The sequence below is a fragment of the Podarcis vaucheri genome (genome assembly GCF_965113315.1).
Source record: "Podarcis vaucheri genome assembly, chromosome: 5".
Classification (NCBI taxonomy): domain Eukaryota; kingdom Metazoa; phylum Chordata; class Lepidosauria; order Squamata; family Lacertidae; genus Podarcis; species Podarcis vaucheri.
The window spans coordinates 35,539,785-35,828,142 of NC_138763.1; the positions used below are offsets into that span (position 1 = coordinate 35,539,785).

Genomic DNA, 288,358 nt, shown 5'->3' on the forward strand with positions numbered 1-288,358 from the left:
CCTAGATCCTTTTTGCATGTACTACAGGCAAGTCAAGTGTTCCCCATCTTAGATCTGTGCAGCTGGTTCTTCCTGCCTTACATTTGTCTCTATTGAAATCCATTTTGTTAGCTTTGGTCCAATTCTCCAATCTGTTAAGGTCATTTTGAATCCTGATTCTGTCTTCTGCAACATTAGCGATCCCTTCCAGTTTGGTGTCACCTGCACATCCCCTCAGTTCCTTCGTCCAAATCATTTATAAAGACATTGAACAACAATGGGCCCAGGACTGCAGCACCCCGCTTGTCACTTTTTTCCAGGATGATGAAGAATTATTAGTGGGCACTCTGGATTTCATCAGTCAACCAACTACAAAGCTGCCTAACTGTTGCCTCATCCAGCCCACATGTTACCAGCTTCTCTGCAAGAGAATATCTTCTCTGCAAGAATATCATGGAGGACTTTGTCAAAAGCCTTACTGAAATCAAGATACACTATGTCCACAGTATTCCCCTGATCCATCAAGCTTGTAACTCCATCAAAAAAAGAGATAAGATTTGTCTGGCATGACTTGTTTTTGAGAAACCTATGCTGGGTCTTAGTCATTACAGAGTCCTTTACTAAGTGTTCACATACCAACTATTGAATTACTGCTCTGTGACCTTTCCTAGTGTAGACATCAAGCTGATGGGTTAGTAGTTACCAGGGTCTTCTTTTCTCCCCCTTTTGTGTTGGAATATTCTAAAAAGAACTTGAGAATTGGTCTTGAACAGGTTGCTAGGCAACAGAAAAATCTACCCAGCAACAGGAGACTTTGTGAAGGGCATGTGATCGACAAGAGTCAGTATAAAGTGTCAGTGTGTAAATGAGCATGAGTCAGCATTAGGTCTCTGACTGGATGGCTGGAAGAGGAAAGGATTATGTTATTTTATTTTTATTCAACTAGTGTAAATATTTGTAAATAATAAAGATACTCAATTAAAAGGAAGCTCTGCTGCAAGTCTATTAAAAGAAGAAAACCCAAGAATAGATGCTGCACACACATCAACATTTTGAAGACGGGGACAACATTTGCCTCCCTCCAGTCTGCAGGGACCTCCCCTGTTCTCCCAGAATTTCCAAGATTATAGACAGATTGCATCCACAAGCTCCCTTGGGTGCAGCTAATCAGGCCCTGGAGATCTGAATTCATTTAAAGCAGCTAGGTGTTCCCTTACCGCCTCTTTTCCTATCTTGGGATGCAGCTCCCCCCTGGCATCATTTATTCTATTATCACCTGGTTCATCCCTGCTTTCCTTTTGGGTGAAGACAGAGGCAAAGTAGGTGTTGAGCAGTTCCACTCCTCTCTGTCACCCAACAGCATTTCTCCATCTTCTCCACACAGAAAATCTACTACTTGCTTGTTCTTGTTCTTCCTCTTGCTTTGGACATTGCCAAAGGAACTGTTTTATTATTTTTAACCTCTCTTGCAAGCCTCAGTTCATTCTAAGCTTTGCTGTGCCTTACCTTCTCCCTTCAACTGTTTGCTACCCGTGTATACTCTTCTTCCATGATTTCTCCATTCTTCCATTTCTTATACATGCCCTTTTTAAATTTCAGCTCATCTGTAAACTCCTTTTGTAGCCACACTTTTGCCTCCCACTTTTCTCTATTGTTTGCATTGTCTGGATTTGTGCCTTCAATGTTTCACTTTTAAGAGGTTCCAATCCATCTTGGACTCATAGAATCATAGAGTTGGAATAGACCACAAGGGCCATCGAGTCATCATGTCAAGTTTGAGGTCAACCAAGACTCCTAGATCCTTTTCACATGTACTGCTCTCAAGCCAGGTGTCACCCATCTTGTATTTGTGCCTCTCATTTTTTTTGCCCAAGTGCAATACTTTACATTTCTCCCTGTTAAAGTTCATCTTGTTTGTTTTGGCCCAGTTCTCTAATCTGTCAAGGTCGTTTTGAAGTGTGATCCTGTCCTCTGGGGTGTTAGTCACCCCTCCCAGTTTGGTGTCATCTGCAAATTTGATCAGGATGCCCTTGAGTTCATCATCCAAGTCGTTGATAAAGATGTTGAATAAGACCGGGCCCAAGACAGAACCCTGTGACACCCCACTAGTCACTCTTCTCCAGGGTGAAGAGGAACCATTGATGAGCACCCTTTGGGTTCGGTCAGTCAGCCAGTTACAAATCCACTGAATGGTAGCATAGTCAAGACCGCATTTTACCAGCTTCTTTACAAGAATATCATGGGGCACCTTGTCAAATGCCTTGCTGAAATCAAGGTAGGCTACATCCACTGCTTTTCCTTCATCTACCAGGCTTGTAATTCTGTCAAAAAAATGAGATCAGGTTAGTCTGACATGACTTATTTTTCAGAAATCCATGCTGACTATTGGTGATCACAGCATTCCTTTCTAGGTGCTCACAGACTGTTTGCTTAATGATCTGCTCCAGAATCTTCCCTGGTATTGATGTCAGACTGACTGGGCGATAATTATTTGGGACCTCTCTTTTCCCCTTTTTGAAAATAGGGACAACATTTGCCCTCCTCCAGTCTGCTGGGACTTCGCCTGTTCTCCAGGAATTCTCAAAGATGACTGCCAGTGGTTCTGAGATCACACCTGCCAGTTCTTTTAATACTCTTGGATGCAGTTCATCTGGCCCTGGAGACTTGAATACATCTAAACTAGCCAAGTATTCTTGTACTATCTCCTTAGTTATTCTGGGCTGTGTTTCCTCTGCTGAATCATTTGCTCCAAATTCTTCAGGTCGGGCATTGTTTTCTTTATCGGAGAAGACTGAGGCAAAGAAGGCATTGAGGAGTTCAGCCCTTTCTGTGTCCCCTGTTTGCATTTCACCATCTTCTCCTCTGAGTGACCCCACTGTTTCTTTGTTCTTCCTTTTGCTACGGACATACCCATAAAAGCCTTTTTTGTTGCTTTTAACCTCTCTAGCAAGCCTGAGTTCATTGCTTGCTCACTTCTCTTTGAGTATTTCTGACCATGGGATCTCTCCCAATAGTTCTTTAAGTTTTCTGAAATCAGCCTTCTTAAAGTCCAGAGTGCGTGTCTGACTACACTCATCTTTCCCTTGCCTCTGTAACATGAAACCCAGGAGGACATGATCATTTTCTTCCAAGTTTCCCAGGACTTCTACTTCATTCATCAGTTCCTCCTTGTTAGTGAGGACCAGATTCAAGAGAGATTATCTCCTTGTTGCTTCTTCCTCCTTCTGGGAAATGAAATTATCAGTGAGGCAATGCAGGAATTTGTTGGACCTTACATTATTGGTTTGACTTCCAATAGATATTGGGGTAGTTGAAGTCTCCAATGGCTACTATATATCTCTTTTTAAAAAAATTGTTGGAAATGGCTACATATTTGAAGCAAGTCCCATTAAAACTAATGGAACCAAATTCCTAGTAAAAAATGTACTTTAGGTTCCCCTGCCCACAGAAACATAGCAGCAACCTTTGGCTGGGAGAAGTATAAGAGAGAACATTGCTAGTAGACACACACAGTGATGTTTTATTTTGTTAGTCGTTTTATTATCAGACTGCCATAATATTTGTAGTTCAGAAGAGCATTCAATGTTCATAGCTTTTATTTTATTCATTTTAAGATTATGTTTTTATGGATGTGGTTTGTTACTCCCTTCATTGCAGTAGGATTTGTTATTGAAAGCTGGATTTCTGTGTAAAGATAGATAGATAGATGATAGATGATAGATAGATATAGATAGATAGATAGATAGATAGATAGATAGATAGATAGATGATAGATAGATAGATAGATAGATAGATAGATAGATAGATAGACAGACAGACAGACAGGAATTGGCCTTTCGTGGTCAAGATTTCTTCAGTATACCTTCTGCCAACTGAAATTTATTCACAGCTGTTAAGGAGTTCTATAAATATCACACACACACCCTCCACAGTTAGAAGCGTAGTGCTCCATAATACTGCCATGTTGTAGTTTTAACTTCTCCAAAATAATGACTTGGATCCACTGAGATTCTGATTTAACTTGGTCTAGAGAGAAATTAATAGTGGGGTGGAAAACTTGAAGTTACATCAAATATGTAATGGCAAAATTACAATCAGTCTTCCCCACCCACCCCCTTAAGCAATTTGGCCATGTAAAAGGCCTTCCTCTGTGTTCTTTCTTTGAAGTCTGAAAGAGGGGGGGAGGGGGGGAATCTGGCCTTCTGTTCTTTTACTTGGGGAAAATGAGTTTTGCTGTGTGCAGCAATTGTTCCCATAACACCATGGGACACTTAGGGCACATTGTGTTGTCCTAATCCAAACACTTAGCTCATGTATTGTTTTACACTGAGGACTACTCAATTGAGCCCTGAAACATTTGGAAAGGAAGCCAAAGCCACATTTAATAAGGGATTGTCCCTTCCTTAGACCTACTGCTTCCCAAAAGCTGTCTGCTTTGTGTAATGCATTATAATTATATGACAGGGGACTAGGAGAGAATATGGCATACAGTTTCCCATAGGTTTCCTTTTTCAGATAAGAAAGATAAACATTCTGCTTAGCTTCACAACAGCCTTTTTTTAAAAAAAGTCCCTCTGCAGTTTCCTGAGAAGCAACTGAATGTTGGATGATCTTTGTAACTCTTGTCCTTTAAGTGTCCAGACAATGATCTCTGGCGTATGGGGAAATTGGGTGCACAAAGTAAGGAAACCCCCTGGATTGAGGTGCATGTCCTATGCTTCCTGAGAATACAGACCTTTATCTGAAAACACTCCCTGGGCTTTCACACTACATTATCAGCACAGATCAAGGAGTGAAAAAAGAGGAGAGGCTGTTTGTTTTTGTGAGGAGTTCTCTTGTTCTGTGTACAAAAGAGAGGATGCTTTTCAGTGAGGCTTATAGTGTTGCCAGTTAAAGTGAGCAGGAAGACATAAACCATGGGGATGGGATGCAGCAAGCATCTGCCTTCCATACAGAAGGTCCCACATTCAATTCCAAGCATCTTCAGGTAGAGCTGGGAATGTCCTCTGTCCTAAACTCTGGAGAGTCAGTGTAGACAATAATGAGCTAGACAAGCCAGTGGTCTGACTCAGTGTAAGGCATCTTCCTATGTTTCTAGAAATGGGGAAATCGACATTGTTTAGCAGCAATCAACTCTAAAGGTTTCAAAAGAAAATGTGGACTGTGTCCTCAAAATGCTGCGCAGAGAAGCTGGGCAGGTGGCGACTTAATGTTCAGTGTTTCTTTAACGGGATTGTGAAGTGGAGCAGGTGCCAGACGTGGACTGGGAGTGCCTGAGTTCAAATCTCTGCTAGTGTGGTGTAGTGGTTAAGAGAAGTGGTCTCGTAATCTGGTGAACCGGGTTCACGTCTCCGCTCCTCCACATGCAGCTGCTGGGTGACCTTGGGCTAGTCACACTTCTCTGAAGTCTCTCAGCCCCACTCACAGCACAGAGTGTTTGTTGTGGGGGAGGAAGGGAAAGGAGCATGTTAGCCGCTTTGAGACTCCTGAAGGGGAGTGAAAGGCGGGATATCAAATCCAAACTCTTCTTCTTCTCTTCTTCCTCCACAAAGTTATTTTGGTGATCTTGATAGATTCTTTGTCATGCATCCTGACTTACATGTTGTAAGGAAGGGCAGGAATAAGCATCAGAATCATAACAAACGGAGGCATGGTCCAAGATGGGAGGGGCAGCGCTAAATGGTGTGTCTAAGGAAGGAAGAGGGGCGGGGCTAAAAGACCTATCATCACCATATGTGAGAGTGAGTGGGTGTTTATGGTATCTCAGGGTCAGACTTCAGTAAGAAGTCATTAAGAGCCATTATTATTATTATTATTATTATTATTATTATTATTATTATTATTATCATTTGATGATGCAGCTGTGATTCAACAATGGCATCCTAGTCAGGAAAGTGTTTGCTTTGGGTTGATGTCTTCAACCTAGGAACATTAAACAGCAGACACACACATGCACGCAAGTATATGCAAACACACACAGCACATGCACTTAACAGTCAAGCTACATAGAGAATCACTTTTAATTAATAGCTAAATGTGATCAAGAGGCTCTTTTCCCTCCTGCATCTATTTGCTTAAAAGGATATGCCCGTCCTTGCCTGGGGAGGTGTTGCATTTTAGCAAGGCAAAATTTCCATAAGGAGAGTTTCAAAAGTAGCTGAGGTGTGAAATTCCATATGGTAAAAACACATGGATGAGAGAGGTACAGTACTCATTACTGTCACTGCGCCGCACTTAGCAGCACCTAACTCGTGCTAGTGGTGCTTTTCTATTTATAATCTATATTGCAGCCTCCCTAAGATGTGTGGTGTACTGACATCTGCTGTGTGCTTGACTAATACAGCACGAAGATTCAAAGGTATGAAACATGTATTTACAATTTGGTTGGTAGGCTGCTTGTTGCCAGCATGCATTAGGCTGTTTTGATTGCTTAGAGGAGATACTGCTTTAAAGTACAAATTAAAAACAGACTCTCTGCCCCGAGGACCTTACAATCTAATTGTGGTTATTCCATTGGAAGAAACCATAATCCTGTCGTTTTCAGATTCTAGTGAGGTATATTTTGGTAGGTGAACAGAGGAAATAAGCATATCTTTTAGTTGCATTTTATGGGTTTTAACTTTAACAAGGGTTGCTGTCTTACAATTTGCATAGTAAGGTATTGTCCTCCTGACAAATCCCTTCAGTGCTGTATAATAGAAACATGTGGCCCAATTCTATGCAGGCCTACTGAGAAATAAGCCCTATTGATTTCAGTGGGTCGTTTGAACTACACAGGTTCTTTTTAGAGCAAGTGTTCAGAGCAAACATAGCATTCAGACTTTAAAACTTATGCAAAACTGGTATGACAGAGTTTGGAAGGTTGCACTTGTAGACAAACTAGCACAACATTGCAGAATAGTCAGAAGTGACATTACCAGTGATAAATGTTAAGATAACTTGTCTCTCTTCATTTCTTTCATTAATTCTTCACCAGACCACTAGACCACTTTATGTTCAATTTTCTTTTTGGAGATATATGTTACCCTGAACAATTAAAAAAAAAAATACTCATTTATTACCATAGTCTATTCACTAACTCTTTGAAAGGTTCTATAATAGCCAAGTGGAATTTGAGTTTCCCCTCTACATCCCACACTATCCTCAGCATTGTAACGTAAAAATAAGTTTCAAAAAATAAGTGTAATTTCACTGAAATAATTTTGGATGAAGCAAATTCATTTAGGGACTGGAGAGTTTTAAAAGCTGCTTTCTTTACAATTTCATTCCAAAACAATGTTGCAAAGGTGAGTTCTTATTAGTCCTGGACCAAAATTTTCTCCCATGTTTTTAATGATAAAATAAATTGCATTTGGAAGTAATGAATGGGGAGAGAAGATTTCAGTGAAATTTTCATAGTTGGGGTGTAGGATTTTTGTCCCACTTTTGTTACTTTGGAGGGGAGTGCCTTTTCTTTCATTCTGTAAATAATCCCAGCAGTGGTGTGCACTCTGCAGCCTTCCCAGGCGCCTTCACCTCAATTAAAACCCAGGGGTGAGGCATCATTAGGTAACAGAGAGCCAGTGTGGTGTAGTGGTTAAGAGCGATAGACTCGTAATCTGGGGAACCGAGTTCGCGTCTCCGCTCCTCCACATGCAGCTGCTGGGTGACCTTGGGCCAGTCACACTTCTTTGAAGTCTCTCAGCCCCACTCACCTCACAGAGTGTTTGTTGTGGGGGAGGAAGGGAAAGGAGATTGTTAGCCGCTTTAAGACTCCTTAAAGGGAGTGAAAGGCGGGATATCAAATCAAAACTCTTCTTCTTCTAACATCATTGGGGCTGTTTCTGACAAGTAAGTGTGGGAAGCCAGGAAGGCTGCAGTGTGCTGGGTAAATGTTTCCTGGAAAGAAACACACATCCCTTCGCCCACCTTGCAATGATAGTGTGAACTCAAATAAAGAATGTTTAAAGTTCCCTGAGAATGAGGCAAGCAAATAGAAGCTTCTTTTGGATGGAAGGAAAACTTCAGAGAAATTGGAAGACCAATTTCAGCACAACACTATTTCTAACCTCAGCCTTAAATAATTCCTTCCCCAAGCAAACCAACTTGGACTCTAATCCAATTAACATAACCTACTCCAGGGCCATATCTCATTTGATAGACAAATACTGAAGACCAGACATCAATGTATTTTACTTTTGAAGAGTTATGGCAGATGGGACCTTGTGGCTGTAATCCTTTGTATATTTTCCTGGGAGTAAGCACTATTGAGCCAAGCGGGGTTTACATGCATAGCATTGCACAGCATGGCACTCAAAATCTTGCAAAATATGTTTTAAGACTAGTTGTGGTTTCAGCCTTTACCAGTTCAATCTCTTTGTGTGACACTGCACTTGAATATATGCAAGCATGCATCCAGAAAGATGGATTAAGTATAGACCACACCATTGCAATTTTTAAAAGATAAAGAAATCATTTTTTCTATCATCTGCTATGTATAATCTGAAAGCTAAATTTAGCCAAAGCTTAGTTCATTGCATTAGATAATTTACCTCCTTAGTTCAAGTTACAAGTTATCTGAAGAAGTGTGCATGCACACGAAAGCTCATACCAATAACAAACTTATTTGGTCTCTAAGGTGCTACTGGAAGGAATTTTCTTATTTTGTTTTTCCTCCTTAGAAAAATGCTAAGATGCTATTCTAAGATTGATAGTCATGAGCAGAACCTTAAAAACGTCTGGTGCGTTGCTATATAACGATTTAGACTGTCATGGTTTTCTTCCAGTGCAAAGAACACTGGGAATTGTAGTGTGGTCAGTTGCAGAGAATGACCTGTTTGGTATCATAGGAACATAGGAATCTGCCTTATACCAAAGCAGACCATCGGTGCAGCTGCTGTCCAGAATTTTAGGCAGGGAAACTTTCCCAGCCCCACCTAAAAATGCTAGGTCTTGAGCAGATCCGCTCCACGTAGCAGTGGGGAGGAGTTGCAGTGGACCACGTGGCCACCAACTCCCCTCCGGGGGCAGGGGACTGAGTCCCGCATCACCTGGAGGCTCCCTGGCTGGGGAGGTGGGGCCGGGACCCATTTAGACAAAGGCACAAACCGGAGAGCTTTCTCAGGATGCTTTGAATTCCAAACTACTTTCCTCCCTGACCATTGTGGCTGTTGGGAATTGTCGTCCAAAATATATGGAGGGCACCAAGTTGGGTGAAACTGATATAGATATGTCCTGAGGCTTTTTCAGACTTTCCTGTAACATGTAGCTTGGTTTGTTTTCCTGAGTAAGCTATGTTTCACTAAGCATATCATTCCAACTCTGCAATTCTATGATTCTGTTATTTATATGGTTTATCTGCCATGGGATTCCTCAGCATCTGGATGATCAGCAGTTAGTTAGTCATGTTCTCTGTTTTAAGGTAAGGGATGCAGGTGGCGCTGTGGGTAAAACCTCAGTGCCTAGGACTTGCCGATCGTATGGTCGGCGGTTCGAATCCCTGCGGCGGGGTGAGCTCCCGTCGTTCGGTCCCAGCTCCTGCCAACCTAGCAGTTCGAAAGCACTCTTAAGTGCAAGTAGATAAATAGGTACCGCTTTATAGCAGGAAGGTAAACGGCATTTCCGTGTGCTGCGCTGGTGCTGGCTCGCCAGCTGCAGCTTCGTCACGCTGGCCACATGACCCGGAAGTGTCTTCGGACGGCGCTGGCTCACGGCCTCTAGAGCGAGATGAGCACGCAACCCTAGAGTCGGACACGACTGGCCCGTACGGGCAGGGGTACCTTTACTGTTTTAAGGTAGATCGCTGGGCCCTATGAAATCATTGTTACCTTATTTACACATTGCCACAGACAGATATTCTGTAAAATGTGTTTACTGTTTCAGTGATGGCTAGGGGTTCCAAAGAGGAAAGAATTCCTGTTTGTCAAAAATGTCACTAAGTTTGCCTCAGTATCACTGACAAGCAAAATGCTGATACAGGCAATGACATTTATCTGAATTCTTAAAATGTAGCCGAACTTTCATTTATGCAAAATTTCATTTTCTGCTCTAGAAAATGGCCATGGCTGAGCATTAATTCCTGTTTCTTGTCTTTGAAGCTGAGCCAAGCTGTCTATGTTTACAGCTTCCTAAAGGGACATCAGTTCTCTTTTGTTTCAAATGGGGAGGCTGGCCTGTTTGTTTTCATTTGCAATGTTCAGCAGCCTTGCTGTAGGCCAGTGACTGCAGGACAGCAGCAACACAGGATAATCACAGCAGCCAGTAAGCCTGTAACAGCCAACTGGATGGCCAGTCTAACACTGCATACACCAAGAAAGAACAACAACACTGTTTACATTTTATCACATGACCAATTGTGTAAATTCAGTAAGGTTTTGAGAATAAAGCTCTCCCCGCCACCCCCCGCCCGGCTGCCGCCTTGTGAGTTCAATCAGCATGCTCCTTCAGAATATCTCTATTTTTGAATGAATGCAGGAGTACTTTTTTTGTATTTTGAGACTCTTGAAAATAGGTTAGAGTTTAGAATTTTCATCTTCACACACGTTACTCATTTGTTCTTGTCTGCAGTGAAAGACATTCACACAGGGGAGGATACTGTGTGGCGGAAGATGCTATTGGTTGGGGATTGGATTTGCCCCTGCCCTGAGGAATATGGGATGGACACCATTGGAGTTGAGCTGCCTTTTACAGCAAGGCAAGGGTTAATATTAATATCAAATAACATTTTGCCTTCAGAAAACTGTAGTCCTTTTGACACTTTAATTTCTTGGCTTTCTATCAATGCTAGTCATACTCAGTGTAGACCCATTGAATTTAATGGGCATGACTAACTTAGCTTCATTAATTTCAGTGGATCTACTCTAGGTGAAACTTAGTTGGATACAACCCAAGGTTTAAGATGGATCCCCTCCCTCCTGGGTTGGGGTTTTGTTTCTGGGGCATCCAACAAATTTAGTTTAGTGACATTCTCAGGGTTCTGTTCTACAGCTCCCTGATCTCTGCACAGTTTCCTGGCAAAAATGAATAACTATTCTGCAGAAAATTATAGTGTAGAGACTGTGCTGCTACCTTTCCTGTAGCATGTAACAAGTTCTTGTTTTCTTGAATAATCTGTGTTTGTTTAATAAAGCACATCTCTTGCTCTCTGCTATGGGATTCCTCGGCCATTCACCTGCTTATGCCATACTAACATCCAGATGAATGTAGATAATACATGTCCTTCTCTGTTAGACTGCCAGTCCAGCCATACTTTTCTGTAAATAAGTCCCATTAAACTCACTTGGGTTACTTCTGAATGTATATAGGATTTCAGGGTTAATCATTCTTGAGAAATGTTAGAGGATTTCCACAGGGGTAGATAGACATGTTAGTTTGTTAGAACAAAAACAGGATAGTCTTGAGTCTTAAAGAAGGTTTCATAGACAAGAAATGAGACTCAATGACTTTCATGTCACTTTCACAAATTATATTTATAGAGCAGGAAAACTTTATCGGGGATTAACAGTGGGAAACAACAACCTTTGCAAAAAGACTGTGGGGAATTTGTTAAAAGCATGAGCCTTAGTGCACAACGCACAGCTCTTTGACTTCAATAGCAAAATACTCATGGACTTCAATAGATCAGATATACTAGGATATTCTCCAATGCAACACTCAGAGAACAGAACAGTTCTTATTTCATCTGGGTGTGCATGGGGAAGCATACAGCTTATACTTGCTGGAAGACATGCATTAGGTGTTTTTAAATACCTCAGCATTCCAACAGTGTGATCTGCAGTGCAATTAAGCCAAGCGCTTAGACTCCTGGAGCCTGTTTAATTCCATTATGAAGTTGATAGCAAAGGCATTGAACCAGTGACAATAATCTGGGCTCCAACTGAATCTGATTACTGTTGGCATGTGCATTTCTACCCCATACAACCATCACACCCTACATGTAAAGCACATGGCTTCCCCCAAAGAATCCTGGGAAATTGTAATCTGCTGAGGATGCTGCAGTCCCCAAAGCCATGTGCTTTATGTGTTCTTTAAATGTACAGTGTGACTACACTAATGCAGTATGTGGGGGGAAATCCCATTGATTTCTGCTGCTGCCTATGAATTAACAGGACTTGCTCCCCCAAGAGCTAATCAACCTGAATGCAGATATATGGGTTCAACAGTGATGTAGAACAAAGTTTGATTTGGATTCTGGGGGGTTGAAGATTTTGATCAGGCCTGACTAACTGTGGCTATCCAAATGTTGGGCTCCAACTCTCATCAGCCGCAGCCAGCCTAGCCAATAGTTAAGGATGATGGGAGCTGTAGTCCAACAAGATTTGGAGCCACAGGTTATCAATCCCTGATTTTGCAACCAAAAAACCCCCACCCAAGTATATTAAAGTTTGCTTGGGGTTTTTTTAATGCTCAGCTGACTAGTTCCCCTCATGTAATGCAACAATTTATGAATGACACAACTAAAGAGTAATGTTTAGTTCAAAAATGATTCAAGGAGTTCAAGAGAGTTATAGATTACTACAGGATATCCTGAAATCCATAGGCAGCAATCATATATCCATTTACCAGGCAATAAGTCCCATTGAACTCAGTGAGTTTTCTTCTGAGTAGACATACATAGGATTGCACTGTTTGTTTTGTTCTTGTTTGGTATGGGAAGCAGCTCTCAGTAATTTCGGGTGCATGGTCTGGGAGCATCTTTCTGAGATGCCCCTGTTCTTTGTTCATGGCATGTTGTAAGTTTGGATTGCATAGACTGCATAGGATTGCATAGTCCTGTTCTGTAGTCAGGACTGGGTGACTGGATTTCTTTCTACTGTGTGATTTTATGGTATGTGTGTAGACACATATGAAGAAACTCACACAGTATCATAGGTGTACTACAGAACTGCAGTTAATCAAACAAATACTATATTCTGAAAAGGATTTTCAAATAAACAGCTTTTCCATTTCTATCATTTTTGTTTACTAACAAAAGAACAAAAAGAAAACCATTCCTTCAGGCAATTTGCATAAATAAGGTTGTATCATTATCTGTTTGGGAGGCCTGTTTAGGTAGGTAATAATGACACCTAGATGCACCTAGATGCACATAACATGCAAGCGTCTCAAGTGATTGTTGATTTTGGCTGATTAGATGCCTGGTTGATTAAATAAATGCACACATTGAAAATCCTCAGTTAAATTACTCATCTGAGGCCTGAGCATAATTTGCATGTCAGTAACTCAATTTGAACACTCAAAATACCATTTTCAGTGTGGCCGCATATTCCTTTTTGGTGTTCCTATTTATGGATCTGTCTTTGCAATGCTCCGCCTATACTTCTATATGCATATACTGCCTGCCCCCCCCCAACATGTACAATGTATTGTTTTGCATGTAATGCATACATAAATGTATGTGCATATATGTGGGTTATAATCAAGCTTAGTCTCTTTAGTAGAACCCTAAAAGTGTGGGTATAAATAATAAACTTATTATTATTATTATTATTATTATTATTATTATTATTATTCATCTTGTGAAAAACCAATCTGAACCTGATGCAAAATCCCTCCTTCAAGAAAAGCTTTCCATTCCATTTCCCACACTTTATTTCCTTTGGTCTCCTTACTTTTAGAGGAAAGAACAGTGCCTAAAATGCCATGTTTATGTGTATGCCTGTTTCTTTCCCCAGTTGTTATTGGAACAAATAATCCAGGATCTTTAAATAAAGCAGGGCGACTTTATAAGGGGCGGGTGGGAGAGACCGACTTCTGCAAAGACTGTTTCAAGATAAATCAATTCTTGAAACTGTTGATGCCGCAAAGCCTGCTGAAAATAGGAAATAGGGCAGGGGAGGAGGTAGGTACCTCCAAACAGCAACCCCACGGCTTTTCTTCTTGGGAACGAAGGAGATCACATTCTCCGCCGTTTCATCTTGCTGGGGGTCAATCTGTGCAAGGCTCGGTTCATTCTTAACAGATTGAGGTAGGGAACGAGGGCTTCAGAAGGGCAGGGTTCCTCTCCTCCCTCGGAATTGGTGTGAAATTGACAAGTTGCATGAAACCAGGCCGGAAAGTGGCAAGCGAGAAGTAGGTGATCGAGGGATCCGCAAACACGTTTCCCTTGGTGAAGGGTGGAGCGGGGTGGGGGAAGGGGAAGAGATCTAGTTACCCCACAGCCAACTTCTTCTTCTTCTTCCCACCCACCTCTTTTGAAATTTTCCAAGAGGATCTTGTGTTGTGTAATTTGTAGCCGCCCTTTCACAGCCTCTCTCCAAAAGGAAAAAAAAGAAGAAGTATGTTTACACGCTTGTGTGTGCCTGGCAAAAGTTGAAATTGAAGTATTCTGTTTTTCTTCGAGTCGGGCCGCTTGAGGACGAGACAAATGGCTTCGGTAGGAGCTTCCGAAAATTAAACAAAAGAGGCTTTGGGGAAGCGGGCCATTGTGAAGAGAGCTCTGTAGGTTTCGGGGAAGCGACCTCTGTACTTCCCTTCATATTTATTCCGTTGGAGTCAGAATAACCTTTACGTGGAATAGAGAGAGAGGAACCGGCTACCCTAGCTGATCGTCCGTTTAGGGCGGGAGGGCGGCATAGCTGCAACATCCACCAGCATTAAAAGGTTTGAAAAAAAGAAAGATATATACGTTTCTTTCAGCCTAGAATCGAAACTGTTCAGGTGATAATGATGATATGAAACAAAGACACCCGTCGGCTCTGATTGGCATGTATTTTTAAAAGAAAAAAAATATTTTTTAAAGAACAAATAAAGCAAAGAATTTAAATGTAAAGGAATAGTTCCCTGCTGAGTTTTGTTCTGGTATATTTCGCCTTACCAGGCAAGAGTTGGTAAGCCCGGGAAAGACTGGCTAACTTTAACCACAAACTCAAACGTTCAAGTGCGGAAAAGATGGGACTTCTTGGCTCAGGTTGAAATATTATTTGATCCAATGGCGAAGCTAGTTGCTGTCGTTGCACCCTCTGAATTCAGATATAGATTACGTTACAGTGGTGTCGACGATCTGTTTGTTATACTCTCAGTGTCTTAGCCTTCATAAATTAAAAGAATTGTTTAAAATGAGTTTATAAAAATCATTGATTTCCCCACAAGGTGAATTCATTACCATCATAAGATTTCATTTCTTTACCTGTCGAAGAATTTTGAGGATGTTCAAAGCGGGCTTGTTCTTTTCGGTAATTTCTACTATGTCCGTGTTTTCTGTCATTTAACCCGCCATGCCATCTTTTAACAAAAACATGAGATGAAAGAAATGAGATATGGTAAAGAACTTCCATTGTGCCTTAGCCGTCAATGTGTGAGAAATTTAATCTGAATGATCCAAATTCGCTGGTTATCCTCGAAGCCACCCCTGGAAACGGTTTGGTTTTTTTTTTAAGGGCAATAGCCTCCGTTCAATAAGGAATTGATCTTAATAGGTTTTCAGGATCCTTCACGCTTTTGGTATTGTAGCCGCTTCACTTTGCCTTGCATTTCTTGAGTCTTGTCTGCAAGAACAAGAACAAAAGATTATATCCCCAGTATCTTATTTAAAACGCGCGCACCACCTTGCAACCCTGACATAAGATTCAGCCGAAGTTAGTCGTATTTTCCATTGCTGTCAATTGAAGAATTAATTGTGCGCTTAACTCTCTCTCTTTCTGAGACCAGTGCTACTTAAACAGAGGGAACCATCGCGTATTTACTCGGAGGTAAAACCCACTGCATTCAGTGGGGCCTAGAAATTGTTGAATTTCTAGTCAACAGAAGCAAGGCAATAAATGAGCACCATTTTTTAAAAAAAGAAAAAGAAAAGAACTGTTGTGATATTTGGGTTAAAAACACACACAATGAAAACATCATAATCACCATTATCATTATTATGCTTTGTATTCCGTGGTTTTCTTCCCTTTCAAAATATTGTTTCTGTGAATACCCTGATGCAAGCCAACCATTTTACTCATCACCCTGAGTCAATCTGTGTGATTGAAAGCAATTAATATTTCCTGAGCCGGGGTCATTAAAATGAAATGAATGTGATTTTTCCCCTTTGGCTACTTCCTGAATTGCCCGGGAGCATCTAGGCAATATGGTTTTCCAGCTTTCTACAGCTAACAGAGCAACTCAGCATGATTTTCGTTCATCTGCCCTTCCTTCTTAAGCGCAGAAAAGGATTCACCCGTGGAAGACTGGCTATTCCTTTCAGCGGGGATGGAGACTGCGCCACGGCGACCTCGATCCTAAACTGTGACTTTGAAGAAAACGCCGTAAGGGCCTTACTTCCAAGTTTAACCCGAATCCTAAACGGTTTACTTAGAAGTAAAGCCCGGTTTATTGCGACAGAACCTATTTTTCGGGGAATAGGAATCCTGTCGTTTAGACAAAAGAAAGATATGATCCCCTGGAAAACCTATAATCTGTGCCCTAGATTTATCCCTTCTTGAGATTATCCCGATTGCCAATAAACCGTAGTATCGGCAGCCGGAGTATTTCAGGTGCTGAAGTCTTGTTATGCGTGTCCTTTTGATATTCATGTGATTATGATTTCTCTCCAAGTTTACATTTCAAACCCCGCTAAACCTGTCGCTCTACTTAGCCCTGAATATGTTGAATTTCAACCGACTGGATCTAGATCCAGTTATATCTCGGATCCCGGTGCAGTGGCGTAGCGTGGGTTGTCAGCACCCGGGGCAAGGCAAGTAATTTGCGCCCCCTAACCCGTGGATTTGCGCCCCCTAACCCTAACCCCCAGATGTTGCGCCCGGTGCGGCCGGGCCCCCCTGCACCCCCCACGCTATGCCACTGTCCCGGTGCGTTGGTTTAATTTGGATAGAAAGCAGGTCGTAATCTCATGGAGATGCCAAGACTAAATCCTCCGTGTGGGCTTCAGTAGTTCCAGGTTCAGATCCAGATACAAACTTGTGCCTGGCAATGCGATCCTGACCGTGCTTGCTCAGTTGGACCCTCTTCAATGGAACTTGCTGTCATTGGAACTTACTCGCTGTTAAACTGCCATGTGAGTTGCAGCGTGCGCAGCCTTTTCTGCAGGAATTCAGCTCCACTCCCGATTGCTTATGAATTTTAGAACTGGACCTTGTGAACCAGAATCCACTTTGGCTGAACGCAGATATACCTTCGCCTCTGTGCATTGCACGTCCTTTCTAATTGCATGACGTTTTACCCCCTGAGTTTGGGGAGAAAAAGGGATGAAACAGTGGCATCCTTAAGAATCTAAGGGCATCTATAAGAAAAAAAAAACTGATTGTACCCCTTTTCCTTTTTTGCGAGGTGGGAGGTGAAACCCTCCCGTTCAAAGAGAGAGGTTTCACAAATCACCCCTTCAAGAAATTTATTTCTTTATCTGCGGAAGATGCTAAACCTGCTGATGTATACAGTTATCCCTTAGCCCTGATAAGAGTGACCTCGAAGTCAATGCCAGGGAAATAACATCTCGATCCCTGGACGCTTAATATTTACAGGCTGGATGGAGCCAGAGCAAATTAGGTACCAACCTAGATAAGCTTACCTGGGAGTAAGTCCTATTGACCTCAGTGTGGCTTACTCTTCAGTAGGCATGCTCAATAGATTGTACTGGAAGCGGCGCTTAGTTCCCCAAGAAACCTGCGGAGAAAGTCTTGTCAGTCTGGAGCAGTGGCGTAGCGTGGGTTGTCAGCACCCGGGGCAAGGCAAGTACCGTAATTTGCCCCCCCTAACCCGTGGATTTGCGCCCCTAACCCTAACCCCCAGATGTTGCGCCCGGTGCGGCCGGCCCCCCCCCCTGCACCCCCCACGCTACGCCACTGGAGTCTCGAGTTCAGCTGCAGACCTTGCTGCGCCCTGACCTGGGAGTAAGTCTAGTTGGCTTCAGCGGGGCTTGCTCCTGAGTAGACATGCGCTGTCACTTCCTTCGGATCCAACCTATTCCATAAACAACTAGATTGCTTCTGGAAAAGCTAAGCTGGATGGATCCTACCATTATTTTTTAAAATAATAATAATATCAATATTCTGAGGAAGGCTTGCCAAGCAGGGGCTGGCTGCCAGTGTGCAGGAAGAGGAGAGGGAGCAAGGAAAGATTTCCCTTGAGCGAAACAGTGACCCCCGCCAGTCATTCCGTGTCAGCCCTGCGCGCTGGGCAGAGACACCCACGGCTGTCCCCTCACCTTCTTCGCCATTTCAGCCCTCCTCCTCCTGAGTTTCTGATTTCCTGTCAGATCCCACTGAAGCGTGTGAGGAGAGAGAAAGAGAGACTCCCCAGAAAGGAGAGACTCCCCAGAAAGCCACCCTTTGGCCGAGCGCGCTTGCCTCTGTTGCCGCCGCCGCCGCCGCCTTTCCAGGCTTGGGAAGGGAGGGCTCTGCAGTCTAGCGGAGGTGATGACACACAGCACAATGCTGCCGCTACACCTGCGGAAGGAAATGCCTGCGAGCGGGGCGGGGTGGGGGAAGCAGCCCCGGCCAGCCTGGGTGGTCAGGGGGAAGGAACTGGCCCTCACTAGCTCACGCCACCGGCCTCCGAAAGAAAGAGCAGCCGCGGCTCTGAATCCCAGCAGGCGGCCGAGCGCTCGGTTTCCGTCGGGGGGCCAGGAGCTGGCCCCGTCGGATCCAGAGGCAGGGACTGCCCGCTTGCTTAGCAAAAGGGAAGCCAGGCTGTTGCAAAACCCTCGGGCCGGTTTGCTCCAGGGCAGCCCTGCTGGCCCTCGGGAATCAGACCCGCTTGAGTCGGCGGTGCTTACTTCCCAGTAAATGCGCACAGGACGGCAGAGCCTCGCAGCTTATTTGGATCCACAGAGCGTTTGGGTGCGTGCTTGGCGTCCTACGTGCGAAAGAGGTTTCCCCGCCAGCTTCTCTGGGCTTAAGATTTCAGGAAGGGGCTGATCTAAATCCGAGAGCTCACTTTAAACACCCAAGCTCCAGAAAAGCAACAGAAGGGATTCCAACAGAGATGACTCCAATAGAAATATGCACTCCATTAGAAGCACACGAAGATAGATCCTGAGCACCTCGGTTGCAAACCAAAAATAATGCGCTTTTAAAAAAAATACTTCTGTCCTTTTATGTACCTCGTCTTAGTTGAAACATTGACTCAGGGGCTTCCTGATCTTTACCGACAGTCTCATTCTGTTCAAAAGAACTTTTGGCTTTATTTTGCTTCTAGGCTGTAATAGTCTTATCAGCGTATGTAAGTATACAAAGATACAGGTCTTAACGGAAAAGAGAGCAGCACTTTCTGCAGTTGCTGTTGGGAGATACATTGTACAAACAATATGCTCTTAGGAGACTCCTGTTTCAATGTTTCAGTCCTAAGCCTACTTAATTGGAAGTAAATCCCATTAAATACATTTGGGCTTCCTTCTAAGTAAGCTTCTTTTTTTTCTTTTTCGATGGCTGAACAAGTCGTAAAACTTGTTTGATTTTTTTACGCGTCCAATAGGAAAAAGCATATATTTTAACATGTGACTTTTTAAGCTGCGAGAAACAGTCACACTTAACTTGGAAAGAAAGTTTTAGTGAAAATGATGAAATTTGGAGGTAAATGCGTTTGGGACTGTTAGTGACCTGCCACAATTTGGTCACCTCAGTCTTTAGCATTTTAAATCAGGAAGATATCAAATAAACCTGATTTTATTGATTCCGACAAAGGGAACGGAACTATTGCCATGTGCATTTATTAGAAACTAATTGTCAAACATTCCATTTTTTTTTTAAAAAAAAGCATCAGGTACAGTTACAAAGAAATCCAGTTGTGTGAACGCAATAAGATAATCATAAATTACACACACACACACACACACACACAGAAAGAGATCCTTTAGGTGCCTGTTGAGATCCATTGACACCAATGGGTTTTTCTTCTTCTTTTACAAATATTATATACGGGGGCAGAACCAGCGTGGTGATATTTCCCATTGTATTTAGCTCTATGCGTCACTCCCCAGAATCAAGCGTGCATAATTTCCGAACAGGCTACATAAACCATGGCGGGCAAGTTACCCTGATTCAAGGGCCTACACACCCAAGGTTAAAATCTCTACAAAGCCCCGCAGCTGAATGGCTGAACAGAGTCACAAGAGCCCTTTCCAGGAGAGAAAATTACAGAGTGCGCAAGAACTGCGTTGACAGAGCCCCTTTCTCTTCTGGCCAGGACTGTCCTGCCCAGAATGAATGAAATTATGTACATTCGAAGCGGAAATGCAAGACCTGATGGTCCCAAGTGGCCATACGAAATGAATGGCAAAGAAGGACAGTAAAAGGATCCTCACAGGCCCGTGGCTGTTGAGAACAAGATGAGCAGCCAGTTGTTTACAGGTCACGGGAACGTGGAAGTGAACCATCTCTATTGGAGAAACATCAGAAAATCGAAGGCCCGGTAGCTAACTCGGTTGCTAGGCTTCGGTCCAAGGCCTCGCAGAGATCGAGGCTTCAAGGCCGGCCTGTGCGTGGGATTTGCCCGAAGGCACTGGAGCATCTGAAGGAAAGCTCGAGGAGGAGGCCCTTTCCTAGGCACCAATTAACCCGGGGAAACAGCAGCCTCCTCGAGCTCTTCCTTTCCCCCAGCTCCCCACCCTCCTCATTCATTCGCTGATTTATTTATTTGTCTCGCTGCCTCCCCCCCCCCCTCAGACCTGGAGGATGTCTCTGAAATCTAGAAACAAACAAGTGATACCTGAATGACATGTTTTTGAAAAACATCTTGTCCGGAGCCGGCAGCGAAGCGAGCTGTTAGAGGGCTTGTTTGCTTTTGTGCACGCCTAAGGTGAACTAAAAGGTTGCAAGGACAGAGCCCCAATATGCGTGGGATATTTATATTTTGATGTGTCAAGTGGGAAGGGCGCCCGAACTCGAATCTAAGTAGAAATCACGCGGCTCGTTCTGTCTCTAGATGGACAAGATAGATAGGCAGAAAGAGAGGGAGAGGATTGTGACACCCCTTCTGTGTATTAGCTTCCTTAAAATATATGAGCAGGGCGTGCAACTTTGTACTCTCAAACAAGGTGACAATAACAGCGACACTTCTTTGGAAAGCAGGCGTTGGAGCAAGACGTTGTCACCTTTCCAAGCCGAGATCCTTCAAACTGCCTCGCGTTCCCAGCCTACGTTTTCCAGAGCAACCTCACGGGACACCCCTGAGATGGTGGCTTCCGTCAGCGGCCCCCAGCCAGCCGTCCATCCCGGCTCACTGAGGAGCCCCCACCTCACCAGTCGGCAGATCGCCCTTGCAAATTTGCAGTCTCTTTGCAGCGTGGAAAAAAGAGAAACGTTTTCCCCCACACAACCCCCCCCCCCACCTTCTCCTCACTTGTTTTGCTCCTAAGCTGCCTCGTGCAGGAGTCGCGAGAGACGCAGCTTCTTTCTTTTTCTCCTGCCGTGGATTCTTGCCCTCGCCTCTTCCCACCCCCGCCCTTCCCTCTGCTCTGGGACCCCCAGGGGGCTCCAGCCTGCGGATTCCTCGCTGGGGTGGACTTGCGCGGTTTGACTTCGCCATGAACTCGCCCGTGCCCAGCTGGCTCCCAGGCTTGTGGGACGGGCGGGGGAGGGGGTGGCACAGTGAGAGAGAGAGAGAGAGAGACGGGGGGGGGGTGCGCGATGGGAGAAAAGGGATCCTGACGAAAGCGGAACTCGCCGGAGCCCATACAAATCAGAGGAGAGCTCGTCCAGAAGTTGAGTGGATATCTGAGCCCGCTGATCAGAGGCTGCCTCTTGCAAGGGAGACAGAAGCGTAGAGGAGGAGGAGGAGGAGGAGAGGAGGAGAAGTGGGTGGGGGACAGAGAGAACCAAAAAGCCCACCAGACTCAGGCAGGACTTAAAGCAGGCAGGCGGGACAGGCGCTCCCAGCAGATCGCCCTGAGAGATCGAGGGGAGCCTCCTTCGGGATCCGCAAGAGAAGAAGAAGGCGCCTCCGAGGGGCGCAGCCATCGCAGCAGCCGCAGGTGGTGCCATGATGGCCACCGGCTACCCAGACCCCGCGGGGCCCGAGGACGCCGTGTCTCTCCTGCAGCAGCAGCAGCAGCACCAGGCCATCAAGGAGCCCTGCCTGGGCGGCGAGTCGGCGGCTGCCAAGAGCGAGCTGAGCCCGGCTGCCCCTGCCAAGGCTTCCCCGGCGGGATCGGCGTCCGCCTCGGCTGCGCCTGCGGAGAAGGGCGACCCGTCTCAGAAGCCCCCTTACTCGTACGTGGCGCTGATCGCCATGGCCATCCGCGAGAGCGCCGAGAAGCGCCTGACGCTGTCGGGCATCTACCAGTACATCATCGGCAAGTTCCCCTTCTACGAGAAGAACAAGAAGGGCTGGCAGAACAGCATCCGCCACAACCTGAGCCTCAACGAGTGCTTCATCAAGGTGCCGCGAGAGGGCGGCGGGGAGCGCAAAGGCAACTACTGGACGCTCGACCCGGCCTGCGAGGACATGTTCGAGAAGGGCAACTACCGCCGCCGCCGCCGCATGAAGAGGCCGTTCCGCCCGCCCGCCGGCCACTTCCAGCCGGGCAAGAGCCTCTTCGGCGCCGCGGCCGAGGCGGCCGGCTACGGTTACCTCACGGCGCCGCCCGCCAAGTACCTGCAGGCGCCTTTCCTCAACGCGGCGGCGGCCGCCTCTTGGTCCCTGGCGCAGCCCGCGCCTCCGCCGCCGCCGCCGCCTCAGGCGCCTCAGGCGGGAGCCTACGCCGCCTGCACCATGTCGGAGGGAGCGGGCGGCTCGGGCGCCGGGAGCGGCGGAGGAGGCGGCTCGGGGGCGGGAGGCGGCGGTCCCCTCAGCCCCGTCGGCGGCGTCAAGGGAGTAGGCCTGGCGGCCGGGCCTGGAGGCGCCGCCGCCGCCTCGGCCTACGGGCCTTACTCCCGCCTGCCGGCCATGGTGAACTCGTACAACGGCATGGGGGGCCACCACCACCACCACGCGCACCACCCGCACCACGCGCACCACGCGCACCACCACCACCCGCACCACCACCACCAGCACCACCACCACGCGGCCGCGGCGGCCCAGCAGCTCGGAGCGGCGGCCGTGGCGGCGGCGGCGGCGGCTGCTGCGGCGGCCGCCACGGCAGGGAGCGGCTCTCCGCAGGGCTCGCCCAACGGGCCGGCGGGCTTGCAGTTCGCGTGCGCCGGGCGCCAGCCGCCGGAGCTGGCCATGATGCACTGCTCCTACTGGGACCACGAGAGCAAGCACAGCGCCTTGCACTCCCGGATAGACATCTGAGCGAGCGGAGGGCCCGTCCGGGAGAGAGACACCGCAGGCAGGAGAAGAAGAAGAAGAAGTGCCCTCGCCCTCGCCATCCCCTTCATCATCAGCATCATGTTGGATTTCTCTCCCTCTCCCTCTTGTAATTCCCCCTTCCCCCCCCCCCACCCGCTGCTGAAATGGGACAGTGACTTTGAGTGCCAAAACGAGAACCGCGCGCGCGCCAACCTCCCTTCGCCCAAGTCCTGTGTGCCTGAAATCATACAGATCCTCTCCGCGAAGGCAGCGTAAGTTCAGAGGACTTCCACGCCCATCCTCATTGCTGCAGGAGCTCCGTGGGTCCTTTGGTTCTGCGTTTCTTTTTTCCACTGGGTTTTAGGGTTAGCGCGCGCACATCAAGGTGGCCGAACAGTATTTGCCTTTTGTTTTTCTTTTTTGCATTTCCTTGAAATTAATATCCCCATCATAAGCACTGTTTGGTTAGAAGTGTTGTTGGTTAGACGTGTTGCTCACTGGTACGTAAATCTCTATATGGTCGAGGTATTGGTCTCATTGTTTTCGCGGGGAGTTTAAAGAGAGCGAAAGTGGGGGATTTTTATTTTTATTTTTTTGGGGGGGGAGAGAAAAATAGAAGAGGGGAAAGCGCTTAGTGGGTTAGGGACAGAATTTTAAACTAGAAGAGGTCTGTCGAGTTAGGGAGGGAACGTGCCGAAGCAATAAGCTGCTCTGCCGCCGGGTTGAACAAAAGCACTGAAAAATAATTCCGTTTTTTGTTTTTGTCTTTTTTGCAGAATTCCTGGCGCTAGCCAGAAAAAGTCAGCTAGGTTTATTGCGAAGTACATCCTATTAAAGTTAAGATGGGGCTTCAGCCGTCCAGCAAATGGAGAAGGCAGAGAAAACCCCATTGAAATAAATTAATTTAACAATATGCTCCAGCGTTTACATCCCTTTAACAGCGGCAGGGTTTAAGCACGAATAACTTTGCAATTCACAGCCATCTGATTAATGATAATGAGATAGGATTGCATTTGATGGCATCTGCCAACCATAAATCGAATAATTTTATTAGACTATTTTCCCAGGTGAGGTGGCTATTTTAAGCATAGCACTGCGGATGAAAATTCATTTGAAAGGATGAAGAAAAACCCAAATCACGCACACTGCATACTTGGAATTTAATTTAATTCCAAGTGTATTTTTAGAGGTGCCAAAGACTCAGCAGTTGTTCCTTGTCAGTTTAATTCACACCTCGGATACACTTGGTCGGGTAGTTCGGCCCAAAACAGTTTCAACAAGATTTAGCTCCAAAAATATATTTGGGGATGAGCGAGGAAAACCGGTTCAATTCCTAGGGAATGAATTTAGGATCGGGGTCCAAACGTTCAAATTAAAGCTGAGGAAAAACTCCTTTGAAAAACTGCCTTGGGGGTGATCCCTGTATTTTGAAATTCTGCTGATGCAGAATTAAACAAGTGTAAGGCACTAACTCTTTGCCAGTCTGATCTCATTCACGGTGATAACAGATTATTTTTATTATAATTTCCTAAGGGGAATATTGCACTTCTTCAAAGATTTATGTTTCTATCCAAAGTAGTACTTATTTGGAGACTGTATTTGAGCAAGAACAGCCTTTTATACAGTATCTAGTAGCCATGTTGATTTGATTGTTGAAACGCGGAGGAGATTTGAGAAGAGTTGTGGGAACAATAGGTGTATATGTATATGTATTTTTTTTAATAGAAAGCGTTCTCTCAAGATAGAGTAATTTTATACTAGACTATAATTATTCGGACAAAACAAGACTGTTTCCCGAAATTATTGTTAATAGTAATAATAATGGAGACTATTTTTCCAAATGCAATTGTTATATTTTTATTTTTATTTTTCAATGGATGTTAAGAGTGATTTTTAAATATTTTTTGACCCAGACGAATCTCCGTTAGATTCTTATCATCTTCTTTTTCGAACAGAGTTGCAATCCTAAACCCTGGGAGAGCTAATGTAGGGAAAAAAATGTGTTTTTAATTGGGGGAGGGGGCAGGTATTAATGATTTCCTCAGTGTCTGTGTAAACAAATAGATATTTGGTATTCTGCCACCCCGGGACCAACTTTTCTAGAATAACCTAGCACTTTTATTGTATATCGTAGCATTGTATAGTCTCCAATAAAATGTGGTTTTGTTCTCTTTTACTAGAGTTTGATTTTCCTTTTGTCAAATATTTAATAATTTAATTGGCTTATCCTCTTTCTGACACACCTTAAAAAGTGACGCTTTGGTAATGAACGTGTGGATTTTGGTGGAACGGCTGCTAACAGCATTTGGAAGGTTTTTATGGTCGTGTGTAGAATTGTCAGGCCCTCAGTCGCTGGTTAGATTATTCCTTCTCCCCGCAACGCTCCCCCACCCACTCCAATCGTTAAAAAACGACATAATCCGGGGAAAGAAAGACTTTAAAATACAGTCCTCTAAAAGGCTTCTCCCGCCTCTGCTCGCCCCGGTTTTTGGTCACCTGAAAATACAATGGAAATAATTTACTTTCTGTTGGGCACGCTTCAATTGTGTTAAGGCTTACTTGTTTTGAAAAATAATGATAATAACCACAGCTGGTTATCTTAAGCACCTTTATTTGGAGTATCAGTGATGCTTCCTTCCAGGTAAGTTCTGCTGAAATCACTGGGATTTATCTCCAAGTCAATGCGTTTTAGGGGCTGCGGTACCTAACAGCCTGGCCTTCTCGACCACGTTTGGTCAGAAGGTAAGTCCCATTGATTGCGGCGGAATTTACCGCTAAACCATTGTGCTTATTATGAGCGCTGGCCAACAGTCCAATGCTAGCGGTGTTCACTGGGAGATCTGTATCCCAATGAAAGCAACAGGGTGCTCTCCTCAGGACTTATGGCTGCAGAAGCACATTACCTGGCGAGGCTGGCTTTAGAAAGAGAGTTAAAAAAAAGGTAGAGTAAAGGTAAAGTAGAAAGAGCGTATTTGGAGCCAGGTCTCATCAAACTTTTATTGTAAACTCTAATCAAGTAGCTTAAACCCGGCGTTCCTTGCTTGGGGTGATGGTTTGCTTGCACGCTTTTAATGTTCTTTCCATTCTGGCGTCTTTGTGCGTTGAAGAAGATGCCCGTGGCGCTTTAAAGACTTTTTTATGCGTAGTGGTATGAGTTTCCTTACACATTTTTGTTCACAAGAGAACAGGGATGCATGCAGAATTGCGGCTTGCCGATATCATGGAAGGCACAGATGATAGAGATCAGAGGCGGGCGGGAGAAGTCTGCGAGTGCGAAGAAATATCAGATGCTCGCGCTGTTCTTTTTAATTTCGGAGAGCGAGGTCATTTGGGGGGAATGCCTCCTTCTTGACACGAGCACGGTGCTATTCTTAAGCTCGCTTGCAACAGCAGCCTGATCCTTAGCATGGCTACTCTGAAGTAAATTCCAGCGTGGTTCAGTGGGGACCGACTTCCTGGTGATTAGGTTTAAGAATTGCAGCCTTATTTGGAGGCAAATTCTGCGAGGATGACGAGGGCTTACTTCCAAGCAAATGCGCAGAGATGTGAATGCCCCTTTCATAATTATCCTATTTGGGGGCAGACTCTCCTTTTCAGTGATCCCTGTTCGATTCTTTTAATTGTCACTCTGTTGCTGCTATGGGAGGGTCCGCCTCTTTCAGACCTTTGGCTTTGTTCGTTTGCCAAGCGGCCTTTTCTTGACCAGGGATCCTAAACGCAGCTACTTGAAAACAAGCCCCATCCATTTCAACTGAGCAGTGGGCAAGGTTTCGAGTTCTCCAGACTTCTTCTTTTTTAAAAACTATTCTGTGACGTTTAATGCTGTCCTTATGACAGTTTTATCAGGCTGTAATATTTGGGAACTCTCCCCACCCCCGGTCAGGACACCGTCAGGGCTACCTGCAAACTTTTGATCTCAGTCCAGTTTTGCATGTGTAAGATTAGGAAAATAGGCTGACAGGACCGCGAGGAAAACTAATTGGGGAGTGGAGGGGAATTTCACAGCGCAGAAGGCTGCTTGCTGGTTTTTGAAAGGAAGGAACGATTCCGCTGACGGAGGAAGCCCGGAGAATCTGTAGTCCCTCAGTCACTACCAAAAAGAGAAGTCCCCCGCCGGATCCTGAACCCAGTTAAAGCCGAAGCCCTCGGATGGAAGGCGGATTCATCCATCCAAGTCCTTCGGAAGTGCGTGACTGTGGAATAGTCAATTAAGGCTGCAGTCTTAACCGCGTTTACCTGAAAGTTAACCCCATTGAATTCAATAGGACTTATTTCTGATTAGTCACAGTTAAGCCGGCTCTGTAAGGCTCCCCTCGCTGACGCGGAGGGCTAAAGGTGGTCGCCCTATTCTTTCCCCTACACGTGTGTGTGTGTGTCGGCCACAAGAGATGTGGTAAAGATGGAAGTGTGCAGAAAAGCCACAACCTTTAGATAAGCTTTACACGATGGACCCTGCTCAATACTTGGCACCGGCCAATAATATACATGTGCACAGCGTTTGCATAGGCTAATTTTAAAAGTATATATGCCTTTGAGTAAATTAAGATGGTGGGTGTTTGGGGCCGGACCCGCATGGTGTTTTTCAAAGCACTCAGCCGTCCTTTAAGAAAAACCTTCCTTTTTTAAGTTTGTAAAAACTGAGAGGAAGGGGCAGGAGAGATCTAGGACCCCGAGCCAAAAACTCCTCCTGGTCTACCACCTTGCATTCGGCCGGGATCTTTCCTGCTCACGAGAAGGATGCCCCAGTGGAATCTACGGGGGATGTCACTCGACTTAAAATGGCTTCACTGGCTGATAGGAGAGAAAAAATGCTAGGGGAGAGAGCGGCCTTTGCAGAACGGAATGAAAAAGCCCGTTCCCAAGCTTCCACAACGTGCAGACATATGCAGGTAGATGTCATCACACAACACTCGGAGGTACGATCTGTTCCGAGGCAGGAAATTTGAGCCCTGAGTCTCTGCTGACGCGCTGGACCCGATCCACCTCTTCGGAGCACGTGGAGGCTCCCACCATCTATCGCATTGTAGCGGGTTGGGATAGATGACCCTTTGGGACTCTTCCATGTCCACAGTTCTATGATCCGCTGCCAGGCGGCTAGCGCTGCTCTGGGTGCGACACCGCGGCTCTTGCAAGGCTGTATTCAGTCCGCCTCGCGGGCTCCCCGCTGCCCTTCCGCCCGGATTGTCCCTGGCCAGCCTGATCCTCTGCGCGCTTCCTCCTGAATTCATTCCGATTTACTTTAACTATTCTAGACATTCCTTTGCTTGTTTCCTGGGAAGGAAGTCCCCCCGAGTTAGAGGGGACTTCACTCCCAGTGTAAGAATGCCTAGGGTTATATGCAGGACAGTTTCTTCAGAGTAATCCCGCGACCCTTGCCGAGCGTGTTTCCTTGCTTATCTGCTTCTATTTTTATTAATGAGGATCTGTTCGAGGTTTTAAATGATTTTTATTGCTTTTAAGTAGGAATGTATTGTTCTGTGCAGCTCTGCGATCTCTTAGGAGAGCGAGGGCGCAATAGGAAAACGACAAATAAAATAAGCATGCATGGAATCCGTAAATGGTGGTGCCTACATTTTAAAACCTTATTCCCCGGCAAACCCTTCGCTCCCTAAATTGAACTTGAAGGGTTTGCAATCCCTCTTTCTGCAGGCTTCTTTTGAATTTGGCCGAGGGGGGTTGTGTATAAATGGGAGCTTTCGGCGCGGGCCTGGACATTGAAATGAAGGCCGGGTATCCTCAGAGAAGTCTAAGTTACTTTTGGAATTGGCGGGGAGTTTGCGCCTCTGTGCAACCTTTCCTTCTCAGAGCACCAAAACCGGTTCCAAAACAGATTCTAACCCGCGTTGGACACTGCATGTCTGTAACCTAGGCTGCTTGCTTGATAGAAAGCCGTTCTGTACTCAATGGGGCTAATTTCTAAACGGGCATGGATAGGATTGCGCACTGAGAATATGTTTTGGGTGAATTAAGGAGGAGTTCAGCATTCCACACCGGAATGTTGCCAAGGAGTTCTGTGGAAGCGGGAATAGCCTTGGGCTCATTTGAATCAGTGACCCGCTTTCGAACTCATCCCTCCAACACACACACACACACACACACACAGAGAGAGAGAGAGAGAGAGAGAGAGAGAGAGAGAGAGAGAGAGAGGACAGTTACTTAACTGCTTCCGGGTCCCGACGCCTTTGCCTGCGGGATGAGGGAAGCAGAATAATGGTTAGGGTGCGCCTTTTAGACACCCAGATCCTGAGCACCATTCTTTTGTCCGATTTGTCCGCCATTGTTTTAAGCAGAGTGAGTTGACTGCCTCAGAGTAGCTCTTTGCTAGTACAATGAAAGGACAGGAAATAGCTAATTGATGATGATGATACATTAACTATTATTGTTGCGTTTTTGGAAAATTGCCAGATAAGGTGAGAGGCTCTGGTGGGAGGAGAACCTTCTGCCTCGAGTACCAAAAATCAACTATCCTTGGGGACAACTACGCACCTTGACTATGGACGGTGGCCGGGCAGTTTTGGGGCTGTCTCTATAAAAACGAAGGCAAATTCACAGGGAATTACTCTCCCTTGCACCTCAAATTAGGCATGAAATCCCAAGCAGGCTTATTAAGAAGCAAGTCTTACGGAAAACCGTAAACATAGTTAGAAGGTCGGGATGAAAATCGAGCCGAGGCAATCCCTCCGAGGAGCGGAGGTCGGGAATAGCTTGTACTCACTTGCAAATAAAACTGACTTCAGCAAGCCGCGGTTTGTGCGTTTACAAATTACCCCCTCTCCATATAAACTCCTCCGCCGACTTATATCCAAACGTCCTGACTTTCCCACTAAGTGTGCGCGGGAGCGGGGGGGAGGGGACGACTCTGGAGCTAGGTGTGCGGAACTAAAGGCTCCAGCTGAGGGCTTGATCCCGCAGCCCTTAAAACCAAGCGAAAATATAACACCGGCCAGTTTCAGAACGATCCTGTGCCAGTTCAGTTCAATTGGTTACGTTCTCAAAGCATCTCTATAGATTCCGTGCGGATTTCTCCTGGCTTGGTATAGAAGGAAAAAATCCCAAGCAAAAAAACAAACAAAAAATTTAAACTGACGGGTTTTGATTTATCGCATAGGGAGGACTAATCACATTCATAAATGTCTTCGGAAAGTCAATACATGTCTTTTTAATGTCAGGGGGAATAGAGTGTAGGAGGCACCGGGAGACTTGATTTGCGCTGTATGGGAATAGAAACTCTTGCGTTTCGGCTCTGAGGCTGACTTACTTCATTTTATGTTTTTCTCCACCCTGCTGACTGTTCTTCGGTTTGCTCACAACCTCTTCCCAACTTCTAGGTCCTAGGACCTCTCTGGAGCTTTTTGGAGGAGCGGGGAGTGGAGGGAGGGCTGGAGTGGCTGCCGCGATGCCTGCTTCCAGAACTTAATTTTAAAAACCTTGACCCTTTAGGCAGGATTCCAGCACAGTTCAGCATATTTTGAATGCGGGGGTGGGCGTGGGGGAGAGAATTAAGTCAATCGGACTTTTGTAAAACAATAAAAATAAAATAAATGCTGCGCTTTGGCAAGATTGTGCACATTAATTTTCCTGAAATGTATTTATTTCACTTTCGCTCTCCCCCTGTGTGTATGTGTAAACATTTAGAAATGAAGGCTGCAATCCTGTTCCGGTGTTTTCCTGGTAGTAAGCCCCAGCCAATTCACTGGGAATTGCTTCTGAGTAGACGTAGATAGGCGTGTGCTATAAGTCTGCAATTTATAGCGCATTTACCTCGCAGTAAGCGCCACTGGACCCCACGGTCGAAGCAGCGTAGCTCTGGCTACCAGCTGCTGAGAGTCTCAGGTGGGCATCCTGTGAGCATCTGGTTGGCAACGTTAAGAACAGGATGCTGGACACCAGATGGGCCTTTGGGGTAAAGGCACTTAGGACAGGAGGCATATGCCTTTATTAAAATGATCGAGTCCCCCGTTCTCAAATACTATGTTCATTGGAAACAGCTATCACTTGTAAGAAACAGATGCAGCCGTGATAGTACATAAGATGCAAACCTTCCCAAATCCTCAGTTGGGCAATAGCTTTATTGAGACCAGGCAAAATGTCACAAAAGTGTGGCGAGCTACAGGCATCTCCAGAGCTCTTCCGCAGGGAAGACGTCAACACAACGCAAGGAGTGAGGAAGAGGAAGGGAGGTAACAATCAAGTACAGGCTGATGTTGTGTAAACCTCGTTCCAAGCTGTATCGATTCATAACGGTGAAAGGTAATTTCGAAATTAGCTGGGTTCTTCGTGAACCCTGGTGAGAGAGAAAGTTTTTATTTTACTTTTTACCCGAACTGTTCTAAGTGTGCTAAAATATCTGTGGGGAGGATCAGCCAACATGAAATAACCGCCCGCTCCTTCCTATATTTACTCGCAAGTAACTTCCACTGTGTTCATTGGGACTTACTCTCCTGTAACTACATCTGGCCAGGGGTACCTCTGATATCAGCTGGTAATGTAAGTACCGCTTGACTCCGAAATCCTATGCACCCTGGATAGGAAAATAAGCCCAGTTTAAAGCATTTGAGACGGCTATTTCCCTATAAACGGCATAGGATTGGGCTGCGAACCCACGGAAATGAATGTTATTTTAAAATCGTTTTAACTCTGGCTGGATAGGTACCTTAAATCTAAATACCGAGATCACAGCCAAAGATTAGAGTTAGGTTTGCTTAAACCTACTGATTTCAAGAATATGGTGTGGGATTGAGACCCAAGTCCAAAACACATAGGGATGTATTCTACCTAGTTTTACGCAGAGTACACCCGTTGAAAGGAACAGGCCTAAATTAGCCACGACCATTAATTTAAATGGGTGTACTCTGAGTAACAGTTAGTTGAATGCAATCAGTGGAGCAGAAATTATATTGCTAAGTACGCTCATCTTCTTTTTGCAAAATCCCATATATAGAGAAGGCGCATTTAAATTTCATCCAGTTCAGTGCAGGGTGCATGACTGTACAGGATTGTGGCTCGGATGCTCCGCAGCCGGGTCTAACACCGATCAGAATGTGTACGTGGAACAGCAGTCCGCGAAAGTTTATGCCATAATAAGCTGGTGAGTCTTGAAGGTACCACAAGATTTTCTGTTGTTGTTTTCTGCAAGAGACTTAACAGGGTTACCCGGAACTCTAGAAATGTCTTGTTCTAGCACGCCTCTCTATATTTTTTAAGGAAACCAAAGATTAAAAACAACAACCTGGGATTAGAGCCAGATTTTGTTACGCTTAGACCCAGTGTGATCAATGGAATTTGAGATATTTAAAGTCCTATTGATTTCAACGGATCTCGTCTAAACATTTTTAAGTCTGGATCTAACTCCTAGTCGGTCTTTGAACATCCTGAGTCCAAAGGAAAAGCCTCTCTAAGAGTCAGGATGGAAACACAACCTAAAAGTAAACAATTTTAAATTGACTTGTGTAGGTTCCGCTGCTTTTCCTTTCAGTTGCGCTATTTGCATTAACCGGGCATTGATTGCAGCTATATGGTACCAGTCTCAGTGCTCAGTGAAGGAGTATGGCAAAAATAGCCTTTTTCATAGATATTTGGTTAAAACATGCTAACAACCTAGGGTGTAGTCAACTACGTTTTACGCAGAGTACACCGACTGAATGTGACTAAATGGGCCCATTAATTTCATTGGGCCTACTCAGATTAAAATTGTTCCTGCCCAGGCTCCAGCGCTAACGCCTAGGCAGGGACAGAGACCTGCGGTGGAATCCTAAGCACGTTCCACTGATTCATTGCTGGGTCTTACTCTCTAGTACCGGACCGGGGAATCTGTGGCTCTATAGATGTTGTTGGACTCCAACTCCCATCAGCCTAGCCAGCGTGGCCAACGATTGGGGATAATGGGAGTTGTAGCACATCGGAATCTTGGGGGTGCGCGCGCGCGCAGATTCTGCAACCCAGGAAGTGTATTTAGGATTGCATTCATCTGGTTTTGTAGCACATGTTCTTGCGGTTCTTCTGAGTTTTACTTTTCAGAATTGAATCTTGTGCGTAGGGAGAGGGGGGCTGTGGTTTTTTAAGAAGTTATAGCACCAGTTCCCCCTGTTGTCCGGAAGGGCCTGATGAAGGGCTCACTGAACCCAGCGGAAACTGGCTGGCATTAATTAACCTGGGATCAGCCCTCCCCGAAAGCGGAGATTACGCTCGCCTCAAGATCCACAGGCTTTCCTATTTTTCCCTGCACTGTGTAACTTTAATGTGCGCAGCATCCTACTGAAGTCAGTGGAACTAATTTCCAAGTTGTTGTTGTTGAATTGCTATTTATTTAGAAGGCTATTTGAATAGGCTTGCACTACCTAATTCGGTTCTTTACTTCTAACTTCAGACGTTTTGGTCCTCCAAAACTGAAATACTTCTTTACATCCAGTGATACCAAAACGCATTAATTTCAACGGAATTAAAATCCTCAGCAATGTGGTTCCAGAGCCACACGTTCAGTAAGTTTAGCCAGTGATGCTATGCTCCCTTTCCTGGGAGGAAGCTCCACTGAAGTCAGCGAGGCTTTCTTCTGAGCAGACCTGTATGGGATTACACTGTAAGAAATACGTCGTCCTGCAAGGAGGTTTGAAAAGGAACACATATAATTTGGGGTTGACTCGATTTAAAGCGTGGTCATTCAGTTTCACTGGGCTATGAATTCCAGCTGTCAGCTCAACTAAGAACAGGGACACCCCACTCGTCACAACATTTGGAACTAAATCCCATCGAATTCGACCCCAGCATTTGAAATAGTGCTTGATCCCGTAGACGTGTTTTCTTCGTGATAGGGGTATGTAGGTTCCGAATCCCAGGTATTTCGGGTTCCTGGCGTTATGTGAATGGGAGTACGTACACAGGATAGGAGCGCTCCTTATCGATCAAAGGAAAACGTACCTCCTCCAGCGAGATGAAAGATGGTGGAAAAAGAAGCAGACCAATTGTTTCCTCTCTGTATTGATGTGCGAAGGGCATTGCTGCTCTGAATCAGATGCTTTCAATCCTGATCATTGTTTATTATTCCACGGGAGCTTTCCGGTGGCTTCCTCCCGCCCCCACGACTCGGGTCACTTCGTGACTTTAGTGTGTACACAAATACTCCTCCATGGAACTGAGCGGAGATTTCTGAGCCGCTTGCTAGACACCCGCCTACCTTAAGAAACCCCCAGTATTTTAAAAAAACAAAACTGGAAGGCTGCAGAGGGCTAAATCGGGGTCTTTGTTAGTGGGCCACCTCATCAGAGCGATTGCTATACCTCTTGCTGAAGAGTAAGAGTTATACTTATATCTTTACTTCCCAATGGGACAAAGGATTGCAGGAGTGGGGGTGCTTAGACGCGCGCATCTTTCCCTCCGTATGATTTCGAATCAGCTCTTGCCTATCAAACACAATTACTGGTAAATAATACCGTATAAAATCACCCAGTAGTTGTATTAGGACACAAGAGCTGCTTGGACGCCATATGGAGAGAGAAGCGTGTGCAATATTTCACCCACACACGCACACCTGTAAAGACTGCAATCCTATGCCCCCTTAAAGACACATAGCTGTAGCCAATGTTAGTCATTGGTTAGACTAACATTGAGCAAATCCATTTGAAGAGCCAGGGTAGTGTGGTGATTAGAGTGTCGCACCAAGACCTGGGAGACCAGGGTGCACATCCCCATGATGAAGCTCTCTGGAGGACCTTGGGCCAGTCACCCACACTCAGCGTAACCTGCCTCCTAGGGTTGTTGTGAGGATGCTGTAAAATGGGGAGGGGGGGACTAAGTACGCCACCTTGAGCTCTTTGGAGAGAAAAAGGGTGGGTTATAAATGCAAGGAAATATACAATAAATAACAAAGATTGAAATCAATGGGCATGGCTCATTGAGGTCCATTAATTCCAGTATGTCTACCCTGAGTAAGGTAAAGGTAAAGGGACCCCTGACTGATGGGTCCAGTCATTGGCGTAGCGTGGGTTGTCAGCACCCGGGGCAAGGCAAGTAATTTGCGCCCCCTAACCCGTGGATTTGCGCCCCCTAACCAGTGGATTTGCGCCCCCTAACCCTAACCCCCAGATGTTGCGCCCGGTGCGGCCGGCCGCCCCTGCACCCCCCACGCTACGCCACTGGGTCCAGTCGCCGAAGACTCTGGGGTTGCGTGCTCATCTCGCTGTATAGGCCGAGGGAGCCGGCGTTTGTCCGCAGACAGTTTTTCCAGGTCATGTGGCCAGCATGACTAAGCTGCTTCTGGCAACCCAGAGCAGCGCACGGAAACGCCGTTTACCTTCCCGCCGGAGCGGTACCTATTTATCTACTTGCAATTTGACGTGCTTTCGAACTGCTAGGTGGGCAGGAGTAAGACTTGGCTAAATACAACCCATACATGCACAAAGGGGCACACATGCATGTGAGTCACGCACCCAGCCGACCCTCAAGCGAAACAACAACCCCGCGGAATTTAAGGAATTGCGTAAGAACCGCAGCGCAGAGTTCAAATCCGGCTGTGCCAGCAGGCTGGAAGCTCCGCCAACTGTGCTGCGCTTTCCAAGCAGAAAAGAAGACTTCAGGAGATGATACCAGGCAGTCCCCCTTCTGCTATGCCGCAGATCGCGAGGAGGGGTGTGTGGCGAAGAGAGGAGCGGCCTGCCCAGATGATGTCCTCTTGGTGGCATCTCTGTCGTCTGGCATCCTTGCGTGATAACTGTGGGACAGATTACGGCGGGGTAGAATCAAACGGCTGATCTGTTCCTGAGCATTGCTTCAATGCTGTGAACCGTAATGTCCTTTTATATTCAAATTCCCTCCATCTGCTTGATTGATTCCTCTCTTCTGCAGTGGAGCCAGAACTGGAGAAATGCAAGGAAGGCCCCGTCTGCATTATTCATTCCGGGGCATTTTTATTATTAAAACAGGGCAGGCGCATCAGGGGGAAAAAGGGGAGCGGCTGGCTGGCTGGCTTGATATTTCTCCAAAATGTTCCAAGGAGGCTTCAGCTGGTCCCAATCAGGTCCCCGCTAGATCCTCGAAAATCTTGCAAGATTGTTCCTTTTGAAATATGTCAATGCGATTACCCATGTGAAAACAACCATGGGACGCGCATTTCAAGGAGGACAACAAGGGAACAAGCACGGGGGCATTTCTGGGATGCCCTGATCGAGTGGCTGCAAAACGGAACCGTTTGCTTGGGGAAAATAAACGCCACTGAAAATATCAGTGGGGTAGTTGAGCAAGCGTGGAAAAAAACCCCACCCCCACCCCAACACACACACACACACACACACACACACACACCTCTGAAGGCTGAAAGTCCCATTGAATTCAACCGGACTTACTTCCGTGTAAACGTACACAAGGAAAGGCGGTACAAATCAAAGGCTGACACTTCAGATCTACCGCAAAACATTAAATTTGTGAGCTACCAAAGTCTTTATAGGCTTGGGGGGAAAACGAACGGAACGAAACAGCCTCCTTCCTGTCTTTGAAGTTTTGTAGTGCTCTGTGCCAGGTTTGGTGTTTTATTATTATTATTATTATTATTATTATTATTATTATTATTATTATTATTATTATTACCTCACAGGGTTGTTGTGCAGATTAATGCAGAGGAGGAGAACCATGCAGGCCACCTAGAGCTCCTTGGAAGAAAAAGCAGCATATAAATGTAATAAATATATTGTTGTTGTTGTTGTTATTTATTATGGAAGTGCCCAGAACCATCTGCTAGATCTGCCAGGTTTGTCAGTTTGGAGAGCAAGCCAAGGGATCGATCCGGCGTCCTCCTCCCTTCGAAGGAGTCGATTTCTCTCGGCGTTTATACCTATTTTAAAGTGCCTTAGTTTAGGAAGACATGATGTACGCAACACAACACCGCTCACTTGGTATTCTCAGTAGCTCATATTCAGGGGCGTCCTGGCTCCGATATTTCCCCCGGGTGTCTTCACTGGTGATCACTTATTTCCGTATCAGTGGTTCAGTGAGAAAATTTGGACGTCATGCTCTTGTTTAGGGGGTCTTCGAATGGTAGTCTCAGTTCCTACAAAACACGGTCATTCCGTCCTCCTGGTGAGTTCAGCCTCATTCAACCTTTGCCTGAAAGCTCTAACCAGATGGCCCCACTGCTTAGGTAGGGGATGGGTAGCTGGGTGGGGGCAGTTACTTGACTATTTATTGGATTGATATCCCATTTTTCCTCCAAGGAGTTCATAGTGGTGTGCGTGGTTCTTTTCCTCCCCATTTTATCCTCCCAACATCCCTGCGAGGTAGGCTGAGCTGAGAGTGACTGGTCGAAGGTCCTCCAGTCAACTTCGTCTCCCAACTTCTAACTTTGCCAGGAAAGTTGGATGTGGTCGATCAGTTCTTGTATGGACTGAGTTTCTAAAATGAGAGAGAGATATATTATAATCATAAATTTAATCAATGTGATATTTAGAGCTGAGGGGTTGGAATTGAATTAAAAACCGAGGAAGTCGAAGGGGAAGCCAAGCCTCGTCCTTGCGGGCTATTTCTGCACGATCAGGATAGAGTGTCAGCCTCAGCCTCGATTTCCCTGGGACTTCTGTGCGGTTTGGAAAGCAAAACACGCTCGGCCCAACTCCATGCAGGTCCCTTCGGTGGCCCGTCCTGGAGGTGCCAGCGGAGCGCAAGGGTCCATCTGCAGCGGATTAAGATAAACCACGACTGATTATGCTGAGGCTCTGGAAGGGGCTGCGCGCGTTTGGCTTCCGTACTTTTACTTTGTTTGAAAAGTCACCCGGCTAATAATTCCCACCTTTCGGAAAGGGTTTCATTTTGCGCTTCTATCACACACGCTTAAGTCGCCGATGCCTTCCCACCCACTTTCTTCCAATAGAATGGGGAAACTGCTGAGGTCCTTTACAGCGCAGAGCGATCCTATGCGCATCTACGCAGAAGTCGAATCCTAACTGCGTGTTCTCTGGAAGGTAAGTCCCATGAGTTCGGTTGACATGCCTAGTGCTATCAGCAGTCAAACGCTACTCAGTTCAGAGTCAAACCGGATTCGATTCTTAATTGCTGCAGGCTGCGTTCACACCAGCAGCTGCAGCTGCGCATTTCCAATCGCCAAGAGACTCCGGACTCGCACACCTGCTGCTCGATCCGAGGCACGTTTACTCGGGAGGAAGCACTACTAAATCCAGTGGTACCTACTCCTAAGTAAGTGGATCTAGGATTGCAGCTTTGAGTCTTGCTTTTGGGGGAGTGAATTCCTTTGAGCTCAACAGGAGCACTTTTCCCTCCCGAGAAAACATGCATAGGATCGGGTCGTTAACCACTATCCCCCACTGCTCGCATCAGGGACTGGGTTGCCAACATTCCCCTTCTGGTAGGGGTGTAGCATGAAAACTTCAGCAGTTAAATTTCTGTTTATCACAGGCTCTTAAAGGTAAATAGTCATTCTAGGGGAGGATTTAAAAAAAATCGGGCGATCTTATTCGGAAGGTTTTTTGCCCCATATATATATGCAATAGGATATTTTCATTATTTTATAAACAGAGGCCGCAGCTGAATGTAAACAATTTCTTTCAGCGTATTAAAAAGAAAACCTCATGATGTTGCTGTTTGTTTGAACAGCACCCTCTCTTATTCACGGTAGCCCTTTAACATGTAAATAGTAGTATTTCCCCCTCGCTGTGTCCCTCAGCTCTTGGCAACAGCACAGAATAACACAGGGGAGGGGATCTTTGGACAGCTGACCATTTAAAGGATGCGTGTATGGAGATTTGGATGGAAGCCGATTTTCTGTCCTCAAAGGCTATCTCATTGATTTGTGTGCAACTCCCAAGTAACTCTGTTTAGGATTGAGGTGACAGGCTTTTCTCCAAAGGACTCACTGAAGCCTCTTTCCCACTGCCTGCTTTTCTTTTCACGGGAGAATGTTGGGGATGGTGGTTAGGAAGCAGAAAAGTGGCATTTTGGTCTAAAAAAATGCAAATGAAAAATGCACAGGGCATGTATGTTACATGACAGGGCTGGCGGAATACATTTTGCCACCAGAGGCAAACCCAAAAAAGGTGCCCCCTGTTCCTGCCAGGGAAGATGGGGTGAGTGAAGATCTGCATCAGAAACAAGGGAGGAAGAAAGATCAACATCAGGATTTGCAGCCCCAGTGGACTTTGCTGCCTGAAGCTGTCGCCTCACCTGGCCTTATGGGTGGATCAGCCTTCATTACAGGTCCAGAAAGCCCTTGTTAGTGTCCTGCGTGGAAAAAGTAAGGAGTAATGGGGCAAACAGGCAATTCCGAAAGTATTGACAAGTTGGTAACTTCATGTTTTTAAGATGAGATCTGGAATAAATATTATTACATGTCTTAGTGAGTCACTGAAATCTCAATCAATAAACTTAGGATTTGGGCTCATGGATTTGTGGATTGCAGACTGCTGAAGAACAAGGCTTTTCCTAGACCTGATCTTCAAAACTACAATCTTCCAATTACAACTCTTGTAGACTGTGATCTTAAACCCACAATACAGTTCCTTCAATAAACATATTTAGGGCCAGGGTTTCTATTGACTTTAGCCATTGGAATGAAGAGTCTTTCACTGACTTCTTCTGCGGCAATTCAATTGATACCCATGAGATTATTTCACATAAGTGATTTGGGTATCGTGGCCTTAATTAAGCTTCTCTCCCATAAATATTACATTGTGCTCTTAAACTTGTGTTTAAGATTTAAAAACACACGGAGGGAGAAATCATGGATACATTAATACTGAAAATGCATATTGGAATTGTGGAGACTATATGTCCATTGGTTCAATGAAAATAAGTTTCAGTGGCCAAAATAATGTTTCCCCTCTATGATTTCACTAACTGCTTGTTGAGCTTTAAGGTCTGGAATGGGGAAAGTTTGGCCCTCTCAATGTCATTGCTTCAGCTCACATCACCCACAGCTGGCATGGCCAATGGGCAGAGATGATGGGAACTGTAGTCCAGTAACATATGTAGGACCACAGGTTAGTCACTTGTGTAATGGGAAGAACCACAACCTAGCAATTCCCATGTTTTATCCTATTTTCCTCCTACCCACCCCAATCTGAACCATATCAGTTTGTGGAGTTCTAAGTACAGTTCCTTGAAAATTTGTTTTGTTAAAACTGGGATCCCGGTGGGCAAACCCCCAGGACTCCAGTATAACTAGATTCAGATTATTAAACTCAATCAGATATTGCTGATTTATTGTTCTTTACATTCTTTATTACAGACAGGAACGTTTGCTGGTTCCCTTTACATCTGCTCCAGATCGGGCCTCTGTATGTGCAACTCTTGAATTTTCAACCATCCTAATCTATCTGCCTGGACAAGCCTCTTCCGCCTCCAGCCCAAGCTGGCTGTCACTGCATTGAGCCTGGCTGGAAATCATGTTTCTAGTGAGATGTTTTCCTCTGCAAAAATTTGTAGAGAGCTGACAGAAGCTTGTTTTGTAAGGATGGGGAGGGGCTGTGAGTGACAGTAACCACACCCATGTGAGATATTTTGTAAACAGCTGGGTTTATAGGGGAGGGCTTCTTGTTTGTCAAGTTCATTGTGTCGGGTTGGAGCTGTTACCTATAGCCCCAGGGCAACTAATTTCACTGACAGGAATGAGGTGTCTGGAAATACTAGAAAGCTTCCTTATTGTATCATTTCAGATGCCTTGTCCATGTAGCCTAGCACTCTGATTTTCACCAACTCTTAAAGCAGGGATGAGGACCCTCAGAACTAGAGGCCAAATGTAGCCCTCTCTATCTGGCCCTTGGGACTCTCCATTGACCATGCCATCTCCCCAGTCCATTCCTTCATCTGCCCTGCTCTGTGCTCTCCTTGAGTGCATTTGCCTGACTGGACCTTCCTTTGAACCATGTAGAAAGTTCTGATTGGTGTGTTGCTGGAATGTAGGCTACTGGACAAAAGTAAGAATCACATCCATTGCTTCACCCATGATTGCCATGCATGAGGCCCCTGGAAGGTTCCTCTTGAGGAAAGGTGGCTCTCAGTCCGAAAAAAGGTCTTTTACACCAATTTTTAGGCAAAATTTCCTCCAGGAAGCATCCACAAATATATATTCATATAATCCAACAATAAAAGTATCTAAAGCAGTTAAATGGCCAGTTCCATCCCAATGATGATGACAACCCACCTTTATCCATCATTTAATATATTTGATTGAAGTTCAGGCTCTCATGGAATAAAAAAAGTAGAAAAATAGTACCAATCCTTAGCTGGATCCTACAACTATTAAGACTGCAATCCTATACTGCTGAACTCAATGAGGCTTACTTCTGTGAATTTATGTATAGGATTTCACAATGAGACTTCTGAAGGAGCAACAATCCTATTCATGTTTAAAGAGTATAGATCAATAACAAACTGAGGTAGTAGATAAAATAATTCTAACAATGCTTTTGAAATTGCTGGTCATGAATGCTGAAAGGAGGTGTTTCAAACTCTTATGGGCAATTTTAAGTAGATTTAGACAGACAGGAAGAAGAATGAGGTCGTTTAAAAATAATGTTATTTTGAGAGGTTACCTGAAGGGTCAGAAGGGAAGATATTAGGTTTACAGAAACATGGTTTGATGTTTTACTGGAATTATCAGAGGACAAGTCTAGGATTTGATGTGTCTTTAGATCAGTGATGGCAGCTCATGGTCTTCCTGATGCAGTTAGACCCATCATCCTCAACCAGCATGGCAGGAATGAAAGCTGTAGTCCAGCAACATCTGGAGGAATCCCCCATTTCTGCTTTAGACTGAAATCAGGTCATTAAAGATCTGATGGGAAACCATAATACATCTTCCCCCACCCCCACCAGAAGCCAGAAATACAGATTAATCAGCAAGAAAGCACAGCTATTTTTTATTTTTAAATATTTGCTTTTTAGCATGTAGTTGATGGTTTCCATTTATACATTTTTTCATTATATGGCTTTAAAGGTAGTTGAGGGAAGGTCATTTTAAAATGGGTTCAGAAGAGATATTGGGTTCACTGCATAAAGAGCTCAACTGGAAATGGCCAGTGGTTTTTGTAACCAAAAGGTTATTTGTTTTTGTAAAGCTAGAGACTGTAAATGAAAGATTGTAATCTTATTGTGCCTTTTGAATTTGAGTTGAAATGTTGTTTTGATAAGCTGTACATTGTTTTTTCCTTGGTATTAGTATCAGTTTATTGTGGAGTCATTTGTTTATATGTTTTAAAGTTACAAATAAACAAAAGAATAGATTCCCTCTTCCTTTACATGCACATTTCTTGGTAGAAAAAAAAATCCAGTTCATTTTAGTGAGTGTACTTGTAAACCAGGGGGGTGCTAATTATTCTGGATTAAGGAATGAAGTGTGCTATTCTGAATTAATTGGTCTGAGATCTCTCTCTCTCTCTCTCTCTCTCTCTCTCTTATTTAGAGGCTCCAGTTCTGAATTTAAAAACTGATTCCTTTCTCATTAAATGAACTGTTTCACTCTGGATGCATCCAACCTTTCCATGAGGAAAAACAGAACCTTTAATGGACAGAACCCAACCAGGAACTATCAATGGTTAAAGCTTGTCCGGGCATGGAGTTGCATTGATAGGAAAGGCATCACCTGTCTGCTGTCTTACAAATTTGTCTGCCTCATTCTGAATCCTTATCCTCTTATAAAAAGTTGGTTCCCATTTGTATTGCATGCAAACAAAGACTCTTTTGTTAGACTGGGTGCCAAGCCACACATGTCGTTTTGGTAGGATGTACTTAACACATAATACCTGTAATTTGCTGAGATTCTCTTGTTTGGGTTCTCTCCCTAAACTCGCACTTCTGTGCAGCTTTCTCTGTGTCATTTGCATTCATTTATTTGCTATCAGTCTGAACTTGTTCCCCCCCTTTTCTTTTCTATCCTTTAATAAAACTCTCATCATCATCATCATCATCATCATCATCATCATCATCATCATTTAAAGCCAGCTCTGTTGAGAACCCTCAGGACTGAGGGATGGCATGAGAAGAATTCTATAGGTCATCGGTGGCTGCCCTTTGCCACACGCTATGGACTACAACTTCCATTATCTAGTATTGATAGGTGTTGAAGTCCAACATCCGAAGAGCCACAAATTAGTCACCCTTTCGGTAGATGCTGACTATGGGTGTAATTCAGCATCATGCTATGATGAACAGTCCATCTTCACAAACATTGCTAGATGTAACAAGCCTTCTGTTCTTGAGGTTCTCCCACTCCCTTGAGCCAATTTTGGAAGGCATGTGGGGGGAGAAGGGGGGGAAGACCCATTGTGCAAGTGGAAGTGCTTTTGCTTAAATCCCACCCTACATCCTCAGCCCAGAAATGGAAACAAGAATAAATTTCGATGAAAGAAGAATGGCAGACAAAATTAATGGACTATGCAGAATTGGACAAAATGACAGGAAGGATTCGAAACCTGCGGGACCAGAGATTTACAGAAGATTGGAAGAAGTACATGAATTATTTGAAGAGCAACTGTAATCAACAAATTACCCTAGTAGGACTACAAGAAGTTTTGTAAGGAGAAATATACGAAGTGTTACAAAGTAGAAAAAGATAGAGATATTGGTTATGAGTTTGAAATGTAATAGGGAAGATAAAAAATGCATACTGAGAGATTAGATTGGAAAATTTTCAGACAGGATTGATGGAAGTCAAAAATTTGAATAAAATGTAAAAGTATGTTTAATTACTGTTGAAAATGATATATTAAAAAAACCTAATAAAAATTATATTAATAATAAAAAAATCCCACCCTACATCCTTAACTTAGTTACATCGTGAAAGTGTTGCAATTAGCCATAGCTTCTTGAGAGGATGAATCCAAATATGGTCAGTTTATTCTATCAGTAAATGGGCACAATCTAGTGAACACTGTACTCTCCTCTATGCAAATATTAGGGAGGGGGGCTCCAGTGCGATTTTGTTTTCTGCACCCCCAAAACACAACTAATTCAGCCATTTGCAATGTAACAACTTTTTAATAAAAAAATGTATACATAAAAACCCGAGTCAACATCTATTAACTTTCATTTTATCTTTTTACTTCCTTTTACTCACCACCGTCTCTGCTGTCTCTCATTCCAAGGAAACCAAACCCACCCTAACATTCAAACCCAGGTAAGTGCCTGGAAGGCTTGGAATCTCACAAGGCTCTGAGATCAGGGTGATGTGCAACATTATTATCTCATGAAGGATGTATGCATTAAGTTCAGAGTCTAAAACAGGGGTTAGCAACCTTTTTCAGCCGTGGGCTGGTCGACCATCCCTCAGACCATGTGGTGGGCCGGTCTATATTTTGAAAAAAATATATGAACAAATTCCTATGCCCCACAAATAACCTAGAGATGCATTTTAAATAAAAGCGCACACTCTACTCATGTAAAAACACCAGGCAGGTCCCACAAACAACCCAGAGATGCATTTTAAATAAAAGGACACATTCTACTCATGAAAAAACACACTGTTTCCCGGACCGTCCGTCGGCCGGATTGAGAAGGCAATTGGGTCACATCCGGTCCCCGGGCCTTAGGTTGCCTACCCAGGTACTCCACTGCACAATAAGCCTTTTGGACAGGGCTGGAAACAGTCTTTTAAAAAAGTGGCTTTTGCAGGTAAGTGAAAGCCTTCAGTGGGGAAAATCTTTTTCTTCCTAGCTTCTGGAATGGGGGAAGAGCAGTCATCTTTTCTCACTCAGCACTTTCTAATTCTACTTATTCCCTTTCCATACCCAAGTTAATGAAGTAGAATAGAACTAAGAAGGGATTTTGTCACAAGCAGTTGGAGCCAACCAGTTGGCTAAGGCTAGGGGACAATCCTGTTGTGAATTTGGGGTGGGGGTTAGGCTATATGGTGCCTGAGTCCCTTTTAATTCCTGGATCCAGCAAGGGTTAAAATCTAATGGAAGATCACATTGTTTAAGTAGCCAGGCAAGGCCCATAATGCCCTCTAAGAATGGATTGTTGGTATACAAAAGGAAGATGCTCTGTGCCAGAGGCAAAATGGGTGGTCCCTTCCCATACCTGGCTGGTGATGAATGAGAGAGCTGGGCTAGGAGGTGGCGGAAACCAGAGAGGGAGAACCATGCTTGATTTCTGCTTGAATCCAAGGCTGTAGCTATGGGAGAAGTGATACCTTCTGGGGTGTTACTGCTCTGAGCCCATCCATCGGAGCCTTAGATGTAAATAAGCCACATATCCTAAAGATACCACAGTCTCCACTGTCCCTTATTCCAAGGAAATAGAACCCTGGGGATGCACCTAGAACCCCTAGATTCTCGCACCACTCAGAGATTGGGGTGGCGTGCAAAGCTGAGATCACAATGTTATTGGAATATACTCTGAGTCGAGTGCGGACTTCATGCTCTTTATTCAGCTCTTAGTAGTGAGGAATGGAATTTCCCCCGAAATGTCTGCTAATGGGCCCCACGTGATTGGCTAGTTCCGGGATTCTCCTGTAGGCCAATCAGGTTGCAGATTCACTTCCACCTGGAGTTGGATTGGGTGGCTCCTGCAGACCAATCAGACTGCTGCAATTTTGATCCTATTGTTCTAGGACCAATCAGACTGCTGCATTCTGAATCCTATTGTTCTAGGACCAATCAGACTGCTGCAATTTGGATCCTAATCAACTCAGTACATAATTGTTATGTCACACTACCACTTCCACCTGCCTATGTACAAGAGCAGTCACAGATGTCATGGTCACCTATGAGATAAGACAGCAGAGTTTCTGCCTCAGCTATTGGAGAATCATGTATATGGTGGTGCTAGATGAGAGGTGGGAAGCCTTTTTCAACCTGAGGACTGCATTCTCTTCTGGCCAGCCTTCCAGGGACCACCCTCCAGTGGCAGGTGGGGCTAGAGGCACCAGTGGGCAGGCTAGTTTCTATATACATACACACACCCCTGTCTATCCTCCATCCGGGCACACAAGGGACACTCTCAGAAATCAAGGACCTGTTTCAGCCAGGTGAAACATTTGAGGAGGTTGCAAAGCGAAGCCAATGAGTGGTGTGGCCTGGGGGAAGAATGTGGTGTGGTTCAGACCCAGAGGCTTGGAGGACCACTCCTAAGGTTCCCCACCCCTGTGCTAGATATTTGTCTGATCCTAATGCGGGGCTGGGGGATCTCAGGCCCAGAAGCATAGTACAGCTCCTCAAGCCTCTCAGTCTGGGTGTCACAGGAGCCTGCTTGTGAGTAATCACATGGTTCAAAGACGATGTGAACTCTTTAGAAAAGTTTGGATTTGATATCCCGCTTTATCACTACCCAAAGGAGTCTCAAAGCGGCTAACATTCTCTTTTCCCTTCCTCCCCCACAACAAACACTCTGTGAGGTGAGTGGGGCTGAGAGACTTCAGAGAAGTGTGACTGGCCCAAGGTCACCCAGCAGCTGCATGTGGAGGAGTGGGGAAGCGAACCCGGTTCCCCAGATTACGAGTCTACCGCTCTTAACCACTACACCACACTGGCTTTATTAGCAAACAAACAAACAAACAAACACAAACACAAACACGATCTCCACAATCTTGACTGAATGTCAGGCCAATGAGAAGAGCAACTCATTCCCGGTGGTCTTCATTCATGAAAATCATTTGCGGAGACTGAACGTCCCTGCCTCCTCAGGGCTTTCCCCAAGAAAGTGGGAGCTTTGCCTGCATCACGCTGCATGCAGCCAACCTCTCTCCAATCCTTTTTCATGCTTCTCCTGGTTCTGGGACACAAGGAGGGAAGGGGAGTTTGTTGCAGCTGGAGGGGGAGACACCTATGACCAGGGTTTCCCAAACTTGGGTCTCCAGCTGTTTTTGGACTACAATTCCCATCATCACTGACCACTAGTCCTGCTAGCTAGGGATGATGGGAGTTGTAGTCCCAAGCTGGAGGCCCGAGCTTGGGAAACTCTGCCTGTGACTCTTCACCAGTCATTGCCCTTGAACTCTGAAATTGCTTCTTGCTTGTCTGCATGGAGAATATAGAGGGTCATGTGCGTATGTGTAGAAGCAAGCTTACTATAAAATTTACATTTGTTTCTCCATCCACTTTTGCGTCTGGCCCTGCTCTCCATTGGTCTGTAACTCTCAGCCTGAAAAAAAAAAAAGTTCCTTAGCAACTACCCTAATGTCACACTTTATTTTTTTTTTTAAATAATTTAATGTCACACTTTAAACCAAACTTTAAATAAAATAATGTCACACTTTAAACCACATGGAACTTACTTGCACTGAAGAGAAATGCAATGTGTCAAAGAGGCCCTTTGTATCTCTGGGTGTTGCAAGAAAGTTCTCAACGCTCCTGGGACTGAGGTCACATCCTCTCCTATTCATCTTGGTGCCCCATGAACAAAGGAGGCCCAGAGTATCATTCAAGGTGCTGTACACCTTTCCCTTGGCCAATGTTGATGTTTGACTCAGCGTGATTCCTGGCATTCTTGTTTGTGTTTTAAGTGTCAAAGAAGCAATTTCCAGTCCCATGCTCTGGGCTTCACCTTAACCTCATTGAAAAGCAAGTGTGGGGTCAGTTCTGTTTATAATACAACCGATTAAAACAGGAAAATATGCAAAGCCTTCATTCACTGAGATCCGGGTATTGTTAAAACAAAATTCACATTTTGTTTCTAAAATTAAAAAAGGGCATTGGTTACTTTACAGAATTTTGCTGTTTGCTTGCATCTGTAATATGTATTTCTGTCTCTTGTGTTTCACACTGTGTTGTGTTTTGGGAGTAGACACCAATGTAGTCACTGTACTCAGGATTCCTGGAAGTGTAACATGGAATGGTGAACAGAACCTCTTGGAACGAAACCGAGTTCTCATTTTATTTTTATTTCTGCCATTCTTGCTATTATTTCTCCTGTAACAGGGACACACTTGACTTCAGATACACCTGTGCCTACCAGCTATGGTTACATGGAAACTTATTATTTCCCAAAAGCATTTCAAGCGTTTTAGAATGACAAATGACACACCAATTTCCCTGAAAGGCAGCTTGCACCTTACCAAATTCCTCTGCTGCATGTAGCTGGAGGAAAATGTTTGGGTCTTGGATATTCTTGAGGCTATATTCTCAGTTGAAGGCAGGCAACAACAATGAGATCCAGGAGCCTGTTCCCTGTACCTTGCCCAAACTGCGTGTGTGCCATGCAATAAGAGAATTATGAAGCTGGCTATTCTTTGTACCCTGCTCCATAATTATATTATTGTATGGCACACACTCAGTTCAGACAGGAGATAGGGAATACCCTCATGGACCTCAGCATTATTGCCTGCCTTCAGCTGAGAAGATAGTCTCAAGCATACATACTCCCCCTTCGGTATGTAGAATCTACAATACAGGATGCCGCTACCTACAGTGTCCCTGGTGGATGGTGAAGCAAGATCTCTGGGAGTGTTAATGCTGTGAGCCCATATACACACATATGTATATGTGTGTAAATAAAAGAATACATCCTAAAGACATTGGAGTCTTCATTCCAAAGAAACCAACCCCTGGGTAAGTGCGGGAACCCCTGATGTCTCTCACTGCTCAGAGACTGGGGTGTACACAGCAATATCATTAGCAATTCCTCCTGATGTTAAGTCTAACTATGCTTCCCTGTACTATAGAGACCCACTTCTGCATATTCTTTAGGTGCTTGAAAACAGCTGGAAGCTGTAATCCTAAACATCTGGAGGGGAAGGCTGGCATTAAAGCTTTGGCTATCTAAGGAGGTACTGTGATGGGACCAGTCAAAGGCAACCATACAAAGGTTTGCACCTCCTTAATGAGATTTTGTATAAAGAATTTCACAAAATGGATCATGAGTGGCTGCTGAGACCATATAATACCAGTCCTGAAAGACCTACATTGGCTCCCGGTACGTTTCTGAGCACAGGTCAAAGTGTTGGTGCTGACCTTTAAAGCCCTAGACGGACTCTGCTCAGTATACCTGAAGGAGCATCTCCACCCCCATCGTTCTGCCCAGACACTGAGGTCCAGTGCCGAGGGCCTTCTGGCAGTTCTCTCACTGAGAGAAGCAAAGTTACAGGGAACCAGGTAGAGGGCCTTCTCAGTAGTGGCACCCGCACTATGGAACACCCTGCCATCAGATGTCAAGGAAATAAACAACTATCTGACTTTTAGAAGACATCTGAAAGCAGCCCTGTTTAGGGAAATTTTTTAATGTTTGATCTTTTATTGTGTTTTTAATATTCTGTTGGGAGCCACCCAGAGTGGCTGGGAAAACCCAGCCAGACGTATGGGGTATAAATATTATTATTATTATTATTATTGTTATTGTTATTGTTATTGTTATTGTTATTATTATTATTATTATTAGTGTGAGAATGTCAAATTGTGGAGTTGGAGAGGGGTCCTGTAAGCCATCTTCTAGTCCAGGCACAGGCAAACTCTGCCCTCCAGATGTTTTGGGACTACAACGCCCATCATCCCTAGCTCACAGGGCCAGTGGTTTGGAGGGCCGAGTTTGCCTATGCCTGTTCTAGTCCAACCCCTTGCTAAATGCAGAGGGCTGCCCATGCTTTGCTTGAAGACCCTCAGTGAAGAGAGAGCTCACCCAGTGGTGGCTGGTGAGCGTCAGGAATGGTGGGGAGCTCAACAGTAGGTGGAGCCAGAGCTAATGACAGGCAGAGCCAAGTGATGCTAATTTGAGCCCCGTGCACCTCCTTTCTGAGTTCTACAAGGTCCACCAGGAGACTGGATTTCATTAAAAAGGCAGGCAGGTGGGGTCTGGCTGAGGCTGACCAAGGTTGGTGAGGCAGTGCTCCATTTGCCCTAATGGACCAGCCACCAGTGAATACACCTACCCCCCCACCCAGGTAATTGATCCCAATCCCAAACTCTTTTTACCATCAACAGCAGATGCTTCTAACGTCCAGTTGAAATAAATACAGGACACTAACAAAGCCTCACATGCTCTATGTCACCTAAAAGGACTAACAGAACATCTGGACCTGCAAGGCACTTCTAATGGCAATCAAATAAAACTGTATGTGAACATTGCATTAGGTTTAAGGGATGGAGTTGGGGTTGACTGAGAGAAGAAAGCACAGGGACTTAGCCCACTACCTAATCCCAGTGCTGCTGTGCAAGTGGGAAGGAAATATACTCTGCGCACATTCAGAGTCCACTCCATTGTTTGCTCTGGAGCCGGGCATTCAAAGGTCCTAATGCTCAGGATACGTAAATAGCCCTTTCCTGCATGCATCTTTATGTCTGGATACAGTGGTGCCTCTGGTTACGTACTTAATTTGTTCCGGAGGTCCGTTCTTAACCTGAAACTGTTCTTAACCTGAAGCACCACTTTAGCTAATGGAGCCTCCTGCTGCTGCTGTGCCACCACCGCACAATTTCTGTTCTCATCCTGAAGCAAAGTTCTTAACCCGAGGTACTATTTCTGGGTTAGCAGAGTCTGTAACCTGAAGCGTATGTAACCCGAGGTACCACTGTACTTTAGATATTAACTGTGGCTGGTGGGAAAGGGTTAATATAAAAAAGAGAAAACAATAACCCCAGCACACTGTGAAGAAATCACTGACACATTTTCCTTGAGGCTGTGCAGCTCGACGTGTACATAAGATCCCTTCTAGGAAATCTCATTATTGGGGATTTTACACTTAAGTTAATTTTTTTCTGCTGCCTACAGACAACTCCCAGCCCTTTCGAATAGGCCTTCACTCCAGTGCTGGAGGAAGCGGGGGGGGGGGGGTTAGAAGGCTGTCCAAAAGTCCAGAGAAGTCAGCCAAAGTTTGTTACAAGAAAATAAGAAAAATGCATTCACAAAAAGCCACCCGTGCAAGCAACACAATAACCAGCTTTCTGTTGTAGAGAAATTCACAGTTAAATTCAGTGGAAAGAAGAGGCTCATTTCATTGGGGCTACAATCCTATCCCACTTCCCTAGGCAGTAAGGCCCACTGGTTCTTACGTCCAACAGTATAGCATCAGGCTTCTGTGCAGCTTTCATTCATTTGAGTTACACCTTTGGTCAGGCATAAGATGAATAAGCTCATTTATATTTCATCCTGTTTCCATTCCCAGAAGCTACAATTCCCAAAGTTCCACATGACAACCTATTGATTGTTAAACCACTCTGACAATTGTAGTTCTGGGTGGGGAATAGGGGTTTCCTAACAACTCTCAGCACCCTTAACAAACTACAGCTCCCAGAATTCTTGGGGAAAAGACTTGACTGTTTCTGTAGTAGCATCATAGTGCTTTAAGTGTACGAAAGAGTCACCAGTGTGGCATCTCCAGACACATGTCCCCACTTCCTGCTGAAATTTTGCTTGGAAGATGCATTCTATAGAAATGGCTGCAGTGTGTGTGGGGTTGTGGTATGTCTGCGGTGCCCACAACAGTTTCTTTGGTTTGCAAAAGCACCCATGGGCCCCCGAAAGGTTGGCAGCCCCTGTTCTAGAAGACCCTTGATAAACAAATTCAGATGCTTACCCAGAGTAATTATAAAGAAACCAGATGCCTTATTTTTCTTTTCAGCTCAATATTTTTGTAAAGCAGGGCAGGCTTAATTAAGTTACACTGGGAGAGTGTTAAAACTTAGCAGAAGTTAAGGAGTGCCCCTTTACTGAGGTGTTTTTTCTGGTCTCCAGGGCTCTGCTGTCAGTAAATGTTGACTCTATCAACCAGCAGAGGGCAGGGGAAAGAGTCAGCCCTAACATTTAAATTCCTGACAGCACAGTCCTTTGCAAGTCTACTCAGAAGTAAGTCTTAGTGACTTCAGGAAGCCATTTTCTCAAGTAAGCAAGAATAGAATTGGGGCCGCAATTTGAACAAAGTTCGATTTTGCTTTGAATTCCTTTGAATAGGGTGGCCATAGCGATTAATATGGACATTTTCCATGTATTTTCGAAGTATACCAGGTGAAAAGGAAGGACCTGGGGAGATAGAGCATTTCTGGTACAGACACATTTGCAGTGCTATTTTTCTAGAAAAAGAGGTGCCATGAATACTTCCATTGTTTTCTTATAATAGCTATGGTGCCCAGAGGTGGAGCTAGCTGCTCCGGCACCTGGGGGCAGGGCTAGCCAGCCGTGGGGGTGGGACAAGCATCCCGGGGAGGTAGGGCAGCGATGGCACCCCCCTCCAGGGATGACACCCGGGACGGACCGCACTTACTGCACCCACCTTCCTCCACCAGTGATGGTGCCCACCTGAGAGGCGAGTTCCAGCTAAAAAAGCTCTTCACATCTGTATATGTCAATTTAGATACCCTGAAAATTAGGGATGAGGAACCTGTCATCCTCTAGGTGTTAAATGGGACTCTTAACTCTCATCTTTCCTGACAACTGACCATGATGGCTGCGGTTGATAGGAGTTGGAGTTCAATAACAACTGGAATATCACTGGTTCTACATTCTTGCTGTAAACGTTTTAAAGGATGTCTCCCAATAAAATATGCTAGGGGGAAAACTTTCATGTTCTGCCTGTGGGCTTCCAGAGGCATCTATCTGCCTGACTGCTGTTGGATTTCGAAACCTAGGTGAGTGAGACCTGCAATAAAATATTGCAGTGTGGAGTGCTCCCTTTTCAGTCCCACTCCAATTTTTCTGTTTTCCCTCCCACAACTCTCAAACAGTGTTCTGTGGCCATTGAGGATAGTCTGCATTGGGCTGAGTTTAGGAATGTTCGCCCCACTTAGAGTTTTGTTCCCATAAAGTTTTTCTTTATAGACAAACCTTAGGATTCCCCCAAACTTGCAAATGTGTGTGGGTGATGCTGTTTTGGCTACTTATGAAATGACACTCACTTCCCAAACGTGGGAAATAAAGGATGTGAGTAGATGCATCTTGGTTTAATCCAGTTAGGCACTTTGTAACATTTTTAAGTTGCGTAAGATATCACTTAAATCACTACTATTTGGTATTTTGTTAGTTTAAGCATACTGTGCTCTACATCATTTTGGATAAAGTGCATGACATTTCTTTTTTAAACTGAGATTTCTAACTGCTATTGTTCCACTATGTCCTCATAATTTCCCCACATCCCATTTGCATTGCTCATGTGTCAGTACCTGGCATGTCCTGCTCTGTTTTCATATGCAATTATTGTAAATTGCAGGCAGGGACTGTGGTAAGGCTTTGTTTTGAAGAGCACATGACATGCTGTTGGCAATAAAGATTCTGGGCACAATAGAGCAGGACGTTCTTCGGCTTATATCCCATTGGAATTAATGGGGCAGTGCAGGAGCAGCAGAGACCTTATGCAGCTCCCATACTTTTCAATGGGGCTTAAGCAAAATATTGTCATGAACTGGCAGGACAGCAGGGAGGAGGTAGAGGATTCTGGCAAGGGATGTAGCTGGGACTGGGAGACACAGGGGAAAGCTGGGGATGGGGAATAAGAGGTTGGTGCGGGAAGTACTCACAAGGTGATGGAGGATGATGAGGGGATGGGGTTCAGTGCACAGGAACCAGAGCAGCAGGACCCATCACCAGAGCCAGAGGAGCCCCTGTTTCCCTGAACACAGCAGGCTCTGAGGCGTAGGGAGCAGCAGGCGGGGAGCTCCACGAGGCTGAAGCAGGCCAGGACCCACAACCCAGCTCTCTGGCTGGCCAAGTGGGGCTCGCTGGCTCTGGAAGGGGGGGTGATTCCTCATCTGGAGTAGGCTCAGAGCAGGTGAGGGCCACATGCCTCATCAAGCCCAGTTGCTGCAATCAGCATGAATAGTATAAAAGGGCAGCCGAGATGAGGTATTGTGTCTACTCAGCTGCTCATGTTGATGGGCCTCAGTTTGGATGCTTCAGGACAGGCATAGGCAAACTCCGGCCCTCCAAATGTTTGGGACTACAGTTCCCATCAGGGATGATGGAAATTGCAGTCCCAAACATCTGGAGGGCCAGAGTTTGCCTATGCCTGCTGAAGGATCTCTGCAGGACTGTGCTTTGGGTTTGACTCTCGAGTGTATCAGCCCACCATTTGTCATATTTTAGAAGCTACTGGTTAATATAAATAAAGTGATTTATGAACCTGCCACAAACTCCCCTGAAATGGATACGTGAATCATTTGTTTAATCACTCCCAGCCCCAGCCCCCCCAAAAAATGTTAATGCCTTTTTAAATTTTGGATTTTCTGGACACAAAGATGGGAGAGAGATGGGAGAGAGAAGGAAAGTAGCATTGTCTATACACCAGAAAAGTCATTAATTTTTTCTGCATCAGCATTGCCATTTCTTGAGGAGAAATTATTGAGTATCTGCACCAAAGTGCACTTTTGCAACATTGGGGGGTGCGGGGGATGCTCTCTCTTAGCCTCTCTCGTGTTTTCATTTTCAAAATTGCCAGATTTGGTAGAAAAACCTCAACTGTTTCCTATTAGAGGGGGAGAGTTCCTCAACGTGTCTTTCTGATATTCACTGTTACACATTTTAGAGCTCAATGCAGAAGTACAAACTAACTAGCTGCAGTTGGCCTGAAGTGCAAATTCCTGATTACTTTATCTTTCTGAGTTCAGTGTGGAAAGAAGAGTCCAAATACTACAGAGTTGTTTTGATTGCAACTCCTCACACCTTCCAATCACTGGGACAAATTTTGTTTTCTCAGCACTCTAAACCTTTAGCTTATCTCACAATTGTTCTACCGACAGATTTTCTAAATGGCTCCCTAAACGTGCAGCCCCCCACTCTCTTATAACTCTCCCTACATCAGGATGTCATAAGCAGTTAACAGAAGGGCCGGATTAGAAGCCTTAAGAACAGTTACTTGCAAGCAACTTTTAGGGACATAGTGGGATCTTGATCCTATTCACATTCAGAAAATGGAAGTTGCAATCAACACTAATTGCCAGAAATGATCCCTGCAGAGTTCAACAGATGATCTCAGTAAAAAAATTCCTTCCAGTAGCACCTTAAAGACCAACTAAGTTAGTTCTTGGTATGAGCTTTCGTGTGCATGCACACTTCTTCAGATACACAGATGATCTCAGGTTTCTGAAAAAAAGAAAGAAAACCACGCCCCAAGCAAATCCTAAATGTTTGAAATAGGTTGTGTGAACAGACACAGTTTCAAATGGCAGCCTGATTCTGTGCAGAATTACAGTAGCTGTGTCTTAAACTAACTGAAAAAAATTGGAACATTATTTTTAAAAAGCTACTTTTCACAACATGATTTATTCCAATGTACTGAATTGTATGGAACTCCCTGGGAATGGCACTCAATTGTGAGTTATGTTTGTGATTGCTAGAAAGGGTCACTAATATATTGTTTGAGGAGTTTAGATCCAGACCAAACATTGGCTTCAGAAGTTTGGATTCCATGCACACCTACACGCAGAGAGATTATTTTAGACTGCAACCATAGGCACACTTATTTGGGGAGTAAATTCTGATGGGAATCTGTGGGATTTGCTGTCAGGTAAAGCTTATGCATATAACCTATTTCATTCAGGCACACAAATCCAAAATGGCTTATAGTGAAATAATCTTTTGGAAACAGATCCGGCTAACAGCTGGATTTTATTTTTCCAAAATGGGGAGGAGATATCAAGCATTGTATGTACCTTCTTCCCTGAAGTCCCAGGTGCAACTCAGACCCTGCAAAGCAACTAATAAAACACAGCACACACCATCCCTCAAAGAATCCTGAGAACTGTCATTTAAGGGTGCTGGGAATTGTAGGTCTGTGGTGGGTACAATTCCCAGCATCCTGGAGGGTTTGTGCTTTGAGAGTTTGGTGTACACAGCAAAGTCTCATTTAACTGTCTGCTTCCTCCTTCCACATTACATCTTAAGACTGAAACTAAGCACAGACGCCATCAACAGACCCCCCCCCCCAAGTGTTCCTGTTTTTCAGGGACACCCCTGATTTAGAGAAGTCTCCCTGGTTTCTGATTTCATCTTGGAATGTCCCACTTTTCCTTTGGATGAGAAATACTGGATAGTATGGAGTTATCCGACCCCTGAGCTGTCTGAAAGCAATCCTGTTATGTACTGAAGTTCTCACCCCGGGCCAGCAGGGGGATACTGTAGATAGTTCAGGTCCACATATGCAAATAAGGGACCGAAAGTGACGTTCAGTGATTGGATAGTTACAGAAAGTTGTTACAGTTACGTTGTACTGGAGCTCTATATAAGCAGGCTGGCTGAACCCTTCAGTTCAGTTCTGTTCTGGCCTGTGAATAAACAAGAGCTGTTTGAAGAATCGCTGTGTCGTCTGATATGTTCACCCACAACTTAACAAATCCTGTATAGGGAAGGTTTTTTTAAATGGGTCATTCCACATCAAATCAACGCAAAAAACAAGGGTTTCGCCACCCACTGTCTTGGATTTTGATGAAACTTGGTGTACACCCTTCCCTTATGGTTGAAAGTAAACCCCTTAAATTTTTCCCCTCTATCTCAAACGGTTTTAATTTTATAGCACTTCAAAGTTTCATGAAATCTGTGTTTGTGTTCCTTTGAGATCCTCAGCCTTGTGTGCATTTTAGATTTTTTATGCATAACCAATGATCAGATCTCTTTGAGATTTTACACAGAGCTCAATAACATGATGAGGATTTCAGGGGAAAATACACCAGCAATCAAAAGATTTTATATATGCCTAAAAATATATATAAATGCAGGTTTTTTTGGTGGAAAAATGAGGTATGTTGTTGTTGTTTAGTTGTGTCCGACTCTTCGTGACCCCATGGACCAGAGCATGCCAGGCACTTCTGTCTTCCACTGCCACCTGCAGTTTGGTCAGACTCATGTTTGTAGCTTCGAGAACACTGTCCAACCATCTCGTCCTCTGTCGTCCCCTTCTCCTTGTGCCCTCCATCTTTCCCAACATCAGGGTCTTTTCCAGGGAGTCTTCTCTTCTCATGAGGTGGCCGAAGTATTGGAGCGTCAGCTTCAGGATCTGTCCTTCCAGTGAGCACTCAGGGCTGATTTCCTTAAGAATGGATACGTTTGATCTTCTTGCAGTCCATGGGACTCTCAAGAGTCTCCTCCAGCACCATGATTCAAAAGCATCAATTCTTCAGCGATCAGCCTTCTTTATAGTCCAGCTCTCACTTCCATACATCACTACTAGGAAAACCATGGCTTTAACTATACGGACCTTTGTTGGCAAGAAAATGAGGTATAGAAATCCTAAATTTTCAGTATGAGGGCATGATGGAATCAAAAGTTTTTGATGGTGAAAATTATTGCAAAGACATGCTCTTTCTCATCAAAGAATAAAATGTATGGATCTCTTATGTCTTCTAACAAAATTTTACGTTTTTTGGACATCTTGGGGGGGAAATGGCCACGGGGTACAACTTTCCTACAATCCATAGCTGTAATAGAAAAAAATTAATGAAACAAAGTTGTTCATCTTAAAATCTAAAATAATATTGGTTATTACAGAGGTTCCCCCCCAAAAAAAGTGCAGGCTTGTTTTTTAGTTTGGGGGTATTTAAAACTATGAAAATTGGCTAGAGATAGAGGGGGGCAATTTAAGGGGTTTTCTTTCAACCATAAGGGAAGGGTGTACACCAAGTTTCATCAAAACCCAAGACAGTGGGTGGCATGACCGCGTTGAACTGATGTATAATGACCCAAATGTTTAATGTTTTATTATGTTTTTATGTATGTTGGAAGTTGCCCAGAGTGGCTGGAGCAACCCAGGAATATGTGGGGGATATAAATAGTGACATTATCATTATGGAATAGGACGTCCCTATTTTCATCGGAGATGTTGGAGGGTATACATCAATGGCTCCAACATTAGCCAATTTTTATTCTCCTCACCCCTCACTCCCTGTTTAGTTTGCTGTCTAGCCTGATGAAGCCTTCTGAAGAATTCAAAAGCTTGTGCATGAACACACAAACACACACACATTTTGGTTGGCCTGATAAAGATATTGCCTTCCTGTGGATTTTGGGATGAAATAATGGTAACAGTCAAAACTTTTTTAAAAAAAGATTAAAAAAATAGTAGCATGCATATGATAGGTCTGTGTATGCCATGATCTACAATGCTGCAGTCACGCAGCATTTGACAACTCCCAGTGGCATAGCAGGAGTGGTTGCTACGGATGCAAAATTGTTAGGGGCACAAAATTTCAACACCCTGTGCTGCCTCAAAACAGCTGTGCACTTCCATCGCTGGGCTCTGTTGAAAACGACCTGTCCATGTGAACCAGGAAGTGACCTCTCCAGACAATGGAGTGACTCTTCTTTTCTTATCTCTGTGGCTGCGATCTCCTGGGTGACGCTGAATGTGCAGGCGTACTCCGTCCATTTCTCTCCTTCCTACCCTCCCTCCACATGGCCCCAGATGCTGGCAACCCATGCTACACCACCGATAATGCCTCTCAAGTAAGGGCTTGTCCATCCATGCTTGTCCATCACTTGATGAGGACCAACCTCCAGCGATCACTTGTACTCAAAAGTGAAACATTACAGACCTTTTAATATCACCCCACATCCGTTCACATGTTCATCTGTTGCGAGTAAGCAGGCCTTGCGCAAAGACGACCAAGTGAGGCAAAACGATGTGTGTGTACACACAGACAATTCCATCCCCTTCCTCCAAGACTGGTATGGGTGGAGGTAGCAGCCTTGGGGAGCAAGTGCATCATCTGTCTGCAATGAAACCAGCAGGCCTGTGCACCAGTGGACCTGACAGAATGTGAGAACTATTTTTTCTATATCACTTACATTATAGCAGAAATGTGAAATGAACTCCATGTGGCAGCGGCCAATAAAAAAGAGGGGGCCGGTGAATTAAGAAGCGTTCTCCAAAAAGTTTCAGTTATCCCTTGGAGCTATATGACAACATAGACTGCCCTAATTGAAACAGTGTGAGAGCTTCCCCCGCCTCACCCCCCAAAGTTAAATCACTGCAAGTCCTTGTCCATCCCGCTCCCACCCCATCTCCCGGAAAGACAGACAGTTAATAGAAAAGGACACCCCTGCCACCTTTGATATCTATTATTTCCCTCAAGAATTTAACTGTTAAAAATAAGGAATGAGTGTTTGCCTTTCTCTTGCCCCCCTTCCCCTCAGTCCGCAGCATTAGCCTATTCCCTCTGGAGGCCCAGACACTTGATACAAAGGGAACTGTATGGGATGTCGGCCCCTTTGGGGTTTCATGTTTTCCCTCAGTATTTCTAACAGCTAAAGATGACACCACATCCCTCTGCCATCCCCTCCAAAGAATTTGCCCCCAAGGGAGCTGCACTCGGAGTTAAGTTACTTGGAATAAACCTCAAGAATGAAGTCCAAGCGACTCGCATCAGGTGGGGAGTATGATCCTATGTCATGCTTACCTGGGAGTAGGCCCATTGAACACACAGCAGGATTTACTTCTGAGTAAGCATGCTGGAAGATTGACATGGCCGGTGCATTTACTTGGGAGGAAGTTGTGCTTGCTGGGTCTGAGGTAAACAGGTGTAGACTCATGCTGTAAGCTTTCTTGAAATAATTATTAATAATAATTTTATTATTTGTACGCCACCCATTTCCGAGCCACCTTCACCACCTTCAAAGGCAGCCCCATATACAGCACATTGCAGTAGTCCAAGCAGGAGATAACCAGGGCATCTATCACTCTGGTGAGACAAGGCATATGCAGGTAGGGTTTCAGCCATTTTACCAGGTGGAATTAACCTGGGCTTCCATGGACAGCTCTGAGTCCAAAATGACCCCAAGGCTGTGCACCTGGTCCTTTAGTGGCACAGTTTCCCCATTCAAGACCAGTGAGTCCCCCCCCCCACATACACACCTGCCCATCCCCTGTCCCCCAGAAACAATACTTCTGTCTCGTCAGTCTTTCTTCAGCATGGTATGAACCTGAAAAATACTGGAAGTCCTCTAAGTAATCATGCAAAGACTGAGGATCACTTTTGAAATATCAAATGTATTTTAAATCATGCTAAGGATCCCATCTGCTGTAGATGGATGTTCAGTTGGTTGGACACTGAGACTTTTGTAGCCATATTTTCTTCTGCACAGCTTTGCAAAAAGGGAATGCATTCTATTACTTCTGACAAGTGCAGGAGATCTTAAGAACTTAAGAAGAGCCCTGCTGGATCAAGACCTATCTATTACAGCATCCTATGGATAGCCCACAAACAGGTCAGGAAGGCAATAGTCTCAGTGGATGACATTGTGGTCTAAAGCATTGAGGCTCTTGGGCTTGCCGATCAGAAGGTCGGCAGTTTGAATCCCCATGACGGAGTGAGCTCCTGTTGCTCTGTCCCAGCTCATGCCAACCTAGCAGTTTCAAAGCACATCAGTGCAAGTAGATAAATAGGTACCACTGCAGCGGGAAGGTAAACGGCATTTCTATGTGCTCTATTTTCCGTCATGGTGTTCCGTTGCGCCAGAAGCAGTTTAGTTATGCTGGCCACATGACCTGGAAAGCTGTCGGTGGACAAACACCAGCTCCCTTGGCCTGAAAGCGAGATGAGTGCCGCAACCTCATAGTCGCCTTTGACTGGACTTAACCGTCCAGGGGTCCTTTACCTTTTACCTTTTTAGTCTCATTGTGCTCATGGTCACCCGTAATTGGTGTTCAGATGCAGTCCCCCTCTGTACCTGGAGGTAGCACCTAATGACTAATCTTTGTGGTGGATTATGCCTCCAGGCTTTGTTATTTCTGACTTCTGCCACCACCACTTCCTGCATGTACACAATAACTAAAGCCTCTAGTAATCTTTACTCACCGCTAACTGGAAGTTAAACCAGTTTAGCTGCCTGGAGTTCATTGGGAAGAAATTGGTTTCAATCTAAACACCCTCTTAAGGGGCACAGAATTAAATGACAGAAAGTAAATATATATCAGGAACCAAGCCTAGTATATGGGAATAGGAAAAAGGGAAGGGGGAAATCTTTCTTCCTCTATATAAAGTAATGCGTAAGTTAAGAAAACATACAACTGTTGTTTTAAACGAATGGGATCAAGATGGATTATGAGGTCTTTGAAAGGGAAATCTCTTGATTTAAATTTATGCCCCGCTCGGAATTGTTTCCATTTAGGAAGAAGAACAACTGAAATCAGAATGTCAGAAGCAGTCTAAGCAGCTCCAAGACTCATTTCAAATGAAGGAAGCACCAAAAAAGCAACCAAAGAATCAGTGGATGTGGACAAACCATAGATCAGTGTGAGAACTAGATTTTCTATGTCAAAGGCAAACAGTTCACTGTCTACCTCTTTTCCTGAAGCTCTCCAGGGATTGATGGACTCAGCCCATGAGCAGCATGGGAGAAATCAATATTCTTTAGGTGGGGCACTGCAATAATTGACACCAGGCATGCCTGGCTCAGGAGGGTGACAAGGCTGGGCACCATTCAAAGTGTTGGTGCGGAGCCTTTAAAGCGCTTAATGGCCTTAGCTCCGTATACCTGAAGGAGCGTCTCCACCCCCATCATTCTGCTCGGACACTGAAGTCCAGCTCCGAGGGCCTTCTGGTGGCTCCCTCACTGTGAGAAGTGAGGTTACAGGGAGCCAGGCAGAGGGCCTTCTCGTGGTGGTGCCCGCCCTGTAGAATGCCCTCCCATGTCAAGGAAGTAAACAACTATCTGACTTTTTGAATACATCAGAAGGCAGCGCTGTTTAGGGAAGTTTTTAATGTTTGATGTTTTATTCTGTTTTTAATCTGTTGGGAGCTGCCAAGAGTGGCTGGGGAAACCCAGCCAGATGGGTGAGCTATAAATATTATTATTATTATTATTATTATTATTATTATTATTATTATTATTATCAGGGTCCTGAGAGAAACTGAGGGTCCTCTGTCCCAAGAATGCTACATTTCCATTTTACATGAAGTATCCAAGAAAATCTGATGTGACATAATGCCACAGCCCTGAGGACATCCATCTTACCTCTTATATGGCAGGCAATCTCTACCCTTGCTCTGCATTTTTGAGTGCAGGTGTTTATGAATAGGGGGTGTTATTCTCTGCAAACACCTCTCTATGGCAGAAGCTTCTGCCAATTTCTACAGTATGATTCTGAAACGTGCCAACATTCCTCTTCCCTTTTGGACCTTCAGTTTTACCAAAGCATCAGAAATCTTTGCCTAGCAACATTTTCCACTGCCATTCCTTGTTCCCATTATTTGGCACTGGCTGGCGCTGAGTTTGGAAGTTTCACACTCACTCACTCAGCTAATTACATGGATATTTCTTTTTAACTCCCCTGCTTCCTTCACGAGGGCTGCCAAGCATCATGGCCAGACTGCACAAAGATGGGGTCAGCTTTGCTTTGAAGTTCTGTTGCTACTCCCCTTCAGGCAGAGCTTCAAAGGAAAATTTCAGTGCAATGCTCAACAGCACCAGGAAGCAACCGGGACTGAAAATGAAATTTTGTAGCAGAGAACCAGGCACTTTGTGGCATAAAATCCAGGGCTCAAATCGAAAGCAAAGGCCCTGAGAAAACCTGAGTGTGCAGCTGAGAATATTTCTACTGCCGAAGGTCACAATGTCAGCATGACTTCTGCAAAGTGAAATTTGCCTCGCTATTATCTTTGTGTTCTACAGGAATGTCAGTAAGCATGCAGATAGGATGAAGATGTAGACACTATATGCCTGGATGTTCACATTTCCTTTTAACAAATCACTCAACAACGTCTCCTAAGGAAACTTAGTAAGCAGTCATGGGGTAGATAATAATGTAGGAACAAAAAAATGCAAAGATTAGTAACTGAGCAAGTCAGACCTGCAACAAAATGTTGCAGTGTGGAATTTTCCAGTTCAGTGCTACAACCAGTCATTTAGTCATATCTTCCACCATTATTCATCCATTTAATTATTAAATTTGTATACCTCCTTATGCCCATACATCTTCATTGCATCCCCCATCCTACTCAGCCACAACAGTTAGTCAGCATGTAAAGGTAAAAAGGACCCCTGGATGGGTAAGTCCAGTCAAAGGCGACTATGGGGTTGCGGTGCTCATCTCGCTTCAGGCCGAGGGAGCCGGCATTTGTCCACAGACAGCTTTCTGGGTTATGTGGCCAGCATGACCAAACCACTTCTGGCACAATGGAACACCGTGACGGAAGCGCACGGAAGCGCCGTTTACCTTTCCGTCACCTATTTATCTGCTTGCACCTATTTATCTACTTGGCAAGATCTGGGACAGAGCAATGGGTGCTCACCCCATTGCGGGGATTTGAACAACCAACCTTCTGATCGGCAAGCCCAAGAGGCTCAGTGGTTTAGACCACAGCGCCACCCGCATCCCAGTCAACTTATTGATATGATTATTTGTGGTGTGTGTGCATGTGTGCGTATTGCCCATTTGACATGTTGTGAGCCATTCTGTGGACAATTTCATACAAAAGCAGCACATGAATGAATGAATGAATGAGAATTCCACAACCTCTGAGCATACTTAGCTGTTAAAAATTCTTAAGTTTTTTTCTTGTTTTTCCCCCGTACTTCTTCAAACTTTTGGTTCTCCCAAGCCTGTTGATACCTCCCACTTTTGCATTAATGGTTCTATTTTGACTGCATTAGGACTGCCATTTGCCTCTGAAGTTCAGAAATAGAGGAAAGGATTAAGGGAATGGAAACGGTGGCCAAAAAATAGGTTGTTTTCACAAGGGGTAGAGTGGATATATTATGGGACCAATGCTCTTTAATGAACATTAAGCAGATTGTAAAAGTTGTGGAGCCAGGGTAAGTAGTGGAATATCCAAACTTGTAAATGGCAGCAAATTATTCAAATGAGAATATTATTCACACAAAGCACAATTAATGTAGGGAGTTCTAGCCAGTTAGACAAACTCACATGCTGCAGAAGTAGCCACTGAGGTAGCCTTCAGTTTAAGATACAATTCCATCAGCTGCTGCCAGCAGGGCTAATGCTCAGGGATGGTGGGAGTTGTAGTCCAATGAGGCAGAACATTGGCTATCCCTGTGATGAAAGACCCCCCCCCCCCAGTTTCAGAGGTGGCACACTACCGAATACCAGTTGCTGGAAACCAACAATGGAAGAAGGTTTGAGGACTTCTGATAGATGTCTGGTTGATCACAGTGCGATGCAGAATGCTGGACCTCTGATCAGACTCAACAGAAAGAACTCTTCTTCTGTTCTTAAAACCACTTATGAGAAGCAACTAACTTAAGTACAAAATGCCGAACATGTACATATACAGAGACTCCCTGATTATCTGTTTCTGACTACAAACCATGGAAAATGGGTATATTTAGTATGTCTTACATTATACTATTTAATACATTTTGGCAACAGTGTATGCACATTCACCTGAGAGTGTGCTCCTTTGAACACAGTAGGATTTCCTTCCAAGTAAACGTGCATTATATTGCACTGTTTAATATAGTACGCTCTAAACAACTTTGCAAAATCCTTTTGTTAGATATGGGCTATTATAAAGATGTTCTAATTGCAGGCATATGAACAGTTGTGTATTATCTTTTTCTACCCTCAGTGTAACATGGAAGGGAAAGCAAACCCACATAGCAAATCTGCATGAAGCAGCATAGCAGAATTAGAACAACTTATCTTGCATATGTTCAATGAAATGACTGAGAGCGGCACAAAACTATCCATATATCCAAGAATAAATGCATTGACAGACTATTTGGAATTCTGTTTTGGCCACTAGGTGGGGCTAATGGTTCTTTTAAGGAACCAATGAGGCTAGTTTAGCCATTTTCTTAAGCTTATGTTGAGTATATATTGCCAACAAACTGGAAGATAGCTTAAAGATTTGTAAGGAAGACTATCTGATTATCTGATTCCATAAATACTGAACCACAGTACCGAATGCTAGTCCCAAGATTAGAAGACGTCTATGAAATATCCATTCCTCATCTTACAAAGTAGTTTTCTCATTTTACATTGGGATCATACAAAATGACCACAGGAAATAAACCAATGCACATATAAAAAGAGTGCCTGGATTTGCTGCAGCTAGCGTTCAAATGATATTCTATTTTATTTACAGTACCGCTTGCTGTTTTGTAGTAACTTTAGTCATGATAACTGATATGGCACCCTTGGCATCAAATAGTAAGATATCCCAGGCACCTGAATTGTACAAGTACTATTCAGTTCAGTTCAGTGAAGGGGAAACATGAGGGAGCACAGTTCCATGACTTTTTAAAGAGAAGGGGTGATTACATCATCATGGAACAGCAGAGTAATTGATAGACTTTCCTTGCTCTGGCAAGTGTATTAGGGGATTATAAGGTTTGTAACAATAGCATAGAGGAACTTGTAAGGTGAGGAAAAATAACCAAAAAGAGGCTGCACACTTCTTTCCTTTGATCAGGTTCCTATTTCATGCCAATAGGAGCCAAACCTTGTCTGGATTGATAAAGTTAAATTTATAATGTACATAAAATGCTGTGTTTGAATGCATTGCATCTAAAATGCTGTAAAGGGAAGTTTATCTTAGACAAGAGGTTCCACCCACAGGGTGTGTCAAGGAACAAGCTATGCCAGACTTGGTGGGGCAGTCAATCTGCACAGAAGAACAGCATGACTGGAAAAATATTTTTACCCATCAACAGACGTTTTCTCTCGATTCCCCGCCCCCACTCTGACAATAACCATTGGAAATTATTTAAGCTCAGCCAAATAGCTTGATGACAGATATATGTCACAATACCAGCCACCACAGCCCTCTTATCTACTGCAGTATCTCTGCTCCTTGAGTTTGCCTTGAGTGTCTCATATTCAGATGAGCAATCATTTCTGAACTGAACTAGAAATGTAGAGAGGTGGAATGCAGACATGATGTCAACTACTCCAGGATAAAACTAACTCGCCTTGGGGCAAATGATGTCACAACATGAAGAGCACAACCTGAAAGGTATGCATAACGCAGCAGGTTCTGAACCTATGAATAAAGAAGGGGACCTAAGATTTTAAATTCCAAAACAGGAAAGGTTTGGGTGATTTAACACATTGGTGCTATGCTGCATTCTTTGTTGTTGTTCTTTTTAAATGATATTGCTTGCACATCAGGTGGGACACGCCCAACACTTGGCTGCCAAGCCTATGGGTTGAAGCTCTCCAGTAAGTGGGAGTCCACCACCCCTCTAGGTAAAGGTAAAGGGACCCCTGACAGTTAAGTCCAGTCGTGGACGACTCTGGGGTTGCAGCGCTCATCTCGCTTTACTGGCCTAGGGAGCCGGCATTTGTCCGCAGACAACTTCCGGGTCATGTGGTCAGCATGACTAAGCCACTTCTGGTGAACCAGAGCAGCGCACAGAAACACCGTTTACCTTCCCGCCAGAGTGGTACCTATTTATTTACTTGCACTTTAACGTGCTTTCGAACTGCTAGGTGGGCAGGAGCTGGGACAGAGCAACAGGAGCTCACTCTGTCATGGGGATTTGAACAGCTGACCTTCTGATCAGCAAGCCCTAGGCTCTGTGGTTTAGACCACAGTGCCATCCACGTCCCTACCACCCCTCTAGGTTTGTCCATAATGTTTGACAAAATCTACCCTCCTGTAACTTAAGCCTATTGGGATTAGTCCTGGTCTCTGGGCTAAGAACAAGTTGTCTTTGCCCTCTTCTTCATGGCAGCCTTTCTGGCATTTGAAGAGTGCTATCATATCCAGTGCCACCAAGCGATGGCTGCTGTTGGTACTGATGCACTCAGTCCGCAGCCTACAGAGGTCTCAGACTCTGAGCTTTCATTTTATAAAGAAGCAATACTTCAGCTCTCCTAGAAAGGAAGTTATGGAACAAAAGGTGCAAGTACCATGCTAAGTGGTTTCTGAGAGATGAGTCAGCCTGACTACTCCTGCCTTTCAGTGTTTTGAGCGAATGAGTGAAGTCAGAGTTGTGACGGGTGAGTGAGTTGTTTGGACACCAGGGGGTTAGGAATCCCTGGGATCTTAAAGAGTGGCTATTTCCCCCTCCCCTTCAGTGCACTTTCCCATTGCTTCTGTCTCATTTCCTAATCCTTGGAAATTCAAATTTCCCTTTTTCCTAGCAACTAGAATGCATCTTTACTGGTTTGGTTTCATCTGAGGCTTGAGAAGAATGCATTTACCGGTAAGGAAAACATACCTATAAGCCCAATATATGATAGTTTGCGATCAGGCTTCAAAGGAGACAAGGGAACAAAAAAATAGTTAATTAGCTCCCTGCTCTACTTTCTTATGCTGCTGGAAATTTTATAGGACAACAATTTCTAAATAGGCTCTAGGACTACCACCAGCTGGACAATCAACTAATTACAACTCCAGGTCTACTCATTCAATCATTTAGTAACTCTGCCCTCATTTTTCCTCTCTTGAAAAATAATATAATTTCATGTTGTGACTGAATCTGAACCTTTAGATTTCCTACTGTGGCTCCACCCCTCCAGCCAACAAACCAATGGCAGATGGAGGGTGTGACAAAGTGGGGATAGTATGGAAATAAGTGCCTAGCTGCTTTGAAACACAGGTGTAGTGTGACTAGAACTTCTGCAGCTTGAGGGAAGTGTCTCCAGAAGGCTAATTGTGTAGAAGTCTGAGGTCACAAGGCGACATTCTTGGCAATGGCACCTCAGCTTTACGACATAATCCACCGCCGCCACCCAGAGGTTTGGCTCGCACCAGCTATCTTTTGGCTGAAGATCTTCCCTAAGACTTGGAGCCTAATTCTGCAGAAAGGCAGGATATGAAGCCTGGGGACCCAAGGTGGGATGGCAATGGTGCCTCAGATTTGGAACATTATTCTAACACACACACACACACACACACCGAAGTTTGGCTGGTATCAACATTGTCTAACTTTTGGCATTGGCTGAAGCTTGTCTTCCTCTTTCAGTCCTTTGGAACATTATTCTAACACACACACACACACACCGAAGTTTGGCTGGTATCAACATTGTCTAACTTTTGGCATTGGCTGAAGCTTGTCTTCCTCTTTCAGTCCTTTGGAACATTATTCTAACACACACACACACACACACCGAAGTTTGGCTGGTATCAACATTGTCTAACTTTTGGCATTGGCTGAAGCTTGTCTTCCTCTTTCAGTCCTTTGGAACATTATTCTAACACACACACACACACACCGAAGTTTGGCTGGTATCAACATTGTCTAACTTTTGGCATTGGCTGAAGCTTGTCTTCCTCTTTCAGTCCTTTTGATAATGAGACCTTTGATCTATGTAATATGGTGGACTTATTTTGAAAAGCACATTTAGACTGATTTATGTGTCTTCCAGGTTTTGATCTTTGCATTCTAAAGCTTTGTATCTGCCTTGAGGAATATAAATGGCTTAAATAAATAAAATGGAAGACAAAATGCAACAGAATACCTTGATACAAGCTAAGCAAAGATTCTGCCTCCCCCCAAAATGATTTATAGGTGGTACATGACACCAGTCAAGCTTGAAAAAATTTACCATCTGCCCGACAATAAATGTTGGAAATGTAATGAGACTGAAGGTACATTCTTTCACCTTTGGTGGACGTGCCCAAGGATTAAGACATTCTGGGAGATGATTTATAATGAAATGAAAAAGGTATTTACATATACCTTCCTTAAGAAACCAGAGGCCTTTCTCCTGGGCATGGTCAGCCAATTGGTGCTAAAGAAGGATAGAACTTTTTTTATGTATGCAACAACAGCAGCAAGAATACTCATCGCGAAGTATTGGAAGACACAAGATTTACCCACCAGGGAAGAATGGCAGATGAAGTTGATGGACTATATGGAACTGGCGGAAATGACTGGCAGAATTCGAGACCAGGGAGAAGAGTCAGTGGAAGAAGACTGGAAAAAGTTTAAAGACTATTTACAGAAACACTGTAAAATTAATGAATGTTAGAATAATGTTGGAATGAAGTTATATGGCTTTAGTAGAAATGTTATAAGGAATTAAGTATAAATAGATTAATAGAATATTAAAGGAAAAATAAGGTTAGAATGTGTTAAGATAATTATAGGATAGAAAACAGAGGAAGATGGAAAGGAATTGCTGAAACAACTAACAGAAGTGGAATACAAAAAGGGAGGAGTGAGGAGGTCGTGGAAATAAGTGAATGAAGGATAAGATGCTGAAATTGTTTGATGTGTTTTAAACTGTTTTTGTTTGGCTATGTTAGTTTAATGTGTCAGTGTTATGTAGTGTTTTTGTATTGTATTGTATTGTTCTTTTTTTGTAGTGTTGTGTTTAAATTGTTAGAAAAGTAATAATTTTTTTTAAAAAAAAAAAAGATTCTGCCTCCCCCCCTCCCCCCGCTGCTCAGGGTTTCTCACTCTTAAAGTCTGTGATGCTTTTACATCTGCCATTTTGTTATTTTTTTCTGTTTTCATTGCTGCTTTAAAATTCTTGCTGCATTGTAGCTCTGTTAGCTGCCGTGCATTGAAATAGATGTATTGAAGGATGGAGTACAGATGTACAGAGTAAATACATTCATTTGTCTAAGATTTCCCTGTCCAAGCTGAGGTAATAATAGAAGGAGTGAGTCAGTGTGGTATTGTAGGATGACTATAGCCTTCTGCTCTTGCACTCTAAATAAACTTTTTTTTTTGTCTGCGTGAATGGCACTTGCCCATGAGTAAGCATCCCATAATCCGTTGTTTACATCCAGAGGTCCTGGGCAGTTATTTTTAGAGAGCATGTTTTGGTCTAAAGTAATGCTGCATCTTTATTTTGCTTCTGTGCCTTTAGGGCAATCTTCAAACGGATGACTGCGCTCATAGATCTCTGCATATCTTTCAGGCACAGCTCAGTTGCTGAAACTATTCATCCGGCATTCTTACCTTTCTACTCATCAAAGCAGCTAAACTATTTCTTTGCTGTCCTTTGCCACTGCCCTCCTCCAGGCAGGGAAAGAGGAGGGGTTTTCTATTCCCTTCCAGTCTCCGATCGATGACTGTTTTGAGTGTTTGTATCAGGGATTCAGGGTTCCTAACAGCGCTTTTGTTTCTGTTTCACACAAATCTGTATGGTGAAGCCCCAGCCCCATTTTCTTCTTCTGTATTCCGAACAGATATACAGCAAAAGAGCTGAAAAGAAAAAAGTACAGCAATCATGACTTTATAGGAAGAATGGCATGCCTCTCTGTGGCTTACTCGTGTTAATGGAAACCTAACCAGAGAACCCAGAAGAAGAAACCTACAGAATCAGAACCCGGACAAAGGTAGGAACTTAAATTCTTTATTGTTTTTTTCTTTATTAACAGACCAATGCCATTTATTAACAACTGCCCCTCTCTTTATGAAGTATTGTGTCATGTGTGTTGTACTCTGTGCCCTTGTCCCTTTCAGCTTCTTCTACTGGAAATTACAAACCTGCACAGGTGAAATTTAGAGAAAGATTACATATTTCTATAAGAGAAATAAGGTGGGCAAAGATATTAATACTATGATTTTTTTATGTGCAACAGGAAGAATAATACAGAGAAAAGAACAAGGCAAACTCAGTGAAGAAGAACTAATAATAGTTTTGTGGCACTTTAAAGGCTAACCAATTTTATTTTTCATGGACTGTGGCACACACAACAGACACATAAATAGTTGGTAGGTGTGGATGCACACACTTTGAGGGGGGGGAACTCTTGTAGTAAACAGTGAAAGCTAAAAAATGCAAGGGGTACACTGTGACATTTCTATACAGAAGGTTATACCTGATCAAATTGTTAACCAGAATCCTAACAAAATATCTGTTAAACATTAGAGAGAAGGTTACACTTTGGGTAACCATTAGGTATCAAACAGCTGTGTTACTTTTGTTTTAGGAGGGGTGAAGTTCAAAGATTGGGCATTGATAGCCTGTTGCCTGAACCCAGGTTTGTGAATGAGATCTCTCCAGACTAACTGTAAATTGTAACCAAGGTTTGTTCTTAGGCATTCACTCTAAGCCAAGGCTTGACTAAGGCTGCATTCAGGCATTGGTTTTATCCTGTTAGGTTCACTGGCTTCTGTCCCAATTTCTAACATTCCTTTTACACTGCAGTACCTGTGGCTTTTGACTGAAATAGTGCCATGTCATGGTAAATGTTAAATGGTGGGAAAGAACTGTATGCCAGGATACTGCTCCAAATTTCATCATGTGAAATTACAAGCAAAACTGTGATTTTCTGTGTCAACAGGGTTGCAAATGCATTTTTTTCTGGAAACAATTAACATGAAAGGGAGTGCAAAACTTCCATCGGGTTTCCAGAAGTGGGTTTCACATTGTGTGAAAGGTCAGACAAAATGTGGAAATGAATCAGTAAGGAAATGTCAGGGAAATGGAATAAAGTACTGCCTGAATGCAGCCTTAGTGTGAATTGCAAACTAGGCCATTGATACACAACCCTGTGGCTGAGTCACTTAATTCAATGTTTTTCTTGTTGCTAGTCTTGCCGTACAAGACCTTCCGGGATAATGTATCTCAGGGGTGGCCAACCTTTTTGGCCAGTGAGCACATTTTGAATTTTGAAAGAGTGCTGGGGACACCAGTCACAAAAAACTGTTGTATCTTCATATAATTAAAAGTACATGGAGCACTCTTGCTATAAGGGGCATTGTGGCAACAGTAGCAGCCTTGTGTTTTTGCTTTGTTTTTAATTGTAGGAAGTGTGCATTTTGGGTACTGAAAATGTGAATGCACCCTCTCCAAAGTGGGAGGGAGAAAAGCAGTTTAAAAATGATCATGGCACGGACTTGCAGTGATGTTATAGCTCAATGCATTCAGTACTAGAGGAACGACTTGCTGCAGTTTACTAGCAACTTGGCTCAGTAGTTTGATGGTTGAGAAATCTGTGATTTTCCCTGCCATGAAAATGCTTGATGGATGAAATGGTGTGGTTTTAGTAACAGATGCACAGTTCCCCATTAAGTCAGTTACAGCATCTGGAAAATCCCTTTAATCTCACATATTGGGTTCAGCAGGATATATACCCCATAAAACTTTAAATGTTTGTAACGTGTTACTGTATATTGTTGTAAACCACTTGGAGGTTTGCTTCTTTTTGCAATCTAGCAATAGATTAATCTTATTATAAATAAAATATCTAAAAGTTCATGTATATTTTTTTATGTAAGCCATTCTGGTCTGCATGCAAATGTATTCTAAGGTGCCCTTCATACTGTTAATGCACTCCCCGCCTCTTCATGCAGTAACAGCCTCCAAGGCCAGTGCTAACTGGTTTGGCTTCCTTGTGGAGCAAAAATTGCTATGGACATAATAGCATTTCTGTATTTTTTATTGATTGATTCTGTAATATTTGAGTTTATAAATATACCAATGGAGTATAGGTGAAGATGGACAGCATAGCACAGTAACTGCATTCAGGTTCCGAGAGAGAGAGAGAGAGAGAGAGAGAGAGAGGTGAAATCAGAAAGGTGCCTCCCAGTCTGCAGCTCTCTCTCTCTCTCGCTCTCTCTCTCTCTCTCTCTCTCTCTCTCTCTGCCTCTCCTTGAATCATGTTACTATTGTTCTCTGTTCACAAGACCTCACGACCCACCTGTAGAGAAAGCCCAAAATGCTATCTCTTTAAAAGTCCTGGTGTACCTGGTACAATGTTCCCGTCTTCCTCACTCATATGAATCATCACATACCTGTCACATTTTACACATCCTCCCTGTGGAGAGACTGGATTTTCCCTTCGATGGTTTCTGTCTACCGGGAAATCTTGTCCAGTTCCCACTGTTTGTTTCCATCTTTCAGGGTTGGTCTGTGTATCTGTTGGAAATGTAATGTAGTGTTGAAACTTTGGCCCTAGAGAGGTGCTTAAGACCATATAGGCGTAACTGGGATGTGGGTGGTGCTGTGGTCTAAACCACTGAGCCTCTTAGGCTTGCCAGTCAGAAGGTCAGCAGTTCAAATCCCCATGACAGAGTGAGCTCCCATTGCTCTGTCCCAGCTCCTGCCAACCTAGTAGTTCGAAAGCCCACCAATACAAGTAGATAAATAGGTACCGCTGTGGCGGGAAGGTAAATGGTGTTTCTGTGCACTCTGGCTTCTGTCATGGTGTTCCGTTGTGCCAGAAGCTGTTTAGTCGTGCTGGCCACATGATCCAGAAAGCTGTCTGTGGACAAACAGTGGCTCCCTCAGCCTAAAAACGAGATGAGCGCCACACTCCATAGTTACCTTTGACAGGACTTAACTGCCCAGGGTCCTTTACCTTTACCTTTTTACCTTATAGGCATATCACTTACGATGCATGGTGGATCAGCTGAAGTTGATTTGTCTGTTGCTGTTACTAGTCTATTGATTTTTCGTTTTATGAATGGTTTCACTGTTTTAATATGGAAACTGTAACCCACCTCAGGAGCCTTTGGATGAAAGTCAAAAATTAAAAAGCAGTAAATAAATACTGCTTGGATAATCCATACCCTACCAAACTCCCCATTCAATTCCACAGAGATAAAATGGGGAAACTCAGCGGCTTTCTAGATCAGTGTTCCTCAGCCTTGGGTCCCAAGATGTTGTTGAACTACAATTCCCATCCTCTGCAGCCATCTTCGCTGACAGTCATGGATTATGCCAGATGTAGTCCAACAATGGAGGGATGCGGGTGGCGCTGTGGGTTAAACCACAGAGCCTAGGACTTGCCAATCAGAAGGTTGGCGGTTCGAATCCCCGCAACAGGGTGAGCTCCCGTTGCTCGGTCCCTGCTCCTGCCAACCTAGCAGTTCGAAAGCACCTCAAAGTGCAAGTAGATAAATAGGTACCGCTCCGGCGGGAAGGTAAACAGCGTTTCCGTGTGCTGCTCTGGTTTGCCAGAAGCGGCTTAGTCATGCTGGCCACATGACTCGGAAGCTGTATGCCGGCTCCCTCGGCCAATAAAGCGAGATGAGCGCCGCAACCCCAGAATCGGCCACGACTGGACCTAATGGTTAGGGGTCCCTTTACCTTTACCTAGTCCAACAATATCTGGGGACCCAACGGGTTATACAACCAATATTAGAAAATTTATCCAGATTATTTGGGGGGCTTGCAGGATATCGCATTGTGAAGTAAAGATCCTTGCAAGGAATCAGAGTACTTATAAAAGGATTTTGGTGAGGAGTCCTAGATTAAAATAGAAGGGTATTAAAAGCAGTTGATAAATGTCAGTGTCTTATTCTCGGGATGTGGGTGTTGTATTTGTGTTTGTCCACACACACACACACGTGTAGGAGTTTTGACAGGAGGAAAGAAACAGTCAGACATGACACAGCTCTTAAAACGCTACCTCCTCTTTGTTATGTCTACTAGTACATGTTCTGCCCCTCTGCATCATTTTCTGTGTGGGAGGAGAGAAAGTGGCAGATCCCTATCTTTCCTGGTAAGACTAGCTTCCTGGTACAAGTACTGTCCACACCTACATAGAGCTGGAAAATATGCACAGGGCACACCGTCTCCTGCTTCAGCAGATTCCCTCTTACCAACCGCCTGAACTATTTTTTTTTTTTTTTTGCTGCATTTAGATGGAAAGAATAAAACTGGAAATACCTATCATAATATTGGCAGTGTAACAGGTACAGGGAAGACCAAGGCATCATCTCAGTCACAACCACCCACTTCAATGACCTTTCCAATGACTGCCTTATTCATTCTACCTTTGATTGTGGCATTCCATTTGTCAACCGGTGAATATTTCATTGATGCATTTTATGTATTAAAAAGCCACATTTCTGGGCCATGTCTTCTTGGCTGACCTGCTATTTTGAGTTTATGGCTTACTATCTTTAGTGTATGGGTCTGGTAAATATTTGGCATGGTGCACACTGATGTTTCAAGCAATACTGAATACCAAAGGGTCCTTCCAGGCAACAAGATGGAATGGATATTCACCTTGATTTGTTTGAAGGGCAATTAGGTGTTTATTGAGCATTCATTCTGGTTTGTTTGCAGGGAGATTATACTAGGTTGCATCAAGATACTGTTACCCTTCACTTTCCATTGCATTTTCCTGTCGCTTTCCTTATATCAAAAAGTCTGATACTTTGGGTAGGGGCATTGCTGTACAAGAACTCCAAATCAATTTTGATTGTGCAACCTGAATTGATGTGCCTTCTATTTTGATCTTCCAGCTATCCTGTTTTCACTGTTTATTTAGGTTCCATCCAATCCTTTCCCACATCCTTCATAGCCTGGAACATGTTTAAAAAGAGCTGCCATCATCTTAATGTACAAGGCAGCAATGCTGAAAATGGAAATGCCTGGCTGCATGCTGTGCAACTATCAGCAGTGATAACTGATTTTTGAAACCCACATTTCCCCCACTTGTATGCTCATAAATGTACCTTCTTTGGCTCCATCTCTCCTCTCCTCCCTCCCCCAGTATTTGATGGGGATGCTTATCCCTTTGGTGACCTCTGTGGTTTTAGTAAATAATAACATGCAGACTTTTACCACATGCCTATTATGCTGAATTAGAGAGCAACTTGGTGACATCAGCCCATCACTGTGTTTCCTCCTTGAACAGAACCAACATTTAAAGTATTGTAGTTTTCAGTTCTACACTCAGTGCTACACTCAATATGCCAGCAAGTTTGGAAAACTCAGCAGTGGCCAGAGGATTGGAGAAGATCAGTCTACATCCCAATCCCAAAGAAGGGCAGTGCCAAAGAATGCTCCAACTACCACACAATTGCACTCATTTCACATGCTAGGAAGGTTATGCTTAAAATTCTACAAGGCAGGCTCAAGCAGTATGTGGACCGAGAACTCCCAGAAGTGCAAGCTGGATTTAGAAGAGGCAGAGGAACCAGAGACCAAATTGCAAACATGCGCTGGATTATGGAGAAAGCTAGAGAGTTCCAGAAAGACATCTACTTCTGCTTCATTGACTATGTAAAAGCCTTTGACTGTGTTGACCACAGCAAACTATGGCAAGTTCTTAAAGAAATGGGAGTGCCTGGTCACCTCATTTGTCTCCTGAGAAATCTCTATGTGGGACAAGAAGCTACAGTTAGAACTGGATATGGAACAACTGACTGGTTCAAAATTGGGAAAGGAGTACGACAAGGCTGTATATTGTCTCCCTGCTTATTTAACTTATATGCAGAATTCATCATGCGAAAGGCTGGGCTGGATGAATCCCTAGCCGGAATTAAGATTGCCGGAAGAAATATCAAAAACCTCAGATATGCAGATGACATAACCTTGATGGCAGAAAGTGAGGAGGAATTAAAGAACCTTTTAATGAGGGTGAAAGAGGGGAGCGCAAAATATGGTCTGAAGCTCAACATCAAAAAAGCGAAGATCACGGCCACTGGTCCCATCACCTTCTGGCAAATAGAAGGGGGAGAAATGGAGGCAATAAGAGATTTTACTTTCTTGGGCTCCATGATCACTGCAGATGGTGACAGCAGCCACAAAATTAAAAGACGCCTGCTTCTTGGGAGAAAAGCAATGACAAACCTAGACAGCATCTTAAAAAGCAGAGACATCACCTTGCCAACAAAGATCTGTATAGTTAAAGCTATGGTTTTCCCAGTAGTGATGTATGGAAGTGAGAGCTGGACCATAAAGAAGGCTGATCGCCAAAGAATTGATGCTTTTGAATTATGGTGCTGGAGGAGACTCTTGAGAGTCCCATGGACTGCAAGAAGATCAAACCTATCCATTCTTAAGGAAATCAGCCCTGAGTGCTCACTGGAAGGACAGATCGTGCAGCTGAGGCTCCAATACTTTGGCCACCTCATGAGAAGAGAAGACTCCCTGGAAAAGACCCTGATGTTGGGAAAGATGGAGGGCACAAGGAGAAGGGGGCAACAGAGGACGAGATAGTTGGCCAGTGTTCTTGAAGCTACCAGCATGAGTTTGACCAAACTGCAGGAGGCAGTGGAAGACAGGAGTGCCTGGCGTGCTCTGGTCCATGGGGTCACAAAGAGTTGGACATGACTAAATGACTAAACAACAACAAAGTTTTCAGTTCTAGGCATATTTGCATCCCAGCATAAGTTTTAAAGAACAACACATACAACAATGTGGTGGTGGTGATTATGGTAGAAAACTTTTATATGCTGCCCCACTATTGATACTTGTAGATGACATGCGTTCAAAGTTATCTTTTTAAGATATCTGGCACCTTACCTTCCTCCCCAGCCCCCTAATGTTTTTCATTCTCCATCTCACCTCATTTCTACCCTGGGTTAATCACAGGTGGCAGAGGGGAAGAGATCTAGTACAGATGTGGGGCATTGTTAAGCTTGGTGTGGAGTTTGGTTCAGGAGGAGGCACAAGGGTTGCTATGTTCTCACCCATATCCATGAATTCATATGTCTTTATTTATTACACCTATCTACCATCTCCCCCCGCCTGCCTGCCGGGGAGCTCAAGATGGTGTATATGGCTATCGCCTCACAACAACCCTGTGAGGTAGGCCAGGCTGAGAGACAGTGACTGGCCCAAGGTCACCCAGTGAGCTTCTTGGCTGTGTGGGTATGCAAATCCTGTTATCCAGGAGACCACCTCATTGGCTCTCTAAATAGACAATGTTGTGGTCCAATGCAAGCAATTTCTCCTATTTGTTCCAGGTTATCTTCAAGGATGTCTCTCCTATTATATCTTGTTGCCTACACATGAAAGGTCCCCCTTTCCTCACACTTGAGGCTTGCAAAACAAAGGGGATGTGGGTAGCAAAATTACTGCTGAATAAGCTCAGCCCTTTTAAACCTCAGCTTCAGAACATTAACTATGTTGACAGCTACCAGCAGAATTCAGGCAAAGAGATGTAAGGGGGAAGTGGAAAGAGCTCAGTGATTTTTCTTTAACTGAAGACCAGTTGGAACACCTCTCCTTAGCTTCAGATTGGTACTGATTTAAAGGAAAGCGAGAATGGCTGTGGCTGAAAGCAACCCATTTTTAAAGTCACAGAAGAAGGGCAAAGTTAGTGTGGGTTTAAAATGTAATATTTAAATATGGAGTTAAACAATAACACTCCTGTTGCAAAGTGCAATAAGAGTTAGATCTCCATGGAATACTTTAGGGCAATTCCTGTTCTGCTTTGGTGCAGTTACGTCAGTGCTTCGGTCTAGCAGCTTTGCTTGCATTGGTTATAGAGTGGAATGCTGCAGCTTTGAATAGGCTTGCCCTGCTTCTTGGCTGATGTTACCGCAGGTAACACACATACATAACAACGAACTCTAAATTGGAACAAATCTGAGGAAACACTGCAGCTCTGGCAGAGACCATATATGGCAGTGATAACAATGAAATCACTTGTGCTTTTGAAATGGTTCTGGAGATTCCCAGATCTCTTAGATGGGTGACCCTAGGTTCTTGGTGATCATAGGAAGAGACTGCCTGCAGGATCAGACCCTAGGTTTATGCAGTCCAGCATTCTTGCCCCTGAAAGCCCTCAAGCAGAACCTCAATAGGCCTCTTCTGCTTTCTGGCTTGGTGGCTATTTCCTCATCTGCTGGTAGCAAATGTACCATGTTTTGTCTTACAATAGGATTCGTTAACCTTCTGTCTTGTAGGTTACTCAGAGGGTCATTCGGCATCTAGTGCTGCTTAGCACTGTCGTTAATTACTTAGGTTTACAAAATTGGAGAAGCAGTTGCAAATGCTTCAGAGCAGGGGTTCCTAAACCGTGGTTTGTCCATTAAAAACATACAGCATCTAATGCAGGACGTTGCAACGACTACGGCATTTTATTAAATTTCTTGATAGTGAATGGGGGTGGTGGAACCAAGCACACCCAGACTTCTGAACCCAGTCTAACAGCCCTTAAATTGGTCCAAGCCAAATCAAGGTGTTTTATGAAATGCTGAAATAATAATAATAATAATAATAATAATAATAATAATAATAATAATAATTAAAAAAAAAAATAGTTAATTTCCCCAGCCACTCTAGGTGGCTCCCAACAGAATATTTAAAACATCAAACATCAAAAACTTCCCTAAACAGGGCTGCCTTCAGATGTCTTCTAAAAGTCATATAGTTGTTTATTTCCTTGACATCTGATGGGAGGGAGTTCCACAGGGTGGGTGCCACTACCGAGAAGGCCCTCTGCCTGGTTCTCTGTAACTTCACTTCTCGCAATGAGGGAAGGCCCTCGGAGCTGGACCTCAGCATCTAGGCTGAACAATGCGGGTGGAGACGCTCCTTTAGATATATTGGGCCGAGGCCAGTGTTTACTCCTAGCCTTGGAAGTGTTAATTTACTGAATTTTTAAAAAAAATAAAAAATACTGTTTTTATTTATTTTCATGGTACAGAAGACAAATTTTGAGAAAACAATTGTTACAACAGTAGACAAGTAACTTGTCATGATAAAATTACTTATGCCAAGAATAAAAGTTCAGCCCCTCACCGGTTTTCCAACACCTGGCTATCTCCATATGCGCAGCAGTCAATAGAAAGGCTAAAAGGTCATCTTTAGGATAATCATGAGCAGATGGGATCCTAAACCCAAGTAATGCTAGTGCAGGGGACATTTCAATCATTTTGTTGTATATCAAGCTTATTTCTTTGAAGACAGCATTCAGAAGGGTTTGATGATGTCACAACACTACCACATATGGAAATATGTACCTTTGACTGCACATCCCCTCCCAACAATTGGGATTGACTTCCTTACATATTCGGGATGCCCAATGTACAATTTAGCACACAGGTCGGTTGTTGCCCAGGCAAGATGGAAATTTAATCATGCTGCCTTTTTGAAGGCTACCAGAAATAAATAGCAGTAAACACAGACTGTTGTGCCTCCTACATATACAGATACTATGACTCTGAGCAGATGTGATGAGTGGGAGGGTGTGTCATTGCATAATGCTCTCTGCATGTCAGAACAGCAAAATACTCTATTTAAAAACACAGCAGGAACTTGGCATCTAATTGAACACTCCCACAGAAAATACTAGTAATGGGAGGCAACAAATTCCAGTGGAAACCTGTGCGTAGTCTTACATGGAAAATAAAAGCGATGTATTTTTTCAAAGCAGCTAGTATAACAATAGCAAACATGTATACTTAAAATAGCTAGGCATTCATGACAATATTGAAGGGTGTGCTTGTGTACACGAATGGTCAGAATCATCACAAGTGCTGGGATGAATGCACTGTGTTGTAAAAGCAACAAGGGGAATTCATATCCAGCCTATACAATAAATCATGGGGAGGAAACATGAAAGTGATGGGTTAGGAAGTGAGGGATTGGTTCAGCTTCCTGAATATCGCTTCTCCAACATTTGAAAGAATTGGAATGAGTCACCTGTTAGGCAGTTTGTTTTGTTAGCAGAGCTAATGTAAAAGTTGAAAGGAGGGAGATGGAGAAATCGAGACATCCAAGTTCTCTCTGATACATTGCCAAAGAGAGTAGGTAAGAGTGCTCCATATTTTAATGAGATCAATCAGTAACTGGAAGGGAGAGCGGCACAGCAGCTTTAAAAATAGATGCAGGAAAGTGGGAGAAAAGCAATAACATTATTGACTGGCACTTTTTAAAGGCAATAATAGCTTCTCTCCTTGTTTAAGCTGCTACAGCTGCTGTTGTGGTGCTACTTAGTTCAATGCAAAAAGTAGCCTTTTTTGTAGCTGAACATCAATATATTGGACATTGCCTATACACCTAGTAAGAGTGGCTGGACTAGACCAGAACATTATTGGAAACCTTGGGAGTTCTGACAACAGGGGACCCAGTGCTGATCACATGTACAAGCAAGGTATTTAATACAGCGGTACCTCGGGTTACATATGCTTCAGGTTACATACACTTCAGGTTACAGACTCTGCTAACCCAGAAATATTACCTCAGGTTGAGAACTTTGCTTCAGGATGTGAACAGAAATCGTGTAGCGGCAGCAGGAGGCCCCATTAGCTAAAGTGGTGCTTCAGGTTAAGAACAGTTTCAGGTTAAGAATGGACCTCTGGAACGAATCAAGTACCTAACCTGAGGTACCACTGTACTTCTAAGACAGGGGATGAGATCCAGCAAGGCATCCCAGTAACAACACTTAATCTAATGAGGAAACTACAGAACAGAACTAAATGCTCCCTAGTGATATTAAATAATTATTAAATCAATGGGATGCAATTATTATTGATTCTGCTTCCCTTCCTACTTAACCTTAGTTCATTAATACTTCAGAGCAGCAGTATATCAAGGCAGTAGCAGAAGGAGAGAAATAAGTGACCATGTGCAAGAAATAAGCTTGTATCTTATTTCTGTACTCTGTGCTAGGGATTATTTTATTTTACAAATCTAGCCCTTGCTCTTCAACCAGTTACCAGGGCAGTTAAGATAATATATCTAAGAAGAATGGTTCATGCAGGTAAGCAAACTAATGCTGTGCAAGGTTTTAAAAAACCTACACTCCACAGCTGGTGGTTGTATATTAGAGTAATCTAATATGCCTTATCTTCTCTTTGCAATCACCTCCCTCTGAATTAAGACAGGTGCTAATATTGATGGAGCTCATGTAGCCACACTATAAGAGGCTTGAGCAAGTTCATTTGAATTTTTAAATTATTTTTGGTGGTGTTGGAAAGCATGGTGGCAAAATGGCACTGGGCATGTACAGAGAGCAGCTTTAGGACAGTGCCATCATGGGCAAGCTTGTAAAACTGCTTCATTTCCCCCACACATTTATTGTTATGTGTGGCACGGTGACTATAAGCGGTATTGAATTTATAGAACTGAAGAGAAGTATTATTCATTTAAAAATGAAATAAATGGATTGCAGGATTTTTGTGCACTTCTAAGCAGCCCTTTATAGTCAAAAGCACACAGGCCTTCCTTACAGCATGTTTGCATCATTGGTCTTACTTGTGTTACCTGAACAGGCATCCCAGTTGAACAAAGAGATGAAGCTTTTCATCTCTGCTTATTTGATTATTGGTTTTAAATCAATATGTTCTTAGGCAGGTATTAAAACTGTCTATTGCAATGTTGTTCCACCAGATACTTTGCAGTAAACTTTGCAGTTAACTGTGTTAGCAAAGAACCAATACTGCTAAGAGCTGCTAATCTCTAGGGACATCATCTGCTCTCGGTAATCAAAGCCTGAAATTCGTTTGTCCGACACCTGCCTTTACTGTCTGGTGCGGATGTCAGTTGAGCCGTTCTTTTTTGGTGTCCTTCTCCCTCAGTTGTGCAGCTGGAAGAAACAAAGGGAAGTTTATCACAGAGAACAGAAAGCAGGAAAAGGCTGCAACGAAAGAACAGCTGCCTCAAACACCTCAATAGTCTATTCCTCTCGCTGCTCTAGCAACAACAAAGTGCTCACTGTACTGCTGTATGATAATTTTAGCTCTCCATCTTGGGGAAGAATGGCTTGTGGTCAGCTCTGGCATCATGAGACAGCAGCTCATAGGATCAGATGCCAGGTTCCCTGATCATAGGACTGAGTAGCAAGGTCCCAGTGCCAGGGGAAGCTAGGCTAAGATTACAGAACCTTTTCCAGCCCAGGGGCTGCATTCTCTCCTGGCTAACAATTGGAGGTAGAGACTGCGTGTCACTGGTTGATTGGCCCACTATACCTCCTCCTCCTATTCGAGCTCTCTCTCTCTCTCTCTCTCTCTCTCTCTCTCTCACACACACACACACACACACACACATATATCCATTCAAACCACATCTTTATGTAAACACGCATATATACCTAACACCCAAAATATGCTTCAGAAAAGCAGTTTAGCCTTTTCACTCTACGGAGGTCACCGACAGCAACAGAGCTTTGATATAACCGGGGGGGGGGGGACACACCCTAGTCTCTTAAGACACTTTATCCTCTGCATAGGGTTGCCATATTTCAAAAAGTGAAAATCCAGACACAAAAGTTGTTGAGCTTTTTTCTTCTTTTATCTTTTCTTTTTGGGCAGGGTTATTGTTTTTAAGGAAAGCCAAAAACAGTACTGCCGACATGGGTTGCCATACGCCCGGAATTTCTGCGATTTCTGCCCAGACATTGCTTTTGACTGCAGTATTCCGGCTATGTCTGGGAAATTCTGGACGTATAGCAACCCTACCCTTGTGGAGCTCCAAGAGTGCAAAAGGAAAAGCTGGACAGAGTCTTAGTAGGAAAGGAATAGAGCTTAGTTCAAATCCTGTTCTCCCTACAGTGTGAGATTGGTTGGCACTTGTGGAGTTTCTCTTACTACATCCATATACCCTATCTTTCCTCCAAGGAGCTCAAGGTGGCCTATGTGATTCTCTGCCACCTCATTTCCCCTCACAACAACCCTGTGAGTAGGTTAGGCTAAGAGATGGTGAGTGACCCATGGTTACCCTGTGAGGATCATTCCAGCATGGGGATTTAAACCCTGGTCTTCCAGGGTCCTAGTCAAACACTCTAAGCACTGAGCTGCACAGGGACACCTTGGGCCAAGCTATCAGTGTTGCTGTGTTAGCTCTTGTTCTTATGGGAGTGTTTTGCTTTTCCTTTGTAGCTCAGGATTCATATTATGCCAGCTGTAGTCATGCCACAGCACACACACACACACCCCAGCATAGCAGTAGCATTGGACTTGTCTGCTCATCTGTGCATTAACCTTTTTAAACCCATCTGGCTATAATACAAAACTAAACTGCTTTGCTTCGAGTTTCTCAAAAGAAAACTGTGACCTGATACTTGTTTGGGGGAGGGGCACTTACCAGCACAAATTCATAAAGGCCCTCAGAGTTTAGATAATAAAAATGAAAATGCATAAAGCCGGAGGAAAGAGAAACAATGTAAACTAACAAAACCCTTAAGCACCGAAAGGATCAGCTGCAGAAATTTCAGAGCCGTAAGCAACCTTGGTTGGCGAAATCTTGGAAGACAGCTGAGCTGCTTGCAGACTGACAATAGAAGGGCACCCATCTTGATATCTCATAGTGCTCTGTGAAAACAGAATATGTCAATTACAAGCATCTAACATGAACAGATCCTGCTCATCTCATTGTGAAAATCCAATATAATTTGGTGCTGGGATTGGGGTTCTGGGGCCAGGTGGGTTTCTGGTTGTTGAAATAGGGGGAACGCAAAGCATACAGGTATACTTGAGTGAGCTGATTTATGTTCTCTTGTACAAATTCCAGAAATATGGACCAGAATGCATTGCTATTAGGATCAGTGTGTCAAAGTGGAATGGAATGACAAGAGTTCTTAGGCTCAACTTTTGTCTATTTGCTAAACTATTGGACTGAAGGAATGGGGTGTGATCTCTGGGTGATTTTAAAAACAGATAGAGAAGAGATTGAAAATTCACTCAATCAGAACATGATGGGAAAGGGGAAAACCTCAGTACCATTATTTGTAATTAGGTTAACAGGATTGTGGATTGGGCCGTCTGTGTATTTTTAGAAGGATTATCTTTGCTGTTAGTAGTCCAAGCAAGTTAGAGTGTGAGAATGAATATGTGTCTCCTCAGTCATCCAATAAACCTTCCAGACAAATTGTCATTCCTGGCATTTTTCAGATAAAAGAACAGTACATACCTTACAAGGTGGGTTGGGGGAGGAGAATTGTTTGGTTTGTGTTTGTATGCTTTAAGAAATGAGCTTCATTGGCTTTGAAGTAACATAAAATCTACCTAATTCCCACTTTCCAAAACAATCTGCAAACTGAAACACAGCCATCCTTTGCAATTCACGCTTCTCCAAATTTTGCAATGCAGTTCTCCAGCCAAGGAAAGTGTCCCAAATGCAGGCACTAGGTAAAGTGTGCATAAAAATGCAGATATTCATGAGAATAACATACAAAAATGGTATATTCTATGCACTGTTGCTCTGGCCAAATGAAACATGATGTTTGTCATGTAATTTATCCTGGCATGCAAGATTCTAATGAAATAGCTGAGCTGGATTTGGAGCATGATTTGGGGTTACCGGGATTTAACCCTTTGTCCCTGCACTGGTCCTGATTGAGCATCAAGGGAGATGTGCTCCCATCCGACTGGATGCTGCGCTGAGTGGTCGGTTGGGCAAATAGATGGCCCTGCCCTGCCCCCCCCCCCCGGTGCCACCACAGATTGGCTCATTTGAAGGACAGGTTAGGTGGGAACCTGTGAGCCCCTGTGGTGGCTGGAGGAGATGGGGAAACAATCTAAAATGGCACTGCGCATCCAGGGGAGAGAGGCGGCGCCACATCGGGCTGCAACCGCCACTCACCAGCAAGATGGTAAGAGGCCCTTTCCATGCCTGTAATTTGCAATGAGAGGAAAGTGTTAGCAAAGTCAATTAATGATGTAGATGGAGTCCAGATGGGAAAGTCTTGATAGCACTTTACTGAGAAAACTGCACAAACATAGTGCATATAGTAATTTGAGGAGAAAGGGTTTTGCCTTTCTTAGTTCCAACTTTGTACATAGCAGGGAGACATTCTGCCAAACATACACAGAAAAAAAATCCCTCAGAACTACACAGCTAGGCAGACAATGGGCTACCTAACTAGAGATCATCTCATTCTGCTTGGTTGCTGAGCAACCCCTCCAGCTGACTTTAACAGGAACAAAATTAACCTTAAGTAACAAACTGAATAGCACCTGCCATTGCACTTCCAGCACAAAGCACAAATTATTATTTCTACGTGACAGCCACTATGAGTATATGATTGAGTTCACATGATTTGTGCAATAACCCATTTCCTCTTCTGGAGACACAGGGCACTTTCTGTGAATTAGGTTTGGCGTTTCAAATGTAACACTTGTTCCCCCACATTAATAAACTTCCTTCAGGTGATTCCCTAACGGACTATTGTCCTCAGCACTTCCACTCTGTTCTCAGCACATTGTGCAAGAAATCACGTGGCATTCTGGGCAGGCTGAAAATACTGTGGATATTTTTATGGCAAAAGGGTAATGAGTAATACAAGGTAATGACTAATGCTTTTACTAAAAAGGAGAACTTCCACATGTTTCAGTTTCTGGGGTTTGGGTAATGCATTTCCCTCCACATCTTTACATTAGAACTGGATCCTCTCTCTGCACCAGGCAGAAATCAAGAGGAGATACTTCTGCCATGCAGCTGCTTCATAAAGAAAGTGATGGTCTCATTGATTCTAATACAAGAGACATTTTGTCTGTAGCTACCATTTGTTGAAAGACTAAGGGCCTGGGAAAACCCAAGTAACATCCAAGTTACAGATGAACAGTTTAAAAGCTAATGACACTTCATTCAACAGTCTCTTCAGTGCTTCAGAAATGACATGGCATGAAAGCCAACCTCCTCCATTCCCTTACATTATGTTAACTGCATCTTGGAACCAAATAAGACCTTCTAATCCACCCTGACATACAGACTTCTTCAGTGGAGGTGGCAGTCCTGTATGGGGCAGCCACAGTCAACATGCTCAAACTTGGTACACTTAAGTGGTCTGAAGAACATGTCCTTCGTGTGCAAAGAAGTTTGCATCTATATCCATTATTATGCTTCTCGTCAAAGATTTTTGGTGTGCAGCTGATAGAATGAAAGCAGATTAACGGCAGCCTACAGCCCCTCATATGAACATAAGACCATCCTGCCCATGCAGACCAGTTTCCTGCTCTAGCCATGTTTCTATGGGAAGGCTGTGAGCAGGGCCCGGGTGCAAGAGCACTCCCTATACCTGCAATTGCTACCAACTGATACTCAGAGACATACTGCCTTGAATAATGAGGTAGAACATAGCCATCATGCAGAGTTGTCACTGATAGCCGTATCCTCCATTGGTTTGTCTAACCCTCTTTTGAAACAAGCCAACCTAGTGGTCGCTGCTACATATTCCATAGTTTAACTATGTACTGTGTGATGCCAAAGTGGTTTTTTTGGCTGCCTAAATCTTCCAACCTTCAGCTTCAGCGGAGTGTTCCAGTTCTAGTATTATAAGAGGGGAGGGGGGGAATCTTTCTCCACACCATGCAGAATGTTATACACCTCTGTCATTCCTTATTCTCCATTTTCTAAACTAAAAGGCCCCAAATGTTATAACCTTTTCTTATAAGGGAGATCCTTGAATCCATTGGTTCAGGCACCTCCCCTTTTTGGTTGTCCTTTCTGAACCTTTTCTTGCTCTACAATATCCTTTTTGAGAGGATGCAACCACAACTGTACACAATATTCCAACTGTACAAATCCACAGATTTGTGATGGCCTCATATGCCTCCAGACCATTCCTGGAACCAAATGCATACATTATATGCAATTTGGTCACTGTTGGTGTAGAAAGTTTCATGAGCTTTGGAATTACCATGTCTATTGCAATGGGATGATATGCCATCTTAACCTATTGGCAACCATATTGAAAAATGAACTCTACTATTAAAAAAAGTGAGGTGTAAATGTATGCACCCCTCCCCCCCCCCGGAGCAGGAATCCTCCTTTGAGGGTACACCTTGGCTTTTGCCTCTCTTCTGCTTTTCTCCTCTAAGCAGGAAGGAACCCACCCAAAGGAAATTTATTTTTCTCAGTGGTGACCTGCAGTCTTTGGGCCAAGCTACACATGCCCCTGAACACATAACTAGCAATTGCTGCTGCCCTAAATTAAAATGAAATATAAATAATTGCAGACTCCATTCCTTCCTCCAAATTTTCATTGGGGCTGTGGTGCGTAGGAAAGGGTTGTCTCCAACCACCCTTCCCTGTGCCTTTTTAAAAGCATAGTTGGTCATTGCTGAAGATATCATTAGCACCACCTTTGGCCTTCAGTGTTCCATTCTTCAAGTTTTCCCTGGAGGAAAGGCAAAGACCAAAGCATGTGTAAGACGAGGGAGCTTCCACCAAGGCATAGGGTAAGCAAATTTTGCTTCCTTCCTTCTTTCTGACCAAAACAGATGAATGAGAGGAGGAGCTGTGCTCTTGCTGACACAGCCAGCCTCTCTCTGGCTTCCTGCCCACTTGCAGGAGCAGGCTGGGAAGCCACAGAGAATAGATCTTTCTAATGCAAGTTTCAGAGAATTGCCTGTTAGTGAGCTCTAGCTTCCCCTTCTTACAAATCAAATTTCCAGAGTTCCCATGCAAGAACTGTTGCTGTCGAGTTGTTTTAGCAGCACCATCCAGTGCATGCTTACTCAGAAGTAAGTTGAATGGTAATAAGATGCAAAAGTAGAGTGGGAGCAGGGTATCGGTTTGTTTTTGTTTTATTTTGTATTTTGTGTTCTCATTTTGAATTTTTCTGTTGGGATTCGCCCTGGGTCTTCAGAGGAAGGGCAGTATACAAATGTAATACCTTCAGCAGCAAAGTGCTTTTTTAAGAGCTCATGGTCCTTCTGAATAATCAGTGAAAAAATATCTGACCCCATTAAGGATCAACTAGGGAGAACATGCTATCTCTGATTAAAGATGGACAAATGTGTCAAATTTCAACTTCTTATTCAAATCTTCAGTTCAACACATTTCCATACCACATTACAATTGTAAAATAAAAGCCCTCATAAAATTTCAGCAGAATTTATTGTGCATTTTACCTGTAATTTTGCCCATTAAAACCCCCCGCAAAACTTACTTGCAGTACCAGGAATTGAACAGTCTGAGAAATCTCTTCACCCCATGAGCCATTTCCATCATGAATCCTAGGAGGCACTCAACAACACAGTGACACAGCAAGTCATGTCTTCAACCATGATTGTATGTAATAGCACCTGGCTACTATGATTAAGCCACCTGACAGAGGTATTGAGCAAAGCCAATTAAGCACTTCACGTTTTCTACTACAGTTTCCAATCAGAACATGAAAAGGATTCCTTGAGTCAAGCGTACAAGCTACACCTGAGTTCTATTTTAAGGAACGTGAACTTTCAGTGGTTTTGTACAATTCTACATGGAATGGAACTGGAAAGGAACATCACTGGAAGAGGATTTCTTGCCTCCCCACCCCAAAACCCAAGACAGCTTCCTGCACCATGTTGGCTTTCATACAAGGCTTTGGTTAGGACTAGAGGCAGAGTGCACTTCTTATTCTCTGCACCTTCCTATTCATAGTGAGGAGAACCAAGTCAACATGGTCTTATCTAATATACTGTTATTTGGAGTCCCTTCCCCAGAGATTTATATTGCACAGAGCAGTTTCTTCTGTGTTTATGGTGTCTTGGTCGGGTATTAGTTATCAATGGAAAGAACCAAGGAGTTTATTTTGGTCTTGAAAAGCTCAATAAGAAACAGAGCACCTGGCATAGTGAGTGGACCAGCCCTGAATTCAGCACACAAAAGTTGGAATAATGCAAGGAACAAGTTAAACCTGAGATCCAAATTCCATTCATCAGCCTATATGTATCAGAGGGAAAGCGAGTCTTTAAAATAGTGTTTGAGTTGCAGCACCCATTTTCCAGCTTAATTTTTGTCAGGTCAGCATGTGACATGAACTGAATGGGCTTAGAATCCAGCCTAAGTCCCCCCTCTCTGGCCCCATCACCACAATGCACCCCAGAGCACCCCTTTTTCAGGGTTTATGCCAGTTTAAGATTCACCAGGATTGGGCTCAGCAAGGATCAGGAAGATACATTGGCGTATCTCTGGCTGAGTCAACCATGAGACAGTTAAACCACTGTAGAGCTCAGCTGGAGACCTGATGGATCCCTTTCATCTTGCTGTAGGATTGCTGGCTTAATCGACTTTGCTAAATCAATTGTACTAACACCTGTTAGTACAGGAAACCATTGTCTTCATTCAGACTCAGATTAATAGTATCAAACTACCTGATGTGTTGCAATTCAGCAATTTAATGCTGGAGCCTCCAGTTGGATTATTATTTATAAATAATATTTTTATAAATACTATTTATAAATAGTAGCACAAAGCTATGCTCACTTAGGGAACAAAGTAATCATCTGTTTCTACTCAAGTCAATTTAAAAACACACATAAAGAAATAAAAAATTACTTCACTATAGCAGGAAATTGGCAGTCTTCCTTTATTTGGCTGCTGGTGATTTAAAAATAGACATTGACTGTTGTTGTTAAAGGTTTTGTGCTGCAACTGGCAATTGCCTTAGGATTGTTTTTGTTTTAAAAAATCCCAATTCATTTAAGGTTCAGGATTTACTGAAGAACTAATAGGCTTTTCTAAGGAAAAGTAGTTTTCACAATAAATCTTCCTTTGGATTGCCAATGGCCAATTTGCCAATGTTGCTATTTAAACAATGCTTCCTTTTAAAATTTATATCCTGACCTTTTGGTGCTTGTGCACATCATGGTGGCTGGCAACACTTAAAACCATCCATAAAAATGCAATACAATTCCAGATCAGCTACAATACAGCAATGACAGACTCAAGCACAGTAAATTAAAACAAAACCACTGGATTAAAAAAAAAAAAGTATCCCATAAAAGGAGCAAAACCCATCCCCACCCCAATAATAGGAAGGTTTTCGTCCTACGGCACTGCCCTATAATGTTCCACAAAACCTTTGTTCTAAATAACATTGTATGTTCTTAATCATTTTAAAACAATGTTTATTATTATTTGATAGCTATTCCACCTTTCCTCCAAGGAGCTCAGAGTGGCATACAAGGTTTCCTCCCTCCACGTTTTTTATCCTCACAAAAATCCATTGAGGTAGGTAAGCTTAAGAGGCAGTGATTGGCTCAAGTTTTGTTTCCATTGCATTGTGCTTACTACTTTGTGGTTTGCCACCCTGGGGTGCTTAGAGAAGGAGGAAGGAGGGAGGAAAGGAGTGGGGTGGGGTGGATAGAAAATTAATAAATAAGTAACAATAATGTAATAGTAGCAACAACAATTAATAAAATTGTGTCATACTGAGCCTCCTATTCCATAGTTCCAGATATGTGGTTATAGAAACCATTCTCATTTATGTAGCACCCTATTTAATATCCCCCTTTCCATTGAAGTCCTCAAACTTCCTTATGATGACAACAGACACGTTCAAAATGACAGAAAACCCAGACCAGCTGGAGTTTGATGTTGTCCCTGTCTGCCTCTCTTGCTCTCCTGCTCTTTCTAAAAGAACAATTGGTAGCAGCTGCCACTGCTGTAGTATGGAAGGGGGCTGGGACAGAAGGAACTTGGTGTCATGTTCGTAGGCTTCCCTTCCCAGGGGTAGTTGGTGTTAAGATGATCCTGTAGAGAGGAAAGGGATAGTCCAACTGGAGTGTCCATTTGGTGCAGATGAGTCCCAAGATCAGTTGCACAACCAAGTTTTCTGGGAGTGGAAATGTTCTCCTACTAGTTCCTGAATATTGTTGTTTCTGAAGCTAGGTTTGTGCCCATTTATACAGACTTGTCTGTATTATCTATTACAAGCATGTCCAACTCCCAAGAGACTGTGAGCTACTCGCAGTATAAAAAAAAACCTGGCATTGATCTACCCATTGTCATTGGAGGATCTATGGGTAAATTGTGATCTACTGGTTGGACATCCCTGATCTACTAAAAACATTCTGTGTAGGACAACTCTTAACATTCATCCTCAGTCTGCAGTATTTCTCCTTTTGAGGCAGTGTACATTCTCTTAAAACACAATGCAAAGTTCCCGTTAGGTCGCTGCTTGAAAATGGCATTAAATCTCTTTCTCAAAATTCTGCGTGGCTCTGGGCCCAGCCTTTCCAGGAAAGTCTGAGAGGGGTACACCAACATGCTTCACATTTTCCATTACGTAGTAACGGGAAAGGAGAGAAACACAGAGAGGAAGAACCAACAAGAAAATGTATCAGGCTTTGAAAAAGTCTTACAAACAAAACTGATGTAGTTGACCAGTTAATTGGCATCATCTCAAAACTTGTTTTTACTTGTACTGTATGTAAATTTAATAAATTGCTAAAACAGATGATTCACTAAGAATTCCTTAATTGGGACAGCCCTAAATTAAAACTGAAAGATTACTTTGTTTGCCTTAATTAAGAGTGTAGTCCTATGATGATGATGATGATGATGATTAATTGAATTTATATACAGCCCTATACCTGGGGATCTCAGGGTAGTTCACAGTCCTATCTTTGCCAATTGATGTTGGAGGGGTTAGAATGATGCAAAGATGCTTCTTCATGGGCCTCAACCAGCGCAGTGATGGAGGCCCTACCTGCTGCAGGTGGCCAGAAAGCAACCACTAGCAGTAGCAAACAGAAAACACTAGCAGCCTGCTGGATTACAAGCCCTGCACAATCACTTAAGAAGCCAGTTGGAAGAGTAATGTCAGAGAAGAAAGAATTGCATCACTGCCACTATCCACCCACTTCCTCTACTTGGGGCTGGGATGTGGTGGGCATCTCCTGTCCCCCACTTGGGATTCCTCCACAGGTAGTTCTTTGAATCGCATGCAGAGTGTTTTTCTCTCCTTCAGCACTGGATAACTACAGCAATCACTGAGTCTATTAGATCATCACTATATCTACTTCTACTATATATTTTGAAAAGTTGTCCATCTGTTCTCTATGCAGTTGGACACTTCTTGAGATACCACCAAATTTGGCATGGTGGTTCCTGAGATTGAGGACCAGGTCTTTGATTTTCAGACACCACTTTGGAGGAGAATGACATGGTACAAACCCCAAAGCAAATGTTACAGAGAAGAAGGCTGTGTCAGTGACCAGAGAGAAATACAGTATATGGGATATCCCAGGCCTTCAAGAGTCACAGGATTGGAGGCAGAGGGTGAGCTGCCATTGAGTCTATGGAAGCACTGGCTCCTAAAGGTGCAGTTCCAGTCAGCTGCCAGAAGTTGAAAGTGCCTGCCTGAAGAACAAAGCTCCTTGGAAGTAAGGGGCTACTCTGTATGACTCTATTTCTCATAAGCAGCCCAAACTCCTTGGGCAATCCAGATGGCCTGAATCTGGGCAGGACTCTGAAGGTTCACAAGAAAAGCATAGAAAAGGGCCACACCTTTTGCAAGCTGAAAATGGTTTACTTACAAACTCTCAAAAGGTCAGAGTCATGTGCTTTTTCATACAGCATTAAGACAAAGTTGCACAGCTGTAAAGTGGTGAAAGTTTTGTAACTTAGTGGAGTAGGAAGAGGCTTTACATGTGAGCTTCTCAGGTGGAGGGGTGGGGAAACAAAGGCTTGATTCCCTAGTCCCTCCAAAAGTGAGATAAACCTGACAGGACAGCTTACTCTGTGGTCTTAACTGTTTCATGCATTGATTAGTCTTAAGCATATTGATTATATGAGGTTGGTTATCCTACAAAATCCTGGAATTTGGAAGAAGGCACAAGAATCTTTGTTAAAAGTTACTGATCCAATCTTAAGTACATGTAGTAGACAGCAAGCCCCTAATGAACATTTACTTCTGAGTAAAACATGTACTGGTATATGATTGTGCTGTATGTACTGTTTTGATAGCTGTGCTGATATCTGCCTCTGCTTCAGTTGAGATTAACCACCACCTCTTAGCTTTGTTCCCACAGTTTGAGGCTTATCAGTTCCTGATTAAACATGCATTAAAACTGTGGGGGTGGGAGTGGTAGGGATGGAATTTACTCTTTATTTAGAAACTGTGTAACCCGCATTTTAACTCAAAGTTCTCATGGTGGAGAACAGCATGTAAAACACTTTGTGATCTAATACAGCAATAAATCCATCAAATGGAGAACATAATAAAAAACAGTATAATAATTAAAAAAAACCATGAGCAGAACGAGTAAAGCAGCAGCCAATAAGGCTACAGTTTTTAAAATAAATAAATCTATCCAATGAAGTATATCATCAGAAATGTACAGATGGGTCGCCCGTTCGAAAGAGGGCAGAATCTCAAGGTTGCCCAGCAAGCAGTAACCAAGAATACCCTGCAAGCAACGACAGCCACCGGACTGGAAATTTTGCCGCTGAGTTTGAGCGCGGCATCGTGGTTGAAGACTGCAGTCCAGTGCAAACGTCCTCAGTCACAAGACCCAGTGACCAAAGGCGGGATGTACTCCGAGCAGAAATGCGGGGAATCCGACTGCGCGGGCGTTAATTTAACCAGGGCCGGAGTTGCCTCCCCAACCCAATTGGGCTTCCGATCGAGCACTCTGAGGACAGGATGCCCGACTAGATGGGCCACCGGGCTGATCCAGCGGGCTCTTCGGATCTTGCCCACCGCACACGAACCCCTTCCCTTCTCCGCCCTCTCTCCCCTCCATGGTACAACCCGAAAGCTAAGCGATCCCTCCTGTCCAGGACGCGTCCACCCCCGGCAAAGGGTCTCCGGAGTCGTCTCCCGGGCTAGCCTGCGCCGCGCGCAACCGACTCCGCATTGCCAGGGAGACACGTACTGTTTGCGGCGGCTCGTACCAACCGAAGGGAGATTCCAACCACCTCCCTTTGGCCAAAGCCGGAGGAGGAAAGCGAAAGCACTCCTGCGGGGCCCTGGGCGTTTTTTAATTGGCCCTTCTGCCACGAGCTCCCAGGAGATTGGCGGAACGAATTGGGAGGGCGGAGGAGCAGGAGGAGAAGAGGGAGGGAAGCTGTTGCCTAGGTGATGCGCTCGCCCTCCCCCTTCCCGCGCGCCGCGGAGGGAGAGTGCGCGCGCCCGGCCGCCTTTCGCCAGACAGGCACACTCGCCGCAAGGGGGCTGGCGCCGGAGCGACCTGGGCCCCGGAAGGTACCGTACGAGCAGGAGTTGCCGGTGTCAGGGGCAGGCCAGGGAAAGCCGCCGCCGCCGCCGCGTTGGCTACGAAGAACAGCGGCCAGAGGAGGAAGAAAGAGCCTGTGGCGGCTGAGGGAAAGCAGGAGCTGCTGCGGCTGCCGCTGCCGCCGCCGCCGCCCTTGCTCGTCCAGGTGAGTGTGTGAAACGCGGGTTGCGCTTGGCTTCTGAGGGGGAAACCACTGGCGTTACCTGGGCTGGTGAGGTAAGGAGAGAGAGCGAGAGCAAGGGTCGGAGGGGAACTTGCGGGCTGCCGGGCTTCCCTGCCCCGCCACCCGAGCGCGAGGGGATGGGAGAAGGGGTGGGTGGGTGGGATCGCCGTGTCTGCTGACGCAGCGAGCCGCCGGGCTGTGGGAGCTCTTGGCGGGGAATGTGGCGCGGAAGCCGCTGGAAACCGGCTGTTTGAAGCAGCCCCTGGTTGCGGCGGCGCCTGCGCGCGAGCGCGTGCCCAGCTCGGGTCGAAACCTTCCCCGCGCGGACTTTTACGACCCGGGCGTGTTTATTTAGCAGTCAAGTCCCGCCGGCTTCTGTGTGGGGCTTCTTCCTCCTTCGTGACTCTGCTGATCCGGGATTGTAGCCTGACATGGATTCTGGGGCCGTTGTCCCCAGCCGAGACCTGTTTTCTTCTCTCTTACCCGCCCCCCCCCGCCCCTCTCCCTCCGGGAACAACTCACTCTGGTGTGGGACGTGGCTGTGTGTTGCTGTTGTTGTTGTTGTTGTTCCTGATGGTGTTTCATCGTAGTAAAGGCGGCAAAGGTATTTCTCTTCGTTTTCTCCCTTTCGGTTGCAACACCGACTTGCTCAACAGGCAGCGGAGTCCGCCGTCTGCTTCTGCCTTCCTTTTAGCGGTCATGTGAAATTTAGTCACTTCTCGCTCTTTTTATCGGCCGGGATGAGTGAAGGCTTCAGTCAGAGGGGCTGGGGACGCCTCCGAAAGGGAACGATAAGCGCTCGAGCTGCGAATGTTTAAACTTAAGATGTTATCCCTCACTTGTATCTCTCCTTTTGTGCATGCAAGGCTAATCTTGCTTGACTTCATACTGCGAGGCACAGCTCCTCCCATTTTTCAGTTTAGCGACTGAGTAAGAATTGATTTTTGAAAACAAGTTTCTGTTTTACATTTGGGGTTCTTGTATTTAAATACAGCTTTTGTTTTGTTGTGCATAAACTTCTAGAGTGCCTTTGATTGCTCTGGCAAAAATCTATTTCCCTCCAGTCCCGTTTCAAGTTCTTTTTTCTATTTCTGTCTCTCTCATTCAGCAGCTCCTTGCTGTTGTTTTAAAACATGTTCAAATGTTGCATAAGAATTTCCAGAACCTCACTAGTCTTGAGAATGGAGTTAAATGGGCATTCCTAGTGTTCCACTGTTAAAGATTTAACACTTTCTGGGAGCATTGCTTTGCTGAACTGTACAACATACTTAATTCCTTAATTCTCTTGTTGACTGACACTAGAGATCTTTCTTCACACTGGATCCGTATTTCTAAGCAAAGTTGATCTGTTTCAAGCACTTAAATGAGGAAGGGGAAGTTGCTTGGGTCAGTTGTGTTCTCTGTTTCCAAATCCTCCTACGAGCTCATTATGAGACTTCTCTTAGCAAGATCACAACTTCATTTCTGACTGCTTTAATGCAGTCACTGACTTTGGTATCATATAGGGCTGGAGCTCACCTGAGTGCCTGTAATGCATGCTGTGTTAATATTAGTGTTGTCTTTCGTTACTGCTTGTAGGTGCACATAGCTGCTCAAGAGTGCAATCCTAACTCACGCCCCTTGTAGGAGGGGCTACATGGAGAGGCAGAGCCACAGCCCTGATGCTCATGGTGGTTCCAGCAGGATGTGTGGGATGCACTGGTGGAGGAAGAGGAGTGCGGGGGGGGGCACACTGCCCCTGGCAATGCAATCCCCAGGGTGCCATAGCGGCTGCCCCACCCCTGCAGGCTGCACGCCCCACCCCCAGGACGTGCACCAGCCCTGCCCCCGCCTGCTCTCCACCCCCAGTGTCAGAGCATGAAGCTCCACCACTGGTGGGATGGCAGAATAATTGGGCCTGATCTGTAGCCAGTGTTGCTGCATGATGACTGTGAGACCAGCTTGGGATCCAGCACAGACTGTCTTGGGCCTCCCCTCTCCCTGAACACTCTGTGTTGAGGATTTCTGCTGGTGGGGAACTGACCATTGTGCCTTCTGCATTTCTAGTGGGCATAAAGGGGAGGTTGGTGCTGACAAAGTGACGTTTGTGTCACTCTGTTGGGAGACTGGCTGAGCCAAGGGGAGATACACTTCTGCCTGCTGTCAAGAAAGGTTGTGTCAGTACAGTGGTAGCTTGGTTCTCATACTTAATCTGTTCCAGAAGTCCGTTCCAAAACCAAAGTGTTCCAAAACCAAGGTGCACTTTCTCATCGAAAGTAATACAAAACGGATTAATCCATCCCAGACTTTTAAAAACAACCCCTAAAACAGCCATTTAACATGAATTTTCCTGTCTAACAAGGCCATTGATCCATAAAATGAAAGCAATAAACAATGTACTGCAGTCACACAATCAATCAGTAGCTGAACTGGGTTCCACACAGTCACAAAAACAAAACAAAAAGAGCCACAAAAATGTAAAATAAATAGCAAAAACAGACAGACCTCAGTGTAACACTCAAAACAGAAATGTGGCACTCAAAATGGAAGTGTGGCACTCAAAACGGAAGCAATAACACTCAAAACGGAACACGTTCAGCTTCCGAAAAAAGTTTGTAAACTGGAATACTTACTTTCGGGTTTGCAGTGTTTGGGTTCCAAGTTGTTTGAGAACCAAAGTACTACTGTATTCTGAAATGTTGGCCTGAAAGACAAAGCATTAACAAGGATAAATAAATAATCATAATAACTTATTTCTAAACCATTTAGTTTTTGAAATGTCTAAGTGTTGCACAAATCAACATAAAAACACAAAAGCATTACAGTAAAAGCTGAGGTTAAAATACCACACAGAAATCCAGTGGTGGTGGTGGGAAATCCAATGATGTGGGGAAGCCTGCAGAAAAAGATGTCTGCAATACATCTGAAACAAACAGTGGATGTGATGCTTCATCTTTAACAGAGGGGGGAGGGCATTTCAAAGTTAGAGTCAATAGCAGAAAATGCTGGTTTCTTGGTCATATTCTGTAGCATGTGATGCCACAAGAAATTGTATCAGCTGCTAGTCTTACAGGGACAGATAACCTGCTTCTGAGCTATTCAGAGCTTTTTATATGTTAATAATCTGCTACCTTGAACATGGCATGTTAACTAATCTACAGTCAGTGTGTTTCCCTCAGTGCAGCATAATATATGCGTGTCCACCACTCAAAACCAGTCTGATGGGAAGCCTGTGTAGAGCACTTTCTGTAGTTTCAGCATGAGGTTGCCAACTTTGTTTTCTTTTTATAATACACTTCTGTGTGATGTGTGGTTGAATGTACACATTGTAGCTCACTGCCTGTAATTCAGTAAGGAATACTAATTTTCCAGGGCAACTGCTGGAAGTAATAGGTTGTTTTGGGGGAGGGGGTACTGCTCATGTTTCAGTTGATGAAGAAACACTTCCTATGAACTGATTAGGAGAGAAGAGTTTTCATTTCAGGGGTTAATGGAGACTAACTGGTATAAATTGTACCAGCAAATGCCAACTGTGGAGGGCTTCTGACTTGTGGTTTGGAAGGTCAGTTACCTGATTGCATATACTGATCTTGGACTGCTTTGGGAGGAAGGTCAAGGTACAAATTTAATAAATACATAAATAAATTATAAAGAATAATCGCAGTCCCATCGAGCTTTAGACCTGCACAGTCTCTCCTCTCATGTGGCAGCATTTGACAGCCATTACTTCCAATTTCTATTAAACTTTACATGTTCTTCAGTCAGCTAAACCTGATCATGGAATATCACTAACTATTGTCACTATCAAAACAAATCAGCTTCAAACCATGATTTCTGATGCTGGCTTGTTTAAACCAGCTGTAGTTAGTGGCCATGTTCACACAATCAAATTGAGGCTTAAACCACAGAGCCTAGGACTTGCTGATCAGAAGGTTGGCGGTTCGAATCCCCACTACGGGGGTGAGCTCCCATTGATCGGTCCCTGCTCCTGCCAACCTAGCAGTTTGAAAGCACATCAAAAGTGCAAGTAGATAAATAGGTACCACTCCGGCGGGAAGGTAAACGGCATTTCCGTGCACTGCTCTGGTTCGCCAGAAGCGGCTTAGTCATGCTGGCCACATGACCCGGAAGCTGTACGCCGGCTCCCTTGGCCAATAAAGCGAGATGAGTGCTGCAATCCCAGAGTCGGTCACGACTGGACCTAATGGTCAGGGGTCCCTTTACCTTTACTTTAAGCTGAGGTCCAGATGAGCTTAATGTACCTGTGCATGGCTTCATGTATTGTCTGATTGGTGAAACCATGGTTAATGGCTTCCAGATGAGTCAGGATCTGGAAGCCAACTTTAAACCTTGGCATTCATTATATTCTGGCAACTCAGAAAAAATAGGAAGCAATGGCTAGTTGTGGGTTTTGGAAATCTTTTGTGACGTATGTATGGTGAAAAAGCAGGAGCAAAAAGGCTGTATGTAGGTGCGCAAAGCATATGCATGGTTGTTTGATGCAAATGTGAACAATGCTCAACGGTTTGAATGAAACAACAAGCTGATTTTAAAGGAAACTGAAATTAAATGTGGAAGTGCTCCTTGATGCATGGGGAGGGAAACAGGGAGCATGTAAGGCCAAGGGCTTGGTGCAGCTCACTCATGTAGCAGTACGTCGGGGTGAGGAAATGCTTTCACCCAGCTGGCCAGATATATATCTCTCCTGCCCTCGCAAGCCAGCTTTGACAGGTGGGTGTGGCCACCCACCAGTCAATCATCTGACATCATACCTCTAAAAGTGATACTTCTCAAAGCACAGCGCTTCCTAAACACTTGACATCCAGCTGTGTAAGGGGCTCTTCAAGCACCATGTGTGGTGCTTGGAAAGCGCTGAGCACAGGAATTACAAAGTACACAGTACTTCCCTGATGCCTGTCAGTCAGCTGCTCATTGGATGCTTGGGAAGCGATATGAAAGGGACTTTGCAGGCATTGTCCCTTTTGGCCAAGCCCCATCTTTACCTGCCCCATTTCCAGCATCATATATGATGGCAGGTGTAGGGCAGGTGGGTGTGGCTTGGCCAAAATGACCTGGCAGGCCAAGTATGGCCTGAGGTTCTCAACCCCTGCACTAAGCCATGGTTTAATGCTGCGTCTGAACACAGCCACACAGTTGCTTGGGAATTCCATCTCTCACAGCAGCCAGATCTTTGTAGGATGAAGTCTGGTAGTTGGGAAATTTCATGCTTGGAAACATCAGGACACTTGTAAGCTGTAGGAAACATCCCATTTGAAGATTCCACAGGGTTAAGTTAGGTTGTTGCAGAAAAACCAACAGAGAGATTTTGAAATGACTTACAAATGGGCTTCCCTGGGCCAGAACTCATTTTCTGAGATGCATGAAGCATAGATTGGTTGAGACAGATACTCTGTTTATGAGTGTCATCAATAATAAAAGAAGCAGTTTTGGTGTGGGACGGAAACAGGGAGAGAGACAGAGAGCTGAAGGCTGGAAGCAACTTCAGGTGCAAGGTGTCTCTCTGGAAATCTGATAAGCACAGACCGAAGAAGGCAGATGTTATTACGAAGTGATTGGTCCATTAATGCAAGAGGGAGGTGTGTCCTATTACTATGCAGAAGCAGTTGAATATGAAACACCTCGTAGGAACAGATTATTATTACTATTTATTAAATTTGTATGCCGTCCTATACCCGCAGGTCTCAGGGCGGTTACAACATAAGATCAGATAAAAGTTGGCTTTAAGAATTACAGCTAAGCATTAATTATCACCATTTCTTTATCCTGTTTCTTTAATGGGGGAAGGCTAGAGATATTGATTTGGAACTCATACTTTAAAATCTGACTTTAATCTGTGGCACTGACCTGACAACAACGTGTAGAAGCTTTTGAAAATCTCCTGATGCCTCATATTTTGAAGAATTACATGAACAAAATGAAATGGAGTTTGAATTGGTTACTGGCGGGGGGAGGGGCATCACCCAGTTAACCATTTCCCCTGTTGTATTACCATATTACCAACACATTATAAGATTGCTGCCTGATTATTGTAGGTGGACCATCACTTAAGCATCTTTCATCAGATCCCATACTGTGATCAGGTTTTGCTTCACAGTCTGGGATCTGACTTGTTTAAAGCATTTTTATCCCACTCTTCAGCCAAAAAGGTCTCGAAGGTGGATCACAAATCAAGGAAAGGAAGGAAAAAAATCCTCCATGGATATATTTATTTACAGAGCAATCTTAACTCCCACTAAAAACCTGATGGGGTGGTTTGATGGGGTGGGGAGGTTTTGTGATTCCCCCATGATAGCTCCATCATCATTGTCATATGTTTGTATTCTATTTTCCTACAAAATTGTGCCCAAAGGGGCTCACAACATATCAGCCTCAGATGTCTGAGGATTGACCCCTTGAGGGTTCCATGCCGTTAAGACTGTATTTCATAATGGCCCAGGATGACTGGTAGGTTCCCACTTTTTGTGTGCTAATCTTCTGAGATTGATGTGGAATGAGAAAATGATCAGAGTTTAGAAAAGGGATGCATGTAATGAAACAAAAAAGTTTTGGTATGACAGGGGAAAACCAAAGTAGAGAGCTGGAAAGTAAGCTGGTTCTTAGACACACCTTGAAATCCAGTTGCCACCTGAGAGAGCCATTGTGAGGTAGGAGATCTGACGCCTCGTGTATGTGCCATGTGTTTCTGCTTATGTTCTGTTGTATATTTGTAAATACACCAACTTTGCAGCACTTGGTTTAAGTCTCCAGTTTCCAAAGGAAAGCAAGCCTTGGTAGCACTGCCTCTAGAATTTCTCAGCTCCTGGAGAAGTGTGGAGTCCCATAACAATATATTAGATAGCAACCTGATAACCTGCTCTCAAAGTTGAAATGCGTGTGCATTGATCTCTAGTAAGGTAAAACAATGTAATGATCCAGAAATCCAATATGGATGATTGAAATGATCCTAAGGGAGCAATACTAAGTATGAGAAGTCATAATAAATCATGCCAAATTCAGATTCGGTTCAGGAGCAGGGCTAATGCTGACAGAGCCAGTGTAAGGCTGGCATAGGGAAAACAAACCTTTTAAAAACAGAGTTTGAATTACACCACCCATTTTGGCAGCTTAATTTATGCCGGGTTACAAGGTCACATGAGCATGCTGAATGGGTTTAGGATCCAGCCTAAGTCTGTTACAACCCCCCCCCGTCCCTTTTCAGGGCTTAAACCAGCTTAAGATATTAATGGAAGGCAATTCTGTTGAAATGAGTTGGACTAACACTTGAGTAAACTTTGTGTTTTATTTGGATCGGTCTATATCCAGAGGTTCCAAGCAAACTACACTGCATTTGTCAATGCCTAAATTTTACTAGTGTTTCAAAATGCCACGCCTCATCATAATTTCCACCTTTTCTCATTTATTATTGCTCCATCTTGGCTAGCTATAGAAGAGCCCCGTTCACAAATGGACCCTTCCACATTCCAGAGCTGGGCTGTAGTTCAGTGGTATAGATGGTCCCTACGTTTCCTAAGTTTAGTTCCTAGCATCTCCAGGGCGGGTTGCGAAAGACTTTGTTCTTGGAGAGACAATTCTTCAGGTAGGCCTAGGAGAGATATTCCTGCCCGAAGCCCTGGAAAGTCACTGCCACTCTGTGTGGATGATGCCGAGCTTCATGGACCAGTGTTCTGATTTGGTATAAGGCAGCTTCCTATGTTCCTGATGTCATTTAAATTTGGGGTGTTGGTTAACCCTGTCTTCTGTGTTGTTTGAGTCTGTGCATATCCCTGTAGTAATGTAAGCAAGTCTGAAGAAACTGGTTGAATGGTTCCTTGTTCTACCTGCTTTCCATATATTAGGCCAGTAACTCAAAAAAAGAGAGAATCATTACTACTGGGGCAATGGACTTATATTTCCTTCGGTATGTGACTGTTCTTAATATTTCAATGAGATTTCTATTGTTTTTTCATCTGAAATCAAGGTAGACAGTCCCTTCAGATGTTGTGGATTACAATATACACCAGCCCTAGCTTGCAGCATGAGTGGTTGGGGATGATGGGAGTTGTAGTGTGCAGTGTCTGGATGGCACCATGTTGGCTACTCCTGCCTTATACATCACAAATTACCTGCTAAACGTGTGGTGTGTTATGAGAGTGGGAAATGGAAGAACTACTTCTCTATTATAGAGACACAGAGAGAGGTTGCTTGGGTGGGCTGCTGTTTTCAGCTTTTGCAATTTGTAAAATTTAAAATTCATGCTCTGATTAAACTTCCATGAATTTCTTTAAAATAATAATCCAACTGCACCTTTCTCAAAGCTTGTCTCATTCTGAGCAAAGTATAGAATCATGGACTGCATGAAAGATGTAGCTTATTTTTCACAACAATCCTTGGAAGGTCAAGGTTGCCCTCTGGGAAGGAACAGTCTCATTTCTCTGCTCTCAACTGCACTGGTGCTAAATTAATGTTTAGCAACAGCAGTAACTTCAGCTAGAGGTGTGATAAAGTATATTGCTTTAAAGCCATTAAATGTGATTTCTAAAAAATTCTTCTGGTAGTGAGTGAGCTGTTGGCAGTGGACAAAAGAGTATTGCACAGCTATTAGAGGTTTTATTTGTGTGATCTTTCCCCTGCCTGGGTGAATATATATTGGTTCAGGTGTGCATATAATGACTTTTGTCTGCAAACTTGCATTGTTCAACAGGATGCATTTGCTCTGGAGTTCCTGGTTCCATTCACCATTGTAATAGAACCTAGCATGCCAAATATAGTTGATGGAAGTGAAATAAACTGAACTATAGCATATGATCCTAGACAAGTAAGACACTGGTAGCTCCTTTTCTGGAAACTCTAATTTGGACAGGTTCTTAGTGGCATTGGACAGGTTCTTAGAAAGCAGTATTAATCTGACTTTTTTATAAGTTTTAGTCTGACTATGAAAAAAAGAAACCATTTCTGTGCTGTCAGAGAGAGAGAGAGGTCCTAATCAATCGAAGGAAAATCTACAGCACATGTACAAGATGTTCCACAGCCCAGTTAAATATGAATGCTTGGATTGATTATTTTGTGCACCCTGCTTGCCATTGCTAGTAAATCTGGTCAGAGGGATCTTGACCAAGACCTTTCTTGATGAGCAAAATGTGTAGGTAAGTTCATATAGGGAAAAATCAGAATCTTCTGTTTCAGAAGATTCAGGCCCCAAGCATAATTAAACATGATTAATTAATTAAACATGAAAACTTTGAATGGGCCCAGAAACAGCTTGGGAGCCATTGAAATATATGTTGGTGTTAGGTGATCTGACATGTGGGCTCCTGCCAGCAGTATGGCTCTGTTTTGTACCACCTGACTTTTTTGGCACATATCAAAGGCAGCCCCGGGCAAAACTGAACTGGATGTCACCAAGGCAGATGCAACAGTGGCAAGATTGGTTTTCTCCAGAAACAGATGCAGACTCAGGTTGTGCAAAAGCACCTTTTGCCTTGGTCATAGCAGCAAACTGGTTTTCCAGAAGGGCTCCCTGTTTTGAAGCAAGTTCCAGTGTATTCAGTGTATGTTTTTGGATACAAGACGGTACCTCTCCTATTAGGCCTGTGGTAGGATTAGTTCCTTAAGAATTGGTCAAGCTGACAAAAACAACATTGGCTTGTTAGCCATTTACACTGACGCTCTTTATTTGCGAAGTCAAAGCATTACTGGCTTATAGTTTGTGTAACAAAAAATATTTAAGGTTGGTTGTAACTGGCATTGGCAACTTTGGATACTAAAAAACCCATTGGATTGATAAAGAATGTCATTGCTTTTTTATGTGTGATTATTTCTATGCAAGTGTTGCCTTTAGCTCTGTAACCAATGAATGTTTGGTACAGATGGATACAGATGAGTGCCTGATACAAATTTGCACTGAGAAAGTGTCATTCAAAAATTCCCAGGTCTTTTATGATGCTTCTCACAGACCTTGGACACTAAATTCTATCCTTAGTCTCCTTTATTACTTGAGTGCTTAAGCCTAGGTCATGCATGCAGTCCACCTGTGATCTGACCATCAGAGCTAACCGAGGACAGTGAGAGGAGGTTGAGACACCCCTCACATCTGTCCAGCTGTTTTGTGACAAAGTGCAATTTTGAAAATCCATTACCTACAGGACAGACTATTATAATTGAGTGCTCCTGGCTTGGTGCAATTCACTGAAGCTTTTTCAGAGCCTTGTGATGAACAATAAGACTTGAAATGAACAGTTTCTGACCTCAGGCAGATAGCATTTGCTGTTTGCTTATGCAGGCGACAGTATTTACATAGTCTCTTGCATACTGTACTGGTTGCATTAGTAGTCAGGAAGAGTCTAACATGTAAGAAGCTGCAATTGTGAGTGCCTTTGCATTAATTGTTTGAACTGATACATTCTTTATTCTGTTTTCCCCATCTTCTCTATGACTCCTCCGAAAATAAAATCTTATTTATAGCTTGGGTCCTCCCACATAATTACCAACAATATTTTGGATGTTCTGTAGTCACTTCAGTGAAAGTACACTAGCCGTTCAGTGACTCACAATACCCCTGCTCCCCCAATAATAGTAACAAAAAACAAACAAACATTGGAGCTGTTTTATAGATACTAGTGGTGATGTACCGGGAATTCATTATATTCAGGCTCAAGCTTTGATCCTAAAAAACAAATAAACCCCCAAAATCCAGTTTGTGGATCTGACTGATACTGGTAGGCTCAGTTCAAGTCCAAGCACCTCTTTTGAATCATATCTATCAAAGGTAATATTTGAAAAATATTAAAATGTGAATGACCTGGGATTCCTGGGCATTTTTAGGTACAGACTCTAGTATGAACTGATTTTGAATCTTTAAGTTTAGATGTCTTTCTTCGTCATGTGTGGACCATAGTGATGTAGGGAACTGGATACAATTATTATTAAATGTCAGTTTTTATAAAGATGGGCAGCTTGCATTCCAAACATCATCAAAAAGGGTGCAGAAGTAAGGGTGCAGAGGAGTACAGTGGTACCTTGGGTTAAGTACTTAATTCGTTCCGGAGGTCCGTACTTAACCTGAAACTGTTCTTAACCTGAAGCACCACTTTAGCTAATGGGGCCTCCTGCTGCTGCTGCTGCGCCGCCGGAGCACGATTTCTGTTCTCATCCTGAAGCAAAGTTCTTAACCTGAAGCACTATTTCTGGGTTAGTGGAGTCTGTAACCTAAAGCGTACGTAACCTGAAGCGTATGTAACCCGAGGTACCACTGTGTGTTCAAATATATTTGCATATACTCAAGCTTTGTTTCAGTTGGGAGTAAGGACTAGAGGATTTGGCAAAAGATTTCACAAAAGAGGTAGGTAGTTTTGAGGACGTATTTGAAGAGAAGTAGCAAGTTGTCTTTTGGGACAAGGTTCAAGCTATATGAGGTGGGACAGGACATGATGTCCATTTAATGGAAAATGTCTGAATGGTTGAGTACACATAGAGGAACAAAGAACCTAGGTTAGGGATGGAATAGTGTTATGAGTTCAGCCATCTTGATTACTGTAAATAAAATACTACAAATAAGGAATTTTAGCCTATTACAAGGTGAACTATATAGCAACATCTGTAGGAGAACAACTTTATTGTTCAAGCAGAATTCTGCTGTTATTAAAACCTTGGTAGCAGCACTCATGTTTATTGAGTTACCATGGGTGACCAGGTGGCAGGACCTTTGAATGCCTCTCCCTTATCAGACAGGTCCAAGGATTGAATATCAGGAGCTCCTTCAGGTCAGTTTCAAGGTCAGTTTCCCTATTTGTATAAATATCTCCTTGTTCTGAATTACTTGTGCAGACAGAGTAGTTAGCTGCTTAATCTTCATGAGTCGCAATTCTTCTTTTTACTTTTCATAGAATCATAGAGTTGGAAGAGACCACAAGTGCCATCGAGTCCAACCCCCTGCCAAGCAGGAAACACCATCAGAGCACTCCTGACATATGGTTGTCAAGCCTCTGCTTAAAGACCTCCAAAGAAGGAGACTCCACCACACTCCTTGGCAGCAAATTCCACTGTCGAACAGCTCTTACTGTCAGGAAGTTCTTCCTAATGTTTAGGTGGAATCTTCTTTCTTGTAGTTTGGATCCATTGCTCCGTGTCCGCTTCTCTGGAGCAGCAGAAAACAACCTTTCTCCCTCCTCTATGTGACATCCTTTTATATATTTGAACATGGCTATCATATCACCCCTTAACCTCCTCTTCTCCAGGCTAAACATGCCCAGCTCCCTTAGCCGTTCCTCATAAGGCATCGTTTCCAGGCCTTTTTCCAGCTCATAAGATGCCAGTTCCCTATTGTGTGCATGGGAGTGTTTGTTTTGATATTGCTGGGCTATCACTGCTCATTACATAGCACTGTGGTAAATTAGGCTGAACCGGTTGTTCTTCTGGGTGGCAGAGGAAGTACTTCTATAGAAGTTAGGTGTTACTGAATGTCAAATGCAAAGGCTTCACTAAGGTCCACTTTCCAGCCGCCTCAGGAGCCAGCACCTCAGTTGGAGCTGGATCCTTAGTCAGGGCTGGTGGGGGTGTGTGTGGACAGGATGGAAGCCACTCATTCCACCCTCTCCAGGAAAACAGGGTATCCCACTAAAGGGATCCTAGGGAAGGTGCTTTTGTTCAGTGTCCAGAGAGGGAATTAGGGCCATAGCACTCCTCCAATGCTGCAATCCTGAGGGGTTGCACGTATTTGAGGATGTATGTCATAGGGCAATCCTCATCAAGGATTGACCCCTAACAACAATCAGCCAGCAGTCAGGCTGGGTGATTCTGTATACACCCAATGACTATCCCAAAGCCTTACATCTGTGATCAATAAATTTGTGGCCTGTTTTGATCCATGATCAGTGACCTGTGGTTACTTCTCCTCAGGGCTTTTCCCCCAGCAGGAACTCACTGGAACTCCATTTCAGCACCTCTCAGGTGGGTGCTATTCCCATTATAAGAGAACAAGGGAGGGTATCACTGTTGAGTTCTGGCACCTCTTTTTCTAGAAAAATAGCACTGCTTCTACTACCCACACTTAGCTTCTGGGGCAGTAGTCTCATGGTACCTGGGTATGCAAATAGGTCCTCAGAAGTTAATAATATCCCCACCCCTACGATAAATCATAGTTGGCTGCCTACCAACCCATATGAGAATTTAAAAAACAGTTGGGGGCAGGGGGTTTGTTCATTTGTTTCACTTTGTTTATGTCCCAGAAATGAACAAAAAAAGAGAGATTTTCAAGCTATAGGGTTGACAAGAAGATTTTCCTTTATCAAACGTGAAGGGTTTGATATGAAACTGAAACTCATGAAAACTTTGCTGAGTGTTACATGTGGTTTCTTTAATGTGGTTTCTTTAAAATGAAGCTTACACAGATTAATGAGGTTTGCTTAGTGCATTTCAAATGCATTCTCTCTACCTGTTTATATTTTAAACTCCACGTGTAGAAACGTGGGTTTAAACAACATAACTGAACAACAAATTTATGAATTCTAGTTTTTAGTTTTTATTTTAATGTAACCACAACCTCCTATTTGGGTAAGGGCTTGTTAGAATGCAGGTCAGACTTGTTTCTACTACTTGGGCTCAGCCCCTAAATACATGATGTAATGTGATTTCTGAACTGATAAATTGCTGTTTCTGAACTGATAAATTGCTGAACTGATAAATTGAATTGTATCTTATTATCACTGAGGAATGGTGATCTCTTGCAGGCAGGCATTTTGGATGCAACTATTTAGGATGGGCTCTGCCTACTGCTAATTTAAATCATGGTCGTGGATTTTTGTACAAGCTTGATTTATAACCTGTAGCCAGTTGTAAATGTGTTTCTTTTTCACTGTTGTTGTTTGCTGCCTTCTTTATTTCACCAGAAAGATGGCCTATAAATAAATACACAAGAAGGTCTTACATAGATCTAAAGGAATCTCTTTCCAAAGGCAGAATTCAAAATTGGATTTCTATTATTCTTTATCACAATTTTCTTAAATTATGGAGAAAAGATACAATGGCACAGCTCTTCATTAAACAATGTTAATCGGTCTGGTGCCTTGCAGATGTTTTGGATTCAAGTCACATTAGCCCTAGCCAGGACTTGGTTGGTGGAGGCTGTTGTAAAGCAAAGCAGCAATTCTGGTACGTGAATACATGCTTAAGGCTGTGGTCCTGTCATGCTTTTATGGGAGCAAGTCCTTCTGCAGGGGGGGGGGGACTTGCTTCTTAGTTAAATAGGCGTAGTCTTGCACTGCAAATTGGGGCTGAACTGAGCATGCTTTGGCTTTTTTTTTTAAAGTGGGTTTAGACTTACATTGGTGTCAGGGAGTGTGAGACACCGCCTGGTCACCTAGGGCAATTTGTAGTCGTCAGTGGCGATGAGGACGCATCACAGGCCTGGCTTTCAGATCACTAGTCTCTAAAGTACTGTAGTGTGTATATGTGTTGTTCCTGCTGCAACCCAGCAGGGAGAAACAGGAACTTTTAATAGACAGAAATTTCTTATACCTTGAGAACTGATACAGCATGGAAAGTCCCAGGAAAAACCAGCTTTTAACCAAAATACAGAGTTATGATACAATTATTACACAAGTTTTATGAACTACCACTCTCTGTCTGAAAGCACAGATGGAATTCCTGTGTTTCTGAAGCTAGCTTTAAGAAAACATATCACTCTAGCATTCCTACATATATTTAAATACCAAATTGAATAAAAATGTGGTTTTTTGTACACTATTTTTGCCCAAGAGCACTTTTTTTGCTGTATGCCCTAAAAGCATGTTCACTGCATTACAAAACAATTTAATGAGCTGATCTCTGTGCAAAGTTGTGTACTTCTTCTTTAAATAAAGCAAGATAGAAGAGGGGAACTGCATAGTATAGCAAAGTATAGTAAAGGAGAAAGTTCCAGTTCAGAAGTTGTATGCACTCATTAAACAACATCATGATCCTAACTGGAAACATAAAAGAACATCACAGTGATATGTGTTGCTTGAAGAAGAAGAAAAGCCACGGTTTGCTTTACTAGGAATGGGATGAGAATTCAGAACAAGGGTCATGTGCACATCACTTCTCTAATTGTTCCAAGCTGAATTGGAGGTAGACACTGCCCACCTCAGATAGATCCTCTGCCCTGATTCTGCTGGCACTCCTCACCCCTTCCAGCAGCCCTATGCTGCAAATAGATGGAGATGTCAGTTGATTTTCATAGTGGGCTACTTTGAAAGGCAGCTTGTGGCAGAACTGTTCCTAAGGGAGACATTTTACCCCACAAGTGGAGACTTTAGGTGCGTGAGGGTCCCACATGGGGTATTAGGAGAAGACAGCTAGCACAGGGATAGGCTCCCTCTTCCATTGCTGGGGTTTTTCTTTTCCTAATGATGAAAGAAGAGTAATTTTAATCTTTTAACCTACAGCTTAATTTGTCCCTGTTAGTTTTTACCCACAATAGCTTGTATATACATCTTTTTGACTGTGAGGCTTCAGCAGAGCTTCCTCGCCTATTTGTGTACATTGTGAGTGGATTCAGAAGATTACTTAACGAGATGTACATATGACCTCATGGTAAATTGGTTATATTTATCATCCTTTGAAGGAATAGGTAGAATTCGCCATGTATCAGGTATAGATGCATGGTAAGCCACTTAGATCTTGCTATGGAAATTCTTGCCTTTATCAACCCACATTGCGTTTCAGGTGCAGGTTACAATAATTTAAATGTGTTTGCTTCTCGGTAGACTGCTTTGGGCTTCTACTTCTCTTTTACTTCTTTATCGTATCACCGGTTATACTCATAAGCACAACAGTCTCCCTCCTCACATCTGCTTGGGAGGCAGATCTTGTTCTATATCTGCTGAAAGAGATGAAGGTGCTATTGTGGCTGTTGCTCTCCTGCACTGGTGCACAAGCCTTTAAGTGAATGCAACTTAAGGCCACACCCACACCATACATTTAAAGCACTATTACTGTATACCAGGGGTGGCCAACTCCCAAGAGACTGTGATCTATTCACAGAATTAAAAACTGGCATTGATCAGGTCACTATTGTTGAGCTTTTTTTAGGCAGGAGGAAAGCCCCAATTTTGAAGATTCAAAGCCTAAGCTCAAGGGGAACCACCATTCATCAACAGATCGCTGGCAAACAAACATCCTCACTGAGTAAATTCTGTCTTACGTTCTGCAGGTTGTGCAACAATGGGGGGCGGAGCCAGGGGCGGGACCGGATTCTCTTTTGCCAACGCCAAGAAAAGGGACCCAGTGATCGACTGAGATCTACCAAAACCTCCCGGGGATCTACCAGTAGATTGTGATTGACCTGTTGGATATCCCTGCTGTATACTGTATCTCTTTAACAGCCATGGTTTCTCCCACAAGAATCCTGGCAACTCTAGCTTGTTAAGGCTACTAACCGAAAGTTGTTATGAGACCTCTATTGGTCTTGCAGAGCTCTAATTCCCATGGTCCTGGGAAGAGGGATTGCTTGTTAAACCACTCTGGGAATTGTAGCTTTGAGGGGAACAAGGGACTCCTATCAACTCTCAGTAACCTTAACAAACTACAGTTCCCAGGATTCTTTGGGAGAAAGCCGTGAATGTTAACATGGTATAATAATGCTTTAAATATATGGTGTGGATGTGGCCTTAACTGATCAGCAATTTGAGGAGATTGATAGCAAGATTGATAGGGCAATATTTGTGACTCTCCAAGTCTGTCTGTTACTTATTTAAATGCAAACTAAAATAGTGCAGGAAATAAATAGGGAACTAGGGAAAACTGTTGCCCACAAACGATTTCAAAATGTTAACAGAAATGTAGCAGTGAATTAAGGCTCTCTAAAAGATCTCACAGAGAACAGAAAATAGAAGTTTCATTCTGAAAATGTTATTAGAATTTGTAATCTTTGCAAAACTGCAGGTGAAGACAGTAAATTGATTCTGGTTATGGGGGGTGGGGGTAATTTTGAATTATTTCTGGATAAACTGTAGAGTTCTTTTTATCTGTAGTGATGCATGTTTGTATCTCTCTTTGTGTGTGTTGCATATACAGTAATCAGTAAAGAAATGCTAAAGGTGGTTAAAACAAAACCAGTGATGTGTCTTGACTATATAATGCAGTAAAATATCTTATCCGTTGATTAATGCAAGTCTTTCCACTGTACAGTTGGTATGTGTATTGCAGCCAGAAAGCTAGGTATTCCTTTCTTTTTTTGAATGTAAAATAATTACTCATATGTTGACGAAAACATTCTTGGCATATGTGAAATAGTTGTGTCTGAGTGCCCCCATTTTAAATGGCATTTCATTTTCCCTACTCTTGTGAAATGTTTATTGTTGTTTACAGAAATAATCCCTTCATATTCTAATTATATGATCTCATTGGCTGGTAAGGAAATACATTTCTTGGAACACGGAAAAAGAAACAGTTGCAGCTAAAAAGCTTGAGTTTCAGACCCTTATCTTTCCTAGAGTTCTTTTTTTTTTTAGTTGTTATGTAAGCCTCATGGAAATTGGTGGAGTTTGTGCTGAGAACTAGAATTTCAGCCCTTAATGCTTAGTCCCTCATCTCCTGCTGGCTCTTTCAGATTTATTTTCAGTTTAACTTCCAGGATGGTTTTGTAAGGTAGAGAAGAGACTGCAGTGCTTTCTTCTTTGGCAAGGAGAAGCTAACTGTGAATTCATCCGCTGTGTTGGATTGCAGCAGAACCTATTTGTGAAAGCTTTGCTGCACTAGTCTAAAAGGGTTTTTATGGACTGGAAGCTTTTCATCCCTGTGAAAGGTAATGCAAGATAATACCAGTTCTTGCTAGATTTTAGCAATGTTTATATTTTACCCTGTAATACAAGTGTAATATTAATAGCATGCTACTGTGTTCCATGATATGATATGTTTACTTATATAGGATCTTCTCTCTCTTTTTCTTTTGGGAAAGAATGTAGGAAATTGACAACTGATTTTACCATAGGTGTGTGTTTCCTCTTTCGTACTTGAGATTTTTTGACTTGCTGGAGTGTTCTGTGTTAACTGGATTATTGAGACAGATTTGAGTGTTTGAGGATAAGTGTGTGTGTGCACGCGCATGCGAGTGCTTGTGTGTGCATGCCAGTGTGGTGGAGGGTGGAGGATGGAAACAGCAACATGTATTTCCAAACAAACCAGCACAGAGAAGATTTGTGGAGTATCATCTACTATACATGGTCATAGCCCCTCTGTCTAAAATCTTTGACTCATACTGGACTTGTATTAGCAGTGGCAGTTGGAGATTGCGGAACTGGGAATCTTGCACCACTCTTCTGCAGATTGTAATTCAGGAATGGGGAATCCATGGCTGTCTAGATGTCCTGGATTTGAATCCCATCAGGCTTAGCCAGCATGGTCAGCGGTTGGGGATGATGGGAACTGTAGTACAACGGTACCTGGAGGGCCACAGGTTTCCCACATCTGCTGAAATCAGTAAAGTCTGCTACTAGTTAGGTTGTTTGTTCAGTAGTACAGATCTATGGGGGCTTCGTGTTGCGTGCATACAGTTGCACAACCAACTTGTGCAATCTGCATACTGCTTCAGGTCAGTGGAAAACTGACCCATATAAATGGGTAATCCAGAGGGGGAAATTGTAATGTCAGTGTCTGCACTACATTGATTGGTAAAATGCTATATAACTATCAGTGGAATTTCCCCCTAAATGGGTGGTGTGATGCTATATAATTACTATTGATGCAGGTCTGGTTTGTGGTGGAACAGTTTGCTTTGCAACAGTGCAGACACAAGTGCAAATGCAGTCTGAGCACCTGTTATGCAAAGAATTAGGGCTGCAGTCTTGTACTCTGAGAGAAAGCACATTGAAATTGATGAAACGTATTTCTGGTAGGATTCAACTGCAGATTTTATATCTACTTGGCTATCATTTGAAACCTTCACTGACTATATATTTAACAATAAATAAATGGCCTTCACTGTTAGTGGATCAATAAGTTACCTTCTGTCTACCATTGTCATTATTGGAGATATTGGTGGTGGCACTTATAAGTAGACTCAGAGGTAATGGATTACAGCTGAAGCAGCAATTTGTACCCTAGTTCTTGTACCCTCGCTGATGATAATAAACAATATTTGAGCCAGACTGCCAAAAAATAGTGGGGAAATGCCCTTCCTTTCCTGTTAACTGATCCTGTGTATTTAATTTTATTAGCATAGGCTGAAAGGTGATAAGGAAGTTCTTAACATCTGGTATGTTTCTTCTGATGTGTAATGACTTAGTAGAGATCTGTCATTTGTGTACACAAGTTATCTGAAGCTGACTTTGAATAGCTATACTAGGCTTGCAGTTGGCCACAAACCTAAGGCAAAGTTCCTTCCTGGGATTCCAAAGCTTTGTACTGATACAGTGTTTGTACTTCTGATACTGTAAGAGGGTGTGCAGCTGCTGCATCTTTTGCTCTTTTCAGCTGGTCATCTCCTCATCCATCCCACTGCATATTGCTGTAGTAGAACCATGTAGAGCCATGACAGTCATAGCAGGTGGGTGAAAGCACCCAGGAAATATCAGGGCAGGAGGCACAGTGGTTGGCTCCTACCTTTGTGTTTTAGAGCCTTTAGAACAGAAATGGGGAACCTCTGTAGACCTCTAGATGTTGTTTTACTCTAACTCCCCTCAGCAGAGCTCCAGTCAACATGGCCAATGGTAAGAGATGACGGGGGTTGTAGTTGAACAACATATGGAAGGCTAGAGGTTCTCCACTGTTGCTTTGAATGTATATGGACATGCTCTAGGTAAGACCTCAGCAGTCCTTTTCCTTCAGAAGCATGACCTGCCAGAGCTGTCATTCAGGTTGTTTTGTAGCACTCAGTTCCTTGTGTTGAATAGTTTACTGCAGTGCCACTTATTGTCTATGCCAGAGCAAGCCTAAGGGGAGTTGGGTTCCAGCAACATCTGAAGAGCACTTTTTGGCTTCCCTGCATCTAAGCCAATAAATTAGTGAATATATTATTACTATTATAGTACCATTATTGTTATTATTATTATCAACAGTAAAATTGTGTAGATTTCACATGATGTTGTACTGTGGAATGTTCAGGGAGAGTATTTTGGCTGGATGTGTGTTTATTAAGGGCTAATTTGGAGTTTCAATAATTTAAAATTTCATTTCATGTAATTATTTTAAAAACATGCCAATTCCCCTTTCTTTTTCTTCTTTTCTTAAAGGCTAACTTTTGAACATCTGATAGAGCCTTCCAAGGAAACCAGGAGAAAAGATGGTTTGTACAAATAAGCTTACATAGCCAGAATGAAATTAGAAGAGTTCTCCGGGAAAAAGCAAAAATGTAAGCTCTTCCTTTTTCAAGGTACATTTTTATTTATTACATTTTTGTAAATTTAACTCTGTTTAAGGGAAAACACCATTGTGTTAATTATCTTAAACATTTGTCTGCACTGTAACAATTTGCCCGAGTTCAGTAGATCTTAGACAAAATAGAGGTTGCATCAAGAATGAAGAATCTGGCTCCCCAGGTGTTGCTGGACTAAAGCTTCCATCAGCCTTGATTATTGGCCATTCTCACTGGGTCTGATGTGAGTTGTAGCCCAACAGTATCTGGGGAAGGCACAGGTGTCACATTGCAAAACCCATCCAATATTTTGAGAAGAAAAATAACTGCAGGGGGCTGCAGACCTCACCTGACTAAAGTTGATTTTCCACTAATTTTCTCAGTAAACAAAAATGAGACAGTTATGTGTCTGCCATGTAGCATCTGGGTTTGTGTGGACAGATGTTTGATTGCAGAAATGAACCTGGATTTCCCATTGTTAGACTTTGGGGCCACTGCACAATGCAGGAAATCTCATACTGGATACCTTCATTCTTCAGGCCTAGCTAAGCAGCTGTTCCAATCTAGGCTCCTGAGATTTTGTAAGTAGTTGTAAACAGGAAGTGTTCTGGAACAGTCATAGTTCCACCTACTACTTCATCCTATTAGTCATTAAAGGAACTTGATATTTATCAGGCCTGATTATTCTTGTATGGCATCTGTAAATGGGAATCTGGGGGGGAGATTATGATTATTATTATTTTTTTAATGTCACGCTTCAGTTGAAACAAAACAAAACTCACAAGGTATATAAAAAATACATAGGGGAATGGTTTTCTTCTACTTCAGGCAGGCTGCTAAAGGATAAAATAAGTTTTCTGTATTGTCTTATAACTACTGCTCATACTTTTCTGTAGCTGAGTAATGAATTGCAGCTTGTTTGCTTTTTTTTGGTTTGAAGTCTCCATTTACCCATTTTTATTTTTATTTTGTTTTAATGCATTTTCCTCATTCAGCATTGATTTATCTTATGGGGCACATCTATTTATGACACTTAAAGAGCCTGAATATAATAGAATTCTGTGGCTCTTAATTACTGAGGACCCCCATTAAATCAGTTGGCATACTGGATACCTTTCCAATCCAGTAAATGTAGTGTTGATAGGCAAAATCAAGAAAATACTACCTTTTTTAAAAAAAATATCCTTCTTGATTTGCTTCTTGAAGGTCGGTGATTGGGTATTTGATCAGTCAAAAAGGAGTGGTCAAGTTGTTGTTTTTAAGCCTTTAAAGTTATAGAAAGAAAGATCACAAATTTGTTACCTGTGTGAATTATAAAAACAAATTGATACTGGTAAACAGTGGGTTGCACCAATGCTAAATGCTAAACCTACTGAGTGTGAACCCATTGACATAGATGAACTAACTTAGAGTAATTTATTTCAGTCGACCAACTCTTAGGAGAACTTAGTAGCATTCTGTGACTGCCCCCCTTTAAATTAAATATTTTATTTCTGCCTCTGCCTGTACCTCAGGAAGCTTTAGATAACATACATAGTTCTGACTAGCCCAACATCACCTAATGAGCAAATGTAGATTTGTGCCTGGGTCTTGCTGGTCTTAACCCAACACTTGACCTTGCTGTGCAGTGGTATTTGTCAATAGCAATTGCTTATGTTCCTGTATGAAGATGTTTGCAGTTATAACAGGCCTGTGGTAGAGATGTGAAGCTCCAGGGAGAAATGGAAAATTGGAGGGGTAAACTCTACATCCCCCCCATTTTTCCTCCCCCCCCCCAGTTTTTTTCCTGAAAAATTGGTTAATACTTAGGGAGAAACGGGATGTTTCCCAGGGTTCCCCCCGTGAAAAACTGAAAGAACCAGGAAAAGTATCTCTGTGTGTATATATAATACCTGGGGATAGATGTCGGAGAGTAAAAGCTAAAGTGAAACTTGGGACCTAATACTAGACACATAAAGGAACAAAGAAATAGGAATGTTCTTTTTGGTATTCATGGTAGTTAGAACTAAATGTTGAGATATTGATTACAACTGTCAAATTCCTGTTTATTTTTCAGTGGATGGTATGAGAACAGAATAGACTTCATGAAAATCATTTATAAGCCATTTATGTTTTCAATAATACTAATACTTAGCATTTTTATATTACTTGGAGTGTTGAGTACTCTTAATGTACTCAGAAATCCTTACACCACCACCGCCAGCCTGGGGGATCCAGATGTTTTGAACTGCAACTTCTGTCAGCCTCAACTAGCATGGCTATTGGCCATCCTGTGGCTAGTGGTAGTCCATAACATCTGGAGGGCACCAGATTGTGTGTGTGGGGGGGTCTCCTATAATGTAGGTAAATATCACTGTCCCATTTTATAGATGAGAAACTTTGAATATTACTTCATTCTACCTAGGAGTTGAGGTGAGATTTGAGAGACAATCCCCCAGCTTGCATTCTTGGCTACTATGCCACACCAGCTGTACACCAGCTTAATCTTTGTTAGGGAGGATAAAAATCTTTTAAATACATTCTATAAATGCATGTGGTCAAAGACAGGTTTGCACAATAAGTTCTTCAGTGTTGGTTAGTGCGAAATCTAAGTTTCTGGATGAAATAAAAACCATTCCTAGTGGTTGTTTTAACATCTCCAAACATTGTACTTTCACAGTTCTTCAGTATAATAAATATGTTCTTCAATTAGAATTATCCTGGCCAAATATTACAAGTCTTGAAAAACATACTTGTGGTACAGCTGTATTTTGCTCCTGAGCGAGGTTTCGTGTATCACAGAAGCTCCAATTAAAAGAGAAAGACAGAGTAGCCACAGACATTCAAACAATGGTTTCTTGCCAGCTAACTTCACTGCTATCCAGGAAGGGGATATTCTGTGTAATGGTGCAGAAGGACCTGTCAACGGCTGTCTTTCATAGCTCAGGAAATCAAATATTCTCTTGACTACAGCAAGCTTTGCTAATATTGAACAATTCAGTGATCAGACTGAGTCTGCAGTACTATGCATACTACTTTGGGAGTAAGTCCCGTTGAACTCTGTGGGAATTAACATCCAAGTAAGCATGTATAGGATCAAGTTGCCCTGCAGAATTCAGGTCTGACCACAAAATCACACTGTCATTGTTCTAAGCAGCTGTGTAAAGCTTATGAAATGTAACAAGAATGAAAATATTTCATTTAAAAGTATTGAATGTCTATATTACTGTTTCTACTCTTCATTAGTGTTTGCTTATAGAAGGAGTGTGAATGTGTGGTGTAATGTTTTTAATATTAGAAAAATACAAAAGAGGACAATGTAGGAAAATACTGTTACATAGAGAAGAAATAACAAAGGTGCACCTTGTCCAGAAATTTCCTGTTCCAGAATATAACAAATGTGCTTCTTCAATAAATGTGTTTAATCCTGAAGATGCTATTTGGAAATTGAGGGAGCAATAGAGTTTTCCCAAATGACAGCAAAGCAATGGTGAGAATATTTATTAATAGTTCTTAATTTCATCAGCCAATTTCATCAGCGGAACAAAACTGCTTCAGGGTCTTGAAGTATTAAATAGCTAGTCACTTCATTTCATTAACCAAGAAGGTACAGTATGTTTAATGTTATGTATGTTAGTTTCTCCAGGGTAGTTGTTAAAGTCTGTGATCACTTATTGAAATATCAGGGTTTGTAATGAAACATACTTGAAGCATTGATATGGGTTGAAGGTTACTAAAGAAGAAATCCTCCTAATTACTTATGAGGGGAACATCCTATATGAAAGCTGCTATGCTGTGGTAATAGTCCCCTATTGTAAAGAAGTGCGGCAGAGTTCACTGGGTGATAATTTGAGGGCCAAAGTAGGAATTACACGGGAGCCATGTGTCTTATCAGTCTTTGCCTTCTTCACATATATAGCCACTGGGCATGAGGATTAAGTATGTTGGAAGCTGCCTGATGCCAGGCTATCCTGTTTTCCATCTAGCCTAATATTGTCAGCAACATCTAGAGGTGCACAAGTTCCCCATGCCAACTTTAATTTTATCATCTATTCACCTTTACTGGAGACCCAGTCAGTTACCCACTAATTTGAATAGATTGTGTATTTAACAGAAAGTATTTGCAGGCTGTATTTGATGTATTTGCAGGCTCATTGCAGTTCATTTGACCTCTGAAGAAGATCTTTAAATAACAAATGGCCAAAATGTGTTGGGCTGTTTTGAAAACAAGGTCCTCATTTTGCCAACATCTTGAGATACTATTTCCTTTGGTCTGGGTTTGTGGTTTTTGGGGGTTTTTTTATATGAGGCATCCTTTCTCATGGGTGGTTGTTCCGTCATGTCTTGTTCAGACCCTGAGAGTTATGGGCCCTGTACTTTTCATAGTCATGAAATTATGCCTGGTAAGAATATGCCCTTACACAACAGTAGAGATAAAATTTGTAGGCTGACCTGTGTGTGCAAGATATTTCATGTGTACAGCTGTACTTGAGATTTCATCTTTGTGTGGATGCTTGGAGATAGGCTGATCTGGTGTGCCTCCAGGTATTGTATGAAGTAGCTAAATTACCAGCTGTAATGCATAGTCAGTGCAGAAAATGTTTCAGGGAGGAGCCATAGGGGAGCTTGCTCCCACAGAGCCAGCAGAAAGGGCCTTGCCTTCTCACCTCTTTCTCAGATGCAGCCAATATAATTTTAGGTCCTGTGGCTTACAGTTTGAACTGGGGACACAGCAGCTGATGTGCAGTTTTTTAGGTTCACCTCTTTCTTCAGTTCTTCACTAAGACGCAAAATATCCTTAGCTCCTAGAATAGTTACTCTAATGCTCAATATTGTCTACAACAAGGATCCCGAGATTTTCTGGTTGGCCCAACCATTTATTGATTATGGTATTCAAACCTAGGGAAATCCTTTTCTTTTTCACACTTCCTTTGGCAGGGAGCGAGTGGGTTACAAAGATAAGAGAGACTGGTGGGGTGAATTTGCCATTGGATTGTGAATTGTCTGAGACAGAGGAACCTAAGATTTGGAGAAGTTCAAGGACGCTCAGCTGAGAACCTGCACTGTGGCAGAAGACTTTAGAGCAGAAGTGTGTGTGTTTTTGTGTGTGTATGTTAAGAGACTTTTCATTTCAGTAGTGTAGTAACACCTTTAAATTACCTCTAACAGTAAATCATAGATAGCAGTGATGAATGAAACAATGTAATTAAAATTAGAACAAAAATCTGAAGATTTGGAAAACAGATATTTATCTACTTTTATGATACAAAAGTATTGGAAAGAAAAGAGACTTTTAATAATCATGTGCCTCCTTTTACAGTTTTGCATCTAGGTAGAATTATTGATAATTGAGCCCCTCTCTTCAATAGGGATGAGCTAGCCCCCCCCCCGTTCTGCCCCATTTTTATTCCCAGATTCTATTATGTCTTAAATTTAATTACAGTTATAAGTTGCTAGAAAAGGGGTGAGACTAAATTACTGACTGAGTCAGGTAGTCATGTTGAAAATCGCTACAAAGTGCCAGGAAAAGAAACCATTATTAAGATCAACTTTATAATGGAGCATGTGAGTTTTTTGAGATAACGTGAGTTCTGCATGTTTGGGATAAGCATTGTGAACACTGATTCATTGACAACTTGACCCTCTGAACTGCAGTTGACCTATACAGATGCATGCTGTTCCAAAAGGCATTACAGCATCTCTTTCTATTATATTAGAGCAAATGAGAAGTGCTACGAATTACTGAGCATGCCATGCATACTCTTAATAGAATAATTAGGAAGCAAACTAAAGAGTGCTTTAAAAGGGATGTGCAGAACAAAGGCAGGGGCTTCCGCTCAATGTTAAGCCATTTTGTTTTTAATTATTTATACCCTCCTTCAGAGAAACAGTGTACAGTATAGCTCTTCCACTGTGAAACGTATAATGCCTTCCGGTAAACACACTGCATTGATGAGCCATGCTGAAGTAAAAGCCTCTTACAAGTCTGATTACTTGGGGAAGGCCCATAGCTCAATAGGAGAGCATGTGCATTGCATGCAGTCAGTATTTGGAATCTCCAGGTAGAGACTCCTGCCTGAAATCCTGGAGAGCTTCTGCCAATCAACAATAAACAGTACTGAGCTAAATGTCCCAATGGCTTGGCATAATATGTCTGCTTCCTATACCCACTAGGAACTTCTGTTGAACTGGATGGGACCTAACGCCCCAGGAACTAGGCCATAGTACATATGACACAGTTCTGTGCATGTTAATTCAGAAGGAGGTCCCATTGTGTTCAGTGGGGCTTACTTCAAGGTTGAGCGTATGTGGGATTGTGGCCTTGTGATCTAAGCCTTAGACCCAGCAGGGGCCAAAGATTATTAAATTCACTATATGTCTTAAAATGGCATTCTGTTAAATGATATTCAGTATATGCCATCTTTTACCTAAGTTAACCATAAATACTGGTGGTGTGCACCAGCCACAGGATTCATGTTGTATCTGTAGCATTACAAAACAACTTGAACTGTGTTGAATCCACTGCCTTTCTGATTTGGCTTGTTATTCAAGTCTGCATCATATCTCTTAAATCCAAAAGTCTGTTTCTCCCATCCTATTGACTGAAACAGGTAATCTGAAAACAGAAATGGATGGAACTTGAAGGCAACAGAGCTCTTCCTGGACCAGTCAAACTGCAGGGTTTTTGTGTGTGTGCAGGGAACCTTGACAAATTTTTCTAACCTTTTATTTTTTTCACATAATTGGATGCAATTCACAGGCAATTTGTTGGCCCCTCTGAAGGGATAAAGGGTTGTCCAATGCAGGGCTTTTGTTTCCTCTTATGCCCCTGCTCTCTCCAGTCCTCCAGTGCTGAATTTGAGGGGACAGGTTGGGAAATTATGTTGTATGGAAAGAGCTGAAGCATTGGCTACATCCCAAAGTCTGCCACTTTCAGTAGAATAGGTGTAGTGGTTTTCCTACAAGGGCAGACTTTATCTTGTGGGGGTGGGTTAAATAGAAATCAGTCTGGAAACTGGTGGCAACAAGGTGGTGCCCCCGGATAATTGGGTAATGATGGGTTGGCAATGAGCAGCACAACTGGGATTGTACTTCAGGGACAAGCTTCCATAGCTGAGTATGTCTCTGTGTATGTGAAGATACTAGACCTAGAGAAGGGGGGAGAAAACTTTAATACAAATTAATAATACTCACCAGAAAGAACTAAATGGAATGGAATGACAGGCATCCTAAAATTGGAGGCAGGAGAATGAAGCCTTGAACTAGCAAACTAAAACTGGGAGAAATAGCATTTTAAATGAATGAAAAGCAACACACACAACAGTTTGTGTGGGATGGGGACTCTAATAAAAGATTGCAGAAGCCTAAAGAAAAATACAAATGGAATGAAAAATAATTTAAGTAGGTGGTATTTGTTGGAAAACAGAAAGGGATTGAAATAAAAAGGAACAAATAAATCATATGAAAACAGAAACGGAACTGAAGGAAACTGGAGCGATCCTATACTGAGCTCTCTTAAAGGTTTACAAACTAAGAATGAACACAAATTGATTGAAGTATTGATTTTTAAATTGTTATGAAAGAGACAGTGATTCAGAAGGACACCAACACCCTTCCCTCAAATCACTGTGTTTGGAGTGTCCTGTGAAAATAATTCACTGTGGTTAAAACATAGACCTGTTCAACAAAATGAAAGATTCCACACACCCCCCACACACTCCTCTACTCAAGTTTAGGGTGTTTCTCTAGTCAGCTTGGTCACTTTAAATGGAAAAAGGCAGTGGTTTGGGGGCACCTGAATTCACAGAACAACTTTAGCAAGTCCCTGATACCACCTGAGATACCTTCTTAACGATGCCATCACTCCTGTTTGCTTCATAATTTGAACTGCACATGGAGGTGATAGACACCCCTACCAAGTACTGCAACCGACAAGCACAAATTATGTAGAAAATGTGATTATGATCTATTATGGTATCTTCAGAAAAAAGTAACATGTTTTTTAAAGAAATACACAGTTGAATAGGAATATTTGGCAGTTTTTCAGTGCAGCGTCATGTAGAATACTTCTCCTACTGTATTAAAATGTGAGGTGAGTTTACATCATCAAGTGCAGCAACTCAAGCAAAGTTAAAATAGAAAAGTTCCAAACTACTGTTTTATATATAAACTGTATACTATTTTGTATATAAATGCATAAACACACAAGAAAATGTACTTGCAGAAACTACAAACATTAAAACAAACAGTTGCATGATTCACTGAACAAAAAGTGTGTTTCTACCAACACTTTTAAATTTACCTGTCACATTTACCTATCACATATGATATGACAGCCATCTTCAGATATCTCAAGGGCTGTCACGTGGAAGAGGGAACAAGCTTGTTTTCTCCTGCTCTGGAGAGTAGGACCCGGACCAGTGGCCTCAAGTTACAAGAAAGGAGATTCCGACTAAAGATCAGGAAGAACTTTCTGACAGTAAAAGCTGTTTGACAGTGAAGTGGTCTCCCTCGGGAGGTTGTGGACTCTCTTTCCTTGGAGGCTTTTAAGCAGAGGTTGGATGGCCATCTGTCTTGGATGCTTCAGCTGAGATTCCTGCATTGCAGGGGGTTGGACTAGATGACCCCTGGGGTCCCTTCCAACTCTACAGTTCTACTCTAGAGATTTAAATCAACTACAGATTTCAACTTTCTTATTTAAAATACTTTTATACTCTCCTTCATCAAAATGATATTGAAGTTGTATTGTTTCAAACAAACAATAGTTAAAGATAACAAAACAAGAAGCTGCAGTTAAATTATTATTATTTTTTTAATGGAAGCCAAACCTGCCTATCTTCTTGTACTTGGTGGAGGAGGAAGAGAGTGTGAGAGCCAAAGGCCCACTAACATTCATTCCCATCACAGCGAACTATGGTTCATCATGATGTCTGAACTGGCTCATTAGGTATAAATAGTTGCATACAAACTTTTTTTCCCTTTTGCTGGGGGCTGTTTAAAATTCCTCTCATGTAACTATTTGCCACAGATGGATCTTTGGCATTATTTCAACTGCTGGATGTGAGGGTGTTAGTCATTCACAGGCATCGCCTTGCATTATACAGTTTGGCCTGTGATTCATTCTCATAGCAGTCTCATGGCTGTGACAAGTGCCATTTTCTGTATAAATACTTTGCACTTCTCTGACCTTTATGTTGTCCGCAAGTGGCACAAATTAGAATGGCGACTGGATGTCATTTCTGAAATAAGCTAATCTGTTTCGTTGATAAACAAAATGCTCACTCATTCCTTTCTACTGTGCAGTTGTTGTATTTGCATATTGAAAACACGCCCCTAAATGCTAGTTTGATTTGAGCGCTTGCAAATTGATCTTCACCTGGGACACTTCCTCCCTCCTTACAGCTTCCTATCGAATGCACAGTTTAATAATAAACCAGAAGTTTATAAAATGATATCCACACAAAAAAGAGGAATATATTTGGTTCAGGCTTTTGTTTCTCTTTACGGACTTCTCCCTTCCCCAAGCCTGCAATTTTCAGCCTGTGTACTAATTTAGTGCCCCTGACATCTGAAAAACGTTTAACCCCCCTGAAACAGTTCCCAAGTCCTAAAACTGCAGGCATCAAATGTCACCTGGTGAGAGCAGGATTGCTTATAGGATTACATCTAGTTCACACACGACATTATGACATGATCACCACTTGAAAAAAGCCATTAAATGGAAGAGAGATTGTGTGGTATGCTGTTCATGGGATTCACTTCCCACAAGGCTTCAGTGATTTTCACCATGTCCATTGTGACATCTTTGCAAGAATGAGGTGAAAACTCCTGGGATGAGAGTAAGCTTCTGACATGAATGGCTTACTGTGTAGGGAAATTTGGGCTTACACTCCCATGTCCTGTGCATCCACTGTGCTCCCACTGCTGTATTTTAAGTTGGTATTGTGTACACAGCCTTGTGCTCTGTGGCAGTTTGAAGCCACTTCCATACCTCTTTACTGCATGGGTGAACTTAGCCCTGTACACATTGCTAAACTGTTAATTGATTTGCTCCTATTGAAACCCCTTTGCTTTCGTGTTTCTGCAAGTATCTCTAGAACACCCAATTGCTGCTCTGCTTTTCTGACCCCTATATAAAAATAGTAGGATTTTAGGTATTTGAAAGCTACTATGACATTCTCCCTTTTCTAAGCTAAATATACCTTTTTAAGAATTTTGACCCATTATGTTGCATACATGCTGGAATCCAATGGACCATGTAAATATTTGTCCAAGAGGGCTTTGTACTTGAGCTTTGTAAATGTAAATTCTCAACTCGGGCTATAACATGCATTATAAGATGTATTTTGTGCACCCAGACATTGCAAAATGGGGGTTGGGCTGTCTTTAAACTATTGATTCAATGGCAGCAAAAATCGACCTTCTGGGATTATTATTTACTAGTTGCACATCTCATAATCACACTTTTGTGCTTCTCCCCCCCCCCCAAAAAAAAGTCTGAGCAAGATATTCTAACTTGAAATTTGTATTTTCTTCTAATTTCACAGTTGGACAGTCTCTCCATTACAAAGATTTCTAATCACAGCTCAGAGCTAGCATAGCAATCTATTGTGTGTGTTGTTTTTTGCCTTCTAGAATGCCTCATTTCCACAAATGCCTACTAGACTGGAAGTTTTTTAAATGTGAAAAATATCCTTCAGAATATTGCAGTTTTTTCCTTCTTTATTCCTTCCTTACTCTACATTAGACAAACGTAAGTGAAGCTCTGACCAGAAGTCATGCCTAAAAAGGCAGTATCTTCTCATAAACTTTGTCTATGTGAGTGTTGGTGCCACTGTTTGGCACCCTTTGATGTTTGTGTAGTATTTGATTCTGATTTAAAAGCAGTCCTATGAAAGTGAACATAGTAAATTAATCTAACTTAATTTTTCTTCTAGGACCACATGGTTATGAGAGTTAAAGTCCATTATGCCTCCTGCCATGGCAGATGCCCTAGACATCTGGGCAGTAGATTCACAGATAGCAGCTGATGGCTTAATATCTGTGGACTTCCTGCTTCCCACTGGAATTTACATCAGTCTAGATGTCCCACGTGATGCCACTATCAGTCTTATAAAACAGGTAATACAGAACAGGTAAAACTGGCTTGCTCTTAAAGTGTCTATTAGCAACTTCTCATTAAAATGCATTTTGTTTATCATATAATTTAAGTGTTTAAAATAATAGTCCTGAGTATGTAACCTGATTTAAATTTTGTGAAACATGACTTAGGGGTCTGGTTTGAAGGGCAGATCCCTATAAAACATTAGCTTCTACATGAGCATCATCCCATTGTTGTTTTCATGCAAGGGTGCATTCTTGTAACTATGTTGGTTAGAACTAGGCTGCATTCAGACAGTATTTTATTCCATTTTTCCAGTAGTTCCTTACCTGATTTTTTGTGATCTTTCACATGGATTAAGGGACATTTATGGAAATCTATGGAAATTTTAGGGTTCATTTCTCTGTTAATCGCTTCCAGAGAAAATTCAGATGCAACCCTGGTTACCTGGAAAATCCTGTGGTGTAATTTCCCCGTGGTTTTCATGCCATGTGATGAAATTTGGAGCATCATTCCAGCATACAATTCTTTCCCACAGTTTTCATGGGGGAATCAGGGGGGAATAGAAACACACACACAAAGGATGGCACAATTCAATGTAACACCAAACCCACTCGTGCGAATGAGATTTAGTGTGACATGGCAGTAGTATATCAATAAAAAAAAACACCAAAACAGTTCACAACACAGCAAGTATTGCAGTGTAAATGGAACTTTAGAAAGCAGGACAGAAGTGCTAGCATTATAATCAGGAAAGCTAAAGGAATAATCTTCATATCTAAATGCAATTCTAGTCACCCCCATGGACTTTACAGGAAAGAATTCACAAGTACATGAGGTGACCGTTTTGCGCCCATCCAAATGATGTGTGACTGCCAATGTGGGGGTCCTTTTGGACCCAGAAGAGAGCAGGATGGGAATGTAATGGCACATAATGGGAGTGGGGCAGGCAGTGGCAGAGCAAGCTGATCAGGTGCCTGCACTGCACGTGTGCCCTGCACCCAGGGGTGTAGCCAGCTGCCCATGTGGGCAGGATGCTCCATGGGGTCTGCCTGCCTTCTCCCACTCAGCCATGCTACAGCTGGGGGGGAGGCAGCAGGCATACTGTTTGGGGCAGCATGGAGCCTGTGGGTGCCCAAGCCACTGCGTCACTCTCTGCAGGCCCCACGGTAAGTGCCGTCCGGCATTTTGTCACCCCCCCCCCAGTGGTGACGCCTGGGGCGGCCCGCCTCCACCACACACCCCTTCCTCCACCCCTGGGGTCAGGGCATAATGGGGGTATAATTGGGGAGATCACGCTTATGCGTGCTCCGCCAATGTGGGGGGGGGGGGAGACAGGAACAGAACACCATGGAAAACGGCTGCCACCAGTAGTGTGTTATGGGGCCCTGGGAACCTTGGAATCTGCTTGCTACATATTCTCTTACTCGTAGACATAGAAGATGGTCAGGCAGATTCTTTTCTGCTGAGATGTCATCTGTTTAACTAGCTTACTGGCTGATAGATGCAGAAATCATAGTGTTCATAAGTTCTACAACTGGCCTGAAATTGATGTCCTTTTCAGATGCTTTGTGGCCAAAACCCTACAACAATCTTGCCAAACCAGCAGTCAAAAAAAAATGCATAAGAACTAACTTGGGAAAGAAGTCCCACCCCACCTCTTAGCACTTGTTTTTATTACTAAAACATGAATAAAGACAGTGACATGTGTACCTTTTTACTCTTGACACTTTGTTCCAGCACAGTCTTTACAGCAGAGAGAACCAGTTTTCTTTCAGGACCAGTGATTTTTAGTTTTAATAAACAATGGCTGTATTAATTTAAATTAGATGAATGACCTACCACTATTCTCTGGAGGCTTGAGTCGGCTGTGTTTGATTGAAGGAAGTTTGTTTAAGCTGAAGTAAGGGCTTGCATGAGTGATACAGAAACACCTACCTAATGCTGTGCATACAGTTGACAGAGGTCTTACTTTCCAGTGAGTGGGTTTTGTGAACAAAGCATTCTACTGTTACAGTCTCTGTGCTTATTTGCAGCTATTATGGAAGGAAGCACAGAGTTACCCTCTGTTTCATCTTCTTATGGAGATCGACTCCTATATGTTCTCTTGTGTGAATCAAACAGCGGTACGTGAAGAACTGGAAGATGAGACACGCAGACTCTGTGACGTTAGACCATTCCTTCCTGTCCTTCAACTAATTACAAGAAGCTGCGACCCAGGGGAAAAATTGGACTCTAAAATAGGTGTCCTCATAGGAAAAGGTAAATATTGGCTGTGGAGATGGAGATACAAAAGAGCACTGAGGTGGATTGAAATTAGCCTGAAAGCATTAAAAGGACTGGGCTTAACTATAGTAAGATTAACCCCAAATAAAATTTAACATGGCCATTTTCTGTCCTTGAATGTGTATCCCTCGTTCTAATTAACTATGGAAAAAAACACCCAAATTTTAATAGTTTTACATAGCATCATAATTAGAGTAAATACCATATTGAAAAACGCATTCAGAAATCAATTGTATGTGTTTCTGTGTTAGGATGTTACAAATGTTGAATAGTGATAATGTTCTATTAATCATGTGCATACAAGGTATGATGGATGCACATTAATATGTACATTACCCAGTAATTGGACTGTAAATAACTCCTATTAATTGGATATTCTTACCTTAAAAACCCATTTTAATGATTTTCACCATCAGGTATAATTGAACAGGCTTATCTTGACTTAAGATAGAAATGTATTAGACACCAAACTTCTACTTCTTCCAGTGCTCCACAGGCTTGGGGCAGTCTTTGTTGCCAAGACAAAAATTGTGGTTGTAAGGAGCTCTAATCTTGTGTTGCAGCTTCATGTAAGGTCAGCAACAATTCTCTGTCTCTGTCACAGCTCAAGGTTGTTACTGAAAAGGATGGTGGGGACTTGTCTGTAGGGCTCTATGCTATTCATTCACGGGACGTCAGCAATACAGCAGCCAAAGAATACCTTGGAACTAAGAACAGGGTGGAAACCTCTGCACACATCTGCAGCTCCCAAAATTGGCAGGAAAGCTAAGGCTCACATACTTTTTAGTGATGGCAACAACACACCTGTCAGTGATCACTGGAAACACAGTACAGAAATATCTGTTTTCATATGGTTTGCAAAAGTGAAAGTAAGAGTTACCAGTTTCATTGCTTTTCTCCAATGAGGAGTTGTACTTTTGTTTCTTCTGTAAATGATATCCTGCCCCTGGGTAGGTTTACAGCATAACATTTAAACACATGCACACGAGAAGTTTTTAAGCCTCCACATCTATGGCAATTGAATGCAAGGATAGGCCCATGTTGTGTATTCAGTACTCGTAATTCCACACTGGTTTGTCTTGCGATCTATCTCAGACTCAGAGGCCTATAAGACCAGTTGCATGATGGAATTTATTTTATGGATACAATTCCCACTGTGGTACCAAGGCATGCATTGGGACCCTTGAGGTCTTCTACGGGTGCCCGTGAAGCCTCTGACATTCCCTTTCCTATTTCCTATTTGCTTTTCAAACCTCTGATTAATTCTACTGTATCTGACTTTTACCCAGGTCCCCTGAAAAGGCAATGTCTTTGGGCACACCCTCTCTCAGGGGAGTGGGGAGAGAAATGACTGGGACTTGCAATTGCTCAAAATGGCCCATGGGCCAAAAAGGTTGCTGACCCAATGTTTGAGTTGGAGCAATTCCTTGTAACCAGGTGCTCCTCATGTTAGTGGTGGCAGTAACCAATTGCTGTGCACATGCCTTTCAAAAGAGAAGGGCAAGCCAGAGAAATCCCTCTATTTCTACCATCTGCAACAGACTGCATGGGAGAGGAACATCTTTGCAGCAGCATTAGCAAAGGCCGTAATTGCAACTTTAGCATTTGAATAACCAATATGTTTTCTATGTGTGAATTTAAAATTCTTCTGGATGTTCAGATTCAACTGCCTTTAAGGCAGGGCTCGGGAGAACCTCAGGTCCAGGGGCTGGATACAGCCTACAAGACCTCTCTGTTTGGGCCTTTCGACTCTCCCTTGCCACACCCTTTTACTGGCTGTGTTTTGCACCCCAAGTATTGCTCCCCCATAGCTCTTAAACTTTGATAATGCTTCTTGTTTGCCTAGATCAGCCTTTCTCAACCTGTGGGTCCCCAGATGTTGTTGAACTACAACTCCCATCACCCCTAGCTAGCAAGACCAGAGCTCAGGGATGATGGGAGTTGTAGTCCAACAACATCTGGGGACCCACAGGTTGAGAACTGCTGGCCTAGATGGAGAGTTGAGAGGGTCATGCAAATGTTTGTAGAAGCTTGCCTGTACAAAAGTAAGCTTTACATTATTTTCTCTGTTGGCTTTTGCCTCTGGTCCCACTCACCGCTGGCATGCAAGTGGTTGTCTTGCCATATACAGCTAGAAACTTACTTATTGAGGAATTCAGAAACTACAAGTTATAAGAATATAAGGTGACCCTGCCAGATCACACCAGTGACCAGTCTGGTCCAGCATCCTGTTCTCACAGGCCAACCAGATGCCTGTGAGAAGGCTGCAAGATGGACAGCAGCACTCTGCCCACCTGCAATTCCCAGCAGCTGGTACTCAGAGGTATAATGCAGTCAGTTGCTGTTGAATTTTTAACATAATAAAAATTATCATGCTTGCAGTTTGCAAAGGGAATGATGCATTTTATGTTGAAATTAAAAATAATCAATAGGCAGGCCATGCTTCCCATCAGAAACAATGGGCAGTTGTTAGTTCCTGGCACAATATCTACAAGTTCTGTTTAGCTTTCAACAGCAAACTGAACCCTAACTTGTCTGTGCTGACAATGGCTTCTACTGACGCACAGAGTTCTTTTATAGATTTTTGTAACTGATTATTTCGAAAAAGAATGACTGGGCAATTTTCCTCGTTTTGAACAAAGCAAGTTCTCTGGTTCTTTGTACTTCTCAGGGTAGAATTAGTTATTCCTCTTCGAACCTGCTTGACCTGCACTTTATGCCATGTGCTTCTCAGTGAAGGCTTGTGTTTAAACGCCTTAGACATTGGCAAATACAACTGAAGTTATTACTAAAGTATTAATGGAAAACGTAATGTTCTTCTTCCCACACCTCCAGTACTGTACTATGCATATGTAAGGTGCAGTTCATAACCTTTTGAATGAGCAGCGTATATCAATTTTCTCTTTTTCCTATAAAAGTTAAAATACTTATCAAAGTACTCAGTCAAAATATTTCAGTGTTCCATGGAAGACAAGGTAAACCTATAGCTGTGATTTACAAATAAATAAATAAATCTCAGAATTCCTCAGCAGAATATTCTACATAGAAAGTTCAAAATGGCAGCTGTGGTAGTATCTTGAATGCTTATATGTGTGGGGGCGTGTATTTAATGGAGTTAGGGTTTTTAATGGAAAATTTGGCATTGAATTGGTTTGTGTAATAAAAGAAGAAACAACTTTTGGGGCTACGTTTTGGGCTAACTTAGCTAAGTTCAGCTAAATTTTACTCAGAGTAGCCCCATTTAAATTAGTGTCTATAATGGAATTAGGCCCATTAATTTCAGTGGGTCTACTCGGAGAAAACCTTAGTTGGCCATGTGGTGCAATGTGATTCTTTCCCTCTGACACTTTTAAAAATATGTATTGTTTAATTAAATCATTTCAGGCCTCCATGAGTTTGATGCCCTACAAGACCCAGAAGTCAAAGAATTCCGGATTAAAATGCGGCTAATCAGTGAAGAGAAGATGCAGTCACTTGTGGGGCTGTCTTGGATGGACTGGTTGAAGTACACTTACCCACCGCACCTAGAGCCAGCAACACAGGAAAACCTCCAAGATAAACTTTATGGTGGCAATCTAGTTGTGGCTGTTCATTTTGACAACTGCCGGGTAGGATTATTGGCCATAGTTAGAAAACACTTCCACAGCTACCTCAAGTAATTCCCACTTGCAAGTTGCAAAATGTACATTGTCAAACACTCAGAAGGTTGTCGTTGTGAGATGAATAGGGTGGCGCTGTGGGTTAAACCACAGAGCCTAGGAGTTGCCGATCAGAAGGTTGGCGGTTCGAATCCCCGCAATGGGGCGAGCTCCTGTTGCTCGGTCCCTGCTCCTGCCAACCTAGCAGTTCGAAAGCACCTCAAAGTGCAAGTAGATAAATTGGTAGCGCTCCAGCGGGAAGGTAAATGGCATTTCCGTGTGCTGCTCTGGTTCGCCAGAAGCGGCTTAGTCATGCTGGCCACATGATCCAGAAGCTGTACACCGGCTCCCTCGGCCAATAAAGCGAGATGAGCGCCACAACCCCAGAGTCTGTCACGACTGGACCTAATGGTCAGGGGTCCCTTTACCTTTACCTTTACTAGTTCTGAGCACCTTTAACTAACTATAGCTCCCAGGATTTTTTGGCAAAAGCCATGCCTGTTTAAAGCGGTGTGATACTGCTTTAAATGTATAGTGTAGGTGGTGAGGTGGCTATGTACCCTGTATAAATACCTCTGTGTGTAACATCTATCTATGTCCAGTGGTATCTGCCCTATTTGAAGTACTGTTTGTTTGCTTTATTAAGCTATTTATATACTATCTGTCGTGCAATCATTTCAGTACAAATATACAAATACAATAAATATTCAGTACAGGTAAACAAATAAACAGTATATAAAAATATATACACTGTTAAAATCAAGTCTAATCGAGCAGTCAATAAAAAATAAACTTTATACAGTGGCAAGCTGTATTTGTAACACTTAGCTGACCATGTGGTGCAATGGCAACAATTCTTTCATTGGGCCTAAAACAGAGTCCAAACAGAGATAATAGACCTCTTGCATAGCTTTTGATGGATGTATTTGAGTTGTTATGGGCTTTAAACCCTACCTTTTGCACCTTGAATGGACCCAGAAATGAGCTATCAACCAGTGCAGCAGTTTTAAAGAGGGTTATATGAGATCTAAATTGAACCTCAGTCAGTAATCTGACTGCTGAATTTTTGACCAGTTGAAGTTTCTGAGTCATCTTCCTGAAGGGTTCCAAAGCATGAGATTCAATGTATGCCATTAATCTAAAGTCTATTTTGACCTTCATACATTAGTGTTTAGAACATTTTATATAAAAAAAATTCTATAGAAACACTGCGTTTGAGGTCTCCTTTTTTAAAAAACTGAATTGCGAGGGCCTCTGTATCTGGCAGTTAACTTCAGGGAAAGTAGCTTTTTTGAGACGGATAACTTTTGAAACTGAGAAAATATTGAATTGATTTTGACAGACTTTTTCATTATGGCTATGATTTTCCATTGCAAGGTTTGGCTTGCTACCAGAAGGCTGCTATATAAATAGGCCTGTAGACAAAAAATATTATTCATCATAAAATGTAAAATGAAAGCAGGCATTTGTAAATAATTGCTTTTGAATTCCTGCATCTTCTTAGTGTGTTCGAAAAAATAAAAGCTCTATATGTACTCTTATAAAAGCATTTGTGCACAACGTAATAGGCTCCGTGATGAGGATCCATGTGAAGAAACGTATTTTATCCTGCACAATTGCATATTAAATGGTAAAATGGGTACCTACACCTACCAGATTTCTTTTTATATATAAATCAGGAAATATTCTTATTAAAACCTATATGGTCCATAGACTGGGGGGGTTATTCTCTAAAGTAAAATGAATTACTTATATTCATTCATACTTGAAAGTAATAGCTATTATGCCTTCTTTTTAATAGGACGTATTTAGCTTTCAGGTGTCTCCTAATATAAACCCTATCAAGCTGAATGAACTAGCAATTCGTAAACGTTTGACTATCCATGGAAGAGAAGATGAAGAAGTTGATCCTTCTGACTATGTTCTGCAAGTTAGTGGAAGACTGGAATATGTTTTTGGGGACCATCCATTAATCCAGTTCCAGGTATTCTTTTCTTTTCTTTTAAAGCAATATGATTATTTAGGAGGTGTGTCTTCAAAAAATAATCAGATATTGAGTGGGTGGAAGTTGGTGTTTTCTCCCAAGATGTCTATTTTTTTACTTCTTTGGTAATGTCATACATGAAGAAATATATAATTGGACAATTCAGATGTGAACTCTGTGTTTTGCTCTACAATACCTATTCTAGGTGCTTTGTTGCCCAAGCACCCAAAAATAAGAAACATTTTTGAAAATGTATCAAGAGTTGCTGCAAATCTTTTAAGTGTGAATGTGCTTGACTGGTTAATTGCTTTTTTGAAAGCACAAATGACCCCAAATGATTCCCCCCTTCCTTTTTGAAGTATATATATGGACCTAAATAAAACATGCTTTAAGGACTTCATGTTTAATTTTCAGCATGCAAATAACAGATTCATTGCCTTCCTTTCTCAGTATATCCATCGTTGTGTGATGAGCAGAGCCCTTCCTCAGCTCACTCTTGTTGACTGCAGCACCATAAAAAAAATGTGTGATCAGGAAATGGTGGCTATAGAAGCTGCCATAAACCGAAAACCAGGCAACCCTCCTGTTCCTCTACCACCCAAAAAAACACGTGTGAGTTTTCTCATTCATTTTAAGAATTGTTGCATTCATGTCTGGAAGGTACAAGCAAATCATTAAAAAATGCAGCTTAAAGTTGACTGTTAGTTAATGTTTGTATTTTTACCTCCATAAGCCACTCTTGGCAAAAGAGAAACATTCTTTGCAGAAGAGAGACATTAGTTATTGATTTAGTGCAGGGCTGTTTTTTAAGCAGCATGATCTTCAAATGTATGCGTTTCTCAAAAAGCCTGGAAATCTCTCATCGCTGTTTCCTTTCTACAACAGTTGACTCAAAGTGTATGGGATATTAACAATCCTTTCAAGGTAGTCCTAGTGAATGGCAACAAGTTGAACACAGAAGAGACAGCTAAGGTAACTAAATTCCTCCCCAACACAAGTGATGTTTCTGCTGGTCGTCTTAACAAATTTCCTTTGTTTGTCAAGGCTGCATTTGATTTGATTATTTAATAAACAAGGGCTTGATTTAAATACCAGTAGTCTAAATGACTACATGATTACAATTGGGAATTGCCTTAAATCTCTGGCTGAGCTGTAAATCAAAAGCTACAGAGTGACGCTAAATGTCTTGAAAAATATTTAGGTAGACAGAAATATCATGAAGTAAGGTGATATGTGAACTCTTAATCTGCAAATTTTACTGAAACTGAAAGATATTCCTAATTTCATGGCATTAATATGTAAATGTTTTTGTAAATGTTCAGATGAATGTCCAGCTTTTAAAAGATTTGCAAGTATAGCCTGGTTCCACTAAGCATTTTGCTCTGTATTTAGTTCACTGAAGATGCTGAATGTAGAAGCAAATGAAATGGTATTTCCTGTAAAAAGAATGCATTTTAAACCAAGGTTGTAACATGTAAGAGCTTACTGCACAAACCCCTTCCTATGCATTTTGCCTATGAAATAGAATGGCATGCATTTTCCCTTGTTTGTTTGGCATACAGTTAAGTGAATGAATGAATTTTCAGCTGGAGAAGACAAAACAAAATATATGAATGGGCTCATAGTGTGGCATGACTGGCATGATGTTTAAAACAATTCACTGACCTTTCAGGACAAATTGTTTTGGAAAAAAATCAGTTCAAGTTTTTATATACTGAAAGGGGAGACAAATGCAGCAATTGCTAAGGAGAAGCAGAATGCCACAAAGCATTCTATCATAATATTTTTAAGAAACATGTTTTACCATTTTGTGTTTTATGTAATCTGTGTTTTTATATTGTATTTTTATGTTGTGAAACGCCCTGAGATCTACAGATGAAGAGTGGTATACAAAGTTAATTAATTAATTAATATATAATATTGTTTCCCTGTTTGTTATTTTGGATGAATATTGCAGAAATTATGCATATTTATAATCCTAGCAATCTTTTTCTTCCTGAAAACAGAAGAGAGACAAAAAATAGATTGTGCAATATATGTTTAAAAAATGGGACAATAATGTGTGCAGCAAGTTTTTGTCTACATTTTCAAAAAAAAAAGTGCTCAGTGCTTCATTTAAGCTGCTATTTAAGTTTTTGCCACAAAGATTTGTCAGAAATAAACCACATTTAAAATCAGGGAGATTTAGCATTAGTTCTGGCTAAAACCCATTCCATAAGCTATGAAGGAAATCTGATTGTGAGTGACTAACTTTTTTGCTTGTATTGCTATTTTGAAAAGTGCTTTTCAGCAAAGGTATTTTAGACAGCCCCAAAAGTTCGGTAATTATATTAAAGAGAAAGGACTACAGCTTTAGAAATACATTGGGGTTTTTTTTAAAAAAAAGGTATGTTTACATAGGAATATCACTCCATTAGGACACAGTATAGAATATTAAGGCATGTGCCAATTATATGCACTTGAAAATAATCACATACCGTGCATGCATACTAATTTGCAATTCAAAAACAAATTGAACCATTTCCCAGTTGTAATAATTGCCTCCAAAGATTCAAAGGCATCCTGAATTGCCATTATCATTCCTGTTCTAGAAATATAAGCAAAAATATGTGTGTGTGGTTAGTTATGCTTCTTGTCACCATCCACTCTCCTAATTGGTAAACTTTGTGCCCAGTCATGAGAAGCAAAATATTTACCATCAGTTTACCTTGGCAATACCCACAGACTGCTTAGATCTTCAGTGTAGCTAATACTCTAGCACATAGCATAAGAACACTAATTAGGGCAAATATTCCAAAGCTGCCTTGCCTTCTTTCTAAGCAGGAAATACTTCTAGGTAAATAATCCTTACTCTCTGGAATGTGTTTGGATACTTCCCTGTCATGTCTCTCTTGCAGGTTCATGTCAGGGCTGGTCTCTTCCATGGAACTGAGCTCCTTTGTAAACCTATCGTAAGCTCAGAAATATCTGGGAGAAATGACCATGTTTGGAACGAACCCTTGGAATTTGATATCAACGTCTGTGATTTGCCAAGAATGGCTAGGCTGTGCTTTGTGGTCTATGCTGTGATGGATAAAAAGAAAAAAAATAATCCAAGCAAGACACTTAATCCGTCCAAATACCAGACCATTAGGAAAGCTGGCAAAGTGGTAATGGATTCGTTTCTTTACATTCCTGTTCGTTGTACTGGGAAGTCTCTGCATGTGTTTTGCATACTTTTCATTTCCATAGCTTTTTAAAATTCTAAACTTCAGAGTGAAAGTCGGGATATATACTGATACACACACACACACACACACACACACACACACACGAGTATGTACTATTCATTTTTAAACAGGGGGATAGGACCAAATAATAATAATCTTGCCTCACTGTTTTTTCTACTTCATTCTCATTTCTACCATTTGTGAATATCACATACTGTTCTACATTTGAATATAATAAAAGGAATAAAGGTGAACGCTTCACACACACACACACACACACACATATATATATATATATATATATATATATATATATTTGCTTTCGTAGATTTTCACGGGTACAGGAATGCAGGTTTTGGTGTCTTCGGGTGTCTTCCCGTGTAAGAGTCGGGGTGTCTGTGCGACGTTTCGACGAGGTCTCACTCGTCATCTTCAGGCTGGTGCTTTCGGCTTCTTGTTACTGGAACAGAGCAGAATCTGGTGTTTGAGTTCCTATAAATACTGTTGAGGGGTGTGGAGGCTATACACCACACCCCTCAACAGTATTTATAGGAACTCAAACACCAGATTCTGCTCTGTTCCAGTAACAAGAAGCCGAAAGCACCAGCCTGAAGATGACGAGTGAGACCTCGTCGAAACGTCGCACAGACACCCCGACTCTTACACGGGAAGACACCCGAAGACACCAAAACCTGCATATATATATATATATATATTCACATATTGCTTTCTGCCAGAGGATAATAAATGCCACGTTGGAAAAACATTAAAAAGCATACATTCAATTTGCTGTAGTTCTGCTGCCATTCTAGATTGCACAAATCGTGCTCAGCCTAGTTCTCAAGAGTTTTTCCACACTGTGCATAGAAATCAGGTTTGCTGAGGCTTTGCTTGCTTTTACATGGTGTTTCTCATAACAAACACAATTGCACTCAACATTGTTGTATGTGTGTTGTACGCACTAAACTATTTTCATGACCCAGAGCAGGTTTCCGAAACTTGAGTCCTCAGCTGTTTTTGGGCTACAACTCCCATCATCCTTAGCAGCACCAGTGGTCAGGGATTGTGGGAATTGTAGTCCAAAATCAGCTGGAGGGACCCCCCTCCCTGTTTGGGAAACCCTGCTCCAGAGGAAAGAATTCACCTAATATGATTCACCTCATCCGTCATGTAGTTCCAGCGTCTTATACTACAGGGGTGGCCAACTCCCAAGAGACTGCGATCTACTCACAGATTTAAAAACTGGCAGTGATCTACCCCCTTTTTGGGGAAGGAAGGCCTGCTTTGGGGGGTTCAGGTCAAAGTTGAGCTTTTTTAAGCAAGGCCCATTTCTTGGAGGGGACCAAGGTTGTTGTGCTTCTTTTGGGGGAGCCACTGATCTACCACAGACGTCCAGTGATCTACCGGTAGATCACGATTTACCTATTGGACGTGCCTGTTATACTATATAACAACAATTAGCTTGAAATGCATATATTAAATTTACACTTGTGGACATTCAGTTTCAAGAATAGTTCAGACTAGTAGTTTCTTATTATAGAAAACTCTTTGCGCATTGCATTTAGGATTTTTCCAAATCCACATCACAACTTCTTTTTCTCTGTGTATGTTATGTGTGTGTGTGTGTGTGTGTGTGTGTGTGTGTGTGTGTTGTTCTATTGTCTTAAGGTTTTGAATCCACTATGGTCTCATCTTCAAACAGTATGATTTTTCTTTGCAGCACTACCCTGTCGCATGGGTCAATACTATGGTGTTTGATTTTAAAGGACAATTGAAAACTGGAGACCTCATACTGTACAGCTGGTCGTCATTTCCGGGTAAGGCTTAATTTGTGATAAGAAGCTGCTTGTGCCATTGGCTATGCAGTGCTACTGCACAGCCTCTGTCCATTTCAGAGGGGCTTCCTTGCTTAGGCTTCCACAAAAGCCCCTCTGAAATTGAATGAAGACTTCGTAACATCAGATCACAATCCATTCAGTACTTCCTGTAATACAGAGTTCAGTGTCTTATGCTTATAAAACGCAAATAGAATATGGATAATAAAATATGCCTCGTAATATAAAAAATGCAAATGTTACTTTGAGGTAAAATAAAGAAATTTCTTTGTGCAGGAAAAGCACTATTATGGCAAATTTTGACTCCAATGTTTTTCACTTAACTCATCTGACATGGGCTTGGAGCAACTGTTCAGCTAAGGTGCAGCTTTGGCTGAATGCATGAAATAACTTGGTCTGGAATAGTAGCCATTCTATAGGATAATCACTGCATGACTACAGACTGAATTGGCATTATTAATTCAATGGATCCTTACCAGTTCCTGCTGACTAAACATTTTGCCTTTTTTGCAATTTGAGGTTCTTTTAAAATGCAGAACATAGCAAAAAGTGAATGTCTTTTTTTATAACAGATATCGTATCCCTGGAATGGAATTGCTAGCTTTTCCTCTCTTTAGAAAAAGAAACAAATACAGCCCCAAAAGTAATCCCCACCCTCACATCAAAGTTTTAGCAGAAATTTCTGGTTAAAATAGTGCCAAACCATTTCATTGACTTGTGTGTGCTCCTTGGTTTAAAGGAAAGAGTTATCTCTGTGCTGCCAGTACATTATTCCAAACCCACTGGTCCTCAAGTCCACGAAGGCTGCAGTCTTCTGCACAGAAAGGGTAGCCAGCGCTGTGCCCTTGAGATGTTGTTGGACCGCATCCCTAACCACATCTAGCAACATCTGGAGGGTCCCATTGGCTACACTTGCCACGTACACTTAACTGGGAGCAAGGCCTGTTGTACCATACATTTGGCAATAGCTTTATAACTACAGTGGAACCTCGAGTTGTGGACATAATCCGTGACGGAGGCATGTCCGCAACCCGCAGCGTTCACAAGCTGAAGTGCCATGTCTGTGTAGGCGCCGGCACAATTTGGTGCTTCTGCACGAGCGGCAAAACCCAGAAGTGACCTGTTCCGGTACTTCCAGGTTTCCTGTGTTCCGCAACCCCCCCAAAAAACATAACCTGAAGCAAACGTAACATGAGGTATGACTGTAAACCAGTCACCATGTTCAATATGAAGCTAATGACATGTCCAACATCTACCACTGAAACAGGATATCAGAACTTGAAATCCAACACAGTAGGGTTAATCCTGAATGGAACTTAATTCATGTCCTCGTCACTTCTGTTATAGCAAGTCTGCTCCATTTTTATTATGGATTTAAAATAGAAGTAGACCACTGTAGACTTTTCCAACCTCTGGGATTTGTAAACTTGTTTCTACATTGAATTAGAAGGTATCTCTTACGCCTAGATGGGAATGGTCCAGGAATAGAAGAACACTTCTGTTGATGAAATTATTGCACTTCGTTTCAGGGTGGGGGGCCATGGATGGGTAGAATGTGTGTTGGATTTCTATGAAAGTCATCAGTGGAAGTTGACCACCTCTCCCAGCTTGCCTTGCTTGCCTTGTAACTTTTAAAACGCAACTCTAAAATTAAAATTATATAGGAAATAAAAGTTGGCTCTGCTTACTTGAGGCTTTTACTGTGGCTCTGGGAGCTTTTCTGCTAATGTGGCCTGCCTGCCTTGTTAGTATACATTTAACACAGACTTGAATTTTGTTTAGCTATGCTACAGATTGAATGCTATTAAATATAAACACAAAATGTGTATTCTGGTTGCCTAGATGAACTTGAAGAAATGTTGAATCCAATGGGAACTGTACAGACAAATCCATACACTGAAAATGCAACAGCTTTGCAGATCAAATTTCAAGAATATTCCAAATTTCCTATTTATTACCCTCCCTTTGATAAGGTAAGATTGTTATGGGTTCTTGTATTTTCTTTTCTTCCATGCATGATCCTGAATGCATTCTCTCCAACTTTACAGAGTTGCTTCTCAGTTGTTGCTGTTGTAACGACACTCAAGTATATGAATATGTGTCTACAAAAAGTTGACTAAACTTGGAAAACATTTTGGCTAACTGCATGTACGCAGATGCACATGTGCACACACATGCACATGCACACATAAACACACTGCTCACAAAGGATTCAATTCTATACACACTGGGGCTTCTGAGTAGAAATGTATGTGATTACCCTGCAGGTTAGTCACAAAAAATCAGTGGGAATGAAGTTAGTCATGACTAACATTTCCCTTGGTTATGACTAAGTGTAATTCAGTAACAGAACAATTCCAGTTCCCTGCTGCTGCCACCAAAGCTCTGCAGAGCAGCAGACCCACATCCTGGCCACTCATGGTGGCAGGGTGGCGGACAGGCAGATCATCCCTGATCCCTGTACCCGCTCCAGACTGGTGCAGTGATCAAGCTTGTTGCCAGCCAGTACCAGCTATAAGAGCATCTCAGGATCCAGCAGATCTTGGGCTGGCTTAGCTCCCTCCTCAGAGTACCCCATTTTGGGGCTTTCCACTGTTTCGGCATAACTGCCCTCCTATTAGTGCTAATTTTAACCAAGGGTGATATATAACTCCATCTTAAGAATCAGTCAACAAATGTACCCATCTTGGAGACCAGAGTATAATCTGAGCCAAGCTGATGACCCATGTCAATTTTCCTACGTCTACTGCAAATGTATCAAGGCTGTTGAACCCAAGGATTTTCGATTACAGTTCTGCCAAATGGAAAAGTGTAAGAGAAATGTTTTAAACTTGGGGGATCACAGAGTGCACAACTCTAGCCAAAATAAATCTGACCTTTTGGGGACCGTAGTGTTTCAGAGTCTAGGTGCTCCTGGGCTAATTCTTTCCGTACATGAGGCTGTTTTCAGTTCTGTTGTTGTGCGTTAGAAGATGCAGTGCACTAATCCAGTCCCTGTTGAATTATGCACTTTGTTTACGTAGGAGTATTGTGGCACACGCATTTATATACTGCACTTAGCTAACGGATTTGGGAAAGAAGAGCATAAATATTTTATTTACTTACATGACTTTTCAAAGTATAGAGATCGTACTGTTTGATCATCTTTAATTTCACTGTTCTCCAACATTGTCATTTAATTCCTGTCTGGTGTTTGTTGTTGCAGATACTTGAAAAGGCAGCTGAAATTGCAAGAAATAATGATAGCTCTGGTATGGCAGTAAGTATCAAAGGTGAAACAATTATCCTTCCCCCATTTAAGACTTAGAACAAGATGTATTTTTATTACCCTCCCGCTGCTTGTCCTGACAGCATCTCTTTAAGCTGTAGTGAAGTTGTTCTGCACTTTCAAAATTATATTTTTAAAGGACAGGGTAAACACACAAAACCTGTTCATTTCCCTACAACCCACTGAAGGCCAAGCCCACATTATGGTCATATTTTTAAAATGATTGCAAATTTGGAATCCTAAACAAATTTGAACAGATTGGTTGTCATAGCCTATAATTTTAATGTTGTGAAATTATAGCTTAAATAATATGCCATTCAGCATAGTGCACAAATTCCTTACTAATAAAAATTAATTATATCAACAAAATATTCCATCTGAATAACTGATCTTCTAAGAATACCCCATTCTATTTTACGCAACTTGAATGTAGATAATAAATTCACATGCTAATAGCCTCTTGAATGTGGAGACTTTATAAACAATTTTTGCCACTCATGATATATAAAGCTCCATTTGAAACCCACTGAAACATCTTCTGTACACATGTTTAATTAATGTGGAATAGTAAGTCAGAAGAGATAGCATGTATAGTCATTTTAAAATGTTAAGTCTTTGGTGGTGGTGGTGGTTGTTACAGTTCAATAACAGATGTTGGAAATGCAAAAGTCAGTTTTTAGCATTACCTGCAAAACTGCTTTAGTTTTAAAGTATTAGTGACTTGTTCATCAGTTTTGGCTTTGGCTTCATGTGCTCTTTTTCATCATTTGCATACGAGCATTTAAGTTGCTAGAACTGCTCAATTTTCATCAGTTGTGTGGGTCTAGAGACATCTACAGTGCCTGTGCAGCAAATATAAGCCTCCAGCGTGGCTCAGCAGAAATATTTCCCAGATTAAACGGGGAAATAGCAGTAGTGCCCTCTAGTGTTGAAGTGCACACTTGCTAAAGGTGAGTATTAAAATATATACAGGGTGAGTCCTTTAAAAGAGGCCCCGTGGATACAGAGTACACGTGTTCCATGGGGCCTCTTTTAAAAGACTCACCTTGTATAATGCACATTAGTTGCTAGCAAGGAGAGTTCATGCTGTTCTAGCTTCATGCCATTTGGACATGCAGTATAGAAACAGGCACATTTGTCTCAGTGTTATATGCATAACTTGTAAACGGTGGTTCTCGACCTTTAACCAAAGGGCCGTGGTGGCAAAAAGTTCTACATTGAGCTAAAGGAGATCATGGAAAGGGACCCCTTGTCTCAGCTGTGTGAAAATGAAATGGATCTCATTTGGACTTTACGGTATGACTGTCGTGAAAACTTCCCACAATCCCTACCAAAGCTGTTGCTCTCTGTCAAATGGAACAAACTTGAAGATGTTGCTCAGGTAAGAGGAAAAAGAAATACCTGTACAGCAATAATAGTAATGCCAGGGGCAGAATGTGAGCAATTGTGGGAGATTTTATTTTAATTGCCGTTAACTGCTCATCAGTGAAACCAACTGCCATTAAATGGATCGTCTTTTTCTTAGGTCTTCTAAGGTGCCACAACATTCTTCCTTGTTTTTAGTGGACTTTGCATAGCTACTGCTCTGCACCCTCTTGGTCAGCAGTGCTTGATCTGAAAAAGAAGAGATTATTTACCTACTGCTATAGATAGGGTCAACCTAATGTGAACAAGGCACTGACTCAGGGGTGGGTGCCTGTGGTTTCCTGATTGCTGAACACACACCAGCCCAAGTCAGCTTGGCCCAACCATCAGGGGTGATTAGAGTAGCAATCCACCAACTCTGGAGGGCTACAAATAATAGTGCCACTGTATTCTGTAATAGTAATAGTAACAGTAATAGTAATAGTAATAGTAACAGTAATAGTGCCACTGTATTCTGCTCTGGTCAGACCTCACCTGGAGTACTGTGTCCAGTTCTGGGCACCACAATTCAAGAAGGACACTGACAAACTGGAACGTGTCCAGAGGAGGGCAACCAAAATGGTCAAAGGCCTGGAAACGATGCCTTATGAGGAACGGCTTAGGGAGCTGGGCATGTTTAGCCTGGAGAAGAGGAGGTTAAGGGGTGATATGATAGCCATGTTCAAATATATAAAAGGATGTCACATAGAGGAGGGAGAAAGGTTGTTTTCTGCTGCTCCAGAGAAGCGGACACGGAGCAATGGATCCAAACTACAAGAAAGAAGATTCCACCTAAACATTAGGAAGAACTTCCTGACAGTAAGAGCTGTTCGACAGTGGAATTTGCTGCCAAGGAGTGTGGCGGAGTCTCCTACTTTGGAGGTCTTTAAGCAGAGGCTTGACAACCATATGTCAGGAGTGCTCTGATGGTGTTTCCTGCTTGGCAGGGGGTTGGACTCGATGGCCCTTGTGGTCTCTTCCAACTCTATGATTCTATGATCCATCCCTGCTCTTAACTGCTAAAGCTTGCATTTTGCCAGTTTAGGCTTGCCAGCTCCTATGGAAACACTACACACGTACTAATTCCCCTTATACGTATTTCCAAACAAACATGTATTTTGTGGGTCAGTATCACCTGTCTGGTATTCCTACATATAGTAATTGTGCCACTTCATAGAAGATGCACAAGCATTGCACACAAGTAGCAGTGACTATTCCTGACTCTGCTTCTGAAATCCAGGAAGACTTAGCATCTTTCTGACACTAAACAGAAGCTTCTCAGGCTCTGCCTGCCTGCCTGCCTTTGAGGAAGCCCCCCACCCCTCTGTCTCCCCTGAGGTGGGGAGGAAGAAACAACTGAGATACATTCCAGAGTCAGACATCATGATATACCAGCATATCACAGTATTTAGCTGTTGACACAGTGTTGAAAACCAGATATTACCCGGGCCAGGCCTAATGTCCACAGTTAATTAGTCCTAAGCAGATAATCTGGATCAGTGCAAAAGACAGACCCTCACATTCTACATGTGGACAGCAGGTTGATGCATATGAGAGTTTGCTGTATAAAACTAGCCCCAGGCTTTCTAGAATCTGTAATTAATTCTTCAGGGTTGAACTAAATTGCCTGCCTCACAGTCAAGATCAGACAACTATACTAAATGAATGATTCTATCAAGTGGCAACACATCATAGAAGGAGCTCCAGATAATCCTAAGTGTCTTATCTGATGCCACATCTGATTTGTTGCCCTCCCCACAAACACCTCCTTTGCCCATTTTTCCTCTGCTGCTTCATTAGCCATACTCAGATCTTTGTGCATGTTCTGTTCTGCCCTCTGGTGGGCAGTTGTTCTGCTGCTGCTGCTAGAAAAGCAATGCCAGCTATTCCCAGCCTCTTTTTCCCAATTGCAGTTCCACCTAGATGAAAATAGAAATGCACCCCCTGAATTACGGCTTTCTCTAAAGTCAGGGGTGGGGAAGGGTACCTGTGATTTATGCTATATAGTTGTTGAACACAGTTCACCTTCCTTCCTCAGGAAATCTGCCCATGTATATTCTTAAACATGTATCTATTTAGTCTTGCTTAGTTATGTGTGTGTTTATTTTCCTTAACAGCTTCAGGCTCTTCTCCAGATATGGTCCAAGCTGCCTCCCAGAGAAGCATTAGAGTTATTGGATTTCAATTATCCAGATCAATATGTAAGAGAATATGCCGTGGGCTGTTTAAGGCAGATGAGGTGAGTTTGCTGGCAACTTTTATTTCAACAGCTGACTCAAAGAATTAAAATGCAGCCACAATGAAAAGACTCGGTGACTTTCACCCTGCATGAAATAAATCTTACAAATTAAGGAGCAGGCAGCCTCTTCAGTGTCCAGCTGTGGGCTAGGCTGCGATCCCAGTTTACTGATCGTATCAGTGGAACCAGAGTGGGTGGTCCTCCTTTGGGAAGTGCTGTCCAGTTGAGACAGAAGAAGGCTTCCTTTGGTATCTGGGTCAAAAGCCTTAAGGAAAGCTGATGGTTTTTTAAAGGTTTGCCTAGAATATAATGCTTTCACACATTACTTAACTGGAGAACTGCTTTTCAGAACTCAGAGAAGTGCAGATTTTGAAGGAGGGCAAAGCTTCAGTTTGTGCATTGTTTCAGAAAGTGTGGATTTGGTAGGTTCATCTTTAAATGTGAATTGAATCCATTTTCTCACCTCCGTACCTATGTATGTCACTGATGTCCTCTGTCTACAGTCCTATCCAAACATCTGGGAATAGGCTTCACTGAAAATCGTGAAACGTACTTTTGAGTAAGCATGCTTAAGTTTGCCATGCGTACATCCAATTTGCTTGTGGATGTTAAAAACTATGTATTTTCAAGAAGCTTCTCAGCTGGGTTTTTTTTTTTTAATTATCTACTTAAAATATTTATGGGCTTAATGCCATTTTTGCTCCAGGAAAGAAATGGGATATTATCAGTTGCAATGCTGCTATGCTCCTATTTCCCTTGACTTCTCAGGAGTACTGGATGTGATGTACAACATTTTTGTATTATTTTCAAGGCTAAATTGTTAACAACATATTTTGACTTCAGTAAAATGTAAACAAGGTGATTTGCTCTATCAGGCTGGTCTAGACTTGTGTAATGAACCAGTACTGCTGATAGTGTTGTTCTTAGATTTCTTTGAATTCATTCTAGGTATATTCATTATTAACTCCTTGATGCGATCAAATAATTGAATGCCTATGTAATTTTTTTTGGGGGGGGTGACTTTTCATTTGACATACTTTTCAGGAGAGCAGTTTTAGTCACTGTACAACATGTTAATTTGTTTGGACATTTTTTTCCTTTTTTTTTTTGCTGGGCTGTAAGTAGCTGAGAAGAACCCCTTAAGTTACAGTGAATTATTTGGTAGTTCAGCAGAGTTTTATTTTGTCACCTGTAATAGTTATTCTTTTTCATAAATAAATAACTGAATAATGTTTCATCCTTAGGTTAAAAAAACAAACAAACAACCCATTACTTCAAATTTCATTTCAAACCCAAACAGCTGCAAACTATCTTTTTTTTTTAAAGATGTTGTAAGCACAGGAAAGCCAGAAAGCAGTTACTGAACTTGCCTGATGATCTTTAAGACAAATTCATATGACTGATATTGAATACTTTGTCCATCTATCAGAGATATGTGCTATGAATGATAATAAATGTTGCTGCTGTTTAAATCCTTCTGGTTCCTATCCTCTGCTTTTATTCATTGCACATCATCCATTTGCTTCATATATCATGAACATGTTTCTAATCTGATGCACTTCATGTTGAGAATTTCCCTCCTGTTCATTTAATGCATCTTCCCACAACTAAGCTAGTTTCTTGGGTTTTCTTTATCTTCTTCCAGTGATGAAGAACTTTCTCAGTATCTTCTGCAGCTTGTGCAAGTATTGAAATATGAACCTTTTCTCGACTGTGCTCTCTCCAGGTTCCTGCTAGAGAAAGCTCTGGCAAATAGGAGGATAGGACAGGTGCTGTTTTGGCATTTGAGGTAAGGCTTGGTCATCTATTGACATGCACACGTATAAATTATCTCTCTTCCCCAGAACTTCTGTAGCAATTTACTGATACCATGATTTTGGTGTCCTTGAGACTAGTGTCATCCTCCATTCATTTATATGTTATGTCAGAAAAACTGGAAAATGAAGAATCTCCTGTTCTGAGACCAAGTTTCTTAGCCCTAATAGATGTGATGAGAAACTCTTAAGGCTGAGCTAATGTCTCAGGCACCAAAAGGGATCTAGATGAATCTTCCAGCAAGGGTGTAGGAAAATTTGTAAACCGTTTTCAGGCTGTTTTGTCTGTTTGTTTGCTTTTTTACAATTAAGTAGCTTATAAATTCTACAAAGTAAAAGCAAAAATATCTAAAACTCCACCTAACTCCTGGCTTTAGATTAACTTTCTTCTTGCCACCTTTTGACATGTTCTCTGCCTTCAAAGAAGAAATGGTCCTAGCCTGTCTATGTAAAATAAGAGATGCTGTTAGGGAGAAGAATACAGTCTGCCATATGGGAGGGAGAGTGCTTGAGATTTCCCTTCCAGCTATGCTCTTCCCCAGTTGTCTCACTGCCACGTTGAACAGCAGTGAAGAAGGACTTCAGAAAGATGGTAGATGCTGCTGCGGCACCGTAACCCATCAGAAACCCATCTTTCTGGCAAGGCTCCAGCATGCATTCCTTCTACTACAAAATAAGCTAACAATGTAGAAGAGAAGTCAGGAGAAAACCCTCCCACATAGGAAGGTGCCTGCCAAAACGTTTGACTCCCGCTCTGTTTCCTGTATTTTTGACTGACTTCATAAAAGACTCATGTCTACTCATTTTTATTCCTTTTAGCAAGGTATGATTTGAGAGTTCAGAATGCTTCACTTGGAGCATGGGATGGGCAGCTGTTTTGCAAAGGAGTTGAGGTCACAGCTGTATCATGAAAGGGATACATGCCCACTTGACTTTGAATTTCTTTATTTTTAAGACACTGACATGATATTGTTACATCCATCGTACAACTCCCTAATTATGTAGAATGACTGCGAGAGACGTATTTGTACATGGAGGGTTTTTTCCTCTTTTCTTGTAGATCAGAAGTGCACATACCTGCCATTTCAGTGCAGTTTGGTGTGATACTTGAAGCTTACTGCCGTGGAAGCATTGCTCACATGAAAGTACTTTCCAGACAGGTATTGCTTATTTTAAATCCTTACCTTCAAGTCACTCCTGGAGATGCGATGATGGTCCAGGTTGCACATTGCACATCACAGAAACAGTTTACTATGTACATGGAGAATGCTCCCACTCCACTGTTCCCCTATCAGACAAACCATGATACTAAACCAAAAACAAAGTATGGCTTAATATTGTGGTTTCAGGGCATAACACTAAGACAGGGATTATGGTTTGTTGTGTCTTCTCTTCCTAGGAGAGGAGCCATCTCCATGTTCATAGTAAATCATTAACTATGGTTTACTGAGACATGCAAATGCTGCCTGTGAATAGGAATGAGATGAGCAAAGAGAGGATAGATGGGTACTATGATGTATAAACAGGTGTCCTGGACATAATCTGGAATTTTAGCAGTCAGTCTGATTCTGCCCTTTTGTGTTAGGCTTAAACACCGCCTAGCATAGCAGTGGTAATCTTTGCATGCATGCAATTTAAAAAAAAAGCACTGGTCTTTTCTAATGAAATAATTTTGAAAATGGTGCTATTTATAGTTGATTTGTAGGTTGGCAAAAATTTAGATGTGTGTGGTTTTTTCCTGTGCAACCATAATTACCTGAATTCAGCAGTTCTAATGGAATCTGCATTGCAAAAGAAAACTATTTAGCTTGGAGCATTGAAAATGTTTTCTTTCTTACAAATGCGTTTGAATGAACTCCTAAAAGGGAATGGGGAGTCTTAAGCATATTTCAGCAATGATAGGCTTTGGGACTGTGACATTTCTGTGCACTTTAGAGAAGGAAGTGCATGTCAGTGCAATCAAAGAAGGGGCGCAAAAAATTCCCAACTGTGCAAACACGGAAGAAATACAAAGTAGAAATACTTCAAAAAGTTCCTGTTTGTATAGCACAGGTTGCATTTTGTTCCCTTGTTGCTGATGTTTGCACAGCTCCTGGAATTGTGGAAATTAGGGAGCTTTGGGTTTTGACAGATGGCTGACCTGACAGGTCTCCACTGCCTCTCTTCTGTAATCAAACTCCATACAGCTTCCACAGCATCCTGCCAGGCATAAATCAGCTTATCTGTAAGAAAGTTTCAGCCCTTGAACTGTGCCTGATGCATTAAGGTAAATTTTACAGCAAAATAAAAACTGTAAATTTGAAAGTGAATCAGTACTGGTGGAGAGAAACCTACGCAGCCTCCTATCCCAAACTTAGTTCGCTTAATAATAAGGGAATTGATCTATGTTGGAGCTGCAGAGGTGCACAACACTTTTGCAGTGTTAACACTTAATTATTTTCAAGGCACCCCAGCTGCTTCCTCCTAGAAACTCCCAACAGTAAGTAGATAATAGTTGGAGATAACTGGGAGAAACAGCAAAGCAGAAGTTGCAGGGGGATTTGTGTTTGTGACTGACGTTTGCCAAAAACAGAGCCTCTATTTTGGCTTGGATTTAGCATGTAAGCTTTCATCTGGGTTTCGAAGGCACAAGGGCAGAGAGAAATAGCTAAGGATGGGGAGTCTTGTGATCACATTGAAACAATCAGGCATGCATCTGAATTAATGGAATGAGCAAAATATTTTCCTGGTGACCCTGACAGACGAGATGACATAAACATTAAGCTTTTTTTGGATCTAAGTCAGGCATAGGCAAACTCTGGCCCTCCAGATGTTTTGAGACTACAATTCCCATCATCCCTGACCACTGGTCTTGTTAGCTAGTGATGATGGGAATTGTAGTTCCAAAACATCTGGAGGGCCAAAGTTTGCCTATGCCTGATCTAGGTACTTAAGGATCCTTTTCACATTAAAAAAGCACCTGTGTGGAAGCTGCTTTTTCACAGCTTTATCCCATGGTGCTGACTTTGCGCCAGATGGGCAGTGCAGATAATGGGGGTCCTTTCAATGTCATTGCTGCCCAGTCAGAATCGAGGGTAATGCAGTGTTTTCTACAAGATTGATCCCTTCCATTTTGATTGACTTAGTCTTTGACCTCACAGAGATTTAGAAATTAAAATCTATTTTGCAAATTTATTTCAGGTTGAAGCACTGAATAAGATGAAGACTTTGAATAGTATAATAAAACTGAATGCTGTGAAACAAAGCAGAGCCAAAGGAAAAGATGCAATGCACACCTGTTTAAAACAAAGGACCTACAAAGAAGCCCTTTCCAATCTTCAGTCCCCTCTGAATCCTTCCGTTTTGCTTTCAGAACTGTAGTAAGTGAAGTGGTCTCTTGCTTTTATGTACGCTGTAGCTCTTAGGTGGAAGCAGACAAGCAGAAGGCTCTTGCTCTTTGACTTCTGTTGGCTGCATTGCTCAGCAGATGCGTTGGCACACAAGGCGGCATGTCTTCATGTGGCTGACAACTCCCTCATGCTTTGACCTGGCTATGTAAGCAAATCTCTGGCTTCCTAAGGTTAAGATGCCTGTTTTGGTTTGGACTAAAGATTTTTGTGATTGACCTTTCGTACTTAAAATGTGTTCTTACAATACCTTGAATAATAATGTGCCACCTTCAAGTCAGCAATCAGTGACTGACAAAAGATATATTAAATTATCAGAAAACCTACCAGTTTAAGGCTATCTCATGTTGGCACAAGCTCCACAAAGCCTGAAAATGCAAAGCTAAGGCTGATGTGTTGACATTTAATCAATGTCACACATTTTCCTTCGCACCCACACTTACCCTTTGTCTTTCAGACCCTAATCCAGATAGGGAGAATGTGTGTGTGTGTGTGTGTGTGTAAAAAATGAAATATGTTTTCTAAGTTAATATGGACACTTATTTTCTTGCCTTGGTAGCTGCCAGATAGAGATCCAAGATCTATGGGTTTCAGTGTGGAATTCAATGTATCACTAAGGAGGTTATTCCATCCATGCAAGCTTTTCTGCTTGCCTGATGGAACAAATTCCCGTCTCCTCCCCGATATGCCATTCTGAGGGTTCTCCCAGCCCTCTAGATTTGGGAAAGCAGGGGGACTCTATTTATGTTAGCAGGAGACCTTGTGCTGGCTTCCACTAGTGGAGCAGTTGAGTTGACTCTCTATATATGCGACATACCCCATATACAGAACATGCCAACTTGCCAGTGTACCTTATACAGTAGCAGCAAAATGAAAGTTTTTTAAGGCATTTGTCCAAGTTGCAGTGTTCTGTTACTGAGTTACCTTCAGAGTTATTTTTACCCTGCTACATTTAGGGCGATTGTTCATTTCCCTTTTTAAGCCACTAACATTATTTATTACACTTTGGCCTAGTGTGGAGAAATGTAAATACATGGACTCTAAAATGAAGCCCTTATGGATCGTATACAACAACAAAGTGTTTGGGGGAGATCTGGTAGGGATCATCTTTAAAAATGGAGATGGTAAGTAAACAAAACAGCTCCCCTCCCCCCTTACTGCTATTATCTTAATTGTGCTACTGTTACCAATGCAATCCTTTAGTTTTGTTAAGTGAAAGAGCACTGGATAAATTCTATCATTTCGGTGCTGTTTGTACCACAATACAGTGGTACCTTGGGTTAAGTACTTAATTCGTGACGGAGGTCCGTACTTAACCTGAAACTGTTCTTAACCTGAAGCACCACTTTAGCTAATGGGGTCACCTGCTGCTGCCACGCCGCTAGAGCACGATTTCAGTTCTCATCCTGAAGCAAAGTTCTTAACCTGAAGCACTATTTCTGGATTAGTGGAGTCTGTAACCTGAAGCGTATGTAACCCGAGGTACCACTGTACAGTCTGGGAAGAAGAGGGTTTATTCATGGCTCCATTTAACTTCACCACTGTGATTAAGGCAGGGGTCGGGGACCTGTGGCTTTCTAGATATTTCTGGACTACAGCTTCCATCATATAGCTTCCATTATTCTTCACCATTAACCATGGTGGGTGTGGCTGATTTAACATCCAGAAGGCCAAAGGTTCTCCGTCCCTGAATTAAAGGTTTGAACAAATTGCCTTGAATTAATTTGTGTTTGTTGCAATGCACATAACACTGTTGGTCTCTAATTCAAATTTCTTAGTAGCAGCTATTTGATAAAATCATGCCTTCCTGTTTTGCAGATCTACGCCAAGACATGTTAACCCTTCAGATGTTACGCCTGATGGATTTACTGTGGAAAGAAGCTGGTCTAGATCTTCGGTGAGAGTGCCTGCAGTTACTAGATTTTCTGTGTTCTTGCCAAGCTCTTGCTTTTCAGAGATGTATAATTAGACTGTGAACATGTTGGGCATGGCAAAGAGTCTGCTTCAGATGGCTGCACTTTTTATATTGTTCATTTTTAACTTCTTGGTAGGGGGTGATATTAGACCTATGGTATGTCTTCTTCATTGTATGATTCTATATTCTTGTGTTAGTTTTGGCAGTGCAAATAACATTTGGGTCCTGAGCTGTGTATGGCTTTATGCAGATTCACTGCTGCCCACTTTGCTATAAGGAAGTTGTGAACTGAGTTCCTCTCATCTCCAGCAGCATCTCAGCTGTTTGAGTGTTGCATTGCAGAGCCGTCTGTGACTACACCTCCTCATCGAGCCTTCCATGCATTGTAGGTGTTTTTGTATGATACCATGATTTGTGCTGTCCATATTCAATCGCTAGCAAAATGCCCACCATTGTGGGACACATTATATATTGCAAAGATATCTAGGAGGCAGTACATCTCTCTGCACAGTAACAAGTTCTAGCCCTCTGCAGGATTGCTGTGAGAGCTGGGCCACAGTTGCAAAAAAAGCACACTTAGCAATAAAATGGGGAAGGACGCTACCCCTGGTAAATGGTGCAATTGCAAATACGAGTCAACTTGATCCTCCTGAATAAACAAAATAAATAAGTACGGTAAATATCAGATTACATAAAAAAGTTTAAACAAAATGCATGCGTGCATCTTGAATCCTGCTCTTGAAATTTAGTGGTTTCCACTTTTTCCACCTGCAGTCACTTCCCTCTCCAAATCACTGTTTTATTTTACTTACTGAAATAGTTGCATTCCATTTTAAAACATAAAACCCAAATCAATCAAATTAGCATTAAAAAAACAAAAATGTAAAGACCCCAAAATATGAGCTTTGGGGAGGAGCCCTGCAACTTTCAGAAGAGATCCTAAACGTACCCTGAAACTGCAAACATAACCCTGAAGTCAGCCTTGGCCTGACTTCAGAATAGCCCCAACAGAAAAGAGTCCTGAATAAACATCTTCCAGAAGGGAATTTCAGAGCTTCAGTGCCATTGTAAAAAGACCCTATCATGGGCAGCAGTCTAAAGGGATGTGGACCAGAGAATAGGGAGGGAGCGCCAGATGAGAAGTCTATTTGGTTCCCTGCTGCTGCACTAAACTGTGGTTCTTAACATTACATGAGAATAAACAATGTGGCTTCCAAACACTCTGAAGTGCTTCTGTTGGCCGTTTGTCGCATACATGGTCCCTTGTCTCCTGGACCAGAGTGTCTTACATAGGAGTATTACTGTGCCGTAAGTTAATAGGACTCTACAGTATTTGCTTATTTTACTTGCTACTGTGCACATTGTTTTACAAAGCTAGGAAGTGTATTCCTGACACACCAGATGGTGATCTTAAGCTCATATCTTAAATATTTTTTGTAGGAGTTGAACAAACAGAATGAGCTTCAGACACACAGCCATAGCCCACGCAGATAAGAGCGGCAGTTGTAAAACAGTGACCCATCAGGCAAATATGCTATTCACGAAGAGGTTCTCTTTAATTATGTCTCTGGTATCAGAAGAATTTAAATATAGATTATTTCAGGAAGTTTATTTGCTTCCTTCAGGGTAAACAGATGAGTGTTTATTTTCTCTGAAGTCATATATTGATTTACCATCTCTTTTGGTAACAGGAAAAATATTTGGAGATACTTTTCTTCCAAATAAGCAGCTTGAATTTTGCTAAGAGTTAGGGTGAGGTCTTCCTATCTGGCATATGTCAAACAATAAAAATGAGAAGGTTGAGCAGTTGTTTTGCATTTGCTGCCTCCCTAATGTAGGGTGGAGCTTATAAATCTCGCCCACATACTTTGTTGGCAATCAGCGCTGAGTTTGGAAGAGTTATTTGAAATGATTTCTCTGATTCACTCTTATCTGAGGCTGACTTAAGGAAGTGGAGTAGGATGAGGCAGTTCAAAGGTTACTTTTTAAATCTTCCAGGAAATGATTGACCAGCTGTTATAATAAGTGTCTTATGTGTCAATCTTTTTTTCCAAATAATGTTAGGGTTTTTGTTTTGTTTTGTTTAAAAAAAAGGAATGGTAGGCTAAATGAGCTGAGAAAAACTCCATCAGAAATCCTTGTGCTTATTTTTATACCCCCTTTTAATTGCAATGTTGGAATCTGTAAGAGGTGTTTAGGTTAACCAAAACCTACAGGAACGACTGAATACTTTTTTATCTAGGTTGGAGAAAATGGGGCATAGTCTGCTTCTGCTCAGACATAGAGCCTTCTGCTGGATTCCTCAGCTGCCACCCCGGCAGATGTTTGTCCACGCTTTTCTTGGGGGGGGGGAGTTGGGGAGGGTGGTCCTCATTAACAATACATCTACATTATATTGGTATCCTCCAGATATTTTTTTACTATAGCTGCCATCAGCCAGCCAACATGCCCTAATGTTTGGGGATGGTGGTAGTTGTACTCTGAGAATATCTGAAGGCCCGCAGGTTGAAGAAGGTTGGTCTAAGACAGGCATCCCCAAACTCGGCCCTCCAGAAGTTTTGGAACTACAGCTCCCATCATCCCTAGCTAACAGGACCAGTGGTCAATGGATGTTGGGAATTGTAGTCCCAAAACATCTGGAGGGCCGAGTTTGAGGGTGCCTGGTCTAAGACAATGACTGCATTGAAGCCCTGTTCTCCATAGAGAGGGAAGCAAAGAGCAGAATGACCAGGCCAGCCTCTGAAGATTGGAACTATGGAGTTTTACAATCTGCTGAGAAAGTGGCATACCCTAAGAATTCTGTGCCTGGGAAGCTCTGGTGCTTAAGTATTCCAAGGAAAACAACAACCACAAATTATGAAACTAAAGAGTCTGCCGAATAAGGTCATCCTGAATGTATATTCTCATTCTCATACTTTTGTTCAGTATCCTGCCACATTACCAAAAGCGGTCACTGCAAGGAGGAACAGGATTCTTGACTCAGTCTCCAAATGCTTGGGGCTCACTTTACTAATACCTCCGGATCATTGGTGATGGCTGTGCACCCTTTCAAACAAATGGAGAGAAGTTGATCTTACCTGGCTTTCCATGCCTTCAGTCCCTTGGTCTGGCACTACCATATCTGCTTTCAATCCAGTTTTGACAATGATGTCTATAAAGTGGGTACAGATGTGTGTCATCAGACTAACTCTAATTAATAAGGTAAAAGGTAAAGGGGACCAGGTGGCACTGTGGTCTAAACCACTGAGCCTCTTGGGTTTGCTGATCAGAAGGTCAGTGATTCAAATCTGCGCAACAGGGTAAGCTCCTGTTGCTTTGTCCCAACTTCTGCCAACCTAGCAGCTTGAAAGCACACCAGTGCAAGTAGATAAATAGGTACCGATGCAGCAGGAAGGTAAACGGTGTTTCCGTGTGCTCTGGCTTCTGTCACGGTGTTCCATTGTGCCAGAGGTAGTTTAGTCATGCTGGCCACATAACCCAGAAAGTTGTCTGTGGACAAACACTAGCTCTCTCAGCCTGAAGCAAGATGAGCACCACAACCCCATAGTCACTTTTGACTGGGCTTAACCATCCAAGGGCCCTTTACCTTTACATTTACCTTTAATTAATAGGGTTGCCAACTTTTCCCTTTTTATATTGGCATTCTATGCTTTCAACCATTACCCCAAAGGCAAAAATTCAGCACATATGATTCTGTTAGCATGGAGGTGGAAGTGGCAGGTTAAAGCTTCACCTGTTGAATTTCTGCCTGCCATGTAGCCGTTAAAGGATTGATCTTCTGTTAAGGAAAAAGGGACAACACTAATAACGAGGAATAAGTTTCCTTTTTATGGTTAAAAATGTGGCATGGCTATGGAAAGGATATATTTATGGAACAAATAAAAGTAGGCAAAAGGACACCAAATCAGGGAAGAATCACACAGACAGTGGTAAATATAATACATTTAATGGGTTCTAGGGTGCTCCAATAACCAAGACTTTGGGAAATGGCAAGACCAGCATCATGAAGATCTGTGTAATGCAAGCAATTTACTCCTGAGCTGACTCATCCCCTCTACCCCACATCCCAACAATCCATGAAGGGAAGAATAAAGTTATTCATTATGGAGGCTGATAAACAAAACTTGTAGCAGACTTAGAGTTGCCATGTGTCCTCTTTTTTCAGGACATGTCCTCTTTTTGATGGGTGTGTAAAATGAGAGTTTTCATAGCGATCCATAGTTAAAAGTAGAAGTCAGCAAATGTGCCCTCTTTTTTGCTTTTCAAAATATGGCAACAAGCCTGTGGTAAAATCTTGTCTTTGTTACAAAGAAGGTTATAAATTCAAAGATTAATTGTGATGTAAGAAAAGCACCAAACCACATCAAATTTATTTGAAAGAGGCAGGGCTTGAACTGATAGGTGGACCTTAGGGGGGGCGGACATTGCAGAAGGAAAATAGCAGTCGTTTCTCAGGGTGGCTTATAGATCTGTCAGTAGGCTATCTTTATATAGTTCTTTTATAGGGACGAAAGAATCCCTCTGACAGATGTTGAAGGCAAGGATGAGGTGGACCAGGGCCCTGAGGATTTGTCCCCAGCTTGACTCCTGTCAAGCTGTCTCTCTGACGAGGATGTTTTTTCCTCTGGTTGTGAGCTCACCATCCTCAGGGGGCTGAGCAGCTTTCATCATTGCCTGCTTTTGAAGGGGAAGTTGTTGGAAGCGTGCCCAGTGAAAACTGCAAGTAAGGGTGGGTTGAAATGTCACGAAGTGCAGCAGGCAGCAAGCGTCACACTTTAACCTCACAAAACCTGCCCAAAGATTCTCAGGTCGTAATAAGGGCTCACATGCACTTCCTTAGATCGTGGCAGCAGGAGTTTCAGAAGTGCAGCTGCTGTGCGATCACCTAGAGTTGGTGGTGGGATTCAGCATTATTATTATGTGGGGAAATGTTGAATTGAGCGCGATGGCAGAGAGTGAGATGTTGTTTGCTGTGTTTGTTGACGTGATGGGAGGTGGAGACAAAAGAACATCTGAATGGCCAGAGGTTTGCCAGCCCTGTAATGTAGGAAACTTAGAGCAAGTGGGGAGGAGGATAGCTGGACTTCTACTCTGAGCTTTTTGAAAATGGAACTGTCCAATGAACATGGCTTGGCTGCGTTTGCATTAATATTCAGCTTCCTAAGTGATGGAGTAACAGCTTCTCGTTATTTAACTCTACATTGGTCATTGGTTTTAAACACATTGAACTGAACTTTGGCTTTGGTGGGAATGTTCTTCAAAAGGAATGTTTGCAATCTGTAAAAGGTTGTTGTTTATTTGAAAATCAAGCTGAGATTGAGCTTTTATCCATTTAATTCTCTCATAATGTTCTAATTCTCCACAAAAGTTTCATTATATATCCTACTCTGTAGACTCCGGGTAATTGTTTTTTTAAAAAAAAAAACAACAAAAAAACCTTCCTTCCACTTCAGGCAATTCTGCCATCCTTTATCCCATCCCTTTAATAGAAAATCAAATTTATACCACAAATCCCAAACAAAAATCCATTCCAGTGCCATTCAAAACATGAAACTATCCAGCCCGTAAAGCCTGAAGAACTTCTTCATTCAACTGCCCCATCCTGTGTATCCATTTTTCAGAATACAGATGCTTTATCCTTCCACAATTGTGTTCCTTGCTAAAGTAAGTAGCCTCATCTCATGAAGCTCCCCAAATGACATTTCATGTGGCTGGTACACCAGAAGCTATTTAATGCCTTTTAAGTGCAAAGTGTGACTGATTTTAAACTGGCAAGATCCACTTGTCAGTTGCGAATGGGACACATATATTTAAGTGACTGAATTTCCTTACAAAATCAATAAGGGTTAGGCTCTTGCTTCTGCGTTCACTGCAAAGAGTTTCTCTTTTGTGTTGGTGAGGTCTGCATGCTTCTTTCTTCTTCCACATATTCCGTTATGCCAACATACCATTGTAGCAGCTTGGAAGGAATAAATAAAAGAAATAGCACCATCTGTTGTCAGAATATTAGAACTTCAAGACTATGATTTTTCTCCCTCTTCTTTGAAATGCTAGAACTTGGACAACATGTTGTGTTGAGTTTCCAATAGTTGTTTGGTTTTTTTAACCCAGTCTTTCAAATTAACCTATATATTTTTCCCGAGAAATTGTTTTGAGCATGTTTCTGATTTGTTTATAATTTCTCTGTTTTCCTCAGAATATTACCTTATGGATGCTTAGCAACAGGAGATCATTCTGGCTTAATTGAGGTTGTTTCTACTTCTGAGACAATTGCAGACATTCAGCTAAATAGTAGTAATGTTGCTGCTGCTGCTGCATTCAACAAAGATGCTCTCTTAAATTGGCTTAAAGAATACAATTCCGGGTAAGCTGTAAAAAATTTTTATGATGTTGGATTTTTCATAAAACATTGACATCTCACAGTTCACACAAATGACCTTTACAGTGTATTAGAGGTGAGCTATCACAATTTGCATGTTGGTGGTGAGATCTAACTGTGTTAGCACAGGCCTTGAGTACTTTCCCCAAGAAACATATTGCAAAACAAGATATTTAACAGAAGCCATAAACTAATGCAAGTTAGTGAATGGAATTAAATTCAGGTGAACTGAATTACTAAGGGTGATTTAACTCATAAAAAATAAAGCTGGAAACACACACACACTCTGCCTTTCTTCTTTTTCTTTTCTGCTAATTGAAAAGCAGCACCTCTCTGGCATTATCTCCCAGGAAAATAAATCCCAAAAGATCCTCATTGTGTCAGGCTGTGTGGAACTCCTGACTTCCACCCTTGTGGAACTTTTCAACATATCTAGAATTCCATGTTGGAATCTGGTCTATCAGGCATAAAGGATGCTCTGATCTTTCATGACATCCAGGGAGGGAGGGAGAGATCATTTCCACCTGCATAGTGTTCACCTAAAATTGTAATCAAAACCAACATTCTTCAGTAATGCTCCCCTTGAGAAATTCCTCCCCTCACCCATCCCTTTTATTAAATGGATGGCTTTGTTTGTTCTTCTTGGGATTCAGTTTCAGTCAAAAGATAGTAGAAGCCATGGTCCTGTCCACTAGGTCTATTTTGCTTTCCTTAGAATTTATTTTAGTCAGAGTTAACTGACACAAGGCACAGATGCCATGTATTGCGGTGGGGTTTTGGGATGCACCTGAACTTCCCCTCCCTTTTCTTTCCCTGCTCACCCTCCCACATGCCTCCTAAATCAACTCTCTGGAACAGACTTGGGGAGAGTGTGGGAAACAGAGAGGGGTGGAAGCTCTATGGCATAAATGGAAATCCTTGCACCAACAGAACCCAGAGCATTGGATACCACCCATAGTTTTCCAAAAAGATTGGCCACTGGTGCTTTAAGTGTCTCCTGTCACCATTCCTTTCAGTGTCCTTGCTTAAAGCTGCAGTCAGTCTTTTCAAGCCAGGCAGTCATTCAGATCCTGAGATCCAGTTTAACTGATCCTCAGCACTGTGTTTCTGAGCAGAGTTTTGAAAGTTGCAGGCAATAATTGTGAGAGGCGTGTTCTGTGTTGTCAGCAAGGTGCTTGATGCGTTACCGTTGCCAAACAATGAACATATTGCCTGTTCATTGTATGTTTTCACAGTAAATCTCATAAAGGACAAGCGTAGCTCTCTACAGTGTTCTTTCTGTGAATTAAATTTGCACAGCAATTTCACATATTGGAAGGCCCTCGTACAAACACAGCTCACAATGTTTCATTATCTGGTTATATTCAAAGAGACTCTAAGGTAGATTTTGTGTTTGCCTTCTATCTAGGAAGATGCTTACCTGATGCTGTGCAAGGGGCAATTCAAGAAATGCTAGTTTCTCATCTTTAATTTTAAGCAGCATGGATTTGAACAAAATGCATTTATACCAATAAAATCCATTTTTTCTTTTCAATTCAGAGATGATTTGGATCGAGCCATTGAGACATTTACTCTATCTTGCGCTGGCTACTGTGTAGCTACTTATGTGCTGGGCATAGGAGACAGACATAGTGACAATATTATGGTCAGGAAGAATGGCCAGGTAAGGTCATGGTAGGCAAACAAAGCACTACATGATCCTCTTGAGGAAATGTTTTGCTTGGAACCTAATGTATGTATTGATTTTATTTATATCCCACCCTTTGTCCCTCCTATAAATAAAACTGCTAGCACAGTTGCAAAGCTAATCTGGGTCCAGTATGGTTTCATATTGGATGGAGGACCACATGTTGGAATTTCTGTCTTGCAGGGGTTGGACTTGATAACCCTCGGGGTCCCTTCCAACTCTACGATTCTATGATTTTACTATTTATCACAAGCAAATCACACAAGCGGGTCACAGTAAATTAAAAACAATACAGAAATCAGTGACGCAATAAAATCTGAATTGCTTCAGTTGCTTCTTATGAAAATACCACATAGTTTGCTTATCTCAACTGCCATCTCCTCCAGAGGCAAGGAGGAAGACAAGGGTTTTCAGCTGGTGGCAAAAGCTGAACTATCAGCCACACATTGGAGGGGAAGAGCTGGGCTCTATCCCAAACTAAAGCACGTGGGGCTTCACTCAGTGATGGAACAACAATGCTACTTTCAAAGTGTAATACCCTTTTAAATCATGTAAAGGTAAAGGGACCCCTGACCATTAGGTCTAGTCGCAGACGACTCTGGGGTTGTGGCGCTCATCTCGCTTTACTGGCCGAGGGAGCCGGCGTACAGCTTCTGGGTCATGTGGCCAGCATGACTAAGCCGCTTCTGGCGAACCAGAGCAGTGCACGGAACTGCCGTTTACCTTCCCACCAGAGCGGTACCTATTTATCTACTTGCACTTTGGCATGCTTTTGAACTGCTAGGTGGGCAGGAGCTGGGACCGAACAATGGGAGCTCACCCTGTTGAGGGGATTCGAACCGCCAACCTTCTGATCAGCAAGCCCTAGGCTCTGTGGTTTAACCCACAGCGCCACCCACGTCTAAATCATGTACCATTCTATAAATACTAAGAACCACTTTCTACATAGTGTTTTCCTACACAGGTATTAAATGTAAAAAATAACTTCATGTTTGGGGATTATGAAACCTGCTCTGTTTTGCATTTCATTAATATGTAACGGTGGCTTCTGCCTAGGGCCGTATGTCTGGTGCTGTACTGATTTACTTGCTAATAAAGTAACTTTTAAGTCACAAACCATTTCTGAGCATTGGGGCTAGAAAAAAAAATTATTCATGTTGCATTTTGGAGAAAATGCAAGTAATAATGCTTTAAAAATTAGAGCAACAGAATTATAAAATTATTGATTTATTCACTAACTTCTCTTCCTATTCCTTTTCTCAGCTCTTTCACATAGATTTTGGCCATATTCTTGGAAACTTCAAATCCAAATTTGGAATTAAAAGGGAGCGAGTGCCTTTCATCCTTACCTATGATTTTATACATGTCATTCAGCAGGGGAAAACTGGAAACACTGAAAAATTTGGCCGGTGAGTCCTAAATTCTCAAAATAATTTCCTAAGATATCATAGTGGACCACAAAATGAAGTCATCAAACAGTAAAATAAAAACAAAGCCATAATTATGAACAAAATCACACAATATAATCTCAGTGTTGAAACTGATATTTTGTTAAAGCAATTCATTAATTTCAGTGGGTCTGCTCTGAGTAAAATTTAGTGGACTACCACCTATACACTCACACAGCTTATCTGTTTCCCCTTGTAAACTCTTTCTGTTTCTCTTTCCTAATATGATGTACACACAGTCTCACAGCTTACTTGTGTCCGCATGAAGGTTTTCTTTCATTCATTCTCCTTGCTGGGGAAAAAAGCAAATTTCCTGCTATTTTTGTAAACCTCCCTGAGAAATATAATTGAAGGATGATATAAAAGCACTTAAAAGGAATACATAACACTCCCATTGTATCAAGTCTAATTTCTTAATCTTCCTGTTAGTAGGCTTAAAAAAACTAGGCATAGTAAACACACTGGAGAATTTAATTTCGGAAGACATATTAAGGTGCAAACACACTCAGAAACGTGTGGAATTAAGTGTAAGAAATGGTATCTTTGGAATATGTATTCCTATCACTAGGGAGCAGTTCAGACATGTTTGCCCCCAATAACAGCATATCCACAATAATGTCAGTTTTCTGATCCTCCTTCATGGAATCACCCCAGTATGACTTTCCCTAAACTAAGTAACAGTTTCTGCCACAGTCAAGTCTTTCTTGAAGGGCCTTTACATTGCTGCTGCACCATAATCCATCGCAACCCTTTGCAAATCTTGCAAACTAGTTAACCTGGTACTTTCACGTGGGCTGCAATATGTGTGAATCCCTCTCTCCCTCCCTCCATCCATCCATCCCTCTCCCTCTCCCCCTTCCTCTCCCTCCTGCATGCCATAGAACAACGCCCCATAAACCATACAGTCACCACCTGTTCCTTGGCTACATTAATTTGCTTTGGCACTGCAGTACAAATGACTATATTTGGCTTCCTTCCTTCTAGCAACTGGAGTTGTGCTGCTCTTGTATTTTCTGTTGCTACGCAGGAGGAAAAACAAGTGATTTGCAAGGGATCCCTTTTTTCACCTAAAGAGGGAACAACCCTTGGTTTGTCCACGTCAATTTGCAAGATGGGTGCAGGTGATGGGTTAGCAAGTTCATTTACCTCAGATAACAGCAGTGAGTCAATCCTGTTCAAACAAATGTCTCTTGAACCAGATCAGGCTACCTGGGGTCTGGCCTACTTTTTGTTGCCCTGCTTTACAGTATGTGTTTGTTTGTGCATGTTAAAGGTTCCGCCAATGTTGTGAAGAAGCGTACTTGATTCTGCGAAAACATGGAAACCTATTTATCACTCTCTTTGCACTGATGTTAACAGCTGGGCTTCCAGAGTTAACCTCTGTTAAAGACATCCAGTATCTAAAGGTAAAACTCTGATAGGCACCTTAGGTGATATTTGTCCTTTTTCCTAACCATGTTCAAAGTTTGTTCACTGTGATGCTCCTAATGTAACTGGTGTGGTCTTCCTCATATGCGGTGAACATAAAAAGCTGAGGTCATTGGTCCCTCTAGTCTAGTTCTGTCTACTTCAAAGGACAGTGGCTATCCAAGACCTCAAACAACATGGTTTGTTTTCTTTCATCTGAATACTAGATAAGTCTATACTCCATAGCAGAGGTTTTCAACCTTTTTGAGTCCACGGCTCCCTTGGCCAACTACAGTCTTTCTGTGGCACCTCTGTGGGGTTTAGGAGCCCAGTTATGTCACACCTTGCTTGCAGAGCTGGCAGCCCCTCACCCCTTCCTTGTGGAGGGTTCCCTCAGCCTCTTCTCTTCTCTTCTCCCCTCTCCTTGGGAGTCCTCTGGGTAGCGACACCAGCTCTAAGAACTTAACTGACAATTTTAGGTTATATTTTAGTGATTAAGATTTAACTTATATATATTTTAACTGCTTCTTTATCTGTATTGTCCCTGTTATACCCAATTGCAAATTCAAATGTATCCCTATCATGTTTTATTATTTCCCTGATGTTGTATGTGAGCTGGAACTGGTCTGTGACCGAAATTAATAAATTCATTCAGCCACAGCTGCTGCCCCTGATCTCTGAGCTGCCCCCGCTGCCCCAAAGAGAGGTGCCTTCTCATGCTGCCCCATAGGGGCCTGGGAAGCACCCCCTGCCCAGCCCCAGAGGCACCACTTTCCCGCAGAGCTTGTAGCTAGGGCTGCTGCAACAAACAGCTGTGCAAGCCTTTGGGAGGCAGAGATATGAGAGGGCATTAGAGGAGAGAAGAAAAGAGGGACAGAGGGCACTGTTGCCCATGGCACCCTAGGGTGCCACAGCACACTGGTTGAAAACCACTGCTATTTAGTCCTCAAATTGGGCAGATTTATTTTTGCATCAGACTGAAGAAACAATACTGTTCATAGAGTATAAGAAGCACATTCTTACTGACAGTGGCAGTTTGCCATGGAATAACAGTATTAGCAAGTAAAGAAATCTCAAGGGTTGAGTATTCAAGGCAAATAGCAATCTTCTTAATACTACTTTTTGTTCCTAGGACTCCCTTGCCTTAGGAAAGAATGATGAAGAGGCACTAAAGCAATTTAAGCAGAAATTTGACGAAGCGCTCAGAGAAAGCTGGACTACTAAAGTGAACTGGATGGCACACACGGTCCGGAAGGATTACCGATCCTAGGTGGTTCATGAATTTGCACTAAGCTTAATGTTACCCTGACAATAAAGTATTAAAAGGGAAACAACAGACCCTTTCTCAAAACAGACCCAAGGATATTGCCTGAACGATTCCTGATTTTATTTTGCACTCTGCTTTGGAATGCTTCAAGAAGATTCGGGATTTTGTAACATTAGCAGATTCCTCAATCGCTTCTGCTGACTTTGCACGCTGAAAGCTACCACTAAGCTTTTATATTATTATTATTTTGATACATTGAGAAGCTGTAAATATTTGAGATTTTTTATGTTTGGACAGTGTTCTCTAACTTGGTCTAGATGGGTAGAGAATTTTTGAAGATCTGATTGCTAAACAGCATCAGAGATGTTTCTGATGTGTTTAATTCTGCTGCAACTGAACATTGTTGTGTGTATATATACTTTTTTTCTGGCACAAACATATTTGTTCTGCTGTAAATAACTGCCAGATCATTCATTGTACAGCAGGGTGCTGCTTTATTGTCTTGAACTACTGCCAGAAGAAGAGAGGTTTCTACATTTAATAATGAAAAGAAAAATATTTAAAGAGACTTTTGCCCCAAGTGCTCTGTGTTGATATAAATGTATTGGAATGTATGTAGAGCATATATGTTTGGGACAACCTTTTGCTCTTGGAAATTCCACCTCAACGTTTACTGCCTTTTTGAATTTTATTGAACGTTCAGTGAAGGCCTGCAACATCTAAGCTTTTGAAGACACTTCAATAAAGAGTTTGTCACTGGAAAACCAACAGGCCACCCATAACAACTATATTATCTGCACACATTTGTGTAAATCACAAAATGGAAAGCATTAAGCATCATAGTCAGGTTTTGTATATACATCTCAAACTAAGGGAAGTGTATGTTCAAAACCAAGAGATTGTGATTTTTAAAAATGCTATATTATAGCATTTTTAATCAGTACCCCAGAAGGGAGTCAGACCTGTTCTTTACTACTTAAATGCCTGCAGCACTGTTTGTTTTGTCAAGGAAGTTTGTATTTTGCCTAAGTTGATACATGGGAAAAACTGGATTTATTTTAATTTATCCAATGAGGTACCATACTTTAAGGTGCTTATAACAGAAGAGTAATTCAAGTTAAAAGTGCAATAGGAACTGCTTGTTTAAAGATGTAAACATAAAATGTTTTGAAACAGTGGCGAGGTGGACTAACTACTGCTTACTCGCCAAAGAACACTGGTAGTTCTTAACTTTGGTGATGATTGAATGAAAGTAATTATATATAAAGTTGTCTTTGAATCAGAACAATGATTTTAAATAGGAATTGCATTAAAGTCTATTTTACTTTGTCAGATGTGTGTGTTTCTCTAAAGTATACTATATTTGGTTGGATAGAGTTCTGTGTTAATATTAAGCTGCAATCATGTTGGGGATTCACAATTTGTGAATATGCTAAGAGGCCAAAGCTTAATGAGGAATATGTCATAAATGTGAAATTACACTAATTACAATAATCATGCACAAGTGTGTGAACATACACACAGTAGCCCTGAGAAGCTTTCAATTACTCTTTCCATGATGAAAAATTTCATTTATTTCAGTATTGTCATTTACTATACTGTATCATCAATCTGGAATCCAGCTGCTTAATTATTCCCATGTTTGTGTTTCAATGGGAGATCCAGCTTGTATTCTGGTGCCTATGACAGTGAAACATCCCATCTAAGTGGCATGAATCTATATCTATCATCTATCTATCTATCATCTATCTATCATCTATCTATCTATCTATCTATCTATCTATCTATCTATCTATCATCTATCTATCTATCAATCATCTATCTATCTATCATCTATCTATCTATCTATCTATCTATCTATCTATCTAATCTATCTTCCACCTTTTCTCCAAGCATGGTGCACATGGTTCTCAATTTTATCCTCACTAATAACCCAGTGAGATGTTAGATTGAGAGTGTGTGTGGCTACACCTAAGTCACCCAGTAAACTTTGTGGGTGGATATTTGAAAACCACTACGCAACACATACCCTGTGCATCAGATATAGTGCTTTTCAGGCAGATTGGACAGTTTCAGTTTTATATGTAATTCTGAGAGGTGTGCCTAACCTGTGGCTCTCCAGCTGTTGCTGGACTCCCAACTGCATGACCAGTTGTCAGGGTTGATGGGAGTTTGTAGTCTAGAAAGGTTAACCACCCCCTGCCCTATACTCTTCAGATTTGATTTTGGTGATGAGGCCCAGCTCCATTTTTCCTGCTAGTAATTTCTCTGTGTTTATATCCTTTGGGCATAAAAATTTCAAGTCTTCTATTACTCCTCCAAAAATCAGACTTGCCAAATCTCCAACAGGATAAAGGGTCCCCCTTTTATAGATGCCATTTTTATATGTGGCACTATGTTTTCTTCCCCCCCCCCTTTCCATGCATTGTTTTTATACCTGTTAAGGCTGTTGGAAGAGTGTTGTGATTTTTCTTTGCAATAGAAACCAATGAAAAACAAATGAATACCTAATTGCTTTTCATTTATAATTTATTCACTTGAATTCCCATTAGTTTTTCTAACAAACAAGTGGGGCTCAATCGTTTCATTTAGTTGTTCAAATGAATGCACTTCCCTTTTGTCCTAAAACGCCTGTGATCACAGTTTTCTTCTGAATCCTGTCCCTCGTTTACCTTTCAAGCCAATGATAACCCTTAGACTGCAGCGCCTCCAAAGAACTGTGAGTGAAGGAGAAATGGATGCTAGCACTGTGCGCAAACCCTGGCAAGAGTTGTACATCAGTTCTTGTGCTTTTGCTGGCTGAAGATGTCACACATGCACATTTTTGCATTCAGTTTCACTGTTGCCATGCAGCACTTTAGCATGAGGTATCAAACAGTTCTGCTACAGGTGGAAAGGCATTGCTGGGATCCATTGCACATAAAGGAGGCATTACTATGGTCATTTACAGAAAGGTAACGCCCTTCTGTTCTGCTGCAGCTCCACTCCCACCTTCACTGGAGCTAAGACCTGTGTGCCTTGAGGGGGGGGGGGGAGAAACGAGGAAGACTGGGAATCACCAGTTCCTGAAGACACCATCAATAGAAAGATCTGTTAGGAACACCACCACCACCACCTCCTTTCCTGAGGCATCTTCACATAGACCTGTGGGTTCCTGAGGGAAGATGGAAGTGAGGAAGCCTAGGCCCACGGAGCTTGTGGCATCTGCTCCTGAAGTTACTCTGATAACATTTATTACCGTTTGTGTTGAAGTTCTAAGTTGTGAGGCACCTTGGGTTCCTTGGCAGAAAGGTGGTACATAAATAAGAGAGAGTGCTGTTGATCTGAATGCATATCCTAGTAAGGAGTTGAACATACAACATGCTGGCATGGAGAAGGCCTAGCTAGCAGATCTGAGGTGCATAGCTGTCAAGTGTCCCTTATTCCAGCGCCATGTCCCGCTACTGTCCCATATTGATGGATGTCCCTTAAATGTCCCTTAAATTTCAAAGGAAGCAGCTCCTCTCCCTCCCTCCCTGCCGGCCAGGGAGGAGGGAGGCTCCAACTGTGTTGCTTGGCTGTGTTGCTCACCCAATAAGACTTCTAAGAACGACTAGGGGTTGGAGCATGCATGCCTTGTGTGTGGCTAGTTAATGCAAGCTGAGGGGTTTTTTGAATGCTGGACGCCATTTTGTTGCACGTGCTGCTGCAAACTTTGCAGTGCAAAGCCAGGCCGGGGAGCCATCTTAAGTTGAGGCTGCATAGGCCTTGTGGTGCATGTGATTCAGAGTCTATTCAGTTGAACCTCTGGTTACAAAGTTGGTTGGACAGTGTTCTCAAAGCTACCAGCATGAGTTTGACCAGACTGCAGGAGGACAGGAAGACTGGAGTGCCTGGAACAGGTGAGGCTGCAGGTCCCTTATTTTGGCTGCTGATCCCTTATTTTCAAAGCTGCTGGTCCCTTATTTTCAAATCTGTAAGTTGACAGCTATGCTGAGGTGCCTGATGATCTTCTGCTGCCTCAGAATCAAGCACCTTATGAATACAATATTTACTATGGGCAGAAAATTTGACAACAAGCTTAGCCTTGCTTTCTTTGTTACCATCCATATCTCCAGCTGAGATACTTGTAATAATTAAGGCCAGACTTTCCATCCTCTGTTCAGCCACTTGCACATCTAGCAGGCTACTCAGTTTTTCCCTGGCCCGTAGACCTTAATCCCATCATTGACAATTAGCTGGTATTCTCAGAAATAGATCAAATGCCAATTTACTTGATAGGTCACATCTCATGTTATTTCAGAAAGTAGGAGATGCCCCAGTATGATAGTGCCCTAGATTGTACAGAAGAGATTCATAGTGCAAGGTTTTCTGGTGCCAGCGTTATAGCAGCTCCAAGAGACATAATGCTGAAATGGAAAGAATGTATATCCCTGGCCTGCCAACATTACCAAAGCAGTCCAGGAAAGGAGTCATGCTGCTGTGGTTTCTGTGCTGCTGAGGTAATATTGGAAGATACTGTCAAGGGTTTTGGCTGCCGTTACTCTTGAATGGCTCTCCTATGACTATGACTATGCCTATGCCTCTGCCAATCCCAATAATTTGCTTCTTCAATGTGTGACTGGAAATGGCTTCAAATCAGAGAAGTCTCTGGTCTCATTATAGTTCTGTGTTCAGACCCCATTCAGTATGGGAATAGTTCAGAATGGAAGTGACACCTGGGAAAACTTGTTTATTATTCTGCATGTAAAAGTTGTTATGGATTGGAGGAGGAATGTGTGTGTAGGGCTGGATATTAGAGAGGGGTTGGCTTGAGATAACCCTGTTGTCATGGTCAGACCATTTCCTGTGGAGCTTTAGTCTGAAAGAGTCAACTGCTCCCTGCAGGGGAAGGAGGACGAATTAAGATGGCCTGCTCACAGAGATTTATAGCAACTGATGGTGAAATGAAGTGGTAGCTAGAGGCTTTTTTAACATTAAATACTTAGGTGAAGAAGGGATCCTTCCATCACTATCCTATTCCTCATAACACCTTTAGGCTATGGAATACAGCTTGTGAATACATCCTAGGACTAGCCCATCTCCTTTATGGTATCACTTTATGTATGTGCTGCTTAAAGAAAAATTCAGATATTTCTTCTCCCTCTACCAGCTATTATGGCTGATGCCGATTAGCAGCTGTTATCTATGATAACTGTGTGGCTCCTCCAAGCTGACAGACTCTGGGTGAAAACAGACCAGTTTACCACATGGCTAACTTGGGAGTTTGCCTGCTGCTTACATGGGCGTTAAAATGTGCTAAAAGGAAAACAGATGACCTTGGCTGCCTTTGTGTTTGCTGTGGTTGTCATTGCTCCACCCCTAGTTACTGACTTGTTCTATTGCTATGGAGTGGAGAGACATTTCTCTCCTTGCCTTGCTGCTGTGTTTTATCACTACTTGCTGGTTCTCTGCCTTGGGAAGGTGATGGTTAATCCATTCTCACACTCTGAAAGGTTGGTGCATAGCGATAGTGTTTCAAAGAGGTCAATAAAAGTTGATGCATAGTGATAGTGTTTCAAATAGGTCAATAAAATATTCCCCCCTGTTTGCAGTTGGTCTCAGGAATTACTTTTTTTTTTAAGGTTGTGCTGCTGTTTAGCTCATGGCACCCATTACTGTGTGTAATTTCATAGTTAATTCTCACATATCCTCACAACTATTCATTGCACAACACACAGCGATAACAATACCTTCCATGATCACACAATCTCTCAAACAACGATGATCTGACCATCTTATTATGGGATAGGCCAAGATTCAACCCTTAGGCTTTTATTCCTCTCTACCCATTGTTTTCCAGTAAGAAACAGCCACTTTTCTTAGCCTGCAGTGGTGAAAGTCTGAGATATATTTGAAAAAGAACTCTTCTGAAAACACAGCAGATATTTTGGAGAACTTCCAAAAGCCCAACAGATATTTAACTATTTCAGAATATATAAACACTTCTAGGAACAGAAATCTGAAATTCAGAAAAACATGGAGCAAAAGCGAAGAAGACGATGTTTCTTTAAAAGTAGCTCTTGTTGGGACATTGTAGCCCAGGAGAAAAGTTCCCCACTTTGATATCACCTGCTATGGGTTATTAATACAAACAAGCCCTTTTCAAACATTCTTCCCTCACATGAATACAATTGCATGAGGGGAAGTTGAGGCACGTTTATTGGCTCTGCCCCACCTACAAAATTCTCTGCACCCCATCCATGTGGGGTGGGTGGGGAAGAGCTCTGAAGGGGGGGATCCTGCTCTAGAGATGTGGGCTCCCCACGTGATTTAAATTGTGTGCAGTGGGTGGGTGGGTGAGGAGAGCAATCAGGCAAGGTTGAGCAAACACAGCTCTAACTTCCCAGAACATCTGAAAAGGAAGACAATCAATTTACCAAGTGGTTCTTGTGGGAGCCTCTTACCACTTCATAAGGACCCCAGGCTTTAGCAAACAGTAGGCAAAACAGTAGGCCTGCCCACCTAGCAGTTTGAAAGCACGTCAAAGTGCAAGTAGATAAATAGGTACCGCTCCGGCGGGAAGGTAAACGGCGTTTCCATGTGCTGCTCTGGTTCACCAGAAGCGGCTTAGTCATGCTCCCTCGGCCAATAAAGCGAGATGAGTGCCGCAACCCCAGAGTCGGCCACGACTGGACCTAATGGTCAGGGGTCCCTTTACCTTTAAGGTCGGACAATGGGTCCATCTAGCTCAGTATTGTTTCCACAGACTGGAAGCTGATCTCCATGGTTTTAGGGGATATTGCCAGTCCTACTTGGGCATACCAGGATTGAACCTAGAACCTTCTGCATACAAGGCAAATGCTCTAGCACCAGTAACCTTTCCTCAGTGCAGACTCTGCAAATCTGTGGTCAAAACCAAACCTTAACATGGGGTAGCTGTTCGCCTAAATTGGATCTATGGCTCCCATGACAAGATGTGAAAGAAAAATAAGGGGTTCAGGGACACCCCCCAAAATGACTAGTGAACCTCCAGAAGCCACTGACCTAAAATGGATCTCTGGACTTACCCAGAAAGGCCATTTTGTTTCCAGGTGTCCAGACAATGGCTCCCTGTTGTGTGAATCCAGCTATGAAAAAGCTTGCTGCATTAGCGCCTGTAACCACATGAGCAGACTGATACTTTCGGGTGCTGAGACGAGTTTGCTCATTTTCTGTTCCACTGGGGCTAGAGATGGCAAGTCTCCAGAACAACTCCTGGTTGTCTGGATTCACCCAGAGAATGCCCTTGTCCAGTGGCTTTTAAGTAGTCCCAGTCTTTCTGTACAACCCACATACAAACACTGTTTAAAACTTCAATAAAACTTTAATATACTAGAACATCAACGAACATTTTTCTGACAACAGGTCCTAGATCAGACAATATATTTTACTGAGCTAGCCTTATTTGCCAAGATCTGCATCAATGCAACCCTATTCTTTTCTCGACTGAGAAGTGAAATCAATTACTGTATGTTTCATGCAGCAGAGGGAATACAGCTACCTGTGCTTTGTTGGTGATTTCACATACTAACCTTGCACACAAACTCGGCAATGTGCACACTACTGAGCCATTTGAAAAGAATTGATCTGGCTATTGAATGCCTGCTATGCAGGGCAAGGAAATTTCTTCACTTTGTCTCTACAAAGTCAGGACAGAGAGAGTCGCAGTAGAGATTCGGTTTCCAATGTAGCCAGGTTACAAGACCTGCCAGGAGAGAAGGATGGTCCTGCACAGTGCTTACATACATGGTGGTCTTGGGGAAATTCAGAATCCAAGCAGCAAAATGAGTGCCTTCCTCTGTCATAGTGATCTAGCAAACTGTGAGCAATGAAGCTGCTTTCAGTATGTAGCATGTTGCACACCCTGCAGACGACAATTTCACATTTGGGGCACATTTTCCCAGAGTGAGCCTTCCCCAAGGAACACATCTCCTTCTGGGCTTTCAGCTGCATGGACTCTTTTCTTTGCACACCTCTCTTCTTGTCTTCAAGGTGCCCATTATTTTCCTGAGGACTAAAAAGCCAAGACAAAATAGTGCTGAACAATCAGTGGCAGCTACCATTTTCCAAAGTGCATCAGGGCAAAGGGCCTTCTCGGTGGTGGCACCCGCCCTGTGGAACGCCCTCCCTTCAGATGTCAAGGAAATAAACAACTATCTGACTTTTAGAAGACATCTGAAGGCAGCCCTGTTTAGGGAAGTTTTTAATGTTTGATAGTTTATTGTGCTTTTAATTCTGTTGGGACTCGGAGCCGCCCAGAGTGGCTGGCTGGGCATAAATAAATTTATTATTAATTATTATTATTATTATTATTATTATTATTATTATTATTATTATTATTACTTTTCACTGCATGTATGACGAATCATAGAATTTTAGAGCTGAATAGCAGAAGGAGGCATCACACTGGTGAACTACCAAAAAAAAAAGGATCAAGCCATTTGCCATTTGAGTATTTTTTTGAAGATTTAAAGGGATTTATTAAAGCCTCAGCGCCTAGGGCTTGCCGATCGAAAGGTCGGCGGTTCGAATCCCCGCGGCGGGGTGCGCTCCCGCTGCTCGGTCCCAGCGCCTGCCAACCTAGCAGTTCGAAAGCACCCCCGGGGGCAAGTAGATAAATAGGTACCGCTTACCAGCGGGAAGGTAAACGGCGTTCCGTGTGCGGCTCTGGCTCGCCAGAGCAGCGTTGTCACGCTGGCCACGTGACCCGGAAGTGTCTTCGGAGATGGGCGCACAAACCCCAGAGTCTGTCAAGACTGGCCCGTTCGGGCAGGGGTACCTTTACCTTTACCTTTATTACCTTCTCAGCCTAATATCCTGCCACCAAAGCAGGAGGGCCCTGTGAGGGATAGGCCCTGGGTTTGCCTCGTGATGACCCACCAACTGACAAGTCGCTCAGCCAATCAAGGGAGAGAGAGAGAGGAATTTAAATTAATAATCAGCTGGGACTGTCAGAGAGTGCAGTCAGGGATTATCTATGGGTGAGACAGGAACCTGGGATTGGAAACAGGGTGGGCACCTGGAATCTCTGACTATTTGAGTGGACTCTGGTAGGGTATATCTGTCAGTGGGAACAGATTCTAACTAGCTGAGGGGAAGTTTAGGATTTTAGAAGGGACTGGGTATTGTAAGATAATAACCATCCTAGAAAGAAATTATCTTTCCAAAGTCAGGTTTAAAATATGAAGTTAAGCACAATCTTAAATATCTCTGTAAAGAGTGTTTGTATGAAACAAAGTGTTGTGCCTTACAAAAGTAACCAGTAAGCTATACAGTTTAGTTTGGTTTCGACAAGCCTACCCAGATATCTAGGATGATGTGTTTTTAGTTTTTGTGAATGTTTTAAATAGTTGTTTTAATAGTTTTTACCAATAATTCTATTGTTATATTCTTTTTGTAAACCAAGCATATTTTTGTTACAATCAAGCATATCCTGTTTATTCCCCATTATTTCTATATATAATATTCTGGTCCAGAGTTTTCTTACCATTGCTCTTCCTTCGGTGCACAGTGCAAAAATCTACATTTTTCAGATTACACATGAAATAAAACACAGTTGATCATAGTTCATGGGAAGGGCAATATGGAAGCAGATGGTTGTAAAACAATTATGGCTTTAAAGTTAATCAGCAGCACCTTGAACTGAACCAGTGAAAATGGCAATTTTGACTGGGGTTGCCAGCTGGTCAGCAGAGGGATGGCTGTACCTCCCCTTTTACCTTTAACAGCACCTTAATAAGCAAACAGCAGATAAACTTACAGCACTTCCAGATGAGCTGCTTATGAAGCATTCAGCCCAATTTGTTCACAGGGAGATTCAAGGACACTGGCTAGTTAACAAGCATTATTCCAATTTGCTTGCAGGTTAGATGAAGCCGCATCAAAGAAGTAATACCCCCCCCCCTCTTTCCAGTTCAATTCTCCCAACGCTTTCCTTATCACAAAACTTCCAGAATTTGGGGGAAGTAACTTTATTGTGCAAACCCTCTAATCAGCTGTAATTGTGCAAACCGAATTTGCCAATTAGTAAATGAATCCCACTCGAAAATAGCAACCGTCTGAAAGAACACCAAGATGTTATTAATTGCTGGTGTCTGCATAGCAAGCTGCTGCTCAAGGCAATGGAGCCACCTGAAAATATGGCACTCTTTGATGTTGCCGCCCTTTGTCTTTCTCAGCTGTTTAGTTGATCAACCTTTTTTCACCTTTCATGATTATTCAGTGTTCACAATAGCTCCGGTGTCCAATTTTAAATTAGCATTTTTAATTTTCATTAGAAATAAAATATTAAAAAGAGAAACACTTACATCACATTCTGTGAAGGTCCAGAAAAAAGACTGAGTGTTGAAAGCCTCTTCTTAAAGAGATGCCCATCCTTTTTCCTGCAGTGTTTTGCATCATCAATGCCCTCTTCCCTTCTTGACTTCTTGAAACTCCGACCTGTCTCAATGGCAGAGCAGAATGCAAAAGTATGCCCTCTGATCATCATGTTTGCACATAAGGAGCTTACTCCCCAAGGGAGGGAGGGATGGCCATAAGTCCAAGTTGCGTACTAACCTGCAGGCATCTTTGGAAAGCAGCGCGTCTCAGGCAATGAAAACTCCAGCTTCAGGGATCCCTAAGAAAGAAGAGATGGCCAGGTGTGCCTACTTCTTAACACAACACATCAGAAGCAGCAATGGTTGTAAAGTTTAAAAATTGCCTCTCTCCCTTTCCAAATGACCCTTACAGAGCAGTGGTAGAAGCATCAAGGGTCTCCCGTGTATGCAGAGCATGGGAAGGAGAATTTGGTTCTTGTAATGAAGCAAGCGCAAAGCCAGAAAGTGAAATGTTGCTCAGGGCGCTGCATATAAACAATTTCTTTCTCCTTTTGGTAAATCAACTGATTAGTCTTCATTTCCGCGACATGTCACTGCATCTCCAAGACAGATCCTTTTGCCTACTCTAATTGCATTAGTCTCTCTGCTCTCCAGTTGATATTTTAGTAATTGTATTTACTTTTGGCTGATGGACTTGCCCCACAGTTTACACTTGCTCTCGGTCTCCGGTAAGTACCTCTGGCTCACCCTGGTGATTTGTCAGATCTGGAAGCATTTCCCAATAATTACTTCTAAGAACAGATAATTAAAACTAATTTTGAAAAGTAGTTGCAAAGTATTCCTATTCCTGCACTAAACTGTAGTCCCAAACTACATCATATGACTATTCCTTAATTATAGTCTGTTTAAGAAGCTATTGAATTATAGAATTGCATAAGGGGGCCCAGTCTGACAGTGAAATTCATAGTCTTATAGGTTTGGGGTCTTTGGGCAGATTCTCTCTCTCTCTCTCTCTCTCTCTCTCTCTCTCTCTCTCTCTCTCTTTCTAACATTAAGAAATATATTTACCCAAAATCCAGATTGAAATCCCTTTTCAGAAACAGGGGAAGATAGTCCCATTTTCAATTCACCCTAGAGACTTCCTCACCTTGCTATTCTCATCACCTGCCAAATATCCAGATTTTACCAGCAGTAATTAAGTCCCACCCCTTTGTGACATCACCTCTGCAAATGAGAGAAAGGCTCTATGCTTTCTGACCTGGTGGATCATGAAGAAGAAAAGCCATAGCTCAATAGCAGAACACATGGATGCCTAACGGTGAGGGTTCAATCTCCAAGTCGGATCAAGACAGATCCCTGCCTGAATTCATGAAGAGTTGTTCCCAGTCATTGTAGATACTGAACTAGCTAGATAGACCAGTGGTTTGACTTGATAAGGTAGCTTCCTATCAGCTATGAATACTACCTCCAATGGCTCTAAGACAGAGCAAAGTGAATGAGGCAAAAATAATTGTTGTGATTGCTCATGGTATCGAAGCTTTCCTCTGTTGGTTTGTTGGTTTGGAGGCACTGCGTATTCACTATACCTTTTGTTTGCTCAGAATGCTAACATTTTGAGGGGTAAATTGCAGTGCTCAGGATTCACCAAGGGAAGAAACGTGATCCAAATGCAGCCAGTGACACCCTTCTCTTCTAGTAACGATCTCCTTTTTCCTAAGGTAAAATAACTGCTGTAGGGCATCAACTGCTGTTTAAAACTTACAGTCTTATCCACATTTACTAGGGAGTAAATTCATTTAATTCATTGAGACGTACATCTGTGTAAATGTAGACAGGCTTCATATCTCAGTATTAATTATTGAAAGCATGATCTTTTATATCTGTGGTACCTCAATAAAATTTACCTGCATACTCTTATTTATAATTATTTGTTTATTTGTAGTATTTTTTCCTTTCTCTTCAGGAATGAAATTCTTCTTGGGTGGGTAGGGGGGAGCTCTAGGATTACTCAGTTGGCAGAGCATGAGAATCTCAGGGCTGTGGGTTCAAGCCCCATGTTGAGAAAAAGATTCCAGCATTGCAAGGGGTTGGACAAGGAGATCCGAGAGGTCCCTTCCAACTCTACAATTCTATGATTCTAAGCTCAATAATACCAAGAGATACCCTGACCTTTGCGGCTTGCAGTCGGAAAGACATGAGACAAAATGGAAGAGAAAACAAGAAAACTCAGGCATCACTTCCTAAAGCTACATTGTAGCTTATAGTGACTGTTACAGGTATCTGGGGAATTTCTGACTTCTTATAACAGTCTTTTACTATAGAGCTTTGATACTTTTGGGAATAATATCATTGGGCTGAATCATACTTGGACATTCAACACTGGGAGTCCAGTTCTAAGTGTGCTATTTAAGCGCACTGCTTTACTGCAAGTAAAAAAATATTCAGAGAGCCAGTTTCTCTAGGCCTCATTGGAGTAAAGTATGCAGTTTCTGGAAATATTTGTTGGTCAAAGTAAATTCCAATGCACTTATGGATAGGAGACTGAGTTCCCTGTTCCTTTAATTGTTGGGAGAAATTGAAGAATCAGTCGCAGCTTTTCTCATCACTGCACAATGAGCTACACCTGCCAAAATTCCTTTCTTCTTCTATACAACCATTTAAAGGCATAGGAACCTATACTCCTTTGCTTCTGGTCACCAGAGATCCAAAACCTGCAATGAAAACATTGCATGAGAGAAGGTATGTTACAACTTAAGATTGACCCTTGAGTTATATATATGATGAGAGATGGAGAGGGGGCTTTTATTACTCTTTTTACATTCCTTTCTGTTAGCTGGAGGTGATGGGTAGCAGTGACTGTGGAATGATGGTGATGATGGTGATGATGTCATTATTTGTACTCCTGCCCATTTGACTGGGTTGCCCCAGCCACTCTAGGAGGCTTCAAACAAAATATAAAAACACATTAGGAGCAACCAAAAATTAACAAAATTGTGAGCAAGCTTTCAAGTTCTCCAGAGCTCTTCATCAATGCAGATGTTAAGCAAAATGGGGATGGGAGGGATAGAGGAGGAAAGCTCACCTGAGCAAAGTGCGTGGGGGGGGGAGAGACTTACAGAATTCCATCCCAAGGGCATAGCCACATGACTAATTTTTGTTTGTTTTGTTTTTACAATTCAAACTTTTACTTTATCCAATAGGCCATGCTGCCTGTCAAGAGGTGTGACCATGGTCATGCCTCCCTAGTAGACACATGTTTCATTTATGACCATTCTAAGAGTCTCATGTATTAGAATCCTTGAACCATGGAAATAACATATATTGGCAGTTTGATTCAATAATGTACACTTATATAGGGACAATGTTTATTGAGTACCTAAAACAAAACAAAAAAAATGGATGTGGGTGGTGCTGTGGGTTAAACCACAGAGCCTAGGACTTGCCGATCGGAAGGTCGACGGTTCGAATCCCCGCGATGGGGTGAGCTCCCGTTGCTCGGTCCCTGCTCCTGCCCATGTTTGAAAAGTTCGGAAGCACGTCAAAGTGCAAGTAGATAAATAGGTACCACTCCAGCGGGAAGGTAAACAGCATTTCCATGTGCTGCTCTGGTTCACCAGAAGTGGCTTAGTCATGCTGGCCACATGACCCGGAAGCTGTACACCGGCTCCCTTGGCCAATAAAGCAAGATGAGCGCCGCAACCCCAGAGTCGGTCACGACTGGACCTAATGGTCAGGGGTCCTTTAAAACAAAAAAATATACATGAAGGACTGGGAAATGCTTGTCACTCTGAGCCATTTCAGTGTGTTCGATGTAACATGAAGGTTTAAGCATTTTCATTCTCTTCTTCATGTTACTAGGAAACTGCTTTGTAGGAGGATAAAATGGATGGTGCTTCTTGTTAGATACTGGGAGCTTACATCCTATGGTACCTGAGAGTGCATCAAAGGGACATGTTCTGAAATGAACACATGTAAGTTCTTTAACAAAACCCCATTCAAAACTGGACCCTACACTCTCGGGGCATCCAAGTAGAATGATGGGCTGACCCTTCCTTTGAAGCCCATGTTGCAAGTGCTTTCTGCATCTTCCAAAGGTGAAGCTTTTCACAGCATGAAGATAAACACCACTAGTTGCTGCTGTTAAAGACACAGCAACCAGGGACTGGCCCAAAAGTTGGCAACATCACATAACAGTCATGTGCTTGTTGCACAGGACATTTTTGTAATCTGGGTCAAATAGTTGGAATTCACAAAGTGTAGCTCTGTCATGCCAGGGTGCTCTACTAGTTAGACTCTAACCATTAGGCAGTGGTTCTCAACCTGTGAGTCCTCAGATGTTGTTGGACTACAACTCCCATCATCCTGAGCTCTGGCCTTGCTAGCTAGGGGTGATGGGAGTTGCAGTTCAACAACATCTGGGGACCCAAGGTTGAGAAAGGCTGCATTAGGGCATTGTGCAGAACTGGGGGGGACTCAAGTTCAAGTCCACTCCCTGGTGATCTAGGGCTAGTCACGGTCTCTCTCAGCCGAACCTCACAGGGTTGTTGTGAGAGAGGAAAGGAGGAGCCCTGAACTCATTGGAGCAAAGCTGGGATTCAAATGTAAGAAATAAAAGAGATGCTGGCTTTTCAATGCTTAGCCCTCTTTACCAACGCTACGCTTCGTTCTTTCTTTCCAGGCAGGAGGGGGATTCAGAACTCCACCCCTGCCGGCTGCCCTGGGACTGCCACTGATGCAGAAGGTGGAAAGCGGCGCACTGACTCCTCGTCTTCGCGGGTGGGAGCGATGAGGTGCAGACATGCTCAGTAGCTTGTGCCTTCGCCTCAGCAACAGTGCCTACAATTCTAAGAGGCTGTTTGCATCAGAAGGAGAACTGGAAAGCCATCTTTGCTGGCGACTGAGAGAGAGAAAGGGGAAGCCGAGACTATAAAAAGGGGAACAATGTGAGTATCGCCTATTTGGTTTTGTCTTTAAAAGGTTCGCCCTACCAGCGCCGATGGGCTTTCTGTGGGGGCTCCCGAACGCGGGTGATGTCGAAGCGGCGCTCGGGCGCTGTCCGGCAGCTGTGGTGCTGAAAAACTCCGACTACTCAGCTTGAGCTATGGGCGTGTTCCTTCCTCTACAACTACAGGAGGGCTACAAGGCTTCGAGGGGTCGAGATTCCTTTGCGGGGACACTGCAAGCCCTACACAGGCTTCTGCTTGCAGTAGAAAGTGAGGAAACTTGGACCTCTGGAGCGTTTCTATTTAGGAAAGCCAACAGTCCCCGGAAAGTTCATGCCTGCTTATGAACCATGAAAAGTTGCGATTTGAGCTTTTGTGCGATGGCTTTTTATTCTGTATTTTGTTCTGAATAGCAGAAGGGGATTACCGTGGAACAGAAAACCTCCATTTGTGCTTTATGAGGTATAGCTGAGTGGTGAATGAGGCTGTAATAGAACTCCACTAAAGTAAAGGAGGAGCTCACCCTTGATTTAGCATTGGACCTATAGGCACTTGAAGGTAGTAATAACTGGCAGTTCAGTAGGTAATATACTTTTCTGAGGTTACATTACAAGATATATGTTGGTAAAGAGAGGGCTGGAAATACTCAGTATTCTGATTCTGATTAAGACACATCTCCAATACATATTTCAGCTTGATGTACAGCAAAATAGTGGTCTGATGCCTTCATTTTAGCAATGGGTGGGCCAAGTAGTCCACACTGAGGTGTGTGAAAATTTCTTACCTGCCTCCTTGTGGACTGAAAGCTTTAAGCTAGCAGTAGGAAGGAGCAATCAGATGACCATCTTGCTTTGCAGCTGACAGTAATTTACCCAGAACCTTCCGCTCTAGGGAGAGCTGCAATGAAGTGGTCTAACACATACTTTACCTGCACAATATCTTGGCTTCATCCTGGTCTCTGGCATATTCAGCAAAGGACTTCAATGAACCCTGGCAAACAAAAACAAAGAAAACCGCAACCATGCAGAGCAGGCAGTACTTGACAGACAGTCTATTAGCCCGACTTGATATAGGTCATTTCTTTATATTATATTATTTATTATATTTACACACTGCTTTTCAGCCAAGATTGTCTCCCAAAGCAGCTTAGAATTAAAAGCCACACTGTAATATAATTAAGGGTATCAAGGCTGGGGGCAGTAGCTTTGGGCTCCTGGCAGAGCGTGATACACTTTAGGTTCCAGGCTTTTCTCACCAGAGAGAAAGGGCAAAAAGACATAGGGGTTGGCTGATATTGAAGATGCCAGTTCACAAGCAGTCTGTTGACCTGCAGAGTCTTCAGACCATGAGCGTTGGTGTGTTTCTCACAAGGAGGAGGAGGGAAAGTAATTGCAGATGGACTCAGGGACGCAGGGACTTTGTATCTACTTTGTGTTTCTATATCCACTGGCCTCCTGTGAATCAACCTATATCAGGGTGGGGAAACTGTTCCAGCTTGAGGGACACATTCCCTTCTGGGCAACTCTCTGGAGGCCACATGTCAGTGGCGGGTGGGACCAGAGGCAAAAGTGGGTGGAGCCACGTGTGAATTTTACCTTTGTGCAGTAGGCTAGTTTCTGTACATGCTCACATTCCTTCTCCATCCAGGCAAGTAAGAAGAGTTATTAGAGTTCAAGGTACATTCCAGCCATGCAGGGTCACTCAGGCAGGACAGCTGGGCTGGGCTGGGCAGAGTCCCAAGGACTAGATTGTAAGGTCTGGAGGGTGGCATTCAATCCTCAAGCCTGAGATAACCCATCCCTGCCCTAGATGGTCATTTGTGCTGAAAAATATGTTCACACCTCTGCTCAGACACAGAGTAGGATACCCATTACTATTATGGAAACAAGACTTTATGATCTGCTCAGGTCTCTAAATCCTCAATAGCTTTCTGTGTTGTGTTTCTAACATTCTTATTTAAGCAATGTTACAGCAGGGATGTGAAGCCTGTGGCCTTCCAGATGTTGTTAAGTTCCACCTCCCATCAGAACATCCTCTATTTAATATGTATTGAAATGTTTTGGAAAGATAGTAGGAACCCATGGCAGAGAACTTTACTGAATGATGACAGTTGTTAAATCTATTTTCTGGTTTTCACATATTTCATTCATATTATGGACATCAATATTTATAGACAGATATAAACTGGAATGAAATTATTAAGGCCAGTGAATCTGTGCAAAGCTAGCCCATATGGACACAGTTGTGTTGATTGCTCCAGAACACAGGCAACATGCCACTCAAAGGTCATCAGTAAATGAGCAGGTCAAGCATATGACAGCCCTGACCTGTGCTCTTCCAGCAGTCCATTGACTGATGGGGAAGGGTGATTGAGATAGAGAGGAGGAGTGCCAGAGGGCGGGAGGGAAAATGTTTTTTGCACTGGTTCTGCCCACCTCTGCTTTCTGCTCACCCTCCACTGGCATGTGGCTCCTAACAGATTATCTGAAGAAAATGAAGCCCTCCACCCCTGCTCTATTGCAGAGTGAAGTGGATAGGGAACACCTTACCCAAGACAAGCCACTAGGCTGTAGTTGTCCCCTGTTCTTAAATGAATAGCACCTACCCCCAGGTAAGGTGCTCCTGGAAGCTATAGCCCTGTTAGATTTACTTTCGAACCAATATGGGGGACATTTTTCATTCTGAGGGCCACATGAAACCTTCCAGGCAACCTTCTGAGGGCACTTCCCTATTGTGGGTGGGACCAGAGATAACTGAGCAAACTAAAAAATACCTTTGTACATTCGGCTCATTTCTACACACACAAGCAAATTTCAGGTTTGGATACCATGCTAATTCTCACAGGGCTGTAGATTTTACAAAGCTAATTGTACATATGTTTGCACAGTCTGGCTTTCAACACCCAGCGTCCTAAAATAGTGGCATGTAGTAAATACTTATGCTTGTCTTTTAAGAGATTCACAGATCCTGCCGTTCTGAATAGGTACATCATAACTGAATTGTTTCACATTTACATACCATTAGAAATGCTTTCCTTCTTCCATAGGTATGGCAAGACATTGGGCATGATTCATCCAAAGTTAGTCATGCCTGAAGCTTCGCTCCTGTGCACCCATACCTTAGAGTAAGCTCCATTGAACACAACAGGACTTCCTTCTCAGTAGACATGTGTAAGCTTGCTCTGCATGTCTCATAAGGAAAAAAAGCATTTAACAACATTATATACTGTATGTCACTGATCTATCCCCAAGGAGCTAAGGCAAAAATTGATTGCCTAGATTATTGAAGAGTAAAGCCACTGACAGCATCCACACAAAATTTGATGTTGGCTATCAGCCCCTTCAGGCAATCAGTTTCTTAATCAATTATCCTGGTTTGCTTGCACTCTATAGGATAATTCTTATTAAACAAACACATAACTTAAGATATTTTTCTTTTTCTTTGATTTAAAATAAAACTCATTTAACTGTGTAGCTATTCTTCCCAGACACTGCTTGGTTTGATGTGGCACCTTGTATCTTTCCAGCATTTATAAACTTGCCCTGCAGTTCATGCTATTGCTGCTGTGTTGCCTAGCTGTGTGTATGCAAGTAGGCAGGATGACGTCAAATACCTTTATTTGCGTGGGCTGTTCTTTGGTGATTAATGCAACTATTTCCTGCTGCCACATTACATAAACTGTACTAATAGACCTTCTATATTTATCTTGCTTTGTGTGTTTTCTAGTACTTCCATATTTATTCAAAACAAAGTCACACACAAAAACCTGACAGGGGACTCAGGGCTAAAATAGCTAAACAGCTAAAATAGAAGCTGCCAAAAACATTGGGGGAGGGGAAGCAATTAAACATTAATAGAACACACACACACACACACACACACACACACACACACACATATGAGCTATTAAAACAAACAGATCATTGCAATGAAAACATCACAGCACCAGCCTTTTCCTTAAAAACAGTCTCCAGAAGCCTGCTGGAAGTAGGAAGTTCCAACAAGATATTAGATAGGAGAAACTGGTACTCTAGGTAGAACATTAGCGTTGCATGAAGCAGGTCTTCAGTTTAATCCCCATTCTGGCCCAAGCGAGATCTAAGCTTGAACCTCTAGTTGATTTTTAGATGCCCAGCCATGGTGACCCTTGATGTCAGCCTTGGTCATAGTGACTAGGAACTTTTTTTACTGGCTTCAGTTGGCGCACCAGCTGCACACTTTCCTGGACAAGATGGACCTGGCTTTGGCCATTCATGCTGTAAGCACATGCACCCTGTATGAAACGCCTCTGAAGACAGTTTAGAAATCTGAATTGATTCAATTTGCAGGTGCCAGAATGTTGATTGGTGCTCGCAATCATACAGCTTTGAATCATCAATGAAGAGACGTCAAAATGTGTGTCTCATCCAAACACTGCTTCGAGGGGGAGAAAAAGTTGGAATGGCCATTTTGACTACATCAGTACCGGCACTTGCCTTTGAACATGGGAAATAGAAGGGATGACCATCTCTCTCCCTGCACCACCACATGTTCCTTATTGGGTTGTTCTGTGTGAAAGGGCAAGTCTCACATCATCAGATACCTTGATAACATCAAAGCATGTTTACAATCTTTTAAAATTAGATAAAGAAACATTTGGAAGCCTTTGGGACTTCCGTAAGCAAGCCACCAACTGGAAATGTTACCGCCAAAGGATCATATTGGAAATGTCATGGGTGAGTGGGAGTCAAAGATGGGTGTGCTGGGACCTGACTCAGTGCGTCATACTGGTCCCCTGTCTCACTTGACAGCATCACTGGTCGCAGTCATCTCTGTTGTAAGTGCTTCCCAGGGAATGAGTCACTGATTGAATGACCTTCTGTTCCTGGCATCCTGGCCTTCTGTCACCCTGTAGATGCATTGTCTTCCATTGTTACACCTGGATAACAACAGAATCTTTTTCACTGGTGTGGGTTTCATGCGCTTTTAGCTTTTGCACATTGCCTGATTGCAGGGGTAAAACAGGTTTTAATGGCAGCATATAGATAAAATGGAACATTCTGTTGTTATAGTCTCATGCCAGGAAATGACTTACCCTCCTCCCTTTGTTTTATCTACCTGTAGAGGATGATGAGTCAACACTACTGATTCAACACTTACTGTTCACTACTCTTCCATTCCTGGATGTCTGTTAAGTAGTTTACAGATGATCGTGGACAGTGCAGAAGATTATTCAGCCCTCAGCTTTGCAGGAGGCTTATTCTACCTCCTACACACACATACACCCCTACCATTAGGGTAAGCAACACAGCTGCCTCAGGCAGCAGGTACTGGAGGGTGGAAGCCAGTGATGAAGCATAAGCATTTGAGGGCACAACTGCAGATTCCATACAGGGGGCTGCCCAGTGCTCCCTAAGTTGCCCTCCTGCCCTCAGGTGTGCTGAAGCATGCTGTCCTGTTGACAGGGTTGAAGTAAGATTCAATTACCAGTTTGGATTGAATGTGGAGGGTGTGTTGAATGGGGAAAGGGGATGGTCCTTTGTCTCAGGCAACAGAATGTCTTGGGCAGACCAACAAGGATAGCTGCCAATGCTTGCTACTTATCGTTCACTTCATAAAATCATAAGGTTGTGGAGAGGGGAAGACTTTACCAGGCCCTGCCTTGCCCCATCAGTCTCTGAAAGGTAGATCTGTGCACCACAAATGGAGAAGTGAAAGCGATTTCCTTTCCCAGTGCCTCTTTGGGAGTATTAATGCTTGAAGCTTTTAATGGTAAACCTGTGATGCAGGATGGATGAGCAAAACAAGTAACACTAAGGCTACCATAGTCAAAATAAAAAAAATCCTTCCAGTAGCACCTTAAAGACCAACTAAGTTAGTTCTTGGTATGAACTAAGTTAGTTCTTGGTATGAGCTTTCGTGTGCATGCACACTTCTTCAGATACACTGAAACAGAAGTTGCCAGATCCTTCTATATAGTGAGAAGGTGGGGAGGGGTATTACTCAGAAGGGTGGTGGGAATGGGAGATTGGCAGATAGCTGAGATGAGCCTGTTGACGACTCTTAACGATAAGAATAAGAATCCAATGTCTTTGTTCAAACCAGGTCTCTCCAAAGACATTGGATTCTTATCCCATTATATATGACTAAGCCATTTCTCACCTTCTCACCCCTTGCCTTTTCCTGTAAGACCTATTACAGTCGTTAAGAGTCGTCAACAGTCTCATCTCAGCTATCTGCCAATCTCCCATTCCCACCACCCTTCTGAGTAATACCCCTCCCCACCTTCTCACTATATAGAAGGATCTGGCAACTTCTGTTTCAGTGTATCTGAAGAAGTGTGCATGCACACGAAAGCTCATACCAAGAACTAACTTAGTTGGTCTTTAAGGTGCTACTGGAAGGATTTTTTTATTTTGACTATGGCAGACCAACACGGCTACCTATCTAAGGCTACCATCCTATACATTAGCGGTGGGGAACATACGATGAGCCTGCTGAATCACGTCAGTGGCCCATCTAGTTTAGCATCTTGTTCTGACTGTGGCCAACCAGATGCCTGGAGGAAACCTGCAAACTGGACCTGAGCATAAGATCATTCTCCCCTTCTGTGGTTTCCAGCAACTGGTATTCAGAAGCATGACTGCCCCTGACTGTAATCTTTGGCCTCCAGAAGTTCCTGACCTGTGTTTTTTTCCTCTCCTTTTCCTAGTATTTTTGTGTCCCCTCCTCTCTTTTTTCACCTCCAGATATGCACTGTATGTTAAGATTTGTTAGACTTGGGAAAACAGGCATAGAAATAGAATTCCTCCCGTGTGTTTTCACACATCCTTAATTGGCAGTGTTTGCTAAAAGTATGCCAAGTTTAGGGACTGGAAATGATAAGCAAGTATCTGGTTTTATTGTTACTCTCCTGTGATTGTGGTTGGTCAATGGTTAATGGTGTGAATAATCATTTTTAAGGGAGAAAGATCAGCAAGTACGTATCACAGATGAAAATGTTTTTACGTGCTGTGCAAAATGTGTGACAATCCTTGGCGTAAATTTATTCACTGCTTGTACCAACACTTTTGCTTCACAGGGACAGGAAGTCTTCGTATCACACAGTTTTAGATGACTGTGTGTGCATCTTCATGAGCATAAAGATATAGTTATAACAGGCTACTGCATGCTTCCTTGTTGCTGTTTTAACCGGCATCTGAATGCTTTTTCTCCAAACAATTTGCACTTGATTATTCTTAGCTTCCGTGCATGCCCTGGAGAATAAATCTAGAAATCGTTGATGCAAAAAGTAATTTTGTCAAGTACGTATTGAAAACTGCCCACATTTTCAACCCCTCGAAAACCCACCCTTTAAATTTTGTTCCACTCACCTTTATTAGGAAAAAACCTTGGATGAAGGGCGGTATGGAAATTTAATAAATAAATAGAGCTTGACTAGACTGTGTACCCTGTGGGCATATCGACACCGTATGTTTAAAGCACTCTTATATCACTTTAACAGTCATGGGAAGGGTTTTTTTCCCAGCTGGAACTTACCAGAACTCAGTTCCGGCACCTCTCAAATGGGCTCCATTGCCTTTGTAAGAGAACAAAGGAAGTGCCCATGGTGAGTTCTGGCCAGTGATTTGTGGTGACCTGTACCAATCAGGATGCAAGAGTCAGAGGCAGGCGAAGCTTCAGAGCTGGAGGGTGGAGCACAGGATGGGCTGGAAGAAGAGGAGGAAGAGGTGGGTCAGGCTTCCCCACCCTCTCCTGCACCACTGTCATTCAGAAACATGAGAAAATTGAAGTGGGAAGAGCAGAGGCAACTTCCACACAGGCGTAGTCTCTGGCTGTACACACACAGCCCATCGGGAGGAGCTACCTAAACTGGTGGAGGGGGAGTGGCCCCTGTTGCTGCAGCTGCTCCGTAGAGCGCAGGCCTGGGAATGCTGCCTAGATCAGAGGTCGGCAACCTAAGGCCCATGGGCCAGAAGCTGCCCATGAGGGCTGCTTAACCGGCCCATGAGCCACCCCCAAATTGAGCCACTCACTCGGCTAATCCCCGCGTACTGTGCTAAACCAGTGCAGCACAGCACAGGGACTCTCTTCTGCGGCTCTGGAAATCACTTCTGCGCATGCCCAGAAGCCGGAAATCGTGCCTGCCCAGGTGCAGTGTTCAGTGTCTGGCCATGCAAAGACACGATTTCAAGTGTCACGCTGCACCAGTCCAGCCCACAGAGAATCTCCGCAGGAGTGATCTGGCCCATGCCTGGTAAGCGTTGCCGACCCCTGGCCTGGATCCTAGACTGGCGTGTGTGGGTATTCGGAGCCACAGAATGACTGTAGGTGCCAGCTTGACAATAAAGAGTTAACTGTCTGCTGTGTGCACTCCTTTGAGTATGGAGTGACTTTGACACCTGGCCTCCAAGGAGTATGCCACAGCCATCGTTGCCACTGCAGTGGCAGCAGCAGTGGGCAATGCGATGTTTGGAGGCTGGTTCTGCTGCCCCTGTGGACTGAAACCTCACCTTGCCTCATGGGTAGCCCAGCCCTACTCATGAGGACTGGAGTCCAACAACATTGGTCAGTCTTATCCCTGGTCTAGGCAAATCCAGCTTTCCCCACCTTTATGGATTTTGCCATTTTGCTGTAGAGACAGTTGTGCTCAGTGCTGATCGGCTGACAACGGCAATCCGTCTTATCCAGCAACATGTTGCAATATTTTGCACACTGCTTGTGCTCATTTGGGACCCTGTTTTTATGAAAAGCACAATCAATTTGTAAAACACTGTGAAATGTTTTTGGAAAGGGGGCTGTTTCCTTGGAGGGAAATAAATCCTTCTCAGCAGCGCAGTGAGAGTGCCTGCAGAGGAGAGTGGCTTTTTGCTTGCGAGTTGGAGAAAGTGGGGCCAGAGCACTATGGGGGCTGGCAGTTTTGGATCCAATGTGGCAGCCATGAGAGAGAGACAGGACCTGCTTGTGGGTGTAATGCTATAACCCCTCCATTGTAGGCTCAGGTTGTATATATGTGTAAATAAACCATATATCATGAAGACAATCTCTCACTGTCCAAAAGGAAACACAGAGCCTGCTAAGCCCCTGGTACCCCTGGAATCTCTCACTGTTCAGAGATTGGGGTGGCATGTAACAGTATTATTTAGCATTTATTACAATGGTGTGGCGCTGTGGGGACACGGGTGGCGCTGTGGGTTAAACCACAGAGCCTAGGGCTTGCCGATCAGAAGGTCGGCGGTTTGAATCCCCACGATGGGGTGAGCTCCCGTTGCTCGGTCCCTGCTCCTGCAAACCTAGCAGTTCGAAAGCATGTCAAAGTGCAAGTAGATAAAGAGGTACCGCTCCGGCGGGAAGGTAAACAGCGTTTCCGTGCGCTGCTCTGCTTCGCCAGAAGCGGCTTAGTCATGCTGGCCACATGACCCGGAAGCTGTACGCTGGCTCCCTCGGCCAATAAAGCGAGATGAGCGCCGCAATCCCAGAGTCGGTCACGACTTGACCTAATGGCCAGGGGTCCCTTTACCTTTACCTTTACAATGGTGTGGTATCTTTGATCACAAGGTAGAAAAAGAGTTCCCATGCTTATGAGTTAGCCACAATTTACTGACCTGTGGAAAAGGTTTCAAGGAGACTTAGGCTAGTGGCAGAACAGGTGTGTTCCTCACATGGGGTCCAAGAAGATCCGGTCTGAGTAATATATTCCATCATCCAAACTATGCAACTTAAAAAAGGAAACAAATTTATGGACCTTATACCGCAATAGGTCTTCCTTCTGCTGTGTGAAGATTACTAAGTGCTAACATACAGAAGTGATTCATCTTGGTGCTTGTCAGATGTGTTCGTTGCAGATTCAAGGTGAGCAAATGCTACCTTCTGACTCAGTCTGGCTTGAAGAAAGATCTGGTAGATGGGATGGCAGGTAATAAATCCACTAGTTTAGGGAGTTGGGTCTGGATGATACAACAGGAATCTTCCACGCCTGTGATCCTGTACCTGTGAGAGTAGAGTCTATAAGAGGAAACTTGTCAGACCGGTTCTTTTATCAAGATGATGGTCTTAGCTGCTCAGCTAAGTTTCCATTATTCACATTTTGAAAGTGTGCACTCTGTTGCCTTAAAGACAATTTTCTCCACCTCTCCTGGCTGGATGCCCATCATTGTAAGATGGAGAACAATGGGAGCTAATGCTAATGCTGGAAGCTGGGGACACATGTGGTGCTCTGTGCTTGGCTTAGAGATCCCTGGAAACCTACTGGGGAAGCAAGGTCTATAGGAGTGTTAATGCTGTGAGGCCCACTCCCACCAATCCTATCCTCCCTGGGGAGAGCAGTAAATTGGGGTGCCACCATGGAGAAGACCCTTTCTATTTTATCATCATCATCATTTATTAATACCCTACCCATCAGACACTCTGGGTGGCTTCAAACATAATAAAAACACAGCAAATGTCAAACATTAGAAACAATCATAGTGCATGGAGCTGCCCTAATGAGGCACCTATTTGGAAGCAAATAATAAATTAATAGATTGCAATTTTGTGAGGAATATTCAGATCAGCTTTAGAAGTCACATCACAGAACATCACTTATTCTTTGCTGCACCACTCTATTTAAAATATTTTTTTTCCTGGATAAGTCATCTGCCGGCTTGAATTGTAGACATTCTGCAGCATGCAGGCATTCACAAGCATGTAGGCATTCACAATTGCAGGGATGTGGGTGGTGCTGTGGTTTAAACCACTGAGCCTCTTGGGCTTGCTGATCCGAAGGTTGGCGGTTTGAAACCCCCTGATGGGGGTGAGTTCCCATTGCTCTGTCCCAGCTCCTGCAAACCTAGCAGTCTGAAAGCACGCCAGTGAAAGCAGATAAATAGGTACCTCTGTGGCGGGAAGGTAAAGGGTGTTTCTGAGTGCTCTGGCATTTGTCACAGTGTTCTGTTGTGCCAGAAGTGGTTTAGTCATGCTGGCCACATGACCCATAAAGCTGTCTGTGGACAAATGCCGGCTCCCTTGGCCTGAAGTGAGATGAGCACTGCACCCCATAGTTTCCTTTGACTGGACTTAACTGTCCAGGGGTCCTCTACCTTTTACCTTTACCGAGGCATTTGCAAGCCTCTCAGCTTGCATATAAACCCACTGCAAAGCCTCTTACAAACTGATCTTCATTCCTCACAGCATGGCAATGTGTCTTTGGTAGTAGGCAGTGTTACTAATGTTGTTATATGCTGTATGATCAATCATTGCAATGTTGGCAGCCAACTGATAGACTCTGTGCTACCATAGATGGCAACCACTGTCAGTAATGAGTTATAGGCATGCAGCAGAACAATAAATTCATAGTTAAAACAAAAGATTATAACAGCAGCACACAAACAAACAGAGGGTGATATACCACACACTTCCTGGCCCCTTTGTAGTTTCCTAGGGACTATTCCTGCTCTGTGCCTATAGTTTTCAAAGTGAGAGGTGAAAGATTCCAGGAGCTCTAGAGGCACTCACTGGATGCCTTGTAATATACCCTAATAACACACTATTAGGCTGTGTACACATCACATATTTAAAGCACATTCCTTCCTCAAAATAATTGTGGCAGCAGGGGGAGGAATCCTGCTCAGCCTGGCAGAATTCCATGCAACCCCCTTCTTGATTCATGCAACCTGAATCAGTTTTCATCCCATCCCTAATCATTTGCTGTTATATGCTGTTTCATTTTTGCATTTTGCTTCATTCCCAGGGGTTTCTTTGGCACTTCTAGAGGAGGTTGGCTGTCTCCCTATGGGATTAAATGACGAGGGACCTTTCAGAAAGGACAGTGAGTCACAGGAGTGTGGGAGGAAGGAATCATTAGGAACTGTCAGGCCAGTGGGCGTGAGGAAGACTTGCTGGCCGATGTTCAGCCACCAGTACAGATTGGATCTGTCAGGAAACCTCCAAAGGAGTGTTTTTGGTAACAAAAAACAGGCTCCTGGAAAGAAAAGACTTGCCTTGTGGATTCATTTGAACAGAAACAAATGCCAATTTCCTCTCATTCGTATATCAATGTTTCAGTTTTGTTTTCATTCTTTACAAACCTTAGGAAGCTGACCTCGAATGTGAAATACGGATCAACAAAGGGAGGTGGTCAGGCCAATGGTTAAAGCACTAAACTTCCAGGCCTGAAACTGTGCAAATAGTTGCCTTGTGCATTCCTAGATTTATACATGGGACAGTGATGCCCTAGGACAAAGTTGAGGAACCTTTTTCAAGCACTTTCCGTTGCACCCCATGAGGGGAAATGGGATGTGACATGCCTGGGTCCCTCCTCAGTGTGCAAAATTCTGGCTGGAATTTGTCCTTCAACTGTGAAAATGCCTCTTACTTGCCTGGATGGAAAACAATGAGTGCATGTAGAACCTCCAACTTAGGTGTGGCTGAAATGTAGCCTTATCAGGCTAAAGTAAGAGTCACTTTTATTGGTACCACTACTTTCAGTCTGGCCCTGGCTACCACAGGCATCCAACCCAACCCAGCCCTGCTTCTCACCTTCCTTGAGTGATTTTTTCCCCTTCTTCAGGCTGGAATGTGCCCTTGAACTGTGAGGTTGCCTCTTCCTTGCCTGGACAGAGAATGGAGAGATAGATATGAATGTTGTGGGGAGAGGAATAGAAACCGAAGGCTTTTGTGTGGCTCGAACATAGCCTACTATACACAGGCAGAGCTTCAAATTAATTGCACCATCATATTTTTGCCTCTGGCCCTAGCCACATTTATCTATTTCCCCCCTTACATTGATATCCTGCCTTACATTCATCCTAGAAACCAAAGTGGCCTGCATGTGGTTCCCTTCGACAAGATGGTGTGCTCAGATGCTTCCATGCCACAGTCTGTGACTTTTGAGGCATGTGGCTAAAGGCATGTTGGTATGGAGGGTATGGAGTTATGCAACCCCTGAGCCAAGGAGATAAGTAACTATACAACCTTTAGAAGGCATCTGAAGGCAGTCCTGTATTGGGAGGTTTTAACATGTTTGATGTTTTATTATGTTTTTCTATATGTTGGAAGCCACCCAGAGTGGCTGTGGCAACCCAGTCAGATGAGCAGGGTATAATGATGATGACGACGATGATGAAATAGGACATCCTGATTTTCATCCGATAAATATTGGAGGGTATGCGTGGTCCCCAGAAAGTTGCTAATGACACAATATGGCCCTCAAATTAAGAGAGATCTGCTCAATCATGTCGTAAAGGCAGTGGCAAGCGGTGATACTTCCATAGCCAGCATTCTGGGGGAAGAGAGTGGGGATGGCTGGGTGTACTCTATGTCTTTAAAAGCACATTTGAAGCACATCCTTTCCCCTCAAAGAATTCTGAGCACTGTAGCTTGTTCCGAGTTTCTCAGAACTGTAACTTAGCAATCAGAGAAAAATACAACATTGCGTGATGCTCCTGCCAGTGGAACGTTGGTTAGGAGGTAAGCCATATCATACAAGGGTGAAGGAATGATCACCAGGTGTGGAGCACACTTCCACCTGCAGACAAGCCACAGCTGTCTGAACATCATGCCCTCTATCTAACCTTTGGCTTTCTCAGTGGTCTGCCGTGCCATGTCTCTGACCTTTGTCTCCTTTGTACCACCCCTCGATCTCGGGACTGGAAGATGTGTAAAGGTCACAGTCCAAAATGTATCTGACCGGTTTTGCATATTGTGCTAATAAAAAGAGCCTCGGCAGAGCTAGCTGGCAGCTTGCTTATGCACAGCTCACCTGCATTACCAACTCCTGCCACATGTCCTTCACTTCACAAGGGTATAAATGTGTGCTGGGTTTCTGATTTAGGTCAGCAGCTCCTTCCCAAGGTGCAGGAGGAGCCCCCAGTCCAGGTGCAGCAGGGGCTCCGCTCCAGACCAACGTGACCAGCAATCGTAGGCTGCAGCAGACACAGGCTCAAGTGAATGAGGTGAGCTGAACACAAGTTGTCTTTGTTGAGGTCTGTGGATTTCAGGATTGTGATCTGGATCATCTGTTGAGTGCCAGTTTTGAATATGCCACTCACCTAGGGTGTGCAGTCATTGACCCGAGGTGAATACTCATGTAACAAATTCTGCATTGTTGTTTATTGTGGTGGTCTACCCTTTTTCGTGTTTCTTGAAGTGACTAAGGCTGCAATCATAGCCCCGCTTACCCAGGAGTAAGCTGCCTGAATTCAATACTTCCAAGCAGACATGGTTAGGATTCACAAGGGTATAAATGTGAATCTATGTGTAGATTCACAACCAGCTGAGTAGCTCTTGGGTCTCAGGTTCTGTGCATCGTCCTTTATGCCTTTCATCTGCCCTAAAAGCTCTTTTATGTTTAAGGCAGAAGCTGAAGACGGAACAGGGCATAGCTGGGGCAGTTTCGGACAACACAGACAGGCATAAGAAAGCGACAGGCACACAAACTCTTACTCCTTCATGCATCGTCAGACACAAGAAGCAGAGTCAAACACTGTCTCTCATCAATGCACAGGACATAGCTAACATCACTGGGAGTTTGTGGGAAGAAATCCACTAAAGTAGGGGTGGGGAACCTTCATCGCATGAAGCAAATCCGGCCCAACAGGCGACCTCCCCATTTGGCCCACTTGAGGTGGGCGATGAAGTATAGGTGGGTTCCCACGAGGCAAGACACAGTGATAACAGCAAGAACCTTTACTGACTATGTAACAGGGTAACAGGGGCAAATCAACTGCTTATATACATTTCTGAAAGCCTGGGCCACTCCCATTCCCAACGTGATTGGCTGTCTAAACTTCCAAGCTGCAAATCACAACTCAGAGTTCAAGGGCCAATGGCAGAGGCCCAAATCCTGAAATGTTCTGTGATTGGACATCATGTATCAAATCAGAACATTGGAGCTCAGAATCCTTAGTCCAGACTCGAGATCAGGCAACACAGACCACTGACTACATAACAGGCAACCCGCCTTTTTGCACTACTGTTGTTATTATCCCTGAGCTCAGAGCTCAGCCTGCCACTGCCACCCACCAGCCTCTGCAAACCTGCTGCTTGCTCCCCCCCCATGCCTGCTTGAGTCACCACTTCTGTCTCACTATTCTGCACTTGCATCCGCCCTCACACATACAAGTGAATGAGCCAGTCCACCAGCCAGCCAGCCAGCAGGCCAACACTTGCTGCTTATTGACCACCTTCTCATCTCCTTCTTGCCACCATCAAAGACCAAAGAGAGAGGTGAGAGCTAATTTGCATTTCAGCCACACACGCTAACAGCAAACACCAGATTTCCACCAGCTGCCTCCTGTCCCAGAATAAACCTGCAGCCAAGCCAGTTGGGCCCCCTCCCCCTCTGCTTCCAAGTCAGCTGACAGCATTAAGTGGCAATGTGGGAACAGAAAATCTGTGCTCAGATTCCTACAAAATACTGACATTGGTATTGGGGAAATGCAATAGTCCCACAAAAGAATCATTGCATTTGGGGGGTTGCATTTGGATCTCACAGAACAAGCACATAACAGTTCTTGTCCATTTGCTGCAATTTGGAGAAGTGGGGGAGTCCATCTGAAAAGATCCTTAGAAAATGTCCATTAATATGTGGTGCCATATTAAACATATCCTCAAGGTGGCACTAAACATCCACACCATAATAAAACCTGTTACTATTACAGTTTTGGGTGTTTCTGTGAAAAATGTCAAGCTGTTGAATCCGTTTGGTATTATTTGCAGCTGTCATTCACTGGAGCACTTCATTAAGAAAACTTTCAAGTCTTGAGTGTTTCACTTTCTTCACCATTAGCTGAAATTAACTAGTTGAAATTAGAATGCTTTGGTTGCTTCTTCATTTAAGATAGCTACTCTTTTCTCTTTCTAAATGGAAATAAACAGCCCTAGCCTTTGGGTGTTTCCTTCAGAATTAAGTATCACTTAAGGGGCTTATTTCCTGGCAAGTGCGATTAGAAATGCAGCCTAAGACATTTACTTAAATAAAAAATTTATTGGTTTTACATAAAGTTATACACAATAACTATAACCATTTCAAATCATAAAAATAACAAGGTTCTTTCGAACCTTCAGACCTCCTTCCCCCCCTTCCATAGGTTCCATTTCTTTTTTTCTTTCCTTTTTCCCTGCATCTTTTACCGTTATCCATCTATTATATAATCATAGTAACCAAAATTCATTTCACATTGCAAGTGTCATTGTATCCCTGCCAATGATTTTAACTGCCTACAGTGGCCTTTTAAGTATACAATAAAGTTATTCCACCCTTTTTAAAAACACTTGTTCTTCCTGGTTTCTGATCTTTCCAGTTAGTCTTGCCATTTCTGCATATTCCATCACAGCCTAAGACATTTAAACCATCAATCCCTGCCTTGTATTTGACTAATTCAGTTGTTCCTCATTCCTGCACAGAGCAAATAGACAGAGGGGTTATTGGAATTGGCAATAGGACATCACTGCTACCCCCAGCCCCGTACCTGACATCTGCCCATGAATTTGCCCATGGTCTGAACATGCTTAGTCTCACCTTTTGGATGCTGCACAAGTTTGAAAATGCGGTGGGGGGGGAGGGACAAGGATGAAGAGCATAGCTCTCTGTTTCTCCTTCCATACATTCACTCTCTGCATGGAGGGGAAAGACCTGACTAGGCCTATAGGTCACCACCCCAGTGTTTTACAAGCTATTGATATGCCCATTTCAGGTGGTGGATATAATGCGAGTCAATGTGGACAAAGTACTAGAAAGAGACCAGAAGCTTTCGGAGTTGGATAACCGGGCAGACGCCTTGCAAGCTGGTGCCTCCCAGTTTGAAACTAGCGCAGCTAAACTGAAGAGGAAAAACTGGTGGAAAAACTGCAAGGTAAACGTTACTACTGCAAGGGTGTAATCAGGACATAGTTCCAAAAGAATGAGTGCAAAGATTAAACCAGGGGTGGCCAGACATTCAGCCTGTTGCTCCAGCAGCTGTGCTTTTATTTGAACCCCAAGATCCACCAACAAAAATCAGGTGCAAAATGGGTAGAGATGGGAGGTCATACACATCAAATTAAGGAAGAGGGCACCTTTTCAGTACCAGAACTGAGTTCAGTACTTTCAGATCAAACCTCACTTCTGCATTTCTGCTTTTAGCCAGTCTGATTTTGGTGGGGGACGAGCCTAATTGTTTTAGCTATTGTTAAATGACTGGGAGTCAGAAACCCCATGGCAATCTGTTGCAAGTTGCCCAGACATCTTACGAGTAGATCATGATCTACTTTTCTTACAGCACATGTTTGTTGCCTGGGAAATCTGAAGTATCAGCTGTGGAAGAAGGCAAACAGCCTGTCCAAATGTACAGGCAAAGCTAACCTTTCTCTGTTTTCCTCCCCTGAACTGACTCTCCCTCTCTCTCCCTCTCTAGATGATGATCATCCTGGGTATCGTATGTGCAGTTATTCTCATCATAATTATAAGTGAGTGGTTCAATTCTTTGTTTTGAATTACCTTCACATTTCATTTCATGACTACTGACAAACTGTTCTGAAGGTAAAAAAAAAAGAGGGAACAAATAATTTTACAAGTTTGGAATTTCCCAGTGTCCCCTTCTCTTACCAACCCACCCCCCAAAATATCACCAATGCACCTTCTCAGTGCTTTTTTCTGAAAAAAAATGTTTAGGGGTACTCACATTCTGTCTGAGACTCAGCAAACACAGTAACAGGAAATGAGGCCGCCATTGGGGGTAGCAAAGGAACTGACTATTCACCGTGTTAGAGAAGAAATTAATTTTTTTTTAAAAAAATAGTTTCTTCTCCCATTAGATTCACAAAATGTTTAGGGGCAAGCGTACCCCTCCCCCAGAAAAAAACCACTGCCCCTTCTATAAAGAGGCACACTAAGTAATGCTTCCTTTATAGCTGGCTTGTTTTTGTTTAAGTATCCATTGTATAACTGCTTAATTTTCTCATTGCTAAAGGGACAAACCTTTTTCATGATGAAGTAGAACACTTACGTAATTATAAAAGCTCTAATCTTGGTCTTAAAATCAACAACAAAAGTCTTTCTGAATCCAGGGTCGGTCATTAAATTAGCTCAGTGCTGCAATAGCTGGACAAAGCCCTTCTGGTGGCTTGGTAGGAGTGGATTAGGAAACCTGAAACCTGGAAAGCTTGAGATGTGTTGAGATTTCATCATAACAAGGTGTATGCATAGGACAGCAATGTATTTATTTTAATACTGTAAACTCACATTCAATGTCCTGTTAAGGAAAGCATTGTCATATTTAGAATATGGCATTGCTCTGGAAATTATAGATTTATCTTGTACAGTACCCATTACAGTTTTATGACACTGCAAACCTATGCACTGTGCACAGGATTGCACCTTGAAGGTTTAATAACAATCTGGTTTGGTTAAAATAATCAACACTACCAATGTTTCACTATGACTACCAGCATTTCAAAAGGGCTGCATTAAGTTAACCAGTTTTGCTAGGAGCAAGAGAAGAAAAAATACGGCTTTTAAACCTACTTGCTGCATTAAAATTGCAGCATAGACACAAGCATATGGCAATAATTTCATCACCTTGTGGTAGCTATGGACAGATGGACTTCAGTTAGAAACGGGACTCAGCTTGCAGGTACTTCTGGGTCCACTGCTATCGCGTGAGGCTCTTGTGGCCTCAGCAGCATGGAATGCCTGCCATCAGGTTGGGCTGGTACCCTATGCTCTGGTAACCTCTAGGTTAGATTACTGCAATGCATTATACGTGGAGCTCCTCTGGAGGTCATTTGGAAACTTTAGCTGGTGCAGAATTCAGCAGCCTGGTTGCTCACTGGGGCAATACGTAATAAACTTACAGTGCCAATCCAGGCCCAATTCAAAGTCCTGGTTTTGTGGAATGCACTCCCAAGGGAGACTTACCTGGTGCCTTCTTTGTGTATCTTTTCGTGCCTGGCAAAAGCACCACTCTTCTCCCAGGCCTTTGGATAATTAAACAATTTATGGTCTTTCAAATTGTTTGGTAGAGTTATTGTTTTTGCTTGTTATATTGTTATGTATTTTTGTGTTTGTTATAGTAAACCACCCTATGAACCTCAAATGAAGAGCGGTGTGTGTGTGTGTGTGTGTGTGTGTGTGTAATATCCCTCCTGAAATCAAATGACCTCCCCCACTGCCCCATTTTTTTTTATTCAAGTCCCACTAGTTCCAGTACAAAACTTGGACATAGCCGTGAATGCCTTTATTTGCTTACTTCATTTCATTTTTAAATTCGCATATATAATTTTGTCACTGAATTTCTCTCTGTGTTTTGATTGGATAAGCATGCTCCTTTCCCTGACTGAAATATTAAATATTTACCTTCTTCATTCTTCTTTTCTTCCAGTCTATTTCTGCAGCTGAACCACTCGTGGCAAATGGCTTGGCATGGCTTGTTTCCTGATAATCTCTCAAATGAAGCCTGCTTTTTAATTCCTTGTGTCTTGGGGCTCTTAGCCTGCAACAGTATGTAAGAATTCAGTGATTCAGTGTAGTCTGATTTTGTTTCACTTTTGGTATTACGTCTCTCTCTCTCTCTCTCTCTCTCTCTCTCACACACACACACACACACACACATAGTGTGTGTGCCAGCAAATACTGCCAACCAATGCTACTTATTGATCTCTCACTGTGTCTTCACATGTGCCCATGCTGACCTTCATTTAATATACATTTAATATACAGTGGTGCCCCGCAAGACTAATGCCTCGCAAGACGAAAAACCCGCTAGACGAAAGGGTTTTCCGTTTTTCGATGCGCTTCGCAAGACGAATTTCCCTATGGGCTTGCTTCGCAAAACAAAAAAGTCTTGCGAGTCTTGCGTTTTTTTTCGCTTTCCACCCCTTTTTCTAAGCCGCTAAGCCGCTAATAGCCTTTTAGCCGCTAAGCCGCTAAGCCTTTAATAGCTGCTAAACCGCTAATAGCGCTAATCCGCTAAGCCGCTAATAGGGTTGCTTCGCAAGACGAAAAAACCGCTAGACGAAGAGACTCGCGGAACGGATTAATTTCGTCTTGCGAGGCACCACTGTATATATATTACATTGAGCAAGAACAGTTTTGGAGCTTGTACGTAAAGGCGCCTTCCAAAACAGGTATGTGTGATTAGATATTGGGGCCATCATTTTCAAAACGTGCCTAGGAGACCTCTGTCTCAGTGAGCTATGATTGTCGTGAAAGCTGAGCCCCCGCTAAATATGCTGAGGTCAACAAGAGCTTCAGATCCACTGGGCACTTTATCAGCAAGTGTAATTTTTCTATCAAAAGGAGGTATCAATCCCAATAAGACAGGCTCCAAAGTGATGAGAGTTTCTAAATTATTTGTATAAAAACACAAAGATGACTCGCTTAAGCCATGTAGTCTAAACTTGGGGCATCTGGCTTAGACCTCTTTAGTGGTAGGGTTCACATGGTGAAATGGGAAGAACAAATGCTTGATAACCCTTCCTTCCCAAGGTGAGGGGAGTGAAGTCCAGCAGGACAGCTTACTCTATGGTCTTAACCCCTTCATGTATTAATTAGACTCAAGCACATTGCTTATATGAGGCTGGATATCCCACACCTCCAACAAAGGAGGGAGTCCACCAGAAGACATTTCAATGAGGACACCCTCGAACCTGAAGTCAGCTTTGTCCACCACTCTAAGCATTATACTACACAGTGGTACCAAATGGAATCCATTCTGGAAGTACATTCGACTTCCCAAACATTCGGGAACTGAGGCACGGCTTCTGATTGGCTGCAGAAAGCACCTGCAGCCAATTGGAAGATGCGGAAGATGCATCACACATTCGGGTTCCAAAGAAGGTTCGAAAACCTGAACAATCACTCCCAGTTTTCAATCATTCGGGAGCCAAAACGTTCAACTCCCAAGGAGTTTGAAAACCAAGGTATGACTGTATTGACACAGGTATACCACATAGGCATAGCCAAGATTTATTTTAGGAGGGGCAGGCTTTATGTTGGGGGGGCAGAATCGAGTTATTTGTGATGCAATTGGTCAGTTAAGTATTTTTATTTATTTACTTGATTGGGGGGGACAGCTGCAGCCCCCCCCAGCTACGCCCATGGTGCACCACCCCTAAGAGAATTATGTTAAAACAGGGGTGTGGAGTGCACTCTGACTCTCCTAGTGTTGTTTGACTCCCATTCCCATCTGCCCCAGCTAGCATGGCCAGGGATGATGGGAGTTGTAGTCCAACAACATGTAGAGTGTTGCATGTTCCTCATCCTTGTGTTCAAATGACTACTCATAGGGGAAATAGACAGACAGATAGATAGATACGCACACTTCTGGACAAATAACACATGTATGTATATTAGGAAAGAATCAGCAATGCACAGAAAAAGTATGCAGGGAGTATATGTACCAGTGAGTGATCATTTCTCTTTTTCCGAAGTTTTCTTAGTTTTCAGTTCCTCGGGATGTTTTCAGCTCCCTCTAACATCAGGAGACGGGGGGCTTGAGACTCTTCCTGGCCTCTACTCTTTGGTCCAGAGGGGGTCCTAGCTCACCATCATAGGGGATATTTGAGAGCTTACTTCTCTCTCTTTCCCTCCTGTGGAAAAACTACCATTCTTAGTGCCTTCCTTCCTTCTCCAGTGCTCTTTCTACTAAATTTCCTTGGCCAGACCGTCACTCTCTCATTCTCTTCTGTTGTTCTCCTCCTCAATTTTCTGAAACTTTTAAGAGTATGATGAAAAACACGTGTAACTTCTGACTTGCACCTTGCAGGATAGAACACTTCACATAACTGGCTACTTGGTAAGCAGGTGATAAAATGGAACCCACTATTCTGTTTGTTGTTGCTTTTTAAACCTTTTTTTTTTTAATCAAATCAAGTCCAGCCTAAAGAAGCCACTTTATGGTGTCCTCCTGAGTTAAGAAACTCTACTTTAAGGACAGGGAAATATCTTGAATATATAGGACAGATCAAGAAAACACATCTCATTAGCAATGTATGCACGTACTCCTAAAAATAGTGTTTTCCTACACATGTAATATGCAATGCATACTGTAAGGTCAATGATTATATTCTTTGCTTAGAATGAATTGATGACTTTGAAGTAGAAAGGGAGTGTTCATTCAGGCTCACAGTCATGTCTCCAGTTTGTACTCCAAGCAGAAAGTACCATACATTGTTCAGCATATTAAACCCAACCAGCAGACAGATGTCTCTGCCTTCTTGACCTGCCACCTCTAACCAAAACCTTCTTCCTTCTCCTCTTGGTACATGTTGGAATCTTTCATTGCAGAGAGAGAGAGAGAGAGAGAGAGAGAGAGAGAGAGAGAGAGAGAACACTAGGTTTGCCACATAGTTTACCAGCTCTTCATCTTTACCTTCCATAGCCACATTTCAATACTCTACACATCTATGTTAAATCTACTTTCCTGCTTCAGGTTGGTACTTTTACAAGATGGGAACTGAGTCTATTTTCACTCAGTCTGGCACAGAAATCTTCATTCTGTTTTCTCGATTTTCATTGTGTTCCCCACCCCCACCTTATGATGTAAATATTGTCATATACACATATACACACAATATCAAGTGTAAGAATATAGAAAATATAAAAAAAACAAAACCTGTAACACCACAAATAAAAATAAAGGGAAATAAAAAGGGGAAAGGTCAGTGTGGGGGGAATCTATTCTGAGGGACTGGATCCTCTGGAACAAATTTGGGGACATAAAGGAGCTTTGTGTGGGAGGAGTGGATGGGAAAGTCCCATTGCACAAGTGGAAGTCTGCTTGCACTGTGCTGGACTTCACCCAATACAAATAGACAAACTTTATTTGCCAGAAGCAAATTTCTATATTTGTTAATATCTAAACTAATATCTAAGGGACGCGGGTGGCGCTGTGGGTTAAAGCCTCAGCGCCTAGGGCTTGCCGATGGAAAGGTCGGCAGTTCGAATCCCCGCGGCGGGGTGCGCTCCCGTCGTTCGGTCCCAGCGCCTGCCAACCTAGCAGTTCGAAAGCACCCCCGGGTGCAAGTAGATAAATAGGTACCGCTTACCAGCGGGAAGGTAAACGGCGTTCCGTGTGCGGCTCTGGCTCGCCAGATGCAGCTTTGTCACGCTGGCCACGTGACCCGGAAGTGTCTCCGGACAGCGCTGGCCCCCGGCCAATAGATGTGAGATGGGCGCACAAACCCCAGAGTCTGTCAAGACTGGCCCGCTCGGGCAGGGGTACCTTTACCTTTACCTTTAAACTAATATCTGGGACGCGGGTGGCGCTGTGGGCTAAAGCCTCAGCGCCTAGGGCTTGCCGATCGAAAGGTCGGCGGTTCGAATCCCCGCGGCGGGGTGCGCTCCCGCTGCTCGGTCCCAGCGCCTGCCAACCTAGCAGTTCGAAAGCACCCCCGGGGGCAAGTAGATAAATAGGTACCGCTTACCAGCGGGAAGGTAAACGGCGTTCCGTGTGCGGCTCTGGCTCGCCAGAGCAGCGCTGTCACGCTGGCCACGTGACCCGGAAGTGTCTCCGGACAGCGCTGGCCCCCGGCCTATAGATGTGAGATGGGCGCACAAACCCCACAGTCTGTCAAGACTGGCCCGTACGGGCAGGGGTACCTTTACCTTTAAACTAATATCTAAACTGCATCCATTTTTCATTCAATTCAGTTCACAAGTTTATTGTTCTAGCCAAAGACCACGGCAAACTTGTATTAAGCAATAGTATTAATAAAATAATACAGAACATACATCTATAATGTAAAAATCTGCAAAGACTTTGCCAAGTTGCTGAGCATTAAAACGCAGTTTCCCTTGTGCATCTCTGACAGTTCCAGTTCTAATCTTATTTGCCTTTTTAAGACCCAGTTTGCAGTATTTATGGCAAAAGAGATAAGTTACCAGAGACACCAACAAAGACAAATACGTCTTCAGATTAAACCTCTGAATCACCACAATTTAGTGATTTTATCTAACTCATTTTTCCTGATATATTTTTTCAGACAGTGCATAGAGGGCCCCACTGTGTGTCATAAAGCTATTATTGTCGCTGGAAAAAAAGCTGAACCATTTCTGCCAGGGTGTACTTGCTTGCTTGTGTAGACAACAGTTTCAGAAAGCAATCTCTTGGGTCTCTGTATAAGGGTCAGGCTAACAGAATGAGTGACTTCCACCAGGTTGACCACACATACAAAGTCTTTCTGTACACTGGACCCTGTTGTAGTGGCCATCCAAGACTGCAGTTGGCATCACTTGGGAACGCAGTTCAATAAAAGCATTTCTTAAGGAAACTGGTGAGAGTTTGGTCAGATGTCTATCTGTAAAATGCTCTGTTCTCAAGAGTGGATGCCAAGGGGAAAATTTGGTGTTTTTACTTAGTTGTATGTCCTTTCTGGATATTATCCAGAAGAGCCAATTCCTTAGCTGACACTTATTCAAGGTCAAAGCAGAGCTCTTTATGAATAATGTTGTTCCCAGAATTTGTCTTCACTCTGCTCCATTACTGCTAGTCCTAATTCCTTCACTGGTTTGGTTTGGTTTGGTTTAGTTGTTGTTGTTGTTTTTGTATAGTCAGCTTTCTTGTTTTTGAGCAGACTCTCATAGTCCAATCTACATTTGATCAATTTTTCCATGTCTTCTTCTTTTGGGTTCTTATGCGAATCCCGAGTTGCTTTAGCCAAAACATTCTTAGCCACTTTGCATTGACTGTCAAACCAACCAAGGTGTGTTGATTGTGTGTAGTTATTAATTGTACAAGTTATAAAATAGGGCCTGAGTTCTGTGACAATTTGCTGGAAGGCTTGGAGATTTGCTTATTTAAAAAATGGTGCTTGTTTATCAGAGGATTACTATATTGTGTCTCTTGAATATTGCTGCTCCATCTGTGAGACCATTTCAGCCTTTTCACACCCACACATTCTTGAAGATTCACATATTGGTATGCATTCTAATAAAACACATGGGGTCACTGACAGCTGTTCATTCTAACACGGGGGTCGGCAACCTGCGGCTCCAGAGCCGCATGCGGCTCTTTAAAGCCTTTGCTGCGGCTCCGGGGCGGTGGCGAGGGGAGGAGGCGAGGGGCGGAGGCGAAGGGCGGAGGTGACCAGCCTGCCGCCCGGTGGGCGGGGCACCCTAAAGCAGAGCGCCCCCCTTGCCAGGCAGACATCCACAGCGTGGGGAGCCTTGCCGGACTTCCCGGCAAGGCTCCCCACGCTGCGGATTGCAGCCTGCCGCCCCTGTATATATAGCATCGGCCAGCCCCACAAGCTCGGGGGACAGCAGGGAGGCGCAGCGCCGCCATTCCGCTGTTCCTCGACCTGGTTCGGTTTCCCCGACCTGCTTTTGGGGGGGAAATAAAGGGAATTTTTTCCCCTTTATTTCCCCCCCAAAAAACTAGGTGCGTCCTATGGGACGGAGCGTCCTATGGGGCGAAAAATACGGTATTTTTATAATGACGAATGCCTCATTATTAATTATTGTTTACATCAGGCACTGATTATGATTTATGGTACACTGGGGCCCTGATTAATTTTCTATGGCATTTTGGGGCATTGATTATTGGGCATAGCAAGTCGCGGTCGCGTGGAATTTGTGCTTTGTGACCGTTTGAAGTGGGGTTTTTTTCTTGGGAGACTGGGCGGCACGAAGAGAGGGATTATTTTTATAATGACGAGGATGACATTGGGCCCTCATTATTAATTATTATTTACATCAGGCACTGATTATGATTTATGGTTCACTGGGGCCCTGGTTAATTTTCTTTGGCATTTTGTGGCATTGATTATGCAGTCGCGGTCGCGTGGAATTCCACGTGGAGTTAGTTGCCTGAAGCCCCTTTTTAGTTGCTTGAAGCCCCTTTTTAAACTTAAGCAGGTGAAAGTTTGGTGAATTGCTGCCAAGGAGTGTGGTGGAGTCTCCTTCTTTGGAGGTCTTTAAGCAGAGGCTTGACAACCATATGTCAGGAGTGCTCTGATGGTGTTTCCTGCTTGGCAGGGGGTTGGACTCGATGGCCCTTGTGGTCTCTTCCACATATGTATGTGAGCAGGTCTTCTCCAACATGAACTATATTAAAAACAAGCACCGATCACGCCTCACAGATGACAGCTTGCAAGCCTGTGTGAAAATGAAGGTGACGTCTTACAGCCCTGATGTGCAGACACTGAGCACTGAGGTTCAGGAGCAAAAGTCCCATTAACCTGGTTACCTGGTTTAAATTAAATATTTTAATTAGCTATTAATTTGTCCTTTTTTCTTGAGATTGACAGCTGACTGCACGATCCTGTATATATAGCATTAAGGCCAGAAACAATATATGTAGTGTTATATTTGTTTTAAATGTTGCAATGTTTTTGCGGCTCCCAGTTGTTGTTGTTTTTTCGGAAACGGGTCCAAGTGGCTCTTTTTGTCTTAAAGGTTGCAGACCCCTGTTCTAACACTTCAGAAGTGTTCACAAAAGTGAATAGTGAAGAAGAGACTATAATGTGATTGACAGCACTTCCACCATGTTTGTTCAAATAAGTATACTGACCCCCTGTGCTCCCTGGTCAGGTTCACATAGTGGAAGAGGACAAGCAGTAGGAAGAAAACAAACAAAGAACTTTCCTAACTGATTATCATTGGAGGTGACGGGGTGTGACCTAGCTGAGTCTAGGAAAAACAGTTTACTCTATGGTCTTAACCTCTCCATGCATTAACTAGAGCTGAACATGCTAACAGAAACTTACTCTGATTTCTACTTATCTCTTCATCTCATCAGTTCTGTCAGTTTAGACACTTCTACCACCTTCCATATTTTAAATGATTCTTTTAACATAGGAACAGAATGACTTCTCCATTTCTTAGCAGCCAACATTTTTGCAAGAACCAGCAAATTCAGATCCAGAACCTGTGCAGGGTGAAGCAAGAGGCCAAGAAACATTTAAGCACCACTTTTCCTGTTCACTTCTCCCCTGTAAACCCTTGCACATCTTTCCTAAAGAGAAGCAGAGGGGGACCGAATGTAGAAATGACAGTAATTTCACTAGGATAGTAAAAGCAGGTTGGTGGAGGAAGGTGATTTTCTGCAGGAAAATAGTTTAAGAGCTGAATTTTCTTTCTGTTTCCCTGCACCCATCTGTCTCCTTTGTCAAACTGCAACCTGCTATTTTTTTTTTAAAAAGAAAGCTATAGAAAGTATTGCAGAATGGATTTACTCATCATATGTGCCTCTGTCACAACTTTAGTCTGACTTCAATAGAGCCAGGCTTTGAGAAGCTGACAGTGTTTCATGTAGTGGGATCTGCACAGGGCATAAGGGCAACGTCAACACCTGGAAGTATCTTCTCCCTCTCTTCTCCAACTGACTCTTCCTGAAGTCCCACCTCCCGTTTCTCCCCCTCCAGTGTTTTCTTTCTGTGGATGTCTCTCCTGCAATTCATTACAGCACTTCAATGCAGCTCATCTCAGGGGCTTAATTTTCCCTTTGTGAACCGGAAGGCCCCTATATTCAGCACCTCTGTACACAAACAACAGGGGCTCAAGTCGCTCACCACAGTTACAGATTCCCATTGAGGTGGCATTTAAAAGGCGACATCTGTGAATGAAAAGGAAGCACGGGGTGGTCCAATTACATGTAGCTCTGTGAGTGTAAACACCTAGTTATGCAGCAGTGAGTCATTTAGGCAGTAACCTCATTCTGTCATGAATGTTAACATGCACCATTTCTCCAGATAAGACTGACTGAACATCTAGCATGGCTTGTTTGGAAAAGATAAGAACCATTATTAACAGCTATATTTGCATACAATAGTCAAGTGTGTGCCAAGGCAGAACAGGAGAGACAATGTAGAATGATAGTTAAAGTAGGACTGGGAAGGCCAAGGTTCAGATCTTAGTCATGAAGTTGTCTTGGGAGTGGGGGATGTAAGTCACTCCTTCTCTTAGCCAAACGTACTTCAGAGTATTATTCAGCAGTTAAAATTGTGGGCGAGGTGTGAACTATTGACGCAGCCACCATCTTGTTGGAGTGAAGGCAGGGTATGCATGTTAATAAAAAAAGAATAACTCAAAAGGAAAAGAAAACAGGCTCCCCTTTGAGATAATTCAAATGGGACAGGTGGAGACTCACAGCAAAATATTGCAGTGCATCTGTGCTAAGCCCAGCCCCTAAAAGGAGTGCTCCTCTTCAGGGCTCCAACCAGCCTGGAGCAAGAGCTTTGTAGCGCCCAAAGAGGGGAGAGGTTTTTGGAGGGGAGGTGTGGGGAAAGGCAGGTGTTTCCCTTCATCTCACTTCCTGATATATGTGCATCCTTCTCACCCCAATATTACCAAACCACAAACTTTCTAACCTGTTAGAGCAGCAATGGGGAGCCTTAGGCTTATGTGTCAAATATATTGACAGGGTGAGCTCCCGTTGCTCGGTCCCTGCTCCTGCCAACCTAGCAGTTCGAAACACATCAAAGTGCAAGTAGATAAATAGGTATCACTCCGGCAGGAATGTAAACAGCGTTTCCATGCGCTGCTCTGGTTCGCCAGAAGCAGCTTAGTCATGCTGGCCACATGACCCGGAAGCTGTCTGTGGACAAACGCCGGCTCCCTCGGCCAATAAAGCAAGATGAGCACCGCAACCCCAGAGTCAGTCACGACTGGACCTAATGGTCAGGGGTCCCTTTACCTTTTTATAGCCCTTGAAACATCTCTGTGTGAGTCTTAGGACTCTCTCCAGTCCATATCCCCTTTCTGGCCCTGCTTCATGTGTTCTTTGCCTGTTTTTGCCTGTCTGGAATCAATTCTGCTGATGCCTGCCTCTTGTTTCTCTGAATGGAGGATAGAGGTGTGTTCGTGTGTGTGGAAACTAGCCTACTGTATATAAAGGGAAAATTTACATTTGTTGCCGCACGCACTTTGGTTCTAGCTCCACCTACAAACAGCATGTGGCCTCCAAAAAGTTGCCTGGAAGGGAACATGTCTTTTGAAAAAGATTAGCTGCTTGGGTTCTGGCTTTCTCGTTCTCCCAGTCCCTGTTTCAATGCAACAATAAAGGACCTTACAAAAGCAAGGAAGCAAAGAAAGCAGTGTGAGTTATAAGCAGGACACAGAAATGAATAAATCAAAGATGGTGAAAAATATAAAGAAACATTAGGGTAGAAAGAGTCCAAGAAAAATTCTTGGTAATCACACGGCTCTACATAAGTATTGTTTTCAAAAGGCATTTACTGTTTTCATTTTCTCTTGCCTATTAATAGACTTCACCAAAAACATTCTTTTTAATGTACTAAAAATATTCCACATCATTTAAAGCTGAGCTGTTCAGAAACCCATCATTTTTCTGGTTTTGAGTAAAGTCTATTTAAGATTACATTGTACTAACAGCCTTGGACCCAGCATTGCTTGGGAACCCTATGAAACCAAAATATCTGCACAGTTTTGATTAAAATCAGTGCAGTTTTGAAAGATTCAAATTGGTGTCCGTGTCTCCACATATAGATGAAATCCTGCCTTTTGGTCTCAGAAACCGTCATGTAAATTTGGTTACAACATCTTAAGAGGTGTCCAAATACACAGCAAACAAACCACTTCCCAAAATATAGAAATAATTCATTTATTGTTTGCAGCTCCATTTGATGGATTGGACACTGGCACAGTCAGCTACTTGTAGCCCTGAATTTAATTTTATTGTCTTAACCAATAAATGCTATGTGAACACTCCTGAGTGTCTCCTTTCACATCCCATAATGGTTACCATTGTTAATAAGAACTGTGACACTTGATCATGTAGAAAGTTCTGAGAAGACAGTGGAAACATTAACCAAATGAGCTAAGGTACCTGGATGTCTGAGGCAGAAATTCAGAATCCTTCCTCCTCCTTTGGTGGCAGATAAAATAACAGAGTTGACAGTTTTGTTGCCTTTTAATGTTAATCTGAAGGTCAAAATAAGATATCTTATTTATTTCATAAAGTTTACATACTGCTTGATGGTAAGAAAAACAATCTGTAAGCAGTTATATAGCTTATTGTGCCTTGTAGGTAAATTGAGGCAGACCCCTCAGGGAGAGTGCTCTTGCTCTCGGTTGTGCTTGCAGACTTCCCATGGGTTTGTGAGAATGACGTGCGGGACTAGATGGGTGTTTGGTCTGATCCTGCAGGGCTCATGTTCAAATGCTAGGGGGTAGGCAGAGCAGTAAAGTTCTGAAGAACTGAAATGTGTGTGGTGTGTGGCCAGCTCTCTGCCTCCTAAACTAGCCTGACGGCTTCAGGTATAGTAGAGGGTGCTGTCCAGTCACCAGTGCTGAAGTAATATTCAGCGACCAATTAAGTTGGCTTGAGGAGATAAAAGAGGGGAGGCATCTTGTGCTTTGCCTCAGGCAGCAAAATGTGTTGGGCTGGCCCCAACACCAGCAGTAGATAATCTCTAGCAAAACAAGTTCATGAAATCTGGGAATCTCAAAAGACTGCCCTGAGAATATATTATCAACCATGAGAAAAATACTGCAATAAGGTATTATTTTTTAGATTCTTCACCCCCCAAGTGTTCATCTAACAAAATTTGCATTGCTTGCAGCCACAATTTCATACATATTGGGGGAAAGCGAAATGTCTGAAACACAGAGTACCCATTCAGTACAATAGGTTATTTCCTCAAACCCATTTTTCCCAACTGTTGCTCATCTTGGCTCATATGAACCAAGTAAATATATTTACTTTTGAGTAAAAATGCCCAGATATTACATGTTAAGCACTTATTTTGAAAGTACGCTTTCTAGAGCTTCAAATCCAGTCATCGCTTTAGAGTTTCTGTGTCTTCCTCTTTATCTGGATAAAGTTTGGTGTTTTTGTTTTTTTTTTTACTCAAGTGAAATTTATTTTGCAAAGCAGGTTCAGGATAACAAATAATATATTGAATTTAGCAGGAGCTTAATATGCACAGGGAATGACAGAGGGACCGGTCTTTTGTCAATCATCCATCTTCCTTTTTTATTGATGCATCCTTTAGTAGCTCAACAGAGCGTTCGGATCTCATTAGCACTTGATAATGAATATGAAATTTCCATTATCAAAGAAGATGAAATTGTAATTGCAAAGAAAAATAGTTTTCATTCTATTCCCCATCCTTTATTTCCAATTTCTCCAAACAGTATTGGTCTCTTCTCTATGCACTAAACTGGTACATATACTCCAGGTTTAACGACCAACACTGGTCACAAAGAGCCCATTCAAGAGCACAGTCCTAAGTATGTTTACTCAAAAGTCAGTGTCACTGCATTCAGTGGGGCATAGGCGGTTAATCAATTTGAAAGCTCATTGATCTCAATGGGAGAAATATAACCACTGTACTTAACATCTGTTTGGTGCTAATGTGTTTCTGAAACAAAACTTGTGCTAGGTAGCACCTCTCATTCTGCACATTTTATTATGCAGAACAAAGTGTTGTGATTTACATGCCTCTACAATACATTCCAGCCACCATGTCTTAATATAGTCACTGGGGAAAGCTGTCAAGAGTCCAGCAATTTTGTTCAAGAAGGTCAGCAAAAATGCACATCTAAGTAATGAAATTCTGCATGTAAATAACTTGACTTCTTTTGATGTGCACTATTTACAAAATCTGATAGCATTATACTTTTGTGTATAGTGGAATTTTGAAGTGGTGGTGTATTTTTCAAGGCTACTGTACACATTTGTAATATGGATGTTTGCACCAATAAATTTTTCTTTTAAGAAGGTGATTGCTATAATTACATTTTTTTGAATGTGACTTTGATAAATTCAGAGATTTATTTATTAAATATGAAGGGGGGAGGCTATGGTGCATAAACACTGGAGCCAGGATCCAAAAGGCCCACTACTTTCACCCATTCATCAGGTGTGTTTGTGCGCATACCAATTTTCAAGTGGCAACTCTTATATTTCATAGGATGCAATTTCAGAGGTGTCTTTGGAAGGAGCTACTCCAAGGAGACGAAAACTGGAAATATACACAGCAGTGTATGGCTTTTGGTGTCGTAGTCAAGATAACAAGCTTTTTGGTGCTAGTATATGTGGAGACATACAAACAGATGCCACCATGAAGCCAAAGAAGTTGACAAATTCTTTAGGAAGTAACTGGCCGGCACTAGGCATCCTATTGGGAAGACCCAGTTTTCTGAGTGCATGTTCTGGAAGTTGTAATAGGGGCAGTACAGGATTCCTACTGGTATACCGACCTCCCTGCTGCAACAAGGATTCCCTGCCCAAGCTGCTTCAGGCTGTGGCTGATGTCCTCTTGGAGACACCTAGTTTGGTTGTCCTAGGGGATTTTAACATCCATGCCAACACCACCTTACAAGGGGTCGCTCGGGACATTGTGGAAAGCGTGGCCTCCATGGGGCTGTCCCTGAATAAGTTTGGCCCAACTCATAGCCATGGGCATGCCTTAGGCCTGGTGTTTACCTCTATGGATGTGGGTGATCTGAAACTAAATAAAAGTGAAACAAAAGAAGTGTCATGGTTGGATCACTTCCTGGTGCAACTGAACGTCTCCACAACCCTTCCCCTCTGCAGGGAAGTGAGACCAATTTGGATGATCTGCCCCTACCACTTAATGGAACCAAATGGTTTCCAGAGAGTAGTAGGGGATGCCTTATCCCATGTTGATGGCCTTTCAGTTGATTCCCTGGTGGCCCTCTGGAATGCGGAGCTAACCAGGGCTATTAACTGTCTGGCTCTGAAGCACCCTCTCCAATTGCATGGAGCCTGGGTGGCCCCGTGGATTTCCCCAGAGCTGAGGGTGATGAAACATAGCTGAGATGGCTAGAGCACCGATGAAGGAAAACTCATTCTGAATTGGACCGAACACAGAATAAGAGCTCAACATCGAGCCTACCAAGTGGCGAAAACGACAGCAGAGAGGACCTAAAGGATCTTCATTGGCTCCCAGTGCATTTCTGAGCACAATTCAAAGTGTTGATGCTGACCTTTAAAACCCTAAATGGCCTCGACCCAACATACCTGAAGGAGCATCTCCTCCCCCATTGTTCAACCCTAACACTGAGGTTCTCCTTCAGGCGTCTTCTGCTGGTTCCCTCACTGAGAGCAGCAAGGTTATAAGGAACCACGTAGAGGGCCTTCTCGGTAGTGGCACCCTGCCTGTGAAACACCCTCCCTTCAGATGTCAAGGAAATAAACAATTATCTGACTTTTAGAAGACATCTGAAGGCAGCCCTGTATCGGTAAGTTTTTAACGTTTGATGTGTTAGTATGTTCTGATATATGCTGTGAGCCGCCCAGAGTGGCTGGGGAAACCCAGCGAGATGGGTGGGGTATAATCATCAGCATCATCACCATCTACCACTTCTGTATTTCAAAAACTTGGCAAGAATCTGAAAGACATTGAATTAAATTTTCTGCTGATGTACATTAACCCAGCTTCACAGAGTGATTTTTCCTTTGCTAGCCTCTGATTCAGTTTCTACAAGACATTTAGAAACACAGGAGGATCACCCTACTTACATAGCCCAGTAAGGGCTAACTCTTTCATCACAAATGACAGGCTCATTCCACTACAAAATCTGACCTAGAACGAAGAGGAAATGTCAGTTTAAACTAATGGGATTTGGAAGAGGAGCCCTAGAGTTTTCATCCTCTTAAGTGTTCAAAATGCTCTTCTCTTAACAAGTGTGGAATTAACCTAGAAGGGTGGTGACGGTGAAGCAGTAAGATGAAGGTAAATGGTGCAGTGAGTGTTATGTGTTTGTCAGAAAGATGGACTTTTATGATACAAGTGCATGTGCACCTGCACCCATGGAAAATGAAATACATAAATGCTTGTAAGCCAAATGTACCTCATATAGGATTTGGAAAGTTACTGGATGTATGAAATCCCTTTAAGATCTTTTGCCAGCCTTACTGAAATTCTGCTGACTTCTTGCAGATTTCTTCATAACGTTTGTTATGAATCACCTGCATTAGCTTTGAATTTTACTTTGGACAAAATTTTGGTGCCAACTTTTACTGACATTCCTAGCAATTCCTTGAAATAAATGTTGGCAATAACAATTGCTAGAACTATACTGTGGTATTTTTTGGAATGTTACACTTTAACTGCATCTGCTGGTGTTGTCACAGCTTTTAAGAGAGAAATCAGCAGCACAGAGCTTCCTTTTAAAAAATGGAAGGGATCCTTACATGGCAAGGAAACAGCAGTAGTGCAAATGGGCATTGCAATGTTTGATTTCTCCAGCATAGCTAAACATCAGCACACAGCCATGTAGTTCACACCGGTGTGATGTACAAGACAAAGCCAATGCATAATTATTTCTTTAAATGTTCTTGGGCAATGAGCATCAAAAATCACCATTAAATGAGACAGGATAAAAGTATTATCAGTACATAGCAATAGATATATTGCCTTCAACCAAGTGTTATATTGCTGATATCAGAGTAAACATTTTACCTCTTTTAAAAGGGATAGAAAGTATGTGTAAAGAGGTCAGGCAATTTTTCTGACCTCCTGAGAATCAATGGAGAATCAATTCCACAGCTGGAGACAAAAAATGTGAAAGAAACAGAAGGCAGGCAGGTTTTAAAAACAAATAACAAGCACCAATTCCACAAATATCTGGATTACTTTAAAATTTGTTGTTCAGGAACCCTGAATATATTTCATAATATGAAATAATGTAATCGGGTATCTTCTGCATTTTTTTATATAAAAAAGGAAATGTGGCATTGGTGATGTGTCATGTAGGCAAGGCAGAACTGTATTACCCATTCCTGGTATTCTCTACCTATTCTCTCTTTTGTAAGTGGCTTTCATGGATATTGTAGTTGACTAAGGAATATTATCTCTGTGTTGTTTCCATAGGAACATCCTTCTGTGGTACCAGAAGCCTGTTTTATTATTGATCAATGAAAGCTGCCTTATCAACCTTTTTTGGTTAAAGAGCAGCGGCAACTTACACCTATAGAGGGTATGAACTGTGACTTTGCTCTAAATCGCTCCATTAGTTGCTTTAAAAACAGATTTTCAAACATTGTTTCAGGATATCCAAACTTATCTGCGGAAAGGTTTGTATGACTAGAGACACACTGGGTAGCATTTACATGGGGCACTGATATGGCTAGTTGGGCTTCACTGTTACTCCACAGGAACTGGATTTTAGGAAGCCTGGTTGTGATGGGCAATAGTCTTTCAAGGAAGTCTGTCCATCATTACTGATATTGTCACTGTGGAATCCCCAACACACTTTGAAATACTCTGAGGCACAACAAAAAACGAACATACGATAATCATTTCTACATCCTGATGTTGAAAAAATTGTAAGACAGATGAAGTGAAAGGTAACAGGCTCATTAAAACCAGTTAGGTGCAACTTCATTACCAAACCAATGTACTTGACGCCAGAAGTAATGAATGGCTCTGCAGGGTTATCAACTTCTGTGATGCAATAACTACATTTGTAATTACTAGTTTTACGTCATCATCCCTCCTCTACCTTAATTAAGTTTGCTTTACCCTTAATCTGGCCCTTTGCACAGAGGTGAAGAGCACTTGCTCCTAGCGGATTTCCTTATTGAAAATGTTAACATCAAAAGCAGCTCATTTAATTGATGTAAAAGTGTGTGAAGGCACCAGCTAATCCAACAGGCAGAAAGAACATTTCTTCTCTTCCCTCAAAACATGTTTAGAAGTGTAGCACTAATCCACTTCCCTTTGTTTCACAATTTCTTCCATTTGGACTGTGACTTCTAGGCACAGGTCCAAGAGGTTTTATATTTTGTCCCACTTCCCCTGGGAAAACCCAGCTTGCCACTGTAGAAGAGGAGTTTGGATTTGATACCCCACTTTATCACTACCAGAAGGAGTCTCAAAGCGGCTAACATTCTCCTTTCCCTTCTTCCCCCACTGTATCACAACAAACGTCAACTTGCAGAAAACCCACTCAACAGTTGACAGCAAACAGTAGGACACGGACCAAATGGAAATGTAGAAAAGCCCAACATTTAATTGCTCATTGTGGACAGATGTGGACTTTGTTTCAACAGGCTTTGGGGAACTGACTGCTTTTAATGAAAGGGCTGGTGTCATGCTTTTTATTGTAACTATTTGCATGGTTTTAACAGAATTAAATCTATCTATCTATAATCTACCAATGTTTAATTGCTTTTTTCTACATTTTTAGTGGTTTCTTCTTCAGTGATCTTTAAGGTGCCTTGAGTCCCATCAGGGAACAGGAAGGGGTATAAATTAATATATAATAACAACATACCACCCTAATGTTTTTAATGCTTTTAATGTTTAAAGCAGTCGCGTCATGTGGGCTATTTAAATCAGGGCCACCCCACTGCTTATCAAAGGAACACCATCTATCCTGTTTTCCTCGCACAGAAAGGCAGACTCTCAGGGCCAGCCCAAACTGCTGTTTCATGACACCCCAGATTTGCTGCCTCCTTGGGGTAGCTTCGCCTGCAGGCCCAACGACGGGGCCGGCCCTGCAGAAGCCTTCCCACCCCGCTAACCCTCCAGGACACGCGGGAAAAACGTCCTCCTATGCCTAGGGCGCCGGCAATTCAGGACGCCGGTCGGCTGGCCGTCCCCTTCCCCGGGCTCCTCCGGGAAGCCGCCCCTTCCTTGGCTGAAGCGAGCCGGAGAAGGCGAACAGCGCAGCACCGAGAAACAACATCGCTCCACCCGCCGCCACTTCTACTAGCCCACTTGCCGGAGAAACATGGAGTCACACGTGAGGCTTATGCAACTCGAGTGGCGTCCGCCGCGGCCAATGGAGGCTCCCAGAGAGGCGGCGCGGCCCACCCGGTATGCAGATATGGCTTCGCCTCAGCCAATCCCCGCCCGAGCGGGCTCCCTCAGGCACGGTCACGTTTCTGACGGTATGAAGCCCGGAGTTGGCCGGGCTGTGAGGGGGCCGCTTCCCAGGGAAGGAAGAGGCGGCGGCGGCGAGTGAGCCGTTGAGGGGAGAAGCGAGGGAAGGGGTGGGCGAAGGAAGGACTGCCGGCCGCTCCCGTCCTTCTCCCCTGCCCCGTTCCCGCCCCCGCGGAGCCCTTTCGAGGCAGGCAGCGTCACTCGTTGTATAACCGGCGGGTCTGCCGCTCCTCGCGCCCGCCGCCACCGCCGGGGCTGGAGCGCGGGGGGGGGGGGGCCGCGGGAGCCTCGGTCAGGGTAAGCAAGCTTCGCTGGCGGTGTTTGGGGGGGGCGGGGAGGCCTGGCCTTTTCCCTGCCGGTCACACCCCCTTCCTGCGGGAGGAAAAGGGCGGCGGGAAGCGGGCAGCGCCGGTGGAGCCGAGGCTGCTTTTGTGCGCGGGAGAAAATGCCTGGGTTGGTTTCGTGGGGGGGGGGGGGTGTCTCCTGCCTGTGTATCGGTGCAGTGGCGTAGCGTGGGGGGTGCAGGGGGGGCCGGCCGCACCGGGCGCAACATCTGGGGGTTAGGGTTAGGGGGCACAAATCCACGGGTTAGGGGGCGCAAATTACTTGCCTTGCCCCGGGTGCTGACAACCCACGCTACGCCACTGTATCGGTGGGATGGAGGGGCTTAACTAATCTGAACCAGGAGGAGGAGGAGGAGGTTCCCACGTTTCCTCTTCTGAGGCGTTTCGTTGTGTGGCAGTGGGGGGGGGGGGAGTCGTCTTTCTTTTCTCTTTTTTAAATGGGATTCAAGGAATCGAGGTGCTTGGGCATGAAAAGCGGCGGTGTGAAGTACAGCAGGTAATGTAGCTGCGTGGCTTTTGCGACCCCCGGTGAAGGCGTGGGGGGGGGCGGCAGCCGAAGGACACGTGGGGATCGGGATGCAGCGGAAGTTTTTAAGAGGTGGCCTCGCGCGTGCCTGGGTTGTGTAAGTGTGCTACTCATAATAAGGCTGCACTCCTCCTGAAATGCACGCACCGGAGCGAGCCCCTTGGAGCGCCAACTGGAATAAAATATTGGGGGGGGGGGAGGTGAGCCCCGCCCCGCATAATCGATCACATGACGTGGTGCGCGAACAGCATTTGAATGACTATGCCCATCAACTGGTGGAGGGGGCGGCCCCGTCAAATATTTTATGGGGGGGGGCGAAGGCTCCTTGGAGTTGATTCCCATGGGGGGTTGTAAGTGACTGACACTACCGGATCGCTTAGGCCACCTCTGGGTCACTGGGCTGCTTTCCGTCTGTCAGTCGTGGCCAAACTCTGCATAGGCTCCGTTGAAGGCAGTACTACACGCTTTGTACGTTTGGGGGGGCGGGAGGCGAGCTGTCAGGTAAGCTGCGCAAGGGTTGCCAGGGTGGCTCTCTCTAATCCTTTGAGCCCAGCGTTAGGTGGTAGGATAGAATAATGGTTTACACTTAATGCTTCACTTGCGCTTTCAGTGAGCCAAGATGTGTTTTTAATTCTAGGTGCTGTAAACTTTTCCCGTTGGCTGGTTGCATGCCTTGTTAATTTTGTACGGTCCCCACCCGCCCCCGCCTCCCAAGTTCATTGCAGAATGATGTGATGTAACTGAGATTAGTTGTGTCTTGAGCAGCAAGTCCCTAGGTTTATCATTGATTATGCAAATGTTTGCTGATGCTGAATGGCTATCATTTTAGATAAAGTGGTTAAATTGGTCTGGATTTTTAATAGTTTTGTAGATTACAAAAGTGATACAGTGTTTCGTCTTTTAGTACTCCTCTGGTAAATTCAGAGTAGTACACCTGCTTTATTCATAGATAGTGTATGGGCAGCATAAGTAAATGGGCATTGTTGAGAAGGAATGGTAAGTTATATCTTTTGCTTTCTCAAAAGACTTTATAATTTTGCTTTTTTAAACTAGTTTGGATAGTAAACGTTCATGTCACTCTCATCTTTAAAATATTAAAACATCCTGATACTAGTATATGTGCAGCAGTATAGTACTTCAAGAAATACTGCATTGAGTAATTCTCATTGGTTTGGGATTTCAGAATGTTATTTGCAAGGAAAACACCTGCTGCAGCCTTTCCCAGTGATGTAAAATACCTTTAAGAACTTGTACTGTAGTCTAATCCTATACAGAAGTAATTTTCACCTTATTGATAAGGCTTTTCCACAAGTAGATGTGCATAGGATTGGAGCTCTAATTGATACATCATTTATAGCAGTTGATAGGTGGAGTTGATTAGTAGTTGAAACTAGGTGAGATGTTTTTATCAGAAGTGATATTTCAAGTTTCTGCTGTGTTCCTTTAAGCAGGCGTGCTGTTTGTGTGCCTCTGACACAGTCATTTATGTAACTGTACTTGTGGCCTGGAATTACAAGGAAGAACCTTGCTGCTTTTTATGAAACACAGAAGTGGAATTTTGAAAGCTCTTTAGTAGTAGAAAGACAAACGTGGAACTGGAAACTTTTAAGATGGTGGTCAGCTCTAGTACAAAATGGGGAGCAAATGATGGGCATTTGGGCTGAACAAAACTTATTCTGTTAAAGACTAGAAGCTGATATTTTCAGCAACTTCAGTAAACTTGTATGACATCTTATCTATTTTTGTTGGCAATTCTTCTCCCAGTTGGCAACTTCTTCTTTGTTGGCAACACTTTCTCCCAGTGCTCTTATTTTTCCCCTACCCCCTATACTTTGGGATTCATATATCCTGGATCAAAAAGAGGCAATCATGTCATGCTCTGCAATAGAGGTTCTCAGGCTGTGATCTACGAGGTCCATTCAAGTGGCCCATGGCAAGGTGGCAGAGTACTTGAGAATATCTGTACTTGGCCCTGCACTTGATTTATTTATTTTTTGATGATGGAATTGAAGCTGTTCTGACCAGGCTTGGATTTTCATACAGCCTAACAAGGCCCTGGCCTGAGGCTTGTGGTTTTCATAATAAACCACTGGTGCCGTCTACTATCCCCCCCTATTGATTTCCCATTAAAAGCCTGCTAGTTAGAGATCCTTTTCAGTTGCCTGACTTAGGATTCATGATTTTTTTTTGTTTTTTTTTTGTAATTCAGAGTTGATTTTAACAATGGTGTTGGTTCTGAAAGGCGGGGAAAGTTGCTTTATCATTGCTTCGCCAATTGTCAGAAGATAGTGAGCCATAAGAAGACCCAGATTTTTTTAATGAAAACCTTAGTCAAATGCTGTTTGAAAGTCCATGACTAGAATGTCTGTCAAATAATTCCCATTCACATGCTTGTTGACACTGGGAAAGAACTGAAAAGTTTGGTAAGGCAGGACTATGCTTTGCAAAATCCATGCTGATTCTTCTTTTTTGTGAGGTTTGTTCTGCTATATGTGTATGCACTCTCTCTGTGTGTGTGTGTGTATGTATATAATCTTTAAGCTAATTTGCCTGTCGTTTCCAATACATTCTGTGTTGTGACTTTCTAATTCTTAGTTTTGTTGCCAAGTCTGAGAATTTCATCTGTTGTCACTGTTTCACTCTGCTCTTCAGATACCATTCCTGAAATAATGACTTCAAATTGTATCTTCTGCAGAGAAGACAGATGCAAATAACTCATTCAACTTCTCTGCAATGTCCCTTATCCTTAATCAGTTTTTTCTCTCCCTAGTTTCCCACTCTTATCGTATTTAAATGTGTTGGCCTTAATGTACAGAACACTTGCTTTCTCAGTTTTGACAGAATTTGTGGAGCCCTCTTGTTTCGTCATTTGGACAAGACTTTACACTGAAATCCAATATAATTAAGGGGTTAAAGTGTCAGATTTGGGGCAGGTCAAATAACATCTTTAATTTACCTTTTCAGCTTCCTTTTATGAAAACCCTTACCTCATTTGTAAGAATGGTTCTCTTTTGAAAACAAATGTTACAATATTGGTGTTTCTTGACAGCTTTTCATTTAAACATACATTGAACATACAGAAGCATATGATAGAAAGGACAAGTAGAGGATTGGTCATAGACCTATTTGTGTGCAAAGATGATTTTAGTAACAAATGTAGCTTGCTCATAGCTGAGTCAGTGAAACCATTTTGTCGTTAAGCTATTATGTAAACACATGGCACATACCTATGACAGACTGGTTTTCATTGCCAAAAAGGCCTAGTTACTAAGTAACATAGCAACAAGCCAATTCATTCTTATAGTATCTGTAGTGAGAATCTGGAGATGGTTCTGAGATGGAAAGATGTGTCTGCTGTTGAAGACTATTGGCAAACTGTGAGTGCAGTTCTGTTTACCAGCATTTGCTGACCTGGTTCCCCCCAGATGTTTTGGATTACAACTCACTTCAGCCCCAGCTAGTAAGGTTGTGCATGAGTTGTAGTACAAAACACCTGGAGGGGTCCAGGCTGGCAAAAGCTGCCATACCCACTTACCTGGAGGAAAGCTCTTTTGAACTCAATGGGACCTATTTCTGAGCAAACATGCACAGCTTTCCATTGTCAGTTAATGATGGTTATAATGAACAATACAGTGGAACCCCGTGTTACATATCGTCCTCATTACAAATGCTTCAGGTTACTAGCTCCACTAACCGGGAAATAGATGCTCCCGGTTGCGAACTTTGCCCCGGGATGCGAGCAGAAGTTGCATGCCAGCAGTACAGCAGGAGTGGGAGGTGCCATTAGCGAAAGTGCGCCTCATGTTCAGAAATGTTTCGGGTTACACACAGACCTCCGGAACGAATTAAGTTCGTAACCGGAGGTACCATTGTACCTGGTAGGGATGCAGCCTTTGTTTTTAGGTGTAACGGGGGGCAATTTAACAGATCTGTTACATCTCCACTTTATTTCTTTTGAGGAATGCAAACAAAAATGGTGGAACCATTTGAACTTAAAGTTTAGTTTTTCTTGATTAAGCAGGAAATGGTATTAGAATATTAACTTGCATTAAATGCTTGATGTTGCAAACCTGAGTAGGAGACTTGGATTTTCAGGAGATAGGTGCTTGGTCAGCTCCTACAAGAGGTATGAATGCCTCTATAAAAAAAGAAGTGGCATGTTAAAATGTTAGCCATGCCTGAATGTACCAATGATCACTCTTCTTCCTAAAAAAAAATGTTGATGCATTAATTTCTAATATGCATCTTCCTTATTTAAATCCCTGTCCCAGTAACTGAAACAAATATGGTTATGTTGTAAGGCTTGGCTGGAGGCAGTGTGTTATTTCTGAGTTTTAGCTGGAAGCATGTAGTGGTCAGCACTTTTCTAGTATAAGGTGCTGGTTAGTTGTCAATTTCATTGTTGCACTGTGGTGTTAAGAAAGCAAATGTCTGCATATAATGGTCCATATTTTATTTGAATTGTACTGTGGGAGTGATTGAAAATAAATAAATCTACACCTGTTACTATAACAGAAAGTCGTCAACAGGTTTACCACACCTATCAGCCACCCTTTACCCTTTACCACACCATTCCCACCACCCTTCTGAGTAATACCCCTCCCCACTCTCCCACTATAAGGGTCTGGTGACTTCTGTTTCAGTGTATCTGAAGAAGTGTGCATGCACACGAAAGCTCATACCAATAACAAACTTAGTTGGTTTCTAAGGTTCTACTGGAAGGAATTTTTTTTTTTAAAGTTTGTTTGGATTTTTTCATTGCAAAAACTGCCAATTTACAACTGTCTTTGTTAATGCTACAGGTGCGACTTCTGCTCTCTTCTAAAGAACCGTTTGATTGACTCGAAGCCCGTGAAGAAGGTGTGTCCCCTAAAGCAGGTGCTTGGTATGTTTTCAATCTTTAAAATCCTTAATTCTTAATTTACTATAATAAGAACACACATACATCTGATACCTTGATGACTGAGTAGTTTAGTGGAACTCACATCCTCTTAAAGTACGCTTAGGAATTAGTCTAAATGTTTTGAATTTTTTGTTTAATGAAAAACTTTTCATGTATTGTAATTTTTTTCTGATTTCTTGGTTTTATCTTTTTGGAAACCGCTTTGATTTTTTTTACAATCAAGTGGTGTATAAATTTTATTAAATGAATAAGATAATTTTTAAAAATTGCTAGTGTGTGTGTTTTGGGGGGGAATAAGTACTTTCCTTTGTAAATACCACACTGGTCTTAAAATGCTATCTGCTCTTGAGCTCTGATTAATTCTATATCTGTTAGAAACTATTTTATAGTGTAACATTTTTTGGATTTAATGGGTACTTCTGTATAAACCTAGTTTATGTTGTAATGCCTTTTCCCCCTTCTCATACCTTTTGTTCCAGAGTTATTAAAAAATACATCAAGAGGTTGCTTGAAAAATCCACTTGTCAGTGAAAAATCTAATTGGAAACTATGAAGGTCTAAGGACAATCAGATATTAGTGCTCTTTTGTAAATGAAAGGCTAAATAGTTATTTGTTACAGGGTTGGCATAACTGACCATCTTTGGCATTTATGTGCTTCCAAAATATTTGTAGAGAACATCATTGGGGTGGGATTCCAGGTATTTCTCTTATATTTTATAGTTCTAGAGGTGTCCGGATCCTAATGGCTGAGAATTAACATTAGAAGAGGAAGAAACAAGGTTTCTTGCATTGCATTCTGGACCTAGGTTGTGCTTTTTGATGCTAGCTGGGAGTGACCGTGATGTATGGTACATTTATGCCAACCTTTCTTTTTAAAATATAAGGTAAGGCATGACAGTTGTCTTTCATGTTGTGATCCCAGCAGCTGACCATATCTCTCAATATAGATTTATGGCTCTGCAAATACTTATATCCAATTATTTGCTTATTCCCTCTTGTTACTTGCTGCTATTTGGTTCAAGGCTGTTTCTTGGTGTAAGAGGAATAGTACAGTAAGTTTCATAATAGAAAGTATCCAAGTATGGCTAGCAGTAGTAATGTTGTTTAAAAAGGTAAAGGACTCCTGACAGTTAAGTCCAGTCGCGAACAACTCTGGGGTTGCGGCGCTCATCTCGCTTTACTGGCCGAGGGAGCCAGCGTACAACTTCCAGGTCATGTGGCCAGCATGACTAAGCCGCTTCTGGCGAAACCAGAGCAGTGCACAGAAAAGCCGTTTACCTTCCCGCCGGAGCAGTACCTATTTATCTACTTGCACTTTGACGTGCTTTCGAACTGCAAGGTTGGCAGGAGTTTAGCTTGTAGTTGGCATGTAGTTTAGCAGTGCCCATAAAGTGCAATTCCTCTTTCAACCAAAAGCAAATTATCTTGCATGCATCTCTAGATAATTGGGAAGAAGAGTGTTGCATGTTTGTGAAAGCTTGGGTCAAGATGTAAAATGTCTAGAAAATTCAGTTAGGGTATATAAACCTTTGGTTCATCAGGGTTATATTAAGTCTCCTAAACGAGACAAACTCTGAAAGTGCTTTTGGACAATTTCTCTAACCTTCCATCATTTATATAGAAATGGTGAACCAGAAAATCTAAAGTGATTATGTACCATATGACCTGCAACAATATACTGATTTTGTTGATACAACCAGACTATTAACACATTTTTTCACAATTAATATTTATGGGGTTAGATGCAAACTATGTTGTATACATTTAAGATCTGCTGACTTCAGTGGTACCAAAGTGTGACTAACTTCATTTAGATTCAGCCAGTAGTTCTTTGCATGCTCATTCAACAAATGTTTTTCTTCCTCCTAGGTGAACTCAGATGTAAGATTTGAAAATGCTGAATACTGATAACAAAGATGGCTTTAAAAATATCAGAACTGTACGGCAGCTTATGCTAAGTACAGGTGTTCTGTTCTATAACGGAGGAGCTGGATTCTGAACTATATGAAACAATTTGAACTCTTTGAAAATATTTTATAACAGTCATTGACCCTGAAGTTCTTTGCTCAAAATGAGTGACTATTTGGAAATGGCAAATGCAGAAAACATGGATATTCAAATGAAGAATGAACAGAATTTGGAAGCCCTTCAGGAAGATATTGAAATGAATGGTGGATCCAGTGCAAATGATGCAAGTGAAAATTACTCCAGTGGGCATGATTCACATAGCAATGAGAGTGAAGAAAATGGGAAAGAAGCAACTATGATTATGGAATCTTTAGACTGCTATAAAAGGTAATTATGCTACATAGTAGTTTTGGTTGTATGAATGAATTAGAGAGAGAGAGAGAGAATGTATATGTAACTTGCACTAATGTAGCTACAGAATCATCCAATATGGTGCCTTGGATATGCCCCACTCATCAGTCATTTATATGGAGATACTGAGAGTGTTGGTGGTTTTTAAGTCCTAACTTGAAATGTAACATGCTCACATCTTATGAGGGGGTTCGGTTCCAAGGGTAAAGTGTATACGCAAAAGTCAGCTATAGTCAAAAGCATGTTTCCCTTGGAGCTGGGCTGCCATGAACAGTGAAGAGGGACCAGAGTCGGCATGCTGAACAGAAAGCAAGGCCAGAGTTTGAATGTTCTTTTCACTCTGTGTCCTCTTGGGTTACCAGGCACCAAAATAACTTTTAAGCTCTCTACCTTGCTTCTAAGGCAAGGCCTGCTTGATGTGCTGGCTCTGGGACCAGTAGGGATGCTGTCATGAGATCTCACAGGAAGTCAGACTGACCTGTGAAATCCCACGAGGGCATCCCTACTACATTAAGAATAGGGCTTCTACTACAAGTATTGTGTTGCACTAACGGCTGCTGCAGTTGGATCTCACCCATTGAAATAGAGACCTAAATTAGTCTTGTCCATTAATTCTATTGGGTCTTCTCTCAAGTAATCTCTTTTATATTAAATAACGGTAAATTAAGAATGATCATACCACACATCTTTTAGATCTTTATATGAACAAACACTCCATGTAAGGAAGAAATAATTATAAATCTCAATAGTCTTAAGAGCAATGTATACCCAGTCTGCATCCAGTTAATCATTTTGCTCTCTTAAGTAATAAACATTAAGAACTTGGGCTTTGTAGAATACAAAGCTACATTTCAACCAGAATTGTTTTTGTTCATGTTGTCTAGCAGCGAACTACCATCTAAATCTAAAACCCAGAAGGAACTAATAAAAACATTGCAGGAATTAAAAAGGCATCTTCCTCCTGATAAAAGGATCAAAGGCAAACCTAGTATCCTGGCAACTCTGAAGTATGCACTTGGAAGCATTAAGCAAGTTAGAGGTAACTATATCAGACCTTTCTGTTGAATCAGTGAAATTTAAACTTCATTGTTGAACTTCAGTAGGAAGCAGCAAGAGAGATTCTGAATTAATAACTGTGTCTCTTGGTATACTGGTTGGATTCCTGGAACATTTCATTTGTCATAACCTTCCTCTTCTTGGTCTTTCTTCAGCTAAAACACTAGCGTGGCACTTGTTTGATATCTATTCAGTATGAATATATATTGCAGATGAACAGTATGAAAGCATTGCAGAGTAAAAATTTCAAATTAACTGCTCTAAAACAAGATACCACTTGCATGTTTAGACCCTCTCTCTCTCTCTCTCTCTCTCGCCTTACCTGCCACCTGAGAGCTGGTGTCATAACCCAAGGTGGGGGAGGGTATTACCATCTACCTGCTTAGCAACCTGAAGATATATAGAAGAGGTTGTCTTTTCTTAATGTTTGTTTAAGCCTCTGGAAACCTTGATGGTAGAGTGCATATTCCTGAGCTACTTTTCTGTTCTAATTAGACTACCATGTATTTTTACAGAATATGATTTAATTTAAACAGTGTTATTCAAAATATAAACTTTGTTCTCCTGTAGCCAATGAAGAATATTACCAGTTGTTGATGACTAATGAAAGCTATCCATGTGGCCTTGATGTATTGTCCTATACTGTGGAAGATGTTGAAAACATTACTACAGAATACATCATGAAGAATGCAGTGAGTATCCTTGCCCATGAACACACGTGCAAATGATTTTTTAAAAGACTGAACTGGGAGTTTCAGAAATTCATGGTTGTTAATAATCACAGATTCTATACAGTGGTACCTCGGGTTACATACGCTTCAGGTTACAGACTCCGCTAACCCAGAAACAGTGCTTCAGGTTAAGAACTTTGCTTCAGGATGAGAACAGAAATCGTGCTCTGGCGGCGCGGCAGCAGCAGGAGGCCCCATTAGCTAAAGTGGTGCTTCAGGTTAAGAACAGTTTCAGGTTAAGTACGGACCTCCGGAACAAATTAAGTACTTAACCTGAGGTACCACTGTATTTCTAAATCAAATAACAGCATACACTGTGTTACGTCACAGACAGTGTGGTGTGGTGGTTAAAGTGTTAAACCTGGTCTATGAAATGTAGGTTCAAATTCCCTCTTGCCTGTGAAGATCACTGATGACCCCAGGGCAGCCTGTCTTCTACACACAGTTTGTGTGAGGTTACATTGGGGTGAGCAATCCAGATCCCCATGCTGCTTTCAGCTTTTGGGAGGAAAGGCAGGATAACATTGTAGGAAATGAAAAATAAAATCTAGGAAACCACTGCCTTCCTAGGTAAAGCATCCATCTGTCACATTGTGAACAGAGAATGCTCTTGGTCTAGTTTCAGTGATATATGGGGGATCTCTGTGACTTTCCATCTTGCACTATTTTGCAGCCTTTTGAGTGCTTCCAGAGGAAATTCAGTAGCATTAGAAAAACACTTGGGGCTAATTAGACTCAACATTCATAATTGTGTAACCATAGTTAAAAGTCAAGAGTAAGCCATTGGAACCTATTCTTTCTAAGTAAATGGGAAGTCTGTCGCAGATAAGTGCAAATGCAATCTGCAAGAAGGAGAAGAGGCAAAGAAGATTGTATTGATGACTGCTTGGAGTACCCCACACAATCTTATATGGAGTTACTCTTCTGGTGTGGCATCTAAGAAAATATGCTTTAGATTACAACTGCCACATTTTTGTTAAAAAATCATTGATAAATATGCAGGTAAATACTAATACTCTTATCAAGAAAAAATGTAAACCTACTATGTCTCATTACTTTAGAATATTTGTAGCTCACAAAACTTCTGTTTAACATTTTCCCTGAGTAAACTAGTTTTGACTTACTATGTTTTGGGTGCTTTATTGTGTTTTTTTTAAGGATATGTTTGCTGTAGCTGTTTCTTTGGCTACTGGGAAAATTCTGTACATCTCCGATCAGGCTGCCTCTATTCTCCACTGTAAGAAAGATGTATTTAAAAATGCCAAATTTGTGGAGTTTCTGGCACCTCAGGATGTCAGTGTGTTCTACAGCTCTACTACTCCATACAGATTGCCATCCTGGACTATTTGCAATGGAGTTGGTAAGTGTGTTTAAATTGTTGCCCCCCCCCCCCCACTGCTCATCTGCATTTGAGCCAGTTGCTTTAGTGTTTTGCTCTTTTTAATTGGCACAGTCATTTGCAGCTATTAGATACGAATATTTTATATTCTGATCTGTTTTGTCTCATTTCATCTGGCTAATAGGATGATTAAGCACTGTACTTACATGCTCCAGAGAGGTCACTGTGTATGCCTGTTGCTGCAAAATCAACAAGGAGCCTTGTGGTACCTTAAAAAAATATGAAAAAAATTATTGTGGCAGAAGCTTTCATGGGGCTGAGCATACTTCATTGAGTTGTTTGGACTCTGGGTGAGGAAAGCTTTTGTTACAGTAAGTGTATTAGTTTTTAAGGTCCCAGAAGATTTTTTGTTGGTTTTGTGCATACTTCCGTTCAATTCTTTGGCAAAACAAGACTTTACTTTTGATATTATTCCAGTCCCTTCACTGGAACGTCATACAGTTAATGTGAATATACTCTGTCCAGCTTTTAAAACAGTATTGTTCAGAATAGAACAACAACCTTCATGCCATTACTTCCCAGTCTTCTGATGCCCTGAGAGATACTGAGAGGTAGCAACTTTGAACAGGGAGGAGCTTCCAGTTTTTAAAATATGAATTTTCTCTCATAGCTTTGAAAACCTATTTTAACAACTACATCTAGTATTAGATAAATTAGTTTGGTGCAAACACAATGTAGGGTTCTCTTAACTGCACTAAAATAACAAGAAGAAAGGCACCTTTCTGCCAGTTACTCTGTGTTTGCATTGTTTTCAGCTGAGTATTTACAGGGGACATCTTTCTGACTTTCAGAGTATACACTTCTTTCTGTTACTGTAGATTATAAAGTCATTTTCATACTTTTATATTTTTATAGAGTCTACCACCCAGGAGTGCATGGAGGAAAAGTCTTTTTTCTGCCGCATCAGGTGAGGCAAAATTTTAAGTCAGCGTGGGGACTAACAGATGTTTTGCTTCAATCTGTTTATGTTCATTGGTATGTGGCTTAGCCGACTTACAAAGATGAATTCCAGAATCCTCACTAAAAGCTGAATAGACCTTACAGTTTAAGATGTCACCACAAAAAGCACTTTCTAGGCTGTTGCATATTCAGTAGTGGCAAGTGAGGTGGGGCAGGTGGGTTCTATTGCTCTCCCGGCTTCCCAACACAGTGGGTTGCTTACCAAGAGAGTGACTCCACCACCTCTCTCTCCCCATAACTTACCCCTCCCCCCTTCTTCCCCTCGGTAAGCGACTGTAACTCCTGTGTTGGGAAACCAGGAGAACAGCAACAGAGTCCCACCTTCACCGCCTCACTGGCCACTGCTGTAAGTATTGCTTCTCACATAATAAGGCCTAATGGCCCTTGCACATAGATGGTCATGGAAAACGGGGGGTTGCCCTTTTTCCTTTCCTTGCACTTCCTAGAGTGTCACCTTGGAGAGTCTCTTGATTTTTCACCGGTGATTTTTCAGAGGATGCTTTAGTAAGGAGGAGGGTTTAAGAGTCCCCATATGTGCATGGAAGTAGCATAATCCAAAGCCCATCGCTTAGATTCACCTACCAAATACCTTATTCTGCTTGGGGGCTATGCAAACTATAAGAACTCAACTGTTGTTTCTTTTAATTTTTAGTGCAGGGAAAGAGGAGCATACTAGTGAGATCTGCTACCACCCATTTCGTATGACTCCATACCTTATCAAAGTACAAGATGAAGATGATCAGCTTTGTTGTGTGTTGCTTGCAGAAAAGGTCCACTCCGGTTATGAAGGTAATAATACAGCAATTATTTTGTGCTTGAAATAAAGCATCTTGTTCATACAAATGCTCTAGTTCTACAAACCTTGTCCTTCTTTTCCCTTTCAGCACCCAGAATTCCTTCTAATAAAAGGATATTTACAACTACACACACCCCAAGTTGTTTGTTCCAAGATGTAGATGAAAGGTGAACTACTAAAACTATGATATGCATGGTTGTGTATTTAGCTGTAGTATTGACTAAAATGCAAAAATGGGTAGGAAATATTGATGTGTAACTATAGTGAAATGTCCTCGGTGGGATACCTTTGCAGTTGTTTAAATAATGAGGATATTAAAAAATAATAATAGCTCTTAGTGAATCTAATTGTGAATTTGATCCATGTTTGACCCGTATTGCATTAGGGACAGGAGAGGTCTTTCTGATGCCCATTTTCTTGAAATGTTCTTCAAAACAGTGATGGGATGCATTTCTAGGACGACCTCTTAGCTCCTTTTTTCTTTATTTACTCATACTGAAATTGCATAACTTAATCTTATTTTGATACCTTGTTCTATGTAGGAAAAGGGGGGAGATGGTCACTATAGCAGCTTGCTGGGTAGGACAGAGCTACTACGCCATCGTCCCAGTAGGTGGATCACTCTTGCTTACCAGGAGGGAGAAAGGTGAGGCAGGGGAAAGGTTGCTGTGGTGTAAATCTACTGGCATAGTCAATCTGGTGCTTCTGATGGTGCATTTTCACCATGCCAACCCCCCCCCCCACTACCTCACCCGCTACTGATAAGCAGCTGCAACCCACCTGCCAGGAAGTTGGCATACTGACTCCACCCCACCCAGTGAGCTGCTTCTGTTTTGTATAGTATATTCTTGTCTGCACTATATAAGTCCCCTAGAATCTTGCTTTGTTTTAGGCACCAGTGTGTTGCTGTGCTGACCTCCTTGCCATCTCGCCTGCTCCCCACCCCCACCCCCCGATAAGCAAGAGAGACCCTCCTGCCATGAAGCCAATGTACTAGCTCTGCCCCACCTGGCAAACCACTTTGGTTTATCGCAGGTGACCACAACTGCTAGAGTTACTAGACTTTTCGGAGGTTGCGTGCTTCATAATTGCCTCTTACGTCCTGACAATTAGCACAGAAAAGAGTGTCGTAAATATTACACAATAATATTTAGGTTCCGCTTATTGGTTTGCAGAACTAAGCCTGATACAAGTCCAAACATTCTGTTTTTATTTCAACAAAGTCTGTAAATGAACTTAAGGCTGTGTTTAAATGTATTTTGCTTCATGATTATTTAACCTTTTGTTGTTGTTAGAGCGGTGCCTTTGTTGGGATACTTGCCTCAGGACTTAATTGGAACTCCTGTCTTAGTACATCTTCATCCAAGTGACAGACCTTTAATGATAGCAATCCACAAAAAAAGTAGGTGACTCCTTTTGCATAGTGTGTTTTTCATGAAGGTTTGGGGGCAATAAAGGATGAGGGATCCTCATATAGTTTTTGGTAACTTTTAATCAGTTCATTGCTCTACTGATTATTAGATCATAAAAACATACACACACTGTTTATTGTAGACTCATGAGCTAGATCATACAGTGGTACCTTGGTTTAAGAACATTTAGTTTATGAACAACTTGGATTAAGAACGCTGCAAACCCGGAAGTAGGTGTTTTGGTCTGTGAAGCAGAACATGTTTTGCTTCCTGTTGAGTGTGTGTAAATTGAGCCCCTCACTGCTAAGGGAAAGCACGCCTTGGCTTAGAACACTTTAGTTTAAGAACAGACTTCTGGAACAGATTAAGTTTGTAAACCAAGGTACCACTGTATTAAATTAGGAGTAATATGTTATTACTGCACCCATATATTTTGTTCTAATTTTTTTTATTGTTTTAGGTTGTACATGGGTCTCCCATCCAGGTCTACATCTGCTTAGTTCTGAAACTTTTATAACATCTGGTGTTTTCACATTATTCACTGACTCTTGTACACCCATAGCCCCATTTGATTCCATGTTGATGTTAAGACCACCACAAATTCCCCTACCCCACTCAGAAATAGATAAGATTAATAATTAGGGAAGCATTTTAAAATAGAGTAATGCTTAGCTGTGAATTTTCAGTAGTCCAGTTCTCAAGCACATTTAATTTTGATACCTTTATTTAAATGTTGCAATGTGAAATCTTGGGAATTACAAATGCTTGGATCACTTAAAATGAGAAATTGTAACTATTTCTACAATAAAGCTGAAATTTGAATCAATTTTTTTTTGTTGTTGTTGTTACAGTTCTTCAGTGTGGTGGACAGCCATTTGATTATTCACCAATCAGGTTCTGCACCAGAAATGGTGAATACATAACTCTGGATACTAGCTGGTCCAGTTTCATCAATCCCTGGAGTCGAAAGATTTCTTTTATAATTGGAAGACACAAAGTTAGAACGTAAGTAAATAAGTGGTAATAAAAATGAAGGTTCTTGTGTCATGAATTATTTGAGATTGGTCTCTTAAATACTGAAAAGAATAATGTGGAAACCCAATTTCCACAACTACCTGAGTAGCAACAACCTATTGGAAGTGCTGCCCACCCCAAAAAAAAATTTCTTTAAGAGCTGATCTACACATCTTCGGAAACAGATTCCATTATATAACCAGAAATTATGGGAATGGCTTTTTAAAAGTAAATAACAGGTGCGGAGTGCCCATTCTGGGTCAAGATGCTGGCAGATATAAGGGGGACTTTAACCCTCCCCCCCACACACACTCCAAGTCCAGACCTGATCTGAGGTGGGTGGGCTCATGTGCTATTTGCATTGAAGAAACACTTCTATTGGTGTTAATGGGCACCTTTCTTCAAGTACAAAATAGCAAGTGCAGAGGACCTGATCCAGATTGGGGGACAAAGGATTAATTCCTCCATTACTCCCCACTTCACGACAGGGTCCAAATCCAGTTCAGGCTCCTGCACCTGTTTTTATTTTTAAAAGTTATTCATGCAGTTGCAGAATGGCAGTGTGCCAATTAAATGGTTGAAACATCTGCTTCCCCTATGATACGGATATTTCACAACTTTTGGAAACCTTTCTACTAACAGTTGCTGGCTTTCATATTAGTAGTAGCAAGAACCACCTCCATTCAATCTCGAACATTCATGCAATAATAATTGCTATACATTATGGCCACTGCTCAAAAATGCTTTACCGGTCATAATTGGATAATATCTGACTACATTTGGGATAGTTCTGGGGTTTTTGCTTCTGTGTATTTAGTACTGGTAATTATGGAGACGTTTGTCAAATGTGTGGAGCATGCAAAGTTCACACATAAGAAAATGGAATCTATTTGCAACCATATTTCGGAACATAGATTTGTTGAGGGGGGAGGGTACACACAAAAATTGCTCTTTTAAATATGTGCTATAAAGTAAATGCTTTTAACAAGAAACTTATAAGTGCTGCAGATCTTTCCAATCTTGTCAAGAATTACTTCAGAATGAAGAAGTCATGTTTGGAGTGAGTAAGCCTGAATATTTTATTAGTTTAAAAGTTTGTAGATGCAATAGAAAAACAAGGGCTGATATAACTGAAACAAAAGCATTTGTCATATTCTAGATATTATTAATGATTTTTACAGTGGTCCCTTGAACGAAGATGTGTTTACACCTCAGTGCGCAGAAGAAAAAATCCTTCACCCTAGCATCCAAGAAATTACAGAGCAAATATATCGCTTATTATTACAGGTACACTTTCATTACTGTGTTTTAAATCTAAATTTACCTAAACCTCTGGGGTCTCCTCCAGAAGACTGTTATAAGGTAAAATGTTCATAATTTTTTGTCCCAAAGTAATGTAGGCTTACAAAGTATTTAGATACTTGTTTGTAGAATTCTGACCTAGAAGTTAACATTGGGTTTCTTTTCTCAATTATTTAAGAAATTTCTCATTACTTCAGCCACTGCAGTATTATTCATTTCAGCAGTTCTGTTGACTGTAGGTTTATGGACAAGAAGGCTCAGGCGATACTAAAACTGGACTTCCCACCTTGAAATTAGTGGGATTACATCACCATAAACTAGAACAACTGGGGTTTTGTGGGTATGCTGACTCAATTTTTGCCCCATTTCTGTTCTGGAGCATGGACTTACTGATAGTACTTGCATTTTCCCAGGTGTGTCATGCCACCTATGCTGCGGGTGATTTGCAAAATGACATTCATTCTCTTAACTAGAATGTTGGCTTATCCTGTTATCCTGTTTTATCATGAAAATATATCCCTGCAATCACTGTCTGCCTATACAGGAGGTTGTGTCTGTGAAGATGCAGGTTCTAGGTGCGATTCTAAAATTATTTCTTGAATATGAGGAAAAACTTATCGACTTTCTTGATAGCTTGCTTGATTCTTGAATTGCTCGATTGCTTGGTTGATTCTTACTAGTTACAGTATGCAGAATATTTGCAGTATATAGACTCCAGCTAGTCATTTTCTTTTCTGTTGAAAATGTGTGTGTATATATTTATATTTAGCCTGTACATAACAGTGGCTCTAGTGGCTATGGAAGTTTGGGAAGCAATGGATCACATGAGCACCTAATGAGTGTGGCTTCATCCAGTGACAGTAATGGGAACAATAATGAAGATACCCAGAGGATACCCAAGCCTGTAAGATTTTCATTATATTATCTTAATAGTTTCAGTCTAATGGGAAATTGACCCTGGGGGTTTTTCTAACAGAAGTCTAATACCTTCTTCATTCACCCCAATCAACAATTACCATGTATGGCTTACTGTAAGTTTTTTCAGTAACTCGTTTGTTTGTTTTAAATCTTCACTCTAGAACTCTTCTCAAGGTATTTGTAAAGATGGACGTGAGGCCAAAAATAAAGAGCACGTCTTCGTCAATTCCAGATCAAAGCTTGAAAGTGAGAAAAAATACGCAGGTATGATAGCCAAGTTAATCTGGAATCAGATTTTGGAATAACTCCAATAGTTTAGCTTTAACCAGGAATACCTTGTCCACAATGTGTGGTCAAGTGCACACAACCCAGCCCTGTTTGTAGTTGTCATTTTGCACAAACAGCTTTGCTGTAGACTGGAAACTCTCACATGCTCATACTTAAAGCCCCTACCTATGTTCCCAGGAGTGCATTCAGCAGCTCCCTGGCTTTTGAAAGGTCCATATATAAACATTCTTGGGATGTTTCTGTTACACAGTGAAATCCAGTGACCACGTGGAAAGTGCTACTCATCCAGCAGAAAATGATGCTGTTGGAATGGCTTGTCAGAGGAGTTTGGCTGCAGAAGAACTGGCTTGGGGAGAGCAACCTGTTTATTCATATCAGCAGATCAGCTGTTTAGACAGTGTTATCAGGTGAACAACATTCCACTCCACTAAAGCAATGGCTATATGGAACTGACAACATTATTTCTAAGAATATCAGGGTGTGTGTTTTTAACCAAGGGTTTCTGGGGTTTTTTGCTTTGACTTGTAGGTATTTGGAAAGCTGCAGTGCAGGTGATGCAGTGAAGAAATCACAGCCTTCCTCAAACGCTGCTTCACTGAATTCTGATATGCTTAGAGAGAAAAGGCATGACATTAAAACACCCACAGGTATTTACTGTTAACCGAATTTGTAATGCAATCCTATGCATGTTTATTCAGAAGTAAGTCCCACTTAGTGCTGGCTGGTTCCTGCTGGGATTGATGGGGTGGAAGGCATGGAGACCAACAGCAGGTGGCACCAGAGCCAATGACAGGCACAGTCATTCCCTGACCGGTTGTAAACAAGTAAGAAGACAGGCAGGTGGGGGCTGGCTGAGGGCAGACTGAGGTTGATGGAGCAGTGCCCCATTTGCCTAACAGACCAGCCTCCACTGCTTCCACTAATAATGCACTGTATAAAAATTTGTCAGTCAGTATCACTTGTCATGTTAAGTAGAGGTGGGAACTGTGTTTGACTCCTCAAAGCAATTTAGTTAGACCTGAGCTATATGCTTCACTTGCCGTCACATTTATTTTGTCTTGAGAAACTTACATTTATACGTTTCTTGTTCTTTGTGTGTGTGTGTGTATCTCTGTGTTGTTATATGTTGGTATTTGAGAAGAAAGTGTGCTGTCAAAATCCCACATAGGCCCTACGGAGTTGGAGATACCTGAGAAATCGAATGCTTCTGCTGTTGTTGGTGCTCACTTAACTTCTTTAACTTTGCCTGGCAAGCCAGAGAGCGTTGTATCTTTAACCAGTCAGTGCAGCTACAGCAGCACCATAGTTCATGTTGGAGACAAAAAAACACAGCCTGAACTAGGTACAGTACTGCTTTACAGTTTCTAAGAGGAATATAGACTTTTATAAATCAGATTTTAAGAATGACTATGTGCTCTATTTTATGTAGAAGTGAACCACGAGAAGACAGATCATGCGAATTTGGAAGAACAAATTCTGATTAGATGAAAATGAGATCAACATTTCACTTTGTTTCCCCTAAATGTTTTTGTTTGTTTTTAGAAATAATAGAAGATGGTCCCAGTGGAACAGAACCCATGGAGAGTCAGCTTATTGCTCCACAATCTACCACTACTCAAAAGAATCAAGAAAAAGAGTCATTTAAGAAATTGGGGCTTACAAAGGAAGTCCTTGCTGTGCATACACAAAAAGAAGAGCAGAGCTTTCTGACCAAATGTAAAGAAATCAAAAAGTTCCATATTTTTCAATATAATTGCAGTTACTACTTTCAAGAAAGACCCAAAGGACAACCTGGTAACCGTGGTACGGCTCTCTTTGTTTATAGCCTCATAACACCATCTGAATGAAAGAAACCCGTTGTCAGTTAGTTGCAAATGTGCATAGGCAGTTCAGGGTGCTTAGTTAAGTTCAGTTTTACTATCAAACCAAATTGTAGTTGGCTGACAATCGGTTGCTCCAGAAACTCAATATGCAACCTTAGAAGTATTAAGCAGGTGGATGTGGGATTAAACTCACATCATCAGTGATGCATAGTTTTCCCCTTCTCCGTGACTTAAAGAGGACATGATTTGCTACTGTGTGCAGAAGAATGAAGGTAATTTCTTTCTTAAATACACATGTTGGGGAGCAAGGCTCACTGGGTACAGTGAGGCTTACTTCTGAGCAAGCATGCATAGGATTGTGCTGTTCTTCTAGCTTAGAGGTTTGTCATAACGTGTGGAACACAGGATTAATGAGATGGCGGAAGAGACATGATTTGTGTTGGGGCTCCCCACAACTTAGAACTGGAACCTCATTTAAATACCAGTTCTGCCACTGGTAACTGTGAAGAAAAGAATGTCTCTCTAAATGTGTGCATAGTGTCTCTCTTCTGCTTATAAGCAGTAGCCAGTTTCCACGTATCTAGAATTTACAGGAAATAGCTTTTTGGTCGAAAGATGTGCTTGAGTATTGATGTCACCCTTTTTAAAAGTTAGATGCATTGTTGAATAGATTTTCTGCCTTTCTCTCCAGGTGTTCATGGACCACGACATGGCTCTGGAGTAGATCAGTCTTGGAAGAAAAATGGGAAGAACAGGAAATCTAAGCCAAAACGACAGAAGCCACACAATTCTTCAGACAGCACAACTTCTGGTACCAAACCTCCACACAGGTTTCCACGGCTTGTCCCAAATAGCACAGCCTGGTCTCCGTCAGATACTTCTCAAGCAAGTTATCCAGGAATGCCTTTTCCTACAGTTATGTCTACATACCCACTTCCAGTTTTTCCACCAACAGGAACTGTGCCACCAGGTCCTGAAGCGCCTCTTTCTGCTTTCAGTGAATCGCAGGACTCGGGAAATCCCTGTCACTTGCCATTATCACAGTTTCCCAACCCTCTGATGACTCCAGTGGTAGCACTTGTACTCCCCAACTACATGTATCCTCCAATGAACAATGGGATCCCTCAAGCACTTTATCCTGATCCACCTAGCTTTCCTGCTCAGCCTTCTTTCTCTTCCCAAGCAGTGTTTACAGCACAGCCTCCATTCACTGCCTCAAACACATTCCCACCTCAACCGTTCCACTATAATCCACTGGCAGGGAGTGAAAAGACCACTGTTGTAGAATCTCGAAATGAGCAATCCCGTTCATGCACTCCACAGTCTCCTGGCCCACAAGGTCAAGCCTCACCACCATTGTTCCAGTCCAGGTGCAGTTCTCCTCTACAGTTGAACCTTCTGCAATTAGAAGAAATACCCAAAGTGGCTGAAAGTGGTGCTGCTGGTACACTAGGAAGCCATGGAACTTTAACTGATGGAGGGGTGACGAGCAAACCCATGAGCTCAGATGACTGCAACAGAAAAGCATCTTCCCCTGTAAGCATTGTCTGTAACTTTCTGGGAAATACCTGTCTGGAAAAAGCCAACATTTTTATCTAATTATGCACATGGAGAGCTCTTTCAAATTGTGCATGTTCCTTGGGATGATTTGTACTAGTTAATATTAGAGTTCTTAAATTTATGTGTTGCCCAATGTAAAGAAAATCTTGGGCATTTTACAGTACAGACAAAAATATATAATGCAAAATAATTTAAACCTTTTAAAAAACACTAATAAACAACAAACCATAATAAAATAGCCAACTATAAATGAATCTCAAGCTCTTGTTTTATCCTGTGAGCCATCCTGAGACCTGCAGATATAATAATAATAATAATAATTAATAATAATATCTTTATTGTCATTGCCCCCTTTGGGGACAACGAAATTACTTGACTGCTCCATAAAAACACTAATTAAACAATACAGTATAATACAGCAAGGGAAATTAGATGACTTTCAAAGTCCGGGCTTCCCCTTCAGGGCCAAGATCGCTCTGGAGAAGAAGCTGTTCTTAAGACGGCTCGTTCTTGTCTTCATCATCCTGTATCTCCGTCCCGACAGCAAGAGCTCGAAGAGACAGTGACCAGGATGCGATGGATCTTTTACTATGTCCAGTGCCTTCCTATGGCACCTTGTGGCATAAATCTGCTCTAAGGTGGAGAGTGGGCAGCCATCAATGCTCTCTGCTGCCTTAACAACCCTGCACAACCCCATCCTGTCCTGGGTAGTACAGCTTCCGTACCACACACATAAGCCATAAGTAAGCACGCTCTCAATGGCACAGTGATAGAAGGCAAGCAGCAGTTTCTGCGGAAGATGGTTTTTCCTTAGTATTTTCAAAAAGTACAGTCTGCGCCTTCTTCACAAGCCCCCTTGTGTTGACACTCCAGGACAGATCCTCTTGTAATTCAATGCCCAAAAATCTGAACGTTGTTACCCTCTCCACACAGACCCCATCAATCAAAAGTGGCTGGACGTTGCTCTTCTGTCTCCTGAAGTCCACCACAAGCTCCTTTGTCTTCCTTGTATTTATGAGGTGGTATACAAATGTAATACATCACCAGCATCTTGTTGCATAATCTTAGATTAGGAACTGGAGTTATGAACAACAAAAAATACCTTTTGAATTGACAGTTTGTTTTTTGTGGTTTTGTTCTTTCACTGTTCAGGTTGGATCGCCAATGGAAGTTCAAAATAGCGATGCCTTCTCTGTATCTAGTGATTTACTTGATATTTTACTCCAGGAAGATGCAAGTTCAGGCACTGGGTCTGCTTTGTCAGGAAGTGGTGTTTCAGCAGCTGCTGAGTCCTTAGGCTCAGTTTCAAATGGATGCGGCATGTCAGGCAGTGGAACAGGTAACATCATGTGTGCGGTTAAGAAATCATGGCCTATTTCAATGAAAAATCTGTTCTCCATAATTAAAAGCACACCTTTTTTATTGTTGTTTCTGAAGGAAGTAGTGAAACAAGTCATACCAGCAAATATTTTGGGAGCATTGACTCATCAGAAAACAATCAGAAAACAAAGGAATCAGAACTGGAAGAAAATGAGCAGTTCATTAAATATGTCCTCCAGGATCCCATCTGGCGGCTGATGGCAAACACAGATGACACTGTTATGATGACTTACCAGATACCCTCCCGGTAATTCAACGTTAGTTCAGACTTAAAGCAGCTTTCACTGTGAACTGCCATTTCAAGTAGATGTATACTTGAAACAGCACTAAAATATTTCATTTCTCAGAACTTCTTTCTGTTGCCTCTTTCCTCCAATTTAACCAAACTTAATTAACAAGTAGAAATATAATATACAGAAATATAATAAAATAGGGAAACCATCCTCTTTACAATGAAGTGAGTTAGTGTCAATTTCAAATGCCAATAATTTCGTGTGTGTGTGTGTGTGTATTCCATTCATAACCATCCTTTTCTTGAAGTATTCTGTATAACATGAAAGTCCACACAAACACCTGAAATACTTGATTCTCTTTTTACATACTCAGCAATTGTAAGGAGCTGTTAATTCTTGATGATCAGTTCCATTCACCCAACATAGCTGACAATCAGTTTTCTTGTTTTTCTAAGGATATCCTTGATTTGTTGATTTACATATACTTCCCTATGCTTTGGCATATAAGTCTTCCAGTGGTCAAAACATGCAGAATCTGTGTTACACGAATGTAGGGGCTGACTTTTTACAGTTTAGGGTCCTGAGAGTTGTTAGGAGACTCTAAGGAGCCACAATTGACAGAATTTCCGGGGAAGAGGGGTTGATTGTTAAACTACTCTGGAAACTGTAGCTCTCTAATGGAAATGGGGTCTCCTAACAACTCTCGGTAGCAACAAACTACAGCTCCCAGGATTCTTTTGGGGAGGCTACAACTGTTAAAGTGGTATAATAGTGCTTTAAATGTCTAGTGCAGATGTGGCCTTAGCAAATGTGCTAAGGATGATCTTCTCCTACTTCCCTCAACTTAATTTACCTTCTCAGACAAAGTGGAACTTGGCATTTGGGTGCTTGGCATAATACCTGCAATGGCAGGAAGCCTGAGCTCCAGAGTAATCAACTATTTATAAAATGTGCACGCTCGGGTAGTTGAAGACCTGAAAGGGGTTTGTTTGTGTATTTTACTTCAGAAACTTAGAAACTGTTTTAGAAGACGACAAACTGAAACTGAAACAAATGCAGATGTTCCAGCCAAAATTTACGGAGGAGCAAAAGAGAGAGCTACTTGAAGTGCATCCATGGATTCAGAAGGGTGGACTACCGGGGGCTGTTACTAATTCGGTATGTTTCAATGGTTATTTCTTCTTTCAGTATAAAAGTATTAACTTCTATTTGAGACTAAAGAGTACTCAAATCACAGAGTTGGAGCACTCGGAACCATATTTGCAGTGTAAACCCTAACCATGTTTTTGCAGAATCAAGTCGCATTGTATTTAACTGGGTTTACTCCCAGGTTTGTGTGCACAAGATTTCAGACATAGTATGGGAGACACTTTTGAAATTCATGCTGTTGGGTATTTCTAGTAACATGTCAAACTACAAGATGCCACTGAGGGAGGAAATATGAGTTACTTTTTTCTTGTTTTTTTTGAAGGAGTGTATTTATTGTGAAGAAAATGTTAACAGCAGACTGTATGCACAAGATGAAGAAGAAATCCATAAAATGGAGCTTAATGAAATGAATGAAGCCATTGGGGGGGGAATAGCTCGACTACCCTGAACCAAGTCAACAGTGAAAATGTTTAATCCATGAAGATCCATTTCGAACATGATCTGCTTTATAACTATTGCAGTACATCATTAGATCTTCAGGGTTTTTAAGTTTGTTTCTTGTGAAATGGATCTAATTTTATATAAAGCAAATGGATTTTTTGTTCTAGAAAAAAGTCATTTGTGATTAATCTCTTTGAGAGGCTGCATCCCTCAACCAGTCATTGCTGAAGAAGTATAATATCCATTATTTAAAACTATGGAGGATATACTCGGAGCCTGAATGGATACAGCAAAGAATTTTTAAAAATATTGTGCCATCCTAAAAAATTCTTTCAGACTGCTTTTTTCAGTGACACATAATTTAGAAATATATGGCATATTTTCTAGTTTTGAATGAATTTCAGGTTAGCGGATAAAATCGTGCATGTTTCCCAAACCTAATTTCACCCAATCCCATCGGTATTCTGATACTTACTGTCTCCAATATTTTCACCTTTCTAAGTTATCCAGTAATTTGTTTAGCTACTTTAAAAAAAGGTTGTATGCATGAAAAATCCCTGGCGGCCCGCCCACCCCACACCAGTGTTGAACCATTCCTATCCTATTTTTCAATGATCTATGAGCCAAAATTATAATAAATTATTCTTGAAATATGCATCAGTGACTTGTTTGTTAAATGTTTTAATTGATGTTTTTCCCACTAATTCCCATATTTTATCAGCCATCAGTAATTGTCAGTTCAGAAACAATCTTGTAGAGAAGCATACAAAAAATTGCTAGTATCCAAAAAAACAAAATTACCCCTTGAAGGTTGGCGTTCTGCACCAAAGGAGCTATTTTCCCAAATGGGAGAAACTAATCTTAAGACTGATTTAGCTGGCATTATAAACAATAATCTGGGAGTTGCAATGATTGCATATATTTAAATAAGAGGATAAGTTAAGTGAAGGAGTCCTCCACTGAGGAAACATGGCTCAACATGACCAGAACACATTTCAGCTTTTAATTGCCCCTCCTCTTTGCCTTCTCAAACAACTGGCACTCTCTTACCTGCTGGATTACAGGCAATTTCCTCTCCACTGACCCAGTAGTCACTTTAACTATACTACATTGACTATATATCATTAGCATTGTGGCCTCTTGTGGTGTGGAGAATGGTATAAAATTATATTAGAAAGCCATCTGTAACTGGAGTGTTAATGTACATCTGATATCCGTAACTGCATTCAGTTCATTTTCAAGCTTTTTTAGATTTATCACTTTTGTTATTTGTGCCCCTAAAGTTAACTTCCAAAGACTGAAGTGTTAGTACTGTATAGAAAATGCTGTTTGTTGCTGAATAGCAGAGCTGATTTCAGGAGTTAGTCACGGGATAAAAATCACTTTTATTTAACTCGGACTGCCTCTCCCCATTTGCACTGACCCAGACCCTGCATTTATCATCTGTGACCCTTCTTCATGTGCTCTCTCTACTAGAGGTCTGGAGGGCAACAACACAAGAATGGGCCTTTTCTGTAATTGTTCCCCAGGGAGTTTGGCATAACACCTTCATTACACATATTTAAGCTCCAGGCAAAAACGTCCAGGCCTTGGGCTGATTAACATTCTATGGCCTTTTAAATGTATGGGGGGGTTATTGCTTTGTTTTCCTTTTAACATGTAGTTTGTGTTCTCATTTTTATGTTGGGAACAGCCCTATAATCTTTGGATGAAGGGCAGTGTAAAAATTTAATAAGTAAAATAAAATAGACATAAATGTACATCTGCATACTAATCTATGTGTCCAAGAATCTTGTCATGCCATCCTTGATACCAACACATAAGACCTGTCAGACAAGATCTGGCCAGTGGTCCTCTGAGCCAAAGATACAGTCCGACAGCATATTGTAACCTATGCTTTAGCAAAGAGAAGTGGTCTCAGGATAATCATGGGTTCATTTATTCCTGGGTGGCTGCTGTGATGATGGTGGCTGTTTCCAAGCTTTCCTGCTAAGTCAGAAGCTTGTAGGCGTTTTTGAATGTGAGTCTGCCTTCCGCAATCAGCTCACAATCAACTTTATCTGAACCAATAAATTGCACAACTTAATTGTGAGTTGTATAAAATAAGGGTGAAATCCAACGCAGCATTAGCAGGGCTTCTCCTTCCCTCGTGTACCCCAAAAAGCTGCTTGAGGGGGTTGGTGAACACTCAGGAGTATATTGGAGGGGATTACAGTAGGGAGGGAAACCATAAGTCCCATTGTACAAGCAGATTTCAAGAGGACAGACATCATGGGGTACCCTAAGTATCTTGATTTTCAGCTTGCTTCTGTTGCTCTGGTGCCTTCTAATTTTTGTATTTTGGGAAAGAGGTAAATAATACTTGCTTTATCTGCAACCTTCTCTCAGAGCAACTTGTGGCATTATCTGCATGTAGCTATTAACCCTGCCTGATGTAGTTTTTCCTCATTGTAAACTAGGTAATTGAACTTATTAATGCTGCTCACACATCAACATGTGTATATCCTGTTGCACTTAAATTGGTCATTTTTACCATAACACAAGGAGGGCCATTTTGAGGAAAGGAAGCTTTATTGAATGGCATGTACTTAAATTCTGATTCTGCGGTCACTTATACACAGGCTTTACATGTAATTTTTAAATCGCCTGGAAAACTCTCAGTGCTTAAAAGTGTCAAAATTCAGAGTGTCATGTGATTAATTCCACACTCCACAGAACTTTGGGCTTGTGACTTTCTTCTTTTATAGCAGCCACCCACTGCATGGTGAAACTACTATGAGAGCTTCAAAAGCAGCCTTGTGAAATGGCATTGAGGGTATGTTTTAAAGCGCTGGAGGTGGGAGTCTCACCATACCTGCCAAGCCCTCTCTGAAGCTTACTGGTGTAACAAGTGTGGTTTAGTATTTAGTATAGGACTTATGGGTGTAAATTTATTTTTGTAGACATCTGCAACGTGTATGTGTGGTCATTTTCACGACGATTTTGAGAGGCCAGGGAGAAAAGTTGTTAAATCCTTTAATGGCTGGTTTCATAAAGATGTCTACATCGTTTTAAAACCTATTTTATTTACAGGAATAGTACTATAATATTTTCCTATAAATTTTTTAAATTGCAAGCCTCTCTTTTTAGGCAAGATTCTGAAACCAGATTTGTTGTAGATTATTTTAGCTTAAAAATACTTGGTCACCATGAGAGAACTTCATTAATGTGTGGGTTTTCCATCTTCAAACAATGTTTTCTGTCAACTGTGCAATATTGTTTTTTTGTCACGTGACTTATTTTTACTACGTGCTTTGTAGAAAATTGGTAAATAAAGAATTTTTATTTTTAACTAGTCTTTCCATAATTGCTTTGTCTGGTTAAACTGTTCTGCAGTGAATTGAGAAGACTTGTTATGAGAAATGTCTGCACCCAAATTGCAATGCTTAAAATGAAATCCTCGCCAGAATTTTGAATAATTGTCATTCTTGTCTTCCAGATGGGTATTGGTATAACTCTTGAGCCTGTCAACCATTTTATATCTTTGCTACAGCAATGATGAGGAACCTATGGTCTTCCAGATGTTGTTGGACTCCCATCAGCACCAGCCAGCATGGTCAGTAGTCAGCGATAATGAATTGTAGGCCAGCAACATCTGGAGAACCATAGATTCCACATCCTTGTTCTACATTGTAATAAATTATTTTGATAGTCATTCTTTATAGATGGAACTTACACAGGCTTGCAGCCAATGATAGTCATACAGAGAGTACAGCAATTGAAATTAATGAGCTTGGCTCACTTAGGTCCATTAATTTCTCTGGGTCTACTATAATTTAGCTGGATACAAACCAAAATACATTGCCAATTTTAACCAATAAGAGAGTGTGCTTGTAATCTCTGAAACACTGACAAAACCTTTTAGTGGCACAAAACCCCACATGTACACTATATAAAATAATATGCCTCACCACCTTTCCCCGCTCTTCTTCCCCAACCTTATACTCTACTCAACACTAATGTCTCACAACAAATGTAACTGATTTGTAAGAGAGACTGTACAACCTGAAAAAAAAGACAAGGTATATACTTTTTGTAAACCAAGAAAATCTTTAATATTTAAAAAAACAAATCTTCTTAGTGGCCTGTAGGTGTCACTCTTCCAACACATTTCGATATCCCTAAAATCTGTTTAGAATTTTGATGAGTATTTTACAGATACAGGATTCCATTTTTCATACAATTTTGCAGTCGCATTGTATTTTCATGAGTCTGAATTCTGAAAGTATCAGTCAGTTGGAAAGCACTGAAGATGTGCTGGTTTTGCTATTCTTATAATCTAATGGATTAACTAAATTAGCTAAAAGACCAACTCTTATCACCTCTGTTGAATCACTGGATCATGTCATTCTGGCTTCCTGTCATTCCCTGGTACTCATGTAGTCTATCCAGTGAGTTGTTTGTCTACTAGTGTAGTCTGCATTGCAGTATTTAGTGTTGGAAACAGCAGTTTGTCTCAAGTATTTAGTTTCTTGAGATCTGCAGTTCCTCAAGGATATTGACAGGATGTTGGGGGTGGTAAAAGCTACAACATGCACATTGCCTAAACTCTGCTAACTGCAGCTAAATTATGGGCCAAAATTGTCAGTGTGTATGATGGAGACTGTTTTCATCAGCCATAAAGAAAGGGCTTGTTTGTTTCTGAAAATGCCATTTTGGGATAAGGAATATTGTATCAATTTTTCACTGGTGTGTTCTCATTTCTGACTAACGGCCTGAGCAACTCCAGACATTCCTGAATAACAAATTTTATTTGAAAGGCTCAATCTGGCTTCCACCCTGGCTGTGGAACTACCTGGTGGGTTACTTGAATCTAAAGCAGGCACAGCCCACCCATGAAGCAGGGTGAAGCCACTGCCTTGTGTGGCAAAAGTCTCAAAGGTGGTGCCCCACTGCCTCCTCTGCCAGTGGAAAAGTAGTACCAGCACCAATTTCTTGAGATATCTTGGAGCATGCAATGTTTTTGCTATATTTCCGCGAGTGGGGTGAGCAGCCCTTCCCATTATGCCTCAAGTGGCGGAAACTGGGTAAGTCAGCCCTAATCTGGAGGCTGAAAAATGAATATTTCTTTGCTGATTTTGTTAGGCCCTGCAATTTTGATAGACCTTACAGTACAATGGTTTTTGATTCTGAATACCATAATATTCTTCTGCCCCACCTCCAACCTCTAGGTGTCTCTGGGAAGGCATTCCAATAGGTTTGTTCCTATATAATTCAAAGACGGGTTATTGAGGAGGCAGTGTGTATTAGAATGTCAGAATGTCCATGTCTATGGGAAATATATGAGGTTCCACAAGGCTCAGTATTATTATGAATGCTGCTTAATATCTTCATAAAGCCTCTCTTAACAGAGACAGGTGTAGCTTTGGGATTCAGCATCATGAATATATATGGATCTCTTTCCTTTATCCAGTTGGCAAGATTAATAACGACATCACCACACACTTGCATATGCTAGTGACAGTTAGCAACCGTGTGCCCTTATTTGTATAAGAAATAAAACCATGCCATTTAACCAGTGCTTTTTTTCTTTTAAAAAATGTTTAGGGGTACCCATCTTGACTCAAGAAAATCACCATTTTATAGTTCACATTGGGGAAAATAAATACAGTAAATGGACAAAAGTACAAAGATTCACAAAATGCTTAGGGGTTTGCATACCCCCAGAAAAAAGCACTGCATATAACGACAACAAAAAAAGCTGTACCCTTTAGATGCTTTCAGTTTATATCTTTTCAAGGAAGGCAATTTACCCTCTAGCATACCAGTAATCTACATAAATTATAAAGATAGAAGAAGCGTTTCCAGGATTTGGCAATGGAGCCCTGGGCTGCTGTTAAGGGATGAGAAATAAGGTTTTACTTTCCACATCCTGTTCTGTATATACAGGTGTAGAAATAGTTCATTTAGTTATCAAAGAGATCCTAGTATTCAGAAATTCAGCCATCTTGGGGGCAGCCCTGCCATATACACACTATCTCTTTCCTGAACCAGTATAGAGGCTGGATGAGGGTAAATAGTTTGATACTGAAACCCAGCAAGACACATGCGATAGGATATCTCTGGAAGGACTTAGCTAGCCTGTTACAGACAGTCTCCCTGTTGACTTTGCCTGACCAGGTCAGAAGCCTTGAACTTGGCATTGCTTCTTGAGAAGTACATTGAGCGTCATTGCAGGAGTGCCTTTGCTCAAGTTTGGCAGATGAGCAGACTTTCTTCCTCTCCTAAATGGATCAAACCTTGCTATGTGGATATATGCTTCTGTTAACTTTTAGGCTTGACTTCCACAATGCACCCTACATGGTTCCAACACAACTCATACGTTTAGGGAAGAGCACTGCCTTCCAACGTCTGGAGTGTGCACTGGTCTAATTCAAGGTACTGGTTTGAACATTTAAAAAACCTTTAACCTTTGTTCAGCCTGGTCCCATTCCTCAAGGGTCGTGGAGCCCCTTCACTAATTGAGATCTAGTAAACAAATGTTTTTATCTGTCGAAACCTGCTTTATACTGAGTCGTACCCGGCTCAGAGTTGCCTACACTGAGTGCTAATGGCTCTCCAGGGTCTTAGACAGGAGTCGTTCCGTGTCCTATGTTAAGGACAGGGCATGCAACCTTCTGCATTTAAGGCAAGTGCTCTGTGAATTGGTTACGATCCTCCCCCTGCCATTTCTATTGGAAATTGGAACTGCAGTGGCTCAGAACAGGACTTTTGTGATCACTGCTGCCAAACTCTGAAAGGTCCTACCAGAAAAGGAGAAGAAAGCTACCTCTCTGCTGGCTTTTCAGAAGACCTCCCTTTTTGGCAACAAGGTCACATTGAAGTCCTGCTTCTGTGGCTGCTCACATTTGCATTGTGTTCATTGATGAGCACCCTGCTGTTCATTACAGCAGAGTGGTATACAGGGTATGCATCCTGTGCTTTTTCTCTGTCTTTTAGTGATGTCAAGGGCAGCCTCCAGGATCAGTGGCAGATGGCATGCCTTTGAGTGTCAGTTGATGGGAAACAACAGCAGGAGAGGGCCATCACATTCATCTCTTTGTGGGCTTCCCATTGGCATCTGGTTGGCCACTGTGGGGAAACACTTGATCAGCCTTTGGTCTGATCCATTAGGGTTCTTCTTATGCTCTTATGGCCATAAGGTGAGAAGAAATTTGCCCTGCAAATGCTGTTGACATTGAGTGAGGGTTCACAGAGAGAATGTCTTGGAAAACTGGGAATAGCAGAGGTTGTGGTCCACTGGTGATAAATTTGGATTTTGAGCCAATCTAATCACTGACACAGGTGGCGCTGTAGGTTAAACCACAGAGCCTAGGACTTGCCAATCAGAAGGTCGGCGGTTTGAATCCCCACAACGGGGTGAGCTCCTGTTGCTCGGTCCCTGCTGCTGCCAACCTAGCAGTTCAAAAGCACGTCAAAGTGCAAGTAGATAAATAGGTACCACTCCAGCGGGAAGGTAAACGGCGTTTCTGTGCGCTGCTCTGGTTCGCCAGAAGCGGCTTAGTCATGCTGGCCACATGACCCGGAAGCTGTACACTGGCTCCCTCGGCCAATAAAGAGAGATGAGCGTCGCAACCCCAGAGTCGGTCATGACTGGACCTAATGGTCAGGGGTCCCTTTACCTTTTTAATCACTGACCATGATTGCAGGCAGACCATGTAAGCACGGCAGAGGGAATGGGATTTGTCTGCCCTCTTTTTGTCCCACATATATCTCTAATGTGCTGGCTCTTGGGGCCTGCCCCTCGATGCTTGTTTTCACAACCTTGTTTAGTTTATTTCTGACTAGTCCCAAATTCTGACAAGAGAATAGCATATTCTGTGGGACATGGCTGGCTGAGCAGAAGCACTGCTGTTAAGAGTTATCAGTTGCAAGCCCCTACAGTGGATGTTTGAATTTCATTCTTTGAAGCATAGGAGAAACAATTCTCTTATTCTGTTACCCTCCTCCTCAGGTTTTCTTTTCCAAGTGATGTTCCACATTCTGTGGATGCAGAACATTCTGAGGCCTCACTGGACAGCTGGTGTGGCAGATACTCCCTTAGGGTTTGCTCTCTCTTTTTGGTTTGGCACTAGTCCTGCCAGCCCTCACCCCCTGAATTTGCAGTTAGAGGGCATCATGGACTCAGGAACATTCTACCATATGTGGTGGATATGTAGGAAAATACAGGTATTCTGGGAGAGTATACATGCAGAACTGCAAAAAATGCTAAAGATCTCTTTCAATAAAAAACCAGAGGCCTACCTCCTGGGAATAACAGATTTGGATATTCCACAAAAGAGGAAGGGTATCTTTTTATATGCGACGGCGGCAGCAAGAGTTTTGATCGCAGCAAAATGGAAGAGTAATGAAATCCCCTTTATACAAGATTGGATCCAAAAGCTGACAGAATATGCCGAATTAGATGGTTTATCAGAAAAGATAAAGAATAAATCAAAACAGGAATTTGTTTCTAAATGGGAGGCTTTTAAAGAATATCTGAAAAATAAATCTAGTAGTTTAAATTCTGTTGCAGCATTCGAGGAACTTCAGTAATAGTTGCTAGGTAGATAGAAGAAATTAGATTTATTGAGAATAAGTTTAATTATGAAAATGTGTAATATGAATTTGAAATATGGAATAGACGGGAAGTTTGGTCTTTAGTGTTACGACCAATAGATGTTATATTGTTTGTCAAGAAAATTATGTGTCTATGGTTATTTTTGTAATTTGTGTGTAATTTTGTATTTGTGTTTTTTTGTGTGTTTTTGTTGTATAAATAAAGATTTTTTTTTTAAAAAAAGAGGGCGTCATGGAAAGTGATAAGAACATAAAGAAGAGCCGGCTGGATCAGGCCAGTGGCCCATCTAGTCCAGCCTCCCCTTCTCACCATGGCCAATCAGATGCCTGTGGGAACCCTACAAGCAAGACCCAATCACAAGGGCATTCTCCCCTCTTGCAGTTTTCAGCAACTAGTTTTCCAAAGCATTACTGCTTCCAACTGTGGAGGCAGGGCATAGCCATCATGGCTAGTAGCCATTGATAACTGCCGCCTCCACAAAATTGCCAGTCCTCTCTTAAAGCCATCCAAGTTGGTGGCCATCACTGGGGGAGTGAGTTTCATCATTTATCTGCACTGCGTGACAAAGTACTCTTATTTGTCCTGAACTAGATTGTGGCACAAGAGATACAGGTGGCGCTGTGGGTTAAACCACAGAGCCTAGGACTTGCCGATCAGAAGGTCGGTGGTTTGAATCCCCGCAATGGGGTGAGCTCCCGTTGCTCGGTCCCTGCTCCTGCCAACCTAGCAGTTTGAAAGCACGTAAAAGGGCAAGTAGATAAATAGGTACCGCGTTTCTGTGCGCTGCTCTGGTTCGCCAGAAGCGGCTTAGTCATGCTGGCCACATGACCCGGAAGCTGCACGCCAGCTCCCTCGGCCAATAAAACGAGATGAGCGCTGCAATCCCCAGAGACTGTCACGACTGAACCTAATGGTCAGGGGTCCCTTTACCTTTACCTAGATTGTGCCACAGACCAAATAAATGCAGCAAAGTTGGCAGTTTAGTATGATGTGTCCTGTGCCACAGATATTGCACCCCCACACACACATACCCCACCCCCAGGGAATGGCTTAAGGGGGAAACACCAAAATATATTTCCTTACAGCTCCAAGGTGTAGCCTTTTGTTTCCCTGCCTGAAACTAGTTTCTCTTTCGTCCACTCTGCTTGTGGTAGCAAGAATGTTGGTGACTGTAAATGATATATCACTACAGAGCAGATGGTTTTGTTTGGCAACGTCCAGATTTTCCATTCTGGAATTGACGGCAGGAAGCTGGCCTGCGAAATTAATTGCTGCTACTGTTTTACATGCCCTGAATGACTCTCAAAAGTGGGGCTGGGGGGGTGAGGAAACCCACACACTCTTGTGTTTGCATGAAGCGTTGTTTAAAAACCTTGCGTGGAGAAGAGGATAATGCCATAGGCTGGCCACTGGGATCAAATAATGAGCGACTCATGATGTAACCTCCATTCACTGCTGTGGGGTTTGTGCAGAAGATCGCCGTAGGTGATGTCTCCTTTATTTTTGAATCTAGAAAAGGCAGTCCAAAGCAATATAGATATGTGTTAATAAAAACACTTTTGTTGGTGCTCTCTGCTAGAAATGGAATCCAAAACCCCACTTTCATTTGTTTGCAGTTCAGAATGATGTTTTTTAAAAACGGTGAAAAGACACGGAGTAAAAGAGGGTGCTGAGACTTTCCCCAGAGCAGCAGCTGGAGCCGTGTATGTGGCAGTTGCTTTCTGAGCCGGTTTTGTTCAGCCTCTATTATCTCGCTCCGTGCTGCTTGCTGGCATTGTGTCCTGAAGGCCATATGTCCCATCTGCTCTGCGCAGACATTCTGTTGGCAAGGAGCAGGGTGGCTGCCTTGTGCCTGCATCTGATTTCCATCCCAGGCAGGAATCCAAACTTTTATTGACAACTCCACCTCCCATTTAGCAAAAAGGGGATGGGGGGAGAGAAATGAAAAAGAAATGATGGGGCCATTTGATTTCAGTTTTTAAAGCTGTAAAGTTTGTAATACATGTCTCATTCCACTATTGAAGAGTTGTGCTGATATAAAGCTAAGAACGCGCAGGCAGATCTTCTGTGTGCATTAAAAGAAACAATGCAGCACAAAGGAAGCACGGCAACTGCATCTCCAGGTCCAGATTACGATGGGCAAACTGGTCCTATACAAAGCAAGTTTTTCATGCATTTTTAGAATTCATGTTGTGCTTTAGTTTCTAGTGTGTTATATATCTCATGGGATTGCATCAGGTTAAATATAAATTATCATTGAAATAATCATTAAAAATGACCTGGAGCATATACTACTGTTGGGTTATTTCATTTATTCCACAGGGTGAACCCACACCTGCCCTAAGTTAGGCAATTCTGGCTTAATTTTTGCTTGTGCTGTACTTGTCTGGTGTATGTGCTTCTAGCAATAACATGTAACTTATTTACAGTGTACAAGAATCAGGCTATACGTGTGGCAAAGACCACAGTAAAGAGACCAGTTACATGTGGAATACCTATAAATGCACTTTATAAAACAGTTAACAGCCGAAACAATTTCTTGCATTTAGTTCTCATGCCACAACCTTGTAGATGATCTAAATCCGAGGATGCCTTTGTTATAAACTTGTGGGACAACTCAGTTGGTAGAGCATGAGACTCTTATTCTCAGGCTCTGGGTTCGAGCTTCACATTGGGTAAAAAAAAACCCATTGCAGGGGGTTAGTCTAGATGACCCACAAGGTCCCTTCCAACTCAGCAATTCTATGATTACACGTACAAGGCATGTGAATGATTGCAGGCTGTGGTGCAAGCTTCCATTTCCTTTTAGACATCACATGGTTCTGAAGTTATGTGGCTTTTACACATGAATATATAGGTTTTTATGACAAAAATAGGTTGCATAAAATTAGCCCCATGTAAAGCCATGCCATCACACTCACGAACGCAAAAACATTGTCAACTGAATGGGATATGAATTATCTAAAACTTATTGCAGACAGCATGACCTTTATTTGTCTTTTTAAAATGTGCTAATGGATTTGCTGAACAAAACTGTCACAGAGGTAAGTCAAGTTGTAGAATTGTGTGTGGCGATCTTTAGCATCCTTACTCATGAGTAAGTGTACTTCAGGCTAGCATCCACTCTCTTGAGCCCTACGGAATTTGCTTCTTTTGTCACCTCATTTAGGCTGTATGGAGCCTGTGAACTTTATGGTGTCAACTTTTACTCCATTAGGCTGACAGCAGCATATTTACAGGTAAGAGTCTTTGTTGGATGCATCTGACATGATCAAAGGGTCCAAATGCTCAGGAAGTCATTGAACAGCCATGCTACGTGTAGCCTTTGAAGGCTTATAGACCTAGAGGGACTCAGCAACGAAACCCAGACACAGTCATCCTGCAAAATGCAATATAAAACCAGCCTTGTCTGAACTTTGTCTACTTTGGAGGCAGCCTGCGATGCTGGACACACTTGATAAAAAGGTGTGCTTAGAAAGATGGGGAGATAGGTTTCACTGACACTGTTGATCATTGCACCAAAAAAGAGGTATTAGCTAATTACATAAAATATAATCGTTATTATGTTTGCTTCTACTGTATACATTTTAAGAACTATTTAATGACGGGGGGGGGATTGAGTGGATTTTGCAGAAATTATTTGGTGTGCCACATTCCCACCCTGTCTGAGAAATACTGGAACAGAAACCACTTGAAAAGTCAAGATTAAAATATTTTCTAGAAAAATACATTGGGCTGCAGCAAATCAGAACACACACACCCCCAGCTTTTTAAAAGGTCGCCTATCTTTTCCTTAATGGTTTTTCTTACCAGGCCTGCTGTCCCTTTTAACAGCTATGAAATTACAAAAGAATATGAGTAGCTGCTGCCCGTCTGGAAAGTAGAGACTTTTCCCCTGAAACTTTTCAGAACAGCACCAGCTCCTCAGTCCCTGAGCTGGCGAACCCACTGAGTTGCCGAAAGAGTTAAATCTCGATAGAGTGAGTTGCTCTCCTCTCCTCTCCTCTCCCCCACCCCCTATTCTTCCACCCAAGCAAAGTGAGATTCACTTTGCAGTCTGCAGACGGCTGGAGTTCAGCAGCGGCTGCTGTAGGCAATGTAAGAAGAGCAATGCCAGCAGTCCTTCAACAGTGAAATTCAGACTTTTGAAGCAAGTCTGCGTAGCAGAGCTCTCCGAAGGCAGCATTTTGGTAAAACTGGTTTTCCCCATCCTTTCCCTCCCTGCTGAAAAGAACGAGGCACAGAAACTGTGCCAATTGCTCATTTGGAAAAATGCCTTCAGCCTGGTTATGATCCTGCCTGCGTGGTTAATACCTGGCTGCGTGATCTTTTGTTTATCATGGGATTTCCTCTCTTTATAACTTACACAGTAGTGGAAGCTCAGGATTATGAGGGGAAAGCTGCGAGGATGCTCTTTTGAGAAGTCTGCAAGCCTGAACTTCACACCGAATTTATCCAAACTAGGGAAACTAGGGAAGGGGGTCACAATTAATGCCTCTCTTGTAATTCAAGCACCCCCTACTACTCTGTGAGCACTTTTCTGGCACCACAGCATCCAAGCATTATGGAGTTGTGTCCTGGATCATGTTCCAAGCATGTTTTTCAGAATAAGCCACCATAGAGGCCATCTTGGGAAGGAAGGAAGGAAGGAAGGAAGGAAGGAAGGAAGGAAGGAAGGAAGGAAGGAAGGAAGGAAGGAAGGAAGGAAGGAAAAAAGAGCACAGCCAGAACCATTGTTTTATACATGAGGGTGGTACACAAATTAAACGTCTAGGCCCACATTGTGCAGTTCAAGTGAATAGATTTGCGCAAACACTGGGCGAGCGTTTTGAAAAGGAGGACTTCTGTTGAGTGTGCAAGGTGCAAACTGTGTTGAGGCGGGAGGCAGGAAGAGTCCCTTTTTCAAGCACTGGTGAGCATTTTCAGTTCTTAGCTGAACCTACCTGCAGTTCTTGAAGAATTCCACTAGCTGCCCTCAAGATAGAGAGCCAGTGTGGTGCCGTGGTCAGAGCATTGGATTAGGACCTGGGAGACCAGGGTTCAAATCCCCACTTGGCCATGAAGCTCACTGGGTCAGCCACCTACAACTTACACCATCTGATTGTTGGCCATGCCGACTGGGGCTTAGGGGAGCTGTCATCTAAAACTGACCAGAAGGCATCAGGTTAGGGGAGGGTGATTAATTGTGTCCAAATGTATGCTGTCCATTGCAAAGGAGACTGCTCTTATTTTTGCAGACTAGTAATTCTTGTGGGCTAACATACAAGGCGGGCATATCATTTTTATTCAGAGTACCCAAAAGTCACAGAATAAGATCACTTGTGAGTTTCACAGAGCTCTCCTTCAGATTAGATATTATGCAAAAAGGGGAGGGGGGGAAGACCTACAGTTTCTGACAAAGGGTTAAGGCAGAGGTCAGAGACCTAAGGCCCATGGGCTACAAACGGCCCGTGGGGGTCATTTAACCAGCCCATGGACCCCCATCGCCCGCTCAGTTGGCTCCCGTGCACAGAGCAGAGCAGGCACCACCTCCCGCGATGCTGGCTGACTTCCCGTTGGCTGCAGGAAACTCCTGCAACCAATGGGAAGCTCCACACGCCTCCTCCACGCTGGAAGGAGCGCCGGAAATAGCGTTTGCGCATGTGCGCACACTCCGGCCCACTGCAGCGTCTGCGGGACCATGAACTGGCCCAAGCCACAAACACTTTGCAGAGCCCTCTGTTAAGGGATTGTACTGAGTATGTGACAGTCTTCAGCAGGTGATTCAGGAAGCTTTTTGCAGACTAATGGTTCTTAACCTTTCTGGGGTCATGCCCCCCTTTGAGAATGTGGTGAAAGTTGTGGAGCCTACCCCCCACCTCAGATTTTTTCAGAAGGGCAATTTTCAAAGTAACAGGAAAGAAATTGATTTTATGCCCAGATCCCCTGAAACCCATTCCTGGACCACAGGTTAAGAACCCATGATATAGACATGCTTCTCCCCAGCAGAAGGAAATGGTTTCTGTCCAACTTCAGTCATCTGCTGCCTCAAGTCCCTGGCTTTCATTCCAGTGTGGTTGTTTGCCATACTTTGGACACTTCCACAGTCCACCTTTTATAAAAATCCCCTCCTCCCCAACGTGTTTTTCATTGTAAACATTTGTTCAGCACTCTTGCAGGGAAATAAACATTTTTAAAGAAGAAAAATGCTGGGGGTGGGTGGGGTTTGTAGCAGCGGCTTTGTAACTGCCACAACTATTCACTGCTTCTAAAATAGTTTGATCTCAAGCCAAAAGATCTGAGCTTTTTTTCAAAAACACACTGGGTGGAGTACAAAAGCAATTTGAAACGAAGATGTCTTTTGACCTTGGGCCAGTCACACTTCTCTGAAGTCTCTCAGCCCCACTCACCTCACAGAGTGTTTGTTGTGGGGGAGGAAGGGAAAGGAGAATGTTAGCCGCTTTGAGACTCCTGAAGGGGAGTGAAAGGCGGGATATCAAATCCAAACTCTTCTTCTTCTTCTTCTTCTTCTTCTTCTTCTTCTTCTTCTTCTTCTTCTTAGAAGTTCTTTGTAGGAGCTGGTAATCTGTGAGGCTTGGAGAACATCTAAATGAGACATCCATGGGGGGAGGAAGACGTGTGTGGGTCTTTCCCACAAAAGCAGCAACATTCTGGGAAGTGGTGTGTGTATGGACTCATTTGGCCCTGTCCACTTGACTGAAAATGAACTACTGCTCTAGCCCTGGAGGACCTCCTCACAGATAAGCAGCCCCCATATACCTGGGTGAATAAAGGACACCAGAAGTACCAGGTTCTCCTCTCACCTTCTGCTAATTAGACAGCAAATTTCAAGGCCGTGGAACCTCTTCCTGTACTTACGATAGGCTCCCTGTGTGAGGTAGAAGATTGGAAGACCAGGAGTCTAAATTACTCGGGGAACCTCCCCAAGTAGATGAGAAAACACCCTACTTCCGGAATGAAATGGAGGTGGTGGTGGAGTTTAACACGCTCATCTCTGCTTCCATATTGGTTTTAAACACGAGAACGCCCAAAGAGGTCATATGTCTACCTCAGATCTTGTTTATTAGAAAACACCAACTGGATTTGAGCCCACAACACATCATCCAAGTTTATCATTCGTTTCAGTAAGATTTCAGTGTACCTTCCCCTGGCCTATATATTTATTTACATTCCATATTCCATATTCACAGCTCTTCCTTGCGCCATTGGCCTTTTAACCTCTTCAAAAGAAGCAACTTTTCTGGACCTCTGTGCACATATATTCTAAGTGACCTTTTCACACATCTTGCCACAGAGGGCTTTTTTAGTTTCTAATGGTGGCTAGAATGGTGTTGAGCCACCAAGGTTAATTATCCACTATTTGGCTGCAAACGTTTTCCTGAAGCTTCCTGTCATCTGGATTTTGGACTTACAACAGGAATGGAGGAGAGGGGTTGGATGGATGACCATTTGGTACTACAGATACTCACTGTATTCTACAATTTTTTTCTGAGCCTTGTCCTTGCTTAGCATGCCATTATGAGGTGGACTCTATTTAGCAAGATCACCCGTAAGGCAAATACTCCCCATTGACATTTGACCCAAAGCAGTAACAAGCCCTTCTCCCAGACCCTTTTCAACTGATCTAAGTTATTTACAAGAAGCATCACTGACCACTGCCAATGGTGTAGTGCTAATGACTCCAGGGTTTTCCAACTGCATATCAAACAAATATCCCCCTTCTTATGGCATGGAGGGGTGTACCTCTTTTTACAATCTAGTACAGTAACAACCCAGCTAGGGTCTTGCTATTACTTTGAAATTGCAAAGAATAAAGGCAGTTTCTATGTAGGGGGTGGAGAGAAAAGAGAAAAAGCATGAACTTTCTTTTCAGTGTAACTGCTGGAAACCACATCCCCACCCCAATGAAAAGCTCACTCTTCCTGCCTTTATCAAGGAGGTGTCAGATCTCACACCTTTGCAGTAAGGTACAGAAATGCAAATTTTTTGAAACCCGGTAACACCTAATGAGAGGATGTAAACTTTCTGTGAACTTAATTTGTGGATTTGTGGTGTGTGTTTTTTAAACCCCAACATTGCTCAGAATGGTTCAATGCTAGTTGTACATTTCCAGATTGGACAATTTAAAAATACAGAACTTGAAGATGGTCCTTTCTCTTTTGAAAGACAAAATGACTTCAGTTTGTTAGACCTCCTGTTTATAACCCCCTGCATGTCTGCAGGAGACAAAAAATATATACAAAGTGTAACTCCAGAATTACATACCTCAGAATCAGCTGTCCTATTTCCATTGACTCTCTTCTCTATTCCAGCATCAAAACTTCACTTTTCTTAAACTTTGTTCACAGGTTACAATACTCCCCCTTTCTCCAAGTTTGCAGCTACTAGCAGTTGTACCTTATCTTGTAGTACCTTATCTTCAATGAACTAGGCTTTCATCCCACAAACTCCTGTTTTGCATATTCAACAGTGAGCAATCCCTACATACATACTTTGGGCTAATAGGTACACCATTGTTTTGAGAGCAGTAACATCACCCTTGACCCAACTCCTCAGTGGTTAAACCCACCACAATGCACACAAGAGAATTTCCATTAGCACAGGCATGGCCATTTCCCAAGAGACGGTGATCTACTCCCAGTATAAAAAAAACTGGTAGTGATCTACCCATTGTCATTGGCTTTTTTTAGGAGGGAAGTACCCAGAGTTGTTGAGCTTTTTGGGGGGAGGATTGCACAGAGTTTTTTAGCTCCCCCCCCCAAACTTTTTGTACACGATAAGGATCCTGCAATCTACCAGGATTAGCCGGAGATGTACTGGTAGATAGCGATCTACTGGTTGGACACCCCTGCATTGGCAGAATTGCTTTACCAACCAGGGGAAAGGAGCATTACGGTATCAAATTGCTTTCTTAAAATGGCTGGGTGGTTTTCTTGTTCAAAACGGCTGCATGGGAAGCAGAACTTGAACAGGTTAAACTTCTCTGTTGCTTATGCAAGGATCAGTTTCATTGGTTGAATGTGTCATATACCTATTAAAGACACAGAACCTTACTGGGGGAAGGAGAAAATAACTTCTCTACACTAGATTCTCTACTCTATACTACTACCTCATAAAAACATGATAGTAGACTTCAGGACCGCAAGTTGGTGGGAGGGAATCCTGTGGCCTTTCAGCTATTGTCGGACTATAACTCACCACCTCAACCCTTGACCATCAGTCATGCCAACAGCTGATGATGGGAGTTGGAATCCAAAATTCTCTGAATGGTCACAGGTTTCCCACCTCTGTATTAAACTAAGGAGAAGACTAATCTCCCCCCTAGAGTTTACTACATACAAGTAGCAGGAATTACATGAAGTAGCATTCAGGAATATGACAGCTCTTCCTACAGTACATAATTGTGCCACCAGAAAAAACTCACATCAGGCAGAATCGCAACAAAAAGTTGCAAAGACCTACCAAAGTTAAGAGATTCTGGAGCCTTAGAAAAGTAGGCATGTATTATACAGGTTTGTGAACAGAATATGGGGTTTTGTTTTTGCTTTTTGCACCCACCTTTTCTTCAGTGACACTCAGAAAGACTAATACAGAGCAAAGTGACCCAAGCAATTATTGCTAAAAATTCACGACTTTAGTATTTGCTTGTTTCCATGGTTGTCACTTTGAGGCTTGCGAGTTGTATCAGGACAAAAAAAAGAGGTTCGTTTCTCTATAGCTGGAGAGGAGAATTGCCAATTACACTGGATGGGATCTGGCAGCTGCTTCCTATAATCATCATTCAGAAAGAGATGAGACTTGAATAGCGAGGGAAGGCTGAGGTTTTCTTTTCGACAAGAATGAGTGTAGCTTTCCTTTGGTCAAAGCCGCCTAGGCAGAAGTTTAGAAAGCCAGAGACCTGTAAGTGAGAAAGCTACTGACACAGCAAACCTGCAAATTTTGCACAGAGATGGCTCTCTCACATACACACACGGGAAAGGGGAAATGTTGAGTCTGGATGAACCATATTTTCCAGATTCCCACTTTCATATGAACAATTCTACTAGAAGTCATGCAATTATGCACAAAGTGCTCCCACAAATATGCAAAAGTCCAGGTCTGTGACTGTAATAAAGTTCATTCATTCATACACAAAAGTCCAAGAAATGCCTATACTGCATGCACAAACCCACAAACCTAGAACTTGCTAACGTTTCTGCACCACCCAAACATTTAAACCTCTTTTGATATACCTACCCATGCCCTGTATATGCAACCTCTTCCCACACCAGTCTCTAGGCGGAGGGAACCATAAACTCTTATAACAACGTGTTCCTTTCGGTGGGGCCACAAAGTACACAGTAACAACAGCTAGGGTTTTTGAATTATTTTCAGCTAACAACCAGCAAGGCAAAGCTGTCTGTACCTTCTGTCTCCCCTCCCCACAGCAGGTTTGAGAAAACTGGCTCGGAAGAATGATACAAGGTTGGTAGGTAATCCCAGCCCTCAGGGATAGAATCCAGTGACAAGACACCTCTCAGATTTGCACCCGGGAATCAGAAACATGGAATCATAGAGTTGGAAGGGACTCCAAGGCTCAACCACCAGAAACGCAGGAATTCTGCCCTGGGTGAGCCAGAACCATCAACCTTCTGGTTAACAGCCAGACCCACTGACCCACTTGGATAAAGAGAGTATAATCGCCCGTAAGTGCAGACAGCTTAAGTACCTATATCAGGCTGCTCACAATGTGCAAAGAGCAACTCAAGGCTAGCTACAGTTTTATTTTCTCCTGAAAAACTCCTATTCATTTATTGCAGAGGTAGTCCATTATTAATGTGTGGGTACCAAGATGTATACTGCCTATTCAAGGGTCTAAGGGGGTCAGTGTAACAGTCCTTTAACCCTATGATTATGCTGCATCCTTGCTAATTAAACCTTTGTGCGATTTTGATGCATACTTTCTGAGGGAATCAAACAAGAGCAGGCCAACCCAAATATTGTCAGGATTACATTTAAAGCCTCAAGCTTGAAAACCTATTTTTTCAAAACTGAAAAAAGGCTGGACTTGAAGCATAACCCTGGGCTACAAACCACACTTACCTGGGAGTAAGCCCCACTCAATTCAGTAGGACTTACTTGTGAATAGACATCCTTAGGGTGATGTTCCTAGACATTTGGTGTTAAATTGACAGCTTATATTTTGAGGTTCTCCTATCCATTGTGATTTTTTTCAAAAGGTAAGATCATCTGCTAGGTCCATGTTTTCCAAACCTGGGTCTCCAGCTGTTTTCAGACTACATTTCCCATCATCCCTGACCACTGGGTCTTGCTAGCTAGGGATGATGGGAGTTGTAGTCCAAAAACAGCTGGAGACCCAATTTGGGCTCCTGCTCTAGTCTTCTACCCCACAATACTATTTTTTCCCACTTAAGAATTTGCAATCGTCTACTAACACAAATAATAACTTGTAATATTTTAGTTCTAGTCCAGAATACCTAAGAGACTGCAGCCCTAAATACTGTTACTCAAATGCTGCTTTTAAATACAAAAAAAAGTGCAAGGCCCTGCTCATGTTTAATGTCCCAAGTAAAAATTTATTTGACCTCCCTGGGCCTTAACTTAAGCTGGTATGATTACAGACTATTTCCTTTATTCCATACACTCTCTCTCAAAGTCATTATGTATAGGGTGTTATTTTCACTGGAACTGTCCATACTAACGCTTAGTTTGCACATCAAAACATTCCCTCATCTACTGTAAAAGCAAAAAAGGTCTTTACAGGGAAGACTTCCCCTTCATGGGGGAAAAAGTGGGAGGGAGAATGTGGGCCTCCCTTCTAGTTCAAAGGTAGGTGAGAATCTAGCAGTCAGAGAGAAACAACTCTTGTGACAGGCTTGAATTACGGGACATCCAGTCCGATGGCTTAAAAGTTAGTCACAAAGCACACGTCTACCAGTAAACTTTGTTTCCAATTTTATTATTCCACATGGTTAACAAAAAGGAAGATTACATAGCTAGCCCTCCAACCTTACTTTTACCCCTCCCTTTCTTTCTCTATGCTGGGACATTTTCTGGCGTTAAGGAAATTTACAGCATAGATCTATATTACAATGACAGCTCTGTGGAAAGGTAACAGCACAAACAGCTCACACATCTTAAAAAATAAAAAACCACCTGTTTTTAAGTGGCGGAAAGCTGAAGTTGCAGTAGATCAAAGAACAACTTTTGAGTTTCTTAATTAATGGCATGTAATTCAATGTTTTCCATTCAAACCGGGAAAGTATTCAATGGTTCAAACCCTAACTAAGCCATTTGTTATTGGTTTTTACACAATTACCAATGTTGTTGCTTAAAAACAAAGGCTTAGCAATGACAAACTAAATTGGGAAGTCACGTAACCAAACGCAGGAACATACGTGTGCCAAAAACCAGAAGTATAACCACCGTGTTAGCCCAAGAATCCTGAACAAATGAAACATTCCAACTCCCCATACTTGAACAGGCAAGTTCAGTACAATAATTAAGTGCTTAATTACCAATGTTTGCACTCAAGGATACATATTTATGAATTGCTCACTTGGAACAGAATTTCTAGAACAGACGTGTCACCCACCCCTCAAAATACATGCAATCATTGGTGAATTTAGTTGCTTTTATTTTTTTATATATAAAAAGATTAAAATAAAACATTTGACAAGCTATAAAACATACCACAATAAATTCAAATGTGCTAGCTGTGCGTAAGACACGTTTCTAAAAGGCACCCTGCCACCAATATTTTAAATGCTCACCTAATTCCAGTCTGGCTCCTAGTTTCCTCTTCCTTCACTGAAGGAGAAATCCTAGACCACTAAACTCATCAAGAGACTAGCTTCACCAATCCCTTTCAGGGATTTTCCTTTTTAAAAAATAAGAGAGAGAAAAATCTATCACTAGAACATTTGAAGTTGTGCATAACTGCTTAACTTCATACATTTCACTGGTATTAAACCACCAAGTTTTCAAATGCACAAGGGTTTTCTCCTAATCGAAAAAAGGTAGTGATTCAGGGCCACTTATAAGGACCATTAAAAAAAACCCAAGGAAACAAAAAAGGTAAGTTGCAAACACTGCTGTGCTTCAACAAAAGAGCTCTGCTTCCATACTTCCATCTCTTTTAACCCACACCCTTAATCATAAAAAGAAACCAAGACTTTCCAATATTCACCTCTCGCACTCACAGATGAAATGTTAACACATTCGAGCTATTTAGCCTGTCAGGATTTGACAGTGTAAGAGTGCCCAGCTATGCAGTCCTGAAATACAGCAACATTACAACACAAATGCACCATCTGAAATCCTCACCGTCTCTATTCCAATGGCTAGAAGAACACAGTGCTCAAGTATTCTCCCTATTAGGTAGATCTTCGTTGGTTCCTGTGCAGTCTCTTTACTACCAAGGTCTCCACATAGATTTGGAAAGGCTGGAGGAAGGCACGTTTTGCGTCCTAGACCTGTCCAGTCCATCCAAAGAGATGTGGCTTTGCTCAGCCTCCGTGTCTTCCACATCAGAGCAAGTCTCCTCACTGGAGGAAGGTGAAGGAAGAGGCGAATTGGGACTGGGCAGGTTCAAAGCTGGAGGCGACTCCCCAGGCGTCTGGGAGAGCCCATCGCTGCCAGGCCACTGGCTGATGGAGGGGTCTGACAAGACATCCGCTATCAGGTCCTGGAAACTGCCTTCGTTCAGAGGCATCGACTCCAGAAGGTGGTTCAAGAGCTCGGCTGCAATGGTGGAATCAATCCCAGGGCAGTTGGAGACAAACGTATGAACTTCATGCATGCACTGAATGTACCCAGCTGCAAAGCGCTCGCTGGCCTCCCGCTGCAGTTTGTCACTATCTGAGACCACAGGCAAAGAGAGAAACACAGCAAGGGTCACAAAACATTCTCCTCTCCCCAGTAGTACTGCAGAAGGCTATCTACTCCCTTGCCCATCAGTGCTGGCTAGATGCTAAAACTACATCCCACTCCCCACCATACCTGTCAATGCCTAACTTGAAAAATGAGGCCCAGAGGTTTCTAACTAAGGGACAATCAGCCAGGACCACTGCAAATCTCGCTGAGGATACAACTGTATGTTTCAGGGTGAAAGCCCCAGCCTTTATGCAACGAGATAAATATTTTGGAAAAACAAGGTAGATGGGGCTGATAGAGAAGGTTTTATATACCTAAATGTGCCTGCTTTCTAGTAACAGTTGCGTAAGAATAGTTTTAACTAGACTGAGCAAAGTTGGATTTATGCAGTCATTTCACTGCAAGTCCAATTCACAACTCAAGCAGAAGCAGAACTGCAATACTCCTTGTCACATGCACAGCTCAGCCTAGGTATGTTTACTCCAAATAAAACAAGTCTCATCATAACAATTAAGTTAGATCAAAAAAAGGATAGCAGCAGCCACTAGGTAGGGCAACAGGAAAAGAAAAAGAACATAAAGTGGAACCAGAACAGTGAAGGCCAGTAACTTTAGTTCAAACCAGAAATACTTCAGGTGTGCTCTAAGTAGCACCGGTTTTGTGTTAAACTCCCTGGTTTGTTGTGGTATCACAAGGGGCAGGGAGAAGAGACATCATGCATACAGCCCTCAATGGCAAAGAGGAGGAATCAAAATGTAATGATCCTAAGGAAGTAAAGAGAGCTGCTTACAATCCAGCCCTATGCATGTCTACTTGGAAATAAGTCCTACTGAATTCAAGGGGACTTGCTCTCAGGTAAGAATATACAAGACTGCTGCCTTACTAAGGAGAACAGAAAAGATAGCTTCCCACCCCCAGAGAAATGGGAGTACAGAATTGAAACACTTTATTGGCAAAATAAGCAATGGATGCATGTGCCATGCAATCCTTGGGTCCTGATGCTCCCTTCTTTTCTAAAAAATAATAATGCAATTTAACTCTGCACCCCCCAGCCCATTTCCCTCCCTCTATCTGACAATCCCCTTTAATTTATCTACCCAGCAGCTTCTTCCTCCAGCCCTAATAAGGAGTAGTCCTCTAGGTAACCGAGGAAACAGCCAGATCCCCGATGCAGGACCAGGATGGAGATGGGAACGAGAGAGATGGAAGGAAGGATGGATGTCACAGGGGAACAGCTGCGGCCACTCACCGATAGACCTGTTCTGCAGGATGCCTTGCACCCGCTTCACCGTCAACTCCAACACCTCGGCGTTCTCCATCTTCGCCTGGAACTAGCAGCAAGCAAAAGGAGAGAGAGGGGGGAAAGGACACAGCAAAGAGCGATCTCGTCAGTCCCATCCCCCCCTTCCCGTCCTCCGCGCCCCCCCCCTCCGCCCGAAAGCCCTCCGCCGGCCAAGTTACCTCCGTGTCCGCCAAGATCAGCCGCAGCTCTTGCAAGCTCTCGTTGATCCGCGCCCGCCGCTTCTTCTCCACCAGCGGCTTCCTTGCCTAGCGAGGAGAGAGAAAGAGGAGGGGAGGAGCAGAGGGCGCCACTTGCAGATCGCTGCACGCGCGCCCGCTTGCAAAAGCAGGCGCGCACGTCGCGAGAGCAGCCCGCCCCAGAAGTCCACCCCCCCCCCCGCGCGCGCACCCGCTGCACAGCTCCCGCACCTCCCTCACCTTCCTGTCTCCTCTGGCCTCGAAGAAATCCTCGTCGTCCCGGTTCGGTCGGTTCTTGCTGGGCCGAAAGGAGGGAGCCATGGCCGGATCCGGGGCGGTGCGGATGGGGCAAATGCAGGACGACGGAGCGGGGACGGAGAAGTGCAGAGCAAGGGCGGCCGGGGGCGGAGGCAAGGAGGCGGAGGCCGGAAAATAGTGCAGCGAAATAAATAGATGAAGCCGCAAGGCTGCTGCCTCCGTCCCGCACTCCCCCGCCCCCTCCCGCGGCCGCCGCCCCGGCCCTATTTATAGCCTCTGATTTGCATGTCAATGAGTCTATTGGATGCGGCGCGCCGAGAGGAAGCCCGAACGTCGAGCGAAGCCACCAATGGCGGGCGGGCGCTTTGTCTGGCCGGGCGCTTTCGGGGACGTTTTCCTGGTGGTAGCAGAAGCGAAAGCAGCGGCAGCGGCGGGGGGCGGAGGGAAGCCGCGCTGCTGGACAGGGACCGTCGCCCAACGCGCGTTTGTAATGTTTGCTTGCCGTTAGTTTCTGCCTGGTGTTTTTTCAGCTGCTCGCTTGCGGGATTCGACGCGATCGTTCCGTTCTCAAGAGTTAACAGCGGGGTTTCTTGCTGGACGAAGGGCAGTAAGGAAGCGTGTGTATGTCAGAGAGAGAGATGGGAGTTGCAATAACGTGTGGAAAGGCTGTGACAGCGACACGCAAGTTGCTTACTGGGCTTGCTAGTGTGCAGTCTTCAACCGCCCAAACTTGCATTAGGATTTCTTACTGTGATTATTAATAACCATATATTTGTAAGGTGGTGGTAGTGCTGTATCTTGTAGGGTTGCCATATTTGAAAAAGAAAAAACCAGGACACTCCGAAAGTTCTTGAGCTATTTTTTGTTTTTACAGAAATGGCAAAAACCCGCGATGTTAAAAAATTGACTTGCCTATGATCCAGGACAAAGCACCACCTTTCGGGACCCCCCCCCCAGTCACCACGTCAATACCGCCTTTGAAATCCCACTGATGTCCAGGAAAACCGGACGTATGGTAGCCCTATGAATCAGACCGTGACCCAGTCCAGTGGTTACAGGCCAGCATGTTAGGTGGCTGGACATCCAAGTTCTGGCCTTTATTAAATATCATGTACATGCTTTGAAAGCAGCAGCTACAGAAAACCAACTTTTCAGGTGTTAGATTATTGATATTACTGGAAGTGCATGTGTACAAGAGAAAGAGGCAGATGGATCTTCAAATCACAGCAGGCTCAGCAGGAACCGTCAAAATGATCTATGGTTGCAGCCTCTGAGTCATATTTTGCCTTCAGGTTTTGTTTGTTTTATATACAAGCCTTACGGAGTGCATATCTGCATCTAACCTTGAAAAGGTTTTGTCAACACTACTGACAAAGATTTGGCTTTTCTCCTCTCCCCAAATCATCTGAATAATTCGCGGGGAGGGGAGCAATATCCTATCATCAGTGGAAAGAGCTCTGGGAAACAACAATATTTGATACTTGGGCAATCAGTAGAAGTCTATGCTCCACAAGAAGTAGAGTCAAGACTGCAGCAAAACAGTAACTGTAGGAGGAAATACTAAGAAAACCCACAGCATACTTAGCAACTCCACTGCCACTGGCAAATCACAATGTGGCAATCACAATGGTGCAGAACACAGAACAATTACAACACACAACATTACATAGGATATAATGTAACAATTCTATTTGGAGACGTGGATTTGCAGGAAGAAGGCACTTCCATTGCAGCCAGGCAGGTGCATTCATCAGTGGTTGAAGAACGCTTTGTTTACTACAATGTGTAATATATAAAACAAATGGGCCCTTGCTACAAAATGTACAGTGCTTCTGTTTAGGGTTTCAGCCACTCAATTCCATTCTCTCATCCCAGTTTCCCTTTACCTCACACACGTCAGAATTCTGCACCCACATGCTTAGTTGGGGGAGGAGGGGTTTCAATTTGGGACTTTTAATCTCCTTTATTTTTTTGGTGATATACAAATGACTCTGTTAATATCTCTGAGTAGCTTCCTCTCCCACCTCTTGGGAAATTGAAACACAGCTTGCCAGGAACTGACCAAAAATATGGCTCCTTCTACACACCTGTCTCTGCTCCTGTTCCAGCTACTCCATTCTATTCCTCCATTCCATCCAGCCCCGCCTCCTTGTCAGTTTTCCCATCCCGATTCAGTCTCTTACCCTTGCATGCCAACTATTATGGAGCAGGTTTGTTTGCTTGTTTTTCATTTCCCTTCTTTTAGGTTGTTTTCTGAAGATTTTCTGGACTTGTGCATCCCTTGGTTCCTCCATTGGTTCTTCTCTCTTGTGTTTCAGGAGTGAAGTTTTAGCCACAGAAGCATGAGGAGAACGAATACTCCAGTTAGTATTGTATACAGATTTTACATCTTGACCAGGCATAGGCAAACTCGGCCCTCCAGATGTTTTGGGACTGCAACTCCCATCATCCCTAGCTAACAGGACCAGTGGCCAAGGATGATGGGAGTTGTAGTCCCAAAATAATCTGGCGAGCCGAGTTTGCCTATGCCTGATCTAGACACCTTGTTCATTGTATCAGCTGAGTCCTTGGGATCCTATCTTAAAGTTCCTTTCTGTCCTTTTCAAGAGGCAGACGTCTTGGAGATGACTACCAACTCAGTCTTACAGAACTGAGTTCTAGTAAGATTGCAAAAGATTGTAACCCACACCTGTGCGTGGGAGCAAGGAGGGAAATCATTTTTTAGATGCTGGAAGGCAAAATTCTGAAGACTATTTAATCCTAGATACCCACACTGTAGGTGAACAAACAAAGGAATCAGCTTGCTGCCTATATTCAAAGTGCAAGGCCAAACAGACTCTCTGGTGGGAGAGAGCCCCTAGCAAAGCTTAAGTATCAAAGTTAAGCAGCTTAGTGAAGCATAAGAATATAGGTTATTAAACCTCCTTTATCCTGTTTCAGTTATGTGTAGCAGCAGACCTCCTTCTACCCCTCTCTGAAATGAACAGACAGCACACTGCAAAGTAAGTTTTAAAATGCTTTACTTACATAATCGGAGGTCTGTTTCCTGTGTTATTCACTGCAATAGCAAAAACAGCACAGGTATAGTATTATTGTGTAGAAATACAGAAAAAATAGCTTCAGACACATGTCCTCCCTCCATGACTTACATCATGAAGAAGAGAGTGAGGAAATTAAGTGAAGAAACACATTGTTTCCTTACCAAAAATGAGGGGGCATGACCTGCCCCTACTCTTACAATTTGACCTCTGTGGTCCTTAACCCCTTTATATGCTAACTAGTAATCATGTGTAGTTATGTTTGACTGCAAATCTCCCACAGACCAATGCCCATATGAGTAGAAATGGACAAAGAGATGACCAAGTAGGACAGCAAGAGTACTGGCTGGACATAGTATCCATGGGAGGAAATTACATATGTTTGGTAGCCACCATGTGGCACATCTTATCACTTAAGCAGTGTGCAGTTGAAAAGAGTAACATTCTAAGGGTTTAGGTGTGCCACCAAACAAACCTACATTTTCTCTTATGCAGAATGTTCCAAACCAGCACCATTCATCTCATTTCGTACAACAGTGTTGATTTCTGTGGAACCAATCGGTGGTTAATTTATCCAGCCCAATGTGTCTGTATAGCTATATGAAATGAGTGAAACAGTGCTGGTCTTGACTCAGTCTCTCGAAGAAGAAATATAAGGTGCTTGCTATTTCAGAAACTGTGTCTTGAACATCACCATAATAAAATTTCACAAAGTTGCAACACAAAACATTTGAACTGGCAAAAGTTGGACTGTAACGTCAAAGCATTTTTCCTGTTGCTGGCTCAAACCAAAAGCTTGATTTTAAAGCATTGCATTCAAGAAGCCCTTCAAGATATCCTCCGCCCCCAATGCCTAACAACTTCCTTTTCCTAGAATTCACTCTGTTCCTTCCAAAGCATAAGAAGAATTAAATTGCTGCCCCTGTATGCCTAGCACTCATTTAAATGTTCAGCATGCTGAAAGCAACAAGAACTACTAACTTGGGGTTTGGGGACTTAGGAGTAAATTTCCATTTCCTCTATGGGAATGTGCACTTTCCAGTATGTGATATGGAGCCATGCTATTGTTTCTCAACAATAGTATGTTCATCATTATGAATGACATAGGAAGTCAGAGGTCATTAGTCATCAGAATGCAAGAAGGGCTATTAGCAGAGCGATCATCGAGGTCTGTGTTAGCTGTATCAGTGCAAAGCAGTATCCTAGGAAAATGTTGCTGTACTCTGCTTGCCGGTATCAAACTCCCTTACTCTTGCCCACACATTCCACATACAGAAGCCAACTGGACTGGCAGAGAAAGCATTTCACTACTGGCAACTGGACAGAGTTGTCTACTAAACCTGAGGGCAGCAGATTTGTTATGGGGGTCCAGGACATGGCACATAGAACTTTGTGCTCCAGCAAAAGGGTAGGGCCAGGGGACTTGGCTGGGGGTGAGACTTGCATCTGCTGGCCCCTTGCATCTGCTGCCTGAGGCAGTCACCTCGCTCTGTCTAATGTTAGGGCCAGTCCTGAATGTGTGTTGTTCAGGACATTGCATAAGTTATGGGGACCCCTCCAACTCTGATTCCACTCTTCCTGCTGTCCGTCAGCAATTCTTTAAGCTGTTATTAAACTTGCAGATTTCAAACACTGCTATCTGATGTAAACACAATTTATTCATGACAGCCGCCTTTTGATATCTGAATGCGTAGCTTGACAACACGAATGGTATGGGTGTCGTGCCAGTAGGACAGGTGGGCAAACAGGCATAGATGTGGCTACCAGGAGCTGCAGTGGCAGTCCCCATCTGCCACACTACTTGTTTCTCATGGTGACGATACACACATTCATGATTATGAGGCCTTTGTTGCTGATCAGGTGATAAGAAATATTGAAGGGATGCATATGATGAGGGATCCATTTTGTCGTCTGAGGCGAAATGGGAATGGCCTGTTTCCTATCCCCCTGCCACCCCCTCAGTGCCCCGCCCGCCCCACCACTTCTGCCGCCACCAGGATGCCCCCTCTCGCTGAAATTCAGCAAGAGGAAGGCTTTCCAAAAGGTCTCAGTGCTCGTCTTTGCTGCCCTAGTGGTGGGGAAGATGAGCAGCAATGCTGCAAGCCGTAAAATCTCCCTCTTGCTGAACCCGGTGAGAGTGGAGCGGGGGGCATTCTGCAAGGCCTTGGCACTTGTCTTCTCTGTCACAGGGTTTGGGAAGATGAGTGGCAACACTGCGCACTGGAACGCATCACTCTCATAAGAACTTGGCGAGAGGGGGGCACTCTGGCGGTGGTGGGGTTGGCAGGGCACTGCCCCCTGTGCTTCTGCTGCCCGAGGCAGTTGCTTCAGCTCACCTGATGGGTGGGCCGGTTCTGCATATGTTCACCTGTGTTCCAATTTTTTCAGAACCGATGGTGGATTGTGCCTAGAGCAGCTCACAGCAGGCATAAAATGCCAAAGTGTGATGCCATTATTTCAGAGCACAACAAATTCAAATAAGACAGAAGCTCTGGATAGAGCATTTATTATGCAGCTTAAATAAACATACACGCAGGGCTTAGCACGCCCTCCGCCTCCATCTCCCCTGTCCTCCCTGTACATTTTAGAACTCGGATTTTCCAGGGTTTCCAAAGGGTGGGAGGAGACCCCGGAATGCTCCTCTGCTGCAGTCTGTTGCCCTCAAATACAGCGGAGGGTGACAGGGACTGTGGTGGCAGGGCTGGCACGCTCATGCATACATTCCCCTTTTCACGTGTCCGTTTAAGTCGCATTACGCACGCCTGAACAGCTCTTAAAAGACAGTAAGTCAAATCCAATATTACAACAATACTTTAAAAATATCAGCGGGTCAAAATTTAATAATAATAAAATAAGTTTGGCAACCCAGTTACTGCAAGGGATCTGAGTACAATCATCCAATAAAACAGCCTCACATTCAAGCTAACCTATTTTTTTAAAAATAGGAATTAATTACAAGTATTTCTTGATAGCTGGCTTGAATCAGCCTGTGCATTCCCCCCCCCCCTTTCTAGGAGGCTGCGATCACAAAGAAAAGCTGGATCACAGTCTCATCTTGACATGGTCAAAAATCTTTCTCCCTTCCTCACTCGTTTTCGCTGCTGCCTCCTTCCCTTAAACTAAAGAATGAAATCCTCCAGCTTTGTGAATGTAACTTGATGCTGATGACAGTTGGCAGCTGCAGTCCTCTCAACAGACTGAATCAAATAAAAGCATTAGGTCTTGTCCCCAAGGAGAAGGACAGGTGTTCACTCCGACTTCTTTGTTTCTTTCCCCACCCCCTGGACTCCCCACCCCCCAACACACGTTGGTAACGTATGTCATATTTTTACTAGCCAAGAAAGAAATACATCTATTGTGTGTGTATGAAAACAACCGCATCCCAGGCAGGTGCAAACGTGCTGTGTTCAGATGCAGATATACAAGGCAAAATGTTTGCTAGCAGCTGCAGTCCTGCTTAGCATCTTCTGGACTAGAGTTTGTTTTGCCAGAACAACATTCGCTAGAACCGCACCAGGCACCTCCACTCGCATGAATACTACTATTGCATTTATGTAATGCATCTTAGCAAAAGAACTGGGATGCTGTATGTGTCCTCAGGTGGTACTCTGGGGAAAGTACATCAGACGTAGTTATCCCAGATAATGAAAGGAATTGCTTTTTTTCTATTGGGGGGGATTGTTCCATTGCCAAAGCTTGCAGTTTGTATACAAGTTGTACAAGTGACAATAAAGTATTTCAATATTTCAATTTCAGTAGTTTGCCTGCATGGCAGAATGGCCTATAAAAAATATCAGGAGCATTTTGACACAGGTGTATGAGTAGATAAACATGCTTTCCCCCCATTCCATGCTTCCATTTTAGTTTTATGTGAAATATGCAAAAAAATAAAACATAAATGAAATTTCAGGTTACCTATAAAAGTCAATTCCATCTCTGAAACCACATGAGCAAAAGTCAACTGTTTAAAGTTTAAGTACATCTTCACAGTCTACATGAAAACACTCTGAAGACTCTTCTAAGTCTATGCAGGAAGATTTGAGCAAAGTGTGAAATAGACTTGCTTGCAGCAAGGCAAGAAATGTCAATTGTTTCTTGAAGAGTGCAGAACACACTTCTGCCCTGGAAAACAGAGTTTCTTCTACCCTGGTTTTGCAATGATCCACTTATAAGCAGAATCCTAGCTTTACTCTCCAGTGGGTACAAGCAAATAACAATAAGCTGGAGACTATATGCGGTCTGCAGCGGTTAGGCCTCCTGAGGCCCATAGGAAAACCGCTTTCGTCTTTATGCTAGGTATCATGGAACTTTCACGCATAAAGTTCAGCAAATTAGATTTCTGGTTGCGTATCGCTTTATGGACTCACTTCAGGAAAATCTGTTAACTTGACTGCATGATTGTTCGGCATCTTACTGTTCTTAAAGCATAGCCTTCTTGAACACTGAGGTACTGGAATTAAATTTAATTATCTATGTTCAGGATAAAATTGTATGATTCAAGTTCATATATCAGCTTACCTCCTTGCACACATTTTCAAAGAAGGGGGGGGGATGGAAAACATAGTATAATACCTACCTCGGAGATAAAGATTTTTGGAAGGAAGGTTGTGTGCGTGTTTGCATTTCTATGTTGCAAGTACTGTACAAAACTCAGCCTCCACCCACAACCTGTTTTCAATGAAATCGAGATGCAAAATGCAGCAAAACACAACATTTTCTTTGAGCACTGAGAGAGCAAAATGATACTTGGTTCTACATTCATGACATAATTTTCCATTAGAAGCCTGAACATTAAGTGAAGCCTTTGCACCCATTTTATAAGGGAGGAAGGAGATGCAGAATACTTTGCAATGCAATATCTGGAGCAAGGCTTCCCAACTGCTATAATGTTTTTTTAATAGTTCTTTGATTCCCAGAGTTTGCTGTGAAGAGGGATTGATTGTTAAACCACCCTAGGAACAATCCCCCCCCCCAGGGGAATAGAGGTCTACAAACAACTCTCAGCACTGAACTTAATCTCCCAAAATTCTTCAGGGGAAGGCATGGCTGTTAAAATGGTATCATAATGCTTTAGGGGTAGATGAGGCTGAGATAGAGGTCTTGTCATCTGGGCAGCCCTGGACCTCTATACTCCCTGCCCAGGTTTATGTCCCAGGGAGGTCATTTGGATGCTGCTAACACAACGGTTTGACTTCAGCCCTTGGAGGTGCACTCCATTGTCTCTCAAGACAGACAAGCAGTGCCACCCTCTGGAGTGGTTGTAAGTAGGAAGACAGGCAAGTGAGGGCTTGCTGAAGTTGGCGGGCAGTGCCCTCTTTGCCCTAATGGGCCAACCTCCACCGGCTATACTGGGATATACCCTTGGCAGCTTTGCTGCATTGGCACTGGGAGTGACTTAGCTACCTTCCTTTCTGACCAGGCAATTCCTTCACCATAACTGCTTGGTGTAATTTCTGAATTAACTTTTTTTGTGGTGCCCCAACACAGTTTCTTAGATTTCAAGTTGTGGCCCTGGTCCTCAAAAGTTTGTGGAGCACTACATTAAAAGATCTGCTGCACCTCCGCACATATTGGTGGTTTTGTATATCACAGTAAACCATCGTTCATGGTCAAACATTTAGACGATCCCTGTTTTGCTTCTCCTTACAGCAAGCAACAAACCTTCACCCGTGCCTTAGTATTACGTCAGAGCCAAGAATCATGGTTTGTTTCACTCTAAACAAACCGTGACGTGAAGCCAGTCGTGCTTTGTTTGAGAGAAATAAAACTACAACCCCCAATTCAGACATAATACTAAACAAGGGGATCATGGTTTGCTGCTCCTTTTGCACTTGGGGATGATAGTAGGAGCCTTCTGTGCTTCCAATGTATACTATTTACTATGGTTTAGTGTGATATGCAAACTGAGCTATTATATAATTGATAAAATCCGTCCTGGTACTGAAGCAATCCTTTGGAACCTTGCAATAGGCTGGTTCATGGGTATGCTGGAGATTAGATGCTCCTTGATCTGTCTGCTGCTTTTGACACCGTACACCATGTTGTCCCCGGAATGTTTGGAACAGATGGCAGAACTGTCTGGAGTTGGTCTGCCTTCATTCAAATATTATCTTGCGAGTAGCTGCTAATTTGCTAGTTAAACATTCCAATCCTCCGAGCAGGTTTCTGTCTAACAGGAATTGGCTTTGCTTTTTAGGGGCTTTGTGGCTCATCTTTCTTTTGATATTCCGTTTTATTAGGAAGCTGGTAAAAATTTGTTTCTCTCTGGGCTCAAAGTTACTTTTTTCGGAGGCCTTCAGATCTCCATTTCTTCCCTTAAATATATTGTCTCTAGAGCTTTTTTCTTTCCTCTTTCTCTCTGTAGAAAGATAAATTGAGATGTTATCATGTCATCCCGCACAGTGCAAAATTTTCTTTGGGAGAGAGCACTGGGGAAATATGGTGTTTTGTATTTACAAAGATATTCTAGTATGTAAGAATGAACATTTTAAAAAAGAATATTTAGTACGTATTCCACTTTTCTTCATGGCAGAACTCGAGGTGGTATGCAGAGAGTCCCCAGGCAGTCTCGCACCTTCAGAAAGGCACTATTTGTTTTATTGTTGAATCCTAAGATATAGTTTGAAGGCACATCAAGCCTAGGGTTGCCATATTTCAAAAAGGAAACCCCCAAAGTTTTTTTTACAAAAACAGTAAAAAAACGGGATTTTTCTAGGACAAAGTGCCCAAAAAAATCCAAACACCCAGGGATGACTGTTGGGCAGGATTCCTGCACTGCACAGGGTTGGGCTAGATTACCCTTGGGATCTCTGATTCTATGATCTATGGGCATGCTGTGGTTATGTAGAGTGGCAGAGAGATGGGCATGCATTCTTCACATGTTCAAAGGCACTCTCATTTCCACCAAGTCTTGGTTCATATTAAGTTTTTAATCTGTTCCTCTCGTCTTTTATCTTGAGCTTCTGATTCCAAAACACAAAGTACAGCTGTGTTTCCCCTACAGTTTGCGGAACAGAAAAAATGTTAATTTCAAAAAAGCAGTCTACAGTCAAGACATGCACCCTGGTGATAAAATTTCCCCACAGGAATACCACCCATCAACACAGTACAACTATCAACTTGCTAGAAAAATTCCCCTGGGATGAAATCTTTGCAATCATTTATATTATAATAGGATTGGTAAACTGCCAGGTCTTGTGAATTTTACACAAGGTGTTTTAGGGAGACTTCAAATTTTTCATGTTCTGTTTAAGAACAATCTCATGCCTTTCCAGGGATTTTTCCAAACATCAGCTTCAAAATATATACATAACTTAATCCAAGAAGGATATTTTCCTATCAAATTTTTAAAGCATTTTTATTACAATGCAAAACACTCCAAATTCCTAGACTTTTTCAAGAGGAAGGGAAGGAAATTGGAACCTTAAAGTCTTTGTCTTCTTCTTCTTCTTTGGCATGAACATTTTAAGGAAAGAGTCTTATTTCGTCAGATGCATTGGTAGAGAAGACCATACATTTGTTGGCATCTGTCTGTCTCAGGAGACAATGAAGGAGTGTGCCTTTGGGGGTGAAGTCAAACTGTTTGAATGTTACAATGCCTGCTGTGGGTGTAGTGACCAATATGGGAGAGGCATGAGTGGAAGTCTGCTGTACTGCTGTACCAGTTTCAGAAAGCAGTTATTTTCCAGCCTCAGTAGCTGGTCACTTATTAAAAGGGGTTTATCTTCAATACAGTAGTACCTTGGTTCTCAAATTTAATCCATTACGGGAGTCCGTTCAACTCCCAAAACCGTTCAAAAACCAACTGATTGGCTGCAGGAACTTCCTGCACTCAAACGGAAGCTGCGTCAGACATTTGGCTTCCAAGAAACGTTTACAAACCGGAACACTCACTTCCTGGTTTGCGACATTCAGGAGCTGATTTGTTCGACAACTAAGCCGTTTGACTATCAAGGTACCACTCAAGGTACCACTATACAGTGGTTCCTCGGTTTATGAACTTAAATCCATTCTGGAAGTCCGTTCTTAAACCGAAACCATTCTTAAACCAAGGCACACTTTCCCTAATGAGGTCTCCCACCACTGGTGCCCTTCCACCTTTCAGATTCCGTTCTTAGATCGAGGTAAAATTCGCAAACCAGGACACTACTTCTGGTTTTGCGGAGTTCGTAAACCAAATCGTTCGTAAACAGGACTGTTCTTAAACCAAGGTTTCACTGTGCTACCAAACTGATCACTGCAGTTCCAACTGTCAATACTGCTAAACCAGTACAGTGAAGACCTCTCATTAAAAGACAGACCTAGAAAGAAGGATACACATGGAAACAATGCTGAGGGTGGCTGAGTGATGGAACTGGTGATTACAGAGGGCTGCAGATAGCTCGGAGATGAATTGTATGCCAAAATGGAAAGGCAGATTAAATGTGGACAGATGTGGCAGGCAGATGTAGGCGGGATTGTATTGGTAGCGAGGTTTGGCGTCAGAAAACAGATACTGATTTCACAGAGCACCAGGCACCCCAAAGTTCATCTGTTCAATTTCCCTTAGCTCCTGGCATTTAAACCATTATCAAACGTTTGTTCTGCGAAGCTTAACGATTGCATGTTTGCTAGACTTTCAATATTTACCTTTCAGGCTATCTCAAGCCCTGTTCATTCTGCAGCTGTTCTCTTCCCTCCACCCCACCCCACGAAATAAGACAGGTGCTAACTGGCAACTTGTATGTTACATGTTCCTGAGTTCAAAGAAATGGCAATCTTTTCATTATTTAGGCAAATCCACGAGGGAATTCTGCAGAAAATCCACAAGACAATGCTTTTCCTTCCCCCACCCCCCAGGTAATTGGAGCTGCACACAAACACACTCTGCATTTACCCCAGTAGTACTGCTTGTGATCACTGCACAAATATTGAAGTGATCCTTTTTGTAGGGGGAGAAACCTGTTTGATTCCTTTTCTTGCAATCCAGAGGTATGCACTCCAGCACAAGAAAAATAGTTAAGGCACATGGAAAGAATATTGCTTTCCTTAAGATGAGAATATAATGTTGAAAAGCCAAGGTATTGCTGTGAGAACAGATTACTCGCAAATTTTCCTCCCCCTTTCCTTTTTAGGGAACTATATGGGGCTCGTATTTGCTTGAGTAGAGAAGCTCTGTGAGGAGAGGTCAGGGAAACTTCCAGCCAGAAGGGGAGCCAGCCAGGCTGGAAGTGATGAAGCTGGGAGCCCATGCTGAGGAAAAAAGGTAAAGGTAAAGGACCCCTGGACAGTTAAGTCCAATCAAAGGCGACTAGGGGGTTGCGACGCTCATCTCTTTTTCAGGCCGAGGGAGCCGGCATTTGTTCACAGGCAGCTTTCCGGGTCATGTGGCCAGCATGACTAAACCACTTCTGGCACAATGGAACACCATGACAGAAATCAGAGTGCACTGAAACACTGTTTAACTTCCCACCGCAGAGGTACCTATTTATCTGCTTGCACTGGTGTGCTTTCAAACTGCTAGGTTGGCAGAAGGTGGAACAGAGCAATAGGAGCTCACCCCGTCTCAGGGATTTGAACCACCAACCTTCCGATCACCAAGCCCAAGAGGCTCAGTGGTTTAGCACTGCTCAGGGTGAAGCAATGAGGGGAGAACTGTGTATGCCACCATGAGCTTCTTAGAGGAAAGGTGGGATATAAATGCAGTAAAAAATAATCATGCAAATTCAAGAAGATCTATTTTGTCCCCACTGGGCCTGACTTTTATCCCAGACTCCTTGAGAAAGCTCTGTACCTGCATGTGCAGTTGTTCTCTCTCTGTGGGGAAAGAGGTGATCTCTTAAATTCCCAGATGGGTCCATAGTCCCCCAAACATGGGTGTAACATACCAACAGCAGAACTAATGCAGATGGATCCAAGTTGTGAAAATTTGGTTTATACTTTGGTTGCAAATGCCCTACCTACTTGCTTGCTTGCCTGTTTACTTGCTTTTGTCTCCCTGTTGTTGTTTTTAAACCCTATTTAATAAAAAGCATGGAGTATCTGAAAACAAACAGAAAACTCCTAACTCATCTTCTAAGGGAAATAAAAAATAAGACATTGGCCTCTTTACTTCCTTTTATTTGTATTAAATGCAGCATGCATTTGTTTACTTATGTCGATGGGTTTTGTTGCCTATGGGTTGTTCAACTGTTTCTCTGTTTCAAGCCAGCAGCGTTTTTAGGTTCTGATTCATACAAATAAATGTACGGTAAGAACTATGGAGGACAGAGCAAGTTTTGTGGCAGGGCAAGATACCCTTGAATGGTAGAAACTGCCCTGTATTGAATGCTTGCTTGGACTGCATACCCTTCTCTCCCTTAAAAGAATAGTGCACTGCAGACTTTTTAAACAAAAACAATCCTGGAAAGTGGCACTAAGATTTAGCAGATCCTAGTCATTTCTAGACACCCCCATCCCTTCAGTCTGTCCCCCTTCCCCCAGCCACCATCTGTCTGTCTCCCTTTGTAAATGCTTCGCTTCCTGATAAGACTTTCCAGTTCCCACTCCCCAGCCCTGCTGCCTCCCCGCCTCCCCATCCATCAGTTCCTTGCAGTAAATGTTCTTCAGGCAGACTCTCAACAGTCTGCTTCTTCCTCCATCTACCCTTCCTGCAGCCCACCTCCCCACCCCTCCTACTTTTCACTCACCAAGAGCCAGGCTTACAAAGAGGCTTGCAGCTAGTATGGTCTTTTAGGTGTGCTTCACACTTCAGGCACCCCAGACAAATCCTATTAGGTAAGTCCTAAGGAGCCGCACGTTTTAGTCACATTGAAGGCAATGGGACAAGCGACTCGTGGCCAACTTGATTCTTACTGATTCCAATGGGACTAATTTAGCTGGACCCAACTCCTTGTCTAACCAGAAAGCTCACCCAAACGTCTTGAGCCCCCCCAGGCTTCGCTGTGACATTGCAGCCAACATTCGCTGTGACCCCAGCAGCTACACACTCCCTGTTAAGGGAAGAGACACCTGAAATTGTTGTTCTTGCCCTTTCTGCTGTTTAAAACGAGCATCTGCTGTGCAATTGTGTGCCAGGCAATGATTTTGTTTTGGTTTCAGTCCTGCACAGACATGCCAAGGAAATATTTTCTTCACTGCATTTTCTCTCTCTTGGAAGACTTTGGAGCATTGCTACACAACCCGTGCTACATCCTTTGCTCCTGTAAGCAGCAGGTTACTAAGCCATAAGGAGCAACAACGAAAATGAAGCACTGTCACTTAGACCTACTTTGTTTTGACAGCAGAGAGTGAGCATCCTGTCTGTTCCCATTAGCTGATAACTAGAATCCGAGGCAAAGTGTGAAATCCAGACCATGCTCAGTTTTACACAGCGGTGCAGTGAAGGGGGGACACAGCTCTGGGACTTTTTTCGGGCGTCTGCCAGAGTGCAAGAATAGTGGGCAAAGTTTCCTTGCTCTGGCAAGCATATGAGGTGACAACAAGGCTTTCAAGTTTGCACAGAGGAAGTCAGAGAATGAGGAAGATAATCCAGCTGAGGCTGCTCTTTCTTTTCTTTGACGGAGCTCTTATACTAGCAGTTTAAAAGACTAATATGTCTTCACGAAATTGCATACCTAGTGAAAAGCTCCTGGTTGCATTCTAACTGGCTCAAGGTATTTTGTTAAATCTCGGAGCGCTATATACAAGTTGAACCTGTGCAGGGAATAAGCAGTGCTGAGTTCAGCGGTGATCATTCTCAGGAAGCTAGCAGTCATGCCAAGCCTAATAAACTGGGTATTAAACTATCTGGTTGGTGTGTGTGCCTGTGTTGGTTCTTCTTTATCATTAAACCACACTTGAACCAGATGGAGGATTCCTTCCAACGGAGGTCTTCTGGCAGCCCTGCAAGTAGAGAATTGACCTGGGTAAAGTAGGAGACGTGGCTGTAGGTGTGCATAGGACTGTGCTACTAGGTAACTCTGGATTAGTGCAGTTCATGCATGCATGGCAGTGATTGGGAACCTAAGGCCCAGGGACTGAATGTGGCCCTTCAATCATTTCTATCTGGCCCTTGAATCCCTCCCAAGGCCACACACACCCCCACCGGGCCTGCTTCACACCCAAGTATTTTTGCTTGCAGAGATGTGTTCTTCCACCCCCACCCCCTTCTGCCCCTCCTGCTGGAATGTGCTGTAATGAATATTGCTTGTCCAGAGCAAGGAGACATGCCCTTTGGCACCTGATGCAAACCACAGAAAGGTGTTCACTCCTACCAGATAAGAAAGGGTGAGTGAACATTGGGAACAAAGTGTTTTTTTTGGGGGGGGGGGTCAAATCCACCCTATGCGGTGGTTGAAGTGGGAATCAAAGGTGGTTGTTTGTGGGTGGTGGGGGGCTGCTCTGCAGCACACTAGATGGGTGCAGAGCCCAGGAGACCCCAGAGGGCAGCCCTTGCTGTTTTCTTCCTATGGGGGGGGAGACCACCCAGAGGCTACATTGAAAAGGGTTGCTGAGAAGGTGGCAGATCTGACCTACAAGGAGTGCCCTGAGGCAGCTGTTGTTATCATGGCAGCATCATCAGCAGCAGGTGATGCATTCTTTGGAGATTAGATCCTGCCACCTGAGGCAGTTGCCTTGCCTTGCCTCATGGGTGGGCCAGCCCTGTAGCCAACTGTACCGATCACTATGTGTTGCTCTGCCCACTTTTGTCCCTGGCTCTTGGCCCTTGTCAGACTGCCCAGAACAGGCATCCCCAAACTTGGCCCTCCAGCTGTTTTGGGACTACAACTCCCATGATCCCTAGCTAACAGAACCAGTGGACAGGGATGATGGGAACTGTAGTTCCAAAACAGCTGGAGGACCAAGTTTGGGGATGCCTGGCCCATAAAGTAACACAACTCCCTCACTAAAAGGATTCCCCACCGCTGTTGTATAGCAAACCATCAGGAAGTATTGGATAACGTGCAAGAGAGAATTGCTACTGCCCACTCACCTGCTACACCCATTCTTTAGCAGTTCTCCGATAATAATAAATATATATTTGAGAAAGCATAGGCATGGATGGAACTGCACTGGCTTTATTTATTTTCCTTTATTCTGCTTTTATTTTTTATTTGTTTTCATCTTTAGGGTTTTGAATGTTATTTTACAAATACTGTCAATAAAGAGATACGCCCTTACCCACTGTCATCACACAGGTGCCAAAAACAGAGAAAGCAGCCATGGTGCTCCTCATGCCCAGGGTGCTTCTAGGAAAAGGAATATCTTTTATTGATTCATTTATTATATGCCTCTTCCTACTAGAAAACAGGCTTCTGAGTGGTTTGCAAAGCATAAAAACCAGTTGCATAAAGATTAAAGGTAAAGGTAAAGGTACCCCTGCCCGAGCGGGCCAGTCTTGACAGACTCTGGGGTTTGTGCGCCCATCTCACATCTATAGGCCGGGGGCCAGCGCTGTCCGGAGACACTTCCGGGTCACGTGGCCAGCGTGACAAAGCTGCATCTGGCGAGCCAGCACAGCACACGGAACGCCGTTTACCTTCCCGCTGGTAAGTGGTACCTATTTATCTACTTGCACCCAGAGGTGCTTTCGAACTGCTAGGTTGGCAGGCGCTGGGACCGAGCAGCGGGAGCGCACCCCGCCGCGGGGATTCGAACCGCCGACCTTTCGATCGGCAAGCCCTAGGCGCTGAGGCTTTTACCCACAGCGCAGCCGTAATTAAAGCACACAATAAAACAATCTCATGATTCATGCATTTTTAAAAATCCATAATTAAAATAAAGAATAAAACAATCCCATCAAAGCAAAATTGCAACTGAAGCAAGAGAGTCGGGTTGAGAGATCAAGGCAATGCCTATGTAAGCAGGTGCATCTTCAAAAGGCATCAGAATACCAACACAGAGGGGGCCTCTTATATTTCAGCAGAGAGTGCATTCCATCACACAGGTTCCACCAGTGAAAAAGCCCAATGATAATCATGCTCTGGCAAAAACCAACTGAGTTTCAGTTGTTGATCTTAATGCCCTCACTGGGTAATGACAATGATAGCTCATGAAGTTCAGCCTTGCCTCATGCTTCTCAAACTGTGGCCCAAACACCCAAGGTGCTTTATGGTGAATTTTCAGTGTCTCAATGGGACCACAATGAAAACACTGGAGGGCCCCATATTTCTTGGAAGATTATGCTATATCTGCTGGCTCTGTGTAAAAGATTAGATGGGGCAGCTACACTTGGAAGCACTGGTGCTCTTATTATTGATTTGTTTACTGCCACTGTTGAGCTAGAAAGGTCTGCCAGAGCTGTATATAAAGCAATAAAAACAAGACACCTGATTTGGCGAAATTCTTGAGGAGCTGGTTTTGCGGCCTTGTGTCATTTGTATGGACACCAGAAGCGTTTGCCAAATCAGGCCAATGGCATCCTGTCCAGCATTCTGTTCTCTCACTGGCCAACCAGAAGACTGTGGGAAGCCTGGAGACAGGAAGTGAGTGCAAGAGCACTCTGCCCACCTGCAACTGGTCTTCAGAAGCATACTGCCTCCAACATTGGAGGTGGAACATAGCTGTTGTGCTTAGTAGCCAATGATAGCTTTATGAATCTGTGTAATCTTTATAGTCATCCAAGTTGCTGGCCCTCACAGCCTCCTGCAGAAGTGAGTTCCATTGTTTAACTATGAGCTGCACGAAGATACGTTTTCTTTTATCTGCCCTGAATCTTTCAACATACAGCTTCACTGAATGCCCATCAGTTATCCATATTTATCCATTTTCTCCATGCCATGCAAAGTTTTATAACCTTCTACCTTGCCTTCATTATTAAATGCCTCCTAGCTTCTGAACCAGGGACACGGGTGGCGCTGTGGGTTAAACCACAGAGCCTAGGACTTGCCGATCAGAAGGTCGGTGGTTCGAATCTACAGTAATCTTACTAATGCCTTAAATTGTTTACAATTTGTTTGTAAATACTCAATAAATTATTTTCCATTCCTTGATTAAAAAAATAAATCTGTTGTCTTGATTTCTTATTCTTCCGGTAAGTTTTGCCATTTCTGCATTGTTCATTAATTTCTGTAACCAGTCTTCTTTCGTCCAGACTTCTTTCCATTTTGGGGTGGATATCATTCTTGCGGCAGTGCTTGCATACATAAATAAATTTCTGTATTGTTTTGGTAACTCTGATCCCATAATTCCCAAGAGAAAAGCTTCTAGGTTGTTGTTTTTACAAATGTTAATTTAAACATCTTTTTCAATTCATTATATATCATTTCCCAGTAAACTTTAACCTTATTACAAGACCACCACATATGGAAAAAGGTACCTTCTTTCCTGTCCAAGAAAAATTCTACCTCCCTGCACCCCCTAAAAATCCAGTAATTTTTTTGTAAAAAATTATAAATAATTTAAAAACAACAACACCGTTCACTGAGTACATCACTAAGGAAGGTGTTTTGTATTTCACAAAGTGAAAATAACCACATTCTGCAGCTAAGTACTCATATTGCTAGCGCTACTTTTCCTTTCGGTTATGTAACTTGGAAAGAAAGCAGTAGCAGCGCCTTGATCCTGCAGCAACTGTGCCATGACTCCCTCTCCTGGTCCTGAATAGTCAATGTTACTGCTGACATTGAGAAAAAGCTCTGGGTCTTCTGAACTTCAGCTGCTTTCCTGCTGCTTGCAGGAGAGGCTTCCCCATCCTTGCACACCCGCCAGCAATTGCCGGATGAAAACGGGGGGGGGGGGTTGGTGGAACAGTAGCTCCTCCTACTATGATACAGAGCAAGTGAAATAATACCACGGGATTTGGTAGATGGTGTTTGCCCTCCCTTCAAAGATGCTTAGGGTAATTTCTAATGCACTTTCAGGTACCACAAATTTACACAAATCTGGTTCATCAAGTATCAGAATACACACACAAAACAACTATCTTGGAGTAACTGAGGGATCTATTTAATTATTTGGAACCGAAACCAATGGCGCCAAGTTCAAGAAAGGAGATTCCGGCTGAACATCAGGAAGAGCTTTCTGTCAGTACACGCCGTTTGACAGTGAAACGGACTCCCTTGGGAAGTGGTGGACTCTCCTTGCTGGGAGGGTTTTAAGAAGAGGTTGGATGGTGATCTAGTTGAGATTCCTGCATTGTGGGGGAGGGGGTTGGACTAGATGACCCTCGGGGTCCTTTCCAACTCTACATTTCTATGATTTTGTTAAGACGGCAGCAAGCACCCCATACAGTAAAAACAAAAAAGGCACTGTACTGTATCCTATATCCTTGGTTTGTGATCAAATACTTCCTGGTCCTATGAACGTCAGGTACTGACATTAACATGGCTATACAGTCATATCTCTTGTTACCTTTGCTTCAGGTTACGTCTTTTCAGCTTGCGTCCTGCGGCGACCCGGAAGTACGGGAAAGGGTTACTTCCAGGTTTTGCCGCTCGCGCATGCGCATATGCACAAAATGACGTCATGTGCATGCGCAAAAGCCGTGAATCATGAACTGTGTGTGCGCAGACGCGGGTTGCGTTCCTTTCAGGTTGCAAACGGGGCTCCGGTATGGATCCCGTTCGCAACCAGAGGTACCACTGTAATTGTGTTTTGCAAGTAGCAACACAGTTGCCCTTCCTAGCTATGTGTGGTATTTAGAGAAGGATGGCAAGTATAACTACCTCTCATCTTCACCAATGAGATCTTATACAGCAAATCTGCATTCACATCACATGGCCGCCCGCCATCTTCAGCATGTTTACTTGGATGTAAAGTTAGTAGGTGGCCAGATGCAAAAGCAGGTATTTTGACCTTCTATAGTTACCTTCAATAGCTGAACTGCACCTATAACACCTATTAACAGCATGACAAGGTACATCTTTTGGGCAACTATTACAGGTGCAGAGACCATCTCCTCTTTTACACCTAGCTATCCTTGAAACCATTGAGCAAGTACATTTGGAACTGGGATTCTGGACTCCATCATCAGTGTAGTTCCTAGGCTGTAAGTTCCAATGAAATATAGATTTCCTTCTACATAATTAACCTGCCCCACTGAAGCCACACGCAGAAGCATGTGTCTGCAGACACATTCCCTGCTAGAGCTGCGTGTGCAAAAGGGTGCCAGATCTCCCAAATGACAGCAACAAAGCTATGCGTGTTTGTCTGAGAATAAGCCAGACTTGACATTTCAGTAAACATGCAAAGGATCACACTCTGGATTTCTGTGTCAGCATTCAGAGCTGTAAAGGTAAAGGTAAAGGGACCCCTGACCATTAGGTCCAGTCACGGATGAGTCTGGGGTTGCAGCACTTATCTCCCTTTACTGGCCGAGGAAGCTGGCGTACAGCTTCTGGGTCATGTGGCCAGCATGACTAATCTGCTTCTGGCGAACCAGAGCAGCGCATGGAAACGCCGTTTACCTTCCTGCCGGAGCAGTACCTATTTATCTACTTGCACTTTGACGTGCTTTCAAACTGCTGGGGAGCAATGGGAGCTCACCCCGTCGGGGGCATTCAAACCACCGGCCTTCCAATCGGCAAGCCCTCACAACTAAAAATGAACAGAGAACCATGCGCACACCAGCACACATTGAGAGGAGAGGGTTGATCTGGAAATAGTGGGACTGAATTCAGGCTTCCTGTTGTTGGCATCCATCTGTCTTGAGAGACAATGGCGTGCGCATTCGGGAATGAAGTCAAACCGCTGCATTAGCAGCACTGAAGGGACCTCCTTGGGGCTCAAGCCTGGGCAGTGTGTGTGGAGGTCCTGGGCTGCCCAGATGACAAGACCTCCATCTAGGGCTCATTGATGTGGTCCAAAGGAACGCAGAGCAAGACATCTGGCACCAGCTTGGCTGCAGGAGCTGCTGGAGGCATACAAGGTATCAACCAACTGATATAAGAATTAGAGACCCAGGGTGCAGGGGAAGTCCCTAACTCACTGAGGATTTGAGACCCATCGACTACCTTTACCTGGTTTAGCCAGCCAGAGGAAGGAAGCCATTCCCAGCATGTCCCATGTATCTGCCATAGCTAGGATGACCGGATACCAAACAGGACAGGGTTCTTGTACTTTTAATAGTTGTGCAGAAGAGGGGATTTCATCAGGTGTGCCTAGCTGGTGCAGGGCAGTTAGTAAAGGTACAGGAGCCCTCTCTTTGTTTGGTGCCTGGTGACCTGAGCCACAGCATACAGGCAGCCTACTGCTGCTGTCACATATTACAGGACAGAGGACAAGATTGTTAGGATCAAGTTGTTGGATGCAAAGCAAATAGTCTGTCCATTGAATGAATTGTTGCATAAAGCTCCTACAGCAAAAGTCTACTGAGACTCAAATACAAAGCCCAGGTTCTGATATTTTCATATATCTGCAACCTAATTAAGAAGCAGAGAGTGATAATCTCTCCACATTTAGGAATACACTTGTTTATACTGCACTAGAAGCATACTTTCTGTTTAAAACGGTAGGCTAGATTTCTGAGGCTCTTCAGAAGTGACCCAGAGTTTTCAAGGGCTGGACCAATGCAAAAAAAGGACAAGCCTTTTAAACCTGCATAACTACGTAAAAGAAGGGGTTTCACCCGGCAGAACTTGCCCTTTAATTTCAATTAAATGATTGCTCGATTTCAATTAAATGATTGCTCCTTTTACAAACAACCAGTCCTTAAGCCCCACTGTAGTTTTTATTTGATTTTATTTATGTTTTAAAAGAACATCTTGCAAAAGCAAACTTCCATCAGCTTGCAGGGATTGTCCACTCTTATGAAGGTGTGACCTGGTTCATCAGTTTTATATAACCCACACACACCCCTTGTCCTTCTTGCCTCCTTTCATCTTGTGTTTTCTTGCATTTGTAAACTGTGTTTGTTTGTGTGTGCACGCACACAATTTAATTTAAGTACCAAATAAAACATGCATAAAATAATAATGACCTGATTAGAGTTGTCACCTTTTTTTTCTGGAAAAACTCTTCTACTCAGTGAAGGAACACTAAACAGGCTGAAGTTTTTGCAGCATGGAAATGCAATGCTATTTTTAAACAAAAACTTAACAGCCTTAACAGAAAAAGTCCCTTGCATTCTGTGCAGTTATTCCACCTCAGAGTCTGATAACAACATAAGGAGTACTTGAAAGGAAGACATTCAGGCTGAAGAATTTTTCCCAACCAAACATTATTCTGGAACTGATAGATAAGGTAGTTTAAGTGCTGCTGTTAGAGCATTCTAGGAGACATCCTGGTTAATACTGCCATCCTGGTGCTATCATTGCTAATGGCTTTTCAAGAGGAGAGGATAAAAAGAGAAGAGTTACACTAAGAGAGGTGCTAAAATACAAGGTGATGACATTCACTCTTCCTAACTCTCATCAAACAAATCAGTGTGCATAATTAGCGTCCGGATTCTGACGGGTCATTAATTAGTATGCACAGTGTTTGTTTAAGCCGATCCCTCCCCCTTGCTCTCTACTTTT

General features: G+C 42.8%; 5 protein-coding genes and 4 long non-coding RNA genes across 25 annotated transcripts; 6 read left to right on the forward strand and 3 right to left on the reverse strand.

Annotated features, from left to right (window-relative positions):
• Positions 1-13,449: 13,449 nt before the first annotated feature.
• On the reverse strand, positions 13,450-21,448 carry LOC309532752. The gene is made up of 3 exons (XR_014220007.1): positions 21,232-21,448; positions 17,462-17,556; positions 13,450-15,443 (listed from the first exon to the last, which is right to left on the reverse strand). It is a non-coding gene; the product is annotated as an uncharacterized lncRNA (long non-coding RNA).
• Positions 21,449-21,680: 232 nt separating this feature from the next.
• FOXL2 (forkhead box L2) lies at positions 21,681-23,691 on the forward strand. The gene has a single exon (XM_082222552.1). It carries the CDS (start codon positions 21,871-21,873, stop codon positions 23,122-23,124), a length of 1,254 nt encoding a protein of 417 aa, XP_082078678.1. The 5' UTR covers positions 21,681-21,870; the 3' UTR covers positions 23,125-23,691.
• A 34,439-nt stretch (positions 23,692-58,130) lies between these two features.
• LOC309532054 lies at positions 58,131-64,597 on the forward strand. 2 transcript variants are annotated; one of them, XR_014219559.1, is made up of 3 exons: positions 58,131-58,717; positions 60,043-60,165; positions 64,488-64,597. It is a non-coding gene; the product is annotated as an uncharacterized lncRNA (long non-coding RNA). The 2 variants fall into 2 exon arrangements; XR_014219560.1 differs by lacking the exon at positions 64,488-64,597 and adding an exon at positions 61,069-61,199.
• Positions 64,598-65,749: 1,152 nt separating this feature from the next.
• Positions 65,750-166,453, forward strand: PIK3CB (phosphatidylinositol-4,5-bisphosphate 3-kinase catalytic subunit beta). 7 transcript variants are annotated; one of them, XM_082221733.1, is made up of 25 exons: positions 65,750-65,876; positions 70,011-70,160; positions 114,754-114,893; positions 125,792-125,975; positions 127,992-128,217; positions 131,626-131,849; positions 133,681-133,863; positions 134,314-134,475; positions 134,749-134,835; positions 136,761-137,012; positions 138,793-138,889; positions 140,750-140,880; positions 142,113-142,166; positions 143,368-143,556; positions 145,697-145,818; positions 147,464-147,607; positions 148,693-148,792; positions 150,813-150,991; positions 152,033-152,142; positions 152,837-152,915; positions 159,130-159,297; positions 160,852-160,975; positions 162,263-162,408; positions 163,721-163,853; positions 164,987-166,453. In XM_082221733.1, the coding sequence occupies exons 4-25, from the start codon at positions 125,823-125,825 to the stop codon at positions 165,122-165,124; spliced, it is 3,201 nt and encodes a 1,066-aa protein (XP_082077859.1). In that variant the 5' UTR covers positions 65,750-65,876; positions 70,011-70,160; positions 114,754-114,893; positions 125,792-125,822; the 3' UTR covers positions 165,125-166,453. The 7 variants fall into 7 exon arrangements, with proteins under 7 accessions (XP_082077859.1, XP_082077860.1, XP_082077858.1 ...); XM_082221734.1 differs by lacking the exon at positions 65,750-65,876 and adding an exon at positions 67,682-67,703; XM_082221732.1 differs by lacking the exons at positions 65,750-65,876; positions 70,011-70,160 and adding an exon at positions 94,298-94,552.
• Positions 81,851-88,477, reverse strand: LOC309532035. 2 transcript variants are annotated; one of them, XR_014219536.1, is made up of 4 exons: positions 88,350-88,477; positions 87,541-87,575; positions 83,686-83,769; positions 81,851-82,046 (listed from the first exon to the last, which is right to left on the reverse strand). It is a non-coding gene; the product is annotated as an uncharacterized lncRNA (long non-coding RNA). The 2 variants fall into 2 exon arrangements; XR_014219535.1 differs by lacking the exon at positions 87,541-87,575.
• Positions 166,454-193,188: 26,735 nt separating the features above from the next.
• LOC309532964 (vesicle-associated membrane protein 3-like) lies at positions 193,189-199,872 on the forward strand (the record flags this gene model as incomplete). The annotated part of the gene is made up of 5 exons (XM_082223745.1): positions 193,189-193,217; positions 194,173-194,293; positions 197,036-197,194; positions 197,735-197,786; positions 199,700-199,872. 5 exons carry the CDS (start codon positions 193,189-193,191, stop codon positions 199,714-199,716), a joined length of 378 nt encoding a protein of 125 aa, XP_082079871.1. The 3' UTR covers positions 199,717-199,872.
• Positions 199,873-217,103: 17,231 nt separating this feature from the next.
• PER2 (period circadian regulator 2) lies at positions 217,104-245,025 on the forward strand. Of its 7 annotated transcripts, none has more exons than XM_082224734.1 (23): positions 217,104-217,436; positions 222,812-222,894; positions 224,783-225,208; positions 226,120-226,271; positions 226,859-226,980; positions 228,178-228,379; positions 229,274-229,325; positions 230,031-230,167; positions 230,263-230,341; positions 231,470-231,576; positions 232,438-232,591; positions 233,782-233,887; positions 234,672-234,806; positions 234,982-235,084; positions 235,359-235,515; positions 235,637-235,755; positions 236,247-236,450; positions 236,651-236,911; positions 237,623-238,467; positions 239,644-239,830; positions 239,929-240,118; positions 241,112-241,262; positions 241,576-245,025. In XM_082224734.1, exons 3-23 carry the CDS (start codon positions 224,985-224,987, stop codon positions 241,699-241,701), a joined length of 3,813 nt encoding a protein of 1,270 aa, XP_082080860.1. In that variant the 5' UTR covers positions 217,104-217,436; positions 222,812-222,894; positions 224,783-224,984; the 3' UTR covers positions 241,702-245,025. The 7 variants fall into 7 exon arrangements, with proteins under 7 accessions (XP_082080860.1, XP_082080855.1, XP_082080856.1 ...); XM_082224729.1 differs by having other exon boundaries at positions 217,105-217,436; positions 226,117-226,271; XM_082224730.1 differs by having other exon boundaries at positions 217,105-217,436; positions 222,812-222,869; positions 226,117-226,271.
• A 17,211-nt stretch (positions 245,026-262,236) lies between these two features.
• LOC309532011 (transcription cofactor HES-6-like) lies at positions 262,237-266,139 on the reverse strand. Of its 2 annotated transcripts, none has more exons than XM_082221961.1 (4): positions 265,888-266,139; positions 265,630-265,716; positions 265,418-265,493; positions 262,237-264,153 (listed from the first exon to the last, which is right to left on the reverse strand). In XM_082221961.1, exons 1-4 carry the CDS (start codon positions 265,966-265,968, stop codon positions 263,708-263,710), a joined length of 690 nt encoding a protein of 229 aa, XP_082078087.1. In that variant the 5' UTR covers positions 265,969-266,139; the 3' UTR covers positions 262,237-263,707. The 2 variants fall into 2 exon arrangements, with proteins under 2 accessions (XP_082078087.1, XP_082078086.1); XM_082221960.1 differs by having other exon boundaries at positions 265,418-265,499; positions 265,888-266,137.
• An 11,908-nt stretch (positions 266,140-278,047) lies between these two features.
• Positions 278,048-280,710, forward strand: LOC309532058. 2 transcript variants are annotated; one of them, XR_014219564.1, is made up of 2 exons: positions 278,048-278,187; positions 279,858-280,710. It is a non-coding gene; the product is annotated as an uncharacterized lncRNA (long non-coding RNA). The 2 variants fall into 2 exon arrangements; XR_014219565.1 differs by having other exon boundaries at positions 280,023-280,710.
• Positions 280,711-288,358: the final 7,648 nt, after the last annotated feature.

What these genes read in the sequence shown, in the direction of transcription:
- FOXL2 (XM_082222552.1), top strand. Translation starts at nt 21,871, where the DNA reads ATGATGGCCACCGGCTACCCAGACCCCGCGGGGCCCGAGGACGCCGTG.
- PIK3CB (XM_082221733.1), top strand. Translation starts at nt 125,823, where the DNA reads ATGCCTCCTGCCATGGCAGATGCCCTAGACATCTGGGCAGTAGATTCA. An exon ending in GTTTTGCTTTCAGAACTGTA is followed by an intron (nt 150,992 to 152,032) that starts GTAAGTGAAGTG and finishes ACTTTGGCCTAG; the next exon opens with TGTGGAGAAATGTAAATACA. An exon ending in CATCTTTAAAAATGGAGATG is followed by an intron (nt 152,143 to 152,836) that starts GTAAGTAAACAA and finishes CCTGTTTTGCAG; the next exon opens with ATCTACGCCAAGACATGTTA.
- PER2 (XM_082224729.1), top strand. Translation starts at nt 224,985, where the DNA reads ATGAGTGACTATTTGGAAATGGCAAATGCAGAAAACATGGATATTCAA. An exon ending in AAGCATTAAGCAAGTTAGAG is followed by an intron (nt 226,272 to 226,858) that starts GTAACTATATCA and finishes GTTCTCCTGTAG; the next exon opens with CCAATGAAGAATATTACCAG. An exon ending in CATGTCAGGCAGTGGAACAG is followed by an intron (nt 239,831 to 239,928) that starts GTAACATCATGT and finishes TTGTTTCTGAAG; the next exon opens with GAAGTAGTGAAACAAGTCAT.
- LOC309532011 (XM_082221960.1), bottom strand. Translation starts at nt 265,968, where the DNA reads ATGGCTCCCTCCTTTCGGCCCAGCAAGAACCGACCGAACCGGGACGAC. An exon ending in AGGCCAGAGGAGACAGGAAG is followed by an intron (nt 265,717 to 265,887) that starts GTGAGGGAGGTG and finishes TCTCCTCGCTAG; the next exon opens with GCAAGGAAGCCGCTGGTGGA. An exon ending in CCTGCAGAACAGGTCTATCG is followed by an intron (nt 264,154 to 265,417) that starts GTGAGTGGCCGC and finishes CTGTGGTCTCAG; the next exon opens with ATAGTGACAAACTGCAGCGG.